Source organism: Carcharodon carcharias, chromosome 19 (genome assembly GCF_017639515.1).
Source record: "Carcharodon carcharias isolate sCarCar2 chromosome 19, sCarCar2.pri, whole genome shotgun sequence".
NCBI lineage: Eukaryota > Metazoa > Chordata > Chondrichthyes > Lamniformes > Lamnidae > Carcharodon > Carcharodon carcharias.
Genome location: NC_054485.1, coordinates 66,706,675 through 66,995,032, shown reverse-complemented (window position 1 = coordinate 66,995,032; position 288,358 = coordinate 66,706,675). Strand labels below are relative to the sequence as shown.

Here is a 288,358-nt window from a genome sequence, read left to right as displayed (position 1 = left end):
TGAAAACACAGTTTCTATAAAATTGGTCTCTGAGACAGAAAGGGCAAATACCCTGACACCCACCAGAACCTGATGGTCTACATCAAAGGATTGTAAAAGTTATAGCTGCAGAGGTAGCTGCTTATGATTTACCCAAATCCCTTCGATTCTAGAACATTCACAGCTAATGGAAATTTAGCATATGCAACACCACTATTTCAGAAATGAAGGAGCAGAATTACATAATTTTATGGATCAGTTAGCATGAGATTAGCCTTCGGAAAAATACTAAAATCCATTAGTAATCATTCCTTAACCATGCAATTAAAAATTGTAGCCTGATAAAGCACAACGAATACAGTTATAAGAAAATCCAAATCAAATGGTTGAGGATGTAACTAGTAATTTAGAAAACGACAACCAGTAAAAGTAATATATTTGGGTATCCAAAAAAAGGAAAACATTAAAAACGTGTCCACACAAAAGTCAGTCTAAGTCACACACCATTTTGAATTGAAACTATGCTGCCATCGCCGTTCCTTCAATGTCACTCGATCAAAATCATGGAATTCCATTCCTAAAAGTATTGCCAGTGTTCCTGCAGCACATGGGTTACATTGGCACATGAAGGCAGTTCACCAACTATTTCTCAAGGGCAATTACGAATAGGCAATAGGTACTAGTCTCACCATTGAAGCCCACTGGTTGAATATCAAGAAGTGGTTAATTTGCAATGCACTAGATATTATATATATATATATATATATATTATATCACACACACATATGACTTATATAAAAGTGACAGAACGTAATGCATCTAAGTTTGCTCAACATACAACATTAGTGTGGGAAGCAAGTTGCGAGGAAGCATAGACTGAACAAACCATAATTGATTTGCAAAACCAATCAGCACCTTTTCACATGCACTTAAATTGTTTCTCCCTTTGAAATTTGCCATTCTTGCCTCTGTCCTGAGTGCAAGATGAAAAGCTTTGGAAGTATCTTTCTTCAGTGACTTGGGTCTTATTGTACGAGGGAAATTCTGAATGATTTTAATAGCGTAGACAGTGAGCATTTTTCCTATTTCTCGGAATCTAGAGCCAAGTAAAAAGTTCCATTATAATGGGACGCTCATTGAGGACTGAATTGAGGGGAAATTTAGTTCCTCCAAGCGTTGTGAGTCTTTGCCATTCTCTTCCCCAAAGAATTGTGGATGCTTTTTGGCTGAGTATATTTCAGGCACAACTCAACAGATTATTGGCTGCTCAGAAAATCAAGGGACATGGGGAGTGTGGATTGCAGGCTGAAAGCTGGAGTTCACGTTCAAAATCAACCATGATCGAACATCAATGGCAGAGTGGACTTACACGAGCCATCCCGTCTACTCCTGCTCCTTTTCACAGAATCACAGAATTTTAATGCACGGAAGGATTCCATTCGGCCCATTGCATCTGCACCGGCTCTCCAAATGAGCATTATGGCCTAGTGCCACGGCCTCACCTTTTCTCCGTCCCCCTGAACATGGTTTCTATTCAAATTATCATCTAATGGCCTCTTGACTGCCTCAATTGAACCTGCCTCCATTGCACTTCCAGGCAATGCATTCCAGACCCGAACCACTCGCTGTGAAATAGTGGTTTCTTACATCACATGTGCTTCTTTTGCAAATGAATTCAAATTGGTGCCCTTTTGCTCTGGATCCTTTTACCAGTGGGAACAGTTTGTCCCCACCTACTCTGTGCACTCACCCACTAATAATTTTGAACTGCTCTATTAAATCTCCTCTTAGCCACCTTCTCTCCAAGGAGAACAGTCCCAATCTCTCCAATATATCCTCATAGCTGAAATTTCTTATCCCTGGAAACATTCTTGTAAGCCTCCTCTGCCCTCTGCAATGTGTTCACGTCCTTCCTATAAGGTGACCCCCAGAACTATACACAATACTCCAGCGGAGGTCTAATGAATGTATTATATAAATTCAGTATAACCTCCTTGCTCTTATACTCTTTGTCCCTATTAATAAAGCCCGGGATACTATATGCTTTATTAACTGCACTCTCCACCCGTCCTGACACCTTCAATGATCTATGCCCATATACACCCAGGTCTTTCTGCTCCTGCACCCCTATCAAAACCTCACCCCTTATTTTACATTGACTGTCTATGCTCTTCCTACCAAAATACATCATCTCATACTTCTCCGCATTGACCTTCATCTGCCACCTATTTCCCCACTCCACCAAATTGTCTATATTCTATTTAAGTTCCACATCATCCTCCACGCGGTTCACAACATGCCCAAGCTTCGCATCTTCTGAAAACGTTGAAATTCTCCCCTGCACACCAAAATCTAGATCAGTTATATATTTGAGGAAAAGAAAGGGCTCCTATACTGACCCCTGGGGAACTCCACTACAAACCTTCCTCCAGGCCGAAAAATATCCATTGATCATTACTCTCTGCTTCCTATTTTTCAGCCAATTTTGTATCCACGTTGCTACTGTCCCTTTTATTCCATGGACAATACATTTTCTCACAAGTCTGTTGCGTGGCATTGTGTCAAATGCCTTTTGAAAGTCCATGTACAGCGCATCAACAGCATTACCCTCACCGACCTTTTCTGTTGCTTCTTCAAAAACTCCAGCAAGTTAGATAAACACAATTTCCCATTTAGAAGTCCATGCTGGTTCTTCCTTATCAACCCATATTTTTTCCATGTGACTACTAAGTTTATTACGAATAATTGTTTCTAGAATCCTGCCCGCCACTGAAGTTAAACTGATGGGCCTGTAATTGCTAGTCTGATCCTTACAACCGTTTTTGAACGAGGCCATAATGTGCCAGTCCTCTGGCACCTCCCCTGAGTCTAGGGAAGACTGAAAGATTATGGCCAGTGCCCTTGCAATTTCTACTCTCACTTCCTCAAACATCCTTGGATGCATCTCATCCAGTCCCAGTGCCTTGACAACCTTAAGCACTGATAGTCCTTTCTGTTATTTTGTTCGTGGGATGTTGGCATTGTTGGCTAGAACAGCAGTTACTGCCCATCCCTAAGATACTCTGCTCAGATGGAACTACATTGCTGTGAGTTTGGAGTCACATGTATGCCAGACCATGTGAGGATGGCAGATTTCCTTCCCTAAGGGACATTAGTGAACCTGATGCATTTTTACAACAATCGACAATGGTTTCATGGTCATAATTCAATATATGTATTTAATTCAAATTTGAATTTCAACTGGGATTCGAACCCAGGTCCCCAGAGCATTACGCGGTGCCTCTGGATTTCCATTCCAGTGACAATACCGCTACGTCACCACCTCCCCGTGAACAGCGTTCAACACTTCCTCCCTGTCAATTTTGAATCCTTCTAGTGACAGTTTCCTCATCTGTCACCATGGCCTGGGTAGCATATAGCTCCTTGGTAAGGATGATTGCAAATCCTTCAGTTAATACCTGAGCCATGGTCCCTTCGTCCATGTTTAAATTTCCTTTTAAGTCCTTAATCGGCTGTATTCCCCCCTTTACGACCATTTTACTGTTTATATATTTCCTGAACAACCATTCGGTTGCACAGCAAATGTTGGGCTTCACAGAGGAGCACACATCATATGAAATTATCAAACAGTTGTATCTCGTCATGCCTTCCACAGCTTTAGGCATCCAGTTTCCGGCTGCGGACCGGCTTGGTGAGGGCAACATCAATCTGGCCTTGATGGCTGAGAGACAGCCAGGGCACTGGCTGTGATGGAAGCGCGAATGCTGTCATACCGAGAGAGGGCAGCAGGGCAGCGCACTATTGTGCCACTGCCACGCTTTCTCACAAATCCTGGTAATCTGCTGAAGCTCGGATTCCTGGACCACTGTGAAAGCCTTCATGCTGATCTGAACCGAGAAATTATTAGCCTTGCTGGCAGAAGCCCATGACTGTATGTTAACAAGTTGGGCTTACATGGTAGCACTCTACATCTCATGAGCTCAGTCTGAACTTGCTTTACACTGGGTGCTTCGTACCTGACCAGCGATGGGAGCTGTGAGAGCAGGACTGGACACTCCATCCCAGCTGTAATTGTGTGTACTATCATTGAATTGATGACCACTGCAAGATCCCGACACTAACTTGCAACCCTTAAGTCCAGTTACTGAGCTGGTGTCTGCGAGTGAGACCTATGGATGGTGCTTCTGAATCATTGGAGCGAGCTTGCTCCTTCTCTCATCTACTTCTTGGCTGTGCTGTACCTGGCCAGGATACAGGGTCAGAGATGGTGAGATTGTGGTTATGTCACTGGACTTGTAATGCACAGACCCCGGTTAATGGTCTATGTGCATGGGTTCAAAAGGCAGCATGGCAGCTGCTCGAGCTTGAATTCCATTAATTATTATTTTAAAAATCTGGAACTCAGTAATGCCGACCATGAAACCATCTTCAAATGTCAGGGGAGGGGTGGGGGGAAACATCCTAATGTCCTTTAGGGGAGGAAATCTGCCATCCTTAACTGATCTGGTCTATGCGTGACTCCAGACCCACAATAATGTGGTTGACTCTTCCCCCCTCTGAAATGGTGTGGCAAGGCACTCAGCTCAACGGGATTCAGGAATGGGCAACGAATTCTGCACTTGCCAGCGGTGCCAACATCCCATGAAAATGAAAAGCGGAAGAAGTGCTTGACCATCTGAAAACATGAAGTCGCAGCGAGGACCAAGGAAGATGTGGAGATGAAAGCAACAAGTACTTATTACATGAGCTGCACCTTGAACATCGTGCTAGACAGCGGGATGAGGGCAACAGGGATATAAGAAAGTGGATAAGGCAATAGCACACCATCACCCTGGATTGACTTATTGATACCAGATGCTACTGCCTCTGGTCCTATGAAGGAGAGAACGATCTCTGCCATTCTGCTCTGTGGACAATAACCTTTCCGCCCATGTCTTTCTTCTGTTCCTACCCCCTGTTTTATGTTGCCTTTTCCTGCAAGAGAGGGCTTGCATTGTTCATGTTGCACTTTGTTTGGGTTTTGGCTCCATCGTAGCTAAATAAGGGGAACCACATGGAGACTGCGAGAGATTAGTTTATGGATGACGTTAATGGCCGGTGTGTGCTGGTAAGGAAGCATTGGTAACGGTGAGGCGCGCGCACTAAGTGTCAGGTGCTGCAGCTGGGCAAATGATCCCAATGTAAAATATTGAGCAGCGTGAGAAGCTCGCCGTTTAATAGGCATGGTATGAGGTTATTTAGCTTCTTCCGGTAATCTTTCCTGGTTCTTGGGTCCAGAGGCCGAGAACTCACGTCGCTTACCAACTGCTCCCATTGAATCTAGACAGTTTGCCTTCCTACAGGAATTTCTACACATCACATGGGAGCAGCATCAGCTGGAATTTCCTCTTCAAACCACTCGCCATCTTGACCTGAAAAGATATCGCCTTCCTTCACAGCCGCTGTATTTAAAGAGGCTATTATTTTTTGTCGTCTTAGTTTCAATATCTCTAGATATCTCTATCAATAGTTCTATCTCAATTTCATTTTAAATGTTACTTTCAACTTGAATTTCCATTTCTGTTTCTCTATCTCTCCATTGTTATTTTTGCCTCAAGCTGAACTCTCTCTATTCTTTTTCCTAATGCACCTTTCTCATCCGATTCAATCGTAAAATCCTGAGCTTTTTTTCTGTGCGCAAGTCCTATACTCAGAATCAGTTTGGAAGCAAGGTGAATATTCTGTGAAGTGTTCCATGTTCCTAAAGCTCAGTGAAGCCTTCACCGTTCATCTGCAGAGCTCCTTTAACATATAATGCATGGAATAAGCAGAAAGGTATGAATCTTCCGGAAAACCTCAGTCATTGAAACTGGTTCTGCTGTGACTATGAAGTGTAGCGTTAGATGTTGCGAGTGCTCATTGAACAAAACGTGAACAATTCCACTGTTATTTAAAACGTGCAGATAAATGTGAGTGCTCACAATTCCCACAGACACACTGCAAAATGATACAGCAGTACTTGAAATCGAATCACTTTACAATGAATTCCAGTAACAATAATTAATCCATAATGAATCAGAGAAGAAATTTGGAAAGCCAGCACCAATTTCAGTTCAGGAGTCAGACCACTCCAGCCGTATCCGATACAATGATAATGTGAGAATATCTTGCATAACTGGTAACATACTGGGGAGCGAGGGCACTGTTATAATCTGAAAGCCTGGCTCTCTCCTCGCTGTTTTAAACTGAGCCCCCGGCTCTCTCCTCCCTGTTTGAAAGTCAATTCCCAGCTCTCACCTCGCTGTTTTGATCAGAACTCTTGGCTCTTCTCCCTGTTCACTTGTTGGGCTTCCCTCTCTGCCTCCAGTTTTGATGTCCAGCTGCCACTGCCCTTGCCATGCAACTTCCTACATTCTTCTGACTGCCTGGGTCAGCCCCCATTGTTCTCTAGGTGCTGTGGACTGCCTGTCCTGGGTATTCCTCTGATAATCTTAGATTTCCCTGAATTCCTGGCTCTGCTCGCTCTTTTAAACTGAAATCTCGCTCTTTCCTTGCTGTTTTAAAGTGAACCTCCACTTTCTCCTCACATATCAAGGTGAACTCGCACTCTCTCCATGTTGTTTAAGCTGAACTCCGGCTGCCTCCTCACTGTACTCAACTGAACCGCTGTTGTAAGCTGAACTCCTAGCCCTCTCCTCACTTGTTTTAAATTGAACTCCCGGCCCTCTCCTTGCTGTTTTAATCAGAGCTCTTGGCTCGCTCATTGCTGTTTAAACTGAGCTCCCAGCTCGCTACTCGCTATTTAAAACTGTACTCTTGGCTCTTCTCACTGTTTTAACAGAACCCCTGGCTCTTAACTTATTGTTTTAATCTGCCAGCCTGGCTCCCCCCTCTCTGTTTTAAACTGAGATCCTGTTTCTCTCTTCTCTGTTTGAAAATGAACTCCCAGCTCTCAGCTCGCTGTTTTAAACAGGGCTCCAGGCTCTCCTCCCAGCTCCCTGTGCTGGGCAACCCCCTCTGCCACTGGCTTTAACCTCCCACCACCACTGCTATTCTCATGCAGGTCCGCTCTCCATTTGATAGGCCTCCCTCTCTGCTGCCAGATTTTATCTCTAGCCACCGCTGCCCTTCTCATGCAGTTCCATTCTCTAGGTTCTTCTGACTGCCTGGGTCAGTCTCCTCCGCTCGCACTCTCTTCCAGTTACTGCTGACTGCCTGTCTCAGCTACTCCTCTGACATTACCAGTTTTTCCAGAACTCATGGCTCTCATCTCTGTTTTGAACTGAACTCCCGGTCTCTCTCCTCGCTGCTTTAAAGTGAGGTCCCACTCTTTCCTCATTGTTTTAAATTGAACTCTTGCTCTCTCCTCACTGTTTTAAACTGAACTCCCAGCTCCCTCCTCATTGTTTGAACTGAACTACTAGCTCTCTCATTTTTAAACCGAACTCCCAGCTCTCCCAGCCTCATTGTTCAAGCTGGAAACCTGGCTCTCTCCTCATTGCTTTAAACTGAACTCCAACTCTCTCCTCCCTATTTTACACTGAGTTCCCGGATCTACTCACTGCTTTAAACTGACATCCTGGATTAATTTGCTGTTTTAAATTGAACTCCTGGCTCTTGTTGCTGTTTGAAACAGAACTGCCAATGTCCTCGCCACTTAAAACTGAAATCCCAGGTCTCTCCTCGTTGTTTTAATCAGAACTCCTGGGTCTCTGCTCACAGTTTGAAACTGAACTCCCAGCTTTCCTCGCTGCTTTAAACTGAACTTCTGCTCTCTCCTCACAGTTTTAAACTGAAACCCCAGTTCTCTCCTCATTGTTTTAAACTGAACTTCTGCTCTCTGCTCACTGTGTTAAAGTGAAACGCTCTCTCCATGCTGTTTTAAAATGAACTTCCGGTTCTCGCCTCACTCTATTAAACTGAAATCCCAGCTCTCTATTCGTTGCTTAAAACTGAACTCCTGCCCTCTCCTCACTGTTTTAAAATGAACTCGCAGCTCTCTCTTCATGGCTTACACTGAACTCTTGGCTCTCACCTCACTGTTTTAAAATTAAATCCTGTCTCCATCCTCATTGATTTAAGCTGAACTCCTATCTCACTACTCGCTGTTTAAAACTGAACTCTCAGTTCTTCTCACTGTTTTAAACTGAACACCTGTCTCTTACCTCACTATTTTAACCTGCCAGCTCGGCTCTCCCCTTGCTCTACTAAGCTGAGCTCCCGGCTCTCTCTTCCCTGTTTGAAACTGAACACCCAGCTCTCAGCTTGCTTTTTTAAACAGAACTCTGGGCTCTCAGGCCAGATCACTGTGCTGGGTCACCATCTTTGCTGCCAGTTTTTATCTCCCACCACCGCTGCACTTCTCATGCAGTTCTGCTATCTAAATTGTGCTGACTGCCTAGGTCAGGCTTCTTTGCTCGCACTCTCCTCTAGTTGCCACTGACTGCCTGCTCCGGGCACCCCTCTGACAATCTCAGTTTTGTCAGAACTCCTGGCTCTCCTTTCTGTTTTAAACTTAACTTCCAGTTCTCACCTCGCTTATTCAAACTGAACTCCTGCTCTCTCCCCTGGCTGTTTTAAACTGAAGTCCTGCTCTTTGCTCACTGTTTTAAGCTGAGCACATGGCTCTCTTCTCGCTGTTTTAAAATGAAGTCTAGCCTCTCTCATTGCTCTTTTAAACTGAACTCCTGCTCTCTCTCCTCACTGTTTTAAACTGAGCTCGTGTCTCTCTCCTCACTGTTTTAAACTGAACTCCTAGCTCCCTCCTCATTGTTTGAACTGAAGTACCGGCTCCCTCCTCATTATTTAAACTGAACACCCAGCTCTCTCCTCATTGCTGAAACTGAACACTTGGCTCTCTCCTCATTGCTTTAAACTGAACTCCCGCTCTCTCCTTGCTACTTTAAACTGAACTCCCAGCTCGCTACTCGCTATTTAATACTGAACTCTTGGATCTTCTCACTCGTTTAAGCAGAGCCCCTGGCTCTCTCCACATTGTTATAAACTGAACGCCTGGCTCTCCCTTCGCTGCTTTAAAGTGAGCTCCCAGCTCTCTCCTCTCCTTTTGAAACTCATCTCCCAGCTCTCACTTTGCTGTTTTGAGCAGAACTCTGGGCTCTCCTGCAAGTTCACTTGCTGGGCCTCCCTCTCTGCTGCGAGTTTTGATCTCCAGCCACCACTGCCCTTAGCATGCAAGTCTACTCCCTATGTTCTTCGGACTGCCTGGATCAGTCCACTCTGCTTGCACGTTCTTCTAGGTGCTGCTGACTGGCTGCCCCGGGTGCTCCTCTAACAACCTTAGATTTCCCTGAGATAAAAACAAAAAAACTGCGGATGCTGGAAATCCAAAACAAAAACAGAATTACCTGGAAAAACTCAGCAGGTCTGGCAGCATCGGCGGAGAAGAAGAGAGTTGACGTTTTGAGTCCTCATGACCCTTCGACAGAACTTGAGTTCGAGTCCAAGAAAGAGATGAAATATAAGCTGGTTTAAGGTGTGTGTGTGGGGGGCGGAGAGATAGAGAGAGGGAGGGGAAGGGGGGTGTGTGCTTGTATGGACAAACAAGCAGTGACAGAAGCAGATCATCAAAAGATGTCAACGACAATAGTACAATAGAACACACAAAGTTAAAGTTGGTTATATTATCTAAGCGAATGTGCTAATTAAGAATGGATGGTAGGGCACTCAAGGTATAGCTCTAGTGGGGGTGTTTTTTTCATTATATAATGGAAATAGGTGGGAAAAGGAAAATCTTTATAATTTATTGGAAAAAAAAGGAAGTGGGAAACAGAAAGGGGGTGGGGATGGGGGAGGGAGCTCACGACCTAAAGTTGTTGAATTCAATATTCAGTCCGGAACGCTGTAAAGTGCCTAGTCGGAAGATATGGTGTTGTTCCTCCAGTTTGCGTTGGGCTTCACTGGAACAATGCAGCAAGCCAAGGACAGACATGTGGGCAAGAGAGCAGGGTGGAGTGTTAAAATGGCAAGCGACAGGGAGGTTTGGGTCATTCTTGCGGACAGACCGCAGGTGTTCTGCAAAGCGGTCGCCCAGTTTACGTTTGGTCTCTCCAATGTAGAGGAGACCACATTGGGAGCAACGAATGCAGTAGACTAAGTTGGGAGAAATGCAAGTGAAATGCTGCTTCACTTGAAAGGAGTGTTTGGGTCCTTGGACGGTGAGGAGAGAGGAAGTGAAGGGGCAGGTGTTGCATCTTTTGCGTGGGCATGGGGTGGTGCCATAGGAGGGGGTTGAGGAGTAGGGGGTGATGGAGGAGTGGACCAGGGTGTCCCGGAGGGAGCGATCCCTACGGAATGCCGATAAGGGGGGTGAAGGGAAGATGTGTTTGGTGGTGGCATCATGCTGGAGTTGGCGGAAATGGCGAAGGATGATCCTTTGAATGCGGAGGCTGGTGGGTTGATAAGTGAGGACAAGGGGGACCCTATCATGTTTCTGGGAGGGAGGAGAAGGCGTGAGGGCGGATGCGCGGGAGATGGGCCGGACACGGTTGAGGGCCCTGTCAACGACCGTGGGTGGAAAACCTCGGTTAAGGAAGAAGGAGGACATGTCAGAGGAACTGTTTTTGAAGGTAGCATCATCGGAACAGATGCGACAGAGGCGAAGGAACTGAGAGAATGGGATGGAGTCCTTACAGGAAGTGGGGTGTGAGGAGCTGTAGTCAAGGTAGCTGTGGGAGTCGGTGGGTTTGTAATGGATATTGGTGGACAGTCTATCACCAGAGATTGAGACAGACAGGTCAAGGAAGGGAAGGGAAGTGTCAGAGATGGACCACGTGAAAATGATGGAGGGGTGGAGATTGGAAGCAAAATTAATAGATTTTTCCAAGTCCCGACGAGAGCATGAAGCAGCACCGAAGTAATCATCGATGTACCGGAGAAAGAGTTGTGGAAGGGGGCCGGAGTAGGACTGCAACAAGGAATGTTCCACATACCCCATAAAGAGACAGGCATAGCTGGAGCCCATGCGGGTACCCATAGCCACACCTTTTATTTGGAGGAAGTGAGAGGAGTTGAAGGAGAAATTGTTCAGCGTGAGAACAAGTTCAGCCAGACAGAGGAGAGTAGTGGTGGATGGGGATTGTTCGGGCCTCTGTTCGAGTAAGAAGCTAAGGGCCCTCAGACCATCCTGGTGGGGGATGGAGGTGTAGAGGGATTGGATGTCCATGGTGAAGAGGAAGCGGTTGGGGCCAGGGAACTGGAAATTGGTGATGTAACGTAAGGTGTCAGAGGAATCACGGATGTAGGTGGGAAGGGACTGGACAAGGGGAGAGAGAAGGGAGTCAAAATAACGAGAAATGAGTTCTATGGGGCAGGAGCAAGCTGAGACGATCGGTCTACTGGGGCAGTTCTGTTTGTGGATTTTGGGTAGGAGATAGAGGTTGGGCGACTTTCAGGTTGGAAGCTGTGGGAGGAAGATCCCCAGAGGAGATGAGGTCAGTGACAGTCCTGGAAACAATGGCTTGATGTTCAGTGGTGGGGGTCATGGTCCAGGGAGAGGTAGGAGGAAGTGCCTGCGAGTTGACGCTCATTTCCTTCGCCTCCGTCGCATCTGTTCCGATGATGCTACCTTCAAAAACAGTTCCTCTGACATGTCCTCCTTCTTCCTTAACCAAGGTTTTCCACCCTCTGTCGTTGACAGGGCCCTCAACCGTGTCCGGCCCATCTCCCACGCATCCGCCCTCACGCCTTCTCCTCCCTCCCAGAAACATGATAGGGTCCCCCTTGTCCTCACTTATCAACCCACCAGCCTCCGCATTCAAAGGATCATCCTCCGCCATTTCTGCCAACTCCAGCATGATGCCACCACCAAACAAATCTTCCCTTCACCCCCCTTATCGGCATTCCATAGGGATCGCTCCCTCCGGGACACCCTGGTCCACTCCTCCATCACCCCCTACTGTCCAAGGACCCAAACACTCCTTTCAAGTGAAGCAGCATTTCACTTGCATTTCCCCCAACTTAGTCTACTGCATTCGTTGCTCCCAATGTGGTCTCCTCTACATTGGAGAGACCAAACGTAAACTGGGCGACCGCTTTGCAGAACACCTGCGGTCTGTCCGCAAGAATGACCCAAACCTCCCTGTCGCTTGCCATTTTAACACTCCACCCTGCTCTCTTGCCCACATGTCTGTCCTTGGCTTGCTGCATTGTTCCAGTGAAGCCCAACGCAAACTGGAGGAACAACACCTCATCTTCCGACTAGGTACTTTACAGCGTTCCGGACTGAATATTGAATTCAACAACTTTAGGTCATGAGCTCCCTCCCCCATCCCCACCCCCTTTCTGTTTCCCCCTTCCTTTTTTTTCCAATAAATTATAAAGATTTTCCTTTTCCCACCTATTTCCATTATACAATAAAAAAACACCCCCACTAGAGCTATACCTTGAGTGCCCTACCATCCATTCTTAATTAGCACATTCATTTAGATAATATCACCAACTTTAACTTTAACACCTATGTGTTCTATTGTACTATTGTCGTTGACATCTTTTGATGATCTGCTTCTATCACTGCTTGTTTGTCCATACAACCACACCCCGCCCCCCTTCCCCTCTCTCTCTCTATCTCTCCGCCCCCCACACACACACCTTAAACCAGCTTATATTTCAACTCTTTCTTGGACTCGAACTCAAGTTCTGTCGAAGGGTCATGAGGACTCAAAACGTCAACTCTTTTCTTCTCCGCCGATGCTGCCAGACCTGCTGAGTTTTTCCAGGTAATTCTGTTTTTGTTTTAGATTTCCCTGTCTCTCCTCGCTCTTTTAAACTGAAATCCCACTCTTTCCTTGTTGTTTTAAAGTGAACCTCTGCTTTGCCCACATCATATTTCCAGATGGCAATCTACACCTTTTACATGAAAGTATAATAATTTTCATTATGTTATTGTGATTCATTGTAAAAGCCGGTTCAAAGTGGGCTCTGATAATTTCTCTCTCTCTCTCTCTCCAGGATCAGAATAAAAAGGAGACAGCATGTCTGGAGGCTTTGACTCATCAAAATAAGCTAGGTTTGGAATGCTAAATACATAAACATTGCTGAAGTTTTGGATATGTGAAGTAAGGAGCATTTTCATTTTTAATACATCACAGAATAAAAGGGAAAGTGCTGACTGTAGAAAATTGAGGTGTTTTCATTGTTATAAAGTTGGACAATGAAGTTAGTGAGTTGGAAATTACAGGGAAAATCTGTTGGAATTATTGGGATGCAGAGAAGTTCTAGAAGTAAAAGTACTGTCTGTTCTGAGTTTCAGGCACAGGAATAAACAGTTGCTTGTGTACAGGTGAAGCAGGAAGCATCAGTGACAGGCAGAAAATGCGGATTTGTCCATAAGTTACCCAAGGAAATTCTGAGGGTCAGGTTTCAGAAATATTTAAGGATTCTGTATGTGAAGGGGATGCCTTTCCATGTGTACAGGATGGAGTAGGTAAAGATGCTAAAATTTTAAGAGACAAAGGGGCCAGTAAATCCTTAATGTTGTGGGATAGCGATATTTGATGTTCAGAGGGAGACTTGCAGGGGCAGTTGGTAAGTGGAATTCAGGGAGATGCTAAACCTATTCCATTGTGGGAGCTAAATTTAAAGAGTAAGTGGAAAACAAGTGAGGTGGTTGCTGGAGTAATGGGAAAATTGCCCATTGCCAGAGCCCAATTTATTTTAGGTAATTATATAGCTGGGTCACAGATGTGGGTGATGCTTATAATAATTGAGCAGCCTGTAGAGGTGTTTTCAACAGAAGTTTTGCTGAAGAAGCATCCTGGATTGCTTCCAGATTGTGTGGTAACAAGATCACAAACTCACGGGTTGAAACAGGAAGAACATGAAGTTAAAAGTCAGGGAAAAAATGTTTAAATTCAATCATCTGACACTGTATTTGATAACAAAAACAAAAATACCTGGAAAAACTCAGCAGGTCTGGCAGCATATGTGGAGAGGAGCACAGTTAATGTTTCGAGTCCGAATGACCCTTCGACAGAACTAAGTAAAAATAGAAGAGAGGTGAAATATAAGCTAGTTTAAGCGGGGTGTGGGGGGTGGTGGTACAAGTACAGCTGGATAGAGGGCCAATGATAGGTGGAGATAACCAAAAGATGTCACAGACAAAAGGATAAAGACGTGCTGAAGGTGGTGATATTATCTGAGTAATGTGCTAATTAAGGGTAAAAAGCAAGACAAGCAATGTACAGATAGCCCTACTGGGGGTGGGGTAGGGTGAAGGAATCAAAAAAGGCTAAAAGATAGAGGTAAAACAATGGCTGGAAATACATTTAAAAATAATGGGAAAAGAAAAATCTATATAAATTATTTGAAAAAAAAGGATGGGATTGGAAAGGGGGTGGGGATGGAGGAGAGAGTTCATGATCTAAAAATTGTTGAATTCAATATTCAGTCTGGAAGGCTGTAAAGTGCCTAGTTGGAAGATGAGGTGCTGTTCCTCCAGTTTGCTTTGAGCTTCACTGGAACGATGCAGCAAGCCAAGGATGGACATGTGGGCATGAGAGCAGGGTGGAGTGTTGAAATGGCAAGTGACAGGGAGGTCTGGGTAATGATTGCGGAAAGATCGAAGGTGTTCTGCAAAGCGGTCGCCCAGTCTGCGTTTGGTCTTTCCAATGTAGAGGAAACTGCAATGGGAGCAACGAATGCAATAGATTAAATTGAGGGAAGTGCAAGGGAAATGCTGCTTCACTTGAAAGGAATGTTTAGGCCCTTGGACGGTGAGGAGAGGGGAAGTAAAGGGGCAGGTGTTTCACCTTCTGCGGTTGCGTGGGAAGGTGCATTGGGAGGGGGTTGAGGTGTATGGGGTGATGGAGGAGTGGACCAGGGTGTCCCAGAGGGAATGATCCCTGCAGAATGCCACCGGGGGTTGGGGTTGGGGGGGGGGGCGGGTGGTGGTGAAGGCAAGATGTGTTTGGTGGTAATTTAATATCACCACCTTCAACACCTTTGTCCTTTTGTCTGTGACATCTTTTGGTTATCTCCACCTATCACTGGCCCTCTATCCAGATCTACTTGTCCCACCCACCCCCTTAAAATAACTTATATTTCACCTCCCTTCTATTTTTACCTAGTTCTGTTGAAGGGTCATTCAGACTCAAAACGTTAATTGTGCTCCTCTCCACAGATGCTGCCAGACCTGCTGAGTTTTTCCAGGTATTTTTGTTTTTGTTTTGGATTTCCAGCATTCGCAGTTTTTTGCTTTTATCTTACTGTATTTAATAAGATTTTTTCAGGATGAGAGAATGGAAGGTAATGCGCTGAGGCTGTTCACCCTCCCCCAGAAGAATGTCCTGCAGCTGCTTTGTGACATACTTGATCCTGGCACCAAGGGGCAACATACCATCCTGGAATCGCATCTACAGCCACTGAAATGCCTGTCTGTTCCCTTAACATTGTATGTTTTCAAGAAGGAGTTAGATATAGCTCTTGGGGCGAAAGGGATCAAAGGATATGGGGAGAAAGTGGGAGCAGGCTATTGGGTTGGATGATCAGCCATGATCATAATGAATGGTGGAGCAAGCTCAAAGGGCCGAATGTCCTACTCCTGCTCCTATTTCCTATGTTCCCATGTTTCCATGTACTCATTGGCACCTGGCACCTTGAGTAACCCTGAGATTGCGACGTTTGAGGTCCGGCTTGCTAATTTTCTGCCGAGCTCCTTAACCTCTGATTGCAGGACCACATCCCCTTTCCCCCCAAAGTCACTCATGCCAGTTTGGACCAAGCTCTCTTGCTGTTCACCCTCCCCCAGAAGAATATCCTGCAGCCGCTTTGTGACATACTTGATGATGGCACCAAGGGGCAACATACCATCCTGGAATCGCATCTACAGCCACCGAAACGCCTGTCTGTTCCCTTAACCAGTGAATCCCCTGTCACTATTACTTTTTCGTTCTTCTTCCTCTCCTCCTGTACAGCCGAACCACTCATAGTGCCAATAACTTGGTTCTGGCTGCACTCCTCTGAGGAATTGGTGCCATCACCAGCTTCCAAAGCAGAAACCGATTTCTGAATGGACCCAGGGGACTCCTGCATGACTTGCCCACTTGACTTTGACTGCTTGATTGTCACCTATTCCCTCCCTGTCTCCAGGCCCTTAAGCTGCAGCGTGACCACCTCTCTTGATGTGCTATCCACGTAGCTCTCAGTCTTGTGAATGCACCACAGTGACTCCAACCACCGCTCGAGTTCTGAAACCAGGAGCTCAAGTTTCTGCAGCTGACAGCACTTCCTGAACGTATGGTCGCCTAGGGCAATGGTAGAGTTCATGACTTCGCACATATTACAGGGCACATATTCCACTTGAGTGAGCTGCCCTGCCAAGTCTTTAACTCTACTTTCCTTAAGTTAACTTTATCCTACTTTAGATCATGTATTTATTATTATTATATTATATTGGCCCTAAATCCCCCATATTCCTGGCGCTTCTCATTTAAATCCAAGTATAGTTACTTGTTTAAAAATATTAGACTTTTCTAATTTACTCACCAGGTCCTACTTACCAAGGCCGCCATTCTTCTTTCTGAGGAAAGATAGAAAAGGGATGGAACACCTCCTCTCTCCTCAGCCAACTCGCTCAGTCCCCTCTGTTCTCGAACTCTCGCCGCTTCTCGTGCTGTTTTTATGCTCCTCTCCTCCTGTACTCTGAAGTCGCAGATCCCTCAGTATCGGTGGATGTATCTCATTCAGCCCTGGTGCCTTGTCAACTTTAAATAGAGATAACCTCTCCAATTCCTTCTGCTTTTCAATTTTAACCAGATCTACTGATTGAATTACTTTGCCTTTTACCATGGCCTGGGTAGCATCTTCGTTATCTTTGGGACAGATGCAAATTATTCATTCATTAGAGATCTGAAGAAGAGTCATACGGACTTGAAACATTAAGTTTGTTTCTCCCTCCATAGCAGTTGTCAGACCTGTGGAGTTTATCCAGCATTTTCTGTTTTGATTTCAAATTTCCCGCATCTGCTGTATTTTGCTTTTATACTCAATGATTACCTCAGATATGCCCTCTGCCTCAATGTGTCAATGCCCCTTCTGGTCCCTTATTGAACCTATTCCTCCTTTTAGCATCCTTTTAGTATATATTTGCCTACAGAAGACTTCAGCATTCCCTTTCATGCTAGCTGCCGCCCATTTTTCCATTCTCCCTTTCGCTCTCTTATTTGTTTCTTCACCTCTCCCCTGATGCTCCTGTATTCAGCTTGGCTTTCAATTGTATTTTCTACTTGATACCTGTCATAATCACAGTTTTTCTTCTTTATCTCAATTTGTATTTTTTTTGTATTATTCGGGGAACTCAGGATTTGCTTGCCTTTTCTTTTCTTTTCAAAGGAAAATACATTTATCATGCCCGCATCAGCTATTCTTTGGTGGTAGCCCATTGATCAAGTATTGTCTCTCCTACCAACCTTTGACTCCAATGTACATGCCCAGATCCGTTCTTACCCCATTGAAGTTTGCTTTGTCCCAGTTATGTTTTTCTTACTCTGAAATATTCTTTGTCCTATTCCATGGTCATACATGGTCATTCCAAATGTATGATACAATGATGATTGTTCCTTAAATGTTCACCTACTGACACTTGATCAATTTGGCCCGCATCATTTCAAAGAACCACATCCAACCTTGCCTCTTTCCTCACTGGACTGATCGTGCTGTAGTAAGTCTTGCCCCTCTCTACCAAGTACTTTAATACTATCACAGTCTATATTTCGAAAAGACTATAGAATCCACAGAGCAATATAATTGCATACTTTTTGCCCCTCAGCTCTAGCCAAATAGATTATGTCTCTGATCCCTCTGGAACATCATCTTTCTCCAGCACTGAAATGCTCTCCTTTATCAATGATACCCCTCCCCATTTTCTTAATTTCCTACTTACCCTGAACACCACGCATGCAAAGATATTTAATGAATGATCTTGCCCTTCCATGTGCCTGGTCTGCATGAAAGTCACAATATAACATTTTCACATGGCAACCTGCACCTGTAATTTACCAATCTTAATTTGCACACTCTGTGTGTTCACCTACATTCTCAGTAACCCTGATCTGGGTTCTATCAATTCCTGTTTCACACCTGCCACACGTATTAAGCTACTGTCCCCTAATCTAATGCTATCTAACAGTGTTCTGTGCATGCGGGTGGGCCTCTCTACTGCCATCTCCTTGCTCTCACACTCACGTCAATTGAGTGTAAAATCTCTTCAACAGCTCCACAAGAAACTCTGGCCGGGCTCTGTTCAGTTATACAGCATCTGCTTATACAGGTCCCATCTCTTTCCGGCAAAGTCCTAATTTCCCAAGAGTTTAAAACCCTCTTTCTAGGCATGCATTCGGCCATCTTGTTGTCCTATTTATTTACTCCCTTGCGTGTGGCACTGGGTGTAATGTGGAAATCATTTCGTTTGATGTCCTGTGATCCAAATTTCCAACTAGCCTCCTAAATGAAGACTGCATGGCCACATACCTATTTCGACATATATCATTGTTAATGATATGGACTATGAATGCTGTATGATCACCAAGCTTACTTCTCACCTAGTACATCAAGGAAGGGGAATTAATTTGAAATCAACAACTCACCCAGTTGCGTTTAGTTTAAAGGCACCATTTATATCCACATAGATGGTGTTGCCATGGGATCCCCTCTAGGCTCAGCTGTCACAAACATCTTTGTTGGGTGCATTGAGAAACGTGTCTTCGATGGAATGGCACTAACCTCCCACCTCTCACATATTTCCGATATATGGATGATTTGTTTGCTATAATTAAATCTGCATCTGCATGTAACAATTTCCTCCCATGTATTAATGGTCTCCAAGCTGTGCTCAAATTCACCTTTGAAAAGGAACAATCAAGTTAACTCTCCTTCGTTGACACACTAGTTAAGAAATCGGCAAGGGGATTCTCTACCATGTCTACCACAATGCAACTTCACTGGTCAATATACGTCTTGGGATACTTAAAATTCCCCACTCTTGAAGACTGGTCTTACTGGCAGCCTTGTAAATAGGGCCCGCATCATTTGCAAGCTTGATGCTGAAATATGGTGCTTTAAAGTCAGCCTTCAGGCTAATTACCACTCTGATCAGATTATTTTGTACCGTGTATCACGCAGGCTCATGAACGGGCCTAAGGCCACTGCTATCGGCCCTGCAAAGAGCCCAGGCTATCTCAGATTATCCTGGAAGGGCAAGGTATCTCAAAAATTTGAGCAATGGTGAAGCTAGCTGTTTCATGCTGCTACTATACTGTAGCAACACGAGTGGCATTGACCACTAACAGGATGCTGCTGTGAAGCTAAAATGGTGTTCTGCCTATCAAACCAATGAGTAATGGGTATACAAATTTCAATGCCAGTGTGGTGCTAGGTATGTGGGCAATATGTCCAAAAGACTGGTGGATCATATCAAACAACATGTCCCAGCTGCTGTTTGCAATGGGCAGGGTACAGGCCATAATTAACCAGCCCATGCTTGCAAAACTCAAAACGTAGTGTCCAATATTGGATGTGATTCCTTGATTGGACATCATTTGCTAAATAATCCTCAATGCACTAAGGATTATGCTGACAACCAATATATGACTGTCAGCAGGAACACAATGTGGCAATCTTTGCATGTATTGGGAGCAACATATATTAATACACAGGGCCCAGTTCTCAAAATCAACCTTCAACCATCAGCCTCTGCCTACCGCCACTAAAAGAATTTTGGATCCAAATTTGCCAGGATTGCATAGGCTCTTACCTTCTTGACCAGTCGCCCATGTGGGACCTTGCTAAAAGCCTTATTGAAATCTATGCAGACTACATCAACTGCACTACCCTCATCTGCACAACTAGTCATATCCCCGAAAAACTCAACCAAATTTGTTACACTTAAACAATACTTGGCAGTTAATTGCCAGTCACCATAAGTGGTGCATTATTCATGGAAACTCCATCAGCCAACCAATCAGCACTCTCCTCGCACACAATATTAATTGTGGTCCGCCAATTTTTATTAATATTCTTGCCAGTGCCCTGATGAGTACAAGACGAAAACTTAAGTGTGTCTTATTTTCCAGCAATATCAGTAAACTTTTACTAATGTGAATAAAAAAGTATTACTTTTAATAAGCCTTAGAAATTCTGATGAATCTAGTAGGACTTAGTACAACTTACTCATGGTATTAAACCTTTGTAGGGATAAGATGTGACTCACCTTGTCACTTGCTATTACTTGGTTAATATTTGATTATTTGTTTTAATTCCTAGGTGTTTAAACTCAGCCCCTTCGCAGCAATACTCTCTAGCAAATCAACATACGTATTTCCTGTAATGCCAATTATCACATTTTTTTTCAAACTCAGGGAGCTGCTGGATTTTTGCCTATATCTAACCTGAAGGCAAGCCCCTAACACTCGATGTTTCAACTCCAGCTGCTTTGATCCTCAAACTATCACTGCTTTATCTGCAGGGCTCTTGAGGCCTGAACATTCACTGCTATTAACCCTGAACTGTCACTGCTTTATTCCCAAATTCTCACTTTGACTCAGATTATTGTAATATTTAGAAATATGCAATTCATTGTCACTGCTCCTTAGTTGGAAATTTAATTGAAGTATTTTAAATTGAAGTATCACACTTGAGCTCCTCTCTAAATTTCCTTTTCATCAGCCCATACATACATGAGTTTGTGCAGGTAATGAGGAGCTGTAGCATAAATCCAATCTGTTGGATAACACATTTTATCTCTATCAAATATTTATCTCTTTAATACATGTTTTGCACTGAGCAGTTTAGTGAGCGTACAACATGTATCAACTATAATAATATGAAATTAGCTTATATACTAAAAAACAAAATCATTGAATTTCTCCTACTCTTCACCTCTGCATCATTCTGGTAAGCAATGTTGCTGACATGGAATAGTGGAACTGATGCTGTAGAGAACAAATGCTGAATTATAACTGAGGTATCCCAGTGGCTTAAGCACACAGCCCTGGGCTGCATAATATAGAGAGCGCCATCTTGCCCTTTTGAAAAATTAAATGTACCATTTGGACCATGCCCAATTGTCCCCGCATGGTAAGGTCTATATCACACAGAAATCGCTCTCTCACCAGGTTGAGTTCATGCAACATGGAAAATGAACTCTTGCTCTGTTGTGGCCTGTGGGGGGGAAACTGAGGTTACATAATGGCATGTTGGAACATATTCCAGTAAAGAGAAATCACCTGGTTTCCCTTTCCACTTATAATGAACAACACATTTGATCCTGCATTAGAATCCAACAAACAGGAGTTAATTCTGCATTGAAATCTGAGGTAAACATGAAATAATGAAAGGAAATGATAATTATCAGCTTCCTGAAGTTATTTGTGTAACCACCCCCCACGCAACTCAACACCCCAAAACTGTGATCAGGGCATCAAATGCTAATTTGTTTATTATCTTGTGTCCGTGTCAACATTAGGATAATGTTTCAATGGAACCATTATCCAAAACGGTTTCAGTTTTGTCTGTGGTGAAAATTCATGAAGTGTTACTATCTCAATCAAGATATCACATTAAAAAAGATGGACATGCGTCAAACATGGAACATATGACTTCAGCGTTCACGCAAGGAAATTGAATATGTAATGTTTTGTTTCACTGTCTTACCAGGTAAAGCCGCAGATTTAAGTATCGGTGTGTAAAAGTAATCTACCTGGAAAATTACCGGGCCATTGCTCGTGTGAAACACAAATGCTTGATCTGCCAGGCCGTGTGAATGTAGAGAGTTCTTCAGAGGAGCCCTCATTAATAAACCACATGAATCTCCATGGAGACAATCATCGAGTGAATGTGTTCCAGGTTATTAGTTACAATATGCTGAACAAAAAGATTGAATGCAAAAACAAAAATAGCTCGAAAAACTCAGCAGCAGACTTGTCAGACGCAGCATCAGCGGAGAACAATACAGTTAACGATTCGAGTACGCATGAATTTTCATCAGAACACAAATTTTATTTAAGCAGATTGAAAGGGGTATTTATCTCTATGTGCAATAAACATTTATTGCTGAGAACATATGAAAAAAAATATTAAATTTATATTTTCACAGCTTCCTTCAGGTCTTGAGTTGCATGAAAAATATCAATAACATTAGCCATGTTGTTGTTTATGGTGAACAGCCTCATTTAAAATAGCTCTTTTATTATTTAAATTGTATTAAATCACATCCAATGCACGGAGAGGCTTGAAACAGAATTTGTTATGGCGTAGCCAGAGAGTGCAACGTAGGATAGATGTCCAGAATTTTGATGAAGTTGGTGGGAGTGTGGATGGAGAAAGGTTCCCTTTGGCTAAAGTTAAATGAGTTAAGCAGGTGAGTATTCTGAAGGCTATCATTTGATGCTCTGTTTCCTTCGCTCCGTGAAAGCACATTAATATTGGCCGGATCAACTTGCGACCTGCCATAAAGGAAAATATTCTCACAGCTGATAATTGTGAGCACACAGCAATGGCTGGGTTGCTGCTTCATATTGACAACAGAAGATGAAATCTACGTGTATTGATGTTAACATTAAGTGAGGGTGCAGCTCTGTGGGGAAGTACATGCTTGCCTCTATGTAACTGCATATTCAGATCATAGAAACATAACAATCTTCGAATCCCACGCCACAGACAAAACAATTCAGTACATGTTGAATTTGGCGGCTCTTCAAAAATATACTGCTTTTAATCTCACTTCCTTTTCCTCCCTAAAAATTCCTCATTTTAAAGTACGTAACTAATCCCTCCAAGAGAATTACTATTGGATTTTATATCTCCCCACTTTAGTTTTCCAATCTAGAATTCACTCTCTTAAAGTGGGGAGATATAAAATCCAATATGATGTTTAGTTTTCCAATCTAGAATTCACTCTCTTAAAAATCATAGTTCTGTTTAACTTTTAGAACTCACTGGTTAGACTTCCATTGATCACGATGCCAATCCTGGTCATGATTATTTAGGAATGATAAGAGCGCAGAGGAGATTTATTGGAATAATAGCAGGGGTAAGGGAATTCTTTCCGTTAATCAAGTAGGAATTCCGGGATTGATGTAGAGAAATAAAGCTAAGCAATGAGTTAATGGAGCTGTTAAAGTTAATGACTGTTCTTGATGGAATTAGTGCGGCCTTGGTTAGAGACTCTTAGAGAATTCTCCAGTCTTGTTTTTCATGTTGTAAAAAGCGTAATAGCAATGAATGATGTGTAAAAGAAAACTTTCAAAAATTGTACCAGAGCTAAGATTGTGGAACTAGCTGAAAGCTTGGAGAGGCTGAAATCTTAGTCTCTAAAATTAAAAGCTCAGTGACAGAGAATGCAGGCGAACGGTGAACCATAAAAATAGATTGTGACTCATTGTCACCAATAGAAATAGTGTAGTTTGTGACTTTAGTTAGGCCTTTGGTTATTGCCACTTCAGTGTTGCGGCAATGCGGTAATATAAGGAATAACGCATATTTCTTTTAAAAGTTCTATATATATATATATACATGTTATGTAAGGTGAAATGGGTTTCAGTTTCATGTAGGTTTGGTATTGCGATTGGTGCCTGGATGTCAGGGAGGACCTGTGTCTGAAAGGTCAGTCTTTATGGTCGTTTTTGTGTGTAGATGCATTTTAATGTGGTTTCACAGCATCTGAAGTTAAAGAGGTGGGTTAAATCAGGGTCATCAGGTGACTTTGGAAAATTAACAAAGTAGACAAAACTGAGTTGTTGTCTCACAGTTAACTGATGCAGAAACGCAGAGAAAGACAGGGCAGGGTGTAATACGTGCAGTAGAGTGAAAACGGGGATTTTCAGCTCTCTATGAAGTGACATACTACAAGGTTACAGGGACAATAAGTTTAAGGAACTCATGGGTTTGTTCTGCATTTGAAGCAACAATGAGCTTAGTGTGTGAATTGTGGGTTTCTTGGGGAGAGATACGATTTGGGTGAGAACCTCTAACTGAATGCGCAAGAATTCAGCGGAAGGAAAAGAGTTGCACGTGTGTCAGTCCCATACAAGGAGCTTTGAGTCAAGCTGGTGGTAACTCTTCACTGGTATGTGTGCCTGTAAAGATTTTGCTGGGTAAAGGAAGATTGGAAAAAGCAATCTGATTCATGTGCTTGTCTTTCAAAGTTTTTTGCCTGGTGAGATATAGCTCATTTTCCCTTGTTTGATAGATGTTTTATTCTTTGTATGAAACGTTCATCCACTGATTCCTGTGAATGTGATATGTAATGTTCCTGCACGGTTATCAAACAAAACATTTAGGATCTGTATAGCCAGATTTCACACTTCGATATTTTTTGTAAAATTTTAACATCAGCTGGGATCTTAAGAAAGTGGGGCTCGTAAAGCATCAAAAATCCTTCAGATTCGGTGTGATCTGTGAATCCTTAAAGGAACGAGTGCGTGAAGATGCTCGGCATAGTTACAGGATTTGCTGTCAAGTGTGCAACACTGGTTGGAACTCAAATATGGTTTTGACTGCTGTTGAGACTTATCTGTGAATGGAAGGTGTAACAGCAGATTATTTGTAATCCTTGAATGAGGCTGAACTAAAGGTCTAATCAGGTAAATTGCATGTAGAAATAAAATCAGGCGCTCATAAGAATGATATGACGAAAATCGTTATAGAGAATTTATGATTAAAAGGGCAAAAATCAGACACGATTGTATCACAGGTGCATTGAGCCAACATTCAAATGTCGATGATGCAACTTGAGATGGAAAGAGATGGAAAAAAGTGGAAGCTTTAATTAAGGAAATAATCTTTAATTGGAGGGAAATGAAAAATAAAAATAAATAAAAAGACATGGAATTGGCAAAGAAAGAACGAGATGAATTAATGAAAGAAAATCGAATTTAAATAAAAAGGGCAAAATGAATGCTTGAGTTTGAGTTTCAAAGAGAGAAATGAACTACGCAACATTCCCTGGATAGTGAAAATCTTAGAATAAAGGAAGGAAGGAGAGATAGATCTTCCAGTGATGACGTTGATTCCACTGAGAAATTTGATTTAACTAAAAATTACCACTTTGTGTCTCGGTTTATAGAGGATGGAGTTGAAAAATATTTCGTCTCATTTGAAAAGAAACATGTAAAGTTGAAGTGACTAATAGATGCTTGGACCATAAGGTTACAAAGTATCTTGAGAGGTACAGCTATGTTTGTATACACTAGTCTGTCATAAGAGCAATCTTCAGGCTATGAAGTAGTTAAAAGGGCAAAGCTCAATGCTTATGATCTTGCCCACAAAGCTTATCAATTCAAGTTTAGGACCATAAGAAAAAAGCCTAATCAGGTAAAAATGCCAAAGCTCAAAATTTTGACGCTGGGGCAAGGTTTTTGTATTAATAATTGTTTCTGGTGAACCTCTGAAAGCGAGGTCCACTGACCCTCATTAAATCAAAATCGAAGCTGTATGACGTAATTTACACAGTGAGTACTCCCGAACAGAGGAAATGTTAGCGAGTGTGTCACGTTAATATGTTAAAACAACATTCCGACAGGAGGTTTTCCAGGATAAGGTGTGTTTACAATGCTAAAACATGTAGAGAATGCGATAAAATTTGGGAATGAATCAGAGGTCGAATATTCTAAAATTTACCCTCCACCAATTAGATTGGGTACTAGCGAGGTGCTTGAAAATGTGAATATAATATCTTCCAGGAAACTATCGAAGTGACTAACGAAAGCTATTACGCACTCAGGAAATAATTTGTGTGAATAGTCAGGGGAAAATTTCTTCGGACATATATGATGTTAATGTATGGGACCCATCACCCATAAAGCGTCATTCTTACACACTAAATCAAGAGAAGTTAGCCCAAGTGAGGGTAGAAATCAGCTTCATAATGGAAAATGACATTATTGAACCGAGCCAAAATAGTTGGAGTTCACCTATTGGCATGGCACCGAAATCGGATGTGTTACAACGATTGTGTATAAATTATCACAAAGTCGATGCAGTAACAAGGCCAGATTCATATCCAGTTCCATGGTGAGAGGATTGTAGTGAGAGGATTGGACAAGCAATACATGTTTCGAGAATCCATTGATTGAAGGCATATTGGCAAGTTCCATTAACTGATACAGCCTTTCGGAATGAAGAAAACACCAGAAATTTTCAAAGATTTATCAACAAGGGCAAATAAGGACGGTGCCTCTGTGGTGTTTATTCATAAGTTGGTAATATATAAATGTTTTAGTTCGGCTATTTCAATTAGAGCAGGAACCATGTTTTAAATATAATGCTTTGGTACCTTTCAGTCCTGCATTTTACAGGGTTGAATTTAGTGTCACTCGAGACTTAAAACCGAATAAATCATGTGGACCAAAATCGTTGGTGAGACATGTAGAGTGTGGAAGTACAGAAGTTTGGAAAACCCGTTGCTTCCAGAACGCGGAAATTTTTTTTAAAAAAAGCTTATCTTTGCCAGGTCAAGTGCAGCGAAGCCGAGATCGAGGTTAAAAGTAGAAATCGGTGATCCTTTCATGAGAGATTGGGATTCACTCATGTCACTGCCTTTTGGTGCAAATTTTGAATTCCATCTAAAGTTAGGAAAAAATCACTTTTGCACGTTGCTTAAGCTAATTCAAACGACATATGTAATGTTCCTGACCTACGCACAGGAGCAAACATAATTTAAAATGAAGCGGGACAGCCAGGAGAAAGAGAAAGATACTGCCAGTGCCTCGTCATCAGCCCCTCTCAATATCTATCGTGTTTAAACAGCATCAAAAAAATCCTCAAATCCCCAAATGTAAATCCCAAGGAGTGGAGAGCAACTCTAATCTGTTCAACCTCTCCTCATAGGTTAGCCTTCTTATTCCAGAAATCAATATCGAGAGCCATTAATTTTTCTTCTTCTTCTGATGCAGAGACCAGAACCGTAGAAACTTCTAAAGATGTAGCCTCACCAAAGGCCTGTACAATTGTGAAAACTGTTCCTTAATCATGTACTCCAGTCCCTTGCAATAAAGGCCAATACACAATCTGTCTTTGCAATGGCTTGTTGCACTTGCATGTGAACTTTCTGGCTTCTAAAACTCTGAGCCCATTGGGTTACTCAGCGGCTTGAAAAAATTATAAGTTTCGGCTTTTAATCTGATACTGCCCTTAAATAAATTATTTAGCCCTAAATTATATCCCTTTCCAGTGGGGGTTTCTTTGAATGGAAACATATTTGTTGAAAATTATGAAATATTTGTTTAAGTTTTCCCCTGTGTTATGATATGGTACGTGCAACGCTGAACAAACGAGGGAAACTTGGCCACGCTATCAAACGATTTTGCAATGTGTACTTATTACAAGAAGGTTTGTGCACTGAAGTCAGAAATAACAAATCCACTACCATCTTTAGAGATTTTAAAGATTAAATTAAAACATTCATTGGCAAATGAAAAGAAAACAGAATTTCGGTTGCATGGTTACATTTACTTTTATAACACTTCCCACAAACTTTATACTGAACTAAATTCGTAACCACACACCCCTTTCAGGCAATAGTCCAAAAAAGATGATCAATCTACATAATATGCATGAAGATTTCCACAAGCACCCACTGTTGATGCAAGGGAGGTATCTCAGAGCTCTCTATCCACAGGACAATAGAATTATAAGGCTTCTAGAAAACCTTGTACCCTGAAAGAAGCAAGCATTGCTCTCTGAGATGGCTGTAGGTTGCTTATTTACAATTCTGTTTCACACAGTCAAGTTCTCACATGGCCACAATGCACACAGCCTTCCATCATTGTTAAATATATTTCCCATGTTTCATCCATAATTTGCATTGTTTCCAGATGTCTTTGCAATTTACTTTTTGTGTGCTTGCTCACGAACAGGGGAGAGAGCTCATCCTGAGTGCCGCACAGCCAGAGTGAGTGTGTGAATTGGCAATTTGGTGCACAGTGGGAATTCGGTACATAGGGGAGGAGGTGCTCTTTGCATTTTTTCCTTGCTATCCAACTCCTTAAATCTTCAGAGTGGTCTTGCCCTGCTGCAGCAGTAGAGGCAACAAAGAAGAGAAATGACTGTTAAGTAGTGGGTCAGGCTGGGTAAGTATTTCCTACTTTAATCACTTATAGTTTAAGATCTTTTTGTGGTTTAAAGTTTGTATATTCTATAGTAATGAAGATTAGGAAAGAGGCCCCTAGGGTAATTGATTTAAAAGGTTTAATATAAAGGGAGAAGTCATGGCAGGAGAGCTCAAAGCCATGGTGTGCTCCTCATCTTCCATGTGGGAAGCCAGGGACATTTCTAGTGCCAGGGACCAGCATGTGTGCAGGAAATGTGTCCGGCTGCAGCTCCTAGAAGCTCGGGTTTCAGAGCTGGAACGGCAGCTCGGGACACTGTGGAGCATCCACGAGTCTAAAAGTATCGTGGATACCACAGTTAAATAGGTGGTCACACCGCAGCTAAAGGGAATTGAGGAAGGAAGGCAATGGGTGACCATCAGGCATTCCAAGAGAAACAGGCAGGAGTTCAGGACTCCCCTGGTATCCCGCTTGCAAATCATTATTCCATTTTGGATGCTGATGAGGGCATTGGTTCCTCCAGGGAGTGCAGACAGAGCTAAGCTTCTGGCACCACATGCAGCTTGTCTGTGAGGGAAGGAAGAGAGGAAGAGCAGTAGTAATAGGGGATTCTATAGTCAGGGAAACAGATAGGCACTACTGTGGTTGTCAATGGGACTGAAGAATGGTATGTTGCCTCCCTGGTGCCAGGGTCCGGGATATACAGGGCATCCTGAAGGGGGAGAGTGATAAGGCAGAGGTCATGGTACATGTTGGTACCAGTGACATAGGTGGAAAGAGGGATGAGGTCTTGCATCAAGAATTAAGGGCGTTAGGAAGTAAACTAAAAAGCAAGACATCTCGGGTTGTAATCTCTGGATTACTCCCAGTGCCATGTGCTATCAAGCTCAGGAATAGGGGAATAACACAAATGAATGTGTGGCTTAAGAATTGGAGCAAGATGGAGGGTTTTAGATTCCTGGATCACTGGGACCGATTCTGTGGAAGGTGGGACCTGTACAAATGGGGTGGTTGACATCTGAACCAGAGTGGGACTAACATCCTTGTGGGTGGGTTTGCAAGTGCAGTTGGGGGAAGTTTAAGTTAATTCGTTAGGGGGAGGGGGCACGAGATGTTAGCAGAATAGGGACATATCATAATACAGCAAAACAGTCAGAGTGGGTACAGCTGCATAATGCTTCAAGGGAGTAAGGCGAGGCTTGTTAGCTTCTACTTTAATGCCAGGAGTATTACAGGTAAAGCGGATGAGAGAAGGGTGAGGATTGACACGTGCAATTGTGATATAGTGGCCATCACTGAGACGTGGTTGAGGGAGGGGCAGGATTGATAGCTCAATATTCCAGATGCAGAATCTTCAGGCAAGACAGGTAAATGAGGAGGAAGCATTGCATTATTAGTTAAGGAGTCAGTTAGTGCAGTAAGGAGAGATGATATCTTGAAGGGGGCATCGAAGGAAGCTTTGTGGGTAGAGCTTAGGAATTAAAAAGGGGCAGCCACATTGTTAGGCATTTATTATAGACTGCCAGATAGTCAGCGGGAAATTGATGAGCAAATATGTGCACAATTTGCGGAGGTGTGTACAAACAATAATAGGGTAATAATATTAGGTGATTTCAACTTTCCCAACATTAATTGGGATAGACATAGTGTTAAGGGCTTGGATGGAGTGTATTTCTTGAAATGTGTACAGTGGAACTTTTTAGGTCAATAGACAGAGGGTCCAACAAGGGGCGGCACAGTGCTGGACCTAATTCCGGGAAAGGAAGCCGGACAGGTGGTGGTGGAGAAGCATTTTAGTGATAGCGACCACAACATGGTATAGTTTAGATTTGTTATGGACAAAGCAACAGTGAAGTTGCAAGAAAAATGTTTTGGATTGGTGGGGGTGAGTGGATTTTACGTAAAATGAGGCAGGATCTGGCCAATGTAGACTGGGAACAGCTACTTGTTGGGAACTCTACAGAGGAGCAGTGTAGGCGTGGGGGGGGGGGGTGGGGTGTGGGATGGTAGGGGGTTGGGGTTCAAAAAGGAAATAGGGAGGGTACAGGCTCAACATGTTCCCTCTAGGGTAATAGGAAGGGGTAACAAGCTCAGAGAACCATGGATGACCAGAGATATGCAGGTTACGATGAGAAGGAAAAGAGAAGCTTTTAGCAGGTACAAGGGAAGCAAATCAGCAGAGGCATTAGTGGAGCACACATAGCGCAGGGTTCAGCTTAAGAAAGCAAGTAGGAGAGCAAAGAGACGATATGAGAAAGCTCTGGCTGGTAAAAATAGGGAAAATCCCAATATATTCAACAAGTATATGAATGGAAAGAGGATAACCAGGGAAGAATAGGACACATAAGGGACCAAGGGACAATATGTGGGTGGAGCTAGAGGACATCGGTAGAGTGTTGAATGAATACTTCATACCTGTCTTTACCCAAGAGAATGAGGATGAATGTATCAAACCCGGCGGGAGAGATTGCAAGGTTTTTAAGCAACTTGAAATAGGGAGTGACAAGGGAGGTGTTGCCAGGCTTAAAAGTGGACAAATCTCCAGATCCGGATGATTTGTGTCTCAGACTGTTGAAGGAGGCAAGGGAGGAGATCGCAGGTGCTCTGACCCAAATTTTTAATTCTCTGACCATGCATGAGGTGCCAGAGAACGGGAGAACAACTAATGTGGTTCCGCTATTTAAGAAGGGTTGTATAGATAAGCCAGGGAACTACAGGCCAGTGAGCCTCACATCAGTGACAAGGAAATTATTGGAGAAAATTCAAAGGAGAGAATCTATCTCCAGTTGGAAAGGAAAGGTTTGATCAGTGATAGTCAACATGGTTTTGTCAGAAGGAGGTCACGCCTCACAAATTTGATTGAGTTTTTTGAGGAGTTGACCAGGTTGTTAGATGATGGTAGTGCACTTGATGTAGTTTATATGGATTTCAGCAAAGCCTTTGACAAGGTCCCACATGGAGACTTATAAAGAATGCAAATGAACATGGGATACAGGAGAATTTTATAAGGTGGATTCATAATTGGCTCAGTCATAGGAGACAGAGTATGATGACAGAAGGATGCTTTATTAATTGGAAGCCAGTGGCATACCACATGGATCTGTGCTGGGTCCCCTTTTATGTGTCATTTACATAAATGACATAGGATGACTATTTGGGGTAGGCTTCGTAGGTTTACGGATGACACAAAGACTGGCAGGTGGTTAAGAGTGAGGTTAAGTGTCTTTGTTTCCAGGAAGGTATAGATGGGATGGCCAAATGGGCAGAAAAGTGGCAGATGGAATTTAACCCTGAAAAGTGTGAGGTGATACACTTTGGAAGGGGTAATTTGACAAGCAAGTATTCAATAAACAGCATGAAACTAGGAAGTTCTGAGGAACAAAGGGACCTTGGCTTGTGTGTCCATAGATCTCTGAAGGCGGAGGGGTATTTTAGTGGGGTGGAAGGACGAGATGTTATTGCAAAGTTTCCAAAACAGCATCAGGAAATATAATAATTTCCATGATGCAATTGGAATTTATTACGTGGTGGATGAGGGGTGGTGGTTAACTTAATTGAATTAAAGGCAGCTGCCCTGCAGTCTTTTATGCATCAAGATGAGAAGCTAGATTTGCTAGGTTAACTAGGTAAACAAGGCTGAAATTTTTGAATGTGAAGTGTAACGGGTAGATTCGCACCTTTAGATAAATTGGATTAGTTTGAATTTCAAAGAGATTGTGCAATATTACACTTAGCCAGGAGAATGCAAACAATGTGTTTATTCTTCCCAAGGTTTACTGATAAAATTGGCGTTTTGAAAGCTTTTTTGTTATTACAAATGTAGAGTTGAATAAAACATATTGGGACAATGGGAATGACATTGTAAAGGGAAAACATTTTATAAAACAATTGAGGTTGTGTGTAGGAAAGAAGCAATTTTAAGACCTAAGAAATGTGCAAGGTCTTCAGACCCTAAGCCTCAAGTTGCTGTCTACAAGAATTGAAGCGAAGAAAACTCACTTTGAATTCGACTGTTCAGGGCACCATGTTACTTTGTTTGGGTCTTTTAAAATCTATGTGATTTACTGTTGCCTTGGCAGAGGCATAACTGGGAGTTAGGATAACCAGGGGAGATAGGAGTTATCAAAGTAGTAATTAGTAAAACTATGTATCTTTTTTATTAAAATGGGTTTGATTTAGTTTTGTAAGAAAACTATAAGGCTTGGATTGCCTTATTATTGCTGAATTCAGGACATGCATCTAAACATTAATGCAAATTGTAAAATAGTTGTGGCAGTTGTTTCAAGTTTCCCTCTGGGATTTGAACAGCTCAACATTTACCAACCACTGAGCCATAACAAAATTGTGGGTTCCTTGCAGAATATATTTGAAATTCATAGATTGGTTTGGAGTTGGTGAATCCTAAGGCTATGAGCATGAGAAGCATTTTGAATTCAGGGGCTGGTCTGAGGTTTTTATAAGTGGTGAGACTGCAACATGGCTTTGGCAGTTGTTAAGTACTGTCTGTGTGTTTAATTTGTAACTTTGGTTAGTTTAGAAAAGATAAATAAAACTAAACTAATGGAATTGGCAGGTACGTTACAATTTGGGGTACTGCAGGGTTAAGGAAATCATCTATAATTGAAGGTATAGTGCAGCATTTGAAATTGGAAAAAAATATCCGAGAGGCCAAGTTCTGCAAGGAGTGGGTCATTGGAATGGGCTTCAATTAGTTTGCAAATGAGTAAAAAATGGAACTACAGGCAGCCAACAAAGTAAATGAAAGAGATTTCAAGGGGATTTGGAAATGGCGAGGTTAGGAAGGCAGGAAAGTGAAAAACATAGGAGTAAAATTCCAGCTGAATCTGCGGGCATTTGAAAAAGAGACACTAGGAGGTTACTTCCAGATCATGATCCAGTGGGGAGATGTTTAAGTTTGTACAAGATCTACCAACATTTGAGGGAACAGATTTTGAAGCATTGTTTACTTCATTTGAGAAGATAGCAAAACAGATGAAATGGCCACAGGAAAACTGTGTTGTTACAATCCAGTTAGTGGGTAGAGCACATGAGGTTTATGTTCCATTGTCAGAAGAAATGTCAGTGAGCTGTGGCGCGGTGAAAAAGGCTATTTTGAGTGCATGTGAGTTTGCTTCTGAGGCATGCTGGCAGAAATTTAGGAATATGAGAAAACAGCCTGGACAAATTTATATTGAGTTTGAAAGAGTAAAATCAAGTAATTTTGACCAGTGAATATGATAATTAAAGATATAGATGATATATGCAGCTCTTAAAGAGATAATTCTTTTGCGAGTATTTAAGATTCAATTCCTTCATAGTGAGATCTAATGTGGAGGATAGGAGGGTTGAGACAATAAGACAAACAGCAGAGATAACTGATGATTATGAGTTAGGTCATAGAGCTAAACCCTTCTTTTGTCACCTTATAATCATGGAAGGATAGAAAGTGGGAAGATGAAAGGAAGGGAAGAAAAGGAGTAGATAGACATTCCCAGGAAGTTCTTTTCTCAGGATAAAAAAGAACGTATTGAGGGTAGAAGTGACACTTGAAAATGGATTTGCTTTCATTGCAATGAAGTCGGACACACGAAGGTATTGTGTTGGAAATTGCAGGAAAATTTTGCTGGGATTATTGGGGTGCAGAGAAATTCTGGAAGTTAAAGTAGTGTGGGTTCTGATGTTCAGGCACAGGAAAAAAACAGTGGTTTATGTACAGAAAGAATCAATGATAGGTAAGGAAGTGGGAATACGTTCACAATTTACAAAAGGGAATTCTGAGGACCAGGTTGCAGGAATGTTTAAAGATTTTGCATGTGATGGAAATGTGTTCAGGGTGGCATAGGTAAAGATACGTTAATTTTAAGAGACACAGGGGCTTGTCAATCCTTAATGTTATGGGATAGTGATATACATTGTTCAGAGAGAGTATTGCAGGAGCAGGTTCATGGAGATGCTAAATATATTCCATTGTGGAAGTTAAATTTCAGGAGTTAGTGGAAAACAGGCGAAGTGATTGCTGGAGTAGCATAAAAATTGCCCATTCAGGGGTTCAATTTAGTCTGGGTAATGATATAGTTGGATCAAAGATATGTGTGATGCTCATGGTAGTTGAGCAGCCAGCAGTAGTGCTTTCAACAGAAGTGCTGCAGAGACAGCATCCTGGACTGTTTCCAGCTTGTATGATAACAAGTTCACAGGCTCATCGATTTACACAAGAACAGAAAGTTCAAAGCCAGGGAGCAGGTGTGAAAGTCCAATTAGCTAGCACTGTGTTTGATAACAATGTTCAGGAGGATGGGGCAGAGGACAATGCAGCTGAGGAGTTTAACTCAAAGCAGTTAGTGGAGTTGCAGAATAAAGATTCACAAAAAAACATTATATCAGGCTGCTTACTCGGAAACAGAGGGAAAATTATTCCAGAATGTTATTACTTTAAGGGTAATGTTTTGATGAGAAAATGGGGTCCTTATTATGCTTTATCATTAAAGTTGGAGGGAAGTGTATCGGATTCTAATAGTGTTTGGAGATAGAAAGCAAAATTGCAAGTTAGGTATCTACCATTGGACACGGTAAGGTGGCTCCTAGAGGTGTGAAAGTTAAGGCTTTCAAGGGTTTCCCTGTGCCTGCAACAAAATGAGAAGTCTTGGTATTCATGGGCATGAGTGAGTTTTACCAGAAATTTGTACCAAGTTTTAGCTGCGTGGTTGGTCCATTGACTGAAATATTAAAAAAACAAGGGATTTCAATGGACACAGGAGTGTCAGAAGGCATTTGACAGTTAGTTTGAAATTAACTACATTAATTGTATTAATTACATTAATTGAAATTAATTTGTATTAACTACAACACAGTTTTGGCAGTACCCAATTTTGCCAAGCAATTTAAGTTTGGCACTGATACAAGTGATATAGGCATTGGGCCATACTGTTACAAGAAGATGAAACTGTAGTTGAAAAACCAACAGGGCGTTTCTCACAGTGGTTGAATGTACAACAGAGAATATATTCAACGGTCGAAAAAGAAACTTTGAGTCCGGTGTTAGCATTGCAGCATTTTGAAATTTGTGTTGCAAACAATTAATCAGAAACAATTGTTTTTTGGAACACATTCCTTTAAACGTTCTGGATACATTTCGAGATGGAAGTGCAAGGCTATTCAGATGGAGTTTATTGCTGCAACGATTTCATCTACCGATTGCACATGTGGCTGGACGAGAAAACCTGATTGTATATGAATTGTTAAGAGTTCGAAGCTTAAAGAGAAAATTAGACATTTAAAACCTGGACACTGGACTGCAATGACTGCTGTTGATACCAAGGGCTTGTATATGCATGCATCTTTGATTATGTTGGATGAGGAACATTAATATTTGTAATACAGCATCATATACATGACCAATAGCCAACAGCAACTCGGAATGGGATATGGAATACTAAAGAACTAAACATAATTAAACATGGTTTATAACATTAATAGCTGGTGATAGAAACTCACAAGAAACACAACCAGCAGGAGGCATTTGCGAATATCTTTATACAACAGCCCATATGGTAATAACACTGCAACAATTTAGAACACTGAGTATGGTTACTGTCTAAGTACTTAAGGTAAATAGCAAGAATAAATTACACTATAACGTTATTAACAATGTTTTATATAATTAATACCTGGACAGTACTTACTGGGAATACCAACCACAGCTAGTAGGGGATAGTAAAATGTATAAACTGAAAGGTTTTTTGTATCCGCAAGTCTTCACGAAAGCCATCAATTAAATTAATCAAATCCATGATCTGAATTCTGCGAGAGCTGCTGATGGTAGGTGTGCTGAAGGTGACTCGCTGATCATTTGAAGTAAAACAATAACGGGAGATAATATCTTAGAGCAGAGAGGAATCCGCGAGTAACATAAATAGACCTCATGGCACTTTTCATTAGTTACAATCACTGAACTAATTGAATTATTAACACCACAACATTTTAACAGCTAACTGATTTCAACTTTCGTACATATATTCAATTTAATGGTGATTGCCTGAAATTATTTCTTACAAGCATGAAGTAGCTAGGAAGGAACTGGAAGTGTGGAATTTCTCATCCTGCATTGAATAAAAACTGAAAACTGTAAAAAAAATGAAGAAGTAACAATGTCAAAATGATGGAACTTCTACAGTTTTTTCTGTTTGATTCCATTCCGACCTAATTCCAGGTCAGATTTTGTTAATCCAGCAACATCTCTTGAAACGCTGATCATGATGGCATACTGAAAATACAGCTTTACACTCTTCTCACCTCACACCTATTGTAACTTCTTGGATTCAGATCCACAGCTGCCAAGGATGCACTCCACTGCCTCACAGTCCATCCAAAAGCTGAGGAAGCTGCATATATTTCATATCCACGCCACTTGCTGAAAGCAGCAATATCGGTAATAACCCAACGTGGGTAGTTGGAGGATTTACATGCCCATCTCCAAGATTAGGTCGGTCACACTACTATTTCCTGAGGTGCTTGAGTAAGAAACCACAGTGAGGGAATAACCTACTGCACGCGTCCCTGCCAATCTATCACTCGCGGATGCATCGGTCAATGATAATACTGTTAGAGCGGACCACTGCATAATTTCATGGAGAACATGTTTTGACTTCACACGGAAGGTGACATGCGCCGTTTTCTGAGGCATGGTTCAAGCGTTCTGTGGCGAAAATATAGACGACAATAAGCCATATTACTATACCAAACAGATGATGGAAGTATGTAACTCTACTATATCAAATCGCAAATGGCAGTGAAAAATGCCATTTACTTTGGAAGTACATATATAATACATTTTTGAAACTTTCCATTGCATGTTTCCACCACCAGTAATGATCGTTAATTTCAGATCATAAGGAATTCCCGGATAAACAAAATTTTCCTACCCCCCCACCACCAAAGCCAACACCAGTTCTTCTACCAATGATCATATATATGGGAGATTAGATAATGCTATCATAGCCAGTAGAAATGTTTCTCCTTATTATAGCATCAAAACATTTCGTTAGTTAAAGCACATTAGTCAATTTCCCCTTATGATCCTCTACTGTAAGAAAAAAGACACAAAAATAGGGTTTATTGTCCCTCCCCACCACTCCAACCCCCGATTACTCCCCCCGCTGCCCAACCACCACTCCAGGATTGCCGCAATTGTGGTCATTTCGCTAAATACAAGTGTCAGATGATATATAGGCTCAACAATAATAAAAGACTAATCTTGATGGCCATTGATTTTTCCTTCACTCAATTCATCAGCATTGAAATCCTAAGTGTGACACCATTGATCAGAAACCTATGAGATTAGTTGTACAAATGCCATGCCTTCTATACTAGCTCAGAGAGCGAGTATTCTTTGCGGTGAGTAACTCAGCTTCAAAAACCTAAGCATCGTTTTTATTCTTCGTCGAAAAGTGGATGCGGCTGCCATTTGTTGCCCAGAAGAAATGCACTTGAGATGATAGTGGTGAGCTGCCTTTTCACCACGGAATCCTATCTGTTGACGGTAGAGCCGCAGTGCTCTCAGGAAGTAAGTTTCCGAATTTGATCCAGTGACAGTCACTGAAAGGTGATATAGTTGCACTTCAGCATGTGTGTGGGTTGTAGAGGAACTTGCTGCGAGTGGCGGTCCCATGTGGATGCTACCTTTGTCCTTCTTGTTGTAAGTGGAATGTGCTCTCTAAGGACGCTTGCCCAGCTACTGTAATGCATCTTTTGCATGCCCCCTTGGTGACAGAACATGTATGGGATGTCTTGCTTTGTCTTGGGTGTTGTCGAGCTTCTTAGTTGTTGTTGGAAACGCACTTACCCAGGCATGAATACCATGACTCTCCTGACGTTGGATGGTTGACAGAAGTTGGACAGACAGGAAGTGAGTTATCTGCTACAGAATTCCCAGCACTTGACCTGCTCTTGCACTCACCCTATTAATATGGCTGGTCAAGTTCAGTTTCTGGTTAATGATAACCTTCAGAATATTGATTGTGGGGGATTTCGCAATACTAATGCCACTTGAATGTCACATGGAGATGGTTAGATTCTCTATTGTTGCATTTCTCATTGCTGTGTACTTGTGTGGCACTAATTATATTTTCCCCTTATCAGGCGGAACCTGGATGCTGCACATGGAAAAGGACTGTTTCAGAATCTGTGGGTTTTCAAATGGTGCTGAACATTACGGAATCGGCAACAAATATACTCATTCCGACTTTAAGATGGAGGGATGGTCAATAACAAGACTCCTGAAGCTGGGTGGGCTGAGGACTCGACCACGAGAAATGGCTGCAGCGGTGTCCTGGGACTGAGGTGATTGGCATGCGACAACCACAACACAAGATAATCTTACGGTCACTGTATTATTGCCCAAACCTATAATCTGACAGTCACTGTATTGTTTGCCTGTACCTGTATTCTGATGGTCAGTGTACTATTTCTCTGTGCCTCTAACCTGATGGTCAGTGTATTATTTGTCTGAACCTGTAATCTGACGGTCACTATTATTTGTCTCTACGTGTAATCTGAAGGTCACTGTATTACTCGTCTATACGTGCAATCTGATGGTCACTTTAGGTATGGGTCCAACCAGTGGACAATTTTGCTTTGATTCCCATTCAGTGTAGTTTTCTCAGGGTACATTAATGTAAACTTCAATCAAGTGCAGTCGCTCTCACCTCTGCAGTTCGAGTTGCCTGTCCATCTTTGGAGCAAGGCTGTAATGTGGTCTGCAAAGTATGCAGATTCTAATAGCTCATTGGCAAGAAAGCATAGAATCATATGAACAAGCAGGAATTAGAGGAATGAATGAGGACAGTACTGGCATGTTCTTGATTCCAGTAAGGGCAGTCAGAAGATTAACTAATAACAAGGGACTATTAGAGATATATGAAAATGAGATGGTTAGGTACAAGCCTTAAAAATTCAAAAATGCAAAGAAAATATAAAATTGTGAAGACTGTTTAAAGAGATTTCCATCATGTGCAAAAGATAACTTTAATAGATGGAGACCTGCCTATTGCTCAGAAATAAGCAGAGCATGCTGACATGTTATCGTCATGTCTACAGGATGTTGTTCCTGTAATAGAATGCCCAACATACAAAAAACGTAGGGTCTAAAGTTTGTAGCTTTGAACAACGTATGGAAATGTAGAACCAAGCGCTTGCAACTCGTGACAATGAATCGCCCATGAGAATGCCAGACGGTACAGATAATCTCATGGCTATAGTATGAGCTTTCTTTCCCTGTAAACTCATCTTCACTGTTTAATCGCAATCTACCAGTAATCCACTAATAACTGTGCAATCGGTATGGACCAGTCAGTTCATAGTCACTGCGTGATCTTGTTGTAACCAGTAATCTGATCGTCAATGTATGTTCTGCGTGCATCAGTGATCTGATTTTTACTGTATTATTTATCTGTATCGATAATCTTACTGTCACTGTATTATTGCCCAAACCTATAACCTGTATTGTTTGCCTGTACCTGTGTTCTGATGGTCAGTGTATTATTTGTCTGAACCTGTAATCTGACGGTCACTATTATTTGTCTGTACATGTAATCTGAAGGTCACTGTATTACTCGTCTATACCTGCAATCTGATGGCCATATTATTATTTGTCTATAACTGTAATCTGGCTTTGACTGTCTTATTTGTCTATACCTGCAACCAGATGGTCAATAGCATTTGTCTGTACCTGTAGTCACTAGGTCACTATTATCTGCCTATACCTGTAATCGGATAGTCACTATTATTTGTCTATATCTGTAATGTGATGGTCACTCTACTATTTGTCTATACCTGTAATCTGATAGTCACTATTATGTGTCTGAACCTATAATCTGATGGTCACTCTATCATTTGCCTGCAGCTGTAATCTGAAGGTCAGTATCTGTCTGGACCAGAAATAAAATGGTCACATAATGATCTAACTGCAACCAGTATTTGCATGATCATTAAACACTCTATTGTATAATTAATCTATGATCACCATGTAACCTGTCTGTACCATTGATCTTGTTTTCACTGCGTTGTTTATCTGCACCAATATTGTCTTGCTAAGTCCATGCCCATGAATGGAACCCATTAATCAGACATGTCAGTGTTTCTGAACTGATCAGTTCATTTAAATGTGTTTTGAAACAGGATATTGCCATGATATATCAGCATGTTAAGTGAAAAATAATCTACCATTATCCACTTAATTGCGTTGTTGCAGTTACAAAATCATTCAAGGATTGCGGTACCCACAATCCATGCCTCTATTTATAATTCCAAGGCTCGCATTTTTATTTTAACCCGATTTGTTCTGTTGAATTGCCAGCTGGGGGAGAACAACATGCACAGTTGCATCAGACAGTTTTTTGATTCCCAGAGAAGCAAAGGATCCTCGGAACAGCCGGGAAAAGTAGAGTTAAATCCACATATTGAGTTCAACAATTTTAGATCATGAACTCTCTCCTCCATCCCCATGCCCTTTCCAATCCCCCTTTTTTCCAATAATTTATATATATATATTTCTTTTCCCATATATTTCCATTATTATTAAATGTAATTCCATCCATTGTTTTATCTCTACCTTTTAGCTTATTTTGATCCCTTCCCCCACCCCACCCTCACTAGGGCTATCTGTACCTTGCTTGTCCTGTTTTCTACCCTTAATGTCACCTATTATCACATTCCTAAGATAATATCACCACCTTCAACACCTCTTTGTCCTTTTGTCTATGACATCTTTTGGCTATCTCCACCTATCACTGGCCCTCTATCCAGCTCTTTCTGTCCCATCTCCACCCCCCCCCCCGCCCCCCCAAACCAGCTTATATTTCACCTCTTTTCTATTTTTCCTTAGTTCTGTTGAAGAGTCATGCGGACTTGAAATGTTAACTGTATTCCTCTCCACAGATGCTGTCAGACCTGCTGAGTTTTTCCAGGTATTTTTGTTTTTGTTTCAGAGAATCATAGTCATTTGCAACACACAATGTGGCCACTTGAGCCGTCGTGTCTATGTCATATAAAAATAAACTTGCCTCATCCAGCACTTTCCAGCTCTTGGCTTGTCGACCTATTGGTTTTGATACTTTCACCTTCTTGTGCCTAGGCGGGTGCCAGCTGATCCATTCATCTTCATTTGTGCTTTTTGAGTTTTCTGTTGTAACTTGATACAATTGAATTGCATATTAGATCAATCCAGAGGGCAGTGAAATGTCAACAATGTCTCTGTGGGTCTGGAGTCGCGTGCAAGCTGGACCGGATATAGAAAGGACAAAAATAAAAACAAAAATAAAAACAAAAAACTGCAGATGCCAGAAATCCAAAACAAAAACAGAATTACCTGGAAAAACTCACCAGGTCTGGCAGCATCAGCGGAGAAGAAAAGAGTTGACATTTCGAGTCCTAATGACCCTTCAACAGAACTGGAAAGGACATTCCCTTTCCTGAGGTGTTTCATTGAACTGGATGTTTTTGCGACAAATGAACTTTGTCCTTGCTCTCTGTGGGCAAAGTCCATTTGCAGAGCAATTTCTTTCCTGGCCTTGGATTACACATCTCATAACTCGGCTAACTTCCCTGTACACTCCCCAGGACCCCTGCGTTTTTCCAATGTGAACTTCCTGGTTTTTAATCAAGCTGGACTCCTCTGCCTGTGTCAATATGAAGTGGCCGGCCTGTCGATGCAAGCCGTTCAACTTGTGGTGATGTTGACTGATGCCATGTTTTGACCAGGCTGAGTAAAGGCTTCCAGGCTCTATGCAGTTTTCATGATTTACAGGATATAGCCTCCGCCCCATTGTGTTTATTGTTTTACTTATTACTTTGTTTTTGTTCTCTGCAGGTGGTGATGAGTCTGCCATCTCAGACATTGGTGGGAGTAGTCTATAGGCCCCCTAACAGTAGCTATGCTATCAGACAGGGAATAAATCAGGAGATAATGACAGCATGTGAAAAGGCAGTATATTAAACATGGGCGATGTTAATCTCCATGTAGGTTGGGAAAATCAAATTGGCAGAGGTAGCTATGAGCAAGAATTAATACAGTGTATTCAAGGCAGTTTCCTAGAACAATACGTTGTGGATCCAACCAGGGATCGGGCTATTTTGGATCTGGTAATGCATCATGAGGCAGGTTTAATAAATGATCTCAGAGTAAAAGATCATCTAAGAAACAGTAACCCTAACATGGTGGAATTTAGCATTCAGTTTGAGAGTGAGAAACTTAGTTCAGGAACAACTGTGCTAAACTTAATCAGGGTAATTACAAACGAATGAGAGCAGAGTTGGCTGAAGTGGACTGGGAAAGGAGTTTAGCAGAAAAGGTGGTTGATGAACAATGGCAGACGTTTAAAAAAATAGTTCATGCAGCACAACAAAGATATATCCCAGTAAAGAAGGAGGATTTTAGGAAGGGGATAAGCCGACAATGGTTAACCAAAGAAGTTAAGGGTAGTATCAAAGTGAGTAAAAACATACAATGTAATAAAGATTAGTGGTAAGCCAGAGGATTGGAAAAGTTTTAAAAACCAACAGAATATAACCAAAAAACTAATTAAGAGGGAGAAAATAAACTTTGAGGGTAAACTAGCAAGTCATATAAAAACAGATGGTAAGAACTTATTTAAATATATATAAAGGAAGAGAGAGGCCAAAGTCAATATAAGCCCCTTAGAGAATGAGGCTGGGGAACTGATAATGGGGAACCAGGAAATGGCAGAGGAGTTGAATAAACACTTTGCATTAGTCCTCATGGTAGAAGACACTCATAGCACACCAAAAATGCTAAATAATCATGGGGCAAAGAGGAGGGGAGGAAATAAATACAGTCACTAGAGAAAAGGTATTAGGGAGGCTGTTGGGACTAAAGGCTGATAAGTCACTCGGACCTGATGGGCTGCACCCTAGGATATTAAAGGAAATAGCTGCAGGGATAGTGGATGTACTGGTTGTAAGCTTCCAAGAATCCTTAGATTCTGGAAAAATCCCAGAGGATTGGAAAACTGCAATGTAACACCCTTATTTAGAAAGGGAGAGAGACAAAAAACAGGTACCCAGAGGCCAGTTAGCTTAACATCTGTCATTGGGAAAATGTTGGTGTCTTATAAATAATCGAACAGCAGGGCATTTAGAAACACATAATATAATCAAGCAGAGTCAGCATGGGTTCATGAAAGGGAAATCATGCCTGACAAATTTATTAGAATTTTTTTGAGGAGGTAACAATTAGGATAGACAAAGGGGAACCAGTAGATATAATATATTTGGATTTCCAAAAGGCGTTTGATATGGTGCCACACATAAGACTACTTAAATGATAAGTGCCCATGGTGTTCGGAGTAGTACATTTGCATCGATAGAGGACTGGCCTCTAGAGAGTTAGGCTATGGGGAACATTTTCTGGATGTAAACCTGTAACTATTGGATGCCACAGGGATCAATGCTGGAGCCACATTTATTTACAATATATACATATTAATGACTTGGATAAGGGAAATGAGTGTACTATCGCCAAGTTTGTGTATGACACAAAAATAGGTGGGAAGGCAAGTGGTGACACAATGAGTCTACAGAGGGATAAAGACAGGTTAAGTGAGTGGGCAAAAATGTGGCAAATGGGATATAATGTGGGAAAGTGTGAGGTTATACACTTTGGCAGGAAGAATAGAGGAGATGAATATTGTTTAAGTGGAGGAAGACTGCAGAAAACTGCAGCACAGAGGGATTTGGGGGTCTAGTGCTAACATACAAGTTCAGCTGGTAAGACAAATGGAATGTTGGCCTCTATTTCAAATAGAATGTGGTATAAAAATAGGGAAGTCTTGCTAAAATTGTACAAGGCACTAATTCAATCACACCTAGAATATTGTGAACAGTTTTGGTCCCTTAGTCTAAGGAAAGGAAAAATGGCATCGGAGGCAGTCCTGAGAAGGTTCACTAGGTTAATCCTGGGTAAGGAGGGATTTTCATATGAAGAGAGATTGAGTAGGTTGGGTCTGTACTCATTGGAGGTGACCTCATTGAAACATGTAAGATTCTTAGAGGGCTTGACAGGGTAGATTCTGAGAAGTTGTTTCCCCTTGTGGCAGAGCCTAGGACCAAAGGGTATAATCTCAGAGTAAAGGGGCGTCCATTTAAGGCAGAGATGAGGAGGAATCTCTTCCCTCAGAGGGAAGTCAATCTGTGGGGTTCTTTACTGCACAGGGCTGTAGAGGCTGGGTCGTTAAGTATATTGAACGCTGAGATAAACAGATTTTTAACCAGTAAGGAAATCAAGGGTTATGGGGAAAAGGTAGGAAAGTAGAGATGAGGATCTGTCATGATCTCGTTGAATGGTGGAGCAGACTTGATGGACCGAATGGCTACTTCTGTTCCTATGTCTTATGGTCTTATAAGTGTGCATTTCTTATCCAAAACATTTACTCTGTCTTCATCAATCCTTTCTTAGTCATTTTATCTCACTTGTCCTACCTTAGGTCTTTCCGACCATTCTGATTTTCCATTCATTTGTTCTTGCACAAGAGGTGCATGCCAAACAAATGGATCCACATTCTCCGGTCTGAGAGAAGCGACTCCACAAACAGGAGACTGTGAAAACTCTACAGCACTGCCGCATCCGTTCGCAACTGCTCCTGATCTGGCACAACCAACCGCAATGTCAGTGGAGGTCTGCTTCGCAGCATGTAGGAAACAAGGCAGCAGCATTTGCAACCATCTTCAGCCAGAAGTGTCAAGTAGATGATCAACCTACAGCAGGTTCGTGATTGTTTGGATTTTTTTCACGTTTCTCTCTGAATCGCGACAATATTGAAATTCAAGGTTAATAATTAAATGTAACAGTTTAAACCGGGTACTAACTGGAAAGGGAGAGGGATATTCTCCGTCATGAATTGGAACCTGGTGGCTTTTGTTTGCAATTCCTGCTCTGTGCAAACTTCAGGACACTTCGCGCATTTCAGGTGACCACTTTTATAGGAATTGCCTCCCACTGCTCCCGCTGGAGCTCAGGAATTCTGAGCTTGGGGGGCAGCCGGTGTCACAGCGGAGCAACACGGGGAATGAGAGTTTTCTATCGTGTGTCACAGGGGGTGATCATCCAGCAGGCAGTGAGAAGTCAACATAGATGACTGGCCATGCGGAAGAGTAGGAAGAGGCAGGTAACACAGGAGTCTTAAGTGTGTGTGTCTGTGTGTGTGTGTGTGTGTGTGTGTACTCAATATCTGGAACCACTGAGAGTGATGATGCCTTGAGGGAGTGTAACTCAGGCAATGACACCAATGGATAAGGTGCACAGGAAGAGACAACACAGACTAAGCATGCTGTTGTTATAGAACACTCCCAAGTTAGGGGGAAAGGAAGTCACTGATGTGGCTATATCCGTGAGTCCTGTATGGTGTGTTACATCCATGTGCCAGGGTACAGAATATAACGGAGAGGGTGAAGCACATTCTGCACGGGGGTGCTTGCGGGCCAGTCATTGTGGTAAACATTGGTACCGACACAATAATGAGGCCGCAGGTAACGAGGTCCTAACATTAGGTTATAATGAGATAGGGGGAAGTTTTAAAAAAAGGATCTCGAGGAAAGCAAGTTCTGGATTATTCCAAGTGCCACATGTTATCTATATCTGGGAAGGTAGGAATGTCAATGCATCACTGGGAGCTTGGTGCTGGTGGCGGGGTTTGTTTGGGGTGGGCCGCGGTGTTGGTGGTGTATGTGGTGGGAATTAAAATTCTTGGGGTATTTGAAGCAGTTCTGGGACAGAAGGCACTCATTCAAAAGAGGCGGGTTGGGGCTCAGCAAGACTGAGATCAATGTCCTTTCGCCGGTGTGTTGGGATGGGGTTTAAGCTAAATTCACCAAAGGATGGACACCGGCATAAATAGGTAGAAAAATTGAAAGAGGTGTATAAAGTTAGAGTGCTGGACACTATTTGAGAAGGAAGTGGCACAATATCAGATAGGGAAGGTTTAGAAGCACTACGAGAAATGCAAAGACAGAAGTGTAATGCTTGCACATAAGCGCACAATGTGTGTTGAATAAGTTTGATGAGCTACATGCACAAATAACAAGTGGGTATAGAAAGTAGCGACAATAATGGAAACGTGGCTTAAAATGGTGATTACTGGGCGCTTGATATACAAGGATATAAAATGTTCAGAAAACATGGGAGGGAAAACAAAGAGGTGAGGTGGCAGTAATCATGAGGGAACGGACTGCATTGGTCAAAGGAGGATATGCATCTGAGAAAATAAGGGCAAAGTCCATTTGGTTAGAGTAGAGGAGAAAATAAGTGAGACCGCACAGCTTGGGATATTCATTGAGCTTCCGAATGTCAGGGGCAGATAGCAGAACATATGTACAGGGAAATCGCAGAGTTGTACAAGAACGGGAGTGGCAATACTGGGGGATTGATTGGGATAATGTTACAATAAATGGTAAAGAGTGGTAGGAACTTCTAAGATGTGTCATTGATTAGTATGTCCTGGGCCTAACTGGAAAGGAAGCATTATTATTTCTGGTGCTGAGAAAGAAAATGGGACAAGTGGACCATGTGTCTGAGGAGGAACACTTGGACAAGGCTGATCAGCTTATCATCACCCTTAACTTAATAATGGAGAAAAGCAATGAAGAATCAAATCTAGAACCTCTGAATTGGATGAGGACTAACTTCAGCATGATGAGAAGAGGCCAACAGGATGAAATAGGCTGTCAGGAAGAAATGTAATGTTAAGAAATGGGAGAAATTATTGTCAGAAATGTCAAAGGCTTTGAGCAAATAATCTGTCTGCTTTAATGGTAGAAGTTGAATGGCACTTAACATGAATACATTTGTGGGGCTACGGGAATAGAGTGGGGGAATGGGAATGTATAGATATATGACATGTATTTGATGGGCCAAATGACCTCCTATACCGTTATGGCTATGAGTTTAGTGGGGAAAAAACGATGAGGTTTTGGAATCTCTGCTTTCAAACTTTGTATTCTTTTCCCCATCCCTAACTGAAAACACAAATTGGAAATGGAAACAGAGGGAGCAAACTGGCTTTCTAAGGAAATGGGAGCTAAAACTGAGGTTAGTGAACCTCTAACTAACCTTTGCCAAGACTGAAACTGGTTGAGTCTCTATGAATGGACAGAGAGCCATTAAAGATTGGCAGTGGCAGTTGATGAGCCCAGTTGTGCAGTGGAGACAAGCTGAAGAAGGCAGAGGCGAGATCAAACAGCCAGAATGAGCTGTTGGAGCTTTTTCCTGTTATTTGAAGATAACACTGGTGGGTCCACACCAAACAGAGCTACCTGAGGAAGTTCCACAGGCTTTGTGGTGAAGACATGCCCGTGAAACTGCAGCTCGCTCTTCGCTGCTGTCAGCTGGGCTCCAGGTCACTTCCCCAAGTAACAGAGATGAAATTCTCGGGAAGGAAGAAAGAGTTTGAAGGACTTTGTGACTCGGCTTTATGCTGCGTGGGCTGCTGAGCCCAAATTTGTATGATCGGCCTTAGTTGTACCTGCAATTGAATGTGTAATATATAGCTTATAATCAACTGTAGCCTGCCTGTTGATTCATGCTTGACTTACATTGATTCTGGATTAGAGGTTATCTAAGATAGCATTTAGTGTTTGCTTTGTTTGACTCCTGTATAGTAAAACTAATCTGTTTTAAACAGTGAAACCTTGTGACTTTTTTGTAAGTAACTGGGATTTAGGATTTATTTAATATTAGAAATAAAATAATGGTCTTTACAGGTATCGTAACAGTGATCTTTGAGGAAGAGATACTTCTGCTAAGGGTTAGGTACATTGGAACAAGGATGAATAATGAGGGGGACAGTCTAACAAGTATCTCATACATGAGGCCAGCCAGGAGACAACAGGAAATGACGCCATAGATAACCTTCACCCTGGAGAATCCAATCAGAGGATCACTCACTTGCTAAACCAATTAGGGATGAATCATTCCCTGCCCGAGCCAATCAGAATACAGCAACATGATTGTTCAGTTTAGTGGTTTAGAATGAGTTTAAAAGCATCAGTTTTTAGGTGTCAGCACATACAGAATTTGACAACTGAAGGTAAGAGACTGCTTTCCAGAACTAACGAGATAGATGGATGGAAAAGAGGGATAGATAAAACTGATAGATTAGGTAGGCAAGTAGACTATAGATTAGATAGGTAGATAAACCAGATAGACAGGGCATACAGATCCATAGGGCAGACAGATAGATAAGACAGACAGATAGATAAAACAGACAGATAGATAAGACAGACAGATTGATAAGACAGATAGATAAGACAGACAGATAAATAAGACAGGCAGATAGATCAGCATATAGATAGAGATTATAGATTACATAGATGAATAAGACATACAGATAGATAGATAGATAAAATAGATTGTAGACGAGATAGACTATACATTAGATAGATATAAAATAGACGCTAGCTTGGGTAGACTATAGATTGGATAGATAGATAAAATAAAAACAAAAAAACTGCAGATGCTGGAAATCCAAAACAAAAACAGAAATACCTGGAAAAACTCAGCAGGTCTGGCAACATTAGCGGAGAAGAGCAAAGTTGATGTTTCGAGTCCTCATGACCCTTCAACATAACTAAGTAAAAATAGGGAAGGGGGTGAAATATAAGCTGGTTTAAGAGGGGCGGGGGGTGGGAGAGGTTGTTGGGACAAACAAGCAGTGGGAGGAGGAGATAACCAAAAGATGTCATAGACAAAAGAACAAAGAGGTGTTGAAGGTGGTAATATTATCTAAAAGAATGTGCTAATTAAGAGTGGAGAGGAGGACAAGCAAGGTAGCTCTAGTGGGAGTAGAGTGAAATAAACAATGGGTAAAATACATTTAAAAATAATAGAAATAGGTGGGAAAAGAAACACCTATATAAATTAGTCGAAGAAACAAAAAGGAGGGGGGAGAAACAGAAAGGGGATGGGGATGGAGGAGGGAGTTCAAGATCTAAAATTGTTGAACTCAATATTCAGTCCGGAAGGCTAAAAAGTGCCTAGTCGGAAGATGAGGTGATGTTCCTCCAGTTTGCATTGAGCTTCACTGGAACAATGCAGCAAGCTAAGGACAGACATGTGGGCAAGATCACAGGGTGGAGTGTTAAAATGGCAAGCAACAGGGAGGTCTGGGTAATGCTTGCGGACAGACTGAAGGTGTTCTGATAGATAGATAAAATAGTTAGTTTATAGATTAGATAGAAAAGATACATAAATAAAACAGATAGGTACTATAGATAGATAGATACGACAGATAGATGCCATAGATAGGTAAAATAGATTATAGATTGGATAGATAGATAAGACAGATGGATAAACAGATAGATGTATAGATAAAACAAATAGATTAGATGGATTATTGATTAGATAGCTAGATAAAATGGATAGATAAGATAGATAGATAATAGATTCGATATATTATAGATTAGATAGATTAGATGGATTATAGAGTAGATAAAATAGACAGACAGAGACACAAAAGCCTCATGTCGCCTCACAAATTAGGCTGCATTAGGAAGCAAGAACTGAAGAGATAGAGTAACCCGCTGCCAAGCTTGTTATTGATTGTTAAGCATTTCCATCTACACCTCCAGCCGCCAATGGGATGGTCTGAGGGCTCTCCGATTCTTCCTCGAACAGAGGCCAAAACACCACCCATCCACCACTACTCTTCTCCGTCTGGCTGAACCATTTCTCCTTAAATTTGTCTCACTTCCTCCACATAAAAGATGTGGCTATGGGTACCCACATGGGCCCCAGTTATGCCTGTCTCTTAATGGGGTATGTGGGACATTCTTTGTTCCAGTCCTGCTCAGGGCCCGTCCCACAATTCTTTCTCCAGTGCATTGATGCCTGCTTCAGTGCTGCATCATGCTGTCATCTGGACCTCGAAAAATTTATTAATTTTGCTTCCAATTTCCACCCCTCCATCATTTTCACATGGTCCATCACTGACACTTCCCTTCCCTTCTTTGACCTCTCTGTCTCAATTTTTGATGATACACAGTACACCAATATTCATTACAAGCCCACCGACCCCCACAGCTACCTTGACTATTGCTTCTCACACCCCGCTTCTTGGAAGGACTCCATCTCATTCTCTCAGTTCCTTCCCCTCTGTCGCATCTGTTCTGATGATGCCACTTTCCAAAACAGTTCCTCTGTCTTCCTTCTTCCTTAACCGAGGTTTTCCACCCATGGTGGTTGACAGGGCCCTCAACCGTGTCCGGCCCATCTCCCGTGCATCCATCCTCATACCTTCCTCTCCCTCCAAGAACCATGATATGGACCCCACTTATCTCCCCGCCAGCCTCCATATTCAAAGGATCATCCTCCGCCATTTCCGCCAATTCCAGCATGATTCCACCACCAAACACATCTTCCCTTCAACGCCCCCCCCCCCCACCGCCCCCCACACTGGTGGCATTCCGCAGGGATAGTTCCCTGCAGGACACCCTGGTCCACTCTTCCATCACCCCATACACCTCAACCCCCTCACATGGCACCTTCCCATGCAACCACAGAAGGTGCAACACCTGCCCCTTTACTTCCCCCCTCCTCACCATCCAAGGGCCCAAACATTCCTTTCAAATGAAGCAGCGCTTCACATCTACTGCATTCGCTGCTCCCAATGTGGTCTCCTGTACATTGGAGAGACCAGACACAGACTGGATGACTGCGAGTAGCAATGGAACAATGTATGACACAACAATTGGGTCTAGAGGAGGTGTGAATGGCTCTACATCAATACATTATATCCAAAAGCAAATAGCGTTAATAATGGACAGCAGAAGGAGGGGAAATTAAACAATAAGGACAATTAATCAAACTGGGGCAAGTGTTTTGATATAATATTGTAAGTCCAGTCGGCTGAAAAGTGCAAAGTCAGAGGATGAGTTGCTGATACTCCCGCTTTTGTTGCAGTTCATTGAAATGTGGCAGAGCATGAGCGAGATTGAGAATTTAAACGTGGACTGACCCGAATTTCAGCGCGACACCTAACAACTGACTGTTGGTACCAATATTCATTACAACCCCACCGACTCCCACAGCTACCTCGGCCACAGCTCCTCACACCCTGCGCCCTGTAAGGACTCCATCCCATTCTCTCAGTTCCTTCGCCTCCATCGTATCTGTTCCGATGATGCCACTTTCCAAAACAACACTTCTGACATGTCTTCCTTCTTCCTTAACCAAAGTTTCCCACCCACTCTGGTTGACAGGCCCCTCAACCGTGTCCGACCCATCTCCTGCGCCTCTGCCCTCACATCTTCCTCTCCCAATCAGAACCATAATAGGGGCCCCCTTCTCCTCACTTTTCACCCCACCAGCCTCTGCATTCAAAGGATCATCCTCCACCATTTCCACCAACTCCAATATGATGCCACCACCAAACACATCTTCCCTTCAATCCACCCCACCCCGTTGGCATTCTGTAGGGACTGTTCCCTCCGGGACACCCTGGTGCACTCCTCCATCACCTCAATCCCCTCCCACGGCACATTCCCATGCAGCCACAGAAGATGCAACACCTGCTCCTTTACCTCCTCCCTCCTTGACATCCAAGGGCCCAAACACTCCATTCAGGTGAAGCAATATTTCACTTGCACTTTCCTCAATATGGTCTACTGCGTTTGTTGCTCCCAACACAGTCTCCTCTACATTGGAGAGACCAAGCGCAGACTGGGTGACCGCTTTGCTGAACACCTTCGGTCTGTCCGCAGGCATGACCCAGACCTTCCTGCCGCTTGCCATTTCAACACACCACCTTTCTCTCATGCCCACATGTCCATCCTTGGCCTGCTGCAATGTTCCCGTGAAGCCCGACACAAACTGGAGGAAAAGCACCTCATCTTCCGATTAGGCATGTTACAACTATACAGACTTAACATTGAGTTCAACAACTTCAGCTCATGAACTCTTTCCTCCATCCACACCCCTTTTTGATCCCACTGTTTTCAAAAAAAAGTTTTAAATTTTTATATATACATTTATTCTCCTCACCTATTTCTGTTATTATATTTTAAATGTATTTCCATTCATTGTTTTATCCCCCTTCTTAGCTTCTTTTGATATTTTCACCCACACCATCCCCTCCACCCACCCCTACTAGGGCCATCTGTCACTTGCTCATTTTGCTTTCTACTCTTAATGTCACCATTAGTACCTCCTTTAGTTAATAGCACCACCGTCAACACCCCTTCAACCTTTTGTTTTTGACATCTTTTGCAATCTTTCCTTTGCCTCCACCTATCACTGGCCCTCTATCCAGCTTCACCTGTCCCATACTCCTTAAACAGTATATGTTTCTACTTCTCTTTAGTTCTGAAGAAGGGTCATCTGGACTTGAAACTTAATTCTGTCTTTCTCTCCACAGATGCTGTCAGACCTGCTGAGTTTTTCCAGCAATTTTGGTTTGTGTTTTGGATTTCCAGCATCCACAGTATTTTGCTTTTAACAGAATGCTGAAGTTGCTCAAAGCAGCCACATGGTGCGCATTTTCTCTCATCAGATTAGGGAAGGTCACATTGAGAACAGATAGCGAGAGAAATGCAAGTAAATTGTTGTTTCACCTGGAAGGAAAATTTGGAGCCTCAGATGTGAGGAGGCAAAAGATAAAATCCATGTTTTGCTACTTATGTGTTGCAGTCACCCCTGAGCCTATCCCCATTTGTTGGTGTCGCTGGCTCACTGGCCTCAGTTGCATATTCCCTGCCCCTCCAGGCCCTTGGGGTACATGTTGGGCAATGCAATTTACATTAGAGATACATGTAAACATTGTGTCACTACATGTCACATCTTATGAAATGTGTATGCTATGTGGAATCACAGGCCAACATAAGTTAAGGCAGGGAACAACACGAAGTTTTAATTAATTCATATGACATTTCAAATGTTAGCATTATAACAATCATTGCACTGGATCGAGCAGCGATAAATTCAATGCATGCGCAGCAAAATATCTGTTGATTTTATCCTATATTTGACATCCGAGATTTAGAAGATCATTCATGGAATCCTTTAGGTTTTTGCAGGAGCTTCTGTATTTCCGAAGCTTGCAGATATCTTCCGATGGAATGGCTTCAACCCACGACTTGGCATCAAATAAATACTGCATCCTGCAGGTGAAGGTAAGAATTAGAGATTTCACAAAGGTTAGCAGAGTAATCTCCTCGAGGAACAGAGAATTCTGCTGAAAGTTGGACAGATCAATGGAAAAGCTCTGATCCCTCATCACAAGTCAGAAATTCTTCTGATGCAACACACAGACTAGTCTTTATTGGGGGGAAATGAAATATACTATTGGATTTATCAAGAAATGATAACTAAGACAAGGCATTGAAGTGAAGACTTAGATTTTTGTATTACTGCCCGATTGAGAGTGTGCATGATTAATTCCGGTTTCTCCTTTGTAAGTGATAAGCTCATGGTTCCTCACACCATATTTTTATATTTTATATTGACAGGCATTTATTTCCCTTTCCTAGTTGCCCTGTGAATTTGACAGTAATGGACCTGCTAAGTTGTGCTGACAGTGTCGCATAAGGTGGGAGTTGCTGCGTGAACCATTGAAAAAAGTTGCCTTACTTTCCATCTCTGTCACTGGTTGTCCCATCTTGCCCCATGACCAGGTATTCTTCACCCCCTTTCAGCTGAAACTGGCAGGATTTCTGAATTAGGAAATGCCTGACGTCACTTGCTTTAACACCATCGTCCTTATCTATTTTTTGGGGGGTGCAATTGAAGGGAAAGTTGTTACATCATAGTAATTCCAGAAAGACTCAATCAGGACTAAAAAGCACTGATTGCTTATTGCTATCCACACCAACACCACCCACCCCAGCACCCCGGCCCTACCCCCAAACCCTTACTATTCCCAGAACCCCAGCAGTAGGGGCACTAGGTCATTTTTATCAATTGCATATGACAATTTTAACAACTGAGAAGCGTTAACTGAAGGTTAACTGGTTGAGGCATCCACCATCTGATAAAGCTCGCTCTTGCAGTCAGGACAATAGGATATTACTCCGACTGTTATTTCAAAACTGTTTCTCAGCAACATCAGCATCAGCAAAAAATCCCCTTTCAAAAAGACACTTACTGCTCATTTTGAAAAGCTCAGTGATAGACACCTGGTAGTTGTCAAAGGATCCAGCTGTGGTTATGTTCACAACTCTGACTCTATAAGCTGAAAGGCAATTCCCAGAAAAAAAATAAGTTAGAAATGTCGCTAGATACTGACTTTTTCACAATGTTTTGGTGAAATTCTCCCTCCTCTTTCAGATAGCCTTAACCAGCAGGGCAGGGAATTTCCAGGTGTTTGCTCTAATGACAGAGGAACAGAATTGCTCTGGAACGGTGTCTGCGCCGTGCCTGTCAAAGAACAATCCACCTCATTGCCATTCCCTCGCCCACTCCCTGTAATCCTGCACATTCTGCTGCTTTGGATAATCATCATTTTGTTCTCTTAAATTCCTCAATTGATCCTACCCCCATCAAAATATCAGGGAGCACATTCCAGATCTTAGCTGCTCACCTACATCAAAAAAATAAAATATATCCGCTTGGATCCATTGCTTTATTTTAGTTTAACAATTAACTTAAATATCTGTACTTTAGTTCATACAGTCTCATCAGTGGGAACATTGTTTTCCCCTGTCGACTTTGTCCAGACTATTCTTGATTTTGAATACCTCTATCAAATCTGCTTTCAGCATTCTCTTCCCCAGGGGAAAGAGTCCCAACTTCTCCAATACACCTACCTGTGTGAAATTACTCATGCCTGGACCCTTTCTAAAATCTTTTCTGCAGTCTCCGCAATGTCTTTGCATATCTCCTGATGCGTGGAGCCCAGAAATGGATGAAATACTCCAGTCAAGGCCTAATTAGTCTTTTGTACAATTTTAAATGACAGCCTTGCTCTTTGCCTCTGTTAATTTAGCCAGTGACACTGTTTGCTCTATTGACTCCTTTCTTTGTCATTCGTGCCATTGTCACTGACATGGACACAGATCCTTCTGCTCCCAAAACCCCTTTGCAATTCCATCTATTACCTCATTTGCCACTCCACATTCTTCCTGCCACAATGAATAACCTCACACTTTATTACTTTGAACCACATCTGTCCTTGTCTGCCCATTCCACCAGGTTACATCCTTTTTGAAGTTCTGAACGATCCTCCTCCCAGTTTACAATGCTTCCAAGTTTTCTATCATTCAGAACTGATGAAAGTGTGACCATGGCCTGGGAGAGCAAGGAACCCAAGAGCAACATCTGAGAAACCCCATTATAAACATTCCTCTCATACGAGAAGCAACAATTCACCACCACTCTTTGCTGTATTCTGTAACTCAACCATTTTTGTATCCATGTAGCTACTGCCCCTTTTATTCCACAAACAATAACTTTGCTCACATGTTTGTTCTGTGGCCCTGCATCAAATGTCTTTGGGAGCCCATGTACACGACATCAACAGCATTGCTCTCGTAGACCCTATTTGCTGGTTGTTCAAAAAACTCCAGGGAGATGGTTAAACACAATTTTGTCTTAACAGTTTCATGCCGGATTTCCTTAACTAACCTGTGTTTGCCCAAGTGACTAATAACTTTGTTCACAAATATTGTTTCTAGCTGCTTCCCCACCACTGAAGTTCACCCAACTGGCCTGAAGCTAATGAGCTTATTTTTACATCTCCTTTTGAACAGGGGCACAGCATTTATAATTCTTCACTCCTACTGCATCACGGAAGACTGGAAAATTATGGCCACTGTCCCAGAAATTTTCACTCCCACTTCCCTCAGTATCTTTAGATGCATTTCATCTGGTCCTGGTGCCATCTTGAAATGGAAACGGCCTATCCAATAGCTCCTCCTTAACAATAATTACAGCCGTACATAAGCCCCCTTTTCTGCCCCTTAGTCGGCTCCATTTTTTCCTCCTTTTACCATACTTTGAACAATCATTTGCCTATAGAAGACTCCAGAAATCACTTATATATTAGCTGCCATTCTCTATTCATACTCCTCCTTTGGTTCCCTTATTTGCTTTTTTCATTTCTCATCTGACCTTTCTATATTCAGCCCAGTTTTCTGATGTATTATCCCATCATCACACCTTTTATCCTTCATCTCCTTCGTCATCCATGTTGCTCTGGATTTGCTTGTTCTGCCTTTCTGCTTCTTGGGAATATAACTGTGACTGTGCCCATACTATGTTTTCTTTTTAGGTAAACATTTGTTTAGTTCCTGATTTCCTGCCAACCTTCAATACCAGTTTAGCTGGCACAGATCCACTCTGGTATTTCCGTTTTTTTTAATTCATACATGAGACGGTGGCTTCGCTGGCTGGGCCAGCACTTATTGCCCAATCCTAAATGCTCTTGAGAAGATGGTGGTGAGCTGCCTTCTTGAAGTGTTGCAATCCACGTGGCGTAGGTACACCCACAGTGCTGTTAGGAAGGGAGTCCCAGGATATTGACCCAGCGACAGTGAAGGAATGGCGACATATTTCCAAGTCAGGATGGTGAGTGACTTGGAAGGGAACTTCCAGGTGGTGGTGTTCCCATGTGTCTGTGGCCCTTGTTCTTCTAGATGGTAATGATTGTGGATTTGGAAAGTGCTGCCTAAGCAGCCTTAGTGAATTCCTGCAGTGCATCTTGTAGATGGTACACACTGTTGTCACTGTGTGTTGCTGGTGGAGGGAACGAATGTTTGTGGATGAGGTGCCAATCAAGTGGGCTGCTTAATCCTGGATGGTGTCAAGCTTCTCAGTTGTAATCGAGCTTCAATCATCCAGGCAAGTGGGGAGTATTCCATCACACTTGTGCTGTGTAGAGGGTGGACAGGCTTTGGGGAATGAGGAGTTGAGTTACTCATCGCAGGATTCCTAGCCTCTGACCAGCTCTTGTAACCACAGTATTTATATGGCTAGTCTAATTCAGTTTCTGGTCAATGATAAACCCCAGGATGTTGATCGTGGGGGATTCAGTGTTGGTAATGCCATTGAACAATGGGGTGATGGTTAGACTCGCTCTTGTTGAAGATTGTCATTGTCTGACTCTTACGTGGTGCAGATGTTACTTGCTACTTGTCACCCCAAACCTGGATATTGTCCAGGCCTTGCTGCATTTGGACATGGACTGCTTTAGTATCTGAGGTGTCACGAATGGTGCTGAACATTGTGCAATCATCAGCAAACATCCCCACTTCTGACCTTATGATGGAAGGAAGGGTCATTGGATGAAGCAGCTGAAGATGGTTGGGCCGAGGACACTAACGTGAGGAACTCCCTGCAGTGATGTCCTGGATCTGAGTTGATTGACCTCTGACAACCACAACCATCTTCCTTTGTGCTAGGGATGATTCCAACCAGCGGAGACTTTTCCCCCTAATTCCCACTGACTTCAGTTTTGCTAGGGCTCCTTGATGTCACACTCGATCAAATGCTGTCTTGATGTCAAGGGCAGTCACTCTCACCTCACCTTGGGAGTTCAGCTCTTTTGTCCATGTTTGAGCGAAGACTGTAATAAAGTCAGGATCTAAGTGGCCCTGGCGGAAACGAAACTGGGCATTAGTGAGCAGCTTATTGCTAAGCAAGTACCGCTTGATGGCCCTGTTGATGACCCCTTCCATTACTTTACTGATGATCGAGAGTAGACTGATGGGGCGATAATTAGCCAGCTTGGATTTGCTCTGCTTTTTGTGTACAGGAAATACCTGGGCAATTTTCCACATAGCCGGGGTGACGTCAGTGTTGTAGGTGTACTGGACCAGCTTGGCTAGGGGTGCGGCAAGCGCTGGAACACACATTTTCAGTACTATTGTTGGAATATTGTCAGAGCCCATACCCTTTGCATTATCTAATGCCTTCAGCTGTTTCTTGATATTGTGTTGAGTGAATCCAATTGGCTGAACACTGGCACCTGTGTTGCTGAGGACCTCCGGGCGAGGCCAAGGTGAATCATCCACTTGGCACTTCTGGCTGAAGATTGTAGCAAGTGCTTCATCCTTATCTTTTGCACTAATGTGCTTGGCTTCTCCATCATTGAGGATGGGGATACTTGTGGAGCATCCTCCTCCAGTGAGTTGTTTAATTGTCATCCACGACTGGATGTGGCAGGGCTACAGAAATTAGATCTGATCCGTTTGTTGTGGGATCGCTTAGCTCTGTCTATCACTTGCTGCTTATGCTGTTTGGCAAACAAGTAGTCCTGTGTTATAGCTTCACCAGGTTGACACCTCATTTTAGGTATGCCTGTTGCTACTCCTGGCATGCCCTCCTGCACTCTTCATTGAACCAGGTTTGATCCACTGGCTTGATAGTAATGTTAGTATGGGGGACATGCCAGGCCATGAGGTTACAGATTGTGTTCAAGTACAATTCTGCTGCTGCTGATGGCCCACAGTGCTTCATGGGTTTCCAGCCTTGAGTTGCTAGATCTGTCCTAATTCTATTCCACTTAGCATGGCAGGAGTTCCATACGTGGAGATGAGACTAACTACCCTTGACATCTAGGCTGCATTTTGCCGAATGTGACATCAAGGAGCCCTAACAAAACTGGAGTCAATAGGAATCAGAAAGGAAAACTCTCCACCAAACAAGTGCCAGACAATGACTATCGCCCCTTGACATCCAAAGGCATTAACTGTTGCTGAATCCTGATACATGAACAAGTTTGAGGCCAGCCGTAAAAATACAATGGCTCCAAGAACACAGGTCAGAGGCTGGGAATTGTGTGAAGAGTAACTCATCTCCTGACTCCCCAAAGCCTGTCCACCATCTATAAGGCACAAGTCAGGAGCGTGATGGAATACTCCCCACTTACCTGGGTAAGTGCAGCTCCAACAACAAGAAGCTCGATACCATGCAGGGCAAGGCAGCCCACTTGAATGCATCCCACCCACAACCTTAAACATTCATTCCCTCCACCACTAACGCAGCAGTGTGTACCATCTACAAGATGCACTGCAGCAACTTACCAAGGCTCCTTCATCAGCACCTTCCAACCTGTGATCTCTACGATCTAGGAGGACAAGGGCAGCAGACACATGCAGAAACCACCACCCGGAAGTTCCCCTTCAACTCACTCACCATCCTGATTTGGAAATATGTCACCCTTCCTTCATTGTCACTGGGTCAAAATCCCAGAATTCTGTCCCTAATAGCACTGTGGGTGTACCTACACCACATGGACTGCAGCGGTTCAAGAAATTCACCATTCTTTGAGACTGTTGCTACAGAATGTCGTCCTATGTCTTTCCCTTCAAGTGTTTTTGATCATTCCCCTTAACTGATCAATGCCTTTGAACTGAGCCAACTCCTTATGATGGAAAGGGATAAACCTGGGCTGCTGATTCACTGTCATCCATACCAGGTAATCATTGTTGGTTCATGATCCAATGGAATGAGAACTTCAACAGACACCAGGTTTGGCACTTACCATAATCCACAATCGGACTGTAGCAAGCAAAATCAATCCGAGCTGATCCATTCATTTCATTGGTCAAGACGTGGTTAATTCGGGGGCAGGCACCTGTTATAAAGTGTTTATCAAAGGGGTTATTCCATGGTTAACAACATAATGCAAATGGTGTTTCTAACTAATGGGAGAAAAGTGATTAAATTAGCTGGAAAATGGCATGAATATGGATAGATGGACAGACAGATGGATGGAATGTGACAGATGCTGCAAATCTAGAATAAAAGCAAAAAACCTTCCAAACATTCAATACGGCCACAGCGTCTGTGAAGAAGGAACCCAGTTCATATTTTACTGCCCTGACCATTCAACAGAACACAGCAATCAATATATTAACAGGTAGGTTGATAGATAGTTCAGTAGATTGAAAGAGATAGATAGGGAGAAACAGATATGTGAGAGAGAGCGAGGGTGAGAGTGAAAGAGAGACAGAGATATGCAGATAAGTAAATAAATATCTATCTTAATAAATAGATGAGTAACATTATGTCTGTTGTAAGTAGATATAAATATAGAGATAGAAATACTAATACATAACTATAGTCAAACATATTCCCATTGCACCACTCCAGCATAATACTAGTTGATCTGCTCATATGAAATAAGGTTATTTATTATTTTGTTGGAACTCGTTCACGTCGCCTAGGCAAATCCAATGGATGTCAATACAGGTGACAGGGATCTTTTAATAAAAGCTTTCCCCTCACATTCTGCTTCAGAAATTCCAGCCTGAAAACCCCTTTGTACATCCTCTGGTTTAGACATTTGCATAGACTAAACATATGGAAAATGTCTTGCTTATCGATTTGGGAGGTTCATTCTGCTGATCAGCCTGGTCTCTCACTCTGCCTCCCAGTGTCAGGCTCTGAGCCATCTCTCTGGAACTAGGAATGCTCTGTCATTAAGCCAAACAAATGTGTAACACTTCTGGAGAACAATTGCCACCATCTCCAGGCTGCTGCATTGAGCTCCTGGACCATTTTAAGCTCCCTCTCCTGCATCGTATGATCATTGCATGGTTTAACATTTCACTTGCCAAAACTTAATTTCCATTGGCAACCTGCTCTCAGCTACTCAACCTCAAAAGTGTGCCCTGAGACAACACAGTCAGGGAGAAAGAGGGGAGAGTTATTCGAACGGGAATCTTATTTCTAGTTCAGTCCTTTGTATACGACATACCTTCAGCACAAATGCACACTTCATTGTCACAGAGCTTTGAGATCATTGCATTCCGTTCAGGGATGCTATAAGACACAGTACATCTCACACCTAAAGACACAGCAAAGAGATAGACACAAATTCATGCAATTGTTTCATCCTGCACCCAAAACCACATGTCACACATTATAATGATAATTACCTGTCTTAGTGCTACTGATTATTGGAGCAATATTGGATAGGGCAATGCAAAGAACAGCATCTTTGTGCCATAGGATCACTTGCATTCAGCTGAGAGACGGACACAGTCTAAACCTAATGATCGATCCAAATGGCAGCACACACACTCCCTCAGACTGCATTGTTGTGGCAGCCTGGACTTTGTGCTCAAGATCCTGGAGATGCCATTGACCTGACCATCTCCTGGATTCGGAGGCAAGGTTTGAACCCAATGAGACACAATTAAACAGGGTAATAGAGAATTCACAAATGTTTCAAAGACATTTAAATCAAATAAACACATCTGGAAACTGTAGCCATGAGAATGTACACATAACATAACATAATTGCCAAGCGCCTCCCCTTCCCATCACTCAGTATTTCAACTTGATCGTGTACAATCGGGGAATGATACAGCACAGAAGGAGGCCATTCATACCTGTGCTGGCCCTTTGAAAGAGTTATCCTATTAAGTCAACTCGCTTACTCTTTCACCAAATCTCAGAAGTGTTTCTCCTTTCCAATTTTTATTCCAAATCCCTTATGCAATTTGCTATTAAATCAGCCTCCACCACCATTCCAGTCTGTTTTCTGAATCATGACAACTCACTATGTTAATAAAGAAATTACCTTGTGGCCGCTCTGCTTTTTTTTTCAAATTGACATCGCTGCCATCTTGTCACTGACCTTTCTGCCTGTGGAAACCATTTCTCCTTATTCACTCCATCAAGCCCCTTCATGATTGTGAACTCCTCTACAACATCTCCCTCCTTCTACTCCAAGGAGAACTCTAAGTAGAGTGCCCTGTACAATCAACAACCATAACCGTAGGGATAGAGTGTAATTAGCACTGATTTTTGGGGGACCATCACAAGTTTCTCAGAGCCTCAAGATAATGTACCCTAGTCATTGTGCCCCATACATAGACCAAGTAATTTAGTAAGTTTGATTGACGCTGGATGTTACGGTAGACAGCGAAATGGGGACACAACTCTCCACTTTGCCATTTAGATTGGGCCGACCAAACTTAAAGAAAGCTCTCACATACTTGGATTATAGAAATCATACAGAGTGGCGATTGCTGGCTGCACCATGCCCATTGGAACAATCTGCTTGGTGGAAAACACGACACACTCTTTCTCCTCACGGACCTGGAGAAGAACAGAAAAAAAAAATCATAGCAATGAAAAGCAGGACCAAAAGTGTGTTCAATTGATGCAAAATGAAGGAGATTCTTAGTTTCAGAATGTCACGTTGTGTTATATAAAAATGAATAGGCAGGAAAAGATATCAGTTGTAAAACGAAAACATAATTGTTGTTTTCAGAAAATGAAATAAAATACTGAAATGGAAATCATTGCTTCCACTCCAACTTGAGGTGGCATTAAAAATAAAGTCCAGGTCAGGGGGATAGAACACAAAGTTTCATGATGAGGTCTCAGAAATGGCCCTCGGGATGAGGAATTTCACTTAAATAGGAAGGCTGTAAAAGCTGGGGTTCCTCCCCTTAAAGAAGAGGATATTAAGGGGAGATTTAATAAAGCTGTTTGAAATTAGGAAAGGATTTGACAGAGTTTCCACTGATAAGAGATATGCTGACCAAGGAACATGGTTTAAGTTAATTCCCTCTACAAAACAGGGGAGATGAGGAAATGTTTATATCCAATAGTGAAATTTACCAAAAAAAATATATGAACGTGTATTGGGTAGTTGTAGGGCCATGGGAAAGAAGCAGTGGAGAGAAAGTGAATGAAATAGCAAGGAATAGAAATAGGTGATGATATACCTGATCGCTGAATGCAAGAAAAGGAAACCAGAGCAGACTTTTCCATTTACCTTTCTGGAATGTGCTACAGCAACATAACTTTACATGTAAAACTGGCATTGGGAAATGTGGATTTTAATTGGCGTGTTTCACATTTCATTCCATTAATCACTTATTAAAATTAATTATTAGTGTAATTCACAAAATAAACAATACCGTCTCCAGATAAAGTAACACCCTTCCATCCTTCAAATCATAGTGATCGATGTATCGATCGACGCCGTTCTTCAGCTGAAAGCAAATCAGAAAATATGTTTAGGGGTGTCTACCTGCATTATCAGCAACATAACATTTAACCGCAAAAGGTTTAAATGATGGTTCAAGATTAACGAAGAGCAGGCAGCATGTCACATTCATCAATAAAAAGGTTCAACTTTGCACTTAATGATCACTGCAACTATGGGAGAGCAGTCTCACAGACTGGACAGGCAACAGCCTGACATAGCCATACTCATGGAATCATAGTTCACAGCCAATGCCCCAGAGACCACCATCACCATCCCTGGGTTTGTTCTGTCCCACCAGCAGAACAGACTCAGCAGATGTGGCAGAACAGTGGGATACAGTTGGGACGGAGCTGACCTGGGAGTTCCGAACACTGACACAGGACCCCGTGAAGTCTCGTGACATCAGGTGAAAAATGGGTAAGGAAACATCCTGCTTATTACCACCTATCCCTTCCCAAGCACCACCTGCCCACCCTCAGGTGATGACTCAGTGTTCCTCTGTGTTGAATATCACTTGGAGAAAACACTGCTGGTGACAAATGTGCAGTATGTACTCTGGGTGGGGGAACTTCAATATCCATCACCAAGACTAGCTCTGTAGCGCCACTATTGAGAGAGCTGGCCAAGTCCTAAAGGACATAGCTGATTCACTGGGTCTGCAGCAGATGGTGATGGAATGGACAAGAGGGGAAAACATACTTCACCTCATCCTTACCAGCCTGCCTGCCGCAGATGCATCTGTCCATCACAGTATCGGTAGGAGTGACCACTGCATGGTTATTGTGGAGATGAAGTCCCACCTTCACATTGAGGATGCCCTCCATCGTGTTGTGTGGCGCTGCCAGTGTACTAAATGGCATTGATTTCAAACAGATTTATCACATCTTGGCATTCACGAGGTGCTGTGGGCCATCAGCAGCAGAAGAATTGTACTCAAACACAACCTGTAGCCTCAAAGACTGGCATATCCTCCACTCTACCCTTACCATCAAGCCAGCGAATCAAACCTGGTTCAATGAAGAGTGCAGGAGGGCATGTAAGGAGCAGCACCAGGCATACCTAAAAATGAGGTGTCAACCCAGTGAAGCTACTACACAAGGTATTTGCATGCAAGACAGTATAAGCAGAAAGTGATAGAGCCATCCAATTCCAGAGAGAAAGGATCAGATCTAAGCTCTGCAGTCCTGTCACATTCAGTCATGAATGGTGGTGGAGAATTGAAAAACTCACTGGAGGAGAAGGCTGCACAAATATTCCCATCCTCAATGATGGAGGAGCCCAGTACATCAGAGCAAAAGATAAGGCTGAATCATTTGCTATGATCTTCAGCCAGAAGTGCCGAGTGGATGATCCATTTCGACCCCCTCCGGTCCCCAGCATCACAGATGCCAGACTTCAACCAATTCAATTCACTCCATGTGACATCAAGATACGGCTGAAGGCATTGGATGCTGTAAAGGCTATCGGCCCTACCAATATTCCAGCAATAGCACTGAAGACTTGTGCTCCAGAACTTGCAGCACCCGTGGCCAAGCTGAGTCAGTACATCTGAATTAATCCCGACCCACACAGTCCAACCCACATCCGAATTATCCAGGCCTATATCCATTTTAAACCCAACCCACATCCAAGTTAAACCACACCCACATCCAATTTAAATCGTGCCCATTTCTTCTTAAATACGCCCAACTTCTGATTTAAGCCACACTCACTCATGCCATAAGCCGAACCCACAGCCAATCTAACTCACGTCCATATCTGAATTAAGACCCACCCACATCTTTCTTAAATGACACCCAATTACGATTTAATCCATGCCCCCTTCAGAATTCAGCCAGACAGGCTGATACCTGCCCACATCCATCTCAAGGCACTCCCCCATCCCCATTCAGACCTACCCACGTGGCTCTGTCAATACACTCCCACAAGCCAAAAATGGGAAGATAATAGCCCATTTTCCATCTCTAAAATGCAGATTATTTTCTCACTTGCACTCTTTGGCCACAGTTATTGCAAGCCTAAAGGCTCATCTCCTCGCAGCAGCAAAAGCTTTCTCTTTTGCAACAAGCAAGCAGTTTTTTTCGCTACCCGCAACATGGAAAATTGCCCAGGTACTTCCTGTACACACTATAAAGAAGAAATCTGACCCAGCTAATTGCCACCCCATCATCAATACAGTAATGGAAGGGGTCTTCGACAGTGCTATCAAGTGATACTTGCTTAGCAATAATCTGCTCACTGATGCCCAGTTTGTGTTTCGCCAGGGCCATCTTGACCTCATTACAGCCTTGGTTCAAACCTGGACAAAAGAGCAGAACTCTTGAGGTGAGAGTGACTGCCCTTGACATCAAGGTTGCATTTGACCAAGTGTGGTATCAAAGAGCCTGAGCAAAACTGGAGTCAAAGGGAATCGGGGGAAAACTCTCCACTGGTTGGAGTCATCCCCAGCACAAAGAAGATGGTTGTGGTTATGGAGATCAGTCATCTCACCTCTTCATCACTGCAGGAGTTCCTCAGGGTAGTGCCCTCGGCCCTACCATCTTCAGCTGCTTCATCAATGACCTTCCTTGAATCATAAGGTCAGAAGTGGGGATGTTCGCTTGGGTTGGCATGTGGCAAGTAACATTCACACTACACAAATGCCAGGCAATAATCAGCTTCAACACAAGAGATTCTAACCATCGCCCCTTAACATGGAATGACATTACCTTCACTAACCCTAACCCTAACCCCCACTATCAACATCCTGGGGCTTACCATTCACCAGGAAGCAGCTCACCATGGCCTTCTCAAGGGCAATTAAAGATGGGAAATAAATACTGGCCTAGCCAGGGATGCCCACATCCCATGGGCAATTATAAGGGAAAAAAAGACAATGAAGCTGGGGTAACAGGGTTGAATTTCCCCAAAGGTGTCCTTGACCCTCCGTTGCATTTGACAGATCGGTGCTAGTTCTGAATAAACCTCCCCTAGAGAACACTGTTCATGAACTCTACTCCCCTCGCTTCCTTGCCAATTCACGCCCTACTCTCTTTAGCCATCACATCCTCTCCTACCCAGTCACCTCACCATTTCTTCTTACCTACCCATTCTTCTCTCCTCCCCAATATTATCCTTCCTCCTGAATCCTTTTCTTCCTTTAATTTCCTGCCCTTCTTCTCTGACAGAGTTTTCTTCTACAGCTCTTGCCTTCAACTTCTATTCCTTCTTGTCTCAAAGTCCCCAGCATCATCCCTCCTCTACCCCTCCACACATTCCCTACTGCCAACACTCCTGCTCCTTAACCCTTCCACCTAATTCCTCCCATTTGCCTTTTCTCTCCAGCTCATCTTCCCTTCACCTTTCCCCACCAATGTCATTGTGTATTTCTTTCCTCGTTATGTAAGAAGTTCTGTCGCCAAGGATTGCCCCATTTCAGAAAGTGTTCTGAATCAAATCTACAAACAGAAGCAGTGCAAGGGCTTGGCTATAATCACACTATATTAACCATCTCCATCCATAACCTGCTGTATGTCAGCAACAAATCTGCTTCTCTCATTTTCCTTTTGGGCTGTAACTTAAAACCAGATGATCTTAATCTGGAATTTATTTTTTTAATTTTTTAAAGAAAATCATGCTTTGCTTTCTGATAATTCTAAGTTGTACATGATCAAGAATGAACATCAAGCTGCCTGTCAGTAAAAAAGGACAGCTGATCATTTATGACATACTACTTATTGATAAATTGTTTCTACCTGATCGAGGTGCACCAAATCTGGTTCCAAACCGCTGAGGAGTGTGATGTCGACAATAGCCATTCCAGACTGGAGCTGAATCGCGTCACCTTCGCTCTCCCGCCTTCGTAAGTAAAATTGGAAAGGTATGTAACTAAATAGTTCATGGTGTATTTGAAAGTTACGTATAAGAGCAACACAGTTAGAAAAACCTGCAGCAGAGTTTTTGGCATTGTGCTGAAATTACTTGATCAATGTCATGGGGCATCTTTACAATAGCAAATATTTTGTTTGCACTTTAAATGCTGGTCAATTTTTTTTAATTCACGGATTGTGGGCTTAAGCATTTATTGCCCATCCCTGGTTGCCCTTGAGAAGGTGGTGGTGAGCTGCTTTCTTGAACTGCTGCAGTCCATGTGCTGTAGGTACACCCACAGTGCTGTTAGGAAGGGAGTTCCAGGATTTTGATCCAGTGACAGTGAAGGAACGGTGATATATTTCCAAGTCAGGATGGTAAGTGACTTGGAGGGGAACTTCCACATGGTGATGTTCCCATCTATCTGCTGCCCTTGTTCTTCTAAATGGTAGTGGTCATGGGTTTGGAAGCAGCAATATGTACTATATATTGCTACATATACTATATATGTACTGATATATATGCAGATTGTATTTAAGCAGATTACATTGAATTACACAGTCCAACAGCAACATTCTGGAATTTCAGCTCCACTTCACTAGCATCGCATTGCTTTTCACCATATCAGCACAACATTCAGATTGTTTCTTCCACAACCATTTAACTAGCTTCCCATTAAATGTATCATGGTGATAATTCCCTCTGGTGGCGTGTTTTACATTCTCGTCCCTCTCTGACAAAGGTGTTCCTCCTGAATTTGTAACTTGTTGACCATCTTTCATAAAAACAAAAAACTGCGGATGCTGGAAAACCAAAACAAAAACAGAATTACCTGGAAAAACTCAGCAGGTCTGGCAGCATCGGCAGAGAAGAAAATAGTTGAGATTTCGAGTCCTCATGACCCTTCGACAGAACTGAGTGAATATTAGAAGAGGGGTGAAATATAAGCTGGTTAAAGGTGGGGGCGGGGGCGTGGGGGGAGAGAATTGGGGGTGTTGGTGTGGTTGTAGGGACAAGCAAGCAGTGATAGCAGCAGATAATCAGAAGATGTCACAGACAAAGGAACAAAGAAGTGTTGAAGGTAGAGATATTATCTAAATTAATATGCTAATTAAGAATGGATGGCAGGACACTCAAGGTACAGCTCTAGTGGGGGTGGGGTGGAAAGACTAGCAGGGCATACAAGATTTAAAAATAATGGAAAAGGTGGGAAAAGAAAAATCTATATAAATTATTGGAAAAAACAAAAGGAAGGGGGAAGAAATGGAAAGTGGGTGTGGATGGAGGAGGGAGTTCAAGATCTAAAGTTGTCGAATTCAATATTCAGTCCGGAAGGCTGTAAAGTGCCTAATCGGAAGTTGAGGTAGTTGTCTCACTTTCTCTGCTCCTCTCACCCATTCTAATCTGTCTCTCTCTGAACTTACTGCATTCCGTTCTCTCAGGTCCAACCCCAACATTGTCATCAAACCTGCTGACAAGGGTGGTGCTGTTGTTGTTAGGCGCTCTGACCTCTACCTCGCGGAGGCTGAGCGTCAACTCACAGACCCTTCCTCCTACCTCTCCCTGGACCATGATCCCACAACTGAACATCAAGCCATGGTTTCCAGGACTGTTACTGACCTCATCTCCTCTGGAGATCTTGCTACCACAGCTTCCAACCTGATAGTCGCCCAACTTCGGACAGCTCGCTTCTACCGCCTACCCAAAATCCACAAACAGAACTGTCCCGGTAGACCGATCATGTCAGCCTGTTCCTGCCCCACGGAACTCATTTCTCATTATCTTGACTCCCTTCTCTCACCCCTTGTCCAGTCCCTTCCCACCTACATCCATGATTCCTCTGACACCTTACGTCACATCAACAATTTCCAGTTCCCTGGCCCCAACCGCTTCCTCTTCACCATGGACGTCCAATCCCTCTACACCTCCATCCCCCACCAGGATGGTCTGAGGGCCCTTAGCTTCTTCCTCGAACAGAGGCCTGAACAATCCCCATCCACCACTATTCTCATCCATCTGGCTGAACTTGTTCTCACACTGAACAATTTCTCCTTCAACTCCTCTCATTCCTCCAAATAAAAGGTGTGGCTATGGGTGCCCGCATGGGCCCCAGCTATGCCTGCCCCTTTATGGAGTATGTGCAACAATCCTTGTTCCAGTCCTATTCCGGCCCCCTCCCACAAATCTTTCTCCGGTACATCGATGATTACTTCGGTGCTGCTTCATGCTCTCGTCGGGACTTGGAAAAAATTATTAATTTTGCTTTCAATCTCAACCCCTCCATCATTTTCACATGGTCCATCTCTGACACTTCCCTTCCTTTCCTTGACCTCTCTGTCTCAATTTCTGGTGATACACTGTCCACCAATATCCATTACAAGCCTACCGACTCCCACAGCTACCTTGACTACAGCTTCTCACACCCCGCTTCCTGTAAGGACTCCATCCTATTCTCCCAATTCCGTCGCCTCCATCACTTCTGTTCTGATGATGCTACCTTCAAAAACAGTTCCTCTGACATCTCCTCCTTCTTCCTTAACCGAGGTTTTCCACCCACAGTCGTTGACAGGGCCCTCAACCGTGTCCAGCCCATCTCCCGCGCATCTGCCCTCACGCCTTCTCCTCCCTCCCAGAAACATGATAGGGTCCCCCTTGTCCTCACTTATCATCCCACCAGCCTCTGCATTCAAAGGATCATCCTCCACCATTTCTTCCAACTCCAGCATGATGCCACCACCAAACACATCTTCCCTTCACACCACCCCGCCCTCCCCCCACCCCCCCGGCGGCATTCCGTAGGGATCGTTCCCTCTGGGACACCCTGGTCCACTCCTCCATCACCCCCTACTCCTCAACCCCTACCTATGGCACCTCACCATGCCCACGCAAAAGGTGCAACAACTGCCCCTTCACTTCCTCTCTCCTCACTGTCCAAGGGCCCAAACACTCCTTTCAAGTGAAGCAGCATTTCACTTGCATTTCCCCCAACTTAGTCTACTTCATTTGTTACTTGCAATGCAGTCTCCTCTACATTGGAGAGACCAAACGCAAACTGGGCAACCGCTTTGCAGAACACCTGCGGTCTGTCCACAAGAATGACCCAAACCTCCCTGTCGCTTGCCATTTTAACACTCCACCCTGCTCTCTTGCCCACATGTCTGTCCTTGGCTTGCTGCATTGTTCCAGTGAAGCCCAACGCAAACTGGAGGAACGGCACCTCATCTTCCGACTAGGCACTTTACAGCCTTCCGGACTGAATATTGAATTCAACAACTTTAGATCTTGAACTCCCTCCTCCCACCCCCTTTCCATTTCTTCCCCATTCCTTTTGTTTTTTCCAATAATTTATATAGATTTTTCTTTTCCCACCTATTTCCATTATTTTTAAATCTTGTATGCCCTGCTAGTCTTTCCACCCCACCCCCCACTAGAGCTGTACATTGAGTGTCCTGTCATCCATTCTTAATTAGCACATTCATTTAGATAATATCACCAACTTCAACACTTCTTTATTCTTTTGTCTGTGACATCTTTTGATTATCTGCTGCTATCACTGCTTGCTTGTCCCTACAACCACACCAACACCCCCTCTTCTCTCCCCCCACGCGCCCCCCCCCACCTTAAACCAGCTTATATTTCACCCCTCTTCTAATATTCACTCAGTTCTGTTGAAGGGTCATGAGTACTCGAAACGTCAACTCTTTTCTTCTCCGCCGATGCTGCCAGACCTGCTGAGCTTTTCCAGGTAATTCTGTTTTTGTTTTTGACCATCTTTCATGCCGATCAGTAAAGGATGAGCAGGATCATGTGCTTTTCTGTGGAAAAGGGAAGAGACATGACGTGATAGAGGCCTTAACATTTCTGAAATGCTTTGATCAACAGCCTGAGATCTAATGCCTCTAGTTTTGCTCCTTCTCACAAGTGGGAACGTTCTCTCAGCGTTTAGCCAATTGTGTCACTGAGAAGGTCAAATCCCAATAAACTCACAGCCAAGCAAATTAAGCAGGAGACAGCCTGACAATTTGGGAGGGAGCCATGTTTGGGATGAGGGAGCATGGCATGGGAACATAGATGACAATTGAGATCATTTGGGTAAGGATAAGAACTGGAGGAAGGAAGCAAGCAATGGGCATGTAGGCTTAATGTGCAAAGTAATGGGGTGACCGTAGAACCTTCTGATGAACAGTCAAGCAAGTTCCCACCCGAACCACAACTGACACCATACGAAGGCATTATTTTAACCTGGGCTCAAGATTTTCATTAACCTCGAATGAATTACTTTACTGACTTCATTGAATCGATGAGTTGTAAGTGTAAGCTGCTATCAGCAATACTCACCAATAACAAATTTCATAGTAAATGGCCTGATGAGTTGGGGAATCTGGAACATCCCTTTTCCTTCTTGAACGAAGATCATACCAACCTATGGGACCAATTGGTGAGTCGGCAGGAAGGGGCTCATACTCATTTAATAGCTCATCAACCTCACTGTAGTCGTCCAGTCCTGTGGGATGAAAGGGAAAGGGCAGTCTATTCTTGTTCAGCTATGATCTTTCCCTATTTCTGAATTAATGAGCATTTCTGAAAGTTTTCAGTGATGATAATGTGTGTGTCCTTTATACCTGTTCAAATAATTGCTGTCCAACATGCCATTCGTAGAAGCACAGGGGAAGAACATTTGGCCTACGTTACTCGTGCCAGCCTTTGATAGAGCTATCCAATTTGAATAGTTCCAATCCTGCACTCTTTCCCTATATTCATGCAATTGTTTCCCTTGAAGCATTAAGCCAATTTTCTTTGGAAAGTCAATGCTGTATCTTCTTCCATCCTTTTTTCATGCACTGCATTGTAAATCAAAGCAGCTGGTTGTCAAGGGCAATGCTACCTCGAACCATGAAGCAACATTGGGTCTCAGCAACATTTATGATTGAAGAGGAACTTAAACCAGCAGTGTTAATTATGTTTGACATGCTTTTATTTCTATATGCTGGTTTAGATGTCAGCCTCAAAATTTAGTTTAAAAATATCTAAAAGGCAACAAGAAATAGTGTGGGCATCGTTACATTTAAATATGTTCTTTGGTATTATAGAAATGTGCAAATTTATGTTTTTGAAGATATTCTGATCACTCCAGACACTTTGTCCACAAACATCAGTTACATCAGAAGTATACTTACTTTTAAATTCCACTTTTCCTTTCACTGTGACAGAAAGGTGAAAGTTTCTGCAGGTATTTGGCGGCTCCTCCATTAGGTGGTACCTTTTGCGGATCTGCAAGTTCATAAATATGTTGCTGTTAAAAACTAAATCCCACCAGAACAGCACCAAGCTGAACTTGTGCGCTATCAGAAACAAACATAGAAATACAATTATAGAAACTTATAGCACAGGCGGAGACCATTCTGTCTGTCCTGACTATGATAGTTGTTTGAAAGAGTTGTCGCGCTTTGACCCATATCCTAGATTTCAGTCTGAAGACCTGTTATTTCTTCATTCCCAAGAAACCTTTCAAAACTCTGTTGTGAATTTGTTTACAAAATCAGCTTTCAGCTCCTTTTCAAGTAGTATTTCCCAGATACTGAGAACCGTCAGAATAAGCGGTTTCCCCTCTCAATCTTTTGCAAGCAGATTTGAATTTATGTCTGATAACAACTGGTATTATAAATCATTCAGGGAGGAGAAGCTGCCCCTGTCAGCCTTAAAGGTGTTTCCAGTCTTACACGTGTATGAGACCGTAATCTCTTCAGGATTAAGGGTGAGAACCTTCTAATGGTTCAGAGTCTCCTCAATATGCCCTGAGATTCTTTAGACTATTAAAAGGAAGGAATACACATGGACATCATCAGAAGGGAACACTTCCGAGGGACTGTCTGATTTGTTTCTCTATTGGAGTTTGTACAGTGCTGGAATTAATTCATTTCCATACTTATGCCTGATTCAAACAGATGTAATTAAAACATCACTAAACATGAACAACAAAGTGGTTGAAGTAATACTTTTTGAAACTATTAAAAATACTCACTGTCAGTGTCCCATTTCCTTGACCAGACAGCTCGATTCGAATCTTGCTTCCGAGAGGAAACTAGCAGAGTGAGAGTTACAATTATAATTTGTCAACAGACTCTTCCACTGTCTTACAATATTTCCTTGTGCGATGAACAGAAAAAGAAATAATCTGACTCTTAATAAAATCTATTTGTGGCACAGGAACCGGTAGGTCGATTAATTTTAACTTTAAATTCAGACATAGAATTATAGACTCATAAGAAAACAAAGACCATTGGAATTTTCAAGCTCCTAATAAACATGAAAGTGCTTTATGAAGTGTAGTCACTAATGTAATTTAGGAAATTTGGCAGCCAATATTTATTTTAATCCTTCATGAGATGTGGGATACATGTTGAACCTCCTCCTCCAGTTAGTTGAGTAATTGTCTACTACCATTCACGACTGGATGTGGCAGTACTGTAGAGCTTACTTACACCTGATCCTTTGGCTGTGTGATCGCTTAGTTCTGTCAATTGCATGCTGCTTCCTGTGTTTAACATGCATATGGTTCAATCAACAGGTTGACATCTCGTTTTTAGCTATATCTGCTAATGGTCTTGGCTTCCACTTCTGCAATCTTCATTGAATGAGGGTTGTTCCCTCGGTTTGATGGTAATAGTATACTGAGGGACATGAAGGGCCATGGCTTATAGGTTTTGTTGCATACCATTCTGTTACAGGTAGCAAAAAGCGCTCTTGGATGCCCAGTCTTGAGTTACTCGATCTGTTTGAAATCTACCCCATTTAGCGCTGTGTTAGTGCCACACAACATGATGCAGGGTATCCTCAATGCAAAGACAGGACTACAATGACTGCGCGGTGGTCATTCCTACCGATAATGTCATGGACAGGTGAATCTGTGAAAGGTAGATTGGTTCCTCAGATTTCTCTCCTTTCAGGCTTTGTCGCAGCTTGCTATGTAATTTCAGAGGGCAGTTAGGAGTCAGTTACATTGCTGTGAGTCTGGAGCCACATGAGGCCCAGACCAGGTAAGAATGGCAGGTTTGGTTCTCCAAAGGGCAGCAGTGAAAGAGATGGTTTTGTACAGCAATTGTTTCGCGGTCACTGTTAATGAAGTTAGCTTTTTAAAATTCCAGAAGTATTGATTCAATTTAAATTCCATGCCGTGGTGGGATTTGTACCTGAAAGTCCAGGACATTAGCCTGGGCCTTAGGATTGAAGGTTCAGTGGCATTAACGTTATGCCCCTGCCAGCCCCTGAGTATGAACTTGACAGACACCTGAGGCAGCTATATGATGAATATTGGAAAATCTGTTTTTGTAATGTTTTATGAGGGATAGCTCTTGGCCAGGCTGTGGGGGTTAACATTCGTGTTAATATTTGAAATATTGGAATGGGATACTTTACATCCACCAGGTCAGACAGATGGGCGTCATTTTGACATCTCATCCAAAGAGCACCTCCAAGAATGTAACTCCTCCTCAGAACTGCACTGGAGCATCAGCCATGGAGTATGTGCTCAATCCTTAGATCGGAGCTTTTGATTCACAGCTGAGAGTTAATGGCTTGCACCACTCCTTGCATAATGATGCATTTCAGCATATCATGCCTGTAGTAGTTCCTTGAAATAACTATCTAATTAGTCCCAGTCTTCTCCACTCTTTCTCCATCACCTTGCCACTTGGGAACACCACCAACTGGAAGATGCGCTCCAAATTGCTCACAGTCCTGACTTGGAAATATATCGTTGTTTCTTCACTGTCACTGGGTCAAAATCCGGGAACTCCCTCTCTAACAGCACTGTGGGTGTACCTACACCACATGGACTGCAGCAGCTCAAGAAGGCAGCTCAAGGGCAACTAAGGATGGGCAATAAATGCTGGCCTAGCCAGCGAAGCCCACATCCTGTGAATGATTAAAAAAGCATTTACTCAATTTCCATTTGAAATTCGCCACTGAATCTGGACTGCTCCATTAGGAAGTGCATTGCAGGTCACAAAAACTCGCTGCATAAAATAATTTTTGACCTCACTTTGCCTCATTTTTTTTCTTTTTTACAAATCACCTTAACTCAGTGTCAGAGGGAACACTTAACTCAGTGTGTTCTGACTGAGGGAACACTTAACTCAGTGTGTTTTGTCAGAGGGAACACTTAACTCATTGTGTTCTGTCAGAGGGAATGCTTAACTCAGTGTGTTCTGACCGAGGGAACACTTAACTTAGTGTGTTCTGTCAGAGGGAATGCTTAACTCAGTGTGTTCTGTCAGAGGGAACACTTAACTCAGTGTGTTCTGACCGAGGGAACACTTAACTCAGTATGTTCTGTCAGAGGGAACGCTTAACTCAGTATGTTCTGTCAGAGAAAACGCTTAACTCAGTGTGTTCTGTCAGAGGGAACGCTTAACTCAGTGTCCGTGGGAACACTTAACTCAGTGTGTTCTGTCAGAGGGAATGCTTAACTCTGTGTCCGTGGGAACACTTAACTCAGTGTGTTCTGACCGAGGGAACACTTAACTCAGTGTGTTCTGTCAGAGGGAACGCTTAACTCAGTGTGTTCTGTCGGGAACGCTTAACTCAGTATGTTCTGTCAGAGGGAACGCTTAACTCAGTATGTTCTGTCAGAGAAAACGCTTAACTCAGTGTGTTCTGTCAGAGGGAACGCTTAACTCAGTGTGTTCTGTCAGAGGGAATGCTTAACTCAGTGTGTTCTGTCAGAGGGAACGCTTAACTCAATGTCCGTGGGAACGCTTAACTCAGTGTGTTCTGTCAGAGGGAATGCTTAACTCAGTGTCCGTGGGAACACTTAACTCAGTGTGTTCTGTCAGAGGGAATGCTTAACTCAGTGTCCGTGGGAACACTTAACTCAGTGTGTTCTGTCAGGGGAACGCTTAACTCAGTGTATTCTGTCAGACGGAACGCTTAACTCAGTGTGTTCTGTTGCGAATGCTTAACTCAGTATGTTCTGTCAGAGGGAACGCTTAACTCAGTATGTTCTGTCAGAGGGAACGCTTAACTCAGTGTGTTCTGTCAGGAGGAATGCTTAACTCAGTGTGTTCTGTCAGAGGGATCGCTTAACTCAGTGTGTTCTGTCAGAGGGAATGCTTAACTCTGTGTTCTGTCAGGAGGAACGCTTAACTCAGTGTGTTCTGTCAGGGGGAATGCTTAACTCAGTGTGTTCTGTCAGAGGGAACACTTAACTCAATGTGTTCTGTCAGAGGGAACATTTCCTCCTCCTTAGTGTTTTTTTTTTCCCAAAATATCACAACACTGTCAATGAAAGCAGTGTAGAGATGTAAGGCAATCAGCCAACTGGCTATCATTTACACCACAACCCAGTCCACACTGACCCCTTACTTAGACATGTTTTGTCTAACATGTTGGCTCTGTTGGCTATTATCCTGGGCAGTGGATGAAGCAGCTGGAGAGCAGGTTGAGAGTGAGTGAGAAATAAGATGGTGTTGTTTTTGACTATGGTTTCACCTTCAGTTCTTTCTGGGTCAGAGCATTGCGTCTACGCAGGTGAATATTTGTCTCAGTGGGGCTTCCAAAAACATTGAATTGAATTTGCATATTGATTTCCTCCTCTTTCTTTAGGAATGCGATGTGATATCGTGACAGAGCTTCCAAGGCAATTATTGTGTCCTTCAAAGAAACAAAAGTGAACATTAGGATGTGTGGAAATATTGCAGGACATCCAGGTACTTTGCTACAAAATACTTTCATGTCTGTGGACCTGGGCTGCAGTTAAGGCTTCATTACTTCGGCCCTGTAAATGTTGACTTGCTCAGGGATAATTATTGTAAAGCAATGTTGAGCATACAAAATTGTCACTATTTTGAATTGTGGGGAAGATTTTCAATTTCCCACAAAAGATTAAACTTCACTTCCCAATGATATGTGCATTATATAAACAGCCAGCTTTTTTGCAGAGAGGAAACGGGCATTTTATATATTGCACCATCTCCGATACGTCCACACTTCCAGGTGCCATTAAACAACAAGAGCTCACATTTATCTTTTGTCTTTAATGTATTTGATATGAAGGCACTTCACAGGAACATTAACAATTAACATCTAATGCATAACCACATAGGGCAGGTGAGCGAAGGCTTGACAAAAGAAATAGATTTTATGGACGGTCTTAAAGGGGGAGAGACATGGAGGGAAGTAATTTGAGGCTAGAACCCGACTGAAAGCACCGCCACCACTAACATAATGATTAATATCAGGGAAGGACAAGAGAGAATATTGGAATCTGTGCCAATTTCTGGTTCATGCAGATAGGAATGTATTATACTGTTTGATTACAACATGTCATTCAATTTAGCATCAGCAGCATTAAGCCAGCTCCTCTTAGTGGAAAGTCGTCACCTGGGTGGAGCGAAATCCCCCGCCATAGTTTTGTTGCTCTGTTAACCATTTCACAATAGGCACTGCGTAGTCAATGTCCTTCCTCAATAGTGTCTGAAGTAAGGCATACGAAGTGGTTTCCACTGTTATAGCTGCAGCCTGTTCTCCACTGTGTAACAGTGTTTCATCAGCTTTCCAATAGCGAACATCATGCTCTGTGATTTGAAAGAAGGGATTAACTCAGGTGGGCTTTTTACAGAAAAAATGTTTCACAAATGGGCCACATATTCTAAAGTTGAGCTCCAATGGTCTCTTGCTGCAGATTGTCATTGCATTGCTCTCCTTGTCCTGCTCTTTGGTGCCACCGCCTAACATGGGTCCTTCTGCTTTAAAACAAAGTCGGAGGTGGGTGAACAGGTTTCTGGAAAGGTTTTAGTTTACCTTGTGACTGCCCAACCGAGGGATTGTGATACAAAGATTGCATGTGAAAATAATGGTGGAAATCTGCAATGGAGACCAGTGAGACAATATCATAATTAACCCTTCGCTCAACTTCAATATGAACAGGTCAGTTTCCAATGTTAGAAGGTTAAACACTGTCTGCAGCATTTTATGCAAATGCTTGTTCATTACATTCTCACACTGGACATCAGAGAAATAATGATAATCATCTCAGTATAAATCGATTTAAGAGCCTTTCACGAGCTCACGATGTCTCGAAGCCACTTACAGCCATTAAAGTTACTTTGAACTGAAGTCACTATTGCAGTGTAGAAAGAACGGAAGCCAATTTGCACACAGCAAGCTCCCATGAGCAGAAATGTGATCATCAGCAGATAACCTGTTTCTGTGATGCTGGTTGAATATTTACCAGAAGGCGAGAGTTCACAGTCCTGCTCTTCGTTAAGTAATGCTATGGGATATTTAAGTCCACTCTCATCTGAAAGCCTACAGCAGCAACAGTGAAGAGCTCCCTCAGTACTGCACTGTCACCCCCTCCACTGGGAAACATGTGCAAATGTTTATCTCAAGTAGGGTAGATTGCATCGATTTGGATGTCAGAAAAATATTAACTTGTTCCACAGAAAGGAGTAACAAGCGATACATCTATGCCCTTATCAAAAGTTGATATGTTATGCTATGAGACTCCTGACTAATACAGGTGCCTTCTAAAGCTATTGCAAAGCAAAGTAGGTGTTTTGTATATGATTACAAAGGATTTGATGTCAGATGATATACAGCCCAATAAAGGAACATTCAGCTCAACCAGGCTATGCCATTGTTTATATTCTGCTCGAGCCTTATCCAATGTTCCTCATCCAAATCTACCACAGGAAACTTCCCTTTATTTTTTTTTCATTAAGCCATGAGCGGTGGCAGGACAGGTTGAGAGCGCATTTTATAAAGCATATATTTTAAGGCTTTGTTAATAGGTGCATAGAGTACAAGAGCATGGATCTCATATTAAACCCCCTATAAAACACTGGCATGGCCTCAGCTGGAATTCTGTGTCCAATTCTAGGCTCCACACCTTCAGATAGATGTGAAGGTATTACAGAGAATGCAGAAAAGATTCCCTAGAATGACTCTGGGGATGAGCAATTTCAGTTACGCAGATAGATGGGAGAAGTTGGGGCTGATTTCTTTGCAGAAGCGAAGGCTGAGAGCAGATTTGATAGGGGCCTGGACAGAGCCATATCTTTATTTTTTTCCAAACTCCGAGTGGTTAGGAATGGAGTGCACTGTCCCATAGTGTACTGGAGGCAGGTTCAATCAAGACATTCGATGGGAGAATGTTATTTGAAAAGAAAGTGGGGAGAAGGTGGGGGAATGTCAGTGGGTGTATTGCTCATTTGGGTAGCCAGTGCAGATTTTACCTGCCGAGTGCACTCCCATGTGATCTAACAATATTGTGATTCTGCAAAATGCATCTAATTAATCTTGGTAAGTAAGGGGGTGATAGGTTATCGGTGGTAGGCAGGTTGCGGATTTCAGGTCACTATCAGATCAGCCATGAACTTATTAAATGGCGGAGCAGAATTGAGGGTCCGAATGGCCTACTCCTGCTCCTCATTTGAATGTTTGTATGCTCATATAACAGTGCTATTTGTATAGCTAATTTCAGAAAGCTTACTTTATAGAATCCTTGACCTTGTTTTTAATATGATGAATAAAGTTGAAAAAAAATGATTTTCAGACTGAAGTTGATCACCCATGCCCACGTACAAGAGGAGTTTTGAATACTAGTGCAACAATTACTAAATTCTGCGCCACAGTTCAGGAAGGTCATGTGAAATGTAAACCTGTGTAAGGAGTTCCACATCCCGACTACACTTCAGGTGAAGAAATTTCTTCTGTGTTTCTCAATGTGGTTATATTGGTAATCACTTTATACTGATGTCTTCAACATATGATATTTTCCCCACAGGAGGGAACATTATTTCAGTATCCTCTCCATCAAAACATTTCGCAATTTTAAAGACAATATTAGGCCTGCATCTAATCTTTTTTCTTTGAGGGAAAAGAGCTCCAGCTGTTAATTGTTTTCTCTTATGTAGACCCATGAATTTCTGATATCATCATTGTAAGTCTTCTTTACACATTTCCCAGTGTCACTTTATACATATTTTAAAAATATTATGGCAACGAGAACTGCACACGTTAATATAACTGTGGTCTAACCAAGGTTTGATACAGGATTACCATAACTTTCATACTTTTCGACCCGCTCTCTCTATAAATAAAGTCCAATGTTTGGTTTACATTTCACATGACCTTCCTAAACTGTGGTGCAGAATTTAGTAATTGTTGCACTAGTATTCAAAACTCCTCTTGGTGGGAATCTGAAAATCATTCGTTTTCAACTTTATTCATCATATTAAAAACAAGGTCAAAGATTCTATAAAGTAAGCTTTCTGAAATTAGCTATACAAATAGCACTGTTATACGAGCATACAAACATTCAAACGAGGAGCAGGAGTAGGCCATTCGGACCCTCAATTCTGCTCCGCCATTTAATAAGTTCATGGCTGATCTGATAGTGACCTGAAATCTGCAACCTGCCTACCACCAATAACCTATCACCCCCTTACTTACCAAGAACCTATCCATCTTTGCCTTAAAATATTCAAAGACTCTGCTTCCACCATCTTTTTCAGGAAGAGAGTTTCAAAGACTCATGACCCTTTGAGCGAAAAAAGTTCACCTCAGCTCTGTTTTAAATGGGCAGCCATTTATTTTTAAACAGTGACCCCTTGTTCCAGTTTCTTCCACAGGAGCAAATATGCTCTCCACATGATAAGGTCCTGCATGGGAGACTGATAACAAAGGTAAGAGCTCATGGGATCCAAGGCAATTTGGCAAATTAGATCCAGAATTGGCTGAGTGGCAGGAAGCAGAGGGTGATGGTCGAGGGGTGTTTTTGTGACTGGATGCCTGTGTCCATTGGGGTTCCACAGGGATGGGTCCTTTGCTGTTTTTGGTATATATAAATGATCTAGACTTGAATATAGTAGAGTTGATCAGTAAGTTCGTGGATGACACGAAAATTGGTGGGGTGGTAAATAGTAAGGAAGATAGCCTTAGATTACAGGAGGATATAGATGGACTGGTCAGATGGGCTGATCAGTGGCAACTGGAATTGAATATGGATAAGTGTGAGGTGATGCACTTGGGCAGGACAAATGAGGCATGGGAATACACGATGAATGGTAGGACCCTGAGAAATACCGAGGATCAGAGGGACTTTGGTATGTATGTCCACCAGTCCCTTAAGGTAATGGGGTAGGTAGATAAGGTGGTTAAGAAGGTATATGGGATACTTGCCTTTATTAGTTGAGGCATAGAATATAAGAACAGGGAAGTTATGCTGGAACTGTATAAAATGCTGGTTAGGCCACAGCTAGAGTATTGCATGCAGTTCTGGAATCCGTATTATAGGAAGGATGTGGTTGCACTAGAGAGAGTGCAGAGGAGATTTACCAGAATGTTGCCTGGGCTGGAGAGTTTTAACTTAGAGGAGAGATTGGATAGACTGGGGTTATTTTCCCTGGAGCAAAGAAGATTGAGGGGGGACATGATTGAGGTATATAAAGTTATGAGGGGCAGAGATAGGATAGACAGGAAGGAACTTTTCTCCTTGGTGGAGGGGTCAATAACCAGGGGGCATAGATTTAAGGTAAGGGGCAGGAGGTTTAGAGGGGATGTGAGGAAGAATTTTTTCACCCAGAGAGTGGTGGGAATCTGGAACTCACTGCCTGAAAGGGAAGTAGAGGCAGAAACCCTCATAACATTTAAGAAGCATTTGGATGTGCATTTGCGATGCCATGCCATACAAGGCATTGGGCCTAGTGCTGAAAAATAGAATTAGAATAGTAAGTCACTTATTTGATCGGCACAGACTCAATGGGCATTTTACTGTGCTGTGGGCCTCTATGACTGTATGGTCCTATCAAGACCCCTCATGATCTTATATGTTTCAATCAAGTCGCTTCTTACTCTTCTAAACTACAGCGATATAAGCCTAGTCTATCTAACCTTTCCTCATAAGGCAACACACCCATTCCAGGTATTAGTTTGGTGAACCTTCTCTTAACTGCTTCCAATGCATTTACATCCTTCCTTAAATAATGTAACCAATGCTGTACATAGTACTCCAAATGTGGTCTCACTAGTGCCCTCTTTAACTGAAGCATAATCTCCCTACTTTTGTATTCAATTCCCCTCGCAATAAATGATAACATTCTATTAGCTTTCCTAATTACCTGCTGTACCTGCGTACTAACATTTTTTGATTCATGCACTAGGACACCCAGATCCCTCTGCACCTCTGAGCTCTGCAATCTCTCACCATTTAGATAATATGCTTATGTTTTGTTCTTTCTGCCAAAATACACTATTTGACATTTCCCTACAATATACTCCATCTGCCAGATCTTTACCCACTCACTTAACCTATCTATATCTGTTTGTCGCCTCCATATGTCCTCTTCACAACTTACTTTGCTACCTATCTTTGTGTCATCAGCAAATTTAGCAACCATCCCTTCAATCCCTTTATCCAAGTCATTTATATAAATTGTAAACAGTTGAGGTCCCAGTACTGATCCTTGTGGCACACCACTCATTCTATCCATGGCAATATGTTATCCCCTATACCATGAGCTTTCATTTCACACAACAACCTTTGATGTGGCACTTTATCAAATGCCATCTGGAAATCTAAGCACAGTATGTCCACCAATTCCCCTTTATCCACAGCACATGTTACTCCCTCAAAGAACTCCAATAAGTTGGTTAAACATGATTTATTTTTCACAAAGCCATCTCGACTCTGCCTGATGACCTTGAACTTATCCAAGTGCCCTGCTATAACTTCTTTAATAATAGCTTCTAACATTTTCCCTACGACAGATGTTAAGCTGACTGGCCTGTAGTTTCCCACTTTTTGTCTCCCTCCCTTTTTGAATAATGGAGTTACATCTGTCTCACCTTAATTAGTTAAATCTCGTACAGACACAGATTAGCTCAATTGAGTTCATTCAAATTTGATGTGCAAGTGGGCTTGAAGTGAAATGAGCAAAAGTAAATTTTACATTAATATCTTACAGGACTGGCTGTTGCATGATTGCAGAATGAGATAAGGTCTGGGAATTTGTTTAGTAAAAAGCAGATTAGTGTGTTCTGAAAAGGTGAACATAGGAAACAAAGGTGACTTAGACCATAGTCAAGATGCCATCTAATTCATCTCAATATCAAGAGCAGTTAATTGTGTGCCAGGATGGCAAAAGAGCATTGTACATATGGTACACATTGATCTGCTTCAGAAGATGAGGAGAGCGTCACAAGCAAAGGCAAGGAGATTGAAGAGTTCAAGCAATTGATACAAAAACAAGAAGAACAGGAGCTCAGGTGGTAGATACCTTAAAGAAACAAATCTGTCTGAAGGTGTTGACTTTAAAAACAGGATTCGCGGCCTGGAAAGGGACATTCAGATATTTCAGATACAAAGTGTTAAAGTCCTGTTTGAGGACATTATCTTTAAGAAAGATAACGATGCCATCTTAAGTGAAGACCAAAGGGTCAAAGAATCAGAACACCTGTTAGAAAAAGAGAAAGTACAAACAGCTCACAAGTTTGAGACCTTAAGGAAGCAAAGCAAAAAAGAGCTGCTTGTTTGGCAACTCCAGCCACCCGACACTGCAAAGAGAGACCGAACAGACCACTGAAACAATTGTTGCTGACACACTAAAGCAAAGAGGTGTCTTCCTGCAGTATTCCCGCCAATTAAAGAGGAACTCAAAGGTAAACTGGAAATACAATGCACATCTGCTACTGCTGACAGCTATTGCCCCATATGTTTGCGTTGGCCTGATGATAGCACAATATAATTATGGGAGTGAAATCAAGAAGATTTTGAGGGAAAATAGCTAACAAATATAAATTTTTGAAATGCTGTGAGAAATTGTTGTATTTGTTTATGCATGCAGAATGTAAGGTTATTAACCCTTTATCGTCTGATTTTTAAAGGTTCAAACAGATGTTTGCCACTTGTTCTATTTTGATATATCTGTGCTTGAAAAAACACCCTGTACGAATTCAATGGCTGTGTCAGTCAAAATGTTAGAACAGAATTGCACTGGCAAAAAATAAGTGCTGCCCTTTTGAGAAGTGTTGCTAAAGTAACATTTTGTCTTGGCAGGAATCCAGTATGAAATTTTCAAAGCATTTGTTAAATGTTAAAGAAACTGCTAGAAAAATTAAATTAAAAACACATTTTACAAACTGTTCATTTCATATGAGGCTAAGTAGCAAACATCAGAACTTTACCAAATTTGGTTTTGTTACTTCTCATTGAGATGCAGTGACACGATTGCCTGCATCTAGAATGCTTGCTCTGCTATTGAAGTCAATCACAGAGTAAACCCTTTCTGCTGACAGCTGCTCTTAACATGCTTGAACGTTGAAGTGTACAATCATGCATCTCATAACTGGAGCCAGAATAGATCTCTGTTTGTTTTCCTTAAAATAATAAGTTACAATAGATCCTAGATCTCCCTACCAAAATATGCAACCACTTTTAATTGCCTAAAGAAATGTGAAAAAAGGACTAATGAAAACACACACACGGAGACAAACAAACACACACACACACACACACACACACACACACACACACACAGCCAAATACACACGGAGACACACACACACACACAACATGCACACAGTCAAGTTGGTTTCGATATATAAAATGTTAAAAATTATTTTCGAGCAAAAAACATCCAGTGTAATTTTGCAAATTAATTGGGGAAACATAAAGTGTTACCAAAAACAAAGTATGATCCATGCATGTGCACTGGCCAAATGGTAAGGTGTTGGGCTTGTAAACCAGGACCTGTGGGTTCAAATCCTGTCAACATTCCTGTGACAAAGATGAAAAAAAAAATGGGATATTTTTTGTCCACAGCATGCTATTCCTGATGGCATAACCTGAATGTTGCACACTTGCCATCTTGTTTATTACTTGTGCTGCAGTGTTGAACAAGGAAAACCATTGACCTTACACACAGTTGCACAAAGCCGACTGGCCCATACCAACAAGCATGAAGAGGGTACAACATGATTCTGGTGCACTGCTAACTTTACCTTGCAGGTAGGATGTATTAAAACTATGGAGTATTTATGCATGAACCTGTCACAGTCTGGCCTGAACATCAAAACTCCACAAACACACCACAAATCTTATTTCTGTATCTCAACGCACAGTTGGGAAATTGGAGATTTCACATCCTGAGTGATTAAGTCAAGCTGCTAGTCACGTTTCCTGCTCTTGTGGGTTCAATAAAATTACGTGCCCGGCCCCAACTTCCATCCAATTGCACAAATATGTTAAGGCCTGAAATCAAATGGGAACATTTGCTTTCAGTCTCAAAGATATTATGAAAAGATTGGGCTGTAGAGTTTCTCCACAGTTCATGAATGAGATAGGATAATAATTAATAGGATACGAATTTAAAATAGAAAATAGGGACAGGAAAAACACAGCATCAGATGGGGTTTGGAATAACCTAGCTTGGGGGTGTTTCAATGTAATGTAATAAAAGCTATTGATATACATTCTAGTGAAAATAAAATGCAGATAATACTAGAAACTTGATGGCTTCCTTTCAGAGGTTTTTGTGTCCTTCCTATTATTTTTTATAAAGAGAATTGCATTTGATCCATTATCATTTCCTAATCCAGACTATATTGTGGGAAGTAAGCAAGGGTTTCAACACTGGCACATATTTTTCCCCTTTTTTTGATAAGAGAACCAAGAATTTGTGGCATGATGCAGCGATACTATTCAATTGTGGCGATGTGGCTTGTTACTTGTGAAGTAATTATGTGCAGAAATGCTCAATGAAATACACTGAAGAATGGATCTCAGGTATGTGAAACTATTTGACAGGCAGCATACTATGAGAGGGTTACTGTGGCCAGTAGAATGCGACAGCTTCTTAAAATCATCAAGACATTGGGCGGAACTTTCCGAGCCCACTGGTGGTGGGTGTGGTAGGTGGCATGTGTGGAAAATATGGCAGGACGCACTTCACGAGGGCGTGAAGGCAGGTCGTGATCATCCACTCAGCCAGTCGATGGCGGGTCACGGTTCCTGTCATTGGCTGGCGGGGAGGTAATTGTAATATATCAGCATATAATTAAAAGGCCATCCTACCAGGGTCTTGGAACCACCCCCCCCCGTATCGTCCGTCCACATCGGTGGGAAAGCACGTCGATGTGTTTCGTAACAGCACACAGGTGGTGTGCACTTGGCAGCCTTCGCTTTGGGGGAACTGAGGGGAGTGACAGCAGCATTCTCCACAGCTTGCTTGTTGTTTACAGGCCTCAGGAATGCTGGGGTGGGGGAGAGGGGGAGTGGAGCAACTGATTCCTGGCCTTACAGGTGACTGCTGAGGGGGGGGTGTTTGAGGGCAAGTGCTGGCCAGCCTTGGAGGCAACCATTGTCAGTTGGGGTACAGACGGTCAAGTGCTGCCCTGGTGCTGCAACCCACGCACAGGCGATCAAGGTGGGGGGCAGGGTAAGTGAGGGAAATGGCCATGCATTAGAGACACATGTATAAACTGACCATGTCTCTGCAACTGAGAGAGATCAGGTGCAACCACAGTGATATGACTGGGCTCGGGCTCCTAGCCTGCCCGTGCATGCAAGCAACGCAGAGGCACCAAAGGGCCGCCAAGCACTCCAGACCTTACTCCCCTCCCGGCACAGACTTCAACCCCAACACCACTTTACTGGACCTTGGAGCAGTTGGACTGCACACATTGTACAATCTCCTTGCCAACACTGGCCATGTAGCAGTCACTGCTGGAGGCGCTCACAGCCCCTTGCAACCTCAGCATCCTAGTTTGGACTAGTGTCCCTAATGTCGCAGGTTGACAGGGTGGCCATGCAGCACACTCCTCTCTGGCCATCCGAGGAGTGACCAGCACCTCCCGAAAAGCATTAACGGGCGGTTACACAGGGCCAGGAAAGGATGCTAAGTGCAACCATGATAACAACGTCTCTCTCTCTTTCATGCTGCAGGAGGACCACATCAGGGTCATGGATCCTGGTGACCTAGCTGAATGCCTGATGGCCTACAGAGGCTGTAGAAGGCAGAGGAGAGAGCAACTGAGGCTCCTGGCCGTGCAAAGGCAGGAGCAGTAACCACATGAAGAAGAGGCAGCAGCAGGGGTTTCCGCACACACTGCCCAGGAGTGACAGCGAGCCTTGGCTGGTGGGCACCTAGCGAACCCCAGGGTCTATAGACGCTGCCTGACATTCCTGCAGATGACTGAGAACCAGTGTCACCAACGACTGAGCTTGTCTAGGGATCTGGTGGCCCACATCTGCCACTTACTGCAGGACTTGGCACCAAGGGGACATGGAGGGCATCCACTGCCAGTGGCTGTGAAAGTGTCCGCCATGCTCAATTTCTATGCCAGTGGCTCCTTTCAGGGCTCCACAGGTGACCTCTGCGGGATTTCACAATCCGCCACCCACAAATGCATCCATGAGGTCATGGATGCCAACTTCTCCATGGCACACAACTTTGTGCATTTCGCCCAGGACCGGGACAGCGAGGATGCAAGGGCCATTGGATTCTCCATGATCTCGGGATTCCCACAGGTGCAGGGTGTGATTGACTGCACTCATGTGGCGCTCAGGTCTCCATCTCTACACTCGGTGGATTTCATCAACCACAAGGGCTTCCGCTCACTGAACGTGCAGCTGGTGTGCGACCACCAGAATTGCATCATGCAGGTATGAGCAGTTTCCAGGGAGTGTGCACGATGCCTACATTCTGTCACTCGCAGATCCCTGCAGTCTTCCAGGGTCCACAGAAGCTGCAGGGTTGGCTCCTCGGGAACAAGGGCTACCCACAGAGGCCGTGGCTGATGACACCCATGCGGCGACCTCAGACTGCAGCAGAGTGACGCTATAATGAGGCTCATGCAGCAGTTCCCAACTTGGTGGAGCAGACCATCGGGATGTTGAAGATGAGGTTCCAGTGCCTGGACCTGATAGATTCATAGCACAGAAAAAGGCCCTTTGGCCCATTGAGTCTGCGCTGGTCAAACAAGCACCTAACTATTCTAATCCCATTTTCCAGCACTAGGCCCATAGCCTTTTATGCCATGGCATCACAAGTGCAAATCCAAATACTTCTTAATTGTTATGAGGGTTTCTGCCTCTACCACCCTTTCAGGCAGTGAGTTCCAGATTCCCACAAACCTCTGGGTGAAAAAATTCTTCCTCACATCCCCTCTAAACCTCCTGCCCCTTACTTAACTCTATGCCCCTGGCTATTGATCCCTCTACCAAGGGAAAAAGTTTCTTCCTGTCTACCCTATTTATGCCCCTCATAATTTTATACACCTCAATCATGTCCCCCCTCAATCTCCTCTGCTCCAGGGAAGATAACCCCAGTCTATCCAATCTCTCCTCATAGTTAAAACTCTCCAGCCCAGGCAAAATCCTGGTAAATCTCCTCTGCACTCTCTCTAGTGCAATCACATCCTTCAAGTAACGCGGATTCCAGAACTGCACGCAATACTCTAGCTGTGGCTTAACCAGCGATTTATACAGTTCCAACATAACCTCCGTGCTCTTATATTCTATGCCTCAGCCAATATAGGTGAGTATCCCACATGCCTTCTTAACCACCTTATCTACCTGTCCTGCTACCTTAAAAGACCGGTGGACATTTACACCAAGGTCCGTCTGATCCTCAATAATTCTCAGGGTCCTACCATTCATCTTGTATTCCCATATCTTGTTTGTCCTGCCCAAGTGCGTCACCACACACTTTTCCAGATTAAATTCCATTTGCCACTGATCAGCCCAATTGACCAGCCAACCCATATCCTCCTGAATTTTAAGGCTATCCTCCTCACTATTTACCACCCCACCAATTTTCGTGTCATCCACGAACTTACTGATCCACCCTTCTACATTCAAATCTAAATCATTTATATATACCACAAACATCAAGGGACCCAACACCGATCCCTGTGGAGCCCCACTGGACACAGGCATCCAGTCACAAAAATACCTCTTAACCATCACCCTCTGCTTCCTGCCACTCAGCCAATTCTGGATCCAATTTGCCAAATTGCCTTAGATCCCATGGGCTCTTACCTTTGTTATCAGTCTCCCATGTGGGACCTTATCAAAAGAATTGCTGCAGTCCAAGTAGACTATGTCAAATGCTTATCTACACACCTGGTCACCTCTTCGAAAAATTCAATCAAATTGGTCAGGCATGACCTCCTCTTAACAAAACCGTGCTGACTGTCCTTGATTAATCCCTGCCTCACCAAGTGTAGATTAATCCTGTCCCTCAAAATTGCTTCCAGTAGTTTCCCCACCACTGAGGTTAGACTGACTGGCCTGTAGCTCCCTGGTTTATCCCTTCCTCCCTTCTTGAATAATGGTACCATATTGGCTGTCCTCCAGTCCTCTGGCACCTCTCCTGTGGCCACAGAGGTATTGAAAATTATTGCCAGTGCCCCTGTTATCTCCTCCCTTGCCTCACGCAGCAGAGTGAGTCTGCTGAAGCCTTGTAATATAGTCTGCAGAGGGCGTCATGCATTGTTGTCATCTGCTGCATCCTTTACACACAGGCACTGCAACGATGAGAGGAGCTGGCTGAGGAGGAGATGGAGGAGCTGGAAGTCTCCTCAGATGAGGAGGACGCCGATGGGAATGAGGGCGAGGGTGTCCTCGGTGGTGACGATGATTGGGATGAGGCTCTCGCACTGGCTAGACAAGGCAGGTGTGCTTGGGAAGCCCTCAAAGCTGCCAGATTTGTGGAGGATGATGACAACATGCAGTGAGGTGTTCCCATAGGTCCTCACATTCCAGCTGTGAAAGTTTGACTCCTCCATCGTGCCTTGCAATCTAAGGAATGCAGCAGACATCCCTCCCTGTTCCCGAGCTTTTCTTTGCAGTTCCAGCAACTGTGACATAACCGAGTCCAGAGGCTCGTCATCTGACTCGGACTCAGCAACGTTCTGGCCTCCAGCAGTCCTCTGAGTGTCGGGGACCTGGGAATTCCCTGCCTCTGCCTGCTGTGGATCAGAAAGTGTGATGTGCAAACCAGATTGTGATCCCGAGGCTACTCTAAAGCTAGGTCCCAATGAGGTGTGTGTCTCTGCACTGATGGAGGTGTGGGTGAGTGCTGTGACGGGACTTTAGGGAGGGTGCCTTCAGGTTCCTCTTCAGAGGTTTCTTTGGGGCTTGATTGGAGGCCCTGGCTCATGGGCTCTGTCAGCTGTTTGGCAGATGTGCTTGCAGAAGCAAAGGGAGATAATCAACATGTGAAAGAGGACACATCACTCATGGCATGGTTGTCTGTTGCACTGCTGGGTCCTCACTTGGTAGACCACCGCCGACCTCACCATCAGCACAGGACCAGTCCCGGTCATCGCCGGCCAGCTGGATGGCTCTGTTTTCAAATTCTGTCAGAAATTTGATCTCCGGCATCCCTCCACCTGTTTGAGACATTTCCCTCTTGTTGTGAGCCAGTTTGTCCTGCATGGATAGAGATGGGGAAAGTGCATCAGGACGTCTGCTGGGCCAGGTGATAAGTATGCCTGAGCTGTGTGGGTGATGAGTGGCCCCATGGATGGGATGAGGACAATGATGGTGTGTGTGAGGGCCTTGTGGGTGCATGATGGGTTTGTGAGAGTGTGATTTGGGAGTAATGAGAAGAGTGACTGACCCTGGCGGAACAGAGGAGATCATTCATCCTGTTGCGGCACTGGGTGGCTTTCCTCCTCTGCAGGGCATTGGCGCTGACCACCACTGCCACTTCCTCCCAATCCGGGTTGGTGACATTGCTGCCCATCCTGTGGCCAGAGTGAGGGTTGAGCATAACCTGGTGGAATCCATGGCATCCAGCAGTCGCTTGAGGGACTCGTCATTGAAGGTGAGGGCTGCAGTCTTTTTGCCTTTGCTGGCCATATCTCCCAGGCAGCGGTGGTGAGCTGGTGGTGATGAGCGCTTTGCTGGCGGCTGCCTTTTAAAGATGGCAGCAGCATGATGTAACAGTGGGGTGATGGTGGGCTGGCGAGTGACAGCCCACCCGCCATGGAAATGGTGTGTTTCACGGGAGTGAATCAATAATGAGGCGGGCTCGGGACGATACGGTGTGCAAACCCACTATTTTTGTCGGCAGGTAGGACTCCATTTTACCCACCCGCTACCACACTGAGTGCAATTCTGGGAAAATTCTGCCCATTGACAAATAGAGTCACTAACATTAAAACAGTCAGTGTAGAATTTAACACACTGGTAAAGGACAGTATGAGGAATAATAAATTAAATGGATAAAAATTCCGACTGGGACAATGACAGAACTGAGAGAAATAATACTGAATGAGAGGTATTCACCAGCTCAACACAGGTGATAGGAGGGCTGGAATATCTGTTAAGTTCATACATGATCTGACCTTTGAAACATGCTGACTTGCAATATGCCAGTCACTTAGAATTAGCTGCACACAATGCTGCTATTTTACTGTATTATTTAATAACACAATCTGGAGCTGGAGTCTATTATCACAGCGAGACAGCAATCAAGGCTCACGTTTTACAAGAAAGCCTGTTATTTAGATGCACAAATCACTGGGAATTACACACACACATTACACAATCAATGGCCACCCACAATCATCTGGAGAGGTGGAGAGGGACAGAGAAGCTTTCAAAGCAATTTTAAAAAGTTGGGTAGAGTCACCAAACTCAGTGGGTTAGCGTGTTACCACCATGTCTTTGAACTGTATGGTCAAAACCTCACAGGGCAACAGCAATCATTCATTATCAGGCAAAGAAAAGAAGACTCATGGCAACAACAGGACATTGAACACTGACAACAATCAGTGCAAGGACAGAGGGAGCGTACAGTCGTAAATGTTGGGAGCAGATGCTGGAACAGTCATGGTGCCACAACATGAGGCAAAGCTTTGTAGAGTTTCGAACAGGAGAAATATGAAGTATTTTGAAAAAAAGATAAGACAAATTGAGTACCAGGTTGTAGGTTTAGCTATTACATCTAAATACAGAGAAAAGGAAAATTTGCTTGATTCAAAGAGAAAAGGCTCATTCCTATCATCGGCCCGATAAAAATGAAATAATGCAGGAATAGCAAGAGCAAAGACAGAAAGTCTCACAGTAATCAGTGAAAGGCTGTGAAAGGGAAAATACCACAATTCTGCTTTTATCACAGATCTCTATTGTCGAGCTCTACTTCTTGATATTCACTGCCTCCCAGGGCTCCTGATCAGTGATTACCTTCACACAAACACAAACAAACAAACCACAACCAAAAACTCGGAGAAGGCAGCCTGATAAAGTCATTTTTTACAGCTTTGCTGATTGTCAATGTAACGACTGTGACAGGAAAAATTATGTAAGGAAGTGGGTTCTTTAATAAACTGATATTTTCCGCATAGTATCGAACTTTTACAAACAAGATTACCTAAAAAGCTGACCTCAAGCAGGATGATGAACCATAGAAATGTTATGGTGCAGAAGAAGGCCATTCAGCCCATCGTGTCTGTGCCGTCCAGAATAGAGAAAAAAAATGAGCTAGCCGCTCATTGTAACCATACTTTGTAGCACCTGGTCTTCAGACCTGCAGGTTACAGCACTTCAGATGCAGATCCAGGTGCCTTTTCAATGAGTTGAGTGTTTCCGCCTCAACCACCAACTTAGGCAGCGAATTTCAGGCACCCACCACCCTCTGGGTGAAAATGTTTTCCCTCATGTCCCCTCCAATCCTTTTACCAATCACCTTAAATCTGTGCCCCTTGGTAATTGACCCTTCAGCTTGGGGAAACAGAGGAAACAGATCTTTCCTGTGTACCCTCTCTAGGCCCCTCATAATTTTGTACACCTCAATTAGGTCACCTCTGTTCTAAGGAAAATAACCCTAGCCTATCTAACCTTACCTCATAGCTGCAATTTTCAAACCCTGGCAACATTCTTGTAAATCTCCTCTGTACTCTCTCCAGAGACAAGAGAAATTATGTCCTTCCTGTAATGTAGTGACCAGAGCTGTACCCAAAATTCCAGCTGTGGCTTAACCAGCATTTTATACAGTTCCATCATTACATCCCTGCTTTTGTGTTCAATACCTCATCCAATAAAGGAGAGCATTCCATATGCTTTCTTTATACCTTATCCACCCATCCTGCCACCTTCAGGGACCTGTGAACATGCTCTCCAAGGTCTCTCACTTCCTCAGTCCATCTCAATACCTTCCTGCTTATTGAGTATACCCTTGTTTTGTTTGACCTCCCCAAATGCATTACCTCAAAAATTTTCAGATTGAATTGCATTTGCCACTTTTCTGTCCACTCAACCAAACCATTGATATCATTCTGGAGATAACAGCTATCCTCTTCACTATTAACTACAACCCCAACTTTTGTGTCATCTGCAAATTTCCAGATCATACCTCCCACATTTAAGTCCTAATCATTAATATATACATCAAACAGCAAGGACCCCAACACTGAGCCCTGTGGAACACTACTGGAAACCGTTTCCCATTCACAAAAAGCATCCAGCGACCATTAACATTTGTTTCCTATCACTGAGCCAATTTTGGGTCCACCTGCCACCTTCCCCTGTCTCCCATGGACTCTTGCTTTTCTGACCAGTCTGCCATGTGGGACCTTGTAAAATGCTATATGAAAATCAATGCAGCCAACTCCCACTGCCCTCATCAATCCTCCTTGTTACTCACGCAAAACAAAACTCTATTAAAACATTCTATCTTGCCCTAACAAAGCCATGCTGACTATCCCTCATCAAACTGGGCCTTTCTAAGTGACAGTTTATCCTGTCTCTAAGAATTAATTCCAATAATTTGCCCACCAATGAAGTCAGACTGACCGGCCTATAATTTTCTGGCCTATTCATTTTCTGGCCTATCATTTTCTGGCTCTTTTTAAAGAGGTAAGTACCTTGCCATTTCGGGTATCTGCCCTGCATCCATTGGTCAGAATAAATGATTGACATAGGGTAAGTTACCAGCAGAGAGGAAGAAAAATGATATATTAACAGGTGCTGGTGAGGTGGTGATGCTTACCAGGCAGCTGCCTTCTTCAAGTGGAAGATGAAGAAGTGCTCCCTGACACTGCAATGAGCGAGCAGAATGTTGCCATCACACGCTCCTGACATCAACACACTCTGTGTCAATAGTCCGTCCGCTGAAGTCAGTGAACTGCTCTCAGCTGTCACAGGTCATATACTTTCTCCTGTCTAATTAGTTAATGTCTTTCTTAGATATCTGTGGCCTCGACTCCCAAACAAAAACTTTCAGATTGTTGTCAGGAGTTGGGAGCCACAGCAGTCGAGATTTCATTTGCTTGGAATGTCAGAAGCAACACTCTGATATTGTGAAACAAAAACAGAAATACCTGGAAAAACTCAGCAGGTCTAGCAGCTTTGGCGGAGAAGAACAAAGTTGACGTTTCGAGTCTTCATGACCCTTCAACAGAACTAAGTAAAAACAGGAGTGGGGTGAAATATAAGCTGGTTTAAGGTGGGGGGGTGGGGTTGGGGGTGGGGGGAGAGAGGTGTGGTGGGGGGTGGTTGTAGGGACAAGCAAGCAGTGATAGGAGCAGATAATCAAAAGATGTCACAGACAAAAGAACAAAGAGGTGTTGAAGGTGATGATATTATCTAAAAGGATGTGCTAATTAAGAATGGATAACAGGACATGCAAGGTACTGATAGCTCTAGCGGGGGTGGGGTGAAATAAGACTAAAAGGGCATAAAAGGTATAGATTTAAAAATAATGGAAATAGGTGGGAAAAGAAAAATCTATATAAATTATTGGAAAAAACAAAAGGAATGGGGAAGAAATGGAAAGGGGGTGGGGATGGAGGAGGGAGTTCAAGATCTAAAGTTGTTGAACTCAATATTCAGTCCAGAAGGCTGTAAAGTGCCTAGTCAGAAGACGAGGTGCTGTTCCTCCAGTTTGCGTTGAGCTTCACTGGAACAATGCAGCAAGCCAAAGACAGACATATGGGCAAGAAAGCAGGGTGGTGTGTTAAAATGACAAGTGACAGGGAGGTTTGGGTCATTCTTGCAGACAGACTGCAGGTGTTCTGCAAAGCGGTCGCCCAGTCTGCATTTGGTCTCTCCAATGTAGAGGAGACCGCATTGGGAGCAATGAATGCGGTAGACTAAGTTGGGGGAAATGCAAGTGAAATGCTGCTTCATTTGAAAGGAGTGTTTGGGCCCTTGGATGGTGAGGAGAGAGGAAGTGAAGGGGCAAGTGTGGCATATTTTGCCTATGCATGGGGAGGTGCTGTAGGTGGGGGTTGAGGAGTAGGAGGTGATGGAGGAGTGGACCAGGGTGTCACGGAGGGAATGATCCCTACGGAATGCCACCCGGGGGGTGAAGGGAAGATGTGCTTGGTGATGGCATCATTCTGGAGTTGGCGGAAATGGCAGAGGATGATCCTTTGAATGCAGAGGCTGGTGGGGTGATAAGTGAAGACAAGGGGGACCCTATCATGTTTCTGGGAGGGAGGAGAAGGAGTGAGGGCAGATGCGCGGGAGATGGGCCGGACACGGTTGAGAGCCCTGTCAATGACCGTGGGCGGAAAACCTCGGTTAAGGAAGAAGGAGGATATGTCAGAGGAACTGTTTTGAAGGTAGCATCATCAGAACAAATGCAACGGAGGCGAAGGAACTGAGAGAATGGGATGGAGTCCTTACAGGAAGTGGGGTGTTAGGAGCTGTAGTCAAGGTAGCTGTGGGAGTCGGTAGGCTTGTAATGGATATTGGTGGACAGTGTATCACCAGAAATTGAGACAGAGAGGTCAAGGAAGGGAAGGGAAGTGTCAGAGATAGACCATGTGAAAATGATAGAGGGGTGGAGATTGGAAGCAAAATTAATACATTTTTCCAGGTCTCGATGGGAGCATGAAGCAGCACTGAAGTAATCATCGATGTACCGGAGAAAGAGTTGTGGAAGGGGGCCAGAGTAGGACTAGAACAAGGAATGTTCCACATACCCCATAAAGAGACAGGCATAGCTGGGGCCCATGCGGGTACCCATAGCCACACCTTTTATTTGGAGGAAGTGAGAGGAGTTAAAGGAGAAATTGTTCAGTGTGAGAACTCTATCATGTACCTCCTGTTCCCAGCATAACTCATTGAGTGGGCCAACCTCTTTTTAAACGTCTTTGCCTGTTTCCCTAACTCTTTAGACTTTTTATTTAACTGACTTCAATTAATAACTACTCCACACGTTGAACCCCAATATAACTCTCATTGAAGTCAGGAGACAAATGGCATGTGCTGGGGAAGCGACGGATAGAGTTTGACTGAGAAAACAAGTGAGCTTGCAGTAAGTGAGATACTGGGATCTGACAGGCTCTCCAATAAGGTTCAGAAAGGAAAGATTCAGTTGAAAAATGTCTGGAATAAATTAGCCTGCAATGCGCATGTGTGTGCCTTACAGTTGAATAAAAAGTCTAAGGAGTTAGGGAAACAGGCAAAGACGTTTAAAAAAAGGTTGGCCCACTCAATGAGTAATGCTGGGAACAGGAGGTACATGATAGAGTGTGCGACACAAGGTAATAAACTGGACCAAACACTAGGACCCGTGAGGTTTAGAGTGGCTCCCCATGAGCCATTTGATCCGCTTTTCAGAGTTAAACAGGAACCACTGGGGTTTCAAAGCAGACAGAGAGACGGTGAGGGAGAGTTTTAAAACTTCACCCCCAGAGTTCAAAAGCAATGATTTCATCCAGATTTTTCTAGTATTAAGGCAAGGGGCGGACCGGGACACTCATCAGGTCCTGGTTAGCATCAAACAGGTGACAATGGAAAGCCCAATTCCATTACTATCAGTCGACTCTGCCTTCTCCACCGTCATCATCCACAATCCTTACCCGAGCCTGAGAAGGGGAACCTTTATGTAACTGAGAATAGGCCTTACATTCAAGTTCAGGCATTATTAAAGCAGGGTGTTGTTCACAAATATCAAGGAATCAGAAAACATCAATGTGAAGAAGAACCTAAAAAGTTTAAAAGCAAACTGACATTAATTTAAAATGCTGTGAGTTTCTGTGTTGAGTAAAAATACCCAGAATTCAAATAGTACCAGTGGAGAAGCATGAAAAGGCCAGCTTGTTTCCCAAAATATAAAGGTAAGGATGCTTGAAAGCAATCCAATTTCAAAACCTGTGTGCACTCCCGAAAGAATTGCTAAAATTCAAATTAGCTGACTTTTTACAGACTTTTTCTTTTAAATCTGGTGAAGTAACAAATAGAAATTAAACTTTTTAATAGAAATATAGGGAAAAGGTGAAATTTTGGGTGAGGAAGGTCTTACAAAATGTTAAAAACTTTGGAAGCAATTGGGATTTAATCTAAAATTTGGGCAAAGCCGAAGAAAAGGTAGCCAAAAAATATCAAAAAGCAATCGAAAATGGAATTTGTTTTTTGATCAGTGAAGTTATGTTTAGTTAGTAAAGTGATGCAATTGGGTGCCAATTTTTCTCCTCCCACCCCCAACAACCTCCCCCCTCCAGCCAGAAAAAAGCAAGCAAGGAAGTTAACCCTTTCTGCCGACAGGTCCTGTTTTCTTTGTAAATTCATCACACAGCCTTTAAATCACTAAATGTAGATATGGCGTTATTAGGTTTTAAGTTTCTAAATGTAAATATATGGTTGGACATATTAACCCTCTTGGCTCTTGGCCAGATTCACAATGGATTGTTTGTTTTTTTAAGAGGTACATGATGGTTTTGTGCTCTGAGTGAGCCCAGCAGGTTTGAGGATTCAAACACAGGATAAAGGCTATCCCTTTCAGAGACAGGGCCAGAGTTTTATGGTCCCATCATGGTGGAGACGGGGCTGTCAAATGCTGGAAGTCATCCTAAACTCCATTAACCTCAGCAGGAATGCCAAATCCCACTGCCATAAAATTCCACCCTTGGCCTCAACCATTCACGTCTTTTTGTCAACATTTGTTATGTTTGGAGACAAAGCTTTTCAGTGCAGGAGATATAGACATCACCTCTAAACTGATTGCAAATGTGCTTGTCTCTGATGAAAAGCCACAATTTAAACCCACCAAGCTTGGGCATAACTGTTTCTGAAACAAAAACAAAAATAGCTGGAAAAACTGAATAGGTCTGACAGCATCTGTAGGAAGGAAGACAGAGTTAACATTTAAAGTCCAGATGACTCTTCATCAGATTCATACAGGCTCGAAACGTTAACTGTCTTCCTCTCCAGAGATGCTGTCAGACCTGCTCAGTTTTTCCAGGTATTTTTGTTTTTGTTTCAGATTTCCAGCATCCGCAGTATTTTGCTTTTATTATAATTGTTTCTGAAATTGGAATTGATAAAAATCACTTGACATGAGCTCCTACTTCAAGCGTTCAAAGGGAAATTTATTTTATGTTCAAGGGGATAAGCAAATTCTAATCTTTCAAAAAGAAGATGAACAGGAAAACAGTCAAGGTGGCTTATTGGTACCAAAATAAGTTTGTTTTTGGAAAAAACAAATTGAACACTAAAAAAACACCTGCCAAACCAACAAAAATCTTACTGAGACATGACTGTGCCACGGGTGATGCTTAAAACTGATTAAAACTGAGGAGGGTGAGGGATTAAGTGTTGAATGTGATTGTGTAAGTTTTGGACACCCTCATTCACAAAAGGCAATGGAGTAAGTAATGGAACAACCAGGTCAGAGAAAGGGAATTCCATATGTCGGCTCATATTTCAAATTCAGAAACTGGCCCAAGGTAATGAAAGGGCTTCAGGGGTTAGTGAAAGGCTGCACCCCAGGGCAGTGCTGTAGCCTATGAATAGTTCCTGGGATTTTTCAGCTCAAAACATTCCCAATCCTTCAGGCTTGTGTCCAAAAGAATATTGGAACTTTTGTGATTAACTAACTGGGGAATTTATAAAAGTTTTTATGCAAAAAATAACTTGCTCAGGGTGGATGGCGGTGAATGGTTAAATGGAGAATCATAGATCATAGTTATGGCACAAAGGGAGACCATTTGGCTACAAGAAAATCTTACACTCTACCCTACCTGTTCTTACACTTCCAAAGAATAAGTGACCTCCTGATTCTTCCGCCCAAAATGTGTTAACGTATGTTTATCTGTATTGAACTTCACCAGCCCATCACTGGCCTATTCTGTTCTTTTGTGACTGGAATTCTACAATGTGCTTCCTCCTCCTCAGCCATCCACACTGCTGGTGATCTCCGTAAATTTAGAAATTAATTTTGATTTTCAAGTCCAAATTCGCAAGATAAGTTTTGGAAAGCAATGGTCCCAACACTGATCCCTGAGGAATCGTATCTTCTGGAAGTATGAGTCACTGCCTTTTATTCCCACTCTCTGCTTTCTGTCTTGCAGGCAGCGAGCAATCCATTCTGCACCTACCCCCACTTGCCCCCATCCCCACAATCCACATTTTATTCATTCATCTGCTAGGGAACAACTTAGTGAAATTCCAGATAAATTACATCTATTACTTCAACATTGTCAGCTTTATCTGGTACTACCTCAAGAAGGACATTCACTTTCGAAATAGGATCCTCTACTTCAGTAGTTGTCATATCTATTGCTTTACCATTGTCGCCTTTATCTGTAGTTATTACACTGTTTTCCAATCATAAGCTGACTGGTCTATAATATCTTGGACATGTGATATGTTTGTTCCTAAATTTAAGAATCACATTAGCTGTATGCTAGCCTCCTGGCGCTGCACACTTTGCGAATGAATTATGAAGTATGTGTACCAAAGCCAATGCTATTTCTTCCACAGATTATGGTAAATTAAGTGGATGCATTCGCCGTCTTTGAGATGGGTTAATTTAATGCCAGCTTCCCTGTTTACCTTGAAAAAAGGCTGGAGAAAGGTCAATGGTAGAAACACCCACCCGATTCAAACATGTTATGTGCGGTTACACCACTAGAGGGAAGTGTCGCTCCACGATGCTCCACTGCCTATAGCAATGACAGTGGGATTGAGGATCCGCTGTCGCTGAGCTGCTTTTGCCTGAAATGAATTAAACCTGCGCCAAATATCGAAGATTTGTAAACATGTGGCATCCAGTGTGGATCGAGTTTCCACCTTCTTGGAGCTGTTAATAAAAATAAATGCTTCCAAAGAGAAAAGAAGAGACAATGGCTGCATTGGTTGTAAGGTGTTTTGAGATTATGCTCATGAAGGTAAAACACGGCAGAACTACCAGAATCCACTACACTGTAGAACTCCTCCTTTCAAATAATCCGGGTGGTGGAGCAGAGGCTTAAAGCAGATCAGCAAGGGACGTAGGCAGCGCAATAACGTGGGCAGCGCGAGTACATGGACAGGAGAAGTGTGTGTGCAGAGTGAGGCCATGGGCAGGGCGAGTACGTGGGCAGGGTGAGGACGTGGGCAGGGTGAGGATGTGGGCAGGGTGAGGACGTAGGCAGAGTGAGGAAGTGGGCAGAGTGAGGACATGGGCAGAGTGAGGAAGGGGGCAGAGTGAGGAAGGGGGCAGAGTGAGGACATGGGCAGAGTGAGGGCGTAGGCAGGGCAAGTACGTGGGCAGGGTGAGGACGCGGACGCGGGCAGGGTGAGGATGCAGGTAGGTTGAGGATGATGATGCGGGCATGGTGAGTAAGTGGGCACGGTCAGGGTGAGTACGTGGGTATAATCAGAGTGAGGATGTGGGCAGAGCGAGGGCGTGGGCAGGGTGAGGACGTAGGCAGGGTGAGGATGCTGACGTGGGCAGAGTAAGGACATGGTAAGCGTGAGGTTGTGGGGATGGGTCAGGACGTGGGCAGGGGGAGTACATGGGCAGGGTGAGGATGTGGACACCGGCAGGGTGAGTACGCAGGCAGGTTGAGGATGAGCATGCGGGCATGGTAAGTGGGCATGGTCAGGGTGAGTGGGCAGGTGAGGACGGGGGCAGGGCAAGGACATGGGAGTGTGAGGTCGTGGGGAGCGAGAGGATATGGGGATGGGTCAGGACATGGGCAGGTGAGAACGTGGGCAGGGCGAGGACATGGGCAGGGTGAGAACGTGGGGAGTGTGAGGACGTGGGCAGGGCAAGGATGAAGGCAGCATGAGCACATGGGGAGGGGCGAGGACGTGGGCAGAGCAAGGATATGGGCAGAGTGAGGACTTGGGCAGGGCGAGTACGTAGGCAGGGGTAGTGTGTGTGCAGGGTGAAGGCATGGGCAGGGTGAGGATCTGGGCAAGGCGAGTACATGGGCAGAGTGAGCATGTGGGCAGGGCGAGTACATGGGCAGAGTGAGCATGTGGGCAGGGTGAGTATGTGGGCAGGGTGAGTATGTGGGCAGGGTGAGGACGTGGGCAGAGCGAGGATGTGGGCAGAGCGAGGACATGGGCAGAGCGAGGACGTGAGTAAGTGGGCACGGTCAGGGTGAGTACATGGGTATAGTCAGGGTGAGGATGTGGGCAGAGCGAGGACATTGGGAGGCGAGGACGTGGGCAGGGCAAGGACATGGGAGTGTGAGGATGTGGAGATGGGTCAGGACATGGGCAGGGTGAGGACGTGGGCAGGGTGAGGACATGGGCAGGGTGAGGACGTGGACAGGGCGTGTACATGGGCAGAGTGAGGAGGAGGGCAGAGTGAGTACGTGGGCAGAGTGAGGACATAGACAGGGCTAATACATGGGCAGATTGAGTACGTAAACTGGGTGAGTACATGGTCAGAGTGAGGACATGAACATGGCGACTACATGGGCAGAGTGAGGACATGGGCAGAGCGAGTACGTGGGCAGAGTGAGGATGTGGACAGGGCGAGTACGTGGGCAGAGTGAGTACATGGGCAGAGTGAGTACATGGGCAGTGTGAGTACTTGGGCAGAGCGAGGTCACAGTCAGGGTGAGCATGTGGGCAGGGTGAGGATGTGGTCAGCACGAGTATATGGGCAGCATGAGGACATGGGGAAGGGCGAGGACGTGGGCAGGGTGAGGACATGTGCAGGGTGAGGACGTGTGCAGGGCGAGGACGAGGACATGGGCAGGTTGATGACATGGGCAGGGAGAGAGTGCGGACGCGGGCAGGGTGAGGAAGTGGGGAGTGTGAGGACGTGTGCAGGGTGAGGACGTGGGGAGTGTGAGAACGTGTGCAGGGTGAGGACGTGGGGAGTGTGAGGACGTGTGCAGGGTGAGGATGTGGGGAGTGTGAGGACGTGGGGAGTGTGAGGACGTGGGCAGGGTGAGGATGTGGGGAGTGTGAGGACGTGTGCAGGGTGAGGACGAGGACATGGGCAGGTTGATGACATGGGCAGGGAGAGAGTGCGGACGTGGGCAGGGTGAGGAAGTGGGGAGCATGAGGTCATGGGGAGGGTGAGGATATGGGGATGAGTCAGGGCATGGGCAGGTGAGAATGTGGGTGGCGCGAGGACGTGTGCAGGGTGAGGACGTGGGGAGTGTGAGGACGTGGGGAGTGTGAGGATGTGTGCAGGGTGAGGACGTGGGCAGGGTGAGGACGTGTGCAGGGTGAGGACGTGGGCAGGGTGAGGACGTGGGGAGTGTGAGGATGTGGACAGGGTGAGGACGTGGGCAGGGTGAGGACGTGGGCAGGGTGAGGACGTGTGCAGGTTGAGGACGTGGGCAGGGTGAAGACGTGTGCAGGTTGAGGACGTGGGCAGGGTGAAGACGTGTGCAGGGTGAGGACGTGGGGAGTGTAAGGATGGGGCCAGGGCGAGCAAGTGAAAAGGGCGAGGATGTGGGCAGGGTGAAGACGTGTGCAGGGTGAGGACGTGGGGAGTGTAAGGATGGGGCCAGGGCGAGCAAGTGAAAAGGGCGAGGATGTGGGCAGGGTGAAGACGTGTGCAGGGTGAGGACGTGGGCAGGGTGAGGACGTGGAGAGTGTGAGGACGTGGGCAGGGTGAGGACGTGGGCAGGGTGAGGACGTGTTCAGGGTGATGATGAGGATAAGGACAGAGTGATGACGTGGGCAGGGAGCAGGTGCGGACATGGGCAGGGTTAGGACGTGGGCAGGTTGAAGACGAGGACATGGGCAGGGTGAGGACATAGGCAGAATGAGAGTGCGGATGCAAGCAGGATGAGGACATGGGCGGGTTGAGGACAAGGATGCAGGCAGGGTGAGGACAAGGATGCAGGCAGGGTGAGGACAAGGATGCAGGCAGGGTTAGGACAAGGATGCAGGCAGGGTGAGGACAAGGATGCAGGCAGGGTGAGGACAAGGATGCAGGCAGGGTGAGGACAAGGATGCGGGCAGGGTGAGGACAAGGATGTGGGCAGGGTGAGGACAAGGATGTGGGCAGGGTGAGGACAAGGATGCAGGCAGGGTGAGGACAAGGATGTGGGCAGGGTGAGGACAAGGACGCGGGCAGGGTGAGGACAAGGACGCGGGCAGGGGAGGACAAGGATGTGGGCAGGGTGAGGACAAGGACGCGGGCAGGGTGAGGACAAGGATGTGGGCAGGGTGAGGAAAAGGATGCAGGCAGGGTGAGGACATGCATAGGGTGAGGACGAGCACAGGATGAGGACGTGGGCAGGGTGTGGACGTGGGCAGGGTGTGGATGTGGGTAGAGTGAAGACATGCGAGGGTGAGGACGTGCACAGGGTGAGGACGTACGCAGGGTAAGGATGTGGGCAGGGTGAGGTTGTGGGCAGGGTGAGGTTGTGGGCAGGGTGAGGTTGTGGGCAGGGTGAGGTTGTGGGCAGGGTGAGGATGTGGGCAGGGCGAGGATGTGGGCAGGGCGAGGGTGTGGGCAGGGCGAGGGTGTGGGCAGGGCGAGGGTGTGGGCAGGGCGAGGGTGTGGGCAGGGCGAGGGTGTGGGCAGGGCGAGGATGTGGGCAGGGCGAGGGTGTGGGCAGGGCGAGGGTGTGGGCAGGGCGAGGATGTGGGCAGGGCGAGGATGTGGGCAGGGCGAGGGTGTGGGCAGGGTGAGGATGTGGGCAGGGCGAGGGTGTGGGCAGGGTGAGGATGTGGGCAGGGCGAGGATGTGGGCAGGGCGAGGATGTGGGCAGGGTGAGAATGTGGGCAGGGTGAGAATGTGGGCAGGGTGAGAATGTGGGCAGGGTGAGAATGTGGGCAGGGTGAGGATGCAGGTAGGTTGAGGATGATGATGCGGGCATGGTGAGTAAGTGGGCACGGTCAGGGTGAGTACATGGGTATAATCAGAGTGAGGATGTGGGCAGAGCGAGGGCGTGGGCAGGGTGAGGACGTAGGCAGGGTGAGGATGCTGACGTGGGCAGAGTAAGGACATGGTGAGCGTGAGGTTGTGGGGATGGGTCAGGACATGGGCAGGGGGAGTACATGGGCAGGGTGAGGATGTGGACACCGGCAGGGTGAGTACGCAGGCAGGTTGAGGATGAGCATGCGGGCATGGTAAGTGGGCATGGTCAAGGTGAGTGGGCAGGTGAGGACGGGGGCAGGGCAAGGACATGGGAGTGTGAGGTCGTGGGGAGCGAGAGGATATGGGGATGGGTCAGGACATGGGCAGGTGAGAACGTGGGCAGGGCGAGGACGTGGGCAGGGCGAGAACATGGGGAGTGTGAGGACGTGGGCAGGGCAAGGATGAAGGCAGCATGAGCACATGGGGAGGGGCGAGGACGTGGGCAGAGCAAGGATATGGGCAGAGTGAGGACTTGGGCAGGGCGAGTACGTAGGCAGGGGTAGTGTGTGTGCAGGGTGAAGGCATGGGCAGGGTGAGGATCTGGGCAAGGCGAGTACATGGGCAGAGTGAGCATGTGGGCAGGGTGAGTACATGGGCAGAGTGAGCAAGTGGGCAGGGTGAGTATGTGGGCAGGGTGAGGACATGGGCAGGGCGAGGACGTGGGCAGGGCGAGGACGTGGGCAGGGCGAGGACGTGGGCAGGGCGAGGACGTGGGCAGGGCGAGGACGTGGGCAGGGCGAGGACGTGGGCAGGGCGAGGACGTGAGTAAGTGGGCACGGTCAGGGTGAGTACATGGGTATAGTCAGGGTGAGGATGTGGGCAGAGCGAGGACATTAGGAGGCGAGGACGTGGGCAGGGCAAGGACATGGGAGTGTGAGGATGTGGAGATTGTTCAGGACATGGGCAGGGTGAGGACGTGGGCAGGGTGAGGACGTGGACAGGGCGTGTACATGGGCAGAGTGAGGAGGAGGGCAAAGTGAGTACGTGGGCAGAGTGAGGACATAGACAGGGCTAATACATGGGCAGATTGAGTACGTAAACTGGGCGAGTACATGGTCAGAGTGAGGACATGAACATGGCGACTACATGGGCAGAGTGAGGACATGGGCAGAGCGAGTACGTGGGCAGAGTGAGGATGTGGACAGGGCGAGTACGTGGGCAGAGTGAGTATATGGGCAGTGTGAGGACATGGACAGGGTGAGTACTTGGGCAGAGCGAGGGCGCAGTCAGGGTGAGCATGTGGGCAGGGTGAGGATGTGGTCAGTACGAGTATATGGGCAGCATGAGGACATGGGGAAGGGCGAGGACGTGGGCAGGGTGAGGACATGTGCAGGGTGAGGACGTGTGCAGGGCGAGGAGGAGGACATGGGCAGGTTGATGACATGGGCAGGGAGAGAGTGCGGACGCGGGCAGGGTGAGGAAGTGGGGAGCATGAGGACATGGGCAGTGTGAGGAAGTGGGGAGTGTGAGGACGTGTGCAGGGTGAGGACGTGGGCAGGATGAGGACGTGGGCAGGATGAGGACGTGGGCAGGATGAGGACGTGGGCAGGATGAGGACGTGGGCAGGATGAGGACGTGGGCAGGATGAGGACGTGGGCAGGATGAGGACGTGGGCAGGATGAGGACGTGGGCAGGATGAGGACGTGGGCAGGATGAGGACGTGGGCAGGATGAGGACGTGGGCAGGATGAGGACGTGGGCAGGATGAGGACGTGGGCAGGATGAGGACGTGGGCAGGATGAGGACGTGGGCAGGATGAGGACGTGGGCAGGATGAGGACGTGGGCAGGATGAGGACGTGGGCAGGATGAGGACGTGGGCAGGATGAGGACGTGGGCAGGATGAGGACGTGGGGAGTGTGATGACGTGGGCAGGATGAGGACGTGGGGAGTGTGAGGACGTGTGCAGGGTGAGGACGAGGACATGGGCAGGTTGATGACATGGGCAGGGAGAGAGTGCGGACGCGGGCAGGGTGATGAAGTGGGGAGCATGAGGTCATGGGGAGGGTGAGGATATGGGGATGGGTCAGGGCATGGGCAGGTGAGAATGTGTGCGGCGCGAGGACGTGGGCAGGGTGAGGACGTGGGCAGGGTGAGGACGTGGGCAGGGTGAGGACGTGGGCAGGGCGAGGACGTGGGCAGGGCGAGGACGTGGGCAGGGCGAGGACGTGGGCAGGGCGAGGACGTGGGCAGGGCGAGGACGTGGGCAGGGCGAGGACGCGGGCAGGGCGAGGACGCGGGCAGGGCAAGGACGCGGGCAGGGCAAGGACGCGGGCAGGGCAAGGACGCGGGCAGGGCAAGGACGCGGGCAGGGCAAGGACGCGGGCAGGGCAAGGACGCGGGCAGGGCAAGGACGCAGGCTGGGGATGGACGCAGCAGGGGGAGGATGCTGGCATGGGGACGACAAGGGCAGGGGAGGACGCGGGCAGGGGAGGACACGGGGTGCTGGAGGACGTGTGGAGCTGGAGGACGTAGCCAGGGTGAGGAGGCAGGCAGGGGAGTATGTGGGCAGAGGAGGTGCTGGTCAGGGGGAGGAGGTGGACATGGGGTGGAGGCGGGCAGTGGCAGGATGCCGGCAGGGTGAGGACGCGGGCACGGGGACGACACGGGCAGGGGGAGGACGAGGGCAGGGGAAGGACGTGGGCACAGTGATGACATGCACAGGGTGAGGACGTGCACAAGGTGAGGATGTGGGCAGGGTGTGGACGTGGGCAGGGTGTGGACGTGGGCAGGGTGTGGACGTGGGCAGGGTGTGGACGTGGGCAGGGTGTGGACGTGGGCAGGGTGTGGATGTGGGCAGGGTGTGGACGTGGGCAGGGTGTGGACGTGGGCAGAGTGTGGATGTAGGCAGAGTGAAGACGTGCGAGGGTGAGGACGTGCACAAGGCGAGGATGTGCACAGGGTGAGGACGTGCACGGCGGGGACGTGCGCAGGGTGAGGACGTGGGCAGAGCGAGGACGTGGGCAGGGCGAGGACGTGGGCAGGGCGAGGACGTGGGCAGGGCGAGGACGTGGGCAGGGCGAGGACGTGGGCAGGGCGAGGACGTGGGCAGGGCGAGGACGTGGGCAGGGCGAGGACGTGGGCAGGGCGAGGACGTGGGCAGGGCGAGGATGCAGGCTGGGGGAGGAAGCGGGCTGGGGGAGGGCACTGGGTGCTGGAGGACGTGGGGAGCAGGAGGACATGGCCAGGGTGAGGACTCGGGCAGAGGAGTATGAGGGCTGGGGAGGAGCTGGGGAGGGGGCGGAGGAGGGCATGGGGGGGAGGCAGGCAGTGGGAGGATGCCGGCAGGGGGAGGACGAGGGCAGGGTGAGGACGCGGGCACAGTGATGAGATGCATAGGGTGAGGACGTGCGCAGGATGAGGACGTGGGCAGGGTGTGGACGTGGGCAGAGTGTGGATGTGGGTAGAGTGAAGATGTGCGAGGGTGAGGACGTGCACAGGGTGAGGACATGCGCAAGGTGATGACGTGCACAGGGTGAGGACATGCGCAGGGTGAGGATGTGCACGGGGGGGACATGGGCAGGGTGAGGACGTGGGCAGAGTATGGATTTAGGCAGTGAAAATGTGCGAGGGTGAGGACGTGCACAGGGTGAGGACATGCGCAGGGTGAGGACGTACGCAGGGTGAGGACGTACGCAGGGTAAGGATGTGGGCAGGGTAAGGATGTGGGCAGGGTAAGGATGTGGGCAGGGTAAGGATGTGGGCAGGGTAAGGATGTGGGCAGGGTAAGGATGTGGGCAGGGTAAGGATGTGGGCAGGGTAAGGATGTGGGCAGGGTAAGGATGTGGGCAGGGTGAGAATGTGGGCAGGGTGAGAATGTGGGCAGGGTGAGAATGTGGGCAGGGTGAGAATGTGGGCAGGGTGAGAATGTGGGCAGGGTGAGAATGTGGGCAGGGTGAGGTGGGCAGGGTGAGGTGGGCAGGGTGAGGAGGTGGGCAGGGTGAGGATGTGGGCAGGGTGAGAATGTGGGCAGGGTGAGAATGTGGGCAGGGTGAGAATGTGGGCAGGGTGAGAATGTGGGCAGGGTGAGAATGTGGGCAGGGTGAGAATGTGGGCAGGGTGAGGATGTGGGCAGGGTGAGGATGTGGGCAGGGTGAGGAAGTGGGCAGGGTGAGGATGTGGGCAGGGTGAGGATGCAGTTAGGACGACTACATGGGAAGCATGAGGACGTGAGGTGGGCAAAGACATGGGCAGGGTGAGAGTGTGGACATGTGAGGACGTGGGCAGGGAGACTATGTGATCAGGGCGAGGACGCGGGCAGTGCGAGGACGTGGGCAGGGGGAGCTCGCGGGCAGTGCGAGAACTTGGGCAGGACGACTACCTGGAAAGCGTGAGTACATGGGGAGGGCGATGACATGGGCAGTGGGAGTCTGTGTGCAGGGTGAGAGTGTGGGCAAGGTGAGGCCGTGGGCTGGGCGAGAACATGGGCAGAGCGAGGATGTGGGAATGGGTGAGGATGTGGAAGAGGGAGGACGTGATCAGGGTGAGGATGCAGGCACGGTGAGGTCGTGCGCAGGGTGAGGTCGTGCGCAGGGTGAGGACGTGCGCAGGGTGAGGACGTGCGCAGGGTGTGGATGTGGGCAGAGTGTGGATGTGGGCCGAGTGTGGATGTGTGCAGGGTGTGGACGTGCGCCGAGTTTGGATGTGGGCAGTGTGTGGATGAGGGCAGAGTGTGGATGTGGGCAGAGTGAAGACGTGCGAGGGTGAAGACCTGCACACGGAGAGGACGTACGCAGGGTGAGGACGTGCACACGGAGAGGACGTGCACACGGAGAGGACGTGCACACGGAGAGGACGTGCACACGGAGAGGACGTGCGCAGGGTGAGAACGTGCGCAGGGTGAGAACGTGCGCAGGGTGAGAACGTGCGCAGGGTGAGAACGTGCGCAGGGTGAGAACGTGGGCAGGGTGAGAACGTGTGCAGGGTGAGGATGTGGGGTGGGTGAGGTTGTGGGGTGGGTGAGGATGTAGGCAGGGTCAGGACGTGGGCAAGGTCAGGACGTGGGCAGGGTCAGGACGTGGGCAGGGTCAGGACGTGGGCAGGGTCAGGACGTGGGCAGGGTCAGGACGTGGGCAGGGTCAGGACGTGGGCAGGGTCAGGACGTGGGCAGGGTCAGGACGTGGGCAGGGTCAGGACGGGGGCATGGTCAGGACGGGGGCATGGTCAGGATATGGGCAGGGTCAGGATGTGGGCAGGGTCAGGATGTGGGCAGGGTCAGGATGTGGGCAGGGTCAGGATGTGGGGTGGGCAAGGATGCAGTCAGGACAACTACATAGGAAGCATGAGGACATGAGGTGGGCAAAGACATGGGCAGGATGAGAGTGTGGGCAAGAGAGGACATGGGCAGGGAGACTATGTGATCAGGGCGAGTACGTGGGCAGTGCGAGGACGTGAGCAGTGCGACTACATGGGAAGTGTGAGGGCATGGGGAGGGCGAAGACCTGGGCAGGGGGTGTGTGCAGGGTGAGAGTGTGGGCAAGGTGAGGACATGGGCAGGGTGAGTACCTGGGCAGGGCGAGGACGCGGGCAGGGTGAGGAGGCAGGCAGAGCTAGGATGCAGGCTGGGGGAGGACACGGGCATGGGGAGTACACGGGCATGACGCGTACATGGGCAGTGTGAGGACGTGGGGAGGGCGAAAACGTGGGCAGTGGGCGGGTGTGTGCAGGGCTACGCTAGTACATGGGCAGAGTGAGGATGTGGGGCTGGGTGAGAATGTGGGAAGACCGAGGACATGATCAGGGCGAGGACACGGGCAGGGCGAGAACGCGGGGAGCTGGAGGACGTGGGGAGCTGGAGGACATGGCCAGGGTGAGGACACGGACGGGGGAGGATGCGGGCAGGGGGAGGAGGTGGGCATGGGGTGGAGGCGGGCAGTGGGAGGTCGTCGGCACAGGGAGGATGCTGGCACGGGGAGGACGTGGGCAAGGGGAAAATGCTGGCAGGGGAGGACACGGGGTGCTGGAGGACGTGGGGAGCTGGAGGACGTAGCCAGGGTGAGGACGCGGGCAGGGTAGTATGTGGGCAGAGGAGGTGCTGGGCAGGAGGTGGAGGTGGACATGGGGTGGAGGCGGGCAGTGGGAGGATGCCGGTAGGGTGAGGACGCGGGCACGGGGACGACACGGGCAGGGGGAGGACGCGGGCAGGGGGAGATAGCTGGCAGGGGGAGGACGAGAGCAGGGGAGTATGAGGGCTGGGGAGGAGCTGGGGAGGGGGTGGAGGTGGGCATGGGGTGGAGGCGGGCAGTGGGAGGATGCCGGCAGGGGGAGGATTCGGGCACGGGGAGGACGCGGGCAGGGGGAGGACGCGGGCAGGGGGAGGACGCGGGCAGGGGGAGGTAGCTGGCAGGGGGAGGACGATGTCAGGGGGAGGACGCGGGCAGGGGGAGGACGCGGGCAGGGGGAGGACGCGGGCAGGGGGAGGACGCGGGCAGGGGGAGGACGCGGGCAGGGGGAGGACGCGGGCAGGGGGAGGACGCGGGCAGGGGGAGGACGCGGGCACAGTGATGACATGCATAGGGTGAGGACGTGCACAGGATGAGGACGTGGGCAGGGTGTGGACGTGGCAGAGTGTATATGTGGGTAGAGTGAAGACGTGCGAGGGTGAGGACGTGCTCAGGGTGAGGACATGCGCAAGGTGAGGACGTGCGCAAGGTGAGGACGTGCGCAGGGTGAGGACGTGCGCAGGGTGAGGACGTGCGCAGGGTGAGGACGTGGGCAGGGTGAGGACGTGGGCAGGGTGAGAAGGTGGGCAAGGTGAGAATGTGGGCAGCGTGAGGATGTGGGCAGGGTGAGGATGTGGGCAGGGTGAGGATGTGGGCAGGGTGAGGATGTGGGCAGGGTGAGGATGTGGGCAGGGTGAGGATGTGGGCAGGGTGAGGATGTGGGCAGGGTGAGGATGTGGGCAGGGTGAGGATGTGGGCAGGGTGAGGATGTGGGCAGGGTGAGGATGTGGGCAGGGTGAGGATGTGGGCAGGGTGAGGATGTGGGCAGGGTGAGGATGTGGGCAGGGTGAGGATGTGGGCAGGGTGAGGATGCAGTTAGGACGACTACATGGGAAGCATGAGGACGTGAGGTGGGCAAAGACATGGACAGGGTGAGAGTGTGGACATGTGAGGACGTGGGCAGGGACACTATGTGATCAGGGTGAGGACGCGGGCAGTGCGAGAACTCGGGCAGGACGACTACCTGGAAAGCGTGAGTACATGGGGAGGGCGATGACATGGGCAGTGGGAGTCTGTGTGCAGGGTGAGAGTGTGGGCAAGGTGAGGCCGTGGGCTGGGCGAGAACATGGGCAGAGCGAGGATGTGGGACTGGGTGAGGATGTGGAAGAGGGAGGACGTGATCAGGGTGAGGACGCAGGCACGGTGTGGTCGTGCGCAGGGTGAGGACGTGCGCAGAGTGTGGATGTGGGCAGAGTGTAGATGTGGGCAGAGTGTAGATGTGGGCAGAGTGAAGACGTGCGAGGGTGAGGACGTGCACAGGGAGAGGACGTGCACAGGGTGAGATCGTGCGCAGGGTGAGAACGTGCGCAGGGTGAGAACGTGGGCAGGGTGAGAACGTGGGCAGAGTGAGGATGTGGGCAGGGTCAGGATGTGAGCAGGGTCAGGACGTGGGCAGGGTCAGGACGTGGGCAGGGTCAGGACGTGGGCAGGGTCAGGACGTGGGCAGGGTCAGGACGTGGGCAGGGTCAGGACGTGGGCAGGGTCAGGACGTGGGCAGGGTCAGGACGTGGGCAGGGTCAGGACGTGGGCAGGGTCAGGATGTGGGCAGGGTCAGGATGTGGGCAGGGTGAGGATGTGGGCAGGGTCAGGATGTGGGCAGGGTCAGGATGTGGGGTGGGCAAGGATGCAGTCAGGACGACTACATGGGAAGCATGAGGACGTGAGGTGGGCAAAGACATGGGCAGGATGAGAGTGTGGGCAAGAGAGGACATGGGCAGGGAGACTATGTGATCAGGGCGAGTACGTGGGCAGTGCGAGGACGCGAGCAGTGCGACTACATGGGAAGCGTGAGGGCATGGGGAGGGTGAAGACCTGGGCAGGGGGTGTGTGCAGGGTGAGAGTGTGGGCAAGGTGAGGACATGGGCAGGGTGAGTACCTGGGCAGGGTGAGGACGCGGGCAGGGTGAGGAGGCAGGCAGAGCTAGGATGCAGGCTGGGGGAGGACACGGGCATGGGGAGGACACGGGCAGGGCGAGAACGCGGGGAGCTGGAGGACGTGGGGAGCTGGAGGACGTGGCCAGGGTGAGGACGTGGACGGGCGAGGATGCGGGCAGGGGGAGGAGGTGGGCAGGGGGAGGAGGTGGGCAGGGGGTGGAGGCGGGCAGTGCGAGGTCGTCGCACGGGGAGGATGTTGGCACGGGGAGGACGTGGGCAAGGGGAAAAAGCTGGCAGGGGGACCACGCTGGCAGGGTGAGGATGCGGGCAGGGTGAGGACGCAGACATGGTGATGACATGCACAGGGTGAAGACGTGCACAGGGTGAGGACATGGGCAGGGTGAGGACATGGGCAGGGTGTGTAAGTGGGCAGAGTGAAGACATGCGAGGGTGAGGGCGTGCACAGGGTGAGGACATGCAGAGGGTGAGGACGTCCACAGCATGAGGACGACCACAGCGTGTGGATGTGTGCAGGGTGAGGACGTGTGCAGGGTCAGGACATGGGCAGGGTCAGGACATGGGCAGGGTCAGGACATGGGCAGGGTCAGGACATGGGCAGGGTCAGGACATGGGCAGGGTCAGGACATGGGCAGGGTCAGGACATGGGCAGGGTCAGGACATGGGCAGGGTCAGGACATGGGCAGGGTCAGGACATGGGCAGGGTCAGGATGTGGGCAGGGTCAGGATGTGGGCAGGGTCAGGATGTGGGCAGGGTCAGGATGTGGGCAGGGTCAGGATGTGGGGTGGGCAAGGATGCAGTCAGGACGACTACATGGGAAGCATGAAGACGTGAGGTGGGCAAAGACATGGGCAGGATGAGAGAGTGCGCAAGAGAGGACGTGGGCAGGGAGACTATGTGATCAGGGCGAGTACGTGGGCAGTGCGAGGACGCGAGCAGTGCGACTACATGGGAAGTGTGAGGGCATGGGAAGGGCGAAGACCTGGGCAGGGGGTGTGTGCAGGGTGAGAGTGTGGGCAAGGTGAGGACATGGGCAGGGTGAGTAGCTGGGCAGGGTGAGGACGCGGGCAGGGTGAGGAGGCAGGCAGAGCTAGGATGCATGCTGGGGGAGGACACGGGCATGGGGAGGATGCGGGCAGGACGCGTACATGGGAAGTGTGAGGACGTGGGAAGGGCGAAAACGTGGGCAGTGGGAGGGTGTGTGCAGGGCTACGCTAGTACATGGGCAGAGAGAGGATGTGGGGCTGGGTGAGGATGTAGGAAGACCGAGGACATGATCAGGGCGAGGACACGGGCAGGGCGAGAACGCGGGGAGCTGGAGGACCTGGGGAGCTGGAGGATGTGGCCAGGGTGAGGACGCGGACGGGGGAGGATGCGGGCAGGGGGAAGAGGTGGGCAGGGGGAGGAGGTGGGCATGGTGTGGAGGCGGGCAGTGGGAAGTCACTGGCATGGGGAGGATGCTGGCACGGGGACGACACGGGCAGGGGGAGGACGAGGGCAGGGGGAGGACATGGGCACAGTGATGACATGCACAGGGTGAGGACGTGCACAAGGTGAGGACGTGCACAGGGTGAGGATGTGGGCAGAGTGTGGATGTGGGCAGAGTGTGGATGTGGGCAGAGTGTGGATGTGGGCAGAGTGTGGATGTGGGCAGAGTGTGGATGTGGGCAGAGTGTGGATGTGGGCAGAGTGAAGACGTGCGAGGGTGAGGACGTGCACAAGGTGAGGATGTGCACAGGGTGAGGACGTGCACGGGGGGGACGTGCGCAGGGTGAGGACGTGGGCAGAGCGAGGATGCGGGCAGGGCAAGGACGTGGGCAAAGCGAGGATGTGGGCAGGGCAAGGACGTGGGCAGAGCGAGGACGTGGGCAGGGGGAGCTCGCGGGCAGTGCGAGAACTCGTGCAGGACGACTACCTGGAAAGCGTGAGTACATGGGGAGGGCGATGACATGGGCAGTGGGAGTCTGTGTGCAGGTTGAGACTGTGGGCAAGGTGAGGCCGTGGGCTGGGCGAGAACATGGGCAGAGCGAGGATGTGGGACTGGGTGAGGATGTGGAAGAGGGAGGACGTGATCAGGGTGAGGACGCAGGCACGGTGTGGTCGTGCGCAGGGTGAGGACGTGCGCAGAGTGTAGATGTGGGCAGAGTGTAGATGTGGGCAGAGTGTGGATGTGGGCAGAGTGAAGACGTGCACACGGAGAGGACGTGCACACGGAGAGGACGTGCGCACGGAGAGGACGTGCGCACGGAGAGGACGTGCGCACGGAGAGGACGTGCGCAGGGAGAGGACGTGCGCAGGGAGAGGACGTGCGCAGGGAGAGGACGTGCGCAGGGAGAGGACGTGCGCAGGGAGAGGACGTGCGCAGGGAGAGGACGTGCGCAGGGAGAGGACGTGCGCAGGGTGAGGACGTGCGCAGGGTGAGGACGTGCGCAGGGTGAGAACGTGCGCAGGGTGAGAACGTGCGCAGGGTGAGAACGTGCGCAGGGTGAGAACGTGCGCAGGGTGAGAACGTGTGCAGGGTGAGAACGTGGGCAGGGTGAGGAAATTTGCAGGGTGAGGATGTGGGGTGGGTGAGGTTGTGGGGTGGGTGAGGATGTGGGCAGGGTCAGGATGTGGGCAGGGTCAGGACGTGGGCAGGGTCAGGACGTGGGCAGGGTCAGGACGTGGGCAGGGTCAGGACGTGGGCAGGGTCAGGACGTGGGCAGGGTCAGGATGTGGGGTGGGCAAGGATGCAGTCAGGACGACTACATGGGAAGCATGAGGACGTGAGGTGGGCAAAGACATGGGCAGGATGAGAGAGTGCGCAAGAGAGGACATGGGCAGGGAGACTATGTGATCAGGGCGAGTACGTGGGCAGTGCGAGGAAGCGAGCAGTGTGACTACATGGGAAGCGTGAGGGCATGGGGAGGGCGAAGACCTGGGCAGTGGGTGTGTGCAGGGTGAGAGTGTGGGCAAGGTGAGGATGTGGGATCGGCTAGTACATGGGCCGAGTGAAGATGTGGAGCTGGGTGAGGATGTGGGAAGTGCGAGGACGTGATCACGGCGAGGACGCGGGCAGGGAGAGGACGTGGGGAGCTGTAGGACGTTGCCAGGGTGAGGACGCGGCCAGGGTGAGTACGCAGGCAGGGAAGGATGCGAGCAGGGGGAGGAGGTGGACAGGGGGAGGAGGTGGACAGGGGGAGGAGGCGGGCTGGGGGAGGACGTGGGCTGGGGGAGGATGTGCGCTGGGGGTGGACGCGGGCTGGGGGAGGACGCGGGCTGGGGGAGGACGCGGGCTGGGGGAGGACGTGGGCTGGGGGTGGATGCGGGCTGGGGGAGGACGTGCACTGGGGGTGGATGCGGGCTGGGGGAGGACGTGCACTGGGGGTGGATGCGGGCTGGGGGAGGACGTGCGCTGGGGGTGGATGCGGGCTGGGGGAGGACGTGCGCTGGGGGAGGACGTGCGCTGGGGGTGGATGCGGGCTGGGGGAGGACGCGGGCTGGGGGAGGACGCGCGCTGGGGAGGACGTGGGCTGGGGGAGGATGCGTGCTGGGGGCGGACGCGGGCTGGGGGAGGACGCCTGGCTGGGGGAGGACGCGGGCTGGGGGAGGGCGCGGACTAGGGGAGGATGCGGGCTGCAGGAGGACGTGGGCTTGGGAAGGATGCGGGCTGCAGGAGGGCGCGAGCTGGGGCAGGACACGGGCAGGGTGAGGATGTGGGTAGGATGAGAATGTGGGTAGGATGAGAATGTGGGTAGGATGAGAATGTGGGTAGGATGAGGATGTGGGCAGGGCGAGGATGCGGGCAGGGCGAGGATGCGGGCAGGGCGAGGATGCGGGCAGGGCGAGGATGCGGGCAGGGCGAGGATGCGGGCAGGGCGAGGATGCGGGCAGGGCGAGGATGCGGGCAGGGCGAGGATGCGGGCAGGGCGAGGATGTGGGCAGGGCGAGGATGTGGGCAGGGCGAGGATGTGGGCAGGGCGAGGATGCAGGCAGGGCGATGACATGGGCAGGGCGAGGGTGTGGGCAGGGCGAGGATGTGGGCAGGGTAAGGATGTGGGCAGGGTAAGGATGTGGGCAGGGTAAGGATGTGGGCAGGGTAAGGATGTGGGCAGGGTGAGGATGTGGGCAGGGTGAGGATGTGGGCAGGGCGAGGATGTGGGCAGGGCGAGGATGTGGGCAGGGCGAGGATGTGGGCAGGGCGAGGATGTGGGCAGGGTAAGGATGTGGGCAGGGTAAGGATGTGGGCAGGGTAAGGATGTGGGCAGGGTAAGGATGTGGGCAGGGCGATGACATGGGCAGGGCGATGACATGGGCAGGGCGATGACATGGGCAGGGCGATGACATGGGCAGGGCGATGACGTGGGCAGGGCGAGGATGTGGGCAGGGCGAGGATGTGGGCAGGACGAGGATGTGGGCAGGGCGAGGATGTGGGCAGGGCGAGGATGTGGGCAGGGCGAGGATGTGGGCAGGGCGAGGATGTGGGCAGGGCGAGGATGTGGGCAGGGCGAGGATGTGGGCAGGGCGAGGATGTGGGCAGGGTCAGGATGTGGTGTGGGCAAGCGTGCAGTCAGGACGAGTACATGGGAAGCATGAGGACGTGAGGTGGGCAAAGACATGGGCAGAGTGAGAGTGTGGGCAAGTGAGGATGTGGGCAGGGAGACTACGTGATCAGGGCAAGGACGCGGGCCGGGCGAGAATGTGGGCAGTGTGAGGACGCGGGCAGGACAACTACATGGGAAGTGTGAGGACGTGGGGAGGGCGAAGACGTGGGCAGGCGGTGTGTGCAGGGTGAGAGTGTGGGCAGTGAGGACGCGGGCAGTGTGAGTACCTGGGCAGGGCGAGGACGGGGGCAGGGCGAGGATGCGGGCTGGGGGAGGGTGCGGGCTGGGGGAGGGTGCGGGCTGGGGGAGGGTGCGGGCTGGGGGAGGGTGCGGGCTGGGGGAGGATGCGGGCTGGGGGAGGGCGAAGGCTGGGGGTGGGCGCGGGCTGGGGGAGGGTGCGGGCTGGGGGAGGGTGCGGGCTGGGGGAGGGTGCGGGCTGGGGGAGACAGTGGGCTGAAGGAGGACGCGGGCTGGGGTTGGACGTAGGCTAGGGGAGGATGCGAGCTGGGGGAGGACGCAGGCTGGGGGAGGACGCGGGCTGGGGTTGGACGTAGGCTGGGGGAGGATGCGAGCTGGGGGAGGACGCAGGCAGGGGAGGACACGGACGGGGGGTGGACGTGGGCAGGACGAGTACATGGGAAGCGTGAGGAAGTGGGAAGGGCGAAAACGTGGGCTATGGGAGGGTGTGTGCAGGGTGAGAGTGTGGGCAAGGTGAGGACGTGGGCTAGGCTAGTACATGGGCAGAGTGACGATGTGGGGCTGCGGTAGGACATGGGAAGAGCGAGGACATGATCAGGGCGAGGACACGGGCAGGGCGAGGATGTGGGGAGCTGGAGGATGTGGCCAGGGTGAGGACGCGGGTGGGGGAGGATGCGGGAAGGGGGAGGAGGTGGGCAGGGGAGGAGTTGGCCATGGGGAGGAGGCGGGCAGTGGGAGGACGCCGGCAGGGGGAGGACGCCGGCAGGGGGAGGATGTTGGCAGGGGGAGGACGCCGGCAAGGGGAGGACGCGGGCTGGGGGAGGAGGCGGGCTGGGTAGGACGCGGGCTGGGGGAGGAGGTGGGCTGGGTAGGACGCGGGCTGGGGGAGGAGGCGGGCTGGGTAGGACGCGGGCTGGGGGAGGAGGCGGGCTGGGTAGGACGCGGGCTGGGGGAGGAGGCGGGCTGGGTAGGACGCGGGCTGGGGGAGGAGGCGGGCTGGGTAGGACGCGGGCTGGGGGAGGAGGTGAGCTGGGTAGGACGCGGGCTGGGGGAGGAGGCGGGCTGGGTAGGACGCGGGCTGGGGGAGGAGGTGGGCTGGGGGAGCATGTGGGCTGCAGGAGGACGTGGTCTGGTGGAGGACGTGGGTTGGGGGATGACGCGGGCTGGGGAGGGCGCGGGCAGGGAGAGGTTGCGGGCTGGGGGTGGATGCAGGCTGGGGGAGGACGCGGGAAGGGGAAGACGCGGGCAAGGGGAGGAAGCTGGCAGGGAGAGGAAGCGGGCAGGGCGAGAACACCAGCAGGTTGAGGACGCCGGCAGGAAATGTGTTTGGGCAGGGCGAGGACGCGGGCAGGGCGAGGACGCGGGCAGGGCGAGGACGTGGGCAGGGTGAGTACGCGGGCAGGGTGAGGACGTGGGCAGGGTGAGGATGTGGGCAGGGTGAGGACATGAGGGGCCTGAGTACGTGGGCAGGGTGAGTACGTGGGCAGGGTGAGTACGTGGGCAGGGTGAGTACGTGGGCAGGGTGAGTACGTGGGCAGGGTGAGTACGTGGGCAGGGTGAGTACGTGGGCAGGGTGAGTACGTGGGCAGGGTGAGTACGTGGGCAGGGTGAGTACGTGGGCAGGGTGAGTACGTGGGCAGGGTGAGTACGTGGGCAGGGTGAGTACGTGGGCAGGGTGAGTACGTGGGCAGGGTGAGTACGTGGGCAGGGTGAGTACGTGGGCAGGGTGAGTACGTGGGCAGGGTGAGTACGTGGGCAGGGTGAGTACGTGGGCAGGGTGAGTACGTGGGCAGGGTGAGTACGTGGGCAGGGTGAGTACGTGGGCAGGGTGAGTACGTGGGCAGGGTGAGTACGTGGGCAGGGTGAGTACGTGGGCAGGGTGAGTACGTGGGCAGGGTGAGTACGTGGGCAGGGTGAGTACGTGGGCAGGGTGAGTACGTGGGCAGGGTGAGGACATGGGCAGGGTGAGTACGTGGGCAGGGTGAGTACGTGGGCAGGGTGAGTACGTGGGCAGGGTGAGTACGTGGGCAGGGTGAGTACGTGGGCAGGGTGAGTACGTGGGCAGGGTGAGTACGTGGGCTGGGTGAGTACGTAAACAGGGTGAGTACGTAGGCAGGGTGAGTACGTGGGCAGGGTGAGTACGTGGGCAGGGTGAGTACGTGGGCAGGGTGAGTACGTGGGCAGGGTGAGTACATGGGCAGGGTGAGTACATGGGCAGGGTGAGTACATGGGCAGGGTGAGTACGTGGGCAGGGTGAGTACGTGGGCAGGGTGAGTACGTGGGCAGGGTGAGGACATGGTCAGAGTGAGGACATGGTCAGAGTGAGGACATGGTCAGAGTGACGACGTGGGCAGGGCGAGAACGCGGGCAGGGTGACGACGTGGGCAGGGCGAGGACGTGGGCAGGGTGACGACGTGGGCAGGGCGAGGACGCGGGCAGGGCGAGGACGCGGGCAGGGCGAGGACGCGGGCAGGGTGAGGACCTGCGCAGGGTGAGGAGGCGGGCAGGGCGAGGATGTGGGCAGGGTGAGGACCTGCGCAGGTTGAGGACATGGGCAGGGCGAGGACGTGGGCAGGGCGAGGACGTGGGCAGGGCGAGGACGTGGGCAGGGCGAGGACGTGGGCAGGGTGAGGATGTGGGCAGGGCAAGGACATGGGCAGGGTGAGGATGTGGGCAGGGCGAGGACGTGGGCTGGATGAGGACGTGCGGAGCTTGAGGACGTGGGGTCTTGAGGATGTGGGGAGGGTGAGGATGTGGGGAGGGCAAGGATGCAGTCAGGACGACTACATGGGAAGCGTGAGGGCATGGGGAGGGTGAAGATGTGGGCAGGGGTTGTGTGCAGGGTGAGAGTGTGGGCAGAGTGAGGACACAGGTAGGGTGAGTACCTGGGCAGGGCGAGGACGCGGGCAGGGTGGGAACGTGGGCAGGGCGAGGACGAGGGCAGGGCGGGAACGTGGGCAGGGCGAGGACGCGGGCAGGGCGAGGACGCGGGCAGGGTGAGGACGTGGGCAGGGTGAGGACGCGGGCAGGGTGAGGACGCGGGCAGGGTGAGGACGCGGGCAGGGTGGGAACGTGGGCAGGGTGAAGACGTGGCCAGGGTGAGGATGTTGTCAGGGCGAGGACGCGGGCAGGGCGAGGACGCGGGCAGGGCGAGGACGTGGGCAGGTTGAGGACGCGGGCAGGGCGAAGACATGGGCAGGGTGAAGATGTGGGCAGGATGAGGACACCGGCAGGTTGAGGACACCGGCAGGAAACGGGTGTGGGCAGGGGTTGGACGCGGGCAGGGGGAAGACATAGGCAGGGCGAGGATGTGGGCAGGGCGAGGATGCAAGCAGGGTGAGGACGCAAGCAGGGGGAGTACATGGGCCGGAGGAGGACGCAGGCTGGGGGAGGACATGAGGAGGGTGGAGGACGCAGGCTGGGAGAGGACGCGGGCCGGGTAAGGACATGACGAGGGTGAGGATGTGGGCACGTTGTGGACATGGGCTGGGCGAGGATGCAGTCAGGGCGAGGACGTGGGCAAGGCGAGGACGTGGGCAGGGCGAGGATGTGGTCAGAGGGAGGACGTGGGCAGAGTGAAGGCTTGGGCAGGGCGAGGATGATGGGGGAAGGGTGAGGACATGAGGAGGGTGAGGACGTGGGCAGTGCAAGGACGCAGTCAAGACGGGGACGTGGGCAGGACGACTACATGGGAAGCGTGAGGACGTGGGGAGGGCAAAGACATGGGCAGTGGGAGGGTGTGTGCAGTGTGAGAGAGTGGGGAAGTGAGGACGTGGGCAGGGTGAGTACATGGGAACAGTGAGGGCGTGGTCAGGGCAAGGACACGGGCTAATCGAGGATGCGGGCAGGGCGAGAACACCGGCAGGTTGAGGACAATGGCAGGAAATGGGTGTGGGCAGGGCAAGGACGTGGGCAGGGCGAGGACGTGGGCAGGGCGAGGACGTGGGCAGGGTAGGGACACGGGCAGGGCGAGGCTGCAGGCAGGGCGAGGACGTGGGCAGGACAACTACATGGGAAGTGTGAGGACATGGGCAGGGCAAAGACGTGAGCAGTGGGAGGGTGTGGGCAAGTGAGGACGTGGGCAGGGTGAGTACATGGGCAGAGTGAGGACGCAATCAGGGTGAGGATGCGGGCAAAGCGACGACGTGGGCAGGGCAAGAACACCGGCAGGTTGAGAACACCGGCAGGAAGTGGGTGTGGGCAGGGCGAGGATGTGGGCAGGGTGAAGATGTGCGCAGGGTGAGGACTTGCGCAGGGTGAGGACGTGGGCAGGGTGAGGACGTGGGCAGGGTGAGGACGTGGGCAGGGTGAGGACGTGGGCAGGGTGAGGACGTGGGCAGGGTGAGGACGTGGGCAGGGTGAGGACGTGGGCAGGGTGAGGACGTGGGTAGTGTGAGTATGTGGGCAGGGTGAGTACATAGGCAGGGTGAGGACGTGGATAGGGCGAGGACGTGATCAGGGCGAGGACGCGGGCAAAGCAAGGATGCGGGCAGGGCGAGAACACCGGCAGGTCGAGGACACCGGCAGGAAATAGGTGTGGGCAGGGCGAGGACGTGGGCAGGGTGAGGACGGGGGAAGGGTGAGGACGTGGGGAGCTTGAGGACGTGGGGAGCTTGCAGACGTCGGACGGGTGAGGACGTGGGCAGGATGTGGACGTGGGCAGGGTGAATAAATGGGCAGGGTGAGGACGGGGACAGGGCGAGGACGAGATCAGGGCGAGGACACGTGCAGGGAGAGGACACGGGCAGTGTTAGGAGGCGGGCGGGGGGGGTGAGGAGGAGGGCGGGGTGAGGGTGAGGATGCGGGCGAGGGTGAGGAGGCGGGTGAGGGTGAGGAGGCAGGCGGGGTGAGGGCGAGGAGCCGGGCGGGGCGACTGCAAGGAGGTGGGCGGGGCGAGGACGAGGAGGTGGGCGAGGGCGAGGAGGCAGGCGAGGGCGAAAAGGCAGGCGAGGGCGAGGGTGAGGAGGCGGGCGGGGCGACGGTGAGGAGGCAGGCGGGGCGACGGCGAGGAGGCGGGTGGGGCGACGGCGAGGAGGCGGGTGGGGCGAGGGCAAGGAGGCGGGCAGGGCGAGGGCGAGGAGGCGGGCAGGGCAAGGATGAGGACGCAAGCGGGGCGAGGACTCAGGGTGGGTGACAATGTGGTCGTGGGCGTGGGCTTTGGCGTGGGCATAGGCGGGGGAGGATGCGGGCTGGGGCACGACGTGGGCAGGGGGAGGACGCGGGCAGGGGGAGGACGAGGGTAGGGCGAGTACATGGGCAGTTTGTGGACATGGGCAGGTTGTGGACATGGGCTGGGTGAGCATGCAGTCAGGGCGAGGACGTGGGCAGGGCGAGGACGTGGGGAGCGGGAGGACATGGGGATAGCAAGGGCGTGGTCAGGGCGAGGACTTGGGCAGGGAATCGGTTTGGGCATGACGAGGACATGGGCAGGGTGAGAATGTGGGCAGGGTGAGGACGTGGGCAGGGTGACGACGTGGGCAGGGCGAGGACGCGGGCAGGGCGAGGACGCGGGCAGGGCGAGGACGCGGGCAGGGCGAGGAAGCGGGCAGGGTGAGGACCTGCGCAGGGTGAGGAGGCGGGCAGGGCGAGGATGTGGGCAGGGTGAGGACCTGCGCAGGTTGAGGACATGGGCAGGGCGAGGACGTGGGCAGGGCGAGGACGTGGGCAGGGCGAGGACGTGGGCAGGGTGAGGATGTGGGCAGGGCAAGGACATGGGCAGGGTGAGGATGTGGGCAGGGCGAGGACGTGGGCTGGATGAGGACGTGCGGAGCTTGAGGACGTGGGGTCTTGAGGATGTGGGGAGGGTGAGGATGTGGGGAGGGCAAGGATGCAGTCAGGACGACTACATGGGAAGCGTGAGGGCATGGGGAGGGTGAAGATGTGGGCAGGGGTTGTGTGCAGGGTGAGAGTGTGGGCAGAGTGAGGACACAGGTAGGGTGAGTACCTGGGCAGGGCGAGGATGCGGGCAGGGTGGGAACGTGGGCAGGGCGAGGACGAGGGCAGGGCGGGAACGTGGGCAGGGCGAGGACGCGGGCAGGGCGAGGACGCGGGCAGGGTGGGAACGTGGGCAGGGTGAGGACGCGGGCAGGGTGAGGACGCGGGCAGGGTGAGGACGCGGGCAGGGTGAGGACGCGGGCAGGGTGAGGACGCGGGCAGGGTGAGGATGTTGTCAGGGCGAGGACGCGGGCAGGGCGAGGACGCGGGCAGGGCGAGGACGCGGGCAGGTTGAGGACGCGGGCAGGGCGAAGACATGGGCAGGGTGAAGATGTGGGCAGGATGAGGACACCGGCAGGTTGAGGACACCGGCAGGAAACGGGTGTGGGCAGGGGTTGGACGCGGGCAGGGGGAAGACATAGGCAGGGCGAGGATGTGGGCAGGGCGAGGATGCAAGCAGGGTGAGGACGCAAGCAGGGGGAGTACATGGGCCGGAGGAGGACGCAGGCTGGGGGAGGACATGAGGAGGGTGGAGGACGCAGGCTGGGAGAGGACGCGGGCCGGGTAAGGACATGACGAGGGTGAGGATGTGGGCACGTTGTGGACATGGGCTGGGCGAGGATGCAGTCAGGGCGAGGACGTGGGCAAGGCGAGGACGTGGGCAGGGCGAGGATGTGGTCAGAGGGAGGACGTGGGCAGAGTGAAGGCTTGGGCAGGGCGAGGATGATGGGGGAAGGGTGAGGACATGAGGAGGGTGAGGACGTGGGCAGTGCAAGGACGCAGTCAAGACGGGGACGTGGGCAGGACGACTACATGGGAAGCGTGAGGACGTGGGGAGGGCAAAGACATGGGCAGTGGGAGGGTGTGTGCAGTGTGAGAGAGTGGGGAAGTGAGGACGTGGGCAGGGTGAGTACATGGGAACAGTGAGGGCGTGGTCAGGGCAAGGACACGGGCTAATCGAGGATGCGGGCAGGGCGAGAACACCGGCAGGTTGAGGACAATGGCAGGAAATGGGTGTGGGCAGGGCAAGGACGTGGGCAGGGCGAGGACGTGGGCAGGGCGAGGACGTGGGCAGGGTAGGGACACGGGCAGGGCGAGGCTGCAGGCAGGGCGAGGACGTGGGCAGGACAACTACATGGGAAGTGTGAGGACATGGGCAGGGCAAAGACGTGAGCAGTGGGAGGGTGTGGGCAAGTGAGGACGTGGGCAGGGTGAGTACATGGGCAGAGTGAGGACGCAATCAGGGTGAGGATGCGGGCAAAGCGACGACGTGGGCAGGGCAAGAACACCGGCAGGTTGAGAACACCGGCAGGAAGTGGGTGTGGGCAGGGCGAGGATGTGGGCAGGGTGAAGATGTGCGCAGGGTGAGGACTTGCGCAGGGTGAGGACGTGGGCAGGGTGAGGACGTGGGCAGGGTGAGGACGTGGGCAGGGTGAGGACGTGGGCAGGGTGAGGACGTGGGCAGGGTGAGGACGTGGGCAGGGTGAGGACGTGGGCAGGGTGAGGACGTGGGCAGTGTGAGTATGTGGGCAGGGTGAGTACATAGGCAGGGTGAGGACGTGGATAGGGCGAGGACGTGATCAGGGCGAGGACGCGGGCAAAGCAAGGATGCGGGCAGGGCGAGAACACCGGCAGGTCGAGGACACCGGCAGGAAATAGGTGTGGGCAGGGCGAGGACGTGGGCAGGGTGAGGACGGGGGAAGGGTGAGGACGTGGGGAGCTTGAGGACGTGGGGAGCTTGCAGACGTCGGACGGGTGAGGACGTGGGCAGGATGTGGACGTGGGCAGGGTGAATAAATGGGCAGGGTGAGGACGGGGACAGGGCGAGGACGAGATCAGGGCGAGGACACGTGCAGGGAGAGGACACGGGCAGTGTTAGGAGGCGGGCGGGGGGGGTGAGGAGGAGGGCGGGGTGAGGGTGAGGATGCGGGCGAGGGTGAGGAGGCGGGTGAGGGTGAGGAGGCAGGCGGGGTGAGGGCGAGGAGCCGGGCGGGGCGACTGCAAGGAGGTGGGCGGGGCGAGGACGAGGAGGTGGGCGAGGGCGAGGAGGCAGGCGAGGGCGAAAAGGCAGGCGAGGGCGAGGGTGAGGAGGCGGGCGGGGCGACGGTGAGGAGGCAGGCGGGGCGACGGCGAGGAGGCGGGTGGGGCGACGGCGAGGAGGCGGGTGGGGCGAGGGCAAGGAGGCGGGCAGGGCGAGGGCGAGGAGGCGGGCAGGGCAAGGATGAGGACGCAAGCGGGGCGAGGACTCAGGGTGGGTGACAATGTGGTCGTGGGCGTGGGCTTTGGCGTGGGCATAGGCGGGGGAGGATGCGGGCTGGGGCACGACGTGGGCAGGGGGAGGACGCGGGCAGGGGGAGGACGAGGGTAGGGCGAGTACATGGGCAGTTTGTGGACATGGGCAGGTTGTGGACATGGGCTGGGTGAGCATGCAGTCAGGGCGAGGACGTGGGCAGGGCGAGGACGTGGGGAGCGGGAGGACATGGGGATAGCAAGGGCGTGGTCAGGGCGAGGACTTGGGCAGGGAATCGGTTTGGGCATGACGAGGACATGGGCAGGGTGAGAATGTGGGCAGGGTGAGGACGTGGGCAGGGTGACGACGTGGGCAGGGCGAGGACGCGGGCAGGGCGAGGACGCGGGCAGGGCGAGGACGCGGGCAGGGCGAGGAAGCGGGCAGGGTGAGGACCTGCGCAGGGTGAGGAGGCGGGCAGGGCGAGGATGTGGGCAGGGTGAGGACCTGCGCAGGTTGAGGACATGGGCAGGGCGAGGACGTGGGCAGGGCGAGGACGTGGGCAGGGCGAGGACGTGGGCAGGGTGAGGATGTGGGCAGGGCAAGGACATGGGCAGGGTGAGGATGTGGGCAGGGCGAGGACGTGGGCTGGATGAGGACGTGCGGAGCTTGAGGACGTGGGGTCTTGAGGATGTGGGGAGGGTGAGGATGTGGGGAGGGCAAGGATGCAGTCAGGACGACTACATGGGAAGCGTGAGGGCATGGGGAGGGTGAAGATGTGGGCAGGGGTTGTGTGCAGGGTGAGAGTGTGGGCAGAGTGAGGACACAGGTAGGGTGAGTACCTGGGCAGGGCGAGGATGCGGGCAGGGTGGGAACGTGGGCAGGGCGAGGACGAGGGCAGGGCGGGAACGTGGGCAGGGCGAGGACGCGGGCAGGGCGAGGACGCGGGCAGGGTGGGAACGTGGGCAGGGTGAGGACGCGGGCAGGGTGAGGACGCGGGCAGGGTGAGGACGCGGGCAGGGTGAGGACGCGGGCAGGGTGAGGACGCGGGCAGGGTGAGGATGTTGTCAGGGCGAGGACGCGGGCAGGGCGAGGACGCGGGCAGGGCGAGGACGCGGGCAGGTTGAGGACGCGGGCAGGGCGAAGACATGGGCAGGGTGAAGATGTGGGCAGGATGAGGACACCGGCAGGTTGAGGACACCGGCAGGAAACGGGTGTGGGCAGGGGTTGGACGCGGGCAGGGGGAAGACATAGGCAGGGCGAGGATGTGGGCAGGGCGAGGATGCAAGCAGGGTGAGGACGCAAGCAGGGGGAGTACATGGGCCGGAGGAGGACGCAGGCTGGGGGAGGACATGAGGAGGGTGGAGGACGCAGGCTGGGAGAGGACGCGGGCCGGGTAAGGACATGACGAGGGTGAGGATGTGGGCACGTTGTGGACATGGGCTGGGCGAGGATGCAGTCAGGGCGAGGACGTGGGCAAGGCGAGGACGTGGGCAGGGCGAGGATGTGGTCAGAGGGAGGACGTGGGCAGAGTGAAGGCTTGGGCAGGGCGAGGATGATGGGGGAAGGGTGAGGACATGAGGAGGGTGAGGACGTGGGCAGTGCAAGGACGCAGTCAAGACGGGGACGTGGGCAGGACGACTACATGGGAAGCGTGAGGACGTGGGGAGGGCAAAGACATGGGCAGTGGGAGGGTGTGTGCAGTGTGAGAGAGTGGGGAAGTGAGGACGTGGGCAGGGTGAGTACATGGGAACAGTGAGGGCGTGGTCAGGGCAAGGACACGGGCTAATCGAGGATGCAGGCAGGGCGAGAACACCGGCAGGTTGAGGACAATGGCAGGAAATGGGTGTGGGCAGGGCAAGGACGTGGGCAGGGCGAGGACGTGGGCAGGGCGAGGACGTGGGCAGGGTAGGGACACGGGCAGGGTAGGGACACGGGCAGGGCGAGGCTGCAGGCAGGGCGAGGACGTGGGCAGGACAACTACATGGGAAGTGTGAGGACATGGGCAGGGCAAAGACGTGAGCAGTGGGAGGGTGTGGGCAAGTGAGGACGTGGGCAGGGTGAGTACATGGGCAGAGTGAGGACGCAATCAGGGTGAGGACGCGGGCAAAGCGACGACGTGGGCAGGGCAAGAACACCGGCAGGTTGAGAACACCGGCAGGAAGTGGGTGTGGGCAGGGCGAGGATGTGGGCAGGGTGAAGATGTGCGCAGGGTGAGGACTTGCGCAGGGTGAGGACGTGGGCAGGGTGAGGACGTGGGCAGGGTGAGGACGTGGGCAGGGTGAGGACGTGGGCAGGGTGAGGACGTGGGCAGTGTGAGTATGTGGGCAGGGTGAGTACATAGGCAGGGTGAGGACGTGGATAGGGCGAGGACGTGATCAGGGCGAGGACGCGGGCAAAGCAAGGATGCGGGCAGGGCGAGAACACCGGCAGGTCGAGGACACCGGCAGGAAATAGGTGTGGGCAGGGCGAGGACGTGGGCAGGGTGAGGACGGGGGAAGGGTGAGGACGTGGGGAGCTTGAGGACGTGGGGAGCTTGCAGACGTCGGACGGGTGAGGACGTGGGCAGGATGTGGACGTGGGCAGGGTGAATAAATGGGCAGGGTGAGGACGGGGACAGGGCGAGGACGAGATCAGGGCGAGGACACGTGCAGGGAGAGGACACGGGCAGTGTTAGGAGGCGGGCGGGGGGGGGCGAGGAGGAGGGCGGGGTGAGGGTGAGGATGCGGGCGAGGGTGAGGAGGCGGGTGAGGGTGAGGAGGCAGGCGGGGTGAGGGCGAGGAGCCGGGCGGGGCGACTGCAAGGAGGTGGGCGGGGCGAGGACGAGGAGGTGGGCGAGGGCGAGGAGGCAGGCGAGGGCGAAAAGGCAGGCGAGGGCGAGGGTGAGGAGGCGGGCGGGGCGACGGTGAGGAGGCAGGCGGGGCGACGGCGAGGAGGCAGGCGGGGCGATGGCGAGGAGGCAGGCGGGGCGATGGCGAGGAGGCGGGTGGGGCGATGGCGAGGAGGCGGGTGGGGCGAGGGCAAGGAGGCGGGCAGGGCGAGGGCGAGGAGGCGGGCAGGGCAAGGATGAGGACGCAAGCGGGGCGAGGACTCAGGGTGGGTGACAATGTGGTCGTGGGCGTGGGCTTTGGCGTGGGCATAGGCGGGGGAGGATGCGGGCTGGGGCACGACGTGGGCAGGGGGAGGACGCGGGCAGGGGGAGGACGAGGGTAGGGCGAGTACGCGGGCAGGGTGAGGACGTGGGCAGGGTGAGGATGTGGGCAGGGTGAGGACATGAGGGGCCTGAGTACGTGGGCAGGGTGAGTACGTGGGCAGGGTGAGTACGTGGGCAGGGTGAGTACGTGGGCAGGGTGAGTACGTGGGCAGGGTGAGTACGTGGGCAGGGTGAGTACGTGGGCAGGGTGAGTACGTGGGCAGGGTGAGTACGTGGGCAGGGTGAGTACGTGGGCAGGGTGAGTACGTGGGCAGGGTGAGTACGTGGGCAGGGTGAGTACGTGGGCAGGGTGAGTACGTGGGCAGGGTGAGTACGTGGGCAGGGTGAGTACGTGGGCAGGGTGAGTACGTGGGCAGGGTGTGACATGGGCAGGGTGAGTACATGGGCAGGGTGAGTACATGGGCAGGGTGAGTACGTGGGCAGGGTGAGTACGTGGGCAGGGTGAGTACGTGGGCAGGGTGAGTACGTGGGCAGGGTGAGTACGTGGGCAGGGTGAGTACGTGGGCAGGGTGAGTACGTGGGCTGGGTGAGTACGTAGGCAGGGTGAGTACGTAGGCAGGGTGAGTACGTAGGCAGGGTGAGTACGTGGGCAGGGTGAGTACGTGGGCAGGGTGAGTACGTGGGCAGGGTGAGTACGTGGGCAGGGTGAGTACGTGGGCAGGGTGAGTACGTGGGCAGGGTGGGACATGGGCAGGGTGAGGACATGGTCAGAGTGAGGACATGGTCAGAGTGAGGACATGGTCAGAGTGACGACGTGGGCAGGGCGAGAACGCGGGCAGGGTGACGACGTGGGCAGGGCGAGGACGTGGGCAGGGCGAGGACGTGGGCAGGGTGACGACGCGGGCAGGGCGAGGACGCGGGCAGGGCGAGGACGCGGGCAGGGTGAGGACCTGCGCAGGGTGAGGAGGCGGGCAGGGCGAGGATGTGGGCAGGGTGAGGACATGGGCAGGGCGAGGACGTGGGCAGGGCGAGGACGTGGGCAGGGCGAGGACGTGGGCAGGGTGAGGATGTGGGCAGGGCAAGGACATGGGCAGGGTGAGGATGTGGGCAGGGCGAGGACGTGGGCTGGATGAGGACGTGGGCTGGATGAGGACGTGGGCTGGATGAGGACGTGCGGAGCTTGAGGACGTGGGGTCTTGAGGATGTGGGGAGGGTGAGGATGTGGGGAGGGCAAGGATGCAGTCAGGACGACTACATGGGAAGCGTGAGGGCATGGGGAGGGTGAAGATGTGGGCAGGGGTTGTGTGCAGGGTGAGAGTGTGGGCAGAGTGAGGACACAGGTAGGGTGAGTACCTGGGCAGGGCGAGGACGCGGGCAGGGTGGGAACGTGGGCAGGGCGAGGACGAGGGCAGGGCGGGAACGTGGGCAGGGCGAGGACGCGGGCAGGGCGAGGACACGGGCAGGGTGGGAACGTGGGCAGGGTGAGGACGCGGGCAGGGTGAGGACGCGGGCAGGGTGAGGACGCGGGCAGGGTGAGGACGCGGGCAGGGTGGGAACGTGGGCAGGGTGAAGACGTGGCCAGGGTGAGGATGTTGTCAGGGCGAGGACGCGGGCAGGGCGAGGACGCGGGCAGGGCGAGGACGTGGGCAGGGCGAGGACGCGGGCAGGGCGAAGACATGGGCAGGGTGAAGATGTGGGCAGGGTGAGGACACCGGCAGGTTGAGGACACCGGCAGGAAACGGGTGTGGGCAGGGGTTGGACGCGGGCAGGGGGAAGACATAGGCAGGGCGAGGATGTGGGCAGGGCGAGGATGCAAGCAGGGTGAGGACGCAAGCAGGGGGAGTACATGGGCCGGGGGAGGACGCAGGCTGGGGGAGGACATGAGGAGGGTGGAGGACGCAGGCTGGGAGAGGACGCGGGCCGGGTAAGGACATGACGAGGGTGAGGATGTGGGCACGTTGTGGACATGGGCTGGGCGAGGATGCAGTCAGGGCGAGGACGTGGGCAAGGCGAGGACGTGGGCAGGGCGAGGATGTGGTCAGAGGGAGGACGTGGGCAGAGTGAAGGCTTGGGCAGGGCGAGGATGATGGGGGAAGGGTGAGGACATGAGGAGGGTGAGGACGTGGGCAGTGCAAGGACGCAGTCAAGACGGGGACGTGGGCAGGACGACTACATGGGAAGCGTGAGGACGTGGGGAGGGCAAAGACATGGGCAGTGGGAGGGTGTGTGCAGTGTGAGAGAGTGGGGAAGTGAGGACGTGGGCAGGGTGAGTACATGGGAACAGTGAGGGCGTGGTCAGGGCAAGGACACGGGCTAATCGAGGATGCGGGCAGGGCGAGAACACCGGCAGGTTGAGGACAATGGCAGGAAATGGGTGTGGGCAGGGCAAGGACGTGGGCAGGGCGAGGACGTGGGCAGGGCGAGGACGTGGGCAGGGTAGGGACACGGGCAGGGCGAGGCTGCAGGCAGGGCGAGGACGTGGGCAGGACAACTACATGGGAAGTGTGAGGACATGGGCAGGGCAAAGACGTGAGCAGTGGGAGGGTGTGGGCAAGTGAGGACGTGGGCAGGGTGAGTACATGGGCAGAGTGAGGACGCAATCAGGGTGAGGACGCGGGCAAAGCGACGACGTGGGCAGGGCAAGAACACCGGCAGGTTGAGAACACCGGCAGGAAGTGGGTGTGGGCAGGGCGAGGATGTGGGCAGGGTGAAGATGTGCGCAGGGTGAGGACTTGCGCAGGGTGAGGACGTGGGCAGGGTGAGGACGTGGGCAGGGTGAGGACGTGGGCAGGGTGAGGACGTGGGCAGGGTGAGGACGTGGGCAGTGTGAGTATGTGGGCAGGGTGAGTACATAGGCAGGGTGAGGACGTGATCAGGGCGAGGACGTGATCAGGGCGAGGACGCGGGCAAAGCAAGGATGCGGGCAGGGCGAGAACACCGGCAGGTCGAGGACACCGGCAGGAAATAGGTGTGGGCAGGGCGAGGACGTGGGCAGGGTGAGGACGGGGGAAGGGTGAGGACGTGGGGAGCTTGAGGACGTGGGGAGCTTGCAGACGTCGGACGGGTGAGGACGTGGGCAGGATGTGGACGTGGGCAGGGTGAATAAATGGGCAGGGTGAGGACGGGGACAGGGCGAGGACGAGATCAGGGCGAGGACACGTGCAGGGAGAGGACACGGGCAGTGTTAGGAGGCGGGCGGGGGGGGCGAGGAGGAGGGCGGGGTGAGGGTGAGGATGCGGGCGAGGGTGAGGAGGCGGGTGAGGGTGAGGAGGCAGGCGGGGTGAGGGCGAGGAGCCGGGCGGGGCGACTGCAAGGAGGTGGGCGGGGCGAGGACGAGGAGGTGGGCGAGGGCGAGGAGGCAGGCGAGGGCGAAAAGGCAGGCGAGGGCGAGGGTGAGGAGGCGGGCGGGGCGACGGTGAGGAGGCAGGCGGGGCGACGGTGAGGAGGCGGGTGCGGCGAGGGCAAGGAGGCGGGCAGGGCGAGGGCGAGGAGGCGGGCAGGGCAAGGATGAGGACGCAAGCGGGGCGAGGACTCAGGGTGGGTGACAATGTGGTCGTGGGCGTGGGCTTTGGCGTGGGCATAGGCGGGGGAGGATGCGGGCTGGGGCACGACGTGGGCAGGGGGAGGACGCGGGCAGGGGGAGGACGAGGGTAGGGCGAGTACATGGGCAGTTTGTGGACATGGGCAGGTTGTGGACATGGGCTGGGTGAGCATGCAGTCAGGGCGAGGACGTGGGCAGGGCGAGGACGTGGGGAGCGGGAGGACATGGGGATAGCAAGGGCGTGGTCAGGGCGAGGACTTGGGCAGGGAATCGGTTTGGGCATGACGAGGACATGGGCAGGGTGAGAATGTGGGCAGGGTGAGGACGTGGGCAGGGTGAGGACGTGGGCAGGGTGAGGATGTGGGCAGGGTGAGGATGTGGGCAGGGTGAGGATGTGGGCAGGGTGAGGACGTAGGCAGGGTGACAACGCAGGCAGGGTGACGACGCAGGCAGGGTGAAGTTGTGGACGTGGGGAGGGTGAGGACGCGGGGAGTGACATAGGCAGGTTTAAGGCCAAGAATGTGAGGATGCTGAGGACACGGGTAGGACAAGGGCAGGGTGAGGCTGAGGACATGGGGATGGTGAGGTCGCAGGTAGGGACGCGGGCAGGGTGATGGTGAGGATGTGGGGTGGATGGTTCTGGATGACAGGAAGTTTAAGATGCTAGGGTGTAGGGGAGCAGCGAGGAGTTTACTGGAATAGTCAGATCCAGTTGAAATGAGGATTTCAGCTGCAGTCAATTCGGACAAAGGCAGAGTGAACCGATTTGACGGAGGTGGAATTAGGGGATCTTAGTGATGGTAAGAACATGAATTCCAGCTCTGGATCCAATGTGACACCGATATTGTGAACAACCTGGTTTGAGACTATTGCCAGGGAGAATGGAGGAGTTGAAAGCGAGAGAATTGAATTTCAGCAGAAGGCAAAGTCGATGGTTTTGGCTTCTCAATTTAATTGGAGATTTTTCTTTCTTTCAGGTTAAAACAATTAAACCAAATCAACAAAATGAGGACAAAATTTAAAGGAAATTTGGAGACTTTTCTATACAACTAATGCTGGATAAGTGCTCTAATAGCTCACAGATCGTGGAGGAATGAAGCAATGTGCTGTTGAACTGCAACTGTGTGTCTTCAATGTGCTGCTGAAAAATAGCATTGTGCTTTTGAATTGTATCACCCTGGGGAAGCATGGAGGTGACAAATGGGAGGCCACCAAGCGTAGATCCGGGGTGGGGTGGTGGGGGTGGGGGCAGCTGTGAAGGTGCATGAGCGAGAAGGGAAGCCTCTTCAAGTGGTACTTGACTGTAACAGGTTCGACAAGAAGAACAGCGTGAGAGCTGTTCCACACAGCTAGAGGATGACAAAGAGGTGTTGGAGGAAGTTGGTGCAGTCAGCCGTGACACAGTGTGCAGGCAGGTCTAAAAGGAAAAGAGGGTAGCTTTAGAGTTATCTTGATAATTTTTGAAGAGGTGGAGCAGGTATGATTGGCCCATAGCCAAACCATTGCAGCGAACACTGAGATCATTATTCAACATTCCCATCTAACAGAATGCTGAGAATTATCCAAACTTTACCTCGATCATAAGTTGCGATAGCTTTCAGCTTTCTGTCAGCTTCTTGTTCTTTCTCCATATCTGCTCCCACGAAAGCAAGGGCATAGGTGGTGATTGCAATTGTGTGAGGCTGGATTATATTTGGCAATGCCTTATGCAAAAAATCAACAGCATTTCCAACGCTTTTTTCCTGAGGACACAAAAGCAAAGGTGAGAAATGAAATGGTTGTGAAATATTTGGCCCACTTCCTTCCCGACATCTCAAATGTTGGCTTTGCTGAAGTGCCCACTTCCCGCTAAGAAATAAACTTGAAAAAGCTGGTATTGTTGGAGGAGTTGCATTCCAACAAATGGTGATCCCTAATCCAGAGAATTCTGACTCCCTTCTGATCTAAAATTTCCTGCACTAAGGTATCAATTAATGGAAAATTTATCTTGTACTTTCACACCTGGAATGGGTATTTCTTGCAATAGTTAGTCATAGTCATGTCAGTATCACACCATTAGTGTCAGTATCACACCATTAATGTCAGTGTCACACGAGTAGTGTCAGTGTCACACCATTAGTGTCAGTGTCACACCATTAGTGTCAGTGTCACACCATTAGTGTCAGTATCACACCATTAGTGTCAGTATCACACCATTAGTGTCAGTATCACACCATTATCACAGAATCACAGTGCAGAAGAGGTCCATTGAGTCTGTACTGATACAGGAGAAACACCTGACCTACCTACCTAATCCCATTTACGAGCACTTGGCCCATAGCCTTGAATGTTATGACGTGCCAAGTGCTCATCCAGTTACTTTTTAAAGGATGTGAGGCAACCGGGCTCCACCACCCTCACAGGCAGTGCATTCCAGACCATCATCACCCTCTGAGTAACAAAATTTTTCCACACATCCCCCCTAAACCTTCTGCCCCTTACCTTGAACTTACGTCCCCTTGTGAATGACCCTTCAACTAAGGGGAACTGCTCCCTATCCACCCTGTCCATGCCTCTCATAATCTTGTATACATTGATCAGGTCACCCCTCAGTCTTCACTGCTCTAACGAAACCAACCCAAGTCTATCCAACCTCTCTTCATAACTTAAATGTTTCATCCCAGGCAACATCCTGGTGATGCACCCTCTGCACCCCCTCCACTGCAATCACATCCTTCCTATAATTTGGCCACCAGAACTGCAACAGTACTCCAGCTGTGGCCTCACCAAGGTTCTATACAACTCCAACATGACCATCCTACATTTGTAATCTATGTCTCGATTGATAAAGGCAAGTGGCCCATATGCCTTTTTCACCACCCTACTAACATGCCCTTCTGCCTTCAGAGGTCTATGGACACACACGCCAAGGTTCCTTTGTTCCTCAGAAATTCCTAGTGCCATGCCGTTCATTGAATACTTCCTTGCCAAATCACTCCTTCCAAATTATATCACCTCACACTTTTCAGGGTTAAATTCCATCACTTATTGCCCATTTGACCATCCCGTCTATATCTTCCTGTAGCCCAAGACAGTCAACCTCACTGTTAACCACACAGCCAATCTTTGTGTCACCCGCAAACTTATTAATCCTACCCCCGACATAGTCATCTATGTCATTTATATAAATGACAAATAATAGGGGACACAACACAGATCTCTGTGGTACGCCACTGGACACTGGCTTCCAGTCACTAAAGCACCATTCTGTCATCACCCGCTGCCTCCTACAACTAAGCTAATCTTGAATCCAACTTATCAAATTATCCTGTATCCCATGTGCATTTGCCTTCTTTAAAAGTCTCCCATGCGGGACCTTGTCAAAGGCTTTGCTGAAATCTATATAAACTATATCAATTGCATTACCCTCATCCACACACCTGGTCACTTCCTCAAAAAATTTAATCAAATTTCTTAGGCATGACCTCCCTCTGACAAAGCCGTGTTGACTATCCCTGATCAAATCTTGCCTCTCCAATTGAAGATAGGTAGTCTTCTTCAGAAATTTCTCCAATAGTTTCCCTACCACTGACGTGGGACTCACTGGCCTATCTCATCTCTACAACTCTTCTTAAATAGTGGAACCACGTTAGCTCTTCTCCAGTCCTCTGGCACCTCCCCCGTGACCAGAAAGGAATTAAAAATTTGGGTCAGAGCCCCTTCAATCTCCTCCCTTGCCTCCCTCAGCAGTCTGGGACACAAATCATTCGCACCTGGAGATTTGTCCACTTTTAAGCCTGACAACACCTCCAATACCTTATCACTCCCTATATCAATTTGCTTAAGAACCTCACAGTCTCTCTCCCCGAGTTTGATACCTTCATCCTCATTCTCTTGTGTGAAGACGGGCATGAAATATTCATTCAACAGTCTTGCGATGTCCTCTGGCTCCACCCATAGATTGCTCCCTTGGTTCCTACTCTTTCCCTGGTTATCCTCTTCCCATTGATATACTTAGATCTTGGGATTTTCCCTACTTTTACCAGATTTTTCTCATATCCCCTCTTTGTTCTCCAAATTGCTTTCTTAAGCTGCACCCTGCATTGTCTGTACTCCACCAATGCCTCTGCTCATTTGCTTCCCTTGTACCTGCTAAAAGCCTCTCTTTTCCTTCTTATTGTAACCTGAATATCTCTGGTCATCCATGGTTCCCTAGAGGGTAACGAACCTGTACCCTCCCCATTTCCTTTTTAAACAGCCCCCACTGTTCCTCTGTAGATTTCCCCATAGTAACTGTTCCCAGTCTACTTTGGCCAGATCCTGCCTTATTTTACTAAATCCACTGTCCCCCAATCCAAAACAATTTTTTGCAACTTGTCAATTTCTTTGTCCATAACAAACTTAAAGTGTACCATGTTGTGGTCGCTATTGCTAAAATACTGGCCCACTCCACCTCAGCCACCTGTCCGGCTTCATTCCCCAGAATTAGGTCCAGCAATGTACCATCCCTTGTTGGACCCTCTACATATTGACCTAAAAAGTTTTCCTGTACATATTTCAAGAAATCCACTCCATCCAAGCCCTTAACACTATGGCTAACCCATTTAATGTTGGGAAAGTTGAAATCACCTAATATCACCAACCCTATTGTTATTGTTCTTACACCTCAACAAATTTTGCACATATTTGCTCCTCAATTTCCCACTGACTATCTGGGAGTCTATAATAAACAGCTAATGATGTGGTTGCCCCTTTTTTATTCCTAAGCTCTATCCACAAAGGTTCATTCGATGCCCCCTCCAAAGATATCATCTCTCCTTACTGCAGTAACTGACGCCTTAACTAATATGCAACACCTCCTCCTCTTTTACCCCCTCCCTGTATCGCTTGAAGTTTCTATATCCCGGAATGTTGAGCTACCAATCCTGCCTTTCCCTCAACCACATCTCAGTGATGGCTACTAAATCACAATTCTACATGTCAATCCTCACCCTTAACTCATCCGTTTTACCTGTAACACTCCTGGCATTAGAGGCCATCCAGCCTTGCCTTACTCCCTTGAAGCTATTGCAGCTGTACTCCTCTGACTTGATTGTTTTACTGTATTATGATGTGTCCCTATTCTGCTAACATTCTGTGTCCCCTCCCCCTGCCGAATTAGTTTAAACTCCTCCCAACAGCGCTAGCAAACCCGCCCGCAAGGATGTTAGTCCTGCTCTGGTTCAGATGTAGACTGCCCCGCTTGTGGAGTTCCCACCTTCCCCAGAAACAGTCCCAGTGATCCAGGAATCTAAAACCCTCCCTCCTGCACCAACTCTTAAGCCACGTATTCATCTGTGCTATTCTCCTATTTCTGAGCTTACTAGCACGTGGCACTGGGAGTAATCTGGAGATTACAAACCGAGAGGTCTTGCTTTTTAGTCTACTACCTAACTCCTTGAATTCTTGATGCAAGACCTCATCCCTCTTTCTACCTATGTCATTGGTACCAACATGTACCATGAACTCTACCTTATCACTCTCCCCCTTCAGGATGCCCTGCAGCCATTCAGTGACATCCTGGGCCCTGGCACCAGGGAGGCAACACACCTTCCTGGAGTCACATTGACTGGCACAGTAGTGCCTATCTGTTCCCCTGACTATAGAATCCCCTATTACCATTGCTCTTCCTCCCTTCCTGTATAGGCAGGCTGCTTGTGGTGCTAGAAGCTTGGCTCTGTCCGCACTCCCTGGAGGAACCAGTGCCCTCATCAGCCTCCAAATCGGAATATCGATTTGCAAGCAGGACCCCAGAGGACTCCTGGACTACTTGCCTGTTTCCCTTGGACTGCCTGGTGGTCACCCATTCCCTTCCTTCCTCAAGTCCCTTCATCAGCGGTGTGATCACCTCTTTAAACGTGCTATCCACGATGCTCTCAGACTCACAGATGCTCCACAGTGTCCCCAGCTGCCGTTCCAGCTCTGAAACCCAAGCTTCCAGGAGCTGCAGCTGGACTCACTTCCTGCACACATGCTGATCCCGGGCACTGGAAATATCCCCGGCTTCCTACATGGAACATGAGGAGCGCATCATGGCTTTGAGTGCTCCTGCCATGACTTATCCCTTTAAATTAAACCATTTAAGTCCATTACTCAAGGGCCCTTCTTTCCTGATCCTCGTTACTGTAGAATATTCAAACTGTAAACCACAAAAAGACCTTAAACTACAAGTGATTAAGGTAGTAAATACCTTACCCACTACTTACCAGTGATTCCTTTCCCTTGTAGCCTCTCCTGCTGCAGCACGCTCTGATATCACATCATTAATGACATGGATAGGTTAGAAGAATGGCCAGACAAGTGGCAGCTGGAATTTAATATTGATAAGTTGGAGATGATGCATTTTAACAGATGGGATAGTAAAAGGAAATCTAGGCTTAATGGGACAGAGCGGACCTGGGAGTGTATGAACATCAATATTTCAAGGTGGCAGGTCACATTGAGAGGCTGGTTAGCAATGCAGCTGTGGTTTTTGGCTTTATACAGTGAGGCATTGTGTACAAAATCAGGGGAGATATACAGCACCTTATTAAATTTCACATTAGACCCAGATTTCTTTTTAAAGGATGTGAGGGTCGTTGGGAGGATGCAAGAGGAATGTACCAGATTTATTTTAGGGATGGGGGCTTTTGGTTTCAATGTTAGGTTGGAAGCTGCAGTTGTTCTCCTTGGAACAAAGGGGATTGAGGGGAACCTTCATGAAGGTCTGCAAAATAATCACAGGTTCAGAATACATCGACAAGGACCTATTCTTCCCGATAACTGATATAACAAAGACTACAGGGAGGCAGTATTATGGTTTTCAGCTATAGCTGCATGGGGGATGTGAGGGGGAGCTCTCTCGAGGAAACAGGTCGGAATTCCCTTAAACTCACCACCCACAAGGATGATGCAAACAAAATAATCAATACTGTTAAAGCAAAATTATATTGGCACTTAAAAGAAATAAACTTGCTCCAGGGTTCGAGCAGGGCCATGGAATTAACTGGATGGATCCACGGAGAGAATTCTGTAAATGACATGACATTGGGAGGTTTTTCCAAATTGCATCGAGCAACTGAACAAGAAAGAAATGGCGACAGGTGGGAAATAGTTGCAGAAATTCAGACAATGTGTTGTCCAACAAAATTCTGCACTTTCCAAGACAGTCAACCGGAATCCCAGGTGGGTAGGTGCAAAGCTTTGCTTATAAATTCACATTTGGCTCCAGTGCATAACAAACACAATTCAATGTCATCTTTCTGTTCATTCACAGAATGCAGGACTCGCTGGGAAGGTCAGCATTTATTCCCAGAATGTGGAGGTCACTGGGAAGGTCAGCATTTATTCCCAGAACGTGGGTCTCACTGGGAAGGTCAGCATTTATCCACAGAATGTGGGGCTCACTGGAAAGGTCAGCATTTGTTGCTCCTGTAAATTGTGATTCAGAATCTGGTGCTGAACCTATTTCTTTCACTGCTGCAGCCTAGCTGGTGATATTATTCCCTGGGCGCTGTTAGATAAGTATTTTCAGGAGCTTGAGACAGCACCAATGGACTAACAGCAAAATGTTTCCAAATAATTTTTGAAAGTGGTTCATAGGTGCTGGTATTCCACTGCGTCTGTTCTTCACCTTGTCAAGCCCCTTCAGAATCTTAAATCTTTCAACAAGATTGTCTCTCATTCTTCAAATCTCCCATGGATAGGACCAACCAACTCAGCCATTCCTCATTGGACAAATCCTCCATCCTAGAAATTAGCCGGATGGACAATCTCTGAATTTCTTACAATGCAAGAATGTCCCTCTGTAAGTAAGGAGACCAAAATGTTGCACAGTACTCCAAAACGTTTTCTCACCAATGCACTGAACAATCACTATAATACTTTCTTAGTTTCCCTCCTTGCAATAAAAGCCAGAATTATATTTGCTTCCTAATTAATTGCTGTACAGCATCCTAACTTTTTGTGATTCATGTACAAGCACAACCAGATCCCTCTGTGCTTTCTCTCAGAATCACATTTTCTCACATTATGCTCCACCTGACATTTTTCCCCACTCATTCAAACGATTTATCATTACATTGCAAATTCTCTGTATCCTCTGCATAACTTGCTTTCCTATCTATCTTTGCACCGTCAGCAATGATGGCAAAAATACACATGGCCCCTTTATTCAGTTCATTCACATAAATGGTAAATAGTTCAGGCGCCAGCACTGATACCTGTGACACTCCAATTGTTACGGTTGTGCCTTTCCAATTCATGGGTAACTTTCCAGGACTGGGCAATTTTGGAAGATTACAACCAATGCATCCATTGTATCTTCAATCACTTTTTTAAGAGCCTAGGCTGCAAGCCATCACACCCAGGGGTCTGCTCATTCTTTATTTCCATTTGTAATCTTGGTACTTTTTCTCTAGTGATCATGATATTTTGAATTCCCCACCCACCGCCACTTTTTCTCCCCGGTTTTCTCCTATTTTTGTTATTTTTAGTCTTGCACAAAATATCTGTTGAAAGTCTATGTCATTTGTGTTCCATTGTTAATTCCACCCTCTCACCCTCCAGTTGACCAACTCAAACTTTACCTACCCTATTCCTTTTCATAACATTGTGGAAGATTTTCCTGTATTTTTCATAATTATTGTTGATTTTCTCTCATTCTCCAATTTCCCCCACTTAATTATTTATTTAGTCAGTTTTGTTGGTTTATGAAACATTTCCCCAGCCTTTTGGTCTATCATAGCATCGTTGTGCATCTTTTCCTTAAATTTGATGTCATCCTTAACTTCCTTAGTTCACCATGGATGGTGTACCCTGTTGGTAGACTCCTTATTTCTCAATGGAATACATATCTGTTGAGAGTTGTGAAATATCTCCTTAATATTCTATCACTGCTTTACATTTAAACTATATTTTCATTCCACTTTCGCCAACCCTCTCCTTGTTTCATTGCCTTTAAGTTTAGTTTAAGGCTAGTTTCCAATAGAAATTTCTCACCCTCAAAGCAAAAAACAAAATTCTATCATACTTTGATCACTCATAACAACAGCATCCTTTACTATGAATTAATTAATTAATCCTGTCTCATTTTACACATTTCTGTGTGCAAAAGGGAGTGTCCCCTGGTTGGTTCCAGAATGTAATGTTTTGAAAAAAAATGTCTCAAATACACTCTGAACTTATTCGCCAGGGTCTTTTCTCATGTGATTTGTCCATTCCATATAAAGTTAAAAATCTCTCATGATTGTTGCAATATCTTTCCTACAAGCCCCCATTATTTCATGATTTATACTCCCTCCTACACCATAGCTGTCAGGAGGCCTGTAAATTATTCCCACTGCTTTCTTCTTTGCTTTCATAGTCCTTATATCCACACAAACTGATTCTAAATTTGTTGCTCAGAATCAAAATCATTGCTCCCTACAGTGTTGATCTCATGGCATGATTAACATCGGCCCCACCTCCTTTCCCTCTCTTTCCTGTCTTTCCAAAATATCACGTACTTATTAATATTCAAATCCCAGCCACAGTCACTTTGCAACAGTGTCTCTTCAATGGCAATGATATCACACACATTTCTTTGAATTTGCGCTATCAGTGCATCTGCCATCTGGTTACGAATGCTGCGAGCATTCAGATAAAGAGCCTATAATTCTGTCATTTCCACATTTGTGTCTGCGAATATCTGATTTTCTGGCACACTTTTATGGTTGTTTGCTCTATCCCTTTACATCACACTCTGGTTATCGTTACCTGTGTTGCTACCTACACTAATGCCTGGCCCTTCCTCTTCAAATTTCCAAGTCTCCTCTCACATGAAGCATCCCTCATTTTAGTATTTTAAGCCATCTTCTCCACCCTAGCTGTAAGATTCACCAGGACACTGGCAGTTCAAGTCACAGCCATCCCAAACGTTCCCCATTACTGACGCCAGGCCCACATCAATGGAAAACCAGTTCGCCCTCACCAATCTTTTACTTGCCCATTTAATTTTGATCTTATTGCCAATTTTCTCATGGCTCAGATAGTAATGCAAAGGTTATTATCTCCATGGTTCTGATTTTCAATTTATACCCTGACTCCTCATCTCCTCTTCTTCAGCAGTCCCTTAGGATTGGGGATGGCCTGCTCCCACTCCCGTTCGCTCAGTTCTCAGGTGGATGATAAGTCCAATGAGTGAACTGCAGACCTTGTCACATGTGGAGCAGGTGATGTTTGAAGGGTTAAGCAGCTGTGTTCTTTGAGGGCTTGTGCGCACCCTCTGAAGCCTTGAATTTACATCTGTACAAGTCATTCAAAGTGTTTGGTGCCTTCCTGAGTGAGGTTTCCCCATTTTGATCCACCACAAGCCAAGATTCCCTAGAAGTCTGTGCAATGATTTGACCTATTCATGGGTGCTCTGAGGACATCCTTTGTCCTCCTGGGAGTCTCCTGCCACAGCTGAGTTCAGAATAGAGCAATTGCTTTGTGAGTCTTATGCCGGATGTATAGACAACATCTTTTCACCCAGAAGAGCAGATATGAGTGATTATTGTCCCGATGCTGGGTAAGTTGGATTGGGAGAGAACATGCTGTTGAACTTCATTTCTTTGCCACCAGATTTGGAGGATCTTGTGCCGTAATCACTGCTGGTACATCTCCAGTGCTTTCATGTTCCTGCTGTAAGTTGCCCGAGTCTTCAAAACATATAAGCTCACTGGGATCACTGTTGCCTGGCAAAACCAGGACTTCAGGCTTGGGTTTGAGCTCCTGGTCCTCAAAATACTCTTTGCCTCAATTGACCTGGCACATTGGAGGTGATAATAAATTTAATTGGCAAGCTGCTCATACTCCTATAGCAGAAACTCTTTTCCTGGTTGGTAGGATGTAATGAGCGTGTGCCTCAGGGATCAGTGCTGAGTCCTCAAATTTTTACAATTTATATCAATGACTTGGATGAGAGATGGATGGGATGGTTGCCAAATTTGCTGATGACGCAAAGATAGGTAGGCAAGTAAATTGTGAAGAGGACATAAGGAGGCTGCAAAAAGATGTAGATGGCTTAAATGAGTGGGCAAAGCTCTGGCAAATAGAGTATGTTGTGGGGAAATGTGAAATGTGCATTTTGGTAGGAAAAATAAAAGAGAAGGAATCTTAATGGTGAGAGATTGCAGAGCTCTGTGAAAGAGAGGGATCTGGGTGTCTTAGTGCATGAATCATAAAAGGATAATATGCAAGTATTGCAAGTAATTAGGAAAACTAATAGAATGTTAAAAGCAAAATACTGTGGATGCTGGAAATCTGAAATAAAAGCAGAAAATGCTGGAAAGACTCTATGTCTAATAGCGTCTGTGGAGAGAAAGACAGAGTTAACATTTCAAGTCCGTATGACCCTTCAATATTTATGAAGACTTGACGATCATATTAATATAGAGACTAATGGTAGGTTTCAAAAAATTTTAACATCCGTTTCAGATGATTTGGAACACATTGCCTGAAAGACTAGTGGAATATGATTCACTAATCAATTTCCAAATTAAATTTAATAAATACTTGAAGTGAAAGAAAATTAATTAAATTTCATTTGAAATTGATTATTGAATCGGATTCCACTAGTCTTTCAGACAGTGCATTCCAAATCACCTGAATCGGATGTTAAAATCTTTTGAAACCTATCATTAGCCTCTATATTAATATGATCATCAAATCTTCATAAATATTGAAGAAAAGTCATACGGACTTGAAACGTTAACTCTCCACAAATGCTGTCAGACCTGCTGAGTTTTTCCAGCAGCTTTTGTTTTTGTTTCTGATTTCCAGCATCCGCAGATTTGCTTTTATCTTCATAAATATTGGCCTCCTCCCAAATCCAGCTTACATCGGTTTGGATTTTGGGCTCTGTGCTGAAGGAAAGCCGCTTACATTCCATTTTACCAACAGCTGCTCAAAGACTTTTCAGCAGCTTTAGAGTACAAATTTGCCCCAATGAAATGTCAATTCTAGCACAGCATCCTCTACAAGGGATTGGCAGAGTGTAAGCTGGGCAAGGGCAGCACTGCTCCTTCACAAATCACACAGAGTATAAATCAAGAAGTAGAAGATACCATTGAAATCACGCATAGAAAGCAACATTTAAAGAGGGAACAAAATATGGGGTTAATAGAGAGTGAGCGATAGTGAGACAAACAGAAAATGCTCAAAATGATCTTTAAAAATCTTGACACTAATTAAGTCCTGAATAAATAACAATCCACTGTCATAAAGTCAAATGTTCAGGGCCAGAGATGTTGCTCAATAGAATTGTGACATCGCGCAATTTAGAGTCCACTTACTCCTGAATAGATTAGCTGTGAGCGTGCTTGTGCACTTAGTGGGTATTTGGTGGCTAAGTACAGCAATTCATGCATTTTCAAGCATTTCAGTGCTCAGCCAATCAGTTAGGTACCAGTATACTGAACTTGGACAAATCATACAATTTGTACAATTAAACAGGGCAATTCTAGACAATCAAATTTATTTGTGCATGTTTGGGCTCTGGAAGCTGCTGTCCAATTTACACGTTAAAAACAGTGTGTGATGCCCACCTCACAGTTAATCACAAAGTAAATTGCAACTCATTACATTTGTGTGTGTGTGCCTGAGTGCATGATTGTGTGCCTGTGTGTGCATGCATGTGTTTGTGTGTGTGTACCTGTGATGAAAACAAAATGAATAGTTCAGACATTTTTTTTGATAGCTTATCAATTTTAAATATATTTCTGCAATGCATTTCCTAACTGTCGGTAAGGTGAATCAAACAAAGATGCCGGCAGTGTGACAAAAATTAGTGAGTTAACTGACGTTCTTACCACTATCGCAATCTCTGCAATGTTATTCTGTTGGAAGGCAGCCAATGAATGCTTCAGAGCTATTGTCACAAAGGCCGTGATTGAAACATTGTTTTCAATTCCACCAACTCCACCCTATAGAAGAAAAAGACTCACATCACATATCTATAAAAAATACATGCTTTCTCACAGCCATGCAGTCTTACACGTGCATAGATCTAATAGGAGTGAACTGGCTACATAAGTGAGACGTAATTTTTTTTTACCGTCCGTAGTCTTTCAGTTATGAAGAATGTATTACCCAGATGTGCTTTCTTGGCCTGTGCAATCTCCTGGACTCATTTCCAGCACTGGAGGAGGTCGGATATGAGCTTCCTTGATTTCTTCCCTTATTTGCTCTGTGTATCCTTCCACAAAATTACAGAGAGATGTGAGAGGTGGAAGAAGTGTGTGGCTATGCTGTGGAGGCAGGCTCATCTACCAGCTGATCTTGTCCCACCTGCCTATTTCGTCCGTGGATGCAATACTTATTTCATATTTATTATTTTTATTTATATGCTGCCACTCAATATTTAACATTGAATTGAGGAATATTAAAATGATGTACGGCTAAAACTGGAATATGTTCCAAATATCTTTAGAAATTTAGGTTCACAGGGCTGGATTTTACTGTTGGCGAGCGGGGGAGGGACCCGCTTGCCAAAGCGTAAAATGACGCACGGCGACGTTGGGCGGAATTCCCGACTTCACCCCACCACATTTAAATTTTCAGGAAGGCAGGGGCTTTGCAAAATCAGCTGCGGGTCCGCCGACCTGTCAATGGCCACTTGAGCTTAATTGGCCTGCCCACATTAAATGGTGCTGCTCCTCCAATCAGGGGCGCCGATTGGAAGCGTGACCATGTATGCCTGCCTATCAACTCCCACCCCACCCCCCAACAGGGGAGGAAAATTCAGCCCATGCAGTTTGAAGTAAGTAACGCAATATGATGCAAACACCAGAGAAGATATGAAGGTTCATGAGGACTCGAAACGTCAACCTTTTTCTTCTCCGCCGATGCTGCCAGACCTACTGAGTTTTTCCAGGTAATTCTGTTTTTGTTTAAGATATAAAAGTATATATTTAATTAGGCTTTGAAGGGGGTATAATAACAGAGACCTGGGGTGCTTGTGCACAAATGTTTACAGGTGGTTGAACAATTTAGCAATACAATTAATGAAGCACATGTAACTTCGGATTAACACATAGAGTCATGCAGTAAAACTGGCGGGCAGCTATTACACTTATATAATTTATTAGTTCAACTCCAGCTGGAGTAGTTCATCCAATAATGAACTTCTGAAGAATGTGAATGCATCGAAAAAGGTAAAAATAGATTGACTGAAGTGGCTCTAGTAATGAGGGATTGCAGTTAAAGAGATAGACAGGAGGAGCCAGGGCTCTTTGCCTTAGAGCAGCCAAGGCAGAGTTTTGATAGATGTGTTTAAAATCATGAAGGCCTTAGAACCAGTAAACAAAGAAAAAAACCTATTTTCAATTGGAGGATTGATAATGAGAGGACTTAAGGCAATTGAAAAGGAATGAGACTTTTTTTTTAAATGCAGCGATTTGTTAAAATTCAAAGTACACTGACTTCTACACAAGATTCAAAATACATTTTTGTATGAATTGGAAACTGAATAACTATTTGAAAAGAAAGCATTGCTGGAGTATTGGGAAAGAGCAGAAGAGTTGGAATAATTCGATTGCTGTTCTAAAGATCCAATATAGCATCAAGAGGCAGCAGGGCCTCCTCCTGTTATTTGTTAGCTGGGAGACAACATAAGAAACACATATGGAGCAGAAACGAAGGCAATGTCAGGGGAAAGAATTATTCTGAACGCGGTTGGAGAAATTAATCTTGGACACTGACGCAATTCAATAAGGCTTCAAAGGGTTCTCAAAAGTCCCCCACTGTATTCAGATCCATGGCAGTCAATGCGATGGCAAGTCAATGTGTTACCCTCCCAATGACATTTCAATGTTCGGGTGTTTTATGTAAGAACAATGGTCGATGTGCACGTAGAGTATTTGTCAATGAAATTAACAAGCAGAAAACACAAGCCATGGGGGAGTTTCAAGATGGGAGGATATGCAAACTGCAGACATATGGAGAACAGACAGGTGACCATTGAATGGACAATAACAATCATTACTAATATCGACTGGAAACAACGGAACATAATGAACAGAGAGCGAAGTTACAAAGTGGGTATATAAAATGCACCTGCATTTTTCTGTCTATCACTGGATGGGGATCTTCAAAACCACCAGAACTTTTCTGGCCTCGGATCAAGTAAGCAGTGGATTCCCGGATGAATCTGTCATTAACAACAATCTGGCTCCGTGCCATTGAGAGTATTTTAACAATGAACGCAGTCAACCTGAAAGAAGACAGATGGGTAATGTATGTGACATGTAAATAAGCAACTTGGCTTCAAAATGCTCATTGGATGGGTGGAGTTTACCCTGGGAAATGCAATTTGAAAGTGAACATTTTAGTTTGATTGTCAATCCCCAATTTCCCTCACTTCCCTATTGGTTTTATAAGCTGAAACATCTGGAATTCCGGCCCGACACTTCTCCTGCTATTTACCTCACTTTGATAATTGAAAATACTCCTTAAAACCTATGGCTTCCGCAAATCTCATCCGCAGATCACGTGTCCCAAACTCGCCCTAGGCAGGACCCTGTCTAATTTTGATTGCAATGAAATGCCTGAGGATGGACTGCTTTAATACAGAATAGGGGCAATACAAATTCTAGTGCGTGTGGTTGTTCTGATGAAATATTCTACAGAGTACAAATCAATCTACCCCCCAACCCCCCACCCCGCCCCCACCTCCCCCACCTCAAAACTAGCATCAGATTATCCCATGCTTTTGGGTTTCACCTCAGGAAGTATGATACGGAGTCGTTTCAGTTAATATTATCCTCCAATGATAGCTTCATTCTCCCGAGAGTGAGAAATGTGCAGTGAGAATCGGTGTGAAGAATCATAGGGGTAACAGAGAAAGTGAAACTGTGACATGAATACAAAGTGGAACACCCACCATGTGCTGCTCGGGTAAGTTTTCCATGCACCATAGGATCCATCATCCTTCTTATATACTAGAATTCTGTTGTATCCTGGAAACAAAACATTCTGCATTAATTAAGGAGTAAACTTGCCTGAATGTATATTCTCGCTAAATTAAAAACAAAATACTGCAGATGTTGGAAATCTGAAACAATAACAGAAAATGCTGGAAAAACTCAGCAGGTCTAACGGCATCTGTAGAGAGAAAAAAACAGAATTGACATTTCAAGTCTGTATGACTCTTCAGAGCAGAAGTAGAGTCATATGGACTCGAAACGTTAACTCTTTTTTTTCTCTCTCCACAGATGCTGTTAGGCCTGATGAGTTTTTGCAGCATTTTCTGTTTTTGTGATATTCACGTTGCTTCACAATGTCCAATTATTCTCAAGACCCTTATGGTCTGGGGTTGGTAGCTCAGAGGTGATCTATTGTCCTTGTGGGGTGGGTGGGTGCAGTCCAGATTCACCAGAATGATAGCCAGGCTAAAAGGGGTTAAAGTGTGAGGAGAGGCTTCACAAGCAGCTCCTTGTGTTCCCTTGTCAATGGAAAATGGGGAGTCGATCTGATCAAGGTGCTTAAATGTTAAGATGATTGCATAGAGTAGAGAGAGAAAAATAATGGGTAAGTCCAAAACGTGAGGAGCTGATTTCAAAGTTAGAACTCAGCCTTTCAGGGTGGCAATCAGGGAGTGATTATCAGAAATGATAGGTGAAATTTGTAATCCTCACCCCAGGACAGCAGCGCATGGTCATGTGACATAAAAAACAAAAAAATTACTAAAACCAGGGGATCAGTTCAAAAAATGATGGAGATGATAATATTTTATTTTTTGAGTTGTGAATTTTTGTAACTCCCTTCCCCAGAGAGTACTGGAGGCAGGGACATTGAATATTTTAAAGGCAGAGGTAGGTAAATTCTTGACTCACAAGCAAAATACAGTTGATGCTGGAAATCTGAAATAAAAACAGAAAATTGTGGAAAAGCTCAGCAGACGTGGCAACATCTGTGGAGTGAGAAACTGAGTTAAGCTTTCATCCCAACATGACTCTTGGTCTGAAGGTTAACTTCTCCTGGTGTTGACTGTTGCTGCCTTTGTTAGCTCACAAATCAAATGAAGCAACCTAAGCACTTCTATCAAACACTGCCTCACCAAAGATTTGGGAAGCACACTTCCTGAGGGAGTGAAGGTGCAGAGGACATCATCATGCTGTCAAGATGCATAAGTGCTGGCAACTGAAACTCCCCAGATAGCTACAACGTAGTGGGAATTAGTGCCCATGGAATTAACAAGCAGAAGGTACAACACAGACATGCTGGGCTGAATTGCCTCTTTCTGTGCTGCAGAATTCAATGATACCAGGACCCAGATTTCAACTTCGTCTGGTTGTAATTCCATGTATGGGGAATTATCATAAAGTATTTTGTTACAAAATGTTAGAATAGAAACAATAGTATAATCATTTCAGTAAAGCAAATTGATGCTTGGGGAAATAGCATCACCTGTTTCAATGTGAAAGATTGCTTCGTCCTTGCGTTCAGGCTTCAGCAAAATCCACTGATCGCTCTGGTCCAGATACTCAACAGCAAAGACAGTTGGAGCCATGTGCATAGCTGTTTGCTCTGCACACCCTGTGGGCACCCTGATGAGCTCGTCAATCCCAGCAGCAGTTAGCGAGTTCTCCAGTGCCTCTCCTATTATTGTTCCTAAAATAACCCGGGTTGAAACATTAAGTTGCTTTTTTTTTTCAGAAAACAAACAGTCTATCTATTGTATACAACAACATATTCAGAGCTGCAAATATCTTACATTGTGTGGTGCAGTGTCTTACCCTCTTGCTTCTGAATTGGGAAGTCATGGGTTCAAGTACCAGTCCTGAGATTTGAACACCAATTCCAGTCCAACACTGAGTGCAGTATTGATGGAGAGCTGCACTCACAAGGAGTATTGCTGAGAGAGTGCTGCACTGCCTGCTGACCAGTACTGAGGGAGTGTTTTACTGTTGAATGGGCAGTAAAAGGAGAGGGTTGTGGTGTCCAAGGTGATGATGTTTGGAAGGCAATGCTAAACCAAGTCCTGTTGGTGCCTTTGGTTGGACCAAGGATCAATTAGTATACTTTGAAGGACAAGAGAGGTTTCACCGATGCACTGGCACAGTAAGTAGTCCTCAGTGAAGTCAACAAAATAATACACAATTTCTGTGCGAACACTGGCCATCACATTTAGCACAAAGATTCCTTGACTACACTTTACAAAGAACTTCATTGTCTTTAAAGCACTTGAGACTTCCTGAGGTAGCAACAGACGCTATATAAATGCAGTCTTCCTTCTAATGAAAGTCCCAAACATTTTTTTCCATTCATCATTTGCCCCATGAAAATGGTGGTTAAATAAAGAAAAGATAAGCCCTGGAACCCCTGTCCCTCCTTAACGTGGTCTTTTCTCTCCATGCCACAGTCTGAGGGTCTGAGCTGAAGGACTTTCAATCAGGCAAATCCAGTTTAAGGTTTGCAAGTTTGAAGTCACACAAGGTTAAGGACTGAGAACCACTTCCTCCTCCTCTTTCCCCTTTTTTATTCATGGGGTATGGGAGTCACTGGCTAGGCCAACATTTATTGCCCATCCCTAAGTTCAGGGGGCATTTGAGAATCAATCACATCGATGTGGCTCTGGAGTCATGTGTAGGGTTCATCAGCAATGGTTTCACAGTCATCATCAGATTTTAGTTCCAAATTTTCATTGAATTCAAATTTCACCATCAGCTGTGGTGGGATTTAAACCCAGGTCCTCAGCCTAGATCTCTAGATTGTCAGTGACAATACTACTATGCCACTACCTCCCCCTGCTAGATGTTCATTCAATTTGCATGGTCTGTCTACTAAGTTTAACTTTAAGCATGACAGATAATTTGATAGATAAACGCTGCAGGGCGCCTGAATGACTCTTTAATGATTATGCAGTGAAACAGCAGGACTAGTGGAGTGATGTTGGACATTTGAAATAGCTCAGTCACCATCAGAACAATTTGTAAGCAGCAACTTAGAGCCAATATCACCCAATGAGTTTTGGGCGAATTCGCACTGGGATCAAAAAATCTTATTCCACTCCATCCAATCCCATAGCGTTCCACCTGTTAAAATAAGTTATCATCCTTGCTACATTTATCCAATCAAAAATTAAACATTTCCGCCTATGCAATCAAATACCCGATCCCTCATTAGCAAAGGTCAGAAAGCTCAAACCTCTCGGACGGATGTACAAGTAATTGTCAGTGAAAGGGACCAAGTTAGAAGGTTCTTCTTCATATATTTCATAGGAGCTTTTTGCTGGAAAACAAGATGACGACAGATAAGCCTGATAAAGCCTGCATCCATTTATCACAGACTCATTGTTTGTCTGCTGTCAAACTACACTCCTTTTACTTATCAGAAAACCATAGACACGAATACAATTGCAATATTTTTTTTCTGAATAAAATAAAACCCCTCCAGAGCTGCCCCCAGTTATTGGGGCAGGCAGTGATTGGGTGGGGGGGTGCTGATATGTTGGATATAAGGCCAGGGAGTGAACTTGGCAGTTGTATAAAACTGTACATACCAATTGGCTGCCTAATTTATAATCCAACTGATTCTCCTTTCAATTTATACACTGATCGGTTGAGAGTGGTGGGAGGAGCCTCATATGGATCAGTTGGCTGAATGGCCACTTCCGGTGCTGTAGATACTGTGCATTCTGGGCAGTCTAAAGAAGGAACAGGTGGGATGCAGAATTAACAATTCATTTATTCTTGCCGCCATTTCCTACCGGTTCCCAGGATGGCAAGGTGTGTCACTAAAGGTGAGAGAGCAGAGTTGCACCTTCAATGACCTAAGCTCTTTGTTTAAAATCCTGTCTGCAGCAGTCGAAGCTGGATTGACAATAAGGAAAGAACTTGCATTGTGTAATACCGTTCATGATCTCAGGATGTCCTAAGCTAGTTTATTCAAAAAGAAACACTTTACCAAAATTCACTGCACAGCTAAACACAACCCAATATGAGCAGAGGAAACTTGCTCAAGTCCTCAATGAAAAGGTAATCTGTCCTGCTTGATGTATATTTATTTATTCCTTTATAAATTCGCTGAGTGTGGGCATTGCTGGCTGGGCCAGCATTTATTGCCCATCCCTAGGTACCCTTGAGAAGGTGGTGGTGAGCTGCCTTCTTGAACTGCTTCAGTCCCTGTGATGCAGGTACACCCACAGTACTGTTAGGGAGGGAGTTCCAGGATTTTGACCTATCAACAGTGAAGGAACGCCGATATAATTTCGAGTCAGGATGGTGAGTGGCTTCAAGGAGATTTTCCAGGTGGTGGTGCTCCCATGCATCTGCTGCCCTTGTTCTTCTAGATGGTAGTGGTCGTACTTTGAGAGGTTAATATTGGCCAGGACAACAGTGATAAATCAACTGCTCTGCTTTCAAGTAATGGCCACGGGATATTTTACGCCTACCAGAAGGGCCAGATGGGCATTGGTTTAATGTGTCAACCAAAAGACGGCTTTCCTGAGAGAATTATGGGCTGGCGTGTCATTAATTAACCAAACTCTGCAGTGGGACTTGAAGCTCAAATGTCTCGCTGGGGTGAAAGGCACCTCTACCTCCAGGTGAAAGGCGATTTGTCTTGATTAATATTACTTTAATAGGCTGTTTATCAAGAGCTGCAAGTGGGCAGAAGAAGAGAATAAAATCTCAAGGAGGTCAACTTCTATAAAGTGATAATGAATTCACAAACTCCACGCACTGCATCACACTAATGTATTCACTGTATTTAAGAAACTGGCCGGGGTGGGAGGTGGGTGATCTCATGGGCATTTAATTGACCTTCGTCTATTTTCTACCACCCCACCCCTCCCAATGTCTTTTTAATTTCGAGCCAGTGGGCCTTTAGAATTATTTATGCCATTAAACAAGGTCAAATCAATACCAGGTCCCTGCAGAAAAATGCAGTCAGTCCCATTCCCCCACTAAATTTACTTCACACGGCACTTTTATTTCCTTCATTTCCCCATCTAATTTCCTTTTGAAATCTTTGCTCAGCTGCACTTACATGATGGGCAGTGAATTCCAGGTAAATACTACTTGCTGCTTAAAATAAAGTTTTCCTCACATTCTGCAACTCTTGCTCAATATCTGAGATCTGTTTCCTCTAGTCATCATATTATAGTGGGAAGAACTTCTGAACTCAAACCTGCCATAATCTGGTACATCCCTATGAAATCTTCCTTTTAATCGCCTATGCTCCAAGGAGAATGAGCGTTCTGGGAAAAAGAAGTATTGAATGGACACAAGCAAAGATATTGTTCCAGAGTGTGTGGAACTGTAAATAAATTTACAGCGCAATTGTGTCAGTTGACAAGAGAAAATAAAACTGAGAAACTGGTTCTTCCTGAGCAGTTTTGATGCATCCAGTCAATCTCTGTATCCCAAATACAGGAAGTGTAGAATGAGCTGCCGAGTAGTTCTGACCCCTTCCAAACAGTCACAGAGAAACCAAAACACCGCCAAGAAATGGAGCGCAGAATATGACCACTTCTACTTTTCTAGCTCTGGTTTATCTGTAGTTATTACATGGTTGATTTTAAGGGCTACTGTTTGTAAAGTACATGGTTGTCAAAGAACTTAGAAGTCCTCTTCAAAATGGAAGCATGGACTGATATCATGACATGTTTTTGTGATTTGTTCAAACCTTGTCAGGTGTGTTTCTCTCTAGAGGCAGCTATCACAAGTCACCTAAAAGCAAAGACTCCTCCAGGGGTTCCATTGTATCATCTAAAAACTGTATAAACCCCACAGCTTCTAACAGGACAGGGGACAGGGAGAGACTTCAAAGGACCTCAACTTATTTACCTCATGGTGCAATGTTTCATTAAAATGAACACAGCAGTAATTTTGTTCTGGTTTGATAAAGAGAGCCTGTGAGAGCCACATGGGCAGTAGTCCCACAGACAACTCGGAGTGACATCATCAGAGAGGCTTTCTCTCCCTAACCAGGAGTCAAAGCAGAAGGTTAGTTAGAAATCAACTGTTGTTCTGCTGAGAAGAATCTAGGCAATGTTCAAGTGACATAACGGCAGATCTAATAAGGAACAAGAAACCAAAAACTTCCTGACCTGCTGAGTCCACCTGAAAAAGGAAAATCCCAACTAGTCGGCTGCAGAAGTTATTGCAGTTTCTAAATCAAAAGGCAAGATTCAACCATTTCTCTTAGGAAAGAAGGAAACCAAGCAACAGATCCCTGGTGATATCACACAGTGGCTGATTTGAAATCTCATCTTTAAGTATTTTATCTCCATTATCTGCATTTTGATCTTTGCATCTATAACATCCATAACGTTATCACTTTTGCTTAAGTAATTTACAGCAGTGTTTTTGCAACAAACTATTTTTATTCTGTTTGAGAGTAAAGCTTTGCTGCTGGTTGTTTTTAATTTGTATCATTTGCAAATTAAAGGGGGCTACACAAAGACACAGGCAGAGTGGCAGACACACACACACACATGCTTAGCTCCTGGACCACTTTGAGGAAATGCCTTTGACATGGTCGTGACATAGCGAGGGAGTGCTGCACTTCCCAGAGGTGGCATCTTTCAGCTGAGACATTCAACTGCGGTGCCGTCCGCCCATTCAGTTAAGTACAACGTTCTCAGAAGGACCAGAGAGTTATATTAGCCTATGTGTCAACATGAACCCCTCACTGAATGCTGCCAAAACCAAAAGCCCATTATTGATCTGGGAACTTATTACATGTACATGCACAGTAGTGTTTGTCCATATAACGACAATGTCAACTGCTCCAAAGTATTTTGTTTTCCTCTAAGGTTAGCATCCTGCCAAAAACATGTAGTTCACCTTTTCTGTACACAATTGGGCAACAGACTATCTCTAACACTTCCTTGGAAAACAACCTCTCCCACATCACTGCTGTGGCATCTTTGACATCTTTGACTTCCATCCGTGGGACCATTCATAACACGTTACTACAAACCAAACACACCCCTGTGAATTGTACATGCTTGGTAGCTCGGAGTTTTCAAAGCAAATTGGAAGTCTATTTACTGTACCGTGGATTATTGCTTACGCCACAACATGAGCAAAACCTTTTTTTATGTATTAAGTGGTTCGAATCTGGAATTCACTGCTTGAGAGTGCGGTGGAGGCAGATTCAATCGTAGGAAATGGATAGTTACATGAAGTGAAAGCAAATGTCAGGCTATAGGGACATATTAGGGGATTGGGACAAGGTGAGTTGCAGTTGCAGAGAACCAAAAGGCCCAATAATATTTTTATCGCTGGTAAAAATTCTATGGTTCATTAAGAGGTACGCCAGGGAATTGAAGATTCAATACATTGCAATATGTCTGTGTCTGGAGTTACAGATAGGCCAGACCAGGAGAATTCCTGAGCAACTGGTCTTTCATGAACCTCTCTTGTTCTGTTTTACAAACAATCAAGTCCTAATTGCTGTTACAGTTGCTGATACCAACATTTTTTATAAATTTCAGAGTTGTGATCTGAATTCCAAAGCTGCACCTGTTGTAGTGGGAGCAAAACACATGCCTCTCCGATTATTACACTATAATGCTGGATTCCTAGTTTAATAAGATAACTAATAATAATACTAATACAGAATATTGGAAGTTAAATTCCTCTCACCTTTGGGGTTGATAGGAATACTTGATTCTTCTGTCATGATTATACCTTCAGGCTGCCAAGTGAAATGAGATCAAGTTAATTCACAATATGAGGAAGTATTCGCACCATTAAGTCTGTTGTCTCATTTAATGAGATGGCTAATTTTATCTTAATCCCACTCACTCGGTCCAATATCCTTTAGAAACTTGGCTAAATCTCGATCCGTCTCAGACACAAAATTGTTGCTACAGGTTGTGCTAGCATCTACATTTTTTTTGTAGGGAGGATTTTCAATCCCCTACAACTGTTTTCCTAAAGAAATGTTTCTTGATCTCTATGCTGAATGGTTTGGCTCTGATTTTAATCATATGTCCTGGACTACCCCGCCAGTGTTAAACAGAATCACAGAGCAGAAGAGGCCCTTCGGCTCATCGAGTCTACACCAACATATGGGAAACACCTGACCTACCTACGTAATCCCATTTACCAGCACTTGGCCCATAGCCTTGAATGTTATGACATGCCAAGTGCTCATCCAGGTACTTTTTAAAGGATGTGAGGCAACCTGCCTCCACCACCCTCCCAGGCAGTGCTTTCCAGACCATCACTACCCTCTGGGTAAAAAAAGTTTTTCCTCACATTACCCCCTAAATCTCCTGCCCCTCACCTTGAACTTATGCCCCCTTGTGACTGACCCTTGAACTAAGGGGAACAACTGCCTCCTATCCACCTTGTCCATGCCCCTCGTAATCTTGTACACCACGATCAAGTCGCCCCTCAGTCTTCTCTGCTCCAACAAAAATAACTCAAGTCTATCCAACCTCTCTTCATAACTTAAATGTTTCATCCCAGGCAACATCCTGGTGAATCTCCTCTGCACCCCCTCCACTGCAACCACATCCTTCATATAATGTGGCGACCAGAACTGCACACAGTAATCCAGCTGTGGCCTCACCAAGGTTCTATACAACTACAACATGACCTCCCTACTTTTGTAATCTATGCCTCGATTGATAATGGCAAGTGCCCCATATGCCTTTTTCACCACCCACTAACATGCCCCTCTGCCTTCAAGGATCTATGGACATACACGCCAAGGTCCCTTTGTTCCTCAGAACTTCCTAGTTTCATGCCATTCATTGAATACTTCCTTGTCAAATCACTTCTTCTGAAGTGAATCACCTCACACTTTTCAGGGATAAATTCCATCTGCCACTTATCTGCCCATTTGACCATTCCATCTATATCTTCCTGCAGCCCAAGACACTCAACCTCACTGTTAATCACCCGGCCAATCTTTGTGTCATCCACAAAATTACTAATCCTACACCCCACATAGTCATCTATGTCATTTATATAAATGGCAAATAATAGGGGACGCAACACAGATCCCTGTGGTCTGCCACTGGACACTGGCTTCCAGTCACTAAAGCATCATTCTGTCATCACCCTCTGTCTCCTACAACTAAGCTAATTTTGAATCCAACATCAAATTAGCCTGTATCCCATGTGCATTTGCCTTCTTTATGTCTCCCATGTGGGACCTTGTCAAAGGCTTTGCTGAAATCCAAATAAACTACATCAATTGCATTACCCTCATCTACACACCTGGTCACCTCATCAAAAAATGCAATCAAATTTGTTAGGCATGACCTCCCTCTGACAAAGCTATGCTGACTATACATGATCAAATCTTGCCTCTCCAAGTGGAGATAGATACTCTTCTTCAGAACTTTCTCCAATAGTTTCCCTACCACTGATGTGAGACTCACTGGCCTGTAGTTTCCTGGCTTATCTCTACAACCCTTCTTAAATAGTGGAACCACATTAGCTGTTCTCCAGTCCTCTGGCATCTCTCCCGTGGACAGAGAGGTATTAAAAAATTGGGTCAGAGCCCCTGCAATCTCCTCCCTTGCCTATTTTACCTCATCAATTCCTTTCAAACTCCTACAAAACCTGAAGTAATTTATCCTTAATTGTCTATTTACCAGGAAATTCATGTCTGGTTTATGGAATTTCTCATCATTTTAAACCATGGGATCTTGATATTTTGGTCAACTGGTGCTGCACAAATTCTAATGTCAAAGTATCCTTTTTGAGGCAAGTGCTCAGATTTTGACAAAATAGCCTAGACTATTGGTCTAACTAGGGCTTTGTATTGCCTCAAAAAAACTTTGTCCCCTTTATATTCTAGCCCTCCAGATAGAAATGGGAATATTCTATTATCTGTTCCTATTATATTTGCACCCGATCACCATATTTCACTTTGCTTAAAATGAAGGACTATTCCATGGAGTGTAGCTGGTGCTTATTCAGGGTGGCATGGGAGTCTCACTTTTGATTAATCAAGGCCTCTATTGCATATTTATTTTAAGTGGTGGGAGACACCTCTGGCTAAACCGAAGTTTCTGATCAATTTTATACAGTTAATAATTTAAACCCAGCAAGTACAGAATCGTGCAAAGGTACAGCAGAGAAAGAGGCCATATGGCTAACTTAGTTTCTGCTGGCTCTTTCTTAGAGTAATCCAGTTAGTACTACACTCCCGCTCTTTCCCAATCCGGTGGCTGTTTTACTTTTACAACTATTTATCTCCAAATCCCTCTTGAAGGCTGAGTTTTGTAGATTTTATGAAGCTTGACATATAACATTGGGCAATATCGCTCTTGAATCTTTATTGTGTGGTGGAAGTTCCTAATGAACATCAAAACACCCTGCTCACCAGAACTCTCAGATGTTTTAAAACAGCGTCGTTGTGCAAATTCATTTTGCTGAAAGCGATCACGTTGATTGGCACATTGCCAACAACCAATGGAACAATAGCAAATTGAACCGAGGCTGCCGAATTTGCTTTGACAAGAATATTCCTGGAATTTTGCCTTGAAACAGCAGGACTGCACAGACCCTCTGTTTTTCTCATGTATACAGAAACCTGGGGAAACACACGAATACAATTAGAAAATTAAACGTCAACAGACGTCACCCACATCATGCCCATTGTGTTTTGGACAATGTTACTGGAGCCTCTAAGAGCAATGTTTAGCCACGTTGAGATTCTACTTATGAAAGATGGGCCAAACTCAGAGCACTGTGAAATATTTCTAATCCTGATATTATAAAAAGGGGGTTAGCAGCACAGGAGAATATGAAAAATGATTTGCTAGAGCGATACTTGAACAGCAAGGATGTACCTATTCGTAAATACAGGACAGGCTTTGGCCCTCCTCTCTGGAAAGGAGAACGCTGCCAGTTTTCCTGAAAGACGCCCTGAAAATCATGAGTTGTATTGATTGGGTAGATCAGAGAATATGTTTCCACTTGTGGGAAATACTTGAAGTAGACGACATTAAGATAAGATGGTCAATGATAAATCTAATAGAGAATTTAGGCAAGACTTGTTTTTCACAGCGGGTGTTGTGAATATGGGGAACTCGTTTCTACGGAGAGGTTTAGTGACAGTAGAGATGCATTTACCAGATTTTTTTTATTCATTCACAGGATGTGAGCTTCGCTGGCTGGGTCAGCACTTATTGCCCATACCCAGTTGCCCTTGAGAAGGTGGTGATGAGCTGCCTTCTTGAACAGCTGCAGTCCATGTGGTGTAGGTACACCCACAGTGTTGTTAGGGAAGGAGTTCCAGGATTATGACCCAGTGACAGTGAAGGAACGGTGATTATATTTCCAAATCATGACGGTGACTGACTTGGAGAGGCACTTCGAGGTATTGGTGTTCCCATCTATCTGCTGCCTTTATCCTTCTAGATGGTCGTGGTCATGGATTTGGAAGTTGCTAAGAAGCCTTGGTGAATTCCTGCAGTGCATCTTGTCGATGGTACACGTTGCTGCTACTATGCGTCAGTGGTGGAGGGAGTGAATGTTTGTGGATATAGTGCTAATCAAGCGGCTGCTTTGTTCTGGATGGTGTCAAATTTCTTGAGTGTTGTGGGCGCATCACTCATCCAGGCAAATGGAGAGTATTCCAGCACACTCCTGACTTGTGCCTTGTAGATGGTGAACAGGCTTTGGGGAGCCAGGAGGTGAGTTACTCGCCTCAGAATTCCTAGCCTCTGACCTGCTCTTGTAGCCATATTTTATATGGCTAATCCAGTTCAGTTTCTGGGCAATGATATTATAGTGGAGGATCAGTGTTGGTAATGCCATTGAACACCAAGGGGTGATGGTTAGATTCTCTCTTGTTGGAGATGGTCATTGCTTGGCATTTGTGTGGCATGAATGAGACTTGCCACTTGTCAGCCCAAGCCTGGATATTGTCCAGGTCTTGCTACATTTGGACAGGGACTGCTTCAGTATCTGAGGTGTCACAAATGGTGCTGAACATTGTGCAATCATCAGCGAACATCCCCACTTCTGACTTTATGATGGAAGAAAGGTCATTGGTGAAGCTGCTGCTAGATTGCTGTACAAGAGAAAAGAGAACAGAAGGAAATGGTGATTTCAGTGGAACCTCCCAACGGTGGGTCCTGTCCTTATTCTTTGCCCCTCTTCAGCACCTCGTTTTAGCATCAATAAGCGATGAGCAATATGACTGGCAAAATAGCGCATTATATGGTTTTCCGTCACCTTCTTCCTATGTGCTTAAAAGAAACACAAAGGATCCTGCACAATTAAGTAGCCATTGTTCTTCTAGGTTTTATCTCTTCTGCCATCACCACTGCAGATTTTTTAGACACTTACTTGAACATGAGACAGCTTGACAAGGCAGAGACGACCACCCCAATGTTGATAGGATGAGAGACTATCAAACCATTTCGTAATCTAGCTAAAGAAAATGTTTCCATGCCTTTTCAGGCTTTTCTTAAAAATTAAAACTTCTCAGTTCAGTTGTTGCCAGTGCAAATCATTTGGCACCTCGTCCGGTGCTTCCATATCCTTTATTTAAAAAATGAAGATCGCAAGTGTTTCCAGTACTCCAGGCATGGTGTAACGTAAATTTGGATAAAGGTTCAACATACGTTGTCTGCTTCTCAATTCTGTTCATGCGGAATTGCACCTCTGTGCATTGTTTTCATCATGTATGGCTTGATAACTTCTGCCACTACTTTTCATGGTGTTCATCCAGGTTTACCAGTTTGCAAGAAATCGGTTCTATAACACGTGCACTAACACATGCACGAGCAGTTTTGTTGCGTGAAGTGATCCACAGCAACCCTTGCTTTCATGCCAAAAAGGAGAAAGTCAACAGCTATTCATTCGGGTACAGTGAACAATAACACATTGCATGGGGATATATGCACTGAGATTTAACAATATGTTTCATGCATGTATGTCAGGTATACTAACTAACAAGGGACTGAGAAGGTGAATTACGTTACTTTGATCTAATTGCCTTACCTCGAGGTCTTCATGCAAGTGATTGTACAAGATAACTGTCACATCCAATTGCTCATTCCTTTTGACAGAGTAAGGTAACTTCATGGATATGAAAAAAGGCCGGAACACTTTCAACATCTTTGGTTCCGCCACACAGAATCCTTAAAGAAAAATATGGGGAAACTCATTGCATTTGTTTTGCTTGATCAATATAACCATTTCACTGCTTCCTCAAAGTGTCATATGTTCCATCACTCTCAGCATTTGAATTCAAGACCCAAGGGTTGAACTTTCACCATGTTGTTTTCAACCTCCAGACTGTTATTGTTGAACAACCATGCACAGCTGGGAAACCTGGGCCAGGATCTTTGGAATGGCGGGTTTGCTTCCTTCCATCTGAACAGTCAACAGTAAACACACGGTCCCTGATACTGGCTGCCCCAATCCAGTTAATGCTCCAATGAGCATTAACTAGCTGCAGGCAGGACTTGCGCCCCTCAATCAGAGAGATGTTGGATAATCTGATTGGCCAGCAGCTCCCTAGTCCCTGTAGTGGGAGATGCTGCAGTGGACTACAAGCAGTCCCTATAGTCTAAGTCCCGGGAGCCCAGTACCAGTTAATTGTGAGGGTCTCAGGTTGGGACCCCAGTAGCAAGGCCATCCGAGGAATTTAAGGGCACCCCCCCCTCCTGCCCAGCCACTCTGCCTGCCACCCCGCCAGTGGTAGAACATATAATTCTGTCTATTGTAAGTGTTGGAATCTTCCGGCACCTTATTAAGAGGTTATCTCTTTGATATCTAATTAATGAGAGCAGACAGAGTCCGGGGATGAGAAATATAATAGGGGAGGTCCTAGATGGACGCCAGAACTTTTCTTCCTCACATTGGAACATAAATAATGGCATGAAACAGTTGGGGAAATGACCGTTTCTGTGCTGTAGACTTGAGGCCATTCTTTACAGTGCAGGAATAGTGCAAAGCAGGCAGGTTCATATCGATTGGCTGTTATATACTCCACCCGATATTCAAACGTGCTGCCTTCAATAGAACTCATTATTAGATGCGAGTGCAATTGTTCATCTACTCTTCATAGCACAGAAGGAAGCCTTTTGGTCAACTGAGCCCATTCTGGCCCTTTCCAGTACTCCACCCAGTCCTATTTCTCCACTCTATCCCGGTGGCCCTGCAAGTTAAAGTCCCTTAAATCCCAATTCAATTTCCTTTTTAGACCATTGCTGGTCGCATCATCCAATACCACTTGCAATCTGGATTAACGACTTAGATGAGGAGAAGATGTAAAACTGTAAGAGAATGTTCCATATGAGCCTCCTCCCATCCCTCTTCATCTAGACCTGTGAACACTTTTCCAACATAAGATCCGAAATGGATCCTGTACAGGGAAGATGGCACTTGAATATATAAAGGTCAGGGGATTGCACTAGTCCTCATCAACAATCAGTTGAAAAATGGTACCTTTGTTTTCAAACATGCCAACTGCCTGAATTTCCCAAGTGGTTATGGAATCAGGAATGTAGTTTCTTAACCTATAAGATAGATTTGTGAGGAGAAAATAGAGTCTTAAATTGAAGTCAAAACCTCGCTGCTGAAATCAACATGAAAATTCTTCCTGTTAATGAATCAGCTGCTCATTTCGAACACATTCTAATACTCAGCCACATTAGTGCAACATATTTAAACAATGGACGTGTCCTACAAGAAGTGATCCATCCAGTAGCCTCTGGCAAGTGTGCAGGAAATAGTAACCTCTCTGTACTGACCGCGCTCATACAGGAGATCCATCTTTCAGGTTTTAGGAGACAAGAAGTAAACCATTATATAACATGCCCAATATTGGTTTGATTGAAATCAGCAGAACTGAATACCAGGTGTCATGGATGAGTAATGAGATTGTGCCCTTTTTGCACAGTCATCTGCATCCACTGATCACTGGTGCTGAGCCCCATCACTTCCCTGCATTTGTAAATGGACCACGCAGGAACTACCATGACTGTGGACACTCTTCATTCTTCACTCGCCACATGGGGCGAATCCAGCACGGAGCGACGGGAATCCAGCACGGAGCGACGAGAAGCCAGCACAGAGCGACGGGAAGCCAGCACAGAGCGACGAGAACACTTGTTCTCATACCCCATTGCATGTTTTTTTTTCAGCAGAGGCTGATAATGTCAGCTGAAACTCCCTCTTCTGTGTGGTTCACTTATTTAGTTTCATCAGTGGATTCTCACTTTTCCAGAGGATGGGACAGTAAGTGATTGATACTTGGTTGGCTGCATGTAAGTTCGACTTTATTCAATTTATTTTGTCTATTATCTTCCTAACTTTTAGCTATGGATTATAGAGCAGTGCAACACAGCAGGAGGTTACTTGGCCCATGAGGCCTGTACTGGCACTTTAACAAAGGCAATATTCTTAGATCGACTCCCACATTCCTGTCTCCATCCCTGCATTTTTTTGCTCATTCAATTATTGCCCCAATTGCATTTTGAAGGTGACTATTGAATCCCTGTCCATCACCTATTCGGGCAGCCATTTCATATCAGAACCAATTGTTACTTAAAATAGTTCCTGATCCTGTCGCCTCTGCTTATTTTACAATCACCTTCAATGTATGCATTCCTGTTAACCCCTCTGCCGTTTTAAATAGTTTCTCTGTATTAATTGTATCTATAGAATTTATGATTTGAAACAATGCATCACATATTATTTCCGCCTTCCCTTCTCTATGGAAGACAATACCAGCTCCCGGGTCCATACGTGGAACTGCAATAACCTTTGTGACTGGAACCATTCCATTAAATTCCTTCAGCGGTCCTCTCCAAGACCTTGGCATCAGTTGTAAATTGTGGTGCCCAATTTGACAAAATTATTGGGTTGAAACCAAACCAGTATTCCGTCGATAAAAACAAAATTACCTGGAAAAACTCAGCAGGTCTGACAGCATCTGCGGAGAGGAACACAGTTAATGTTTCAAGTCCGTATGACTCTTCACCAGAACTAAGGAAAAATAGAAAAGAGGTGAAATATAATTTTCACCTAATAATGTAATGTGGTATTCCATAAATGTTTAGGAAAACTCCCTTTTCGATGATGGACCCATGGTGAATCTGGTGAACGTTCTATGCATAGACCCAGAACTCAGTCAGGTCCTGCACTAAACGCCACCATAATAATGTCAGTGACTGCAAACTTTTTTTACTTAAAGCCTGGTTATATTATCACTGCATGATCCGATCAGACCAGCTTACTTGTGATCCCCCGCATTTAAGACCTCGACCGTTTTCCACAGCCAGCTGTGCGGAAACACACTGCGAACATGGATAGATGTTTCATCGAAAAAATCTTGATCTACATTCACAGCAGCTGAAAAATAAAAACAGGCAGGAAAGAAACATTAGGTGACCATTTCATTGTGTGATGGAAAGAGACTCCGTGCTTGCTCTTCCACTTGTTTGGTTACCCTTAAGTTTCCCCCAAGAATAGGTCCAGATTACAATTCCACCTTGTGGTCGCTGACCTACTTTGATGCTTGGTTAATTGAAAGCTTCATTTTAATGTTCTCATTCTTGTTTTCAATCCATTCACATCCTTGCCCTTCCCTAGCTCTCTAATTTTTTGCAGCTGTAAAACCTTCAAAGCCATCTGCAATCATTCAACTCTGGCCTCTGAAGAGCCTCTTATTTTAATTGCTCTACCAATGCGGCCTTGCCTTCAGCTGTCCCTGCCTCAAGCTCTTGAATTTCCTCTCAAAATATCTCCAACTTCTCCACCTGCTTTCAAACACTCCTTCACACGTTTTACCAAGCTCCTCATAAACAATGTCCTTATGAGCTTTGGTGCCAACATTGCATTTCACAATCGTTCTTGTGAATCTCGTGGAAAGATAGCACGAAAGAAGATATATGAATGCAACTTGTTGCTGTAGCTATGATGCCTACGCTGCTGTATATCTCCCACCATCTTTTATATGTCTTGTTTTATTATTTGTTTCTGTTTACACCTAGACATCTACAGCACTGAAATAGACCATACATCTCAACAGGTCCTTAACAGTGTTCATTTGCCCCCAAGCCTACTTTTTATCTTCAAACCCATTTTAATCCATACAGGCCAGCAGTGCCATACACGAAGTATACCCATAGAATCCCGGAAGCAGGTATGTGAAACAATGCACTAAGGTAAGTAATGAAAACAATTGTACATAAAATTGCATTATTTTCTCAAACAGTATTCCACCTACAGGCAGAGTTGTAATTATGTTGGCAGCAGGTACCCTCAACTGCACCACTAGCACAAATGAAAGGTATTCCTCCGCCTCTATTCAACCCAAATCAATGTCATTTCCTCTGCACCATTTTAATGGTGCGCAGGTCTTCAACAGGGGGTCCCATTTTCGCTTTTAGTACAGGATGTGCACCATTAACTTGTGTTGGATAAATGGCGCTGTGGAACCACAACAACATTTTGCGTCAATGGTGAAGGTTAGAAACTATCAGGTTGCTAATGTATAACTGCTTATTTAGTGCATCAGCTTAAGAAGGAAGACATTTCTAGAGCTTGCTGTTCAAATTCACACCTGAATTCAGGCTCAGGCCATGATCTAAAGGAAGTTTGACTGCACACAAACAAACTCAGCAGGGTGAAACTGGGCAACAATTCCTAGAGCACAGATATCCCATCGGTCGCCCAAGAGGTCAGCATCAATACCAGCGGATGGGGTATTTGACTTCAAGAGCCATCCCGCGTGTTTTACACGCCTCCACCTCCCCACCTGGCCAATCCAGTTTCATTACACTTTCACATTGCCGCACACTTCCTGGCACCTTCAAATGAGAATGATCCAAGAATCGAGTCAATTGTAACAGCACACCTTTTAAAAAAATTCAGGATCTTTGAGATGGAAGAACTGAATGGGTTAAGAAGTTTTGCCATGTTTTGGATTGGGGGAGAGTGGATTTTAGTAAAATAAGGCAGGATCTGGCCAAGGTAGAGTGGGAACAGTTACTTGTGGGGAAATCTACAGAGGAGCAGTGGGGGGGTGTTCAAAAAGGAAATGGGGAGGGTACAGGCTCAACATGTTCCCTCTAGGGTGATAGGAAGGAGGAACAAGCCCAGAGAATCATGGATGACCAGAGATATTCAGGTTACGATGAGAAGGAACAGAAAGGCTTTTAGCAGGTGCAAGGGAAGCAAATTAGCAGAAGCATTAGTGCAGGGTGGAGCTTAAGAAAACAAATAGGAGAGCTCAGAGAGGGTATGAGAAAGCTCTGGCTGCTAAAAGTAGGGAAAATCCCAAGATATTCTATAAGCATATCAATGGGAAGAGTACCCTCTACCAGGGAAAGAGTAGGGCCCATAAGGGACCAAGGGGCAATCTATGGGTGGAGCCAGAGGACATCGCTAGACTGTTGAATGAATACTTCATGCCCATATTCACCCAAGAGAATAAGGATGAAGGTACTGAACTTGGGGAGAGGGACTGCGAGGTTCGTAAGCAAATTGATATGGAGAATGACAAGGTATTGGAGGTATTGGCAGGCTTAAAGGTGGACAAATCTCCAGGTCTGGAGGATTGGTGTCTCAGGCTGCTGAGGGAGGCAAGGGAGGAGATCGCAGGGGCTCTGACCCAAATTTTTAATTCCGCTCTGGCCACGGGGGAGGTGACAGAGGACTGGAGAACAGCTAATGTGGTTCCACTATTTAAGAAGGGTTGTAGAGATAAGCCAGAGAACTACAGTGAGTCTCACTTCAGTGGTAGGGAAACTATTGGAGAAATTTCTAAAGGAGAATATCTATCTCCACTTGGAGAGGCAAGGTTTGATCAGGGATAGTCAGCATGACTTGGTCAGAGGGAGGTCATGCATATTTTTTGAGGAGGTGACCAGGAGTGAGATGAGGGTAGTGCAGTTGATGTAGTTTAAATAGATTTCAGCAAAACCTTTGACAAGGTCCCACATGGGAGACTTTTAAAGAAGGCAAAGGCACATGGGATACAGGATAATTTGATAAGGTGGATTTAAGATTGGCTTAGTTGTAGGAGGCAGAGGGTGATGACAGAAGGATGCTTTAGTGACTGGAAGCCAGTGTCCAGTGGCGGACCACAGGGATCTGTGCTGGGTCCCCTATTATTTGTCATTTATATAAACGACATGGATGACTATGCGGGGGTAGGATTAGTAAGTTTGTGGATGACACAAAGATTGGCCGGCTGGTTAACAGTGAGGTGGAGTGTCTTGGGCTACAGGAAGATATAGATGGGATGGTCAAATGGGCAGATAAGTGGCAGATGTAAGTTAACCCTGAAAAGTGTGAGGTGATATACTTTGTAAGGAGTAATTTGACAAGGAAGTATTCAATGAATGGCGTGGCACTAGGAAGTTCTGAGGAACAAAGGGACCTTGGTGTGTGTGTCCATAGATCTCTGAAGGTGGAGGGATATGTTAGTGGGGTGGTGAAAAAGACATATGGGACACTTGCCATTATCAATCGAGGCATAGATTACAAAAGTAGGGAGATCATATTGGAGTTGTATAGAACCTTGGTGAGGCCACAGCTGGAGTACTGTGTGCAGTTCTGGTCACCACATTATAGGAAGGATGTGGTTGCAGTGGAGGGGGTGCAGAGGAGATTCACCAGGATGTTGCCTGGGATGAAACATTTAAGTTATGAAGAGAGGTTGGATAGACTTGGGTTTTTTTCGTTGGAGCAGAGGGACGACCTGATCAAGGTGTACAAGATTATGAGGGACATGGACAGGATGGATAGGGAGCAGCTGTTCCCCTTAGTTGAAGGGTCAGTCACAAGGGGGCATAAGTTCAAGGTGAGCAGCAGGAGTTTAGGGGGGATGTGAGGAAAAACTTTTTTACTCAGAGGGTGGTGACAGTCTGGAATGCACTACCTGGGAGGGTGGTGGAGGCGGGTTGCCTCACATCCTTTACAAATTACCTGGATGAGCACTTGGCACGTCATAACATTCAAGGCTATGGGCCAAGTGCTGGTAAATGGGATTAGGTAGGTTGGTCAGGTGTCTCTCACATGTCAGTGCAGACTCGATGGGCCGAAGGGCCTCTTCTGCTCTGTGATTCTGTGTGATTGCCATATATGTATTGCCTAAAACAGTGGGGGAGAGAAATTTACCTATGATTGCAGCGTCAAAATGTCATTGGCCCATGCTTTATAGGCGCAATCCCTGGCAACTTCTCATAAATCTCTCCTTTTAGCTGTAACAGCAGACTTTATTTCAAGTAGGGAAGTCTCACTAAAACTATACAAGTCACTAGCTAGACTACACTAAGAATACTGTGAACAATGTGGTCCCCTTATCTGAGGAAAGATATACTGACATTGGAGGCTGTCCTGGGAAGGTTTACTCGTTTGATCCTGGGCATGGCAGGATTTTCTTATGAGGAGAGGTTGAGTAGGTTGAGCCTGTACTCATTGGAGTTCAGTAGAATGAGAGGTGACCTTATTGAAACATATAAGATTCTTAGAGGGCTTGACAGAGTAGATACAGGGTGAGGTTGTTTCCCCTTATGGGAGAGTCTAGGACTAGAGGGCATAATCTCAGAGTAAGGGGGCGCCCACTGGAAACAGATAAGGAGGAATCTCTTCTCTCAGAGGGTTATGAATGTGTGGAATTATTCACCGCAGAGGGCTGTGGAGGCTGAGCCGTTAAGTATATTGATGGCTGAGATGGACAGATTTTTAATCAGTAAGGGAATCAAGGGTTATGAGGAAAAGGCAGGAAAGTTGAGTTGAGGATTATCAGATCAGTCATGAACTCTTTGAATGGCGGAGCAGGCTTGATGGGCCGAATAGCCTACTTCTGTTCCTGCATCTTATGGTCTTATATTACTGCGTTGTCTCCCTTTCTGTCCTTACATAGAATTACATAGAAAATATAGCAAAAGAACAGCAACAGGCCAATCAGTCCATCTATTATTTGCCAATGTATAATCTTCACTGGAGCTTTGCCCCAAGCTTCATCATCTACCCTTATCAGCTTCACCTCTGATTTCCTTCTACCCATTACACACAACCAGACTCCCCTTAAATTCATTTATGGTATCCTCCTGAACGAATTCATATTGTAGGAAGTCCTATATGGGGGTGAATGGCTGAGAGGTGGAATGAGCACTTTGAAGAACTCCTCAACCTGGTGGACATGCCCTCATTACAGGATTCAGCTCCAGAGCACTCCCCCCCCCACCCCCCCAGGTGAGATCGGATCTATCGCTGTTGCTGTCGTCAGGAGTCTCCGTAGCGGTGAGGCAGCAGGAGCGGATGAGATTTATCTGGAGGCGTTGAAGGCACTGGAAAATGTTAGGGTGTCGTGGTTATCGCGCCTCTTCAATGTTGCATGGAGGGCAGGGACAGCACCACTGGATTGACAAACAGGGTTGGTGGTCCCCATCTTTAAGAAAGGGGACTAGTGGGTGTGTTCCACCTTTCGAAGGATCACACTCCTCAGCCTCCCTGGGAACGTCTGTGCCAGAGCACTGGAGAGGAGACTTCATCCATCAGTCAAACCTCAGATTCAGGAGGAACAATGCGGATTCCGGCCTGGCTGAGGAACAGTGGACCTGCTCTTTACCCTCTCAGGGATATTTGAGAGTTTGTGGGAATTTGCTAATCTGGTCTACCTCTGTTTTGTAGATTTGGAGAAGGAATATGATCGCATTCTTCGGGATATTTTGTGGTAGGTGCTGAAGTAATATGAAGTGTCGTGCTGTTTCTTGCATGCTATCAGGTCCCTCTATTCGCAGAGCGAGAGTTGTGTCCACATTCTTGGCATTAAGTCAAATTTGTTCAAGGTGTGGGCTGGACCCCACCCAAGGGTGCGTCTGGTCTCTACTCCTATTTGTGATTTTCACGGGATGGATATCAAGGCACAGCCGAGGTAAGGAAAGTATCCAGTTTGGGGGCTTGAGGGTGGCATCCCTGCTGTTTCCAGATGATGTTGTCCTGCTTGCCTCATCCAACTGTGATCTCCAGCACGCACTTGAACGTGTAACTGCTGAGTGTGACGCACTTGGGATGAGGATTAGCACCTTGCAATCTGAGGTCATGGTTCTCTCCCAGAAAAGAGTTGGCTGCTGTCTCCAGGTGAGGGGGGAACAGCTTCCCTTAGTGGAGGAGTTGATGTATCTCAGAAGCTTGTTTGTGAGTGATGGCGGGGGCGGGGGGGGGAGAGTGAGATAAACCCGCGGATCGGTGTGGTGGCTTCAGTTCTATGGGCACTCTTCCGGTCAGTGGTGGTGAAGTGGGAGCTGAGTTTTCTGATGAAGCTCTCTGTTGATAAAGGTCCCCATGCTCACCAATAGTCAGGTGGGTAATGACCGAAAGGATAAGACTGCGGGGACAAGTGGTGGGAATAAAGTTTCTCTGCAGGGTTGCTGAGCGTACTGTCCAAGACAGGGTGAGGAGGTCGGCAATCTGGGAGAACCCTGGAACAGAGCTGCTGCTCCTCTGAATCGAGAAGGGCCAATTGAGGTGGTTCAGTAATCTGATAAGGATGCCCCCTGGTAGGCTTCCTCTGGAGCTATACCGGGCACGGCCCGCTGAGCAGAGACCTTAAGGCCAACCCAGGGCATGCTGAAGGGATTACATCTCTTGGATGGCCTAAGAATGCCTGGGAATCCTCGGAATCTGTGGCTAAGGACAGGGAAGTCAGGTTGGTGCTGCTCAGCTCACTGCCACTGTGACCCTCACCAGGAGAAGTGGTGTGAAAATGGATGGCTGGAGGAACCCCCACTCTGAGTAAACACATTTATTCTGAATTTCCTATTGGATGTGTTGATGAATATCTTGCATTGGTAACCTTTAGTTTTGTTCTTCCACATGAATGCAAACATATTTTCTGTATCCTAGCTATCAATATTATTCATCATTTTAAAGGACCCTATGAGGTAATTCCTTTGCCTTCTATTACCAAGTGAAAAGAGACACCAGTCTATTCACCTGGCAGGTAGAATCTTCCAGTTTGGTATCAGCCTTGTAAATATTTTTTGCTCCTTTCCCATTACTTCTATATTGTTTATATATTATGTAGACTAGGACTGTAGACAGTTCACCACGTGTGATCGCGTCATGTTTCTCCTCGTGTTTATCTTATTTTCTACCCTAAAGCTCCAGGATTGAACCCATGTTCTTTCATTTTGTCCTTATGGGCCAGCATCACTGCTGTTAATGATTAGTATATCTGCAATTTGTGCACTGGTGAAATCATTGATTTGACTCTCTGGGTGAATAGGGCTCAATTCTGAGACTAGTTGACCAAATAAAAGAGGGAGCAGCAGCAACTATCGCTTACCTCTTGCTACTGAATCCACCTTCAACGATTGATTCTTTCTTAGTTCAACTCCATAATCACAGCAAGTCTGGAAAACCAGGCGACAATCCAGCTCTTTGACACGGCTTGCCCTCTCCTCGCAGCTGTGTTGCATTAATAGTCTGGTGATGCCGTCCATGCAGCACTTTTGCATTCTGCGGTCCAAGTATTCGTTCACTGTAAAGAGGTAAGAAAGCAGAAACCACTAACTGCACCATCGGTTGCTCAGCACATTCCATTTTGGAACAAACGACATGACCTACAAACAGATTTGAGTCATTTAAGCCCGCAGATCTGCAGGTTAAGTGGTGAAGTACGGTAGAAAGCTTGTTGCATATCAGGGGATCTTGATCTCTTCATGTTATATCATCACCATAATACAACACAGAAGGTGGATATTCAATCCTCTCATTCTTTAGCCAAACTATCGACTTAGTCACAGTCCCTCACTCCTTCCCCATAGCTGTATGATGTCTTTCCACCACGAAGAATTGCTGAGAATATAAATGTTTTTTCTCTGCTGAATTTGAGCATGTTGGCTTACAGGCACTGCACCATGCCATAATTTGAGCACGCAAGCCTAGAGAAGGCAGAGCAGCTGCGTCAAGAACGGAGGTTTTGCACTGGTGCAGTACAGACCGGCCCAGGTAGGGTGAGAAAGGCATACAGTAGTGTCCCCAAAGTAACATCAAAATACGTGATCAGTAAGAGCTGGAGCCAGCTTACTAGCGGCCAAGAGTGACATAGATGCCTAGAGGTGTAGGGCAAGGGTAGAATGTTGGTACTTTGCCTCAATGCTTGCAAAAGAAGGGGGATTTAAAAGGTGTCAGTACAAGCAGAGGTGGTATATTTAATGGATGGGGTGAAAATTGAGAGGCAGAAGGCACAGGAAAAGCTGTGTAGTGTGGATAAATAGTCTGCATCCCAGGTTACTAAATGAAATCAACTCCAAGATAGCGAAAGTGCTTGCCAAAATTTTCCAATCTTCTCTGTAATTGGTGGCGGGGGAACGGGAGTCAGAGGATTGGAGAGTGGCAAATGTGTCACCTTTTTTTCTACAAATAATCTAAGGATAGTCTTGGAAACAGCAGGGCACCTAATTTAACATCAGTGGTGAGTATTATTTTGAATAAATGAAGGATAGCCAGCACAAACATCGAAATGGAGGTTGTGCTTGATTAATTTAATTTAACTTTTTGACCAAGTAACGGAGATTGATGATGGAGGAATTGCAATGAATGTTATCTATGTGGATTTTAATAATATGTTTGACAAAGTACTTCGCTAAACGCTGGTTAGCAAAATTGTTGCTTTTGGACTAGGATAGTCGATGTTACTCAGATAAGACAAAACTAAATGTCCCGAACACTGACCCTTGGGGAACACCATTGTTGACCAGCCTCCAGTCTGAATAGTAACAATTTACCACAACTCACCGTTTTTCTGTCCATAAGTGTTTTTTTTTCTCTTATCTGAGTGACATCGATTCTCTTACTCCAAAAGCCACAATTTTGTTAAACAGCCTTTAACGATATATTTTGTCAAAGGCTTTATTAAAATCCATATCGATAACATCTATTGCAATCCCTCCCTCATCATTCTCTGTTACCTCATCAAAAAATTAAATTAAATTAGTCAAGCATACACAAAATACGAATTAAAGAGATAAGGTGAGAGTGACTGTCCTTGATATCAAGACAGCATGTGGTATTGGGAGTGAAATATTAGCTTGGTTAGAGGACCAGCTAGCTATCAGAAACAGAGTTTGGGATAATCTGGTCTCTTTTAGGTTGACAGATTGTAACTAGTGGCGTTCCAAGGGATCAGTGCTAAAACCGCAAAAATTTATGCTCTATATTAATTACTTCAATGAAGGGATCAATTTAGTGTAGCCAAATTTACAGATGATACGAATATATGTTGGAAAGAAAGTTGTGAGATAATATAAAAGAGTCTGCAAAGGATATGGATAGGTTAAATTAGTGGGCAAAATCTTGGCAAATTTTGTGAAATATTCAGGTTGTACACTTTGGCTGGAAGAATGAAGAACAGCATATTATTGAAATGGAGGGAGACTGCAGAATGCTGCAGTGCTGAGGGACTTGGACGTCCTATTAAATGAATCACAAAAAGTTAGCATGCATGTACATCAAGCAACTAAGAAGGCAAACGGAATACTTGCGTTCATTGCAAGGGAGGTGAAGTTAAAAAAGTAGGAGATCTTACTACAAATGTACAAGGAATGTTGAGGCCACACCTCCTTACATTGAAGGCAGTTCAGAGAAGATTCCCTGGGCTATTAATGGGATGAACGTGCAGTCTTATGGGGAAAGGTTGAGCAGGTTGGGCCTATTCACATCGGAATTTAGAAGAAGGAAAGGTGATCTTATTGAAACATTAAGTTTCTGAGCGAGCTTGACATGGTACATGCTGAGGACATGTTTCCACTCATGCTGGAATATGGAACTCAGGGAAAATTTTCAAAATAATGTATTTAGATCAGAGTTGAGATGTAATATCTTCTTCAAGAAACATTAGTGTCTGGAATCCTCTCCCCAAGTGAACATTGGAGGTTGGGTCATTGAATATATTCAAGTCTGAGTTAGAAACTGTTGTGATTGGCAAGGGAGTTTGTAGTTATAGAATGGAAGACAAGAAAGTGGAGGCCACATCAAATCAGCCATGATATTCCAGAATGGAGGGGTATTTTTTTCCAGAATGAATGGCCTACTCCTGCTCTTATTTATTATGTTCTTATCTTCCTTGTATTTGGCCAAGAGTGGCGACAAGGAGCCCTTGCAAAGCTGACACAGATGGGAATTAGTGCAAAATCTCCCTATTGGGTGAAGCCATCCTTTGCACAAAAGAGGATAGTTATGGTCGTGGAGGCATCATGCAACTAACATTTTGTTCATGATATTATTGTGGTTTATTGAAAAGTAGGATTATGGGGGTAAGTATAGTTGAGTTTGCATATGATTTAATTACATTTGGAGTCAAGTAGACTGCAAGCTTGAAATCATCAGAAGAAGCTAGGTGTTTGATATGCTAATGAGTAAACATGGATGCTGGCTTAGCATGTAAGGTTTGGAGTGAATTTGCTTTTTTAGATAAGTGATGCGATTTGGATTTCAAAGGGATTTTAGTCTAGCCAGGTAAGCAAGGCTAAGGAATATTTTTTTTTCCTCAAAGGTACTGACAATATACATATTGGCAAAGTGAAAGTTTTTATATTATGAGGGGGGTACAGTTTCAAAGATATATGGATCAACAGAATTTATTTGTTAAAAAGAGAGAAACATATATAAAGGAGAATGAAATGCTATGCATCAGCAGGCCATGTAAGATCTAACAGGAAAGTGTGAAATAGCTTTAATGAATTCTCCAGCATTTATGGATACGTCTGCTATATAACGAAACTGATGTTGGGAAAAGGCATTTGGAATTCTACTGTCAAGTGTTAACTTGCTGCGTTTGTTTTGAATCTATTATCTATTTTGGGCCTTTGCCTTAAAGGAAGTATAAATTGGGGTCAGATTAATTAGGAATGTGAGGAGTTATTATAGTAGTAAGTAATTGTACTCTTACTTATGTGCTTAAAATCATTTATATTTTGTTGATAAATATTTTAATTTAATTTTTAAAATCTCTAAAGGATAGCGCAATCAAGTTTTCCTTGTAGATTTGGTCCAGCTGACACATGTTGCCTGCCATGTTCTTCAATGACCTTCCCTCTAGCATAAGGTCAGTTATGGAAATGGTCACTGATTATTGCATTATGTTCAGTGCCATTTTGTGATGCTGGAGTAGTCCATGTCCATATGGATCAACATCTGGACAACGTTCAGCCATCTGTTGAAAAGTGGCAAGTAACATTCGCTCCACACACATACCTGACAATGACCATCTCTAACTAGACTGAAATGGAACATCTCCCCTTGACATTCAATTGCATTGCCATCACTCAATCCCCTTCGAGCAACCTTCCGGGGTTACCTTTGATCAGAATTTGAACTGGAACAGCCATATAAATATTTTGGCTCGAGGAGCAGATCAGAGGTTGGGTATTGTGCAGTGAGTAACTCACCTCCTAAAGTCTGTGCCATCTGTAAGGCAGAAATGCGATTATGATGGAATACTCCGCCACCTGCCTGAATAAGTTCAGCTTCAACAAAACTCAAGGAGCTTGAAACAAACCAAGACAAAATAGCCTGCTTGATTGGCACCTGATCTATCTCCTTAAATATTCATTCCCTCCACCCTGTGGTAGCCGGGTGTACCATAAACAAGTTGCAATACAGCAAATTACAAAAGCTCCTTGTACGGCGCCTTCCAAAGCCACGGCCTCTACCACCTGGAATTGCAGCAGATGCATGGGAACACCAGCACCTCCAAGTTGTCCTAACCCACAGACCATCCTGACTTGGATCTACAGCGCTTTTTCTTCACTGTTGTATGGTCAAAATCCTGGAACTCTCTGCCTAACAGCACTGTGGTGTTCCAACGACACATGGGCTGTCGTGTTCAAGAATGTGGCTATCAGCACCTTCTAAAGGCCTGTTATTGATGGGATACAAATGCTGGCCGAGCCTATATACATTAATCAGTTGGACATTGGAATTCAAAGTAAAATCCAAAATGTTCCTATGACTTCATCTCTTCAGGATAGCAAACATTGAGGATGATATTAATTCACTGCAAAAGGAAATAGGCTAGAAAAATAGGCAGACAAGTGACAGGTGGAATTTGAAGATGGGACAGATGGATCTGTGGGCGCTTATGTAAGGATGTCTGAAGGTGACAAGCCGTATTGAGACCGTGTTAGCAGAGTGAATGGGATGTTAAGCTATAATATAGAGGTATTGAGCATAATAGCAGGGAATGTATGTTGAACATTAATACATTTCTTGTTGAGCCAACAAACTAGTGTACTATGTTGCAGCACCTTAGGCAGGATGTAAGGATTCCTGAGAGTGTGCCCAAGCAATTTAACAAAATGGTGCCCGGATGGAGAATATTAGCTACACGGTTAGGTTGGAAAAGCTGTGGTTATTATTCTTGGAACAAAGGAGATTGAGAGCAGTTTGGTAGATGTGTACAAGGCTTTGGCCAGAATCTTCTGTCTGGAGTTTAAGCTCAGTGGCAGTCTTGGAAGTTGGAGTGATTTCCCTGGGGTGGTGTGGGCGGCCGACCATGAGCAATCTTACACTTGTCAGGTCATTACATATCCATCCATAACATGATTGCGCACATACCTTCCAGCTGCTGATGGGCCCAGGAGATATCGTTCTTTGAATGTCAGATAACATAGAAAAGGAAAAACTATTCCCATTTAGTGATGGTGCAAGGACTAGGGGAACAACTGTTTAGGGTTTTAGGAGATATATCAGGGAAATGTCAAGAGGAATGTTTTGTTTCTTTTGTATGCAGTGAGTGGTATTGAACTGGACACCCCTGCAACTAGGGTCGTTGAAGCAGCGACAAGCAATGATTTCAGAAAGAAATTGATTAGCACTCAAAGAAAATTACCTTTCAGGTCATGGAAATAGAATAGGAGGGGGAAGAAACCGACTGGATTGCTCCATGGAGAGCTAGCATAGGCTCAGTGGTTGAATGGCACCGACCATGCCGTGAGTTAGTCAATACTCCGTCTCTCAATGACCAAGTGTTTACATGCACAAGTCCTTGAAAGTGCAGAACATGTTGAGAAGATCATTAAAAAAGCTTATGGCATACGTGGCTTTACTAACAGATGACTATTTCCTTGTTAACTGTTCCCAAATGCATTACCTCACAGTTCTTCCAATTCAACACCATTTGCCATTGCTACACCCACCTAACTAGTCCAATTATGTCATTTAGCAATATTTAGCTCTCTTTTCCATTATCAACACAGGAGCCATTTCGTGGATTGTCTGGAAATTTCATAATCATACCCGCCACATTCCAGTTCAATCACTAATATATACCACAACAGGCAAAGTTCCTAGTATTGAGCCCTCCAGAATCACAGTGTAAACAGCTTGCCATTCATGAAAACTCTGATCCACCATTTGCTTCCGGCCTCTGAGTCAATTTTGGAGCCAACTCATCACTTTGTATTGAATCCAATGGCTTTTTATTTTTGTAGTTAGTCTGTCGTGTGGAACTGTATCAAAACTCTTTCCAAAATCATGATAGACTACATCAAGTATGCAATTCTCATTGGCACTCCTTGTACCTACTCAAAAATTTCAGATATGATGGTGAGATATGACTTTCTCTTAACATCTGTGTCTATCTAAATTAACATTTATCCTGTCCCTCAGAACTGGTTCCAATTGTTTTGCTAACAGAGTTTAGGCTGACTGGCCTGTACTTACAATATTGTCACTCCTTTAATGCAGATCAATATCAGAGCATTTGCTAGTACTGATTGGAAGTTCAGTGGGAGCTGAAGACTGGTGTGGGGTTCTTGGGATGGGGATGGTGGGTAGAGGGAAATGAGATGAAGATGGACCTTGCATTACAAGAGTCTACTTGGAAATATTGTGGAGTCGTGAGGAGCAATGTGTTGATTTCCTGGATCCATATCAACTTCCAAAAGATTAGATCTGGAAAAGCCTGGAAAATCTGAGCCCAGTGACCGAGGCTTGGTGGACAGACAGGCATTGATAAGGAGAGCACCAATGCATTCTGAGGTGGGAAAATGTTCCAGTCAACATATCAGAGATTCAGCAGAATGTGACCAAGGTTCCAAGATTGTGGGAATCGATTATACAAGCTAAGCATTTTATTCCCTCGAATACAGGAGGTATTTTGTTTGATGATTCAGGATCATCAAAGGTTTGCTAAGGTAATTTGTGGAACCCTTTGTTACTGGTGGGAGAGCCAAAGACAAGGGGATGAAATATTAAATCGGCATCAGGAGCTCGAGTGAAATTAATGATTTCTTCATAATAAGGATGGTAGAAGTGTGGAACTTAATTTCACCAAAGGCTGTAGTTGGTCATTCAATTACTAACTTTAAAACTATGATCCATAGTTTCTTTTTCCAACAGGGTACAGAAGGATATGAATCCAAGGCAGATGGATAACATAAGGATGCTGATAAAGCACGATCTGATTGAATGGAGGAATAGGCTCGAGGGAATGAATGACCTCTCTTTCTTCCTATGTCACACGATGGAAGCTATCAATTGGGTTAGAAATTTGCCCTGCACAGTCTGACATTGTCTCCTGTGATCAGACTCAACAGAGCTGGAAATTTTGTGGATGTGTAACAGACCAAAAGAATTGATTTTGCGTTTCACAATTCCAGAAAAAAAAACTCTTACTGCCCATGAACAAATGCCCATGCTAGGTTATTAATACTTCAAAAGCAAAAACACTGCATATTCTGGAGATCTGAACTAAAAACAAAACAAGCAGGGGCCAAAAAAATAGCGAGTTTGCCGGAATCTGTGGGGATAGAAATTGCTCAACATTTAAGGTCGGTGACCGTTCATCAGAAATATTCAACAGTAGCGCAATGAAATGCCCTCAGCCGAAAACATTGACAATTTTTCTTATCATTACCAATTGAACCTCTGACCTATCTAAGCAAAAGATTGAGCTCATCATACAGAAGGCCTTGAATCCTTGCCAATTCACTTTAACACAACAGTTTTACGGTAGTATGTCAGAATTAGTTTCCAAAATACGCTAAGGACCTTGAGCAGGAACCAAAGGAAGAGTTCAGTAGGTCTGGCAGCATCTGTGGAGAGAGAAACAGTGAGTTAACATTTCGAGTCCGTATGTCCCTTCTTCAGTCATCATACAGACTCAAAAGGTTAACTCTGTTTCTCTCTCCATAGATGCTGCCAGACCTGAGTTTTTCCAGCATTTTCTGTTTTTGTTTTAGATTTCCAGCATCTGCAGTATTTTGCTTTTACTGAAGGAAGAGCATTTGGAAACATAATTCATAACCTTCATGATAGAGTGTGATTTAGAAGAGGATTTAAAGCAATAAGAACTGCAGTCTTTCAATGCTTTCAATGTTATATTATATAGAACGTACAGCATAGAAACAGGTTGAAGGATGCAGACACAGCACAATCACAAACACAGGTCATTCAACACAGCCATGCTGGGATTTATGCACAAGAGTATCATCCCATATTCATCTCACCCGATCAATACATGCTGTTATTCCATCCTCCTTCATATATTTACCTAGTATCCGTTAAATACCTCTACACCATTCAACTCAACTATTCCTCACTATAGTGAGTTCCACAATCTGGCACTCTGAAGGAAGAATTTTCTCCTGACATCTCAGTTGTATTTAATAGTGACTTTTTATGTAGATGATCCTTAGCTCTGTTCTCCACCTACAAATTCTTTGTTATGCCTGCTGTATTAAATACCTCCTCAATTTTATAGCCATCTGTTAGGCCACTCTGGCAGATTTCTCTTTTCTAGAGAAAAGGGTTCCAGCCTGTTTAATAGTTCCTCATCAGCTCTGGTATCATCCTAAGGATTTCATTTTCAATTTCTCCAGTACCTTTATATCATTTTGTCACATGGAGAGTAGACTGACATAGTGTGTGTGACTATCAAACTTAGTTGTATCAATGGAAATAAGTTGTTATTTGCACCTCATTTTAAGACAGTTTGATTAATACACAGAAATGGAGAATGCAGTTCATGCATGTTCTTTCGTACTCACTTTTTCCAGTATATTGGCGCTGCAGGTTTAATGCTCTCCTCTTTCTTCTGATTTCATTTTTGCATGAATATTCTGCAAATTAATCCAAAGCAAATTCCAAATCAAAGCTATTCCAAAATAGAAATGTTGTTTTCTTTTTCTGGGACCATTGGCTTGAGAACATGCTGCTCTAAGAAATCAGACAGCAGGTAATTCGCAATGAGGCAGGATTAATTAATCCATGACTTCTCAGTAAAGGCACACTTAGGTAGAAGTGATAATAACATGATCTAATTTCGCATTCAGTTTGAGGAAAGAAGAGTGAGTTTAATGTTCTAAATTTAGTAAGACAATTATGAGGGTATGATGACAGAGTTGGCTAAGGTGAAGTGGGAAACCAGGTTAATAGAAAGGTCAGTAGACATGCTGTGGTAGACATTTGAGGAGATTTTCAAAACACTTAGCAAAGATGCATGCCTGTGAGAATGAAATATTCTAGGAGAAAGATGGACCAGTCGTGGCCAACCAAGGAATTTAAAGATATTATGAAATTGAAAGTAATGGTGTACAATTCTGCGAAGATGAAAAGGTCAAGATTATACGGAATGTAAAAAAATAACAATTTTGAACAAAGTATTAATTGAAATACGAAGAATAATAATTAGACTATGAGAGAAAGCTAGCTATAGATAAATAAACATATAATAAGAATTTCCACAGATATAAAAGGAAAAGAGCACTAGTAGAAGTGATGGTCCTCTGGAGAGAGATTCGGGGAATTAATAATAGAAGATAAGAGTGTCTGATGAACTTCACAGGTACTTTGCAAATATCTTCACTGTAGGAGATGCACATAGCATTCCAGAAATAATTGTAAATCAAGGGCTTTCATAGAAACTTACAAAATTCTAACAGGAATAGACAGGGTAGATGCAGGAAGGATGTTACCGATGGTGGGGAAGTCCAGAACCAGGGATCAAAGTCTGAGGATATAGGGTAGACTATTTAGGACTGAGATGAGGAGAAATCTCTTCACCCAGGGAGTGGTGAGTCTGTGGAATTCGTTACAACAAAGTAGCTGAGACCAAAACATTGCATGTTTTCAAGAAGGAGTTAGATATAGCTATTGGGCGAAAGGGATCAAAGGGTATGGGGAGAAAGCGGGAGCAGGCTACTGAGTTGGATGATCAGCCATGATCATAATGAATGGCGGAGCAGGCGTGAAGGGCTGAATGGCCTACTCCTGCTCCTAGTTTCTATGTTTGCATGTAAGAGGTGAAATTGAGGGAGGAGCTTAAAACAATTCCAATCACCAGGGAAAAGGGTAATGAGAAAATTATTAGAACTAAAAGTTGACAGGTTCCCAGGTCCTGATGGACTTCATCCTAGGTTCATTAAAACATGGCTTCTGAGATAGTAGAATCATTGGTTTTAATTTTCCAAAATTTCCTAGATTCTGGAACGGTACCAACATATTGAAAAATAACAAAAAGAAAGGAGGGAGAAAGAAAACAGGAAATTACAGGGCAGTTATCTTAACATCTGCAATGCCCAGAATTGCAGCTGGAAACTTGGAAAATCTCAGTGCAATCAGGCAGCACCAGCTGTGAAAGGGAAATCGTGTTTGGCTAATTTCCTAGAGTTCATTGAGGAAGTAACTCACAACGTGGATAATGGAACCTGGAAAAGTTGAGTACCTAAGTTTCCAGAAAGCATTTGACAAGGGGGCATTTGACATCAAAGGTTACTATGCAAACAAAAAAATTCATAGTGTAGGTGTTAACATTTTAGCAGGGATAAAGGATTGGTTAGCTAACAGGAAGTAGAGAGTTGGTATGAATTGGTCATTTTTGAGTTGGAAATATGTAACGAGAGTAGCATCACAGAGATCAGTGCTGGTGCCTCAGCTGTTTCCAACCTACATTAATGATTTGGATGAAGGGACCAAAATTTGCTGATGACACAACGATAAGTAGAAAAGTAAGTTTTGAAGATGACACAAGCAGTCTGCAAATGGCTATAAACAGGTTAAATGAGTGGACAAAAACCTGGCAAATGGAGTACAATATAGGAACACCTTAACCTCTCCACTTTGGCAGGAAGAATGGAAAAACAGCACATTATCTCAATTGAGACAGACTACAAAATTTTGAGGTACAGAGGGATCTGGTGTCCTGGTACAATAATTACAACAAGCTGGTATGCAGGTCTAGAAAGTATTTAGGAAGGGAAATTGAGAGTTGTTGTTTATTGCAAAGGAAATGGAAGATAAAGGCAGGGATATACAGTCATACAGTGCATTGTTGAGACCACATTTGGATAACAGCATATAAGCTTTGGTTTCCTTCTTCAGGAAAGGGCATAATTGCTCTAGAAACTGTTCAGAGAAGGTTCACTCGTTAGATTCCTTGGCTGAGGGAGTTATCTAATGAAGAAAGGTTGACGAGGTATGGCCTGTATCTATTTGGGATTAGAAGTAAGAGATCTGATCTTATTGGAATAAATGGGATCCTGAGGGAGCCTAACAGGGTGGATGCTGAAAGGATGTGTTTCCCAGTGAAAGACTAGAACTAGGGGACACAGTTAAAAATATGGTTCTTCAATTTAAGACGGAGGTGAGATTCTTTTTCCTCTCACAGCAAGCGGAGAGTCTGGGGAACAATCTTCTGCATCTATCTGCCTGTCTGTCTGTGCATCTGTCTGTCTATCTACTTATCTATCAATCTATGTATTGATATATCTATCTACCAATCTATGTATTGATGTATCTATCAATATATCACGTGTATAAATGGTGTTATATTTACCATGTCTAACTGACGCTATGCCCACATCAGAAATGAAACTCAGTCCAGCATCTTTGAAAACACCAACACTGTTAACTCCACCTCCATAGAAACATCCCAGATCATAAACATTCATTTGTTCAAATACCTATTTACAGAAAAAAAAAATCAAACTGCAAAACATGCTCAGCTGTTCAGAAAACAATTGTTTTTAGTTCTGCTGCAAAGTAAGTGTAATATGTCCCTGTGTTTCGGGGAAACAGTAAATTAATAATTTTCATTATTATAGCACCTTTCACATTCTCAGGCAAATTTGAAGCAAATACTTTTCAAGTGTTGAAATGCTGGAAATAAGGCAAACAGGTTTTTACCAAGAGGGTCTCTCAAACATTTGCATCATAAGTGCTCAAACAATATTTATTTCATTACAAATGTTGCTAGGTTGGATCAGTGATGAATGGTGAGTGTAAACCTGGTTTATTTTTTTTTCATTCATTCATGGGATATGGGCATTGCTGGGTCAACTAGCATTTATTGCCCATCCCTAACTGCCCTTGTTCAGAGTCTAGTTAAGCTGTGGGTCTAGAGCCACATGTGGGCCAGGTAAGGACAGCAGATTCCATTCCTCAAAGGACATTAGTGAATAGGTGACCAGAAATAATTTCATGATCAGACTTTTAATTCCAGGTTTTTATTAGATTCAAATTCCACCATCTGCCTGGCAGGATTTGAACCTGAGTCCCCAGAGATTTACTCCGGTCTCTGGAGTACAAGTCCAGATAATTTCACTATGCCACCACCTCCCCAGAGACTTTTGTGCTCAAAGCTCTAGACTAAACGAATTTAAATGACAAGGAACCAGAAGATCAGGCTTCTCCACTTTGCTCCCATGTTTACCTCTCTGTACATGGCCTGCAACAGTGTCCCAGTGGTGCTCAAGGCAAGCTCAGGGAGCAACACCTTATCTTTCCTCTCGGCACTCTGCAGCCTTCTGGACTCAATGTTGAGTTCAACAAACTTACATCATTGCCTCTGTCACCATCTTATTCTATGTGTTTTTTTTTCCTCTCTTTATTGCTTGGTTGGGTCAGTCTTGTCTTATCTTGTCTAATTTCTTTGTTTATCCCTTCATGTTGCATTCAAATGCTTTTGATCATTATGCATCAATTCACTTGGACACAACCTTTGTTTATTTACGATATACATTCCTTTTGCTTTACCATAATGATGCTAAATCTAACTATATTATTGTCACTATCTCCAATATGGTCCCCCACTGCTACCTCAAACTCATTTAAAACGCATCTGGATCAGCAGCTGAAATGCTGTAACCTACAAAGCGACAGACCAATTGTTGGAAAATGGGATTAAAATAATCGGCTAGACTTTTTTTTCTCTTATTTGGCTGGCACAGGGCTGAACAGCCTTTTTCTGCGTCATAACGTTTCTATGGTTCTATGATTCTTTAGCTGTTGCATCACAAAATCTTTACCACTAGTAGCCACTAGTTACACTGGTAGCCTCGAGAATACACCCAGTAATGCAATAACACCTCAAATGTTTCTTAGCTCCAACCAAATAGACTCAGTCCTTGATCCCTCTAGGGCATCCCCTCGCTCCAGTACTGCAACATTCTTAATAAGTACTGTAACTTATGCTCATTTTGTCCCTCCCCTATCTCTCCTGATAACCATGCATCCAGAAAGATTAATTACCCAGCCCTCTATTTTTTTCAGCTAGATTTCCATTATCGCCATATCTCCATGAGGTCATTTGTGCCTTTGGCTCACCGACTTTATTTACCACACTCCGTTCATTCACATACATGCACTTTAAACTCATTCAGATATTACTGCATTTGTTATTACTCCAATTCTGACTTATACTTACTATTTCCTACACTGGTGCTTTCTGCATTTGGCAATTACCTCTGAACATTAGTTTTCCTCCAAAGTATTTTCTCCTGATTCTCTCACTCTTGCCAAGATGCTTAAACACTCACATAGAGTAAATCGTCCCATAAGAATGTTGTTTCCAGTTTTGTTCAGATATATCCAGTTTGCCCTGTTAAGGTGTCATCTCGCCAGAACAGATCCCAATGTCCTAGGAATCTGAAGTCATCCCAAACGTACCACTTCTCCAGCCACGCATTCAGCTATGTAATTCTACTATTCCTCACTTGGTCATGGTACTGGGAGGCTGCTACCTTTGAGGTATGCTTGCTGCTTTTCTTCTTAACTCCCTCTGTAAAGGAAGGCCACTCTCTCTACTTATGCCGTTGATACCAAAATGGGGCATGACAACCGACACTTCAAAGCTTACCATCCACCCCTACAACCACCTCCACCCCAGCAGAGTGCTCCGCAGCCTCTTAATGACATATTTGACCTTGGTACCATGGAGGTAATACAGCTGCATTCAGGAAGGCCTGTCTGTTCCAGTAGTTACCAAACCCCCTTTCACTCGTGCTAGAATATTTGCACTTTAATTAGAAATTAACAGAGGAGATGTCCATAACCTAATGATAGGAAGCTCTACCTTCCTGGGTGTGAGCTTGTTCTTGTTGTTTAGAATGTACACAGCTGAATCAACAGCAACAAATGAGACATTTGCTGCATCGTTGGTGGAGAATTGCAGATCAAACGTGTCACCCGGTCCATGGGATTTATTTACGTCCTTTATTTCAATCTGTAAAAGTTAATTAGAAGACGGTTGTCGAGTTAATCAATTACCAGAAAGACATACACTGCAGGAATTACAAACAGATTAAAAATTACCCAGTTTAGTAAAATAACTTTAAAAATGCATACAGTGTGAATACTTTTGATCATTTTGCATTTTGTGATCTGTTAACTGAAAGGGTTTAGAGGCACTAGAGAAGGCGCAAAAATGATTCACAAGGGATGATGCCAGATATGAGGGGTAATATTTGCCAAGAAAGAGGGAGCACTTTTGGGCTATTTCCTCTAGAATAGTGAAGTTGTTCAGATGACCTGACAAATGTATTTATGTTCGTGAAAAGGTTTTATGTGGCTGATGAAGAGAATATGCATCCATTTGTGAACAAAAACAAAAACAGGTCCATAAATATTAGTTAGTCGCAAATCAATCATATGCCAAACTATTTTGTTGGCTGGGCCAGCATTTATTGCCCATCCCTAGTTGCCCTTGAGAATGTGGTGGCAAGCTGCCTCCTTGAACCACTGCAATCCATCTGGTGTAAGTATACCCACAGTGCTGTTAGGGAGGGGGTTCCAGAAGAGATTTGCTGACACAGTTGGTGAAACTAGTTTTGATTTCCCAGCCATTGGCAGAGCTGAGCACGAAGGTGCCCAAAACTGGGAATATGAGCGGGTAAAAGGGCAAGGCACAGAGCATTTAACTGGCACATTTAAAGGCACAGAGCTCGATAACTCATAGGTTAAATTAAGCAATTCCCAGTACCAAGTCCATGGCGCATAATATCTACACGGCCCCGGGATGGGGTAAAATCATCCTCTGTGCCTTGCCCTTTTACCTGCTCATATTGAAAAAAACAAAAAAACTGCGGATGCTGGAAATCCAAAACAAAAACAGAATTACCTGGAAAAACTCAGCAGGTCTGGCAGCATCGGCGGAGAAGAAAAGAGTTGACGCTGCTTGTTTGTCGCTACAACCACACCAACCCCCTCCACCTCTCTGTCTCTCTATCTCTCCGCCCCCCACACACACACCTTAAACCAGCTTATATTTCAGCTCTTTCCTGGACTCGAACTCAAGTTCTGTCGAAGGGTCATGAGGACTCGAAACGTCAACTCTTTTCTTCTCCGCCGATGCTGCCAGACCTGCTGAGTTTTTCCAGGTAATTCTGTTTTTGTTTTTGACCTGCTCATATTCCCTGTTTTGGCACAGTCGTGCTCAGCTCTGCCAGTGACTCAGAAATAAAAACGGGTTTCATTAATTGTGTCAACAAACCTCCTCACTCGAAAGTAGGAAAGCGATTAGCGACCATTTCGCAAGGTTCCAATTGTTCTTGGGATAATTGTCACTGAAACAAAACAGCAGCAGCAGCAAAGTGCTGCAGGTGCTGGAAATCTGAGGTAAATACCGAAACTACTGGGAATACTCAGCGTGTCGGCTGTTAAACCTATTACTTCCGAAACACTGTAAAGTGACGAGGATAAGATGATGTGCTGTTCCTTGAGCTTGTACTGAGCTACAGCGGAACAGTGGAGGAGGCAAGGAATGGGTCAGAGTCAGAGTGGGAGTAGACTGGAGAAATAAAATGGAACTGCCCGATCAACAAAAATAACATTTTCTCCCAAAAAAACCAAATGAGAAATCATTAGTGTCCACTCACCCGCCCATCGCACTGATCCTCCACATCAATCCAAACCGAATTTGCCACAATTTCCTTTCCTCCTCCTGCTTCGATGTAATAGTAGGCAAGAAGGCGAAACGTAGGAACCATGTCAAGGCTCACTTGAAGTCGGAGTTTTGTTGGATCTGCCTTCCGAATCTGACCGGAGCCGATCACCTTGCCTTTGCTCATGAGCTATGGAGAGAACAGACGTGACTGAGTGAGCAGTGTTAACACAAAGCAGACATTAGAATCAGCTACCATTGCACACTCTGTCCTATATTCCGCTCCACTGAAGCAAAATAACAACGTGGCACAGTGCAACAGTATCAAGCTCCAAGGAATCCGAATATTGAAGGTAACACATGGGAAGTGGTTAGGATACTTTATCAGGGAATAATGAACTGAAGGTTTCAGCTGTCATGCCCTGTGTTCATTGTCTACAAATGTGAAAAACAAATCAATGTTTATAGCGTAGCAATGGACAAACTGCCAAGAGAGAGCGGGCATTGTCAGTGCGGGCTGAGTTAGTAGTTGGCAATCATGTGGCTCGAGAGAAGGATACAACGTGCCTTGGCTGCAGGAGGTGTTGGGAATCGCCATGTTGTTCACTTGCACAGTGGAGGCGTCAGGAACAGTGCCATGTTTTGGAACCTCGCTGTTTGGTTGTGCGAGAGGCTTGTTTATTGAGAAGTCAATTTCTCCAACAGTGGAACATGGGCTGGCACTGTCATATGTCAAGCAGGTTTTCCCAGGCTAATTACTAGCAAGGCATCAGCCAAGAAAAATGCAAGCCCTTTTCTGAAATGGGGAAAAAATGTACGTGCATTTACATAGCACCTTCCATGAATCAGGATGCCCCAATGCGCTTTACGATCAAGGAAGTGCTTCGGCAGTGAAAGGCCGTAATTTGGGAAATACAGCAACCAATTCACACACAGTGAACTCACACAAAGAGCAATGTGATGACATGATAATTGGCTCAGTGATGGATAACTATTGGCCCAGATTACTGAGGAAATCTCCTCTGTTCTTTTGTCGAAAGATAATGTGGCATGTAACAACTGAGTGACCATCTGCCGGTTTTCAGCTTTTTGGTGACCAGGTGTACACCAGGAAAAAAAAAGTTGACTTTTTTTGTGGCGGTGGCGTAATATTCGCTGGGATCTCGCCCAATGCCACCCCTTCCCTTGTCCCATGCAGGTTATGATGATGCTGGCTGTAGGAGGGGACAGCAAGGGAAGAGAATAGTCAGGCTCAGAACCGCCATAGGTAAAATATCCACTCCTTGAATTCAGGTAAAACACAAGGGCTGGTGCCTAACATTGCACATTCTTGGGAAAAGGACGTTTGCATTCAGATTCATCAATTCAATAAAAATATTTGATGGTTGATTCACAAAGTTCAATAGAATAGAAGCATGTTAGACATGGTGCAATGGCTGGCACATTCGCTCTCGCCTCAAGAGGTTCTAGGTTCAGGCTCCGCTCCACAGACGTGAGTACATATTCCAGGCTGACAATACTTGTGCAGTGCTGAAGGAGGCCAGCACTGCTGGAGGTGCTACATTTGGATGGGACATTAAACTGAGGTGACTTCCCTCTTAAGTGGCTTTAAATCATTAAGCAGTGGGACTATCTCCAGTGTTCTGTACAATATTAATACTTCAGTCACCATCATGCTGTGGGATGTACAGGAGACAATGGAAAACATCTTCATGAATTTCAACACACAACCACCCACCGACCCCCCCCCCACACCACCTCCCCTCCCCCTGTCACAATGTAAATGTGTCTAAAATCCTTTGGAGTGACGATTGGTATCTGATGGCCGAGTCATTTGTATCATTTCAACTTGGCAAGTAAGAATCTTACCTTTGGTTAATTTTACTTACGATGTAGTAATAATAATCAATGTTTCCACTGTTCGCTTCTGTGATAGCTCGGAATTCAACATATATATCCTGACCCGCCTGCGGGACTGTGTGTGGAGCCCGGATATGAAGGTAGCTCTTGCTGGGAGATTGATAGACTTGAGCCGTCACCATTCCTTCACTGAATTCTTTAACAAGTTTCCCATCTCCAGCTGTCACCTAAACCAATAACACAACGAGCCATTATAAGTTTGCAAAAAGGAGGCCCCAGTTGACCATATCCCCCCAAGTAAGGCATATTTGCCCTGAGCAGCTGAGCAGTTAATAATCTTATTCCCTGCTTGGTTGTTGGTTAATGAATTGATCGCTAAGTATTGGTAGTGTAGATGGACGAGTTCCGCCTTATGAGATATGATTCCATTTGACGGCAGAGAAAACACCATTTATCGACACAAACTTGTCACTCAGCCAATTTTCCATCTACGCCATACTAACATATGAACATACAAATTAAAACCATGAGTCGGCCACTCGGCCCCACTGCCATTCAATGAGATCATGGCTGATCTGATTGTACCTCAACTCTGCATTCCCGCCTATCCCCGATAACATTTCTCCCTCTTTTACTTATCATTAATATATCTATTTCTGCCTTTAAAGTATTGAAAGGCTCTGTTTCCACTGCCTTTTGAAAAAGAGATTTCCAAAGTGTCACAACTAAATGAGAGAAGAAAAGATCTCCTCATCTCTGTTAAAAAATAAGAGGTCGCTCATTTAAGACAGTAACATCTAGTTCTAGGTTCTCCCACAAGAGGAAACACCCTTCCCACATCCAGCCTGTCAATTCTTCTCATGGTTTTAATATATTTCAATCAAGTAGCCTTTTACTCTTCTAAGCTCCAGTGGATGCAAGCCTAGTCAGTCCGTAATGTTCCTATTATTCCACAAATTATAACATTACTCACAAGTCTGTGCTGCATCACTTTATCAAATGTCTTTTGGGGGACCATATACACCACTTCAACATCATTACCCTCATCAACCCTCCTGTTACCTGATCAAAAACTTCCAGCAAGTTAGTCCAACACTATTTTCCCTGAACAAATCAATGCTGGTTTTACTTAAAATAAAACATTCCACCAAGTGACTATTAATTTTGTCCCAAATTATGGTTTCTAGGAGATTCCCCACAACTGATGTTAAGCTGACTTGTCTAACTTTGCTGAGAATGTCTTTACACAGTTGTTTGCACATTTACAATCCTCCTGTCCTCTGGCACCATTCCTGCATCTAAGTCTGGAACACTGTGGCCAGCAGCTCCTAACTTTCATATTCACTTTATTCAGTATTCTTGGACGTGTCTCATCTGGCCCTGGTGCCACATCAATTTTAAGTGCATACAGCCTCTCCAATGCCTCGTCATTATCATTTTTAGTGACTTCCAGTGTCAGAATTCATTCCTCTTTCACCATGAAGTGTGCTGAAACTTCCTTATTGGTGAAGGCAGATGTGACCTATTCATCCATACCTTAGTTATGTCCTCTACCTCTATGCATAAATCTCCTTTTTTGGTCTCCAATCAGCCCCAGTGATCCTTTTACCACCTATTTACTATTTATATGCATGTAGAAGACTTGTTCATTCTCTAGAATCTTAGATGTTAGTTTATTTTCTTGCCTTCTCTTTGCTTTACTTATTTGCTTCTCACATCCCTCTATATTCAGCCTGGTTCTCATTGTGCTATTGACCTGACATCTGTCATATGCACACATTTTATTCTTCATCTTAATCGCTATCTCCTTCATCATCCAGTGAGTTCTGGATTTGTTTGCCCTAACTTTCCCCTTCAACAGGATAGTGTTCACAACGGGACAGCCCAGTGTTCAATTACCATGTTACCCACCAACAGTTGATTCCAGTATATCTTGCCCATTCTTACCCCATTGAAGTTTTCTTTCCCCATTTTAATTACTCTTAATCTAGATTGTCCTTTGTCCTTTTCCATTGTCAACTTTATAATACAATGATCACAGTCCCCTTAATTTTTCCCTACCGACATTTGATCCACTTGGCGCCACTCATTCCCAAGTACCAGATCCAGCAGTACCTCCAGCACTGGGTCCTTTTCCATTGGCCTGGAAACATACTGCTGTCCATAGTTTCCTGAACACACTCAAGGAACCCTTACACCTCTCTTCCCTTTCCATTACTACTGCCACAGTCCATATTTGGTTAATTAAAGTCCACCATTATGACTGCACTATAAATCATGAACATCTCTATAGTTTCCTTGCAAATGTCTTCCTCTACATCTTCCCCACCAGCTGGTGCCTCATTGACTCATCTGAACAATGCAAATGCACAGCTTTTGCTCCATAGGTCTGGCAAAATAATATATTCCCCTGAATACTGCATGTGCTCCTTAACCAATGCTGTCATACCATTCTCTCCACAACACTTCCTTCCACGCTTATCTTATTTTTCCTGAACATGTCATATCCAGGAATATTTAATATCCAGTCATGCCTTTCTTTGAGCCAGGTCTCTGTTATAGCCATGACATCACATCGCCACTTGGCAATCTGCGCCTGTTAACTCACTAAGCCTATTTAACACACTCGGTGCCTTCCCAAACTTGCATAGTGATGCAATTTAAACATTATTAATTTCTCCCTTAATCTGAACCCACGTCATTTCTTACTATTTCTTACTCGGGTGCTACCTGCCTCTCCCAGTGGTTTGTGCATGTTTAAATTCATCTCTGAATTACCTTTTGATCCCCATACTCCCACCAAGTTAGTTTAACCATTCACCAATCGCCTGAGCAAATTGCTCAGCAGGGTACTCGGCCCTGGATATGTTTAGGTACAACTCGTCCAGCCTGTACAGGTCCCATCTCTCCCAGGGCCGGTAACTATTTTCCATAAATCGATTCTGTTGCAAGGTGGATTATTTGTTTCAATATAATACTGACAACACAAATTATCAACATTAGATTAAATGATCTTAGCACTAATCATTGGGCAGAATTTTCCCCTTGTTGGTGGGCGGGGGGGTGGGAGGGGGTGGGGAGGGTGGAAGGGGGTGGGGGGGGGTGGGGGCGGGCGGAGGGCACGGCGGGGGGGCTGTTCAGGAGTGGGCTCGTGGAGCCATGCCTCCGATCACTATGCACTTGCTGTGCAGGTGGGGGGGTTCCCTAAACCAGAGAGTGAGCTCTTTAAGCATGCGCGTGGAAGAGCGCACTCATTTCCCTGAGGCTAAGTGCAGCCTCAGAGAGACCGGCTCCACATTAAAGAATGTTAAAAACAGAAAAAAAATCCCTGACACTGTCACATGAGTTGGGACATGTCCATCACTTTTAGTGACACTTTTATTAAGTTTTTAAAAGCCTACGTGAAACCTCATCCAGCCTGTGGATGAGGTCTCATGTTTTTCCAATGCCCGGCAGGGCTCCCAGCCTCCCCACCAATCTTAAGGTCCACTAATTACGTAAATGACTTTGCCTCAATTGGCCATTGACAGGTCGGTGGGGGCACAGCTGGTTTGGTTGAGTCCCCGCCGACTTGAAAATTGAAATGAGGCGGGGTGACGTCGGGAGTTCCACCCGATGTTATCCCGCGTCATTTTACGCATCAGAAAGCGGGGCCCGCCCCCCCACTAGCTGACCGTGAAATCCTGGCCATTAGATATTTTGTACAGAACTTGGTATATTTTTGTTGACCCCTCATCATTCCTTAAAGCAAGGCAGAACCAGGAGTGTGATGAAATACTCTCCACTCGCCAGGATGAGGGGAACTTCAGCAATACTCAGAAAATTTGACACTATTCAGCATAAAGCAGCCCACTTGATTGGCACGCCATGTGCCACCTTAAACATTTGTTCCCACCAGCATTGTCTGCAGCTGTACCATCTGCATGCTGCACTACAGCAACTCCTTAATACTCCTCAGGCAACGTCTCCAAAATGTGCAAACAGCAGTTATAAGGACAAGCACAACAGACACATGGGGACATCAATTACACGCCATTCCATGTTGCAGCTATAGTGCCGTCCTTTACTGTGACCCATGAAACTCTCTCCCTCCGCACTGTGGCTGTTCCCACAGCACATGAACTGCAGCAGTTCAAGAAACCGCTCAAACTGCTCAGGGACAATTGGGAATGGTTAATCAATGTTGCTAGAGATGGACATATCCTGAGAATTAATGTTAAAGCCCAAAATAAACAAATAAAGTTTAACAAATATTATTGCGTAACTGATCATTTGTTTAAAACCGGAGAACCGGTTGGAGCTGAAGCAAAATAATTTTCTCCATCTCTGTATCCACCGAGTATCTTGACAAAATTGCTACTCAAAGCCACTGGAAGAAAGAGGAATCCACAATTTCTAGGGAATTTATTTTTGATTCAGAAATGGAATGTTAATATCCTTTAGCTCAACACGTTCCATCAGCAATCATTCGCCTAAATTTGCAGTCCCACATTTTGCTGAAGAAAAGCACTAAGTGCGAGGGATTTTCTGAGACCCCTTCAACACCCATCTCCCCCCTCCCCAGGTCTTCAGCGGGGTCCTTGGCCATTGCTGCTGTGTTGACTGGAATATCATGTGTCCTTGGATGGATGTTAATGACGTATAATTGGTCAATGGATTGTGGGCATAATGGGGGAAACAGCTCCTAAGTAATCCAATGAGGAATTCAGGAGAAACGTCTTTGCCCAGAGTATGGTGAGAATGCGGAATTCGATTGCTCGGGGAGTAGCTGCTGCAAATAATGCATTTAAGGGAAAGATGCCTAAGCATGGGAGAGGGTGGCATGGGCTGTTCAGTCGATAGATTGAGATGCAGGTGGGTGATAGAAAGCTCTTTGGAGCATAAATCTCGGCATGGGTTTAGTGACCTACTTCTGTACGCCACGTTATATGTAACACCATGTCACTTACTATAGGGGGAGGTGATGGCGTAGCGGTATTATTGCCGGACTAGTAATCCAGAGATATTACTCTGGGACCCAGGTTTGAATCCTGCTACAGCAGTTGATGGAATTTGAATGCAATAAAAATCTGGAATTAAAAGTTTAATGATGACAATTGTTGTAAAAAAAATCACCTGGTTCACTAATGCCCTTTAGGGAAGGAAATCTGTCATCCTTACATGTGACTCCTGAATCTTAAATGCCCTAGCAAACTATTTACTTATAACTGCTACAAAGTCACAAAAAAATAATGAAACCGGACAGATCACCCAGCATTGACGTAGACACTGGAACCTTCACTGCCACTGGGTCAAAATCCTGGAACTCCCTTCCTAACAGCACTGTGGATGTACCTTCAAGAAGGCAGCTCACCACCACATTCTCAAGGGCATCTAGGGATGGCCACCAAAGGCCACATCCTGTGAATGAATAAAAAATAATAATTCTGCCAGTTCCCTGCGGTTCCGTGCAATCCAATGTAATTCTCTGTAAATCTGTGTAGATCGATATCATTCTTTGTATTCACTGTAATTCGATGGAATCTCTCCAGCTGTTAGGTTTGTTTATAACACCATCTTAAACTTTTCAAACAGTAAAACAACAATTCTATTGATTTTATTATGGTTCATAATGAATGGTTTTACCTTCATGCTCAGAACGCTGACATTCTCTGGGGCCTCCCTTTCAAAGACAACAAGACCATGTTGATCGGTGTTTCTAGTCCGTCCTCCCTCAATGTTCACAGGCACATTAACGGCTGGAGTTCCATCAGGATAGGATACAGTTGCCTGTTGACACAAATATCCCAGAGCAGTCGTGAGAATATCCTCTTCAAATGCCTGTGCATCACATTAGCATAGATCCCTGAGCCAGTTTTATTTTAATTTGATCCGTGATATTCTTTACTGTATAGAAAGTGTCTGTATAGAAAGGGCTGTGATTTGCCAAATGCTCAAGCTGCAGTAACTGCCTCTGAAATGGAAGAAAATGTTCTTGAAGTTCTTATATGGAATGTCTTCTATTCATAAAATCGTAGAAGCATCACAGCGCAGAGGAAGGCCATTCGGCCGATGCTGTCCATGCCGGCTGTCCTAAGGAGCAATTCACATACTGCCACTCCCGTGCCCTCTCCCCACACCCCTATGCATTCACCTTTTGTAGATGTTTAGAAAATTTAGAAAATGTACAGCAAGAAAAGGAGGCCACTCTGCCCATCGTGCCTGTGCCTGCCAAGAAAGGAGCAACCCATCCTAATCCCATTTTCCCAGCACTTGGTCCATAGCCCTGGAGGTCACAGGACCTCAGTTGTATATTCAGACAACTTTTAAACGTGTTGAGTGCTTCTGCCTCTGGTACCCATTCAGACAGTGAGTTCCAGACCCTTACCATACTCAGGGTGGAAAAAAATCCTCACCTCCCCTCTAATCCATCTACCAATTACATTGAAGGAGCTGCCTTTGAATCTGTCCCCTGATTTGTTAACTTAGTTTATTTGTTTAGGCTTGAAAGAGTTACCAATTACATTAAATCTAATCTCCCTAGTCACCATCCTCCCTGCTGAGGAACAGAGGGTGTCTCCATCCACTCTATCTAGGCCCCTCACAACCTTGAGCACCTCAGTCAAATCTCCAAGACAAAAAAAATACCCCCGTCTTACAAATCTTTCCTCATAGCTGCAATTTTCCAGCCCTGGCAACATTCTTGTAAATCTCCTCTGTGCCATCTCAATAGCACCCTTCCTGTAGTGATGTGACCAGAACTGCACACACTGTTCAAGTTGTGGCCTAACAAAAGTTTTATAACGTTTCAGCTTCACTTTCCTGCTCTCATATTCTATGCCTCAGAGAATAAAGGAAATTATTCCATACACTGTCCAAGTCACCTGATCAAACTGCTCTGCTACTTTATAAGATAGTGGACATGCGTTCCAAAGTCCCTCACTTCATTTTCAGCTCTCAGTATTCTCCCATTTATTAGGTATCCCTTTGCCCTGTTTGACCACCCTAGATGCATCACACAAACATCTCCAGGTTGAATTCCATTTGCCATTTCACCGCCCACGTACAATCCAGTGATGTATTCCTGTCGGGAAAAGCAAAATACTGTGGATGCTGGAAATCTGAAACAAAAACAAAAATAGCTGGAAAAACTCAGCAGGTCTGACAGCATCTGCGGATAAGAAGACAGAGTTAGCGTTTCGAGTCTGTATGACCGTTCATCAGATCTTCTGATGAAGAGTCATACGGACTCGAAACTTTAACTGTCTTCATCTCCACAGATGCTGTCAGACCTGATATATTTCTGTCGTCTATTATATCCTTAATTTCAACTTTTTGGGAGAAATTAAGATCTGATAATCACCAGTGAGAAAACCTGGATATATCCCAAGGCCAATTTAGCAATGTGTTCAGCTGTTTCTGTAAGGAATGGACTTTGGCTCCTCCCTAATGCCAGATGGATGTGATATTGGGCTGGGTCACGCACAGCAGGCGGCTTCTCCACCACCCCACCATCACCGCCACCACCCCACCCCCTTCTACACACCGACATACACAAAAAAAGACACACGCACAAACAGACACATACATATTCCACTGCATTGCTTTCAATGCATATCAGCTGGGAAGTATAACAATGTCCATTGAATATCATCCTCTTTAAACTGCCACACGCGGGAGAATGTCTTCAGTGCAAACTCCAGCTTCTTAGTGACTGTGTTGGCTTAAAACTGATTTGTGACTCTTTGAAACTCTTCTTTTGTCTGTATTTGCTAAACACCAAATTAAACTGGTGCAATATAGTTAACTGCTTGTATTCTGTACTTGGACTAGGACAAGTAAAATTCAGCAAATACTGTCAACGATTTTATTGTTTGGAAGAGTGAAAAGCAGTCAGATTGTAGGATTCATACCATTAAAAACTGATCTGGAGCACAGAGATCTCTCTTCACAGTTAACTAGGAGATAGATCCAAGAAAGCTGTGATTTACATGTAAGTAAGGGCATCTTAATTTTCAACTATAAATTGTCCGGACATAGAGCAGTGGTAGCAAAGAAGCTATGAACACTTCTGAATAGCGTATCTCAAAACCTCCTGCAAACTATGGCGGACATGGGGCACTGCCTTTCTTTTAGTTGGCTGGTTATCTGGAGGCCTGGATTAATGATCTGAGATGACAGCAGCATATAAATTTAAATTCAATTGATTAAATAAATTAAGTAACAAAGGTCAAATGTCATTCATGGAGACCAGGATTGTCGTGAAAACCCATCTGTTTCACTAACATGTTTTAGGGAAAGAATCTGCAGTCTCTACTCAGTCTGCATGTGACTCCAGGCCCAGAGAAATGTGGTTGAATCTTAACTGCCCTCTGAAATGGCCTAACGTGTCACATAGCTGTATTCAAGAAGGTGGCTCAGAGCCTTCGTCTCAAATGTAATCAGGGGCCAGCAGATAAGAACAGAAATCGTTGAATATATTCATCAGGTCAAGCTACATCTGCAGAGAAACAAACAGTTAATGTTTCAGCTCTATTACTAGAACACTGAAGATATATAATCAATCTGAAATTCTCACACATTTCGTTCTCTACAGATACCGTCTGGCATGACGATTATTTCCAACATGCTTTTAAAAACAATCAATCAGTAATTCCGATTTCCAGCACCCGCAGTGGTGGCTTTAGTCGTAGACATGGGAGAATCTTGGCCTTGTCAGAGACCCCCACAATCTCTGACTGAATAAAAAATGCTTGAAGAAAATCTGGGACAGCCTGCATATAAGGAGATGCAAAATCGTTTTTTAAGCAACAGGCATGAGGAAAATCCATAACTTGTGCAAACCAGTGTTGGACCTTTAATTGACCTTGTGGAAATCCCATGGATGGTGGGGATTAATGATTGCCCATCCTGTCCAAGTATTGGCCTTGATGGAAAGCAAAATTAGGGCCGGTTGCAAAATCAGGGTCTAATCCCCACTGCACCCATAGGCTCATTGACGTCTACAGCACAGAAGGCCATTCGGCCCATCATGTCCGCACCAGCCAACAAAGATCTGACAACGTTAATCCCATTTTCCAGTGCTTGGCCCATAGCCCTGGAGGCTAAGGCAACGCAAGTAAATATCTAAATACTTCTTAAATGTTGCAAGAGTTTCAGCCTCAACCACCCTTCCAGGCAGTTCCAGACACCCACCACTCCCTGGGTGAAACATTTTCTCCTCAACTCCCCTCTTAGACTTCCACCTCTTACCTTAAATCTATGCCCCCTGGTTATTGACCCCTCTACTAATGGAAAAAGTGTCTTCCTATCTACCCTATCTATGTCCCTCATAACGTTATACACCTCTATCAGGTCCCCTCTCAACCTTCGCTGCTCCAAGGAAAACAACCCCAGCCTACCAATCTTTCCTTATAGCTCAGAGCCTCCAGCCCAGGCAGCATCCTGGTAAATCCCCTCTGCAACCTCTCCAGTGCAGTCAATCCTTCCTATAATGTGGTACCAGAACTGCACACAGTACTCCAATTGTGGCCTAAAAAGTATTTTATACAGCTCCAGCATTCCCTCCCTGCTCCTGTTTTCCAAGCCTCGGCTAATAAAGGCCAGTATCCCATATGCATTCTTAACCACCTTATCTATCTGCCCTGCTACTTTCAGGGAACTGTGGATATGCACATCAAAGTCCCTCTGATCTTCAGTACTTTCCAGGGTCCTACCATTCACAGTGCAATCCCTTGCTTTGCTAGCCCTCCCCCAGTGCATTACCTCACACTTTTCCAGTTTGAATTCCATTTGCCACTGCTCTGCCCACCTGACCAGCCCATTGATACCCTCCTGCAGTTTACAGCTATCTTCCTCACTATTTACCATCCTACCAATTTTCATGTCATCTGCAAAACTCTTGATCATACCTCCTACATTTAAGTCCAAATCATTTATGTACAACACAAACAGCAAGGGCCCCAGCACCGAGCCCTGTGGAACCCCACTGGAAACAGACTTCCAGCCACAGAAACTGGATCTCTAGCATCACCCTCTGCTTCCTGCCTCTCAGCCAATTTTGGATCCGATGTGCCACTTTGCCTTGGATCCCATGAGCTCTTACTTTCTTGACCAGTCTGCCATAACCCCACCCCCACCAGTAATACCAGCCCAAACCCCCAGCCCCACCAGCCATCCTGTCCTTCAGTGAACTAGAGATCAGTGCTAAAATTGCCCTGATTATCTGGTTACTTACCACTGTAGCAAAAGGAGACTTTGGCATGAAGTGCCGGCTTGTTTTTGATAAATCAATCACATATGGTGAGGAAACAAATTTGATGCTGCTGAGTTCAAGCTCTTCCATTTCACCACCTGTAAAAGATTAGAGATGCATTCAGTCCATCATTTTTCTCACTTTGTGTCTTCCTGGAGTGTGTATCTAGATGAATTACTCAAGCTTCTGGAGGGAACTTTGAACCTAAAACCTTCTGCATCAAAAGGCACCAGTGCTACCAACTGAGCCACAGCCTGTAAGCATGGACCAAGCATTCAGCAGCCCAATTTACATCTCTCCCAATGTTTATTTGCATTGCTTTCAATGTGCAGTTCAGATGGTTACCTGCAGTAACTGACGGGATGTCCATAACCCAAACGTTTGGCCCATATATTAAAATATACTATCACTATGAACTATATTGTAAAAGCAAAACACACTGGGTTACTTTAATCTAGCTTACTTACTGACTAATTCCACAGTCGTCACTGCCATATAGAGGTGCAGTCCCACTAATTCATTTCTGGATAACAGGTTGGATTTTTCCAATAGACTCTGAGTGTTGAGAGATGAATTGACTTTTCCATGCACCATCTGAAAATGAGGAGAGAGATATCTTTATTCGTTAAGAATTAATATGAGAGTATTATGTTAAAATCTGCTTTTCAACCAAAAGGAAATTGCATAACAACACTCAACATTGTGGATCGTGTACGAGATAATTAAAATGGTGCATGGAATATTTGGCTTTATCTCTGGGTGGGTGTATGGCTGGTGGTTGAAATGCAAAGCAGTGGGAGTTATCTTTTAGCTTTATGAATCTCTTTTCAGACACCATCTGGAGTACTGTGCTCCAATGTGGGCATCGTATCATGGTCCTTGGAGAGAGTGAAGTGTGCAAGAAATGGCGCATGGAGGGTCAATTGAACATCTCAAAATTGAGATTCATTGACTTTTGTTGGGTGAGCCTAGTAAGGAGATGCAAACGACCTGGTAGATTGAGTTAAGACAAAGATCATTTATGGCATAATTGAATGGAAGGAAAGGTTGTTCGATTAAATTGCCTACTCCTGTTTCAATACTTCTTCTGCTTTGTGTTTCCACTTTTTCTCATTTAATAAAATGTCAACCATTTAGACTGAATTCACTGTTTATTGAGCTAATGTTATCTTGAATTATCAAGTTATCCATGCTTCATGGCATCCACCCTCATCCTAGTTTCTTGATCTGACCAAAGCGGTGTGGGGCGGGGCAGGGGCAGTGGGGATGTGATAGGATGGTAGTCCCAGGGTGTGGAGGTGGGGAGGGTGGTCATGTGGCACGAGTGGTTAGTTGGGTCAGTTTGTGGGTTCCATTGTGGATAGACAGGGGAGGGGGTGTATAGTTGAAGGTGTGGGTAGTCGTGTGGATAGTTTGTTGGGGGAGGTATTGACGGCCCTATTGACGGGTGGGGGGGGGTTAATCAGGGGGTGTGTATACATGGGCATGTGTTGACACGGACCGGGTATCGGATCTGCTGTGGTTAGTCGAGGGTGTGGTTTGTGGTAGGATAGTTTATTGGGAGTAAGTAGTCAGGTTAGGGGTGGATATTCTAGTGGATTGAGTTTTTGTGGGGTGGTATGTAGTTGGTCGCCAGTTAGTTGGGTGTGTGTGTGGTTATTTAAGGTTCTGAATGGTTGTGGGAATGGCTGGTTGGAGGTATTGGGAACTTGGGGTGTGAGTTGCGGAAAGTTAACATTCGTGGGTATGTGTAGACGAAGGGGTGTGTCATTAATGGAGTAGTTTAGCAGGGGGTGGAGTATTCAAGGGTTGAGCAGTCAGGGGGCATGTTATGGGGTGAGTGGTCAGGAATGAACAGTCATATCATGGCATAATTTGTCAGGAGAAGTCATATGGTTGGGAGTTTTGGGGGTGTTGTGGGAGTGGGGGTAATTTAGAGGAATGTGTGAAGGGAGCAAGGTGGAGTGGCGCCCATTGTGTATCACTGACATACGCCAGAAATGGTCAACAGGACAATACCCCAGCAATTAAGTACTGCACAACAGGCCAAAATCTCCACACTGAGGCCAGTATCAAATATGTTTTCAGAGGTGCCCGAGCAGCACAAATCAATGCTATAAGCTGCCTGGACAATTGAAACACTTGTCACAGGTCCTGACTTCCAAAGGGTCTCAGTGCTTACCAAAGATGAACATCTCATCATTCCCTGCTTTTGGTGTCCAAAGGTTTGTCTTATCGCCTCAATTATTGATCCACTTTGCTTTAAAATGTTCCCCTGTATTCTGCTTCCACCATTGTTATTAACAAGTCTAAGCAACCGTCTTCTTATTTTTTCCTAATATATTCCTATGCCCTTTTGGTGACTATTGCTCTCGAGTTGCCAACTTAACAACCGGTCAAAATAATCTTCCCAATATACCATGACACAATGTTATCATTCTGAACAGGCCTATCTGAATCCACTCAACCAATTTTACTGTAATTAATGGATTCTGGTTTCTCAGGTTTCTCCATTTCTGTGTCAATTGTATTATTGCTACATGCTTCTCTATCATAAACACAATCTTTAGGCCGTGAATAATATATTATTCCTGGTGAATTACAGTATTTGAAATATAATTAGAAATGCATTGAAGCCTGAAAACATGGAGTGGAATTGGGATGAGGGGTGGATTAGAGCTCGATGGAGGTTTCTGAACTTCCACCATAACTTGGAAAATTAACATGTTCCATTTGTCTTTGATTCCCGTTAAGGTTCCACGGGCAGACCATTGTGAAGAATCATCATGGGAGGTACAGGCAATGAAGAATAGCAGAGATTAAGTTCCAATACAAGTACCAAATTGAATTCAAGTGTCCACATCCCAAAAACAAAAACCATAAATACCTACATACCGTTAATTCTTGTTCTAGTCCCCCGATGTACGTCTTATTGCCACTTCCATGGAGGATCCCGAACCTGACATATGCCTTTCCCTCCACAGCCTCACCGTATGTGTGCCTTTCAAAAAAGCAGATAAGTTTCATAGGTATTTGGTTATAAACAACTGGAAGAATAGCAATGTGGAAATGAAGCCTCATTATTATTGCTTGTTTTTTATTTTTTCTAAGGATATGGACAAGGCTAGCCTTAATTGTCCATCCTCATTGCCCTAATGCGATAGTGAGCTGGTTAACACAGTGAACCAGCTTGCACCATTGGTAATGAATTGACAATTGAATTCAATCTTTGTTTTGTAATTAATTACTTACTGTCATTATTCCTCATTTAAAAGAAGTAGATAAGTTAATTGGAAGAATTATTGTTGCTTACCAACTACATTTATTGCAACATATTTAAATTAAAGGTAGCAAGAGTCCATTGCAAACTTTACAACATGAAATCTTGGTACACACGGTGATATTTAATACAGACGAATATGCAAACATACTAATTAATTTTGAGAAAAAATGGTTTAATGAAAATTGCCAGATTCACATTAACCTTTTGTGTGCACAAACAGGAGAAATTATGGTGTGCAAAATTTCCCTTCGTCCCTTCATGTTTAGTAAATTGGGCAAAGCATCATGTGGAAAGGATCCTTAGTACAGTGACTATATGAGTGGACTAGGAGCTTTGCAGAGCCTAAGGTGAAATCCCACCTGTAGGATCAGGAGAATTTAATTGAAAAGAATGAATAAAATAACTAGACATCAAAATGTTGACTTCATTATAAGCATAAATTAATGAAGTTAATTTGTGAAGACGACATTTAGAATAGCCAGGTGAAGAGGGGAACAAGTGGAACAATAAACCTGTGGAGAGCTGAGTTAATAAATAAACAGTCAAAGAAGATCTTGATGAAACAGAATGTTGCAATTATTCCAAAGATTTAAGGGTAGGAATTCATATAATGGAGTTTCACTTTGGTGGTAAAACTCTGGACAACAATAAGAACAAACATCAATGATTTCAAAAGCCTAATGAGCTGACCTCTATTTATGTGGAGTCAGAAACCTCCCCGAAAGCATTTCGTGGGTGGCTTTTCTAGGTCCCACCCGATAGTCTGTTTCATTGCAGTCAATGGACAAGTTTATCGGGCAGGGCGTGCATTGCCTGGTCAAAATGACAATGTCAGCTTACCTCACCACCCAATGTGAATATGGAGGAATTGCAATTTCATACAAAATTCACTGCAACAACATCAGCAATGTTTGTTCATTTAGTTCCTTCAGCATAGTGGACCATCCTAAGGCTACCCATAGGAGCATTTTAAAACAACTTATGGCACTGGGCCAAATAAGGAGACATCATGTCATTTGAAAAATACGTTTGTTTAAGGATGTACATTTCAGAAGTGTCTTAAAGGAAAAAAGGTGAGGTAAAGATGTGGAGAGGAGTAGAGATGGAATTCCAGAGCCTGGGACCTAGGCAACTGTTGACTTCACCAAAAGTGCAACAATGATATTTGGAAATACACAAGAGGCCCGAGTTTGAGGAGTGAAGCTGTCTCGGAAGGGAATATGGAGGGGAAATGACATGGAGCTTTTTGAAAAATATGGTGAGAATTTTAAAATGCAAATGTTGCTTGAGTGGGAGCCAGTGTAGATCACAGGGCGGGGGGGTAGGGGACCTAGATTTGTTGAGAGCTAGGGCATGAGCATAAGAGATTTGAATTACCTCAGGTTTACAGAGGGTAGAAAGTGGGAGACCAATATCGAGGAAACAAAGGCAATGATCAAGGTTTCAGCAGTAGATGAGCTGAGACAGGGAAAAGTCAAGCGATGTTACAGCGGTGGAACTATTTGTTATGGAAATAATATGAGGTTGGAAGATCATCTCTAAAGGATAATCTATCACCAAGGTTGCGAAATAACTGACTTAATGTCAAACTGTTTCAGGGAGTTGATAGCAAGGGACTTTGGAATGGGGAGCAAAAACAATCATTCTTCAAGCTTTATAAATCTACCAAAGCCATTGTTGTAGCTTTTCCTCATCGTTCTGTCAGCCTCATATAGTCAGAAAGAAACTTCCACGATCAGTTCCTGAAGGTGCAGGACATTTCCTGGGCAGGAGAAAGTCTTTGGCACATTGATGCACTATTGACAGGATAGAGCAAACGTGTCAATTGTGGCCATAAGAAACCCCCTGCTGAATGTCACCCCTTTTTTTAAATACAGCAAACATATCGGCGCTGAAACACTGGCACCACTTCATTTGGAGAAGTATAAGTGCTGCCATGCTGCCTGAAGACTCAATCATCCCACTTACTTTGCCACAACTTTGAACTTGAACTCATCTTTCGTCACAAGGTAAAACATTTCGTCTGCTTGTATCTTGACATCAAATCTGGGGAGAACTTCAACAACACATTATAATGGTTCTTGATCATGATCATGCAAAATGTTTACAGCTTTGCAGGTAAAATAGCTCATAAATTCATCTCAAGGAACAACCTAGGTGTGGTAAATAGACAATGGTCCCAGTAGGATTGATTCCCATACCACATCTCACCTGCTCCTAGTCTTTCTAGGAGTCAGAGTCCATGATTCTCTTAAGGTTAACTTGCAGGTTGAGTCAGTAGTTAGGAAGGCAAATGCAATGTTGGCATTTATTTCAAGAGGACTAGGATATAAAAGCAGTGATATGCTGCTGGAGCTTTATAAGGCTCTGGTCAGACCACATTTAGAATATTGTGAGCAATTTTGGGCCCCGTATCTCAGAATGGATGTTCTGGCCCTGGAGAGAGTCCAGATGAGGTTCACGAGAACGATCCCAAGAATGAAAGGCTTAACATATGAGGAATGTTTGAGGACTCTGGGTCTATACTCGATGGAGTTTAGAAGGATGAGGGGGGATCTGATTGAAACTTACAGAATACTGAAAGGCCTGGATAGAGTGGACATGGGGAAGATGTTTCCATTAGTAGGAGAATCTAGGACCTGAGGGCACAGCCTCAGAGTAAAGGGAAGACCTTTTAAAACAGAGACGAGGAGAAACTTCTTTAGCCAGAGAATGGTGAATCTATGGAATTCATGGCCACAGAAGGCTGTGGAGGCCAGGTCAATGATTTAAGACGGAGATAGAGAGGTTCTTGTCTGGTAAAGGGATCAAAGATTACGGGGAGAAGACGGGAGAATGGAGTTGAGAAACTTATCAGCATGATTGGATGGTGGAGCAGACTCGATGGGCCGATTGGCCTAATTTCTGCTCCTATGTCTTATGGTCTTGTGGTTTTATGCTCCAAATTCATCCCAACCCCCGGATGTAAATTTTCTTTTACATTCCCAGGACCGAGAATTATGAACCTATATTCTGCTATAGGTGGCAAGATATTTAATTGTATGTTTGTGGAAGGCATGAATATGTAAAAAAAAAAGGGAATTTGATATAAACATCTTTTCGCAGTTGCAGAAACCAGTTTAATGGTGGGTGCATGTGCTTTTGTAAGGTGAAACCAGAAGGTGTATTACAATGACAAACAATTCCACACTGAACAACACAATTCTCTACCTTATTAAAAACAATTATACCTCACGCAAAGCTACTCATCATTGTCATTAAAGCAGAATAATCATGGCCCTTTTGCACTTTGAATGTGCAATCGCAGCGAGTAGCCAATCACAATAAATACATCTCTGTGCACGTGTGCATGAATATATCTATGAAAATCCTTGTACATGCATGTGACATGTGTGCGCGTGTATATGGCAGATTTGCTGATGTGTAATAATTATATGCATGGTTGTGGGTGTGGGGAATGTACACGAGCTGTGGGTGTGCATATGTGAACACGTGCATTTGTATGTATTCTCATACACAAGAATGTGTATGATTTTGCATGTCCATGTGTGTATTTATACTTATAAAGGGTATATACCTCTTTCCTTGTACTTAGAACCATAGAAAAGTTGCAGCACAGAAGGAGGCCATTCGGCCCATCTTGTCCATGCATGTGCCCTTTCTAATCCCACCTTCCTGCATCTGGCCCATAGCCCTGCAGCTTACAGCACTTAAGGTGAAGATCCAGGTACTTTTTAAAAGAGTTTAGAGTTTCTGCCTCTACCACCAACTTGGGCAGCGAATTCCAGACACCCACTATTCTCTGCGTAAAAAGTTCTTCCTTATGTCCCCCCTACACTTTCTGCCACTCATCTTGAATCTATGTCCCCTGGTTCTAGAATTCTCCACCAAGAGAAACAATTTTATCCTGTCTACTCTATCTATTCCCCTCATAATTTTGTACGCCTTAATCAAGTCACCTCTCAGCCTTCTTTGTTCTAAGGAAAATAACCCCAACCTATCCAATCTCTCCTCATAGCTACACTTTTCTAACCCTGGCAACAATCTTGTAAACCTCCTCTACACTTTCTCCAGAGCTATTGCGTCCTTCCGGTAATGTGGTGACCAGAACTGCACACAATACTCCAGTTGTGGCCTCACCAGTGTTTTATACAATTCTAACATTATATCCTTACTTTTATATTCTATACCTCTGCCAATGAAGGAGAGCATTCCATTTGCCTTCTTTACAACCTTGTCTATTTGAACTGCTGCCTTCAGGGACCTGTGTACTTGTACACCAAGATCTCTCACTTCATCTACCTCTCTTAGTATATTCCCATTTATTGTGTAATCCCTGTAACTGTTTGACCTCCCTAAATGTATGACCTCACAGTTCTCTCTTTTAAAATCCATCTGCCACTTTACCACCCACTCCACCAGCCCATCTATATTGTTTTGGAGATTATGGCTATCCTCTACTCGACTTGTGTATGTGCGTAAGCATGTTTATGTACATGCATTTCTGCATTTGCACATGTGCATATGCATGTGTATCTCATACACATGCAGGTAGGCACACCAGTTTCAGCACTCTATGGGATAATTGTAACCTAATCAGGCTGCTCCAGTAATGTAAAAGCAAAAAACTGCAGATGCTGGAAATCCAAAACAAAAACAAAAATAAAAATGTCTGGAAAAACTCAGCTGGTCTGACAGCATTTTTGGAGAAGAATACAGTTAACGTTTCGAGTCTGCATGACTCATCAACAGAACTCTGAGTTTTGTTGTAGAGTCATGTGGACTCGAAACGTTAACTGTATTCCTCTCCGCAAATGCTGTCAGACCAGCTGAGTTTTTCCAGGTATTTTTATTTTTGCTTTTGCTCCAGTAATGTGTTGCATCAGTGGGGAGTGACAGTGGGTCTTGTGTAATGCTGATGCTCTCCCCAATCCAGTGGGATTACCTGCCCCATCACATATGTTAACATGACCCTCAATGTATGCTGTATGCCTGTCCTGCAGTAAACCTATTTTTTGACAACACACCAGATGTGACAGTCAATGCAAGGTGAGGAACATTGGCTGCAGAATAACTGCAAAAAAGTTAAACTACAGAAAATGAAGTGCCCATTAAGGTAATGATGAAAGATTTACATTGGAGTTAATGTTCAGAGAATGTTCATACTATTGTGTAAAATACTTACTTTCTACTTTTTATCAGATATCTTTCTGTGTATTTATTTATCGGATGAACAAATATTTGCCTAGCAGAATACTTGTTTTCTTCATTTGTTTTGACTGTTCTGTTTTTTTATCTTAAAAATGAGAAGGAATAAGTAATTATGGGAGAGGCAGGGATTTGAAGGAGGTTGCATTTGAATTTGGGGGAGCTTGAATTTGGGGAGTGCAATTTGTTTAGAGTATACTTGTGGGGGATTACATTTGGGGAGAGGACATTTGTGGGTGATAGAATAACTTTGGAAGAGGAAAGTTGAGAGATAAAAGATTTGTGGGAATTTTAATTTGGAACATAGGGAATTTGCTGAATTAGAATTTGATTTGGTCCTTATTATTTCATGGGTTGGGTGCATCGCTGGCAAAGCCAGCATTTGATGCTTACCCCGAATTGCTCTTGAAGTGAATTGCTTGCTCCTTTGGTGAGGGCAGTTAAGAATCTATCACATTGCTGCAGGTTTGGAGTCACATATAGGCCAGACTGTGTAAGGATGGCAGATTTCCTACACTGAAGGACATTAGTGAACCGTTTCTTTTGCTGCAGCAATTAGTATTTGCTTGCAGAACTGAAATTAGCATTTTATATGTATGAATTAAATTGCAGATTCCATGAGCTGCTATGATGGGCTTTGAATCTTGCCCCCAAGTATTTGCCTAGAGCTCTGGATTACCAGCTTCATACACCACCACCGCCCCTAATTTAAACAGAGGTAATTAGAGGAGAAGTAATTTGTGGAATGGAAATTTGGGGTATTTTAATTTCAGGGAGAAGGAATTTGGGGGAAAGGGAATTTAGGAGTGAGAATTGTCACAAACAAGTACTTACGACATTACACATTTTAAGGACGGCCTTTTAAAAAGGGACATTTCTGGTTTCAAATGTTTACATTGACCCTAAAACCCTTTTTCAAAATGAAAGCGTGGACAGACAGCCTGACACTTTCCTGCATTTGTTCAAAGCTTGGCTAGGAAGAGTCATCAAAATGCAGACTCCTCCAGGGATGCCCACTGAATCTTAAATTGTGAAAACCCTTTGACTTCTAAGGGAACAGGAGATAGGTAGAGTCGTCAAAGGGCCTTAGTAAATTTGCTTGTTTGAAACAATACCTTAATTAAAATTAGCATAGCAGCCATGAAGTTTTTGAACTGTATACAGGCGGCTGAAAGAAGCCATCTTAGGTAGCATGGTGCAGAATTCCCAGAAAGATCTCTGAGATACAACAACAGAGAGGGTTTGTGGTCTAAAGGTGGACAAAGTGGAAGATGTTAAGAAATCAACTGCTGTTTTGCTGATCGACTCCAGGCAAAATTCAAGCGCAGTAACTGCAGAATTCATGAGTCCACCTGAAAAGGCAAATCACCGAATATTCAACAAAAGAAGCCATTGCAGCTGCTAAAATCAGCCTCAAGATTCAACTCATTCACTTCGGAGAGAAAGTATTCAAGCAATGGACACGCAATGATACCTCACGAATCTGATTTGAAAGCTCATCTTTAAGTATAATTTTCTCTTCCCTGCATTTTAATCATTATATCTGTATTTTAGTGAATGATGCTATTACTTTTGCTTAAGTAACTTTCAGCTACTGTTCTGCACTAAAATAATCTTTATCCTAATTAGGACTAAAGATTTTCTGCTGGTTAATGTTAACTTGAATCGTTTGAAAAATTAAAGGGGGCTAAAAGCAAATTCTTCATTCAGGGATGGCTTTGAGGATTTTACCACACAGGGTATTTGGGGGAGGCTGAACTTGGGGGAAAGGGCAACTTGTGAAGAGGAAACTTGTAGCATTTTAATGTAGCGGAAGATTAACTTAAGGGAGGAAAAATCAGGGGGCGGGGAGGCAGTTGAAAATTACATTAAAAATAACACCTGGAGTTGTAATAGAATCCAGCCCATGACAGTAAGAGTGCGATTAAATCAGAAGAGCAGCAGTTGCCATTGTGTACAAATATTAGCCTATCACAGATGAGCTTCAAATATTCAAGAAATAAACACTGTCCAGCAAGTCAAACATTGTTGTCTCCCTAGCATCTCTGCTATTTGAAGGGAAGATTAATGCATCCTAGGTGAGTTCATTCTCTAGTACTAGCATATTAGATATATCCAATTAGAAGGTGCCAATGATTTTCTTCCTGTTGGTCTGTCTGTTTGTCTGACTTTCTCTCTCCCTCTCTGTATAAGTGTGTGCATTTGTGTGTGTGTCTGTGTACTGATAACATCACTTTTTTATCTCTGTTCTGTAGTTACCAGCTGTACAATATGACAATTGGTTGACTGGAGATTGCTACATTTAAATCACAGATTGCACAATGCTTAATACATTCAATTCAAACAGGGGTGGTACCCTGTTTGGATGATTCAATTGGTCACACTGATCAGTTCAAAAAGTCAGTGGGGTTCAGTGAGACCCGTGAGTTGATAGGTAGCTCCATGCAGTGGGGAATCACAAGAAGACCATAGGGAGCAAAGAAGGCAGTGCAAGGACTTTGGTTCCCTGCTTCTGAAAGGGGAAGGGCTAAGAGGCGCTTAAGGAAGCCCATGGATGGCATTTTCTGGGTGCAGCTCAGGTGGTTAGAGCTCAGAGAACCCCAGAAGCTGTGCTGTTCTGCAGACTCAAGAGAAAAGAATGAGCCAGTGAGAAGCTTCATTGAAGCAGTGCGAGTTGAAGTGGCCATTGAGGGAATCCAGAACCTAGATCTCTGAAAGAATAGCTGAAATCCCTCATGAGAGAGATATAGTTTTTGATTATCTTTTTTTCTGTGACTCTCATTAATGACTCTTGTTCGGGTGCGTTGCTGAGAAATTCTTGCAATCTGACTTGGTTGCATTTCCCTTTAACGGGCAGTTTCTGGTATGTGCGACTACAGTTTGCCTGTCAGTTCATGCTAATTCTGGATGTTAAACTTTAAGATATATATTTTAAATTGTTTTACTTTTAGACTGCCTACAGTAACGTTCATTAGCTTTATTCTTCTATTGAGTACCTTGGATTTCAAACTTTGCCCACTTCAGACAAAAAGTTACTGGTCCCTGACCAGATTGTGTCAAAGATTGAGGCCTGGCCAGACATCTTATACTCTTCCCCTGCTGTAACTGCACAGAAATTATACTGAGGCAGAATTTTTCTATGGGAAAATGGAAACTTGATTTATGGCCATTTACAGCAGAGAAATGAATTTCACAACACGTTGACTTAAAAATCGTCTAACTCACTCAAGGGAAGTTGGACCGTTTTATTGACTCCATATTCAATGGCAATTTTGACCAGCATTCGCAATGCATTACTGAAGGGGTGCTGCACTGGCATGTGAAATGTCTTTTAGATGAGCCTTTAACCCGTGGTCCCATTTTCCTGATTGTAACCGATCTCATAGCAAAGTACTGTTATAAGTATATAGGTATTTTTGAAGAGCAAGGGATTTCTCCTTGATGTCCTATCCCTCAGTCAACATCAACAAAATTGCAGATGATTTGGTCATTATCACATTGCTGTTTATGGGAGTTTGCTTTGTGCAATTTGACAATGTGTTTCCTGAGTTACAACAGTATGTATACTTTAGCAGCACTCCTTTGGCTTCATGCCTCCACTGAGAAGTTCCTCTCCAAGTCACTGACCATCCTGACTTGGAAATGTATCTCCGTTCCTTCACTGTTGCTGGGTCAAAATCCTGGTACTCCCTCCCTAACAGCACTGTGGATGTACCTACATCACATGAACTGTAGCGGCTGAAGGAGGCAGCTCACCACCACCTGCTCAAGGGCAATTAGGGATGGGCAATAAATGCTAGCCCAACCAGTGGAGCACACATTCCGTGAATGAATTAAAAAGAAAATATAAATGTTACTGGATGCCCTGAAGTTGTGAAAAATATTGCACAAATCCTTTCAGATGTATTGCGTCAAAATTTCTTGCCAGAGTAAATTTTCCTGGTATGTAGTCTCAGTAAAATGATGCAACATTTTATGGACACATTAATAAGGGGAGGAAATAATGATGCATACACAGTCAGTATTGATATTGTCTCATTAGTCATTAATAACTACTCACCAAATTCTTTGACTTCAAACTGCACTGAAACTTTGGACATGGGTGAATCCAAAAATTCTGCCTCTATTCGCCAAATTCCGGGTCTTTTATGTAATCATAACAACAAACAAAGCAGACATAAATAAGCACATAAACAACATCAGTTACTTTCAAAAGTAAAAGCAAATTTCAAGGCTGCATTTCTGACGTGCATTTGTAAAGTGTGATCGGAGGGAGCTAAACATAACACTGTCATGTAGGCTACCAACATCAGAAGAACATAATAAATCTGAGAAGGAATAGATGCACATGGTCCCTCGAGCCTGCTCAGCCATTCAATACGATCAAGGCTGATTTTCAGCCTCAGCTCCACCTTCCCAACCGTTCCCCGTATCTCTTGGCTCCCTGAGTGTTGAAAGGCCAGTCCATCTCAGACTAGAGTGAATTCAACAATGGGTCATTCACTACCTTTGGGGCAACAGCATTCCAAGCACTCGTTTCCTTTCAAGTGAAGAAGTTTCAAACCAGTTCAGCCCTTATCCTGAAATGAGGTTCTACAGCCCAGTGAATAAATCTCTCAGGTTCTACCATGTCAAACCCTTAACTGATCTTGTACATTTCAATGAGATCACAACTGGTCCTTTTAAACTTGAAAGAGTTCAGGCCACATTTAGTCAGCCTCTCAGTATGACCACTCACCCCAAAAACCAATTGAGTTCAACTTCTCTGTATGATCTTTGATGCAATGTCATCCTTCCTTAAATATGGAGATAAAACAGAGCCCGAGAATTACAGGGTGAATACCTCCTGCATAAGGAGGTCATTCAGGTGTGTCTACACTAGCTCTCAGCTGGGACAATTCACCTGCTACCTCCACCATGCTCTGACTCAGTGGATTCCAGATCACAGCTGCAAAGCTGCTTGATGTTTTGTGTCCCAGACTGCTGAGGGAGTCAAGGCAGGAGATCGCAGGGGATCTGACCCAAATTGTTAATTCCTCTCTGGACACGGGGGAGGTGCCAGAGGACTGGAGAAAAGATAATGTGGTTCTGCTATTTAAGGAGGGTTGAAGAGATAAGCCAGGGAACTACAGGCCAGTGAGTCTCAGGTCAGTGGTAGGGAAACTATTGGAGAAATTTCTGAAGGAGAGTATCTATCTCCACTTGGAGAGGCAAGGATTGATCAGGGATAGTCAGCATGGCTTTGTCAGAGGAAAGTCATGCCTAACAAATTTGATTGAACTTATTGAAGAGGTGACCAGGTGTGTAGACGAGGGTAGTGTATTTGATGTTGATTTTATGGATTTCAGCAAAGCCTTTGACAAGGTCCCACATGGGAACTTATAAAGCATGGGATACAGAGTAATTTGATAAGTTGGATTCAAAATTGGCTTAGTTGTAGGAGGCAGTGGGTGATGACAGAAGGATGCTTTAGTGACTGGAAGCCAGTGCCCAGTGGCGTACCACAGGGATCTATGCTGAGTCCCCTATTATTTGTCATTTATATAAACGACATATGTGGGGGGTAGGATTAGTAAGTTTGCGGATAATACAAAGATTGGATGGGTGGTTAACAATGAGGTTGAGTGTCTTGGGCTACAGGAAGATATAGATGGGATGGTCAAATGGGCAGATAAGTGGCAGATGGAATTTAACCATGAAAAGTGTGAGGTGATACACTTTGGAAGGAGTAATTTGACAACGAAGTACTCAATGAACGGCATGAGCTTCTGAGGAACAAAGGGACCTTGGCGTGTATGTCCATAGATTTCTTAAGGCGGAGGGGTATGTTAGTGGGGTGATGAAAAAGGCATATGGGACACTTGCCTTTATCAATCAAGGCATAGATTACAAAAATAGCGAGGTCATGTTGGAGTTGTATAGAACCTTGGTGAGGTCACAGCTGGAGCACTGTGTGCAGTTCTGATCGCCACATTATAGGAAGGATGTGATTGCAGTGGAGGGGGTGCAGAGGATATTCACCAGGATGTTGCCTGGGATGAAACATTTAAGTTATGAAGAGAGGTTGGATAGACTTGGGTTGTTTTCATTGGAGCAGAGAAGACTGAGGGGCGACCTGATTGAGGTGTACAAGATTATGAGGGGCATGGACATGGTGGGATAGGGAGCAGCTGTTCCTTAGTTGAAGGGTCAGTCACAAGGAGATATAAGTTCAAGGTGAGGGGCAGGAGGTTTAGGGTAGGATATAAGGAAAAACTTTTTTACCCAGAGGGTGGTGACAGTCTGGAATGTGCTGCCTGGGAGGGTGGTGGAGGCGGGTTGCCTCACATCCTTTAAAAAGTACCTGGATGAGCACTTGGCATGTCATAACATTCAAGGCTATGGCCCAAGTGCTGGCACATGGGATTAGGTAGGTAGGTCAGGTGTTTCTCACGTGTCAGTGCAGACTCAATGGGCCGAAGGGCCTCTTCTGCACTGTGATTCTGTGATTCTGATTCTATATTTTGCTATGCCTCCATTGATTCTTTTACCAATTGCCTTAGCTCTGTGCCTTCTTGTTCTAGATCCTTCCAAAAATAGGAACAGTTTTTCCCCCTATTCACTATCCAAATCCCTCAAGATTTTGCATACCTCTAGTAAATCTTCACTCAAGCTTATCTCCATATAAAAAAAAATCCCAAACTCTTCACTCCATCCATGTAACTGAAGCTCTGCACTCCAAGAGCTATTTCAGTTTATCTTTTTGACACTTTTTCTAACGTCTTCACGTTTTTCCTAAAATGCAGGGCACAGAACAGGACACAATACTGCAACTGAGGCTGAATCAGTGGTCTATAGACATGTAACATAGCCTCCTTGCTTTTGAACACTGAGCCTCTATTAATGAAGCCTACAATACAATTCTTTTACTGATTGATTTAAATCTGTACCCTCATGTTCCCAAACATTTCACGAGCACTGTTTCTCCCTATCTATTCCATCCAGACCCCTCATGTTTTTGAATACTTTTACCAAATCTCCTCTCAGCATTGTTTTCTCAAAGGAAGACAGTTCCAACTTCTACAATCTATCTCCATAACAGAAGTTCTTCATCCCAGGAATCATTCTTGTGAATGCCTTCCACCCTCTCTCCAATCCCTTCACATCCTTCCCAAAGAGCAGCTCCCAGAACTGGATGCAATACTCCAAGGGTGAGATAGAGTTTTATACAAGTTTAACACAACCTCTTTGCTCTTGTACGCTATGCCACATTTCATAAAGCCAAGGATACTCAATGTCTTAGTAACTGCTCTCACAACCTATCCTGACACCTTCAATGTATTATGCACATATATAGGCAGCACCCTCAGCTCCTGTACTCCCTTTTGAATTGCATCCTTTATACTGCCAGTCCAATTTACTTCTACAAAATGGATCACTTCATCCTTCTCGGAATTAAATGTCATAGCCACTTGTCCTCCTAATCCAACAACATTTCTACGCCCTTTTGAAATTCTACACTATCTTCCCCTCAATTTCCTTTATTCTACCTACTGATGCTTTCTCATGCATTCACTTAGCTTTCCTAATTTTATCTTTAAGTTCCCCTCTGCACTTTTTATACTCCTCTAAGGAGGCCTTATTGAGCCCTCGGTATTTGCCATAAACTTCTCTTTTTTCTTAATCCTAACCTTTATGTCCCTTGGCATTCAGGGTTCTCCTGACTAGTTCCCCCTTTGTCTTTACGGGAACACACTTGCCCTGTACTCTTGCTATTTCCTCCTTGAATGCCTCCCACAGCCCTGACACAATTTTAACTGCAAGTAGCTGTTCCCAGTCCACTTGGGCCAATTCACATCTCATCTTAGTAAAATTAGCCTTTCCCCAGTTGAGAACTTTTATTTCCAGCCCAACCTTATCCTTTTCCATAACTATCTGAAAATCTGAGTTATGGTCACTATCTCCAAAATGCTCCCCTACCACATGCCTTCCACCAGCCTGGACTCATTTCTGAATATTAGGTCCAGAACTGACCCCTCCCTTGTTGGGCTTTCTATTTATCAGCTAAAAAGTACTCCTGGATGCAACTTAAGAATTTTGCTCCCTCCCTGCCATGCACACTAAAACTATCCCAGTTAATTTGGGCAGTTAAAATCCCCTACTATTACTGCCCTATTCTTTTCATACTTCTCTGAAATTTGATTACATATTTGATCCTCTATCTCCCCCTGTTTGGGGGCCCATAGAAAACACCCAACAGAGTGTTTTCCCCTTTTGTGTTTTTTACTTCTACCCAAAGGCTTTGTTTGATGATCCTCCCAAGATATCATCCCTCTTCACTGTTATAATTGATTCCTTGATCAATATTGCAATCCCCTCTCCTCTTCTACCCCCCCTCTATCTCATCTGAATACCTTGTAGCCAGGAATGTTGAGCTGCCAATCCTGCCCTTCTTTTAGCCAAGTCTCAGTCATAGCTATGACATCATATGCCCAAGTGTCTATCTGTGCCCTCAGCTCATCTGTCTTATTCCTCAGGCTACTTGCATTAAAATATATTCCATTCAGGCTTGCTAAACTCACTTTGTCCTTACCTAGTCTGTGTTTCCTCTGCCTTCCAGACTCACTTACTAGGATTTTAACTTCTAATTCCATCTCAGATTCGCTCCCCTCTGAACTACATTTCAGGATCCCATCCCCCTGCCAATTTATTTTAAATTGGCCCACAGCATTAGCAAACCTCCCCGGGGGGATGTTGGTCCAGTTCCTGTTCAAATGTAACCCATCCAAGTTGTACAGGTCCCACCTCCACCAGAAATGCTCCCAATGCCCCAGAAATCTAAAGTCCTTCCTCTTGCAGCACCTCTCCAGCCACACATTCATCTGCCCTACCCTTGTTCCTATACTCACCACTGCGTGGCACCGGGAGTAATCCGGAGATCACTACCTTTGAAGTCCTGCTTTTCAATTTTCTACCTAACTCCCTAAAGTCTGTTTGCAGGGCTTCATTTCTCTTTTTTCTTATTTCATTAGTCTCAACATGGACCACAACTTCTGGCTGCTCATCCTCCCCCTTCAGAATGCCCTGCAGCTATTCCATAACATCCTTGACCCTGGCACCAGTGAGGCATCATAGCATCCTGAACTCCCCAAAGCCTTTCCAGCATCCACAAGGCTCAAGTCCAGAGTGTAATCCATTTCCTTGGATGAGTGCAGCTCCAACAACTCTCAAGAAGCTTGACACCATCCAGGAAAAACAAGCCCCCGTGATTAGCACTCCAACCACCAGCTTCAAGGGAATCAAAGAGTAGGAATAAACAGGTCATTTTCCGAATGGCGGGCAGTGACTAGTGGGGTTCAGCAGGGATCAGTGCTGGGACCCCAGTTATTCACAATATATGTTAATGATTTAGATGAGGGAATTAAATGTAATATCTCCAAATTTGCAGATGACACAAAACTGGGTGGGAGGATGAGCTGTGAGGAGGATGCAGAGATGCTTCAGTGTGATTTGGACAAGCTGAGTGAGTGGGCAAATGCATGGTAGATGCAGTATAATGTGGATAAATGTGAGGTTATCCATTTTGGTAGCAAAAACAGGAAGGCAGATTATTACCTGAATGGCTATAAATTGAGAGAGGGGAATGTGCCACGAGACCTGGGTGTCCTTGTATACCAGTCACTGAAGGTAAACATGCAGGTGCAGCAGGCAGTAAAGAAGGCAAATGGTATGTTGGCCTTCATAGGCAGAGGATTCGAGTACAGGAACAGGGAGGTCTGGCTGCAATTGTACAGTGCCTTGGTGAGACCACACCTGGAATATTATGTGCAGTTTTGGTCTTATCTGAGGAAGGTGTACTTGCTATAGAGGGACTGCAGCGAAGGCTTATCCGACCTATTCCTGGGATGGTGGGACTGATATATGAGGAGAGATTGAGTTGATGAGGATTATATTCGCTGGAGTTCAGAAAAATCAGGGGGATCTCATAGAAGCCTATAAAATTCTAACAGGACTAGACAGGGTAGATGCAGAAAAGATGTTCCCAATGGCAGGGGAGTCCAGAACCAGGGGTCACAATCTGAGGATATGGGGTAGACCATTTAGGACTGAGATGAGGAGAAATTTCTTCACCCAGAGAGTGGAATTCGTTACCACAGAAAGTGGTTGAGACCAAAACATTGTATGCTTTCAAGAAGGCATTAGATATAGCTCTTGGTGTGAAAGGGATCAAAGGGTAAGGGGAGAAAGCTGGAGCAGGCTATTGAGTTGGATGATCAGCCATGATCATAATGAATGGCGGAGCATGCTCGAAGGGCCGAATGGCCTACTCCTGCTCCTAGCTTCTATGTTTCTATGTTTCAACATTCACTCCCTCCACCACCAACCTGGCAGTGTGCACCATCTACAAGATGCACTGCAGCAACTCTTTTGACAGCACCTTCCATCTAAAAGGACAAGGGCAACCTTGCATGGGAACAGCTCCACCTGCAAGTCTCCCTGCAATTCACATACCATCCTGACTTGTATCGCTGTTCCTTCACTGTCACTGAGTTAACCTCCTGAAACTACTTTCCTAACAGCATTGTAGACACACCTACTTCACATATACTGCACCTCTTCAAGAAAGCGGCTCACCACCTTCTCTAGGATAATTAGGGATTAGCAATAAATGCTGGTCAAGCCAGCAATGCCCAAATCCGATTTACAATTACATAGAACAATACCTCGACTCACAGGAGCTACCTTGAAATTCCACATCACCTCAACTTATAAATTCTATTCTTCTGTTCATACTCTGGCTGATTTGGTGAATCTGGAAATCCTGTACTTTCTATGTCCAAGTATTAGAAAGAGATAAAGATAAGCTAATACATGGCCAGGTAGATGGGTGCTTTTGGGTTACAAACTGGATTTACAGCCGTTGGTATTACCCTTCGTTGATTCCAGAGTAACAGTTAAGTCGATGATGAAGATTGACATTGTCAATGAGAAGTTGTTTTCATTGACTTGGAACAGAAACACGGGACCACAGGCTCAGGATTGAGGAACAATCATTTAGGACACAGGTGAAGGAAAATTTCTGCACTTAGAGAATTGTGATCTTTGGAATTTTCCACCCCAGAAGGTTGTAGAAGTTCTCTCTCTGACTATATTTAAATCTAGGATAGACAGAGTATTGTTCTCTCAGGCATTAAAGGGATATGGGGAGCAGCCAGGAAAATGGAGTTGAAGCCCAGGATCAGCTGTTATCACATTGAATGGCAGAGCAGCTTCAACCGGCCTTTTGTTCCATCCCTGCTCCTATACCTTGTGTTTGTGATCAGGTGTCGAGCCGCTTAATACTGTCACGTATACGGTGCAAGTTATTACTTTATTAGTTACAGCATAAGGCTGTGTTCCTCCTGTATTACACTGTATATACAGTGTAAAGCTATGTTAGTCCTTTAATATCTATAGTAAAAGGATGGTTTACTCTTGTAATATGCAATGTGTAACAATGGGCTATTCCTGTAATATCCAAATTATAAGAGTGCGCTGCCTCATCGGCAAATGAGGGCAAATTCAATCCAGCTAATTACTGCCATATCAGTCTGTTCTCAATCATCAGAAAAGTGATGTAAGCTGCTGCCAAGAATTTTAAGTGATACTTACAAAGCACTGACCTCTCACTGATGCTTTTCTCAGGTTCTGCTAAGGCCACATGATTTCTGACCTCATTACAGCTTTAGTAAGAACATGGTAATTTGAGTTCAACTTAAATGGTGAGGCAAGGTTGAGTGCCCTTGACATCAGTGCAGCATTTGTCAGAGTGAGGCAGCAAAGAATCCTAGCAACATTGAAGTCAATGTGAATAATAGAAATAAATCTCCACTGGTTGACGTTATTCCTTACTGCCAGCATTCCCACTCAATGATGGTGTGCGTGGCATTGGCCAATTGTGTGTTAAGCATTGCCTGGTGTTGCTCAGGGTCCCGAATCTGGCATCACAGTCTCTGCTGTATTTGCAGCAGATGACAATGGTGGGATGAGAAAGTTTCCTGGTCTGCATTCACTGGTTCCTCTTCTTGGCCAGCTGTGTGTTTCCTAGCATCCTGTCTCCAGAGTTTGCGTCCCCCAGCAGCTCACTCCCCCTTGTCAGTGTAGATGTATGTCATTCAGTGTAGATGTGTGTCATCTTCATCTCTAGCTTGCAGGTGTCCTTGTAGTGGTGGTATGGGTGCCACGTGGTCAAGACCCATTGGCCAGTTCACCAAACAGAATGTCTTTAGGTATTCAGCCATCATCCATCCAATAAAGGTGACCAAGTCGGCACATACATCATGGGCTTAGCAATACGTGTATGCAGATGGAATTAGCATACTTCAGGACCTCTGAGTTGGGACCTTGTCCTGCTGTAGAGGTATCAAGGATACATCTGAGAAGTGGCTGTGGAACCTGTCCAGCCTTTTCCTACCTAGCATACACTGTCCAGATCTCAGCACCTCAGAGCAGTGTGCCCAAGATGCAGGATTTGCAGCCTTTCACTTTCATCTTCTCACTCAGTTTTCTGTTATCCTACCCTTGCTGCATATTTCGCAATGTCTGTTTATTTTACCATCAGGTAATAAATTGTTGCTCCTTGTGGGGCTAACAGGATGGGTAAGGTCAACTATGATAGAGAACATTTTGAGATTCACCAAGCGATCAAAGAGGGTTGCATTCTGGCAGCAATACTCTTTGATGTATGGCTGCTGCCATAGGCCTTCAGGTCACAGAACTGATGGAAAGCTGGTGAGCCTTGCTTGTCTGAGATTGAAGACAAAGTAGTGCCATATCCTCTACACTTGTGATACTTCACTAGCATTCCATAGCTTCAGAGGATAAGAAACAGTAAACAGTTTGGTTTGACCATTGTCATCAGGAAGAGAAATTAAATGGTTCAGCATGTTGCCACAACATCATCCATCAGCTTTGCCAATGCGATGTTAGACAGAGAGCAAAGGAAAATAGTTACAGTTGTGGGAGGTCAATCATCCTATTCCCAGGACATCGCCATGGGAGTTCCTCATTGCTCTTCAGCTCCTTCATCAATGACCTTCCCTCCATCTTAATGTCAGAGGTGAGGCTGTTCGATGATGATTGCACAAAGCACCAGGCATAACTCCTCAGCAGCTTAAGCAGTCCATGTTGATATATAGCTGTAGAATGTTCAGTCTTGGGCTTTTAAGTGGCAAGCAGCATTCATGCCAAACTTTTGTCAGGTGATGATCATCTCTAACAGGAGAGTGTTGAACCATCTCCCCTTCATATTCAATGGCATTACCATTGCTAAATCGACCACGAGCAACATCCTAGGGGTTAACATTAACATTGACTGGAAATTGAACTGGACTAGCCATACAAGAGCAGGTCAGAAGCTGGGATTCCTGCGATGAGTAACTCACATGCTGACTCCCCAAAGCCTGTCCACCATCTACAAGGAACAAGTCAGGAATGTGATGCAGTATTCTCCACTTGCCTGGATAAATGCAGCTCCCAAAAATACTCGAGAAACTCAACATCATCCAGAACAGAGTTGCCTACGTGAATGGAGTTCCATCCGCAAGCATGTACTGCCTCCAGCACCGACGCACAGTTAAAGCTGTTTCTACCATCTCCAAGATGTGCTGCAGGAACCTGCCCAGGGTCCTTTGATAGTACCTTTCAAACTCAGAGATCTACCACCTAGAAGGGCAAGGGCCGTAGACACATGAGGCAGCCATCTGCAACTTGGAACTGTATCAGCATTTGTTCACTGTGCTGCTTCAAAGTCATGGAACACCCTTCCAAAAAAGTGTGTGTGTTATACCAGGAGGGACTGCAGTGCTCCAAGAGGGCAGCTCTGCATTACCCTCTCAAAAACAATTAGCAATGGAGAACAAAAGCTTACCTTGCAAGAGTCATGCACATACCACAATGGATAAAAAATAATTCAATGTTGAGGAATCGGATACTGCTCCTTAATAACCTGATTGTTTGGTTGGGTTACCTGTGTAATATTCGCCTGGTAAGGTTGGGTTACTCTTGTAATAACTACAGAGTAAGGCTTGATAATTCAATTTACAGTGTAATTGGGGTTTCTCCGATATTTTCTTCAGCACGAGGCTGTGTTACTCCTGTCACATTCAGAGTATAAGGCCGGCTGACTCCTGCTGTTTCCAAAATGGAACGCATGTTTACTCCCTGCAATACCTACCCAGTTTTGCAGGGTTACTCTTGCATCATTCAACCTGCAAGACTGTGTTACTCCCATGATATCTACATTATACGGAATGCTTACTCTTCAAATAGTCAAGGTGTAAGTCTCGGAAAAAGGAACTGAGGAGATGCTACACTGTCACAAGTACAGTAACAGTGCTAAAGGAGTGCTTCACTGTCCATGCTGAAATATCAAGGAAGTGCTGCACTTTCGGTGCTCTACATTTCCAAGGCAGTGCTGTATTTTCGGAAACATAGTAATTAGGGAGTGCTGTAATGTCAGAGGAGAAGTAAGGAATGACCATTGCACTGTCAGAAGGACAGTATTGAGTGAGTGCTGACTTTGTCAGAGGGATAGTACTGAGTAAGCACTGCACGGTCAGAGGGTTAGTGCAGAGGTACTGCATTCACAGAGAATAGTACTGAGGGAGCGCGGCACTGTCGGAAGGTCAGTACTGAGGGAGCGCAGCACTGTTGGAGGGTCAGTACTGAGGGAGCGTGGCACTGTTGGAGGGTCAGTGCTGAGGGAGGGTGGCACTGTTGGAGGGTCAGTACTGAGGGAGCGCGGCACTGTCAGAGCGTCAGTACTGAGGGAGCGCTGCATTGTCAGTGGGTCAGTACTGAGGGAGTGCCACACTGTCGGTGAGTCAGTATTGAGGGAGTGCTGCACTGTCGGTGGGTCAGTACTGAGGGAGTGCTGCACTGTCAGAGGGTCAGTACTGAGAGAGTGCAGCTCTGTCAGAGGGTCAGTACTGAGGGAGTGCTGCACTGTCAGAGGTTCAGTGCTGAGGGAGTGCTTCATTGTCAGAGGGTCAGTACTGAGGGAGTGCTGCACTGTCAGAGGGTTAGTATTGAGAGAGTGCTGCACTGTCGGAGGGTCAGGACTGAGGGACCGTGGCACTGTTGGTAGGGCAGTAGTGAGGGAGCGCTGCACTGTCAGAGGGTCAGTACTGAGGGGATGCTGCACTGTAGGTGGGTCAGTAGTGAGGGAGTGCTGCACTCTTGGAATGTTGTACTGAGAGAGTGCAGCCCTGTCAGAAGGTCAGCACTAAGGGAGTGTTTCACTGTCAGAGGGTCGGTACTGAGAGTGTACTGCACTGTTGGAGGGTCAGTACTGAGGGAGTGCTGTACTGTTGGAGAGTCAGTGCTGAGGGAGTGCTGTACTGTCGAAGGGTCAGTACTGAGGGAGTGTTGTACTGTCAGGGGGTCGGTACTGAGGGAGTGCTTCACTGTCATAGGGTCAGTACTGAGGGAGTGCTTCACTGTCAGAGGGTCAGTCCTGAGGGAGTGCTGTACTGTTGGAGGGTCAATCCTGAGGGAGTGCTGTACTGTTGGAGGGTCAATACTGAGGGAGTGCTGCACTGTCAGAGGGTCAGTTCTGGGAGAGTGTTACACTGTTGCAGGGCCAGTACTATAGAGTGCTGCCCTGTCGGATGGTTAGTGATGAGGGAGTGCTGCACTGTTGGAGGGCAGCAATGGGTGTGCTTCCCATTGTCAGAAACCTGTGTCTGCCGAAACATTAAACTGACATGTCATCGGCCTTTTCAGATGGATGTAAATATGCCGAATGTCATTTAATCCTTGGCAATAAGTCTGCCTGGAAACAAATCATTTACTAGCTATCATTGTGGGAGCTTGCGGTACATAAATTGGCAGCCACATTTCCTTTATGGCATCAATGACAACGATTCAAATGGATTCCATTGGCTTTAAACATCCTGTTATCACGGCAGGCCTCTATCAATGGATGTCTTTCTGACCTTATTGTCTTACTGGATAGCCCCTTCAATTCTCTGCTGAATGTTTCAGAAGTGAAATAGTTCAATAACTTACTCCTCGTTATCGGGGATTTTGGTTCGAAGCAACTTAATTTTCTCGGACATCCAGTCAGCTCCCATCAGTTGCATGTTTCGGGAGTTCTGTGAAGCACAGAACACAGGAACTGTTAAAGCAGATGTGTGGGGCACAGCTGTGCAATGGGGCCTTCTGAGGCTTTCAGTTTCCACACTTTTTAATGAAATTCTTTGATAGTGGTTAAATGGCACGTTCAGTCATTACAGCATCACAACTATTCCATAATATCCCAAATGCAATTAAACAAACAACAGACTGAACAGTTTGAGCATCTCCCTGTGAAACTATGCTGAATGGAATGATAAACCTGTGGTGTTATTCCTTTCCATACCAACATCTTCTTCAAAAAGAAGCCATTTTTCACTTTCGGCATGGGTGGAGAATGAATGCGTATCTGAACAGCCATTGGGCTCAAACTTTCTTTCCACCACATTCACCTTTCTGCCCCACAAAAGGTGAGGACCAGGGACCCCAACTGCCCCCACCCTCCCCAGGCAAAATTAGATCTGAAACTCCCATCAAATTCCTAATGCTTTGTTCCAATGAACCAAATGTGATACATTTCCCCCATCATAATTATAAATTAAGCAGTCTTAGCCTCACACATCCGCTGGGAAATGGATGGGATAAAGTGCAATGATGGATTCAATCCCAAGGGACAGTGGAGTATACAGTCAGCATTTCACCCGATCCCATGGGTTTCCTGCCCAATGGTTAGGTAACAACTACTTGTCTCACCATCCCCACTATTATAATTTATTATTAGGTCATTACTGGCCCTCTAGTTCCCTCTGTCCATTGTCACACATTCCCAACCTGTGTGCAAGGGAGTAGGAATTTAAAAGCAAAAAACTGTGGATGCTGGAAATCCAAAACAAAAATAAAAATTCCTGAAAAACTCAGCAAGTCTGACAGCATCTGTGGAGAGGAACACATTTAACATTTTGAGTCCGTATGACTCTTCAACAGAACTAAGTAAAAATAAAGAGGTGGGATATAAGTTGGTTTAAGTGTGAGGTGGGAGAGATGGAGCTGTATAGAGGGCCAGGCTATCTCCACCTATCACTGGCCTCTGATCCAACACCTTACTTTTCAGGTTAAAACCAAAAGATGCTATTACCCTCCCCAGTAATGGAATTGCACGCGAGATGTGGTCATTCAAACGAGTTCAGGGGTTACATTGGACAGTGACAACCTCTGCTGAAATAGTCACACTTCACTCACGTATATGGAGACCCTCAGTTGATCATTCACTGGCCTCATGTACTGATCCAGTGTAAAAATCCTGTACATTACTATAAAGTAATAGAAGAGGAAAACATGGGTCAGTTCATTGGTTCCCCAACAGCAATTTAAATTCATAACTTTTTAAAATCGATTCGGAAAACTGATGTTACTTTAGAACCCAGTTCCTCCTCTGTACTGTAATACATCACTGCAATGTAGAAGAACTGATTTTCACTTATCTTTGTCATATTTGTGCTCATTTTTTCTCTCCCTCCTTCTTTTCTTTCTTTCTCTGCCTTTTCCTTTCCTCTCTCTTTGTTTCTCTGTTTATGCCCTATTTGGTATCTCCCCAGAATTTCATTACTCACACACACCCTAAACTTACATCGATAGACATACACTCGCAGGCACACGCTAAAAAAACAGCCTCACAGATGTACACAGACACACTAAAAGATGAATGCACGCACACATGTACAGAGACTTACACACATATGCAGTCACCCAAACATGCACAATCACATGCACCCACATACACTTAGACACATGTGAGATAAATGAGTAATATTGCAGGGACAGCAGCCACAAATGTCTGACCAAGGCTCCATAGCTCAGAAGGATGCCCAGGGCAAGGAAGAGAAGAACAGAAACATGGTAATCATAGGGGATTCTATAATCAGAGGATAGATAGCATCTTCTGCAGCCAAGAGCGAGAAGCAAAATTGATAACTAAACAAGGAATATTTCATGGTGGCAAGAGTGGAACTTGGAAAGCTAGGGCATAATTCCAGATGCCAAGTCTACATGGGAAATGAAAGACGACATACGTAGGAGCAGGACCTGATGAACGACACTACAAGGTCTGAATTAGGAAGCGGGAGCTCGAACTTCATAATTTCTGGATCATTTCCTGACCCACGTGCAACTTGGCATAAGAACAGACAAATCAGGAGAATTAACATGTGTCTGAAGAGCAGGTGTGTGAAAAATGGGTTCCTTTTCATATGATACTGATACCAGTCCTGGGAAAGGAAGGAGTTATACAGATGGGCTCTACCTGAACCCAGAAGCAACCAGTTGATTAGCAGAATGGTTGCAGAGGGAGGTATCTACAAGAAACATGAACAGCCTAAATGTACATAGGGCAATGCAGGAGAAAAACAGGAAAAAATAAATAAGGGGGGAATATTGATGGCCAGGAAATAAAATTATTATAGAATGGAGTCTAAAAGCGAATTAAACATAAAGTGTGAGGGAAGCTCTAAAATACTAGTTAGGATAGCTTTATAACAATGCACACCATGTCCAGAATAAAAGAGTGTTCTTGGAAACAATTATGCCTTTGATGGGACCAGGCATTGTATTGATTCCAGAGACCTGGCTACAAGAATATCAGGACTGAGAATTAAACATTTAAACCTATTTGGGAATCCAGAGAGTAAAACAGGTTGGTGGAGTAGGTGTTCTTATTAGCAGAATGTTAGCAGAAAATAAAGGCACACAGCTATCAGCAAGACAAGCTATGATCCAAGTGAATAGAGATAAAATAATAAAGGATGCATTACACTAGTGGACAATACCAACTAATAGTGGAAGCTAGGTGTGGGAAGAAATATGTAGATAAATTAGGGAACTGAGTAAAATAATTTGAAAATAATCATGGTGAATTAAACAACCATGACATTAATCAGACAGACAGGTAGGTAAATGGGATGAGTGAATGTTAATCCTACTATTTGTTTAGGATTCCTCTTTAACCAGAATATATTAGAAGTCCAACATGGGAAGATTCTCCCTTGGATGTATAATGGGGAAAGAAACCAAGAGAGGGAAAACAGGGAACTACAGACCTGTCAGCCTTAAATCAGTGGTAGAGAAAATACTAGAATCTATTAGAAAGGGTGTAATAAATGGATACTTGGATAATCATGATCAGATCGGACATGGTCAGCACAGTTTTGCAAATGGGAAATCATATTTGACAAACTTGGAGTTAAGTAAATAGAGAGCAGGGTATTGCCAAGAGAGAATATGAGCTGATCAGGTGGGAATTCCAAGCAATTAGGAAAGCAAAGAGGAACTATGAAATTATATCATCAAGAAATATAAAATAAGTTGTAAATTAATCTAAAGGCACATCATTATAAAAGAAGGCTTTGATGGGAGACAGGATAATACCACAGGTAACGATAGATAGATGGCAGAAATATTAAACAATTATTCCACGTCTTTATTTACCAGGCAGATAGAGCAGGTAAAGCTGACAATTAATGGTGATATGAGAACTGGAATAAGTACACCTAAAACAAAAAAAGGGTGTTGTAGTTAATAAACTAAATGATCTCAGGAGGATAAATTCCCTGTTCTATTTTTGTTGCATCCACTTATTTTCAAACACTCTAAGGAAGAAATGGCAGAGGCATTGCTTCCATAGTTGATAGTTCTTCAAAACAATGTGCATAGCCAGAGACTGATGGATAGCTATTGTAATCCCTATGTGTAAGAATGAGCTAAGAACATGTCCAGAGTATTGTAGACCAGTCAGCTTAATGCCAGTGATTGGAAGAATATTGGAATTGTTACTAAAGTGGGGAATAGAAGAACGTGTAGAAATTAGGAATATAATATGGAATAGTCAGCATGGATTCCAAAAGGTTAAATCTTTTCTGACCAATTTGAGGGTAGACAATGTTTATACAGTAGATGTGGTTCATCTCCATTTTCAAAAGACCTTCAATAAGGTGCCCCATAATGGATATATGAGCATTTCAGAGAAAGCGGAGTCATGGCACAAGTGGCAGAATGTCTCTCCAGCTGGATTCAGGGCAGGGAGTAGCCTGGGAGTACAGCCCGGCTGCTGTTTAGAGTGGTGGAAAAATGGAAGTCATGTTCCACAAGGGTCAGGGCTGGGACCACTGCTGCTTACAATTTTACTCAGCTATTCTGATCTCTTGAACACAAACATCATTCCTGACATTTTATATGGCAACAAATTGGGAGGATAGTCAATACTGAGGACCATAACAAATTACAGAACAGCATTAATCAGCTTGTGGAATTGGACAATAGTTGGCGAGTGAAGTTGAACAAGATTAATGTGGGGCAGTACATTTTGGTAGAAAGATTAGAGAGGTCACTCATTATTTGCAAGTGCATGTCTAGGTGAGGTAGAGGAGCAAAGGTATACAGGATTACAAATACATCAAACACTAAAAGTTATCCCACAGATTAGCAAGTCCAGGAGAAACAAACAGACCAAGGACAAGCCTTTATTTCTAGAGGTACAGGATTTCAGTGTAGGCAACTTATGATAAACTTGTATCAAACCTTTGCTGGAGCTCATTTGGAGCACACATGCAGGTCTTATCGCTATATTATGATATTAATATCGAAGCACAAGGTAGAGTGCAGAGAGGATTTACCAGAGTGATACGAGAAATATGTGGGTATAGATATCAGGAAAGGGTTGACAGACTGGATCTCTTCCCCCTCAGCTGTAGGGTGAGCAGTGACCTAATAGATGCTTTTAAAATAATGCAATTTTGAGGACGTGGATTCAGGGGGAATTTTTCCTTGAGGAATATAAGCAGAGGCCAAAATGATAAGATTGTCATCAAGAAATCCAATGAGAATTTCAGAAGAAGTGTATTTGATCAAAGAGTGATAAGAACGTGGAATTCATTCCCACAGGGAGTGTTTGAAGAGAATAGTAGTGTCGCATTTGAAGGGAAAACAAGCAAGCAAAGGAAGGGGGTGATTAGCATGGTATACTTAGTTGAGGAAACGTGGTAAGGGACTCATTTGGAGCATAAACACCGACATGGACTAGTCAGGCTGAATGTCCTATTTCTCTGCCATATATCCTGCAAAATCCTATACAATGCAACATGCTGATGCAAGCACACAGTTACACTTACAGACATTAACACGCAACCATACAGACAAGCAGAAATATACCCACAGACACTCGGACACACATTCTCACATTGAGACTCATACACACAGACAGAGATACACACCAAAAAACGAAGCACTCAGACATACACACACATACTCTCACACACACAAACAGGCACAGACACACACTCAAGCACACACACACACACACATCCACATGTACAAACATTGACACACACTCGCAAGCATAGATATAAACAACACACTTATAATCATAACATTTCACAATCAGATCATCACACACAATCAGATATAAATACTAAGAAGCAATCACATTCACACACAGATTTACAATCTCACACATCTACATCCTACATTTGTGTGCACAAGCACACAAAAGAGAAACATAGAGAAATATGCTCAGACGCTGATTCACAAATGCTTTCACAACTACACATTTATACACACCCAGATACATGCACACAAATAGATAAAATCACAAAGACACAAACAGAAACACACAATATATACACACACGCACACAAGCGCACCTCCATGCATGTGCACCCACCCACACGCACGCACACACAGGGACACGCACACGCAGGGACACCCACACATACACACACAAGACATTGCACACCCTGTTAGTGCGAAATGAACAGGACACCTGTTCAGACTGTACAAAGAAAACATTGTACATTGGTAGACTGTGAAATGATCCCATTACACATCCTCAGACAATAAAACAAGCACATTATGCGTTCTCAGATGAAGCAATATCAGTGGGACAGCCTCTAGGGGACAGTGACTACTTTATCATAAGGTTTAGGTTAATCATGAGAAAGGACAGGAAACAATCCATTGCAGGGATATTTAATTGGGGGAAAGCCAATTTTGATGGGATGAGAATGCATCTGAGTCGAGTGAGTTAGAATCTAATGTCGGCTGAACAATGGGCCAGCTTCAAAGAAAAAGTATTGCAGGCAATGCCAAGGTATATTCCCCTGAAGGGGAAAGGCAGGACAAATAAATCCAGAGGGCCATGGATGATGAGCAAGATAGAGGCAAAGATGAAATGGAAGAATTGTGCATACAATAACTATTAGGTAGAAAATACAATGGAGAATCAGGCTGAATATAGATGGACAACAGGGGAAGTGAAGAAACAAATCAGAAAAGCAAGGAAGGATCATGATAAAACAGTTGAAGCTAACATAAATGGGAATCACAAGATCTTCTCTAAGCATGTAAATAATAAAACGGTAGTTAAGGAAAGATTAGGGCCAATTAAGGACAAAAAAGGGACTTGCATGTGGAGGCAGGAGAAGTAGTGGAGGTGTTGAATGAATACTTTGCATCCGATTTTACAAAGGAAGAAGATTCTATCCAGGCCGAGGTAAGACAGGAGGTAACTGGTACATGAGAAGAACTTACAGTCAAGAGGAAGGTGTTGGAAAAGCTATGTTTACTTAGGGTACTGAAAGAAGCGAGAGTATAAATTGCAGGGGTACTAGTGATAATCTACCAGTTTTCCTTAGACATAGGGGAGGTGCCAGAGGAGTGGAGAATTGTGAATGTTACATCCTTGTTCAAAAGGGAGTGCAAGAAAAAGCTAGCAACTACAGACCAGTCTGTTTGACTTCAGTGGTAGGGAAACTTCTGGAAACTAAAGCACAGCATAAAATTAATAGTCATTTACAAAAGTGCAGGATAATTAAGGAAAGCCAACATTGATTCATTAAGGGAAAATCATGTTCAACTAACTTGCTGGAGTCTTTTTGAGGAGATAGCAGAGAAGGTTGATAAGGGAAATGCTGTTGATGTGGTGTATATGCATTTTCAGAAGGCATTTGATAGAGTGCCACACGGCAGAATTGTGAGCAAAATTCTAGGACATGGAATAAAAGGGAAAGTAGGCACTTGGATAAGAAATTGCTGAGTGACAGGAAACAGAGTAGTGATAAATTGTTGTTTTTCAGATTGGAGGAAGGTTTGTAGTGGAGTTGCCCAAGGGAACCCTTGCTCTTCCTGATATGTATTAATGACCTAGACTGTAGTGTGCAGGGCATGATTTCAAAATTTGCAGATGATACGAAGGTTGAAAATGTTGTCAACTGTGATGGGGATAGTCTTGAACTACAAAAGGACATAGACATGATGGTGGATTGGGCAGACAAGTGGCAGATGCAGAGAAGTGTGAGGTGATTCATTTTGGCAGGAGAGATATGATAAGACAGTATAAAGTAAAGGGGGAACCGTTAAAGGATGTGCAGGAACAGAGCGACCTCAGTGTATACATACATAGGTCATTGAAGGTGGCAGGGCATGTTGAGAGTGCAGTTAATAAAGCATATAGTATCTTAGGCTTTATTAATAAGGGCATTGAGTACAAGGGTAAGGAGGTCAAATTGAGCTCATATAAGACACTACTTAGGCCTCATCTGGAATACTGCATCCAGTTCTGGGTGCCATACTTGAGGAAGGATGTGAAGACATTGGAGAGAGTGCAGAGGAGATTCACAACAAAATACTGTGGATGTAAATCTGAAACAAAAACAGAAAATGCTGGAAAAACTCAGCAGGTCTAACAGCATCTGTGGAGAGAAAGACAGAGTTAACATTTCGAGTCTGTATGACTCTTCCTCTGCTCTGAAGAAGAGTCATACGGACTCGAAGCATTAACTCTGTTTTTCTCTCCCCAGATGCTGTTAGACCTGCTGAGTTTTTCCAGCATTTTCTGTTTTTGTTTCACAAGAATGATTCCCAGGATGAAGAACTGTAGGTGAAGAACAAGAGGGCACAGATTCAAAATAATGGGCAAAAAGAGTAAATGTGATGTGAGAAAAAACATTTTCACCCAGAGGGTGGCTGGAGCCTGGAACAAACTTCTGAGAGGGTGGTGGAGGCAGATCCGATCGAAGTATTCAAAGGGGAATTGAATTGCACCCTGAAAAGAGAGAACGTGCAAGGTTACAGGGATAATTCAGGGGAGTGGGACTAGGTGGAATGCTCTTTCAGAGAGCCAGTGCAGATATGATGGGCCAAATGGCCTCCTTCTGCACTGTAAAGATTGTGTGATACTGTGAAATGAGGTCAGTGGGCATCTTCACACAGAAATTAAAACGTTACTCAAGGTGATATTGCAAAATGAGGACATTGTACATCCTCTGATGTAAAATTAGGACGTTGCACATCCGCACACTGAAATTTAAAATTTGCCCATCCTCATGCTGTGACATGGGGACATTGTACATCAGCAAACTGAAATAAAAACATAGAAACCCCTCAGATTGTGAAATTAGCCCATTGCACATTGTCACAGTGTGAAAGCAAAACATTGAACCTATTCAGATTGTCAGACTAAAATATTGTACATCCTTAAGCAATGAAACACATCTACAAACTATGAAATGAGGATAATTCTGATTGTCAAAGAACAAAGAAAAGTACAGCACAGGAACAGGCCCTTCAGCCCTCCAAGCCTGTGCCAATCATATTGCCCGTCAACTAAAACATTTTGCACTTCTGTCATAGTTTGAAATTAAGATATTTTACTTCTTCAGATGGTGAAATACCTTATTCCACAGATTTAGTCTGCGATATATACATACTGCTCATCCACAGACTGCGAAAAACTTTATCCCACAGATTTAGTCAGTGAAATACACATACTGCTCATCCACAGACTGTGATATAAACAAATTGCAGAGTTTCAGACTGTGAAAAAAAAACTTGGTTAAGCCTCAATGTCAAAACAGCACATTGCACGCTTTCATATTCTGATATTAGGATCTTTACAACCTCTTACCATGAAATCAGAACATTGCATACCCTCAGACCATCTTGAATATACCTAAACCTCAAAATTAGCACACTGCCTATCCTCGTAGTGTGAAATGAGGGTAATTGATACCCTTAGACTGCGAAACGAGGGCACATTGGACAGTCTGGATCACTTTGGAGCAAATCATGAGCAGACTGATGCAGACCAGGATCCGTGTGAAGCAGGTGGTGAGCAATTGGAAACAGCCCACAATCACTGCGGAGCAAACCAGGAGTAGAGTGAAACAAACCCTGATTGCTGAAGTGTGGTAAAAAAACCAAACCATCACAGGAGGGTCACGAGGTGATTGGATGGTGAGTATTTTCCAAATTTAAGGATTTAGTCTAAGGAGCTGGGAAATTTGAAAAATATGCATATTTTGGGGGAGCGCGAGTTTGGATGACAAAGCTTAAGTCAAAACATTTTAATCAATCTCTCTGTATTAACTGAATATCAGCATTCCGGGAGTTGTTTTTGTTTCATGATCCAATGCATAAGGAAATGACAATACAAATCTGAGCCGAGGAATGCAGAGGAGCGGGAGCTCTGCGACACTTCCCATGCCCTGACCGTGATATCTGCAGGAGCAGCTCGATTTCGGAAACGGAACAGCAGGTGGCTTCCACGAGGCACATTGGCGAGGTTGAGAATTTGTGGATAGTAGGGTGCGGCCACCACACAGCTGAAGAGTATGTGCAAGAGAGGGAATGGGTGTCCTGTCGAGAATATGCAGGCAGGTAGTGAAGGAGTTCCATCCATGCTTCTAACTCTCGAAATAGTGTTTAGTTAAGAATACTGGTGAAAGTGATGCTTAATCTGGAAAGTGCAGCTAAACCCAAGTCCATGGTGCCTCTGCTGGCTGGGCTGTTCAGGCATGCAGGAAGAGGACTGGAAGAGCAAAAGTGATAGGAAATTCGATAGTGAGATGATTGTTTCTGCAGCAGATGTGAATCTAGGATGGTATCTTGGCCCCCTGGGGGCAGGCAGAAGGGTATCACCGAGCATCTGCAGAGTACTCTGAGGGTGAAAGTGAATCACCAGACACCGTGGGCCACATCAGTGCCAGCAATATAGGTATAAACAGGGATGTGATCCTGAAAGAAATAATTTAGGGAGCTGGCTGATAAGTTAGAAAGCAGGAAATCAAAAGTAGTCATATTTGGATTACTTCTGCTACCAGGTGAATAAAGCAGAAAAATGCATGGGCTGAATTTTCCACCCCATCAGGGGGAAGTTGATGGGTGGGCGCATATATCGGAGGCACGGTGCCATTTTATTTCGGTGGGCCAATTATGGCCCGCCCAGCGTGATGTCCACAGGGAAGTGCTATGCCCTCCCTGTGCGGGCGGGGGAAATCCCAAAATCAAGAGTGAGCTCTTTCGCGCATGCACACAGAAGAGCGCACTCGTCTCCCTGATGCTAAGGGAGATCACCTCTATTTTCAAAAATATTAAAAATAGAAAAAAAAATTCCCTTACATGCCCTCTCATGTGACAAAGTGACATGAATTGGGACATGTCCATAATTTTTACAAAATCTTTATTAAAATTTTTTAAAGCCGGTGGATGAGGTTTCATTTTTTTTCTAATTTCCGCCAGGGCTCCCGGCCTGCTCACCAACCTTAAGGTTGGACAGACAGGTCCTTTAATTACTTAATTGATTCTGTCAATGTCCTCAGTGGGCCATTGACAGGTTGGCAGACGCACAGCTGATTTTGCTATGGTCCCGCCTTCCTGAAAATTTAAATCTGGTGCGGTGACATCGGGAGTTTCGCCCAACGCACCGTGCGTCATTTTGCACATTGGTGAGCGTGCCCTGCCCCGCTCGCCGACTCGTAAAATTCTGTCCCATGTCTGGAAAGATGGTGCAAGGGCGAGGGCTTTCAATTCTTGGGACATTAGGATCAGTTCTGGGGGGAATTGGACCTGTACAAGCCCGACGCATTGAACCCAACTAGACATGGGAGCATTTTTCCTGCAGGGCAATTTACTCAGACACAAGAACATATCAGCAGGAGCAGACCACTCAGAGCCTCAAGCCTGTTCATCTATTCAAAAATATCATGGCTGATTGTCTACCTCAACACAATTTTCCCATGCTATCCCATATCATTTGATGGTGTAAGTATCTAGAAATCTGTTGATCTCTGTTTTGTACATACTCAATGACTGAGCTAGGTCAGCCCTCTGGGATATATAATTCCAAAGTTTCACTGCGGTCTGAGTGGAAAAAAAAATCCTCTTCATCTGCCCTAAATGGCTTAACACCTACCCTATGACTATGTTCCCTGGTTCTAGATCCCTCTGCCAGAAGAAACACTCTTTCTGCATCTACCCTGTCTAGCCTCTTCAGAATTTTGGAGGTTTCAATATGATAACCTCTCACTCTTCCAAACTCCATAGGACACGGGCACAAGTCTCTTCAATATCTCCCCACAGGACAGTCCGAGGAATTAGTCTTGTGAATGTGCACTACAAATGTCCTTAGGTAAGAGGACCAAAACTGTAAACAATACTCCAGCAGCTATAGAGTTTGTGGATGTATTGGTGTTCATCTTTCAAAATGTTAAAGATTTTAGAACGGTGGCAGTTAACTGAAACATGATATCCTTACTCCTGTATTCTTGACTCCTGTACTGAAATTTCCTTTTGATGAAGGCCAAAATACCATTGGCCATCCTAATTGCTTGCTGCACCTGCATGTTAGCTTTCAGTGACTCATGAACAAGGACATCCAGGTCTCTTTGGACATCAACACTTCCCAACCTCTCACCATTGAAGAAGTGTTCTACAACAACATTCCTGTTAGTAAAGCAGCTTGACAAATACATGAATAGGATGGGAATAGAGAGATACGGACCCTGGAAGTGCAAAATGTTTTAGTTGACGGGCAATATGATCGGTGCAGGCTTGGAGGGCCGAAGGGCCTGTTCCTATGCTGTACTTTTCTTTGTTCTTTGTTCTTCTAAATTGGATAACCTCACACTTATCCACATCATATTTAATCTGCCATGTTCTTTCTCAGTTGCTAACCCTGTCCAAATTCCCTTCAAGCCTCTTTGCATCCTCTACACAACTTACATTCCCACCTAGTTTTGTATCATCCGCAATATTGGAAATACTACATTTGGTTCCCACATCCAAATCATTGACATAGATTGTGAAAAGCAGGGGTCCAAGTACCAATCCTTGTGGCACCCCACTAGTCACCACCTGCCAACCTACCAATCGATTATTCCTTCTCTTCATTTTCTGTCCAATCCTCAATCCATGCCAATATATTATCCCCAATCCCATATGCTATAATTTTGTTTACTAACCTCCTGTGCAGGACCTTAATAAAGGTCTTCTGAAAATTAAAATACCCTTTATCTATTCAGTTAGTAACATCACCAATAAACCTTAACAGCACTGTCAAACCCCTTTTGCAAATTGATGTTGACTCTGTCCGATCATATCATCATGTTCTAAGTGTCTGGTTATCATTCCTTTACAATAGATTCTAGCATTTTAAATTATCTAGAATGATAGATGATAGTATTTTCCCTATTACTGATGTCTGGCTAATAGGTCTGTAGTCCTCCATTTTCTCCCTTTTTCCTTTCATAAAAACTGCGGTTGCCCACTCCAATCAGCAGCCACCGTTCCAGAATCTTTAGCATTTTGAAAGATGAACACCAATACATCCTCAAACTCTATAGCCACCTCTTTTAACACTCTGGGATGTAAATCATGGGGTCCTGGGGATTTACCAACTTTCAGTCCCATTAATTTATTCTGTACTACTTTTCTAAACTAATAATAATTTCTTTCAGTACTTGTAACTGCTAGTCCCTTAGTTCTCTATTATTTCTGAGTGTTTCTTTTTTTAAATCTTCCTCCGTGAATAGAGACATCAATGATTATTTAGCTTCTCTGCCATTTCCCTTTTTCCCATTATAAATTCTCCTGTTTTTGCTTGTAGTGGACCCGCATGTGTCATTGCTCTAATCTTTTTCTTTTTACATATTAATAGGAGATTTTACAGTCCATTTTTATGGATTTTGCGAGTTTACTTTCATATTCTATTCTCCCTTTCTTTATCAGTTCCTTAGACCTCCTTTGCTGAATTCCAAAATGTTCCCATCCTCAGTTGTTCCCATCCTGTCTGTTTGGAAACTTATGAGCTTCTTCCTTTAACCTAATACATTCGTGAACTTCCTTTGATAGCCACGGTTAACTCACTTTTCATGTTGGGTTTCTGAGCCTTATATGAATATATATTTGCTGTAAGACACATATTACTTATTTCAATACTAGCCCATCTGTCATACATTGTAATGCATTTTCCCAGCCCACCTCAGCCAAATGTCCCTCACAGCTTCATAGTTTCCTTTGTTTCAATTTAAGAACCAAGTTTCTGATTAAACTACATCATTTCAAACTGAATGGAAAATTCCAACATATTTTGGTCACTCTTCCCTAAATATTCTTTTACAATAAGATAATTAATTTGTCATTTATTGTTGCATAATGCATGATCTAAAATAGCCTATTTGCCAGGTGGTGCTATTGGGGAGGGTTTGAACAAACTTGGCAAGAGGATGAGAAGTAGCAGGTAATACTAGAGAGGGGTAATGAGTTGCAAAGAATATTGGGAAAGAGGAATAGCACTAGAGTCAGAATTAGGTGGGTACCGTGTAAGAAGAGAACAGTAAAGTGTAAGTTAGGGTTAATGTGCATGTATTTAAATGCATGGCATGGGTAAATGAGATTGGGCGAGTTGCAGGTATTTATGAATATGATTCCTGGCAAGGAAGGAAATCTGGTTTAAAGAAGGGGAAGGCTGGCAGAGAGATATCAGTTGGGGGAACATTTAGGGCAACACTGTATCTGAAAGTTAAATTGGCTGTGGAAGCAGGCAAGCAACAATCCAAAGTAAGAATAGTTAATTTGTATACTGCTGAAAAGTGAGGCATGTTGCCGAAGATTTTCTTCTCAGGACAAATAAGAGAGTGCCAAATGTTACTGGATCACAACAACTTGTACCACAGGAGATGGAGGAGCTGATTGGTTGGAAAGTGTACTCTGATTGGCAGAGTCATTTCCATGAATAAAGTAACAGGGAACAAGAGGCTCCTCAAGCTGCCATGTAATTCATAAATAAGCGCAAAATATGAACTTAATCCTTTTGCTTGCAAATAATAGTCCCCTGTGTATGAACATTATATTGATTCCAGCATCCATAAAAGAACTGCATTGGCACACAACTTATTAACTTGAATTGGCTGTTAGTGTGGTTATTGGTGCACTCAAGAGTGTTCAGCAAGTTAATCCAATCGCAGAAAGTACAAGTTTTAGTTACCGCCTTGCAACCACAGGCAGGTTGATATGGTTTTTACTCTGCCGAATATGAACAACTGAATGAACACGATTCGATCAGACAACCTTGGGATATATGGCCTATGTATCTGGCAGACCGCCAGCATTGAAATTCATAAATGATGTTCTTACATTATGTAGTAGGGAGAGCATCTTTTTGGATGGACAGCAGCATTCCGTAAGTGGAAAATATGACTTGTGTAGCCATTGTATAGTTGGAGCGTGACACAGATTGCTATTTTTTGAGATACTTCGCCTTACCAGGGTAATTTGAGGTAGACCAGACACTTTTTAGTTCTGGAAATAGCGGCCTTTGGCCCATTTGTGACTTTGCATGATACGTAGGCATTGCCCCACAGATTAACTTTGATGCTCTCTATTCCTGTATCAAGCTTGCAAGGTGACCATTTTTTTTGACGTGGCTGCAGAACCAAAGATTGTGAAGTATCATCTATATAACTGAAATATATATGTGGTAGGAGTTGAAAGGATTATTCTACCAAAAAATATGTAGAACCCAATAGAAAAAATAGCAAGCCATGGGTCCAGAGGGGATCCCACAGCTACAGCAACTAATTTGCTCTTTGATGAGATGTGGGCATCACTGGCCAAATCAGAATTTATTGCCCAATCCTAATAGCCATTGACAAGGTGGTGGTGAGCCACCTTCTTCAACCACTGCTTCTCATGTGGTGTAGGTACACCCACATTGCTGTTAGGCAGGGAGTTCCAGGATTTTGAAACAATGATAGGGAATAGAAGCGATTTGGTTTCAAGTCAGCATGGTGTGTGGCTTAGAGGGCAACTTTCAGCTGATGGTTTTCCCGTGCATCTGCCACCTTTCTCCTCAACTGATAGAGGCCGTGACTTTGGAAGATGCTGTTGAAGGAGACTTGATGAAGTGCATCTTCTAGATGTTACACAGTTCTACAACTTTGAGTTGATAGTGGAGCGAATGAACGTTTAAAGGATGGAATGCCAATCAAGCGGGCTGCTTTATTCTGCATGGTCTCGAGCTTTCTGACTGCTGTTTGAGCTGCACTCATCCAGACAAATGGAAAGTATTCCAGCACACTGCAGACTTGTGCCTTGTTGCTGGTGATCAGGATTTGGGGAATCAGGAGGTGAGGCACTCTCCACAGAATTCCCAGCCTCTGACATGTTCTTCTAGTCACACTATTTATTTGGTTGTTCCAGTTTAGTTTCTGAGTTATGCTAACCCCAGGATGTTGATAGTGGGGATTTCACGATGATAATTTCATTGAATTGCAAGGGGCGATAGTTGGATTATCTCTTGTTGGACATAGTAAATGCCTGACAACAGTGTGGCATGAATGGTACGAGCCACTTGTCAGCCCAAGCCTGGATATTGTCCAGGTCTTGCTGCATTTGGATATGGACTGCTTCAGTATCTGAGGAGTTGCAAATGGTACAATCATCAGTGGACATTCCCTCCAGAAGTGGGGATGTCATTGATGAAGCAGCTGAAGATGGTTGGGTCTCAGACACTACCCCAAGGAACTCCTGCAGTGATGTCTTGGCACTGAGATGATTATCTCCAATATGCACACTCATCTTCTCTTGTGCTTGGTATGTCTCCAGCCAGTGGAAAGTTTTACCCCTGATTCCCATTTGATTCCAGTTTTCCTACAGCCCTTGATACCACATTCGGTCAATGTTGCCTTAATATCAGGTGAATCACTCTCGCCTCACTCAGCTCTTTTGCCCCTGTTTGTTCCAAGGCTGTAATGCAGTCAGGAGCTGAGTGGCCCTTGTGTTACTCAAACTGAGTGTCAGGGATCGATCACCTACATACGCACAAACACTCACCTGCACAGACGTGGATAGAGACACAAACAGCCAAACAAATTAAAACACTGATATTTGCACACAAACACACACTCATGCAGAGTTCAAAGACACAGTAACACACACACTAGAACCGTAACATTCACTACACGCAGAGGCACACATTTATACACACACAGTTACTGTTTCAGGTACAGGCACACACCTAACCTCACTCTCACACAGCCATCCACAAACAATTGCATGTACACAGGCATGCGGGCACACCGACACACAAAAGCACACAGAGACATTCACGTGTGCTGTACACAGACACACACAGAGTCACATTCACAGACCCAGACAGGCACACATAAATAATCAGCAGCACCTCCAGCCACACTCAAAGGCACAGTGACACAAGCACACGTAGTCACATACAACTCACATATGTGCACTCGCAGGCAGCTCTGAATCCCATGTCCATAAATACATGTTGTTGTGTCAGCGTCGTTGGACTCGTCGTCTCAATCCCCATCACTCCCACTCCCCAATTCTTACTACAGGAGACACTTGTCATTTTTCCACTATAGCCAATAGCCTCAGTAATATCTCATGCACAGTGGGACTCACCGATTTGGTTCGGGGTGTAAATTGGCTGGTCGGTCTGAATGAAGATGTAACCCCTTCTGTTGGACAGTTTGATGGGTACCATCCTTCGCTGCGGGAGGATTTGTCGACTTTCAGCGACCAAGTACACATACTTCTGCCGTCGTCGCCACAGTGAGAGCTCTTTAACCTTCAGCTGGGAAACCTGCAAGAGATGGCAAAGCTGTTTTACAATATGTTCATCACACTACTTCCCACTCCCGAGCATTTCCTTCTGGCTTCATCTCCCATGACCAAATTCTGGGTGGGAATTGAGGAGTGCAGAATCTGCATATAAATCATTATTTTTAAAGTAAATTATACTTAAATTTTGTAATGGTGCTTCACATCTGGCTGTCAGAAATTGCTTTCCGGGCGATGAAGCACTTTTAGAAGTGTAGTCACGGTGAGAATACAGGAAATACAGCACACAACGTGTGCACAGCAACAAAAACAGAAAATGCTGGAAAAACTCAGCAGGTCTGACAGCATCTGTGGAGAGAAAAGACAGTTAACGTTTTGAGTCCTTATGACTCTTCTTCTGCCTTATGGACTCGAAACATTAACTCTGTTTTTTCTCTCCACAGATGCTGTCAGACCTGCTGAGTTTTTCCAGCATTTTCTGTTTTTGATTCAGATTTCCAGCATCCGCAGTATTTGGCTTTTATCCTATCATGCACAGCAGCATTCCTTAAACAGCAATGCCATCACGACCAGATGATCTGTTTAAAAGCGGCTGTCTGAGAGATAAGTACTGACCACAGCTCCAGGCTGTGGAACACCAATCTCTCCTATATTTCAACCTATTACAGAGCTCCTCTTCATCCTTTTCGAACCCACGCCTTGCTCAAAACCTATCACATGTCTAATTTTCCCTACATGTGTTTCACTCCACATATGCTGCGGCTTAATTCCAGCATTTCAGAATCTTATTCCATGAAATATATTCCTTGATACTTCAAAGCGAAGCAGCATTAACTCGTTGTTATGATAGTTGCGTCTTGCAGAGCAAATACGCTAAATATCTTCGAGGAGATAGCAGAGCTGGTTAACACTGGTGTGTCTGTGAATATGAGGCAGCAGTAGTCTCGAAAACAATGAGCCACACAGTATAATTGTAATCAGCCTACTATATCTGCCATTCAGTAGATTCGAATGAGTGGGCTAGGAAAACAAACCACTCAACCAATGCTTGATTTTGCTGGACTCTGAGGAGCAGAAAAATATCTGAAATTGAAGCAGCAGTAGACCAAACGACCCTTCAAGTCTGGTCCGTCATTCAATACAAGCATGGGTGACCCTCGGCCTCAACTCCTCTTTGTCTTCGCTTCATAACCCTTCATTCCCTAAGAGACCAAAGATCTGATTATCTCAGCTTTAAATATATTTAAGGATGGGTCAGCCACAAAGCACTGGAATTGCAGATTGACCACCCTTTGAGAGAGGAAGATTTCCGTGTTTCTGTGCTTAATGAACAGTCCCTTATCCTGAGACTGCGCCTCTTGTTCCAAATTCTTCAGCCAGGGTGAACAACCTCTCACCACTTACTTTGTCAAATCCCTGCAGATCTTGGATGTTTCAATGAGATCACATGTGGCCCTTCTACATTCCAAAGAATATAGAATTTACTTAGCTTCTTATTCTAAGACAGCATTCTTATCTCAGGAACCAACATAGCGAACCTTCATTGAACTGCCTCCAAGTGCAAGTATGACACAGAATCACAGTGCAAAAGAGGCCCTTCGGCCCATCAAGTCTGCACCAACATGTGAAAAACACCTGACCTACCTACCTAATCCCCTTTACCAGCACTTAGCCCATAGCCTTGAATGTTATGATGTGCCAAGTGCTTATCCAGGTACTTTTTAAAGGATGTGAGGCAACCCGCCTCCACCACCCTCCCACCCAATGCATTCCAGACTGTCACCACCTCTGAGTAAAAAGTTTTTCCTCACATCCCCCCTAAATCTCCTGCCCCTCGCCTTAAAGTTATGCCTAAAACACATACCTGTGTGATTAAGAAATGTATAACTTTTAGTTGCATTTGTAGGTGGTATAAGCATTTAATAAACACAGTAAATTGTAGTATACATAGGAAACATTCCAAATTAATTAAGAAAATAATTAAAATAAATTATTAACTTAGAATAAATTAGTAAATAAATACTATAGTAAACATTTTATATGAAGTTTGAGGTATGTTAGTGCAGCTCGGCCATGTGGAATGTGCATCTTGTGGGATGTGGGAAGTCGTGTAAGCACTAAGTTCCCTCATGACTACATCTGCAGGAAGTGTTGCCAGCTGTAGAAACTTGAGCTCTGAATTGTGGAGCTGAGCAGTAGCTAGAGTTACTGTAGTGCATCTGCAAGGCAGAGGATTATGTGGATAGCACATTTAGAGAGGTGGTCACACCATAAGTAAGAAGTACAGAGGCGGAGAAGGAATGGGTGACCACCAGAGTATCGAGCAGAAACAGGCAGGAAGTGCAGGAATGTACTGAGGTTATTTCGCTCTATAACCATTTTTCCATTTTGGATACTTGTGAGTGAAATAGTTCTTCTGAGGACTGTAGCAACAGCCAAGTTTGTGGCACCACAGGCAATTCAGCTGTCCAGGAGGGGAAGAGGAAAAGTGGAAGTTCTGTAACAGTAGGAGACTCCATAGTTGGGGGAGCAGACAGGCATTTCTGCAGCCATAGACACGACTCCAGGGTGGTAAGTTGCCTTTCTGGTACCAGGGTCAAGGATGTCACAGAGTGGCTGCAGAACATTCTTTTGGGGAGAGTGAATAGCAGGAGATTGTAGTCCTCACTGGGACCAATGACATAGGTCGGAACTGGGATGAGGTACTGAAAGCAGATTTTAGAGAGTTAGGAAGGGAATTAAAAAGCAGGAACTCAGGAGCAGTAGTCAGGATTACTCCTAGTGCTGTGTACTAATAAGCATAAGAATAGGAAGATTGGGCAGTTCAAAACATGGTTGGAGAAATGGAGCTGGAGGGATGGCGTTAGATTTCTAAGGCATTGGAATCCATTCTGGGGCAGGTGGGACCTGAACAAGAAGGATGGGTTGCACCTTAACAGGACTGGGATTAATGTCCTTACAGGGAGGTTTGTTAGTGCTGTTGGGGAAGGTTTAAACTAGATTGGCAGGGGGGTGGGAACCTGAGGGGAAATTCAGAGTGGAGAGGAGAAAAACTGGCAGCGGGAACTAGAGAAGTGTCAGCTGATGATGAGGATATGTCAGAGAGTAAGGTGGAGTAATGTCGAGGTGGATAGAATACTTGAAAAGTTTGATAGAATTAGGGTAGGCAATAGTAAGTTATATGATGAGGCCAGAATAAAGGGGAAAGTAAATAAGCATAAATCAGGAATAATATGCATGAATGTGGATGCATGGAGTGTGGTTAATAAGATTGGTGAACTGCAGGCAAAGGTTGACAAATGGAATTATGATATTATTGCGATAACAGAGACCTGGCTCAAAGAAGGGCAGGGCTCGGCTTTAAATATTCTTGGGTACAAGGTGTTTAGGGACCATAGGGAAGGAAGAAAGTTGGGTGGGGAGGTAGCAATATTGATTAAAGATGGCATTGCAGTACTGGAGAGAGAGGATGCTCCAGTGGGGTCAAGGACAGAATCTCGCTGGCTAGAGGGGAGGAATGGGAAAGGTGCAATAACATTGATCAGTGTAGTATATTGACCACTAACTAGAGGAAGAGATGTGGAGAACCACATTTGCAAAGAAATTACGAAGAGGTGCAAGGGTTACAGAGTGGGGGACTTTGATTATATTATCCAGATATAGACTGAGATAGGAATAGTACAAAAGGACAAGAGGGGCGAGAGTTCCTGGAATGTGTTCAAGATAATTTTCTGCAGCAGTATGTTTCCAGTCCAATGCACTTTTGGATTTGGTTCTGGGGAATGAGTTACCCCAAGTGGATCAAATATCAGTGGGAGAGCCTTTAGGGGACAGTGACCATTGTATCATAAGGGTTAGGTTAGTCATGAGAAAGGACAGGGAAAAATCCAGTGCAGGGATAATTAACTGGGGGAAAGCCAACTTCGATGGGATGAGAATGTATCTGAGTCAAGTGAGTTAGAATCAAATGTTGGCAGAAAAGACAGTGGATGAACAATGGGCCACCTTCAAAGATAAAGTATTGTAGACAATGTCAAGGTATATTCCTCTGAAGGGGAAAGGAAGACAAATAAATCCAGAGGGGCCTGGATGATGTGAGAGATAGAGGTGAAGATGAAAAGGAAGAAGTGTGTGTGCAACAAATGTCAGGTAGAAAATACAGTGAAGAATCAGGCTGAATATAGAAGGACCAGAGGGTAAGTGAAGAAACTAATTTAAAAAGCAAGGAGAGAGCATGAGAAGAGGTTGTAAGTGAACATAAAAGGGAATCCCAAGGTCTTCCATAAACATGTAAATAATAAAAAGGTGGTAAAAGGAAGAGTAGGGCCAATTAGGGACAAAAAAGGGGACTTGCATGTGGAGGCTGGAGAAATAGCGGAGGTGTTGAACGAATACTTTGCATCTGTCTTTACAAAGGAAGAACTTGCTACCCAGGCCAAGGTGAGAGAGAAGGTAACTGGTGTATTAAAATAACGTACAACCGAGAACAAGGAAGTGTTGGAAAGGCTATCTTTACTTAAAATAGATAAGATGCCAGGACCAGATGAGATGCATCCAAGGGTACTGAGCGAAGTGAGAATGAAAATTGCAGAGGCACTAGTGATAATCTTCCTTAACCACAGGGGAGGTGCCAGAGGACTGGAGAATTGAGAATGTTAATCCCTTGTTCAAAAAGGGATGCAAAGATAAATCTGGCAATCACAGTCCAGTCAGTTTGACGTCATTCGTAGGGAAACTTCTGGAAACTTTAGCACAGAATAAAATCAATAATTATTTAATCAAGTGCAGGACAATTAAGGAAAGCCAGCATTGATTAATTAAGGGAAAGTCGTGTTTGCTGGAGTTTTTTGAGGAGGTATCAGAGAAGGTTCATAACGGAAACGCTGTTGATGTTGTGTATATGGATTTTCAAAAGGCATTTGTGGGCAAAATTCTAGGTCATGGAATAAAAGGGAAAGTAGGCACTTGGAGAAGAAATTGGCTGAGCAATAGGAAAGAGCCATGATAAATTATTGTTTTTTTCAGATCGGAAGAAGGTCTGTAGTGGAGTACCCCAGGGTTTCATGTTGGGCTCCTTGCTCTTCATGATATATATTAATGACCTAGTAAATGGTGTGCAAGGCATGATTTCAAAATGTTCAGATATTATGAAGATTGAAAACGTTGTCACCTGTGATAGGGATAGTCTTGAACTGAAAAAAGGATGTAGATATTTGATGAACTGGGCAGACAGATGGCAGATGAAGTTCAATGCAGAGAAGTGTGAAGTACTGTGGCTACAAGAACAGGTCAGAGGCTAGGAATAGTGCGACAAATAACCCATCTCCTGATTCTCCAAAGCTCGTCCATCATCTACAAGGTACAAGTCAGGAGTGGGATGGAATACTCTCCACTTGCCTGGATGAGTGCAGCTCCAACAACACTCCAAAAGCTTGACACCATCCAGGACAAAGCAACCCACTCGACTGGGACCACATCCACAAATATTCACTCCCTCTACCATGAACACACAATAGCAGCATCTACAAGATGCACTGCAGGAATTCACCAAGGCCCCTTCGACAGCACCTTCCAAACTCATGACCACTACCATCTAGAAGGACAAGGGTAGCAGAAAGATAGGAAAACCACCACCTAGAAGTTCCCCTCCAAGCCGCTCACCATCCTGACTTGGAAATATTTCGCCGTTCCTTCACTGTCACTGGGTCAAAATCCTGGAAATCCCTCCCTAGCAGCACTGTGAGTGTATACACACCACATGGACTGCAGCGGTTCAAGAAGACAACTCACCACCACCTGCTCAAGGGCAACTAGGGATGGGCAACAAACGCTGGCCCAGCCAGCAAAGCCCACATCCCATGAAATGAATTTAAAAAAAGATTCATTTTGACAGGAAAAATATGGTGGAAGGGTTTAAAATAAAGGGACAGCCTCTAAAGGAGGTGCAGGAACAGAGCGACCTCTGTTTATACATACACAGGTCATTGAAGATGGCAGGGCATGTTGAGAGTGCAGTTAATAATGCAAATAGTATCTTAGGCTTTATTAATAGGGGCATTGAGTGCAAGAGTAAGGAGACCAAGCTGAACTTGTATAATACACTAGTTAGGCCTCATCTGGAGTACTGCATCTAGTTCTGGGCACCATTCTTGAGGAAGGATGTGAAGGCATTTGAGAGAGTATAGAGGATGGTTCACAAAAATGATTCCCGGGATGAAGAACTGTAGCTAAGAGGTTGGGACTGTTTTCCCTGGAGAAAAAAAGGCTGAGAGGACACTTGATGGAGGGGTTCAGGATCCTGAGGGGTATGGACAGCGTAAATAGTGAGGAACTGTTCCCACTCAAGATCATCAAGAACTAGAGGGCACAGATTCAAAATAATTGACAAAAGGAGTAAATGTGATGATTATCTTTCACCCAGAGGGTGGTTGGAGTCTAGAACAAACTTCCTGAGAGGGCGGTGGAGGCTGGTTCAGTCGAGGTAGTCAAAAGGGAATTGGATTGCTATCTGAAAAGAGAGAATGTGCAAGGTTACAGGGATAAGGCAAGGGGGTGGGACTAGTTGGAATATTCTTTCAGAGAGCCAGTGCAGACTTGATGGGTTGAATGTCCTACTTCTGCACTGTAATGATTCTATGATGCTGCGAAAATTAAAAACTCAACAATTCTGGCAGGATGTGCAGAGAGATGAAGAGAGGTGATGCTTCAAGCCTAATATTCCTCTTCATCAGAATCCACATGACTGCTGTGAAGAAGAGTCATATTCGATTTAAACGTCAAAACGTGGGTGCGACTTCGGAGTATAAAATAGCTCGAGAGGCGGTGAGAGTTGGAGAGCAGAGGTGACTGAGGGAGTTCGGTGATGAGGGAGGTGGAGCTACTTTCCATTTCTACCTTTCCTCAGAAAGAACAGCAGCAGCCTTAGTAAGTCGCACCTGGCAAGTAAATTAGAAAAGAGTAATATTTTTAAACAAATAGCTATACTTGGATTTAACTGAGAAGCTACAGGAATTAGGGAAATTTAGGACCAATATAAAAAAGTAATATAAATAATTCAAAGTAGAATGATGTTAACACAAAGGAAGTAGCATTAAGGCATGGCAGGATAGCTCAGGCAAGTGGAATGCGTGCTCTCTAGTATGTACAAGTTCATGGATGTCCTAGGCAATCACATATGCAGGAAGTGCTGTCAGCTGCAGAAACTTGAGCTCCGGGTTTCAGAGCTCGAGCAGCGGCTGGAGTCACTGTGACATATCCATGAAGCTGAGAGCCTTGTGCATAGCACGTTCAGAGAGGTGGTCACACCGCAGCTTCATGATCTGGAGACAGAGGGGGAATGGGTGAACACCAGGTAATCCAAGAGAAGTAGACAGGAAATGCAGGAGTCCCCTGGGGTCCTGCTCGCAAATCAGTTTTCTGTTTTGGAAGCTGGTTGCTCAGAGGAGTGTAGTCAGAGCCAGATTTGTGGCATCATGAGCGGCTCGAGTGTACAGGAGGGGAGGTAGAAGAAAGGAAGAGCAATAGTGACAAGGGATTCATTGGCTAGGGGAATAGACAGGCTGTAGTTGTGACTCCAGGATGATATGTTACCTCCCTGGTGCCTGGTTCAAGGATGTCACAGAGTGGCTGGAGGAGATTCTTCTGGGGGAGGGTGAACAGCCAGAGTTCATAGTCAAAACTGGTACCAATGACTTAGGTTGGAAGGGAGATGTGGTCCTGTGATCAGAATTTATGGAGCTAGGTAGAAAATTAGCATGCAGGACCTCAAATGTAGTAATCTCTGGATTACTCCCAGTGCCACGTGCCAGGAAGAAAAAACAGATGAATGCGAGGCTGGAGAGATGGTGCAGGAGGCAGGGCTTTAGATTCTTGGGTCACTAGGACTGGCACTCAGGGTGATAGCACCTGTACAAACCGCACGGACATCTGAACAGAGCTGGGGTTGAGTTTCTTGCGGGGCATTTTGCTAGTGCTCTTGGGAGGCTTTAAATTAACTTGGCAGGGGTGTGGGAACCAAGAGAAAGTATTAGAGAGGAATACCAGGGTGGACAAAATACTGGGAGGGAGAGATAGCACTGTTACAGAGAATAATAAGCTAATAGATGAAGCCGGGGTGAGGGAGAAAGTAAAAAAGTCTAAGTCAGGGCTACTATGCACGGAGTATAGTAAATAAGATTGGGGAGTTACAGGCACAGATTGCCATGTGGAAATATGATGTTGTAGTGATAACTGAGACCTGGCTCAAGGAAGGGCAGAATTGGGTGTTAAATATTCCCGGTTCAAAGGTGTTCAGAAGAGATAGGAAAGGAAGGAAAGGAGGAGGGGTGGCTGTATTGGTTAAGGAGAGCATTGTAGTGCTGGAGAAAGGGGATGTCCCAGAGGGTTGAAGGACGGAATCAATTTGCCTAGAGCTAAGGAACAAAAAGGGTACAGTTACTATGCTTGGTGTAGTCTATAGACCGCCAAATAGTGAGAAGGATGTAGAAGAACAAATCTACAGGAAAATTACAGAGAAATGCAAGCATTACAGTGCAGTTATATTGGGGAGCTGTAATTATGTGTAAAGGGCGAAGAGGGGCAAAAGTTCCTAGATTGTGTTCAGGAGAATTTTCTGGACACAGTAGTATGTGTCCAGGCAAACAAGAAAAGATGCATTTTTGGACCTGGTTCTTGAAAATGAGGTGGGCCAAGTAGGCTAATTATCAATGGGGGGACATTTAGGAGACAGTGATTGTTGTATTGTATGTTTTAGGATGATGATAGAAAAGGACGATAGGCAATACAGAGTAAGAATAATTAACTGGACAAGAGCCGACTTTGATTGGGTAAGAATGGGGCTGGGCCAGATAGACTGGAATGAAAGATTTGCGGGAAAATCTATAGCCGAACAATGGGCTATCTTCAAAAAAAGAATTGGTTTCGGCACAGTCAACGTATATGCCATCAAATGGGAAAGGTAGGGAAAACAAATCCAGTGTTCCCTGTATGAAAAAGGAGATAGAAATTAAGATAAAGAAGAAAAAGTGTGCTTATGCCAGGTGTCCAGTTGAAAATACAATTGAGAACCACGAGGAATACAGGAGGTTCAGAGGGGAGGTGAAAAATCACATTGGAGAAGTGAAGAGGGACTATGAGAAAAGCTAGCATAAAGGGGAATTGTAGTTTTCTATGGACATATAATTAGTAAAAAGGTGGTAAAAGGAGGAGTAGGGCCAATTAGGAACCTAAAGGGAATTTACAAATGGACAAAGGGGCCATGGCTGAGGTATTAAATGAAGACTTTGCATTCATCTTTACCAAGGAGGTAGATGCTACTCAGGCCATAGTGACAGATTAGGAAACTCTGTCACAAGAAGGGTTCAAAATTGATAAGGTGGAAGTGTTGAATAGACTGTTGGTACTTAAAGTTGACAAGGCACCAGGACTGGACGAGATGCATCCTAGGAGTAGCACCACTACTGACCGAGCTGGCCAAGTCTTAAATGGCATAGCTGCTAATCAGGGTCTGCAGCAGGTGGTGAGGGAAAAACATACTTGACCTCTTCCTCACCAACCTGCCTGTCGCAGATGCATCTGTCCATGACAGTATCGGTAGGGGTGACCACCGCACAGTCCTTGTGGAGACCAAGTCCCGCCTTCACATTGAGGATACCCTCCATCATGTTGTGTGGAACTACCACTATGCTAAATGGGATAGATTTCGAACAGATCTAGCAACTCAAGGCTGGGCATCTATGAGGCACTGTGGGCCATCAGCAGCAGCAGAATTGTACTCGAACAATCTGTAACCTCATGGCCCGGCATATCCCCCACTCTACCATTACACCAAGCCATGGAGTCAACCTTTGCTCAATGAAGAGTGCAGAAGGGCATGTCAGAAGCAGCACCAGGCATACCTAAAAATGAAGTGTCAACCTGGTGAAGCTATAACACAGGACTACTTGTGTGCTGAACAGCATAAACAGCAAGTGACAGACAGGGTAAAGCAATACCAAAACAAACGGATCAGATCTAAAACAAAAACAAAAATACCTGGAAAAACTCAGCAGGTCTGACAGCATCTGCGGAGAGGAACACAGTTAACATTTCGAGTCCATATGACCCTTCAACAGAACTAAGGAAAAATAGAAAAGAGGTGAAATATAAGCTGGTTTAAGAGGGGTTGGGACAAGTAGAGCTGGATAGAGGGCCAGTGATAGGTGGAGATAACCAAAAGATGTTATCGACAAAAGGACAAAGAGGTGTTGAAGCTGGTGATATTATCTAAGGAATGTGATAATAAAGGTACAGATAGCTCTAGTGGGGATGGGGTGGCTGGAAGGAATCGAAATAGGCTAAAAGGCAATACATTTAAAAATAATGAAAATAAGTGGGAAAAAAAATCTATATAAATTATTGAAAAAAAGGGGTTCGGAAAGGGGGTGGGGATGGAGGAGAGTTCATGATCTAAAATTGTTGAACAGATCTAAGGTCAGATCTAAGCTCTGCAGTCCTGCCACATCCAGTCATGAATGGTGGTGGATAATTAAACAACTCACCGGAGGAGGATTCTCCACAAATATTTCCATCCAAAATGATGAAGGAGCTCAGCACAGCAGTGCAAAAGATAAGACTGAAGCATTTGCAACAATCTTCAGCCAGTAGGTGCGGAGCGGATGATCGATGTTGGCCTCCTCAGGAGCTCTCCAGCATCAGAGATGCCAGTCTGCAGCCAATTCGATTCACTCCACCAGAAATCAAGAAACGGCTAAAGGCACTGGATACTGCAAAGGCTATGGGCCCTGACAACATTCTGGCAATAGTACTGAAGTTTTGTGCTCCAGAACTTGCTGCGGCCCTAGCCAAGCTGTTCCAGTACAGCTGCAACACTGGTATCTACCCGGTTAAGTGGAAAATTGCCCAGGTATGTCCTGTATACAAAAAGCAGGACAAATCCAACCTGGCCAGTTACCACCCCATCAGTTTACTCTCCATCATCAACAGTGCAATCAATCAGTACTTGCCTAGCAATAACCTGCTCACTGATGCCCTGTTTGTGTTCCGCCAGGACCATTCAGCTCTTGACCTCGCTACAGCCTTGGTTCAAACATGAACAAAAGAGCTGAACTCCTGAGGTGAGAGTGACTGCCTTTGACATCAAGGCAGCATTTGACTAAATGTGGCATCATGGAGCCCTAGCAAAACTGGAGTCAGGGGGAAAACTCTCCACTGCTTGGGGTCACCCCTAACACAAAGGGAGATGGTTGTGGTTGTTGGAGGTCAATCATCTCAGCTCCAGGACATCATTGCAGGAATTCCTCATGGTATTGTCCTTGGCCCAACCATCTTCAGCTGCTTCATCAATGACCTTCCTTCCATCATAAGGTCAGAAGTAGGGATGTTCGCTGATGATTGCACAATGTTCAGCACCATTTGCGGTTCCTCAGATACTAAAGCAGTCCATGCCCAAATGCAGCAAGACCTGGACAATATCCAGGCTTGGACTGACAAGTGGTAAATAACATTCGTGCCACACAAGTGTCAGGCAATGACCATCTCCAACAAGAGAGAATCTAAGCATTGCCCCTTAATGTTCAATGGCATTACCATCACTGAAGCAGCTTCCAAACCCACAACCACTACCATCTAGAAGGACAAGGGCAGCAGAGAGATGGGAACACCACCACCTGGAAGTTCCCCTCCAATCCAGTCACCACCCTGACTTGGAAACATATCGCTGTTCCTTCACTGTCGCTGGGTCAAAATCCTGGAACTCCCTTCCTTACAGCACTGTGGGTGTACTTACACCACATGGACTGCAGGGGTTCAAGAAGGCAGCTCACCACCACCTTCTCAAGGGCAACTAGGGATGGGAAATAAATGCTGACCCAGCCAGCGAAGCCCATATCCCATGAATGAGTAAAAAAAAAATTGATATGGTGCCACACAACAGACTTGTGAGAAATGTTATTGCTCATGGAATAAAAGGGACAGTGGTGGCATGAATACAAAATTAACTGAGTAATAGGAACAGGGTAACGGTCAATTAATATTTTTCAGGCTGGAGGAAGGCTTGTAGTGGAGTTCCCCAGGGGTTGGTATTGGGACCCTTGCTTTTCCTGATATATATTAATGATCTAGATTTTGGTGTGCAGGGGACAATTTCAACATTTGCAGATGATACAAAACTTGGTATTGTTGTAAACTGTGAGGAGGGAAGTGTAGAACTTCAAAAGGACATAGACAAGTTGGTGGAGTGGGCAGATAGTTGGCAGATGAAGTTCAAGCAGAGAAGTGTGATGTGATACATTTTGGTAGGAAGAACATGGACAGACAATATAAAATAAGGATTGAATTTTGAACGGGGTGCAGGAGCAGAAGGACCTGGGGTGTATTTGTGCATAGGTCATTGAAGGTGGCAGGACAGTGGAGAAAACAGTTAATAAAGCTTTTCCCAGGTTTTATTGATGGTTCCAGGGATGAGAAACCTTAGTTATGAGGATAGATTGGAGAGGTTGGGACTGCTCTCCTTGGAAAGAGGGTGGCTAAGAGGAGATTTGATAGAGATGTTCAAAATCACAAGGGGGCTGGACAGAGTAGATAGGGAGAAAATGTTCCCACTTGTAAAATGAACAAGAATGAGAGGGCACATATTTAAGGTGACTTGCAAAAGGAGCAAATGTGATGTGAGGAAAAACGTTTTCATACAGCGAGTGGATGGGTTTGGAATGCACTGCCTGGAAGTGTGGTGGGGGCAGGTTCAATCGAGGCATTCAAGAGGGCATTCGATGATTATTTGAATAGAAACATTTTGCAGAGGTATGGGGAAAAGGTAGAGCAATGGCACTAGATCATAATGCTCGTTTGAACAGCCGGTGCAGAAACGATGGGCCTAATGGCCTCCTTCCCTGCTGTTAAAGTTCTGTGGTTATGTGAAATCTCTTTCTCTCTCCACATATGCTACCAAAACTGTTGAGATTTTTCCTGGATTTTGTGTGTTTGTTTCTCATTCAACTCCACTCACTCCCTCCCAATGAACTGTTTTGTTATGCATATCCACATGTGTCCTAGGTATGCCTGTCAATTTTCTTCCAATATGTGGAACATTCATTATTCCAGTCGTACTCAGTCCTCCTCCCTCATCTCTTTTTTCCTGGTGCATTGATGACTGTATCGGTGCCACCTTGTGTTCTCACCTTGAATTGGATTATTTCATTGATCTTCTACTCCCACCTCATCCTCACCTATATCTGATCCATCTCTGACCCGTATCTTGCCTTCCTCGGCTTTTCTCTATCCATTTCCAGAATTTGGCTGTTAGCTAATTTCCAATCCAAACCCACGGACTCCCACAGATACAACGAATACACTTCATCACACCCTGCTTCCTTCAAGGAATCCATTCCAGTTTCCTACTTTCTCCATCACTATTGCACCTGTACTGCTGATGCAGCCTTCCACATCAGTTTCCAACCTGTCATCTTCTTTCCTCAGCCAGTATGTTTGATCCATTTCACACACTTCTGCTCTCACCCATTCACCCTCCCCCTACCTCCACCCACAGAACCTTGATAGGGTCTTCATTTTTCTCACATTCCACCCCAGCAACCTCCATATTCAACAGTGAATATTCCAGCATGATGCAACCACTGAGCCCATCTTCACCTGTCTTCCTTTCCAGCATTTCACAGGGACCGGAATGGTGCCACACCCTAGCCTTCTCGTCATTCATCACTAACATCTTCACTCTTCCCAAAAGAACCTTTCCTTGCAAGCAAAGGGGATGAAACACCTTATCCTTCATTCTTCTCATTGTCCAAGGCCTAAAAAACCCCACCCAAAGAAAACAGCAATTTACATCTACCTCTTCCAGTTATATTCTGTGTTTTGGCTGTGCCTAATGTGGTCTCTTCTACATTAGGATAGTCATACGAAACTGGTTGACTACTTTGCAAAATGTCCTTTGGGGAAGGAAATCTGCTGCCCTTACCTGGTCTGACCTGCATATGACTCCAGGCCCACAACAATGTGGTTGACTCTTAAATGCTCTCTGAACAAGGACAATTAGGGATGGGCAATAATTGCTGGCCTGGCCAGCACCGCCCACATCCCAAAAATGATTAAAATAAAAAAAAAACCTCTGTTCAGTCTGCAACATGATCCAAGCTTCTGGTTGCTTATCATTTTAATTCTCCACTTTGCTCCCACTCTGACCTCTCTGTCCTTGGCCTGCTACAGTATTCCAGTGAAGCTCAACAGAAGCTCGCGGAACAGCACTTTATCTTTCGACTCTACACTGCAAAGACTTCTAGACTCAACATTGACAGCAAACTCACAACCACTGCCATCTAGAAGGACAAGGCAGCAGACACATGGGAACACCACCATCTGGAAGTTCCCTTCTAAGCCACTCAGCATCCTAACTTGGATTTTTTAAAAATGCATTTATGGGATGTGGGCTTCGCTGGCCAGGGCAGCATTTATTGCCCATCCTTAATTGCCCCTGAGAAGGTGGTGGTGAGCTGCCTTCTTGAACCACTGCAGTCCATGTGATGTAGAGATATATTTCCAAGTCAGGATGCTGAGTGACTTGGAATGGAACTTCCAGATGGTGGTGTTCCCATTTATCTGCTGCCTTTGTCCTTCTAAATGGTAGTGGTTGTGGTTTTGGAAGGTGCTGTCAAAGGAGCCTTGGAGATATATTGCCGTTCCTTAACTGTCGATGGGTCAAAATCCTGAAGCTCCCTTCCTAACAGCACTGTGGGTGTACCTACAACACATGGACTGCAGCGGTTCAAGAAAGCAGCTCATCACCACATTCTCAAGGGCAATTAGGGATGGGCAATCAATGCTGGCCCAGCCAGTGAAGCACACATTCTGTGAATGAATTTAAATAAACAAGCAGCTCTCAGACAAGGACAGATAAAGGAGTCAGTGATATCTTCCATCCAGTCAAGATAAAAGGACAGGAGCAGAGAAGAAACAAAGCTCCAGGTTAAAAAAAAAGCTGGTGGTACGAGACTTGAAGAAAAGAGGGCTGGAGAGAAGCACAGAAGAATGGTGGGGAGACGGAGGGTGGGGGGGGGGGTGACTCCATGCTGGGGCCATGAGGGCGATGGTACAGTTTTGGAGCTGTGGTGTTCTGCATCACATGGCCGAAGATCTGGACGTGTGGCTGGAAGGTGAGTGAGTGTATGTGGAGATGCAGAGGAAAGGAATCTCAGCAGGTGAGATTGAGTCCCTGGAGAAGCTTTCCTTTTTCTTCCATTTTGAAGCTGTCCAAGTAGGAACAATGTTTGGAGAGAATTCCAAGGCGAGTTCTTCCAACGCAGAGATTGGACACCCTCATGAGAAAGACAGAGTTTCAGGGAGACATACCAGATTTGGTGCTCCACACGATCATCCTCCTACCCCTCTACATCTCTCTCTTTCTACCTACCATTCCTGTCATTAGTCGCTCATGTACATTTTTGATTTCCTCTTAAATGCAACTATGAAGTTTGTCTCAACCACTCCTTCTGATGGTGAATTCCATATTCTCAGCATACTCTAGAAAGAGACATCCTGCTGAATTCTCTGCTGGATTTCTCAGAGACTATCTTCTATTGATAACACCCCACAAATGGAACGAGCTTCCAGCATCTACCTTACTAAACTCTTTTACAATTTCAAAGATACCTATCAGGTGGCCCTTCAGCCTTTTGTTTGCTATGGAAGTATTTCAGCCTTCTGAAACTATCCTGACTGATCCATAATCAGTTCAGGAAGCCCCCTAATTAATATTTTTGCGACACATACATGTATCAGATTGGCAGGATCTGCTGAATGGAATCAGGAAGATACACATACAATTCAGTTTCACATGGAGAAGTTGTGCAGGTTGGAATTCCAAGGGAAATTGAGTTGGAGAGTTTATAGCACTTTGAAATAGAAGTCAATTATTGCAGCAACAGAAGGTGGACAGGTTTAAAACTTTGGGATGCATCAGCCAGGCAGTTCTCTCTCCCTGTCCTCTGTTTACCTACTTTCCTAATTCATGTTTATTGCCACCCAGGTAAATAAAGTCAGTTAAATGTAAACAATGAAGGAGTGTATTTTGGATCATGTTGAGGAATAGTCATCAAAGAGACTTTCCAGAATAAATGTTTTGAGTATCAAAGTCTGCTTCATTGTTCTTCAACTCCAGAAAGATATTCAATGTGCCCAGTGCGATATGTGGTAACAGGGAAGATATTAGCCATATCATCAAGTTTTGTGAGAGGAGTCGAGCGAGAAGACATTTGGAGCTACCAAGAGGGCTTGAAAAGAGATTTGAAGGGCGTGATGTATAATGGCTGTAAACAGCCATGTGGGACTAATGACAGGAAGTGTAAACAGATAGAATGAGATGTGAAGTGTAAACAGATAGAATGAAATGTAAAGGAACGGGAGGGTGATTGTGCGGAACATAAAATCCGGCATGTCTCAATAACATTCTGTCTTTCTCACGAGGGTGTCCAATCACCATATTTGAAGAACACGCCTTGAGATTCTCTCCAAACGTTGTTGAGTATCCAAAACATAAGATGCCTTTGGAGGGCCTGGAATCCAAAGGTACCAAGAGGAATTGGAAATGAATTTGAAGGGCATGGTGTACAATGGCTGTGAGAGCAACCTCAGCTGGCAGGACTAGAGACAATTTGGAATAGTATGATGTTGGAGGATTGCGGGCTGGCGTAGAATAAGCTATAAGCATCGAGATTTAGTAGATCAAGGCCATGGTAGAGATTCTATAAGGAACAATACTGAGTTAATTGTCTGTGGCATGTCCGTCTGATTTTTCCTTGTGTTGACTTGAATGTGCAGGGCCCTCAGGCACATATGCTGGGTGAGTAATTCAATATTGTAAATTCCAACACATTGTCCCTAAAGTTATATTAAAGATGGACAAAGCAACAACAAGGATAATATGAACAAAACAAATCTCATTGGCTGTGGTAATCTATTAGTCTTCGGTGATTCAGTATCTCTTCATTATAATATAGTTCTTTCAATTTAAATTGTTGATTTCAAAATTCTCATTCTTGCTTTCAAATCCCTTCATCACCTGACCACCCCCCCGCACCCCCACCACCACCACCCCGCACCGCCCCCCCACCCACTTTGCTAATTTTCCAGCTCCACAATCCTCGGAGACCTCTGCTGCACTGCTCAAATTCTGGCCTTGTGTGCGTTGGCATTTGATTTTTCAGCATTGATGCCCATGCCTTCGGTTGACCAGGCCCCACACTCTGGCATATCCTCCTGACGCCTCTCAGCCTGGATTTCCGCCTTGACACCCTCTTTAAAACCTACCTCTTTGACCAGACATGTGGTCATCTGTGTTGTTGCCCATTATGTTTTCTTTCAGGGAAAACGTGAACATGGGGTCAACGGAATATAAGTATTGCAGGTATATTTTGGGATACACTTTGAAAAATCAAAACGTTCAATTAGAATTCTACCCTAAATATATTTTACATCAGGCACTCACTGTGATGGTTTTACTCTGTTGGTGATTGTTTCCAGGGTTCAGTGTGAATAAAGCAATCTCTGAACATTTCTTCCTTCTGATGACATCCCAGCAATAAACTTGAAAGTTGACTGTGCCTTCTGCAGCATGCAATTGAATACTGACGCTTTCCTTCACCCCAATGTGAATGATGTTTGGTGCAGTAATCAGATAGCTAAAGAAAATATGAAAGAGCTTTATTGCATTCTTTCCAGCGAGCTTTAGCTTATTACTTAATTGAAGCAACCAGACATTAGGTGAAAATTAATCTCAAGAGGAATCACATAGGCAGTCTCATATACCACCAATAATCCAGCACCCCTTTGTTCCCTGATATACATTGGCTCACTGTTAAGCAGCGCATCTAATTAAAAATCCTAATACTTGCTTCCAAATCCGGCTAGAGTCACACCTCGCCCTATCACCATAATTTCCTCCAGCCCATCACCATCTCTTTCCTCCTCCAATTCTAACCTCTTGCACGTCCTCGATTTCAATCACTCCATTACTGGGGGCAGTGAGCTTGGATATTGCCTCCCTAAGCCTCACAGCCTCTCGATCTTCATTTAAGTTGCTTCATAAAAGGGACATCTTTGACCAAGCTTTTGATCACATGCCTTAATGCCACTTAGTGCAAAATGTATCTGATTACTATTCCTGCAAAAAGACTTGGGTTTTTACACTGCATTACAGTTAGCACATAAATGTCTGTCATTGAACTCCCTGATTCTGGTTTTGAACTGCTGCCTGAGGTGGATTTTTTTTACCACAAAATATTTTTATTGAGAAGCCGAAAGCCAGATAGTTGGCTGAGGTGGTGGTGGGGGAGCATTTTAGTGATAGTGACCACAACATGGTACAGGTTTGATATGGACAAAGAAATAGACAAGTTGCAAAAAAATGTTTTGGATTGGGGGAGTGACTGTATTTTAGTAAAATAAAGCAGGATCTGGCCAAGGTAGTCTGGAAACAGCTACTTGTGGGGAAATCTACAGAGGGGGTAAAAAGGAAATGGGGAGGGTACAGGCTCAATATGTTCCCTCCAGTGTGATAGGAAGGAATAACAAGCCCAGAGAACCATGGATGACCAGAGATATTCAGGATATGAAGGAAAAGAGAGGCTTTTAGCAGGTAGAAGGGAAGCAAATCAGCAGAGGCTTTAGTGAAGCACAGAAAGTGCAGGGTGGAGCTTAAGAAAGCAATTCAGAGAGCAAAGAGGGGATATGAGAAAGCTCTGGCTGGTAAAAGTAGGGAAAATCCCAATATATTCTATAAGTATATCATTGGGAAGAGGATAACCAGGGAAAAGTAGGGCCCATAAGGGACCAAGGGGGCAATCTATGGGTGGAGCCAGAAGACATTGCTCAAGTGTTGAATGAATACTTCGCATCTGTCTTCACCCAAGAGAATGAGGCTGAAGGTATGGAACTTGGGGAGAGAGACTGTAGAGGTTCTTGAACAAATTACTATAGGAAGTGACAAGGTATTGGAGATGTTGGCAGGCTTAAAAGTGGACAGATCTCCAGGTCCGGATGATTTGTTCCCACACTGCGGAGAGAGGCAAGGGAGGAGATCACAGGGGCTCTGACCTAAAGTTTTAATTCCTCTCTATCCAGAGGACTGGAAAACAGCCAGTGTGGTTCCGCTATTTAAGAAGGGTTGTATAGAAAAGCCAGGGAACTACAGGCCAGTGAGTCTCACATCAGTGGTAGGGAAACTATTGGAGAAAATTTTGAAGGAGAGAATCTATCTGCACTTGGAGAGACAAGGTTAGATCAGGGATAGTCAGCATGGCTTTGTCGGAGGGATGTCACACCTAACAAATTTGACTGAATTTTTTGATGAGGTGACAAAGTGTGTAGATGAGGATAGTGCAGTTGATATAGTTTATATAGATTTTAGCAAAGCCTTTGACAAGGTCCCATATTCTTATAAAGAAGTCAAATGCACATGGGATGCAGGATAATTTGATAAGTTGGATTCAAAATTAGCTTAGTTGTAGGAGACAGAGGGTGATGACAGAATGATACTTTAGTGACTGGAAGCCAGTGTCCAATGGCGGACCACAGGGATCTGTGCTGGGTCCCCTGTTACTTGTCATTTATATTTATGTGTGGGGGATAGAATTAGTAAGTTTGCAGATGACACAAAGATTTGCCGGGTGATTAACAGTGAGGTTGAGTGTCTTGGGCTACAGGAAGGTATAGATGGGATGGTCAAATTTGCAGTTAAGTGGCAGATAGATTTTAATCCTGCAAAGTGTGAGGTGACACACTTTGGAAGGAGTAGTTTGATAAGGAAGTATTCAATAAACAGCACAACACTGGGAAGTTCTGAGGAACAAAGGGACCTTGGCGTGTTTGTCCATAGATCTCTGAAGGTGGAGGGGCATGTTAGTGGGGTGGTGAAAAAGGCATATGGGACACTTGCCTTTATCAATCAAGGCATAGATTACAAAATTAGGGAGGTCATGTTGGAGTTGTATAGAACCTTGGTGAGGCCACAGCTGGAGTACTGTGTGCAGTTCTGGTCACCACATTATAGGAAGGATGTGATTGCACTGGAGGGGGTGCAGAGGAAATTCACCAGGATGTTGCCTGGGATGAAACATTTAAGTTATGAAGAGAGGTTGGATAGACTTGGGTTGTTTTCGTTGGAGCAAAGCAGATTTAGGATTGACCTGATCGAGGAGTACAAAATTATGAGGGGCATGGACAGGGTGGACAGCTGTTTCCCTTAGTTGAAGGGTCAGTCACAAGGGGACATAAGTTCAAGGTGAGGGGCAGGAGGTTTAGGGGGGATGTGAGGAAAAATGTTTTTACCCAGAGGTTGGTGACAGTCTGGAATGTGCTGCCTGGGAGGATGGTAGAGGCGGGTTGCCTCACATCCTTTAAAAAGTACCTGGATGAGCACTTGGCATGTCATAACATTCAAGGTTATGGGCCAAGTGCTGTTAAATGTGATTAGGTTGGTAGGTCAGGTATTTCTCACATGTCGGTGCAGACTCAATGGGCTGAAGGGCCTCTTCTGCACTGTGTGATTCTGTGATTCTGTTGTTAGTGAATAATTTACGTGATATTTATGGATGTGATCTTCTCTACATTGAATAGGATGTCGAGTATCTGTAACAGGGAAGGAATTGCCATTTAGTGGTAAGCAACTCTATGTGGGAAGGATCATATGATGCCATCCATATGTCATGTCAGAAAAAGTGTTGACCCTGGTTCTTGAACAAGCAGGTGAAGTTGGTCTTAAAGACGTGGTGATAAACCACATGTTTTGTTGGAGCCAAGTGTCTGTCTGGGCCTTTACATGAATTAACTACAATTGTGAGGGCCAGAAAGAGTGAGGACATCAGTGAACACTTCCTAATATTCGTTCATGGGATATGGGTGTTGCTGGCTAGGCCAACATTTATTGCCCATTACAATTTGCCCTTGAACTGAGTGGCTTGCAAGACCATTTCAGAGGGCGTTTAAGGATAAATCACATTGCTGTGGGTCTGGAGTCACGTGTAGGCCAGACCAGGTAAGGACGGCAGATTTCCTCCCCTAAAGAACATTAGTGAACCAGATGGGTTTTTACAACAATCGACAGTGATTTCATGGCCATCATCAGACATTTAATTCCAGATTCTTTTTATGTGTGGAATTCAATTTTCGCCATCTGCATGGTGGGTTTTGAACCCGAGTCCCCAGAGCGTTCCCTTGGTTTTCGGGATTACTTGCCCAGTTTTTCAGACAATTGACATTTTATTTTTTTGGCACGATCACTATTAGACTTCTAAGTTCATATTCTAATTGATTTCAAATTCTATCATCTGTCCTGAAAGTATTCAAACCCAGTTCCCCACAGCACTATTCAGTCTCTCGTTGAATACAGCTCCTGCTGGGCTTCTTTCAAACCAAAACTTTGCAGAATTATTTGCGTTGATCCCAAAAGGTCTGAATCTTCATTTATACTGCTTCTCTGGGTCTAGGGCAGGTCATTTGGAGAAGTCGGAAGGAAATTGGGAGCAGGCAGTGGAAAGGTCAGCCTGAAGACACTGCCCACTTGCCTGGATGAGTGCAGCTCCCACAACACTGTAGAAGCTTGGCACGATCGAGGACAAAGCAGCTCCGCTTGATTGGCACCACATCCACAAACATTCACTCCCTCCACCACCAACGCACAGTAGCAGCAGTGTGTACCATCTACAAGATGCATTGCAGGAATTCACCAAGGCTCCTTCAACAACACCTTCCAAACCCACAATCACTACTGCCTGGAAGGACAAGAGCAGCAGACACATGGGAACACCACAACCTGGAAGTTCCCCTCCAAGTCACTTACCATCCTGACTTGGAAATATATCGCCGTTCCTTCACTGGGTCACAATCCGAGAACTTCCTTCCTAACAGCACTGTGGATGTACCTACACTGCAGGGACTGCAGTGGCTCAAGAAGGCAGCTCACCACCACCTTCTCAAGGGCACCTAGGGATGGGTAATAAATGCTGCGCAGCCAGCGAAGCCCACATCCTGTGGGTGAATAAAATATATAATTTCTAAAAGTTGGCCCTTGATTTGTTTTTGTATCTTAGTTAATGAATACTCTTCAATGCAGACATGGAATTAAAATAAATGCTAACATTCTATTACCCTTCCTGCTTGCTTTTGGTCATGGAAGATTTTATATTTGCATGTATGCGAATAAATGTTCGTGGCAATGTGAAGCCTAATCACTTCAATGTGATCAAGTGTGTACTGGGTACACTTTCTCAAGCAAGGACTGTAACCCAAAGACTGCAGGTGCATGTATCCATGGATTAGAAACAAATTTTTGTACTTACGAAGGCGCTTGCTCAGTTATTGATGCGACTGTGTAAAGGCACAGTAGAAGCAGAAACATTCTCACCAATTCAATGAGAGAAGAGAGACTGATTAAAGAACCCTGGGTCTATCTGCACAAATATTAGTCACTCCTCCATGTAAATAGAGACAGTCAGTAATATTGATTGAAAATTACTTATTTACTGTCTGTAATTGTGTTGTCTACTGAATGACTTTGCCTGCTAACACTTTCTGACAATTATAGGGCAAAGCTAAAGGGATGCACAAGGCACAAAAGAATAGAATAATAGGTTGATTAGGTCATATGAAGAAGGATGGTAGGATCGTATGGGACACAAACAGCAACAGCGATGGATGGGGTTGAATTGCCTGTTTCTGTGCTGCTCTTTGCATGCAATTCAAGATCATGTGTTTTGTCCTCTAAGTACTCAATGTTTCATGCCCAATGTGAAGAGATTAAAGGAAGTTGGAAGGAGACAACATAAGAGGAATGAGAAAGCAAAATGGCTGATAGAAGAGACAGCTCTCCTGAGGCGGGGGGGGGGGGGGGGGGGGGGGGTGGGGGGGGGGTGGTGGGAATAAAGTAAAATTGCTCTATAATTAAAATAGGGAACAGGTGATCTCATTGAAAAAGTCTTACAAGATTCGATGCTGAGGTAATGTTCCTTCAAATTGAGTGTCTAAAATGACTGGGAATTGTCTCAGGTTAAGGAGTTGGCCATTTATGACTTCACTTGGAGGGTTGTGATCCTTTGAAATTCTCAACCAAGAGAGCTGTGTGGGCTCAATGGTAGATTATCTCCAAGCGTGAGCTTTTCAAACTCTCAGTGATTTAAGGAATAAGAGGACCTAGCGGCAAAGTGGAGCGGGTGTAAAAGGTAACCATGATCGTGTTGAATGACAGAAAAAGCTCAAGGAGCTCGTCGGGATATTATTGTTTCTGATGGCTTAACTTCCATGACTTCTGGGTGTCACAAAGCACTTTACAAACAATTATGTTTTATTATTTGAAGTATTGTCACTATTGTAAAGTAGACAAGTGTTTTATCTCTGATTCCACAAAGATCCAAGTGAACTAATAACTTCTTTGGTGATGGCTGAATTCAAAATTAACTGTGATTTAAAACATATATATATTGAAAAAAACTGAATGCGCTCAGAAAACTGCAATCCCAATGTCCATAGCCAGAGTTTAATGGTTGTAATTTAAAATAAAATATAATCCCTGTTTAATGTACTGAATGATCCTGCATGTGTCAACCAACAGGAGTTGTTCCCAAGTCCAAGGTAGATGGTATTAATAATTAGCCAGCTCTGTGCAGGAATATGCATAAACAGTGTGATTGACCATAAGTACAATGCCCATAAAGTAATACAGATTTATGTTGCCATTTGACTGTAAGATGAACTCTATTTTACAAGAAACCATCAGGTTGTTTCTTTAAAACTGTCATGAAAGTATAATAATTCTCAGAATATTACTGTGAGTTATTGTAAAAGTAGGTTAAGAGTGGGATTTGGATAGTTTCTATTTGTGCATGTGGGATTTAATTGAATTGGAGACAGCTGGTCTGGAGGCTTTGACTCATCAAAGGAAGCCAGGTTTGAAATGCTAAGTATGCAAACATGGCAGAAGTTTTAGAATGTGAGGCGAGGAGAATTTGCATTTTTAGATAAATCAGGGTAGTTTGAATTTCAAAGAGACGGTAGGATGTTTACACCTAGCCAGGGAAGCTAGGCCAAGCGGTGCATTTATTTTTCCAATATTTGTGCATCACCCTGCTGTCACAGGAATTGAAGCTTGGAAAATCCATCTTGAATTCTGCTGTCCAGGGTATTGTGGATCTTGCCTGGATATGTTTAAAATTATTTTTTTTTTTACTGTTGCCTTAACAGGGGTGTAATTGGAAGCCAGATTAATTAGGGGTTTTAGGAGTTATTATAGTAGTAATTTGTAGACATAGGTATGTGCTTGAAATCTCTTCCTTTGTTAATAAATGTTTAGTTTCGTAAAAAATCTCTAGTGTGTAGGTGGACTTATTACTACTGAATTCAGAGCACATCTCAAAATAAAATACAAATTGCAAGATCGCTGTGACTGCGTGATCAAGCTTCCCTCATGGATTTGATCTGCCTGGCACATATCATCTGCCAACAGAAACCTTCATCAATATTTTTAAACATCAGTGGTTTAACAATCAAGAATTATTAGACAAACATTTCTCTTCATTTTTTTATCCAGAGAGTCCCATGTTGGTGAGGGTTATTTATTATAATTATAACGATGAACTTGTATAGAATTGTACAGCAGGAGATCATTCGACCAATCCTTCATCTGCTGGACTTTGAAAGTCCTGTCCATTTTGTTTGGTTTCTCTGCCCTTTTACCATGAAATCCTGTAAAAGTTTTCTTTATTTATTATTTCAATGGCTTCACTGGCAAAGCCAGCATTTGCTGCCCATCCCTGCTTGCCTTGAATTGAATGGTTTGTTCAGCCATTTCATAGGATGGTTTAGTCAGCCACATCACTGTGGGTCTGGAATCAGTTGTACACAAGACCAGGTACGAATAGCACATTTATTTCACTAATGTCCTTTAGAAAGTAAACAGATGGGATTTTACAACAACAGTGATGGTTGTCATGGTAACCATTACTCTGACTTGTTTTAAATTTCAGATGTTTTATTTTGTCTCTGTGCTATTAGCCTGGTCCTTTCGATTACTAGTCCACTGACATTACAGATATTACTGCCTCCTCCCAAACCCCAACAGGGCTCCTTTTCAAGTAAATTCCCAGATCCCTTTTCAAAGTGCCTACTCAGTTTCATATCATCACCATTCTAAGCAGTGCTCTCCAGATCATCGCAACATGTGTGTATGTGCATGTGTGTGTGAGAGCGAGAGAGAGAGAGAGAAAGAGAGAAAGGGAGCGTGTGCATTTGTTCTTTTGTTTGTGTATCTGTTTATGTGTGTCTACATATGTGTGTGTACGTGTGTGCATTTATTTGTATGTTGTTAAGAAATAGGGATAGCCTAAGTAAGTTATATTTGGATTGTTGGGTGTTAGGGATGAGTTTTAGCTTTAAAGTTTAAGCCTAATTTCTATTTCTGTATTTGTGTGTTAAGAAAAGGTCAAATTGAGTTTTAGTTTAATTTTAAAAGGTGCCCACATTTCTAATGAAAGTTTTATGACTGTGGCAGCTAAGTTAAACAAACAAAGGTAGAGGAACTGGGCTGTTGCCTAACAATGAGAGGCAGGTCCCTCACACAGTAAAACTAAAGAAACAACAGTTTTGAGTTCAGTTTGAAGACAGCTGCCAACCAGAAGCCACCTAGAAGGGACAGATAGCCAGTACCAAACTAAAATTGGTTGAAAGTAGCTGCCAGGGAGAAAATGGAGCAAATAGGACTGATAGCAAATCCCAAGCTAAAGAAATGGCCCCAAAATCCAAGGAGAAAGTCTCAAGCAGACCCTCTAGTCAAAGAAAGGACAGAAACCTGGAAAAAGGTCCCATTACATGACATTAAGAGTGAGGGCAAAAAGATTCCATGCTTCAAATTTAAAAAGACAAAAGCTGCAGAAATCAGATTTAAAGAGAGAAATGTTTGCAACAGGCCAGAAGGTCCAAAGAGTCTGTAACCCTTTGCTATGGGCACGTGAAGCATTGGTATACTGTTCACAGTTGAGTCGGTGAAGCAGAGTGTGTAGAAGAAAGCTTGAGTGCAAGTGATGGCCCAGGGAAGAGGAACATTGGAAGGAGAGTTCAAAACTCTGGAGGTGAACCTTTGTGGCAGGCATTGGAGAGGAAGAGTTGGTTTAAGAGAAGATTTGAAAGTGAGTCGCTAGAGAGTGGAGATTGGAAACCCTCGTGTGAAAGACAAAGTTCAATGAGACTGGTTGGCTCACGGTGTAAAAAGGATCCGGGCAGGAGTTCAGGAGAGATGCATAGCACCTGCTAGGGTGGCATCTGTCACTTGGTTTAAGACTGTGGTGTGTCTGACCATGGTTTGCCAATTGGTTTACATGGACTGTGTACTCACAGTGAACATTAGAGTATAAGATAGCTTTTGTAAATTACATTATCCTTCCAAATTAGTACATATCTGTAAAGATATTGTTGTGGGTGAAGGAGTATTGTAATATAATTCATCTTTTCTTGTTTAATAAATGTTTTATTCTTTTGCTAAAAGTTAATTAGCTGACTCCAGTGAGTCTGTTCAGTAACCATTTGCCACGTATCTAAACAAAGATATTAAAAGTTAGGATCTATAAAACTAGGTTCCCCTCTGCAATCAGGCTGGTCCAGGGGTATCCTCAGCTGGGGATCATAACAAAGTGGGGGCTGATCCAAGATTTGAGACGTGGACTGTGGGTGATTGGACTTGGAATAATGATTGGTTCAGGATTATCATTATAAGGTGGGATTGTAAATCCGTGAACGTTAGTGGAATCTGTGAATCCTTTAAAAACAAATATGTGGAGGTAGAGGTACTGGACATAGGAACTGGAGTTGCTGTGAGGCATTATATTCGAAATGGCTTTGGACGTTGCTAAGACATTTTTTGTAGATGAAAAATGTAACCCTGACTGGTTCACAGAAATTAACCAGGAATAAGCTAATGGAATTGGTGGATTGGTTGGATTATCTGAAGCGGACGAGGAAAGCAGACACAGTTGGGATAATAGCAAAACATTTAAAACTGGAAACGATAACAGAAAGACCAGGTTCTCTATGGGGTGAGTCCATTAAGTTAGCTAAGATCCAGTTGCGAATGAAGCAACTTGAACATGAAAAGAAACTGAAAAAACTTGAATTAGAGGCAAAAGCAAAAAAGAAAAGGTATTTAAAAGGAAGCAAGCGGGAAGGCAGGAGAAAGGAAGGAAGCTGGAACTGGAATTTCGGGCAAGGGAGAAGAATAAAGAAAGAGCGGCAAGGGAAAAAGAAGAGTGAGAAATGGAATACCAGCTTAAAAAGCTGGACCTTAAGAGTTCTCAGGTGCTGAGGAAAGTTCAAATGAAAAAAAACATTTAACATAAAATGAAGAGGCCAAAAGAAATCTGGACATTGCTTTTACAGTCTAGGTTGGTAGATACAGCTCATGAGGTTATGCTTCATTTTCAGAAGAGGTATCAATAGATTATGACACAGTAAAAACAACTATTCTATGTGCAGATGAGTTGGTCTCTGAGGCATACAGGCAGGGATTTCAGAATATAATGAAACAGCCTGAGCAGACCTATATTGAGTTTGAGAGGGTAAGGCAAAGTAATTATGACTGTTGGATATTGGAATTAAATGTTAAGACAACATATGAAATTATCCTTTTGGGAGAATCTAAAGATTCCAACTCCTCCTGTAGTTAGAACCCATGAGGTCAGAAGGTTAAAATGGCTGCACAGTCAGCAGAGATGCCTGATGATTAGGAGCTGGTCCATAAATCTAAACCCTTTATCTGTCATCCCCACCGACCCGAGAAAGATAGAAAGTGGGAAGGTGAAATGAAGGTAAGTAGCCAGAGAAGTGTTGGAAATTCCCAGGAAAATGTCTCCTCAGGCCAGAAAAGAAGGTCCTGAGGGTGAAAGTGACATTTGAAAGCCTAAATGTTTTCACTGCAACAAGATGGGTCATGTTAGGGCAGATTGCTGGAGATGGAATGGTAGACTTGTTCGAGCAATAGTAATGCCTAAGGAATCCTCAGGAAAGATAGCACCAGAAAAGGGAAAGGTTGTTAAAACTTTAGCAGGAGTAAGGTAAAACATGTTCCCTCAGAACATACAGGAAATGGTGATATGGTTCAGGATAGTCCAAAGAATTCAGGCTGTCAGAGGGTCTGGTTGGTTTGTTTCGATGGACGAAGTGTTCCTTTATTTCTCCAAAAAAATAAACATCAAGATTTTGAGAGATACAGGGGCAGATCGATCATTCATAGTGGTTGATCATACAATTTGTGTTCTAGGTAGTTTTATGAAAGAAAATGTATTATTAAGGTATATTAGTGGAATTTATAAACTTGTTTATTTACGATGAGCCAACTTACAGATTCATTTTGTAAATGGATTCCCATATCACCTATTGAACGGGGTGGATCTTATTCCGGGTAATCATTTGGCTAGCGGAGACAGTAATGTGGTAATGACCGCGTGGCAGCAGGTTGTTGATCATGCTGATCTTAACCAACTTCAGAAAACTACAGTGACCGAAAATAAGGCGCTTATTTCGATAACAAGAAATTGAAGGAAAACCTGCTTAATGCAGAGAACAAACTTTAATGCATGAAAGAGAAGTTTGCTAATGAAAGAAGAGAATTGGTGAGAACAATCAAGAATCAGTCACAGAAAGTAGAATACTTGGCTGAGAACTTTAAATGTTTAAATGATAAGCTTGTAAAAGTCAACTTAACAAAAGAAAGTCTTCAGTTAAAACTTGATGAACTTCAAGCATCAGAAGTTGCTGTGAAATATCAGGGGAAATGCCTTGAACAGGAAAATGAATTGTTGGTAAATCAGAATAATTGGTTGCAGGCAGAATTTTTAAAAAATAAACAAAGTAATGAACTATTAGAACTCCATTGTGAAAAGACTAATGAGATTCTCAAACTTCAGGGCAAACTGGAGAAAATGAAGCAGAAGGTGTGTGATATGTAGTGTCAGTTCCAAAGTTGTTCCTCTGAATAAAAACTATTTGCTGAATTGTGGTCCAGTTGAACAAAGAACTGACCCACGTAACATTACTGACGCATCAACTTCAGTAATGGACAATATGAAAACAATTAAAGTGAATGCAGAATTAGAAAAAAAGAATTGCCAGCAAAAAGGACTGAAGTCACAAAATAGTCAGGAAAAGTCAATGACCAGAGACAATGATTTACAAGTGCTTGCTGGTGCTAATATACAAAATAAAGCAGTTAGAATCCTGGTAAGTATTCAAAAGACAATTCAAAATCTGGAAAGGAGAAACATGATATAGTTTGTGGGTTAAGTAAAAGATTTGAAGGGTTGGAATGAACTATGAAGCTCCACAGAGAGAACATAATTGACACTGCTCAAAAAGAAGTGGAAAAGATCTGTTTGAAATGGGATCAAATCAAACAAATCAGAGTATGAAGTACTTTTGTACAAACGTAAAAACACATCTCAATGACATCCTTTAAATAAGAAAAAGAGATTTTGGACAGAAAAGAAATGAGATGTTAATGTACAAAATGCCATTTTGATTTTGCTGAATGGAATGAAAATTTAGCGCATTTGGGTTTGGAAAATGATCTTGAGGATGGAATTACGCCTACATTGAACAAAAAGGATGATTAGGCTGTAGACTTAAATGAAACTTTTTTTAGCTGAGTTAAAGACTGGGAATAAGAGGAAAAATAAACATAAAATTTCAGTTATGATAATACTATGATATGCAAATCCTGCTAATCGTTATGTTTATTGACTTTAAGTACGTTTTTGTAATTGTACAATGGTGACGAGATGGAAAATGTTGTTGTATAATAGATAATAAGCTATTGCTAGAGGTTAATGATGTTAAGCTTGTGTAAGGAGGATGGAAGTCCACTGTAAATAAACCTTCATTATTACCTTCCTCCAAAGGGGGAAAGAAGAGCATTGATGAGAACAATTGGGGGTCAGTCACAGAAATTGACATAGTTTAAGTAAGTTACATTTTTATTTGTTGTTGTTAGAAATGAGTTCTAGCTTGAAAGTTTAAGTTTGATTCGTATTTCTGTATCTGTGTGTTAAGAAAGGTCAGAAGGAGTTTTAGTTTCACTTTAAAAGGGTGCTTGTATTTCTAATAAGGAGTTTTACGGCCACTATAAAGTAACGGTAAACATACAAGGATAGAAGGATTGGAATATTGCCTAGCAACAGGGAGCCAGAGAGCAGGTCCCTGCCACAGACACACACACACAGAAGAAGGGAAACAGCAGTTGTTTTGGAAGCTGCTTGAATGCAGTTGGTTCTGAAAGTTGCTACCAGGAGAGACTGGAGCAAAGGGGACAGATAGCCAGTCCCAAGCTGAAGATACTACACAACAATCCAGGGGAGTGGAAGAGGGGAAAGTCCAAAGAAGACCTCCTAGTCAAAGGAAGGACAGGAACCTGGAAAAATATCCTGTTAAGTGACATTAAGTGTGAGAGGCAGAGAGAAAGGCTCCAGGCTTCAGATTTAAAGAGGCAAAAGCTGCAGAAAGCAGATTTAAAATGAGAACAGTTTGCAAGAGGTAAGAGACAACTGAAGATCTGTACCTCTTTGCTATGGGCATGTGAATCAGTGGTGTACTGTTGATGGCTGAGTCAGAGTGAGTGGAAGACAGCTTTAATGCATGTGGAGACCGAGGGAAGAGGAACATCAGAAGGAGAGTTTGACACCCTGGAAGTGAACCCTTGTGGAAGGCATCTGAGCAAAAACATCAGTTTGGGAGAAGATTTAAAGGCGAGATCCTGGAGGCTAGATATTGGAAATCCTTGTGTGAAGGATGGAATTCAGTGAGACTGGTTGGCTCACGGTGTGTCAAGTGTCTGGGGGGAATTGAGGAGAGATCCATAGCATCTGGTTGAGATGGCATCTGTCACTTGGTTTCAGAGTGTGGTGTGTCTGACGACAGGGTGCCATAGGTTTACATGGACTAGGTAACTTCCGTGTGCATTAGAGTATAAGATAGTTTTTGTAACTTGTGTTTTCCTTACAAATCTGTATACATCGGTCAAGGTATAGTTGTGGATGAAGGAGTATTGTAATATAGTTCATCTTTTCTGGTTGAATAAATGTTTTATTCTTTTGTTAAAAGTTCATCAGCCTATGTTCAGGAGCTACTCTCCATATATCTAAACAAACAAAATAAAAGTTAGGATTTATCAAGCTGCGTCCCACTCTGGGATTAGGCTTGTCCGGGATTAAGCTCAGCTTGGCTCATAACACTGCACCAGAGGGGAGAAAAAAAGAATGGGAGGATAATAGTGATAGGGGATTCTATTGTAAGGGGAAATAGGTAGTGGCCACAGATGTGACTCCAGGATGGTATGTTCCCTCCCTGGTGCCAGGGTCAAGGATGTCACTGAACAGCTGCAGGACATTCTGAAGGGGGAGGGTGAATAGCTAGAGGACATGTCCATATCCATACCAATGCAATAGGTAAAAAGAGGGATGAGGACCTGCAAGCAGAATATAAGGAGCTAGGAAATAAATTAAAAAGTAGGACCTCAAAGGTAGTAATCTCAGGATTACTCCCAGTGCCACGTGCTAGTGAGATCAGGAATAGGAAGACTAAATGGATGTGTGGCTGGTGAGATGGTGTTTGAAGGGGGGGGGGGGGTGGGTTTAGATTCCTGAGGCATTGTGACCAATTTTTGGTACGTGGTACTTGTACAAGCTGGACAGGTTGTACCCCAGCAGGACTGGGACTATTTCCTCACAGGGGTATTCACTAGTACTGTGGGGGAGGGTTTAAACTAGAGTGGCAGGGGCATGGGAACCTGAGTGGTGAAGCACAAGATTGGGAAACAAGATAGAAATGAAAGATAGAAAAGTAAAAAGGAAAAGTGGAAGGCATAGGAAACAGAGGCTAGCAGCAAACAGGGCAATAGTACAAAAATGTGTGTAAAAAAATAAGTCTAAAGACTCTGTTTCTGAATGCACGGAGCATTCACAATAAGGTAGATGAATTAACAGTAAACAGATACAATATTATTGTGGTTACAGAGACATGGTTGCAGGGTGACCAAGGCTAGGAATTGAATATCCAAGGGTACTCGATATTGAGGAAGGAGAGGCAAAAAATAAAATAATCTGGTGTGGCATTGTCAGTTAAGGATGAAATGAATGCAATAGTGAGAGAGGATATTGGGTTAGAAAAACTATATGTAGAATCAATCTGGGTTGGAGCTAAGAAGCAAAAAAAGAAGTAAAACGTTAGTGGGAGTTGTAATAGTAGTGGTAACATAGGGGATGGTATAAAACAGGAAATTAGAGATGCATGTAACAATGGTGCTGTAGTAATCATTGGTGAATTTAATCTACATTTAGACTGGGCAAACCAAATCAGCAATAATACTGTGGTGGATGATATCCTGGTGTTTGTACAAGATTTCTTTTAGACCAGTTCATCGAGGAATCAACTAGGGAACAGTCTAATCTATCCTAGATTTGGTTTTGTACAATGAGAAGGAGTTAATTAATAATCTTGCTATGGGGAGTCCTTTAGGGAACAGTGACTATAACATGACAGAATTCTTCCTTGGGTTAGAAAGTGAAGTAGTCAAATCTGAATCCAGGGGGGACTAAATCTAAATAAAGGAAACTTATGGTATGAGGCGTGAGTTGGCTAAGATTGGGAAACTTCATTCGGATAAGCAATGGCTAATACTTAAAGAACGAATGTATGCTTTGCTACAGTTGTATATTGTTTTCTGGTGTGAAAACACAACAGGAAAAGTGGCCCAACCATGGCTAACAAAAGCAAGTAAGGCTAGGATTAGATCCTAAATAATATAAAGTTGCTAGAAAAAATAACAAGCCTGAGGATTGGGAGCAGTTTAGAATTCAGCAAAGGAGAACCAAGAGATTGATTAAGAGGGGAAAAATAGAATGTGAGAGTAAACTTGCAATGAATGTAAAAGAGGACTGTAAAAGCTTCCTTAAGTATTTAAGAAAAAAAAAAGATTGGTGAAGATGACAAATGTAGGTCCCTCACAGTCCAAAACAGGAGAATTTCTAACAGAGACCAAGGAAATCACAGAGCAATTAAACAATACTTTAGTTCCATTTTGACGGAGGAACACAGAAATAACTTCCTAGAAATACTAGGGAAACAAGGGTCTAGTGAGCAGGACAAATTGAAGGAAACTAATATCACTAAAACAGTGCTGGAGAAATTAATGTGACTGAAAGCCAATAAATCCCCAGAGCCTGATAGTCGATATCCCGGGGTGCTGAAAGAGGTGGCCATGGAAATAGTGGATGCGTTGGTTGTCTTCTTCCAAAATTCTGTATATTCTGGAACAGTCCCAGCAGATTGGAGGGTGGCAAATGTAAGCCCACTATTTAAAAAAGGATGGAGGGAGAAAACAGCAAATTACAGACTGGTTAGCCTAACAACAGTGCTAGGGAAAATGCTAGAGTCTATTATAAAGGATGCAATAACAGGACACTTGTCATGTCATCTGCTGGGAATGTCATGTCATGTCATGCCAGGTCATGTGCTGGGAATGTCAGGAGATGTCATGTGATAGGAATTTCATGTCATGTCATGGGGTGGGAATGCCATTTCATGTCATGTCATGTGCTGGGAATGTCATTTCTTATCATGTCATGTCATCTACTGGGAATGTCATGTCATGTCATGTCATGCCAGGTCATGTGCTGGGAATGTCATGTCATGTGTTGGGAAAGTCTATGTCGTGTCATGTCATGTACTGGCAATTTCATGCCACGTCATGTGCTGGGAATGTCATGTCATGTGCTGGGAATGTCAAGTCATGCCAGGTCATGTGCTGGGAATGCATGTCATGTGATGGGAATGTCTATGTTGTGCCATGTCATGTACTGGCAATGTCATGTCATGCCATGCGCTAGGGCTGTCATGTCATGTCATGTACTGGAAGGGCATGTCATGTCATGTGCTGGGAATGTCATGTCATGTCATGTCATGTGCTTGGTACATCATGTCATGTGGTGGGTATGTCCTTTCATGTCATGTCATGTGCTGGGAATTTCATGTCATGACATTTCATGTTCTGGGAATGTCATGTCATGTGCTAGGAATGTCATGAATTGTCATGTAATTTCATGTCATGCCTGGTCATGTGCTGAGAATGTCATGTCATGTTACGTCATGTCATGTGATGGGACTGTTATGTCGTGTCATGACATGTGGTGGGAATGCCATTTCATGTCATGTCATGTTCTGGGAATGTCATGGCTTGTCATGTGCTGTGAATGTCTTGTCATGTCATGCCATGTCATGTTCAGGGAATATCATATCATGACATGTCATGTTTTGGGAATGTCATGTCATGCGCTGGGAATGTCATGAACTGTCAAGTAATTTCATGTCATGCCTGGCCATGTGCTGAGAATGTCATGTCATATTACATCATGTCATGTGCTGGGAATGCCATGTCTTGTCATGTGCTGTGAATGTTTTGTCATGTCATATCATGTCATGCCATGCCATGTTCAGGGAATATCATGTCATGTCATTTCATGTGCTATGAATGTCATGTCATGTACTGTGCTGGGAATTTCATGTCATGTCATGTCATGTGCTGGGAATGTCATGTTGTGTCATGTCATGTGCTGTTAATTTTATGTCAATTCATGTCATATCATGTGCTTGGTATGTCATGTCATATCATGTCATGTGCTGGGAATGTCATGTCAAGTCATGTTCTGGGAATGTCATGTCATGTGCTGGGAATGTCATGTACTGTCATGTCATGCCATGTGTTGGGAATGTCATTTCTTATCATGTCATGTCATCTGCTAGGAATGTCATGTCATGCCAGGTCATGTGCTGGGAATGTCTATGTCATGTCATGTCATGTACTGGCAATGTCATGCCATGTCATGTGCTGGAAATGTCATGTCATGTCATGTGCTGGGAATGTCAAGTCATGCCAGGTCATGTGCTGGAAATGTCATGTCATGTCATGTGATGGAAATGTCTATGTTGTGTCATGTCATGTACTGGCAATGTCATATCATGCCATGTGCTGTGGCTGTCATGTCATGTTATGTGCTGGGAATGTCAAGTCATGTCTTTTGCTGTGAATATCATGTCATGTCATGTGCTGGGAATGTCATGTCATGTCATGTGCTGGTAATTTTATGTCAATTCATGTCATGTCATGTGCTTGGTACATCATGTAATTTCATGTCATGTCATGTGCTGGGAATTTCATGTCAAGTCATGTGCTGTGAATGTCTTGTCATGTCATGCCATGTCATGTTCAGGGAATATCATATCATGACATGTCATGTTCTGGAAATGTCATGTCATGCCATGCCAGGTCATGTGCTGCGAATGTCATGTAATATCATGTCATGTGCTGGGAATGTCTATGTCATGTCATGTCATGTACCTGCAATATCATGTCATCTCATGTGCTGGGAATGTCATGTCATGTCATTTCATGTGGTGGGAATATCATTTCATGTCATGTCATGTGCTGGGAATGTCATGTCTTGTCATGTGCTGTGAATGTCTTGTCATGTCATGTCATGCCATGCCATCTTCAGGGAGTATCATGTCATGTCATTTCATGTGCTGTGAATGTCATGTCATGTACTGTGCTGGGAATATCATGTCATGTCATATCATGTCATGTGCTGGGAATGTCATGTCATGTCATGTGCTATGAATGTCATGTCGTGTCATGTCATGTGCTGTTATTTTTATGTCAATTCATGCCATGTCATGTGCTTGGTATGTCAAATCATATCATGTCATGTGGTGGGGATGTCATTTCATGTTGTGTCATGTGCTGTGAATAACTTGTCATGTCATGCCATGTCATGGTCAGGGAATATCATGTCATGGCATGTCAAGTTCTGGGAATGTCATGTCTTGTGCTGGGAATGTCTCATACTCTCATGTCATGTCATACCTTGTCATGTGCTGGGAATGTCATATCATGTCATGCCATGTCATGTGTTGGAAATGTCATTTCATTTCATGTCATGTCATGTCATGTGCTAGGAATATCATGTCATGTGCTGGGAATGTCATGTACTGTCATGTCATGTCATGTGTTGGGAATGTCATTTCTTATCATGTCATGTCATCAGCTGGGAATGTCATGCATGTCATGCCAAGTCATGTGCTAGGAATATCATGTCATGTCATGTGCTGGGAATGTCTATGTCGTGTCATCTCATGTGAGGTGCTAGAATGTCATGTCATGTCATCAGCTGGGAATGTCATGTCATGTCATGTCATGTGCTGAGAATATCATGTCATGACATGTAATGTGTTGGGAATGTCAAGTCATGTCATGTGCCTGGGACGTCATGTCATCTTATGTCATGTCATGCTCTGTCTTGTAAAGTGATGGGAATGTCATGTCAGGTCATGTCATGAGCTGGGAATGTCATGTCATGTCACGTACTGGGAATGTCATGTGATGTCATGTGCTGTGGATATAACGTCAAGCATTGTCATGTAATTTGCTGGGAATGTCATGTCATGGAATTGAAGGATATGCAGAAATGTTGCACGCGCAGGATCTGCAAATGTGCTGAATCAAACAAGTTATTGGAAACTGCTATCTTGATTGATATCCGAGAACCAGATTTACTAAGAAGTGAAATTGAGAAATAGTAGGTTCAGATGAAGGAGTACAACGTAGAAATAATGAGACTTGAAAAAGTTGGTACAATTATTTAGATAGGCAGCAGGAATTAATACGAAAAAGCATGTTTGATGCAAATGGAGACACTTGGACATTCAGAGAAGGAGCAGAAGCTACAAGCAACGAATTTCATGACAATGAGAAATTTTGCAAACATGGGGAATGAGAAATATGTGCAGATAGAGAAAATGCCAGAACTTGATCGGTTGCTGGACATTGATATTTTGCTTAATACAGAGAGCCACGTTTGCATCAATGCAGCTCTTGGAGAAATTGAAGGTGTGGTCAATGCAGAGAAGATGGCAATGTGCAGAATAAGATTAATTGCAAGAAACTGAGTAGTTGCTAGATACAGAGTCCCAGACTTGTTGAAAAATTCAGAAATGGAGTAGCTAAACAGCATGTTGAACAATTAACATTTGGAAACGTGTGTATTGTTAGAAATTGTGCTATAAATGTACATGGGCTGTGGAAATTATTGAAGGTGCAGTAATTGTTTGAATGGAGAAATATGTATGTTTGTTGGAAGAGAAGATGATTCATTTACAAATTTCATGGAAATTGGAGATTTTACCAATTTTGGGAACGAAATATACCTCCAAATAACAAAAATGCTTGGATTTGCTTAATGCTAGAAATTGAAGTGATAAGAACCTCAGGTTTCCTGGAATTGAAAGATATAAGGAAATGGAAGTTCTGGTGAATGCACAGAATCTGCAAAGGTGCTGAATCAAACAAATTGATTGAAGCTGCTATCTTGATTGATACCTGAGAACCAGATTTACTAAGAAGTGAAATTGAGAAATTGTAGTTTCAGGTCAATGAGAAACAGATAGAAATGAGGAGATTTTAAGAAGTTGGTATGAGTATTTTGATAGGCAGCAGGAATTAATAAGATAAAGCGTTGCTGATGGAAATGGAAGAACTTGGACATTCAGAGAATGGGGAAAGGGAAATATCTGCAGATAGAGAAAACGCCAGAAATTGATCAGTTGCTGGAAACTGATATTTTGCTTAATACAGAGAGCCACGTCTGCTTCAATTGCAGGATTTGGAGAAATTGAAGTTGTGGTCAATGCAGAGAAGCTAGGAATGTGCAGGAAAAGATTAATTGCTAGATACAGAGACACAGACTTGTTGAAAAATTGAGAAATGGAGTAGTTGAATGCTATGTTGAACAATGAACATTTGGAAATGTGTGTATTGCCAGAAATTGAGTTAAAAATGTAGATGGGCTGTAGAAATTATTGAAGGTGCAGTAATTGTTTGAATGGAGAAATATGTACATTTGTTGGAAGAGAAGATGATTCATTTGCAAATTTCATGGAAATGTGAGTTTTTACCAATATTGGCATCAAATACACCTCCAAATAACGAAAATGCTTCGATTTCCTTAATGCTAGGAATTGAGGCGATACGAACCCCAGGTTTCCTGGAATTGAAGGATACAGAGAAATGGAAGTTATGTAAATGCACAGAATCTGCAAATGTGCTGAATCAAATAAATTGTTGGAAACTGCTATCCTGATTGATTCCCGCAAACCCGATTGACTAAGCAGTGAAATTGAGAAATTGTGGGTTCAGGTGAATGAGAAGGAGATAGAAATGAGGAGATTTGAATACTTTGGTACAATTACTTACAGAGGCAGCAGGAATTAATATGAGAAAGTGCCTTTGATCGAAATGGAGAAACCATGACATTCAGAGAAGGAGCATAAACTACAAGCAATGAATTTCATGACAATGAGAAATTTTGGAAACATGGGGAATGAGAAATATCTGCAGGCAGAGAAAATGCCAGAAGTTGATCAGTTGCTGGAAATCGATATTTTGCTTAATACCGAGAGCCACGTTTGCATCAATTGCAGGAATTGGAGAAATTGAAGTTGTGGTCAATGCAGAGAAGCTAGGAATGTGCAGAATAAGATTAATTGCAAGACACTGAGTACTTGCTAGATACAGAGACGCAGACTTGGTGAAAAATTGAGAAATGGAGTTGATGAACACTATGTTGAACAATGAACATTTGGAAATGTGTGTATTGTTAGGAATTGAACTATTAATGTAGATGGGCTGTAGAAATTATTGAATGTGCAGTAATTGTTTGAATGGAGAAATATGTACATTCTTTGGAAGAGAAGATGATTCATTCACGAATTTCATGGCAATGTGAGTTTTTATCAGTATTGGGAATGAAATATATCTGCAAATAACGAAAATGCTTTGATTTGCGGAATACTAGAAATTGAGGTGATGAGGACCCCAGTTTTCCTGTTATTGAGTGATATGGAGAAATGGAACTTATCGTGAATGTGCAGAATGTGCAAATGTGCTGAATCAAAGAAATCGTTGGAGAGTGCTATCTTGATTAATACATGAGAACCAGACTGCCTAAGAAGTGAAATTGAGAAATAGTAGGTTCAGGTGAATGAGGACAACATAGAAATGAGGACATGTTGAGAAGTTAGTATATTTATTTAGACAGGCAGCAGGAATTCATACGAGAAAGCGCAGATGATGGAAATGGAGAAACTTGGACGTTCAGAGAAGGAGCAGAAGCTACAAGCAATGACTTTCATGACAATGAGAGATTTTGCAAACCAGGGGAATGAGAAATATCTGCAGGTAGAGAAAATGCCAGAATTTGATCACTTGCAGGAAATTGATATTATGTTTAATACAGACAGCCATAGTTGCTTCAATTGCAGGATTTGGATAAATTGAAGAAGCAATGCAGAGAAGCTAGAAATGTGCAGAATAAGATCAATTACAAGAAACGGAGTACTTGCTAGATAAAGAGACACAGACTTGTTGAAAAATTGAGAAATGGAGTAGCTGAACACTATGTTGAACAATGAACATTTGGAAATGTGCGTATTGTTAGAAATTGAGCTATTACTGCAGATGGGCTGTAGAAATTATTGAAGGTGCAGTAATTGCTTGAATGGAGAAATATGTACATTCGTTGGAAGAGTGGATGTTTCATTTACGAATTTCATGGAAATGGGAGTTTGTACCAATATTGGGAATGAAATATATCTTCAAAAAATGAAAATGCTTCGATTTGCTTAATGTCAGGAATTGAGATGACAAGAACACCAGGTTTCCTGGAATTGGAGAATATGGAGAAATCGAAGCTTTGGTGAATGCAAAGAATGTGCAAATGTGCTGAATCAACGAAATTGTTGGAAACTGTATTCTTGACTGATACCGAGAACCACCTTGACTAATAAGTGATGTTGAGAATTTATAGGTTCAGGTGAATGAGAAGGAGGTAGCAATGAAGAGATTTTGAGAAGTTGTTACAATAATTTGATAGGCAGCAGGAATTAATATGAGAAAGCATGGTTGATGGAAATATAGAAAACTGGACATTCAGAGGAGGAGCAGAAGCTAAAAGCAATGAATTTCATGACAATGAGTAGTTTTGCAAACAAGAAAAATCTGCAGATAGAGAAAATGCTAGAAAATGATCAGTTGCTGGAAATTGATATTTTGCTTAATACTGAGAGCCAGGTTTGCTTCAATTGCAGGATATGGAGAAATTGAAGTTGTGGTCAATGCAGAGAAGCTAGGAATGTGCAGGAAAAGAGTAATTGCAAGAAACGGAGTACTTGCTAGATACAGAGACACGTACTTGTTGAAAAGTTGAGAAATGGAGTAGCTGAATGCTATGTTGATCAATGAACATTTGGAAATGTGTGTATTGTTAGAAATTGAGCTATTAATGTAGATGAGCTGTAGAAATTGTTGAAGGTGCTGTAATTATTTAAATGGAGAAATATGTACATTCGTTGGAAGAGAGGATGTTTCATTTACGAATTTCATGGCAATGTGAGTTTTTAGCAATATTGGGAATGAAATATGTCTGCAAATAATGAAAATGCTTCGATTTGCTTAATGCTAGAAATTGAGATGATAAGGACCCCAGGTTTCCTGGAATTGAAGGATAGGAAAAATGGAAGTTATCGTGAATGTGCAGAATCTGCAAATGTGATGTATCAAAGAAATTGTTGGAAACTGCAATCTTGATTGATACCCGAGAACCTGATTGACTAAGAAGTGAAATTCAGAAATTGTAGGGTCAGGTAAATGAGAAGGAGAGAGAAATTTTCAGAAGTTGGTACAATTATTTAGATAGGCAGCAGGCATTAATACGAGAAAGCACAGTTGATGGAAATGGAGAAACTTGGACATTCGGAGAAGGAGCAGAAGCTACAAGCAATGAATTTCATGACAATGAGAAATTTTGCAAACATGGGGAATGAGAAATATGTGTAGATAAAGAAAATGCCTGAATTTTACTTGTTGCTGGAAATTGATATTATGCTTAATATAGAGAACCACGTGTGCTTCAATTGCCGGATTTGGAGAAATTGAAGTTGTGGGCAATGCAGAGAAGCTAGGAATGTGCAGGAAAAGATTAATTGCAAGGAATTGAGTACTTGCTAGATCCAGGGACACAGACTTGTTGAAAAATTTAGAAATGGTGCAGTTGAACATTTTGTTGAACAATGAGCATTTGGAAATTTGTGTATTGTTTCAAGTTGAGCTATTAATGCAGATGGGCTGTAGGAATTATTGAAGGTGCAGTAATTGTTTGTTTGGAGAAAAATGTACATTTGTTGGAAAATAACATGATTCATTTCCAAACTACATGGAAATGTGAGGATTTATCAATTTTGGAAATCAAATATACCTCCAAATAACGAAAATGCTTGGATTTGCTTAATGCCAGAAATTGAGGTGATGAGAATCTCAGGTTTCCTGGAATTGAAGGATACGGGGAAATGGACGTTATGGTGAATGCACAGAATCTGCAAATGTGTTAAGTTTAAGAAAATGTTGGAAACTGCAGCCTTGATTGATACCCGAGAACCAGATTGAATAAAATTGAGAAATTGTTGGTTCAGGTGAGTGAGATGGAGATCGAAATGAAGAGATTTTAAGAAGTTAGTACAATTATTTCGGTAGGCAGCTGGAATTAATAAGAGAAAGCGTGGCTGATGGAAATGGAGAAACTTGTACATTCAGAGAGGGAGGAGAAGCTACAAGCAACAAATTTCATTTCAATGAGAAATTTTGCAAACATGGGGAATGGGAAATATCCGCAGGTAGAGAAAATGCCAGAAATTGGTCAGTTGCTGGAAATTGATATTTTGCTTAATACAGAGAGCCATGTTTGCTTCAATTGCAGGATTTGGAGAAATTGAAGTTGTGGTCAATGCAGAGAAGGTAGGAATGTGCAGGAAAAGATTAATGGCAAGAAACTGTGAACTTGCTAAATACAGAGACACAGACTTGTTGAAAAATTGAGAAATGGAGTAGCTATGTTGAACAATGAACAATTGGAAATGTGTGTATTGTTAGAAATTGAGCTATTAATGTAGATGGGCTGTAGAAATTATTGAAGGTGCAGTAATTGTTTGAATGGAGGAATATGTACATTTGTTCGAAAAGAAGATGGTTCATGTGCCAATTTAATGTAAATGGGAGTTTTTACCAATATTGGGTATCAAATACACCTCCAAATAACGAAAATGCTTCAAGTTGCTTAATGCTAGGAATTGAGGTGACCTGAACCTCAGGTTTCCTGGAATTGAAGGATAAGGAGAAATGGAAGTTATGGTGAATGCACAGAATCTACAAGTGCGCTGAATCACGGTTGATGGAAACAGAGAAACTTGGACATTCAGAGAAGGAACAGAAGCTACAAGCAACGAATTTCATAACAATGAGAAATTTGGAAACATGGGGAATGAGAAATATCTGCAGGTAGAGAAAATGCCAGAAGTTGATCAGTTGCTGGAAATCGATATTTTGCTTAATACAGAGAACCACGTTTGCTTCAATTGCAGGAATTGGAGAAATTGAAGTTGTGGTCAATGCAGAGAAGCTAGGAATGTGCAGAAAAAGATTAATTGCAAGAAACTGTGAATTAGTCTAAAGACTCTGTTTCTGAATGTACGGAGCATTCACAATAAGGTAGATGAATTAACAGTAAACAGATACAATATTATTGTGGTTACAGAGGACATGGTTGCAGGGTGACCAAGGCTAGGAATTGAATATCCAAGGGTACTCGATATTGAGGAAGGAGAGGCAAAAAATAAAATAATCTGGTGTGGCATTGTCAGTTAAGGATGAAATGAATGCAATAGTGAGAGAGGATATTGGGTTAGAAAAACTATATGTAGAATCAATCTGGGTTGGAGCTAAGAAGCAAAAAAAGAAGTAAAACGTTAGTGGGAGTTGTAATAGTAGTGGTAACATAGGGGATGGTATAAAACAGGAAATTAGGAGATGCATGTAACAATGGTGCTGTAGTAATCATTGGTGAATTTAATCTACATTTAGACTGGGCAAACCAAATCAGCAATAATACTGTGGTGGATGATATCCTGGTGTTTGTACAAGATTTCTTTTAGACCAGTTCATCGAGGAATCAACTAGGGAACAGTCTAATCTATCCTAGATTTGGTTGGTACAATGAGAAGGAGTTAATTAATAATCTTGCTATGGGAGTCCTTTAGGAACAGTGACTATAACATGACAGAATTCTTCCTTGGGTTAGAAAGTGAAGTAGTCAAATCTGAATCCAGGGGGGACTAAATCTAAATAAAGGAAACTTATGGTATGAGGCGTGAGTTGGCTAAGATTGGGAAACTTCATTCGGATAAGCAATGGCTAATACTTAAAGAACGAATGTATGCCTTTGCTACAGTTGTATATTGTTTCTGGTGTGGAAAACACAACAGGAAAAGTGGCCCAACCATGGCTAACAAAAGCAAGTAAGGCTAGGATTAGATCCTAAATAATATAAAGTTGCTAGAAAAAATAACAAGCCTGAGGATTGGGAGCAGTTTAGAATTCAGCAAAGGAGAACCAAGAGATTGATTAAGAGGGAAAAATAGAATGTGAGAGTAAACTTGCAATGAATGTAAAAGAGGACTGTAAAAGCTTCCTTAAGTATTTAAGAAAAAAAAAAGATTGGTGAAGATGACAAATGTAGGTCCCTCACAGTCCAAAACAGGAGAATTTCTAACAGAGACCAAGGAAATCACAGAGCAATTAAACAATACTTTAGTTCCATTTTGACGGAGGAACACAGAAATAACTTCCTAGAAATACTAGGGAAACAAGGGTCTAGTGAGCAGGACAAATTGAAGGAAACTAATATCACTAAAACAGTGCTGGAGAAATTAATGTGACTGAAAGCCAATAAATCCCCAGAGGGCCTGATAGTCGATATCCCGGGGTGCTGAAAGAGGTGGCCATGGAAATAGTGGATGCGTTGGTTGTCTTCTTCCAAAATTCTGTATATTCTGGAACAGTCCCCAGCAGATTGGAGGGTGGCAAATGTAAGCCCACTATTTAAAAAAGGATGGAGGGAGAAAACAGCAAATTACAGACTGGTTAGCCTAACAACAGTGCTAGGGAAAATGCTAGAGTCTATTATAAAGGATGCAATAACAGGACACTTGTCATGTCATCTGCTGGGAATGTCATGTCATGTCATGCCAGGTCATGTGCTGGGAATGTCAGGAGATGTCATGTGATAGGAATTTCATGTCATGTCATGGGGTGGGAATGCCATTTCATGTCATGTCATGTGCTGGGAATGTCATTTCTTATCATGTCATGTCATCTACTGGGAATGTCATGTCATGTCATGTCATGCCAGGTCATGTGCTGGGAATGTCATGTCATGTGTTGGGAAAGTCTATGTCGTGTCATGTCATGTACTGGCAATTTCATGCCACGTCATGTGCTGGGAATGTCATGTCATGTGCTGGGAATGTCAAGTCATGCCAGGTCATGTGCTGGGAATGCATGTCATGTGATGGGAATGTCTATGTTGTGCCATGTCATGTACTGGCAATGTCATGTCATGCCATGCGCTAGGGCTGTCATGTCATGTCATGTACTGGAAGGGCATGTCATGTCATGTGCTGGGAATGTCATGTCATGTCATGTCATGTGCTTGGTACATCATGTCATGTGGTGGGTATGTCCTTTCATGTCATGTCATGTGCTGGGAATTTCATGTCATGACATTTCATGTTCTGGGGAATGTCATGTCATGTGCTAGGAATGTCATGAATTGTCATGTAATTTCATGTCATGCCTGGTCATGTGCTGAGAATGTCATGTCATGTTACGTCATGTCATGTGATGGGACTGTTATGTCGTGTCATGACATGTGGTGGGAATGCCATTTCATGTCATGTCATGTTCTGGGAATGTCATGGCTTGTCATGTGCTGTGAATGTCTTGTCATGTCATGCCATGTCATGTTCAGGGAATATCATATCATGACATGTCATGTTTTGGGAATGTCATGTCATGCGCTGGGAATGTCATGAACTGTCAAGTAATTTCATGTCATGCCTGGCCATGTGCTGAGAATGTCATGTCATATTACATCATGTCATGTGCTGGGAATGCCATGTCTTGTCATGTGCTGTGAATGTTTTGTCATGTCATATCATGTCATGCCATGCCATGTTCAGGGAATATCATGTCATGTCATTTCATGTGCTATGAATGTCATGTCATGTACTGTGCTGGGAATTTCATGTCATGTCATGTCATGTGCTGGGAATGTCATGTTGTGTCATGTCATGTGCTGTTAATTTTATGTCAATTCATGTCATATCATGTGCTTGGTATGTCATGTCATATCATGTCATGTGCTGGGAATGTCATGTCAAGTCATGTTCTGGGAATGTCATGTCATGTGCTGGGAATGTCATGTACTGTCATGTCATGCCATGTGTTGGGAATGTCATTTCTTATCATGTCATGTCATCTGCTAGGAATGTCATGTCATGCCAGGTCATGTGCTGGGAATGTCTATGTCATGTCATGTCATGTACTGGCAATGTCATGCCATGTCATGTGCTGGAAATGTCATGTCATGTCATGTGCTGGGAATGTCAAGTCATGCCAGGTCATGTGCTGGAAATGTCATGTCATGTCATGTGATGGAAATGTCTATGTTGTGTCATGTCATGTACTGGCAATGTCATATCATGCCATGTGCTGTGGCTGTCATGTCATGTTATGTGCTGGGAATGTCAAGTCATGTCTTTTGCTGTGAATATCATGTCATGTCATGTGCTGGGAATGTCATGTCATGTCATGTGCTGGTAATTTTATGTCAATTCATGTCATGTCATGTGCTTGGTACATCATGTAATTTCATGTCATGTCATGTGCTGGGAATTTCATGTCAAGTCATGTGCTGTGAATGTCTTGTCATGTCATGCCATGTCATGTTCAGGGAATATCATATCATGACATGTCATGTTCTGGAAATGTCATGTCATGCCATGCCAGGTCATGTGCTGCGAATGTCATGTAATATCATGTCATGTGCTGGGAATGTCTATGTCATGTCATGTCATGTACCTGCAATATCATGTCATCTCATGTGCTGGGAATGTCATGTCATGTCATTTCATGTGGTGGGAATATCATTTCATGTCATGTCATGTGCTGGGAATGTCATGTCTTGTCATGTGCTGTGAATGTCTTGTCATGTCATGTCATGCCATGCCATCTTCAGGGAGTATCATGTCATGTCATTTCATGTGCTGTGAATGTCATGTCATGTACTGTGCTGGGAATATCATGTCATGTCATATCATGTCATGTGCTGGGAATGTCATGTCATGTCATGTGCTATGAATGTCATGTCGTGTCATGTCATGTGCTGTTATTTTTATGTCAATTCATGCCATGTCATGTGCTTGGTATGTCAAATCATATCATGTCATGTGGTGGGGATGTCATTTCATGTTGTGTCATGTGCTGTGAATAACTTGTCATGTCATGCCATGTCATGGTCAGGGAATATCATGTCATGGCATGTCAAGTTCTGGGAATGTCATGTCTTGTGCTGGGAATGTCTCATACTCTCATGTCATGTCATACCTTGTCATGTGCTGGGAATGTCATATCATGTCATGCCATGTCATGTGTTGGAAATGTCATTTCATTTCATGTCATGTCATGTCATGTGCTAGGAATATCATGTCATGTGCTGGGAATGTCATGTACTGTCATGTCATGTCATGTGTTGGGAATGTCATTTCTTATCATGTCATGTCATCAGCTGGGAATGTCATGCATGTCATGCCAAGTCATGTGCTAGGAATATCATGTCATGTCATGTGCTGGGAATGTCTATGTCGTGTCATCTCATGTGAGGTGCTAGAATGTCATGTCATGTCATCAGCTGGGAATGTCATGTCATGTCATGTCATGTGCTGAGAATATCATGTCATGACATGTAATGTGTTGGGAATGTCAAGTCATGTCATGTGCCTGGGACGTCATGTCATCTTATGTCATGTCATGCTCTGTCTTGTAAAGTGATGGGAATGTCATGTCAGGTCATGTCATGAGCTGGGAATGTCATGTCATGTCACGTACTGGGAATGTCATGTGATGTCATGTGCTGTGGATATAACGTCAAGCATTGTCATGTAATTTGCTGGGAATGTCATGTCATGGAATTGAAGGATATGCAGAAATGTTGCACGCGCAGGATCTGCAAATGTGCTGAATCAAACAAGTTATTGGAAACTGCTATCTTGATTGATATCCGAGAACCAGATTTACTAAGAAGTGAAATTGAGAAATAGTAGGTTCAGATGAAGGAGTACAACGTAGAAATAATGAGACTTGAAAAAGTTGGTACAATTATTTAGATAGGCAGCAGGAATTAATACGAAAAAGCATGTTTGATGCAAATGGAGACACTTGGACATTCAGAGAAGGAGCAGAAGCTACAAGCAACGAATTTCATGACAATGAGAAATTTTGCAAACATGGGGAATGAGAAATATGTGCAGATAGAGAAAATGCCAGAACTTGATCGGTTGCTGGACATTGATATTTTGCTTAATACAGAGAGCCACGTTTGCATCAATGCAGCTCTTGGAGAAATTGAAGGTGTGGTCAATGCAGAGAAGATGGCAATGTGCAGAATAAGATTAATTGCAAGAAACTGAGTAGTTGCTAGATACAGAGTCCCAGACTTGTTGAAAAATTCAGAAATGGAGTAGCTAAACAGCATGTTGAACAATTAACATTTGGAAACGTGTGTATTGTTAGAAATTGTGCTATAAATGTACATGGGCTGTGGAAATTATTGAAGGTGCAGTAATTGTTTGAATGGAGAAATATGTATGTTTGTTGGAAGAGAAGATGATTCATTTACAAATTTCATGGAAATTGGAGATTTTACCAATTTTGGGAACGAAATATACCTCCAAATAACAAAAATGCTTGGATTTGCTTAATGCTAGAAATTGAAGTGATAAGAACCTCAGGTTTCCTGGAATTGAAAGATATAAGGAAATGGAAGTTCTGGTGAATGCACAGAATCTGCAAAGGTGCTGAATCAAACAAATTGATTGAAGCTGCTATCTTGAT

The 288,358-nt window shown here is 45.0% G+C and overlaps 1 protein-coding gene across 1 annotated transcript; it reads right to left on the bottom strand.

Annotated features, from left to right (window-relative positions):
* Nucleotides 1–53,032: 53,032 nt before the first annotated feature.
* LOC121291210 (complement C4-like) lies at nt 53,033–262,618 on the bottom strand. Its single transcript, XM_041212296.1, has 41 exons — nt 262,560–262,618; nt 257,711–257,903; nt 240,061–240,241; nt 224,554–224,624; nt 223,309–223,394; nt 211,340–211,422; nt 204,040–204,127; nt 201,684–201,789; nt 199,256–199,382; nt 198,771–198,886; nt 194,180–194,323; nt 188,584–188,781; nt 186,690–186,884; nt 184,889–185,038; nt 182,372–182,498; nt 179,586–179,657; nt 170,879–171,073; nt 163,815–163,929; nt 162,022–162,092; nt 160,570–160,709; nt 157,940–158,149; nt 155,239–155,290; nt 150,791–150,874; nt 149,051–149,254; nt 147,525–147,600; nt 146,699–146,855; nt 144,454–144,567; nt 133,200–133,368; nt 77,192–77,385; nt 76,301–76,462; nt 72,834–72,893; nt 71,989–72,082; nt 71,150–71,315; nt 66,697–66,799; nt 62,892–62,966; nt 61,959–62,061; nt 60,713–60,802; nt 59,495–59,587; nt 54,158–54,244; nt 53,644–53,776; nt 53,033–53,174 (listed from the first exon to the last, which is right to left on the bottom strand). Exons 1-41 carry the CDS (start codon nt 262,616–262,618, stop codon nt 53,033–53,035), a joined length of 5,085 nt encoding a protein of 1,694 aa, XP_041068230.1.
* Nucleotides 262,619–288,358: the final 25,740 nt, after the last annotated feature.

Excerpts from the sequence above, each read along its gene's own strand:
- LOC121291210 (XM_041212296.1), bottom strand. The coding sequence starts at position 262,618 with ATGTTTCTGCTTCTACTGTGCCTTTACACAGTCGCATCAATAACTGAG. Across the intron at positions 199,383-201,683 it reads GACTAGAACAAGAATTAACG|ATGGTGCATGGAAAAGTCAA; the intron begins GTATGTAGGTAT and ends CCTCATTTTCAG. Across the intron at positions 77,386-133,199 it reads TATCGCAACTTATGATCGAG|AGCATGATGTTCGCTATTGG; the intron begins GTAAAGTTTGGA and ends TTCAAATCACAG.